General features: G+C 44.6%; 2 protein-coding genes and 1 long non-coding RNA gene across 8 annotated transcripts; 1 reads left to right on the top strand and 2 right to left on the bottom strand.

Moving 5' to 3' along the window:
- Positions 1–84,822: 84,822 nt before the first annotated feature.
- On the bottom strand, positions 84,823–103,358 carry LOC308584252. Its single transcript, XR_014006705.1, has 3 exons — positions 100,876–103,358; positions 100,079–100,138; positions 84,823–85,604 (listed from the first exon to the last, which is right to left on the bottom strand). It is a non-coding gene; the product is annotated as an uncharacterized lncRNA (long non-coding RNA).
- Positions 103,359–104,775: 1,417 nt separating this feature from the next.
- FANCL (FA complementation group L) lies at positions 104,776–148,849 on the top strand. 3 transcript variants are annotated; one of them, XM_081188756.1, is made up of 14 exons: positions 104,776–105,099; positions 106,320–106,378; positions 112,230–112,290; positions 113,109–113,165; positions 116,664–116,761; positions 119,557–119,653; positions 133,232–133,300; positions 143,086–143,236; positions 144,018–144,101; positions 145,714–145,759; positions 145,839–145,920; positions 147,001–147,137; positions 148,308–148,379; positions 148,707–148,849. In XM_081188756.1, the coding sequence occupies exons 1-14, from the start codon at positions 105,004–105,006 to the stop codon at positions 148,711–148,713; spliced, it is 1,116 nt and encodes a 371-aa protein (XP_081044882.1). In that variant the 5' UTR covers positions 104,776–105,003; the 3' UTR covers positions 148,714–148,849. The 3 variants fall into 3 exon arrangements, with proteins under 3 accessions (XP_081044882.1, XP_081044881.1, XP_081044883.1); XM_081188755.1 differs by having other exon boundaries at positions 104,905–105,099; positions 147,021–147,137; XM_081188757.1 differs by lacking the exon at positions 106,320–106,378 and having other exon boundaries at positions 104,927–105,099; positions 147,021–147,137.
- VRK2 (VRK serine/threonine kinase 2) lies at positions 148,633–218,186 on the bottom strand. 4 transcript variants are annotated; one of them, XM_081188657.1, is made up of 14 exons: positions 218,044–218,186; positions 214,191–214,331; positions 204,803–204,858; positions 202,906–202,975; positions 202,490–202,577; positions 199,990–200,098; positions 198,126–198,218; positions 188,292–188,424; positions 172,384–172,504; positions 161,566–161,624; positions 159,717–159,898; positions 151,255–151,422; positions 149,929–149,994; positions 148,633–149,106 (listed from the first exon to the last, which is right to left on the bottom strand). In XM_081188657.1, exons 2-14 carry the CDS (start codon positions 214,324–214,326, stop codon positions 148,813–148,815), a joined length of 1,575 nt encoding a protein of 524 aa, XP_081044783.1. In that variant the 5' UTR covers positions 214,327–214,331; positions 218,044–218,186; the 3' UTR covers positions 148,633–148,812. The 4 variants fall into 4 exon arrangements, with proteins under 4 accessions (XP_081044783.1, XP_081044784.1, XP_081044785.1 ...); XM_081188658.1 differs by having other exon boundaries at positions 148,633–149,061; XM_081188659.1 differs by lacking the exons at positions 214,191–214,331; positions 218,044–218,186 and adding an exon at positions 206,233–206,252.
- Positions 218,187–288,358: the final 70,172 nt, after the last annotated feature.

The following is a 288,358-nucleotide window of genomic DNA, read 5'->3' as shown; positions in this document are numbered from 1 at the left end:
GGGCTGGTCTATGCATCCAGGAAACAAACAAACAAGCAGCAAAGCCCACGTGATACAGCCCTCCAAGGATTGGACCACTTCAGGATGCAGGTGAATTCCTGCATTCACAACACAGAGTCGGAGGCCGCAGAGATTTTAGGGAAGGGCTGCGAGACCACCGAGCTCGTAGGGAGCAGGCAGGAGCCCCCAGAACAACAACAATAATAATAATAATAAGCCACTCTGGGCGGCTTCCATAAAAACCAAAAATACAGTAAAATATCACACGTTAAAAACTTCCCTGAACAGGGCTGCCTTAAGATGTCTTCTGAATGTCAGGTAGTTGTTTATCGCTTTGACATCTGCTGGAAGGGCGTTCCACAGGGCGTGCGCCACTACCGAGAAGGCCCTCTGCCTGGTTCCCTGTAGCTTTGCTTCTCGCAATGAGGGAACCACCAGAAGACCCTCAGAGCTGGACCTCAGCGTCCGGGCAGAATGATGGGGGTGGAGACGCTTCTTCAGGTATACAGGACTGAGGCCGTTTAGGGCTTTAAAGGTCAGCACCAACACTTTGAATTGTGCTCGGAAACGTACTGGGAGCCAATGTAGGTCTTTCAAGACCAGTGTTATATGGTCTCGGCGGCCGCCCAACATCTCGTGGCAATCGGACCTGTAAAGCAAGACCCTTTGTAGGCACCTTAACCTGAGGAACAGGGCCGGATTTAGGTTTGATGAGGCCCTAAGCTACTGAAGGTAATGGGGCCCTTTATATGTCCAGCTGTCCTTTGTCAACAACAAATTGTCGCTGGTTTTTTGTGTTGAATATATGCTATATATTTTGTGTTGAATATATGGTAATTTAGCGACCTAATAGGTATTAGGTCCTTAAATAATACCTAATAGGTATTAGGATGCGGTTGGGCCAAGGGACGCGGGTGGCACTGCGGGTACCACAATTTAAGGATGCTGACAAGCTAGAATGTGTGCAAAGGAGAGCAACCAAGATGATCCAGGGTCTGGAAGCCAAGCCTTATGAGGAACGGTTGAAAGAGCTGGATACGCTTAGCCTGGAAAAGAGGAGATGGAGAGGAGATATGATAGCCATCTTCAAATATCTCAAGGAAGAAGAAGAGTTTGGATTTGATATCCCGCCTTTCACTCCCCTTCAGGAGTCTCAAAGCGGCCAACAATCTCCTTTCCTTTCCTCCCCCACAACAAACACTCTGTGAGGTGAGTGAGGCTGAGAGACTTCACAGAAGCGTGACTGGCCCAAGGTCACCCAGCAGCTGCATGTGGAGGAGCGGAGATGCGAACCCGGTTCCCCAGATTACATGACTACCGCTCTTAACCACTACACCACACTGGGTCTCAGGGAACAGGAACAGGGAACAGGAACACCACACTGGCTCTCAGGAAGAGGGAACAATCTTGTTTTCTCCTGTTCTGGAGGGTAGGACTTGAACCAATGGCTTTAAGTTAGGAGGAAGGAGATTCTGACCAAACATCAAGAACATGGGTAGGCAAACTAAGACCCAGGGGCCGGATCCGGGCTAATTGCTTTCTAAATACAGCCCGCGGATAGTCCGGGAATCAGTGTGTTTTTACATGAGTAGAATGTCTCCTTTTATTTAAAATAATAATAATAATAATAATAATAATAATAATAATAATAATAATAATTTATTTATATCCCACCCTCCCCAGCCGAAGCCGGGATCAGAGCAGCCAACAATAAAAGCAACACAGTATCAATTGAAATGCATTCTAAAATCAATTCAAAATCAAATTAATAGCAACCATTGGGCTAGAGAGCCAGTGTGGTGTAGTGGTTAAGAGCGGTAGTCACGTAATCTGGGAAACCGGGTTCGTGTCTCCGCTCCTCCACATGCAGCTGCTGGGTGACCTTGGGCCAGTCACACTTCTGTGAAGTCTCTCAGCCCCACTCACCTCACAGAGTGTTTGTTGTGGGGGAGGAAGGGAAAGGAGAATGTTAGCCGCTTTGAGACTCCTGAAGGGGAGTGAAAGGCGGGATATCAAATCCAAACTCTTCTTCTTCTTCTAGAGTTCTGTGAGGATTACCAAAGGAGGAGGTCAGACTGTGCCTTGGACAAAGGCCTGGTGGAACAGCTCTGTCTTGCAGGCCCTGCAGAAAGGTGTCAAGTCCCACAGAGCCCTAGTCTCTTGTAACAGAGCGTTCCACCAGATCGGGGCCACGGCCGAAAAAGCCCTGGCTCTAGTTGAGGCCAGCCTAACCTTCCTGTGGCCCGGGATCTCCAAGATATTTTTATTTGAAGACCGTAAGGTCCTCCATGGGGCATACCAGGAGAGGCGGTCCCATAGGTACAAGGTTCCTAGGCCGTATAGGGCTTTAAAGGTTAAAACCAGCATCTTAAACCTAATCCTGTACTCCACTGGGAGCCAGTGCAGCTGGTATACATCTCTGGGTTATTTGTGGGGCATAGGAATTCATTCTTTTTTTTCCCCTTCAAAATATAGTCCCCCCCCCCACCATCACCACCACCACAAGCCTAAGGGACAGTGGATCGGCCCCCTGCTGAAAAAGTTTGCTGACTCCTGATCAAGGAAAACTGACAGCAAGAGCTGTTCAACAGTGGAACGGTCTCCCTGAAAGGGTGGAGACTTTACTTCCTTTGAGGTTTTTAAGCAGAGAATTGATTGCCATCTGTCATGGGTGCTTTAGCTGAGATTCCTGCATTGCAGCACGTTGGACTAGAACTCTATGGTTCTAAGAATTCATCTCTTTGTTTAGAGGAGTGTAGCGGTGAAGAGAAGGTTGCTTCCCAAACCCAACTCAAATAAAGACCAGTTTTGGTCCTCTGCTTAAGGAAAGTGTTGTTCTAATGGTTTCCTAAAAATAGTGTTACGGACAAATCTTAAAATGAGAGACGGACCTTGAATAAAAGAGTACAGATATTCTTTTTGCCATTTCTATTTCAGATTCACAAGCCCCCACCTTGCTAAAACAGAGCTCCCGATCAACTTTATACCTTGAAAAAAACAAGATTTTCCCGCCCCTTTTTTCTTTTGCTTTGAGCCTCTAAAGCTCGATATGAATTCGATCCAATTTAAAGCACTGTGACAATGTGGGCAGTCTCCGGCTATTACTCTCAATGGGCTTCCGTCCCTAAGGATGACACAGGCCTGGTCCCCATCGAAAAGTAATGGGGTAAAGCAATCACATGCCATTACTTTCAAGGAGACGAGGTCTATACTATCCATAATAACATGGTAATATGAAGTTGCACCAGCTCATCGGCATGCAGCGCGGAAATGCAAAAGGACGGCAAAGCTGAAAATGTGAACCCTGAGACAAACCAGGGGAGGAGAAGACCCAGACATCCCTCCCCTCCATTTTCAGAATCACCCGAATCCAGAGTTTCTCTTCTAAGTACAGCAAGACTGAATGTACAGAATGATGTATATGCTAGGAGATTTCTCTATTCACTTTTTTTGCAGGGGAAGAGATCCAGCAACTCTGAAGAGGATAAATGGATCCCACACAGATTGACAAAGCAGGTTGACAGATCTGTCCGTTCTTGCAGACCAGTGAAAGTCCCTCAATTCAGTTTAAAAGAGAAATAAAGGAATGGAAAGGAGAGACAAACCACCATGGGGTTTAGTTTAGCTTTCTTTTAAATACTACAATGAAAATGTGTGGTTTTTTGGGTGTTTATAGCATTTTCAAGAAACTGTTTTTTTAAGAGCAACGTGTCCCCTCTCCTTCCCTGCCAGCCCCTTGCCAAGGGGAAAAACCCCTAACCTGCCGCCGCTGCCAGCTTCTTCTTGCTGCTGCCTGGTCTGGTCTGGTGTGGTTCTCTCCCACGCTCAGCGCTGCGCTGGGTGGCCGCTGCACTGTCCCTCCCCCAGATAGTCCCTCGCTCTCTCTCCGCACCGCACGCCTGGCACCCCCCCCCTCCACAGTGGGCGGCGACCCAGCGGCTCAGATCGGATTAGCACAGCCAGCACTGCAGTGAGAGAGAGTGACTGAGCCAGGTAGGGGCAGAGAGCTGAGAGTGCGAGCACGAGCGCGCCCCCCCAGATGTTGCGCCCGGTGCGGCTGGCCCCCCCTGCACCCCCCACGCTACGCCACTGGGAAAAACAACAACTTACTTTTGAGAAGAGGGTACCCCTGGTGGCACAGAGGTCAGCAAGAAATAGGAGAGGCTTTTCTTGCCTCTTTGCCTGGAAATAAAATGTGATTATGTGCTGGGTATCACGGGACTCATGTTCTAAGCTGTTTCCCTGTTCAGAAGCCTCTAGAGATGCAGGAGTAATTCTTTCCTGATCACACTGAAAGGTGAAGCCACACAATTTGCAGTTTCTGAAACGCTGCGGAACTGAAACACAGTGATCCTTCAAAACCCGCACTTTTCCAACCAAGTAATGGGTACAAAAATGCATGAAAGTGCATACAAGCAGTGGCACTTTTTCTTTCTCCAAACCTTTATTAGGCATTACATATATAGACCATCGTAAAATGTCCATATACAGTGGTACCTCGGGTTACATATGCTTCAGGTTACATACGCTTAAGGTTAGAGACTCCACTAACCCAGAAATAGTGCTTCAGGTTAAGAACTTTGCTTCAGGATGAGAACAGAAATCGTGCTCCGGCGGCCGGGCGGCAGCGGGAGGCCCCATTAGCTAAAGTGGTGCTTCAGGTTAAGAACAGTTTCAGGTTAAGAACGGGCCACCCGAACGAATAAAGTACTTAACCTGAGGTACCACTGTACAATTTAAAAATATATATATATACAAAGAAGCAACCATATAAGATATATAGCAACAAAAAGTTTCATTGGAGTGTTTTCCCGCTAAACGGTGCCATTCACAACTTTAAGAGATACTATTAGCAGAAACTCAGCCACTATTGCAGTTAAAAAAAGGTAAAGGACCCCTGACAGTTAAGTCCAGTCGCAAACGACTCTGGGGTTATGGCGCTCATCTCGCTTTACTGGCCGAGGGAGCCGGCATTTGTCCACAGACAGTTTTTCTGGATCATGTGGCCAGCACGACTAAGCCGCTTCCGGTGAAACCAGAGCTGCACACCGAAACACTGTTTACCTTCCCGCCAGAGTGGTACCTATTTATCTACTTAAACTTTGGCGTGCTTTTGAACTGCTAGGTTGGCAGGAGCAGGGACTGAACAACAACAGTGCCACTGTGTCTTTCTCTTTTCTGTTGCAGGGCAGCGCTTTTGGTGAAAATGGGTAAAATGACAGCCCTGCCATCGCCAGGGAAAGGGGACCTGAAAGGGAGGTCTGAAATCCCACATTTAGCTCTCCTGTCTGAGCGCATGTTGGGAGCTATAGAAAACCTTCATCGCGCTGATGATGGCAGTCATCGCACCAGCATTTTGCATGAAGATCTCTTGATGTCTGCAGGCACTTCTTTTTATTAAAGATTTCTTGGTTTACAAAAGTATGTGCAATGTCTCTTTTTTTCAAGTTACATTTTCTACAGATCAGCTTCATTTGTTGAGACATTAGTGTTACATTAGGAAGAAAAGGGGGAAAGAGGTGGGGGGAATGGTGAGTGGGGGTGGAGTCGGGTGGTGATGTTTCTATTTTATTTAATGTGTGTGGGGGGGGTTTGTGTCACCGTCGCTTGTGCGGGTTCTCTACTATTTGTTTATGTTCCTTTGGTGGTGAGAGAGGTTGGGGTTGGCCGAGGGTGTGGTTGTTTGTTTGTGACTGGCTGTGGTGAACTATGTTTTCATGTGTGAGGGGGGGGGGTGAGTGTTTTTGAATCAGGTTAGCTATATTGATTCGTATGCTGTTGGTGGATTCTTGCTGTTGTCTTGTGGGGCTGCGTATGTGATAAAAGGGAACCATACCGGGGTGAAGGCGTCTTCTTCCATTTGTCCCTGTGTCAGTTTCAGTTTATTGGTTAGTTTTTCTAATAAGGCTGTTTCCCATACTATTTGGTACCATTGGCCCATGCTTCCTCCTGACAGGTCTCTCCAGTGTCTGGCTATGATGTTTCTGGCTGCTGAGAGTAGGTGGGTTATGAGAAGAAGAAGAAGAAGAAGAAGAAGAAGAAGAAGAAGAAGAAGAAGAAGAAGAAGAAGAAGAAGAAGAAGAAGAAGAAGAGTTTGGATTTGATATCCCGCCTTTCACTCCCTTTAAGGAGTCTCAAAGCGGCTCACAATCTCCTTTCCCTTCCTCCCCCACAACAAACACTCTGTGAGGTAAGTGGGGCTGAGAGACTTCAGAGAAGTGTGACTGGCCCAAGGTCACCCAGCAGCTGCATGTGGATGAGCGGAGACGCGAACCCGGTTCCCCAGATTACGAGACTACCACTCGTAGTTCTTTGTGATGTGAGTGGGCATTATTATCTTGGAAGATGTTTAGTAGGGCCAGTTCTGGGGTGACTTAACTTCCCCAGAAAGGTGTCTTTCAAATTACTTAAGACAGTCAGAGCACACCTATGTTTTCCTTTAATAATAATAATAATAATAATAATAATAATAATAATAATAATATTTATTCCCCAGCCAGATCCGAGCTCAGGGTGACTAACACCAGTAAAATTACAGTAAAAACATAATAGGGGGAGGGGAAACAATTTCAAACAGCTCTGTCTTGCAGGTGCTGCAAAAAGATGTCAAGTCCCACAGAGCCCTGGTCTCTTGTGACAGAGTGTTCCACCAGGTTGGGGCCAGTACTGAAAAGGCCCTGATCCTGGTTGAGACCAATCTAACCACCTTGCGACTCGGGACCTCCAAAATGTTGTCATTTGTGGATCTTAAGTTCTTCCGCGGGGCATACCAGGAAAGGCGGTCCCGTAGGTATGTGGGTCCTTCGATTCTTGCCTTCCTTTCAGTGCAGGATCATGCACGGCCTGAGCATCAGATGATGCCTATGTGTGCATATGTACAGGGCCGTCTTGCCAATAGAGGCAAGTGGCGCGGGGCGCCAGGGCACCAAGTTCTGGAGGGAACCAGGGAAGAGGCAGAGGCTGGACGCAGCACCCTTGCTGCCCTCGCCCAACTCCGCCATGCCGCACAAAAGCAGCGCCACTCCCGGGGCCTCCGCCTGCCATGGCCACCGCGGCACGGGCGCCAAGGAAGAGGTGGAGGCTGGGTGTGGCGCCTCCTGTCATCAGCTCGCCACCTTCAACCGCTGCGCTGAAGCAGCCCTCCAGCCACTGCCTGCCTCCTCCAGCCCCGCAAAGCTGCCGGCAGCGCCGTAAAAAGGTTGGCAACTCTGGGAAACGGGGTGTGTGTGTGTGTGTGTGTGTGTGTGTGCCGGAGAGATCTTTGCATCACGGTGTAGAATATTCTTAAGACGGCCCTGCATATGTACCATGCATCTGTGCTTATCTTTCAGAGTAACCTGCAATTCTCTCTCTCTCTCTCTCTCTCTCTAAGTTCCTCGAGAGTTCAGCTAACCCCACTGAAATCAGGACTTCCGTGTAAAAATACGGTTACGATCTGGACGCCAGAAGAACCAAGAGGTAAAGTGGAGTTCTGAATTACCTAGATTGCCCACAATACCTTTTGAGACTGTGGCTAATGAACGCGAGGAAGAGCACGCGACTCGCGCCTGTTTAAAAAAATAAATAAATTCCCAAATGTTCTCCGGTATTTTAGGACACTGAAAGAGAGAGAAGTGGTGTGTGTGTGTGTGTGTGTGTGTGTTAGAAACCCAGTTTTTGTGTGTGTGTTTTTTTGGAGCCAGACCAAATTTCCCTTTTGCCACTGTAACTCCAAAGCACGGCTTCAATATTTAATGAAATGCTTATGTTGCTGCACCTGGATACATTGTGAGCGCCAGGTCCCCAGTGGGTCATTACTGCAGCCATCTGAAAGGGGGCAAACTGTTCATCTATGGCAGTAATGCCTGTCTTCAAGACTTGAAAGCTTACAAAACAGCAGGGAGCAAAGTTATGTTGGTTCTGATCCTGGGGAACCATTCAGCCAGGGGGCAGAAAAAGATCTTTGTTTCCTCTCGTCAGAGGTGATGTAGTTCACCTTAATTCTGGAAGTCGGAATTTAGGGGCTGGATCCAAGGTGGCTCCCTCTGTTCCCCATCGAAACCTCCTCATTTGTGAGGCCTCTCCATCAACAAGGAGGAAAAGACACCAATTCATGCTTTCCCTGCTAATGATCTGATGCGTCAATAGCTCAAAACAAGCAGATGTCCTAAGTTAATGTTAACTTCTATGGGACTTTAACTGGGGGGGGGGAACGTGGCTTTTCGGAGGCATTTGTCTTCCTTGCCTTACCAATCCCTCGCTAGAGATCTGCCGAATCCCTGGCGCAGGATTCCTGGAGCACACGAGGAACCCGCAACTCTACCTCCCTCTTCCCCACTCACACACAGACACACACACACACACACTTCCGCCCTGACTAATGGAATTTAATTACCGTAGTGGTATTAATCATCTGTACAGTAGAGCAAAGTGTATTTTATTACCCCTTTTAAGGGTTATTGGCACAGTTATTTCAAATGAACTGTCAAACTGCATTACGTGTCAGGCATGCCAGCTTTGAGAGCCTGCAGAACGGGTGGAAAAAAGAGAGGGGGGAATCAGGAGAAGAGAAGCAGACCTTTTTTAAAAAGGGGGGGAATTTACTATTTACATGCACGCAAGGATGGGGCGGGGGGAGGTCAATGTTCCCATGAACACGGGAGACTTAGCTTTGGGGGCCCCCATTTTGCTGAAGCAGATCAGAAGTGGTTGTTCCATATAGATGTATCTGTGCCTAGATTTAAAGTCAAAGGGCAAAGTGGTACCATTCCATTCTGGACTGAAGCCTACTTTAAAAACCAAAGGTTGGAGAATCGAGGCAGGAAAATGGCACTTCTCTGGCACTGCTACAGACACCACATAATATACGTTTCACATCTGTAAGAAACCCACCTTTAAGCATGGCTCCACCTATCCTTTGGAACTCCCTGCCTCTTGATTTCAGCCACGAAACTTCACTGTGCTCTCTTTGGTTTCTGCCTTAAGCAATTTTGTTCAGACGAGCCTACCCAGATATTTAGAGTGTTTTCAGTTATATGCTGGAAGCCGCCCAGAGTGGCTGGGCAACCCAGTCAGATGGGCAGGTACAAATAATAAAATGATGATAATGATGGTGATGATGATTTACTGCTGGTTTTAATTTTCTGGATGCTTTACTTGTTTTTGCTAACAATTTTATTATTTATTATTTCCGTAAACTGCTTTGAAGTGGTTGAGGTTGGGTTTTTTTTACAATCAAGTGGCATAAAAGGTTTGTGAAATAAATAAATAACATAAATTATCCCTCCACGAATGCCTCTCAATCCTTTTTTTAAAAATCCATGGTGATTGTCAGGCCTTGTGGAAGTCAGCTCCATGGCTGAACAATGTGGTATGCAAAGTAAGGTAAAAAGTAAAAGTAAAGGACCCCTGGATGGTTAAGTCCAATCAAAGGTGACTATGGGGTTACAGTGCTCATCTCACTTTCAGGATGAGGGAGCCGGTATTTGTCTGCAGACAGCTTTCCGGGTCATGTGGCCAGCAGGACTAAACCACTTCTGGTGCAACAGAACACCGTGACGGAAACCAGAGCGCACGGAAATGCCATTTACCTTCCTGCCGGAGTGGTACCTATTTATCTACTTGCACTGGTGTGCTTTCGAACTGCTAGGTTGGCAGGAGCTGGGACAGAGCAACTGGAGCTCGCCCCGTTGCAAGGATTCGAACCGCCGACCTTCTGATTGGCAACCTCCAGAGGCTCAGTGGTTTAGACTGAGTGGTTTAGTGGTTTAGTATTTCCTCTTGTCTGTCCTGAACTTCCCATCATTCAATGTCATCGGATGGCCCTGGATCCTAGCATTACGACAGAGGGGCAAAAATGTATTATTGGACGCTGTCTTTTACTGAGTCATTGGTCCATTTAACTCAGTGTTGTCTACACTGATGGGCAGAAGCTCTCTGGAGTTCTGGGAAGGATCCTGTCTCGACCCTACCTGGTGATTCCTGGGACTGAACCTGGGACCTTTGGCATGAAGAGGACTGCTTCCTGTTGCTGCATAGGAATGAAAAGAAACTTATTTTCAATAAATGTTGGAAATGTAAAGAAAAAGAAGGAACTTTTTACCATATGTGGTGGGAATGTAAAAAGGTGAAAAACTTTTGGGAAATGATATATAATGAGATGGAAAAAAATGTTGAAATATACATTTATTTAAAAAACCTGAAGCATTTTTATTAGGCATTGTAGGGGAGGATATAAATAGAAATGACTGTAAGCTGTTTTTGTACACAATGACGGCAGCAAGAATGTTATTGGCACAAAATTGGAAGCAAGAAGAACTACCGACGAAAGAAGATTGGAGAATGAAATTGATGGACTATGCAGAATTAGATAAACTAACGGGAAGAATTCGAAACCGGCGGGACCAGAGATTCACGGAAGATTGGCGTAAATTTACGGACTATATGAAAAGTAATTGTGATGACCAGATTACATTTGTAGGTTTGCAAGAAGTTTTGTGAGGGGGATAATTTGTATTATTGCACTATTAAACAAAAAGGATAATATTAGTTATGATAATTAAAGGCAATATGAATTTAAGAAATGCAGAAGAAATTATAAATATGGAAGATCTACAGAGGCGCTGATGGAAGTCCAAAAAGATTGTATAAGAGGTGAAATTTGGTGGAATGTTTGTTAAACAATATGTTTTAAAATATATAAAAATTATTATAAAAGTAGGAAGGAAAAGAAACTTTTTTCTGCCCTAAAGCTGCACAGAATCTCCCTCTCTCTTCCTCTCTCAAAAGTGAGCATTCCTTTTTTTCGGTTCCTTTCTGCAACCACAGCAAGGTGTACGTTGCACGTTGCATTCAGATTAAACTCTTTTCGGGCCACAGAGAGCATCAGGTTGTTTCTTGTATCTCAATGTGCACTCGAGGCATTTATCTCCCCGTAACACATGCTTTCCTGTGTCTGGTTATCAGAAAGCGACCTTTTCTTTAAAAGAACAAAGCAAAACAAACTTGCATCCGTCTCACCTCGCTGGGTCACCCTCAGCCACACATCCTGCTAGCTGGAGGTATGGGGTGGGTACATCTTTTGTGCGAGAGATGGTGGGGGAGGGGGAATCCACCTGGAATCTGTGCACCTATGGTGGGACCAGAATTAATAAGAATAAGAGTAATAAATAGGACAGGTCAAAACCAAAATGCTTTGCTGCTGGAGACAGGGGAGAAATTCGGCTCAGTTTGAACTGTTGACCCTCGGATGAAGGTCAGTATAGAAATTTAAGGATAATTAAATTAAATGATTTTAACACAAACCTACCCAATTTGTACAGTGGTACCTCAGGTTAAGTACTTAATTCGTTCTGGAGGTCCGCTCTTAACCTGAAACTGTTCTTAACCTGAAGCACCACTTTAGCTAATGGGGCCTCCTGCCGCTGCCGCGCCGCCGGAGCACGCTTTCTGTTCTCATCCTGAAGCAAAGTTCTTAACCCGAGGTACTATTTCTGGGTTAGCGGAATCTGTAATCAGAAGCGTATGTAACCTGAAGCGTATGTAACCCGAGGTACCATTCTACTTTCTGAACCAATATTTGAACCTAAATGCAATTGCCCTTTGAAATCCAGACTTCTCCAAATGCCGCTATGTGGGTGTCCAAACAAGTAATGTGTACATCGATGTGTATATTTGGCGGAAAATGCACATGCTAGTGAAAATAGCACAGAAAATGCATTATATTGGGGAAATTGCTTGCAGAAATGCAAAAAAAAAAAAGTACAGTTGTACCTTGGTTCTCACATGCCTTGGTACTCAAACGCCTTGGTTCCCAAATGCTGAAAACCCCGAAGTAAGTGTTCCGATTTTCAAACGTTTTTCAGAAGCCAAACATCTGATGAGGCTGTCAGCTATTGTTTCCAGGGCACCTGCCCCAATCAGAAACTGCGCCTTGGTTTTTGAACATTTGAGAAGTCAAATGGACTTCCGGAAGGGATTAAGTTTGTTTTTGCTATTTATTTTTTGTTTTTGAGGCTTTTTCAGTTAATTTGTTTTGGTGACTGTGTGGAACCCAGTTCAGCTACTGATTGATGGATTGTGTGCCTGTGGAAATGGATAAAAGCCCCCCCCCCATCCAAACCATGACTATCATCAGTGCAGGTAAGAAAAAAAATAATTTTAATTTTTATCATCTACAATATTGTCTTATTTATTTTATAGTACAGTACGTTGGTCATTGCTTTCATTTTATGGATCAATGGTCTCGGTAGATAGTAAAATTCATGTTGAATTGCTGTTTTAGGGGTTGTTTTAAAAAGTCTGGAACGGATTAATCCGTTTTGCATTACTTTCTATGGGAAAGCGTGCCTTGGTTTTGGAACGCTTTGGTTTTGGAACAGACTTCCGGAATGAATTCAGTTTGAGAGCCAAGGTACCTGTCAATGCTGTTGCGGTTGCTCGAGAGTAACCAGGCAGGACTCTGACCTGTCTTTTACAGGCTTTACTTTGGTGCAAACTATTTACAGTGAAGAGCGTCATAAGTTCATGTCTGGCTCAGTCGCTAGCAGAATCCGGGAGTGGTCTGTTTTTGTACCTCCCCCAACATAAAAGTTTCATCACCGCAAGCCTTTTCCGCCCCTCCTTGTGCCTCAAACTACTGCGCATGATGGGCAATGGCAAGGGTGTGCTTCCCTCCTCTCTGGTTTGCTCAGGCGCGTTGTTAAGGCTCTCTCTAGCATCCTCTGGTCCTTGCACCTGTTCTCCACTGGAGGTTGGGCTTTCCTCCTCGCCGGAAGAGGAACTGCTTCTCAAGATTTTCAGAGGCTCCCTGTAACACAACTCCCCCTCTATCTCTCGCCTCTGAGCCGATGGCAGGTCCCTAACAGTACCACTGTATGCAAAAATGTGTAATGGAAAATTCGCAATACAATGCAGGTGAATTTTCATTCATAAGCCCTAAACTGCCTCGGTCCAGTATACCTGAAGGAGCATCTCCATCCCCATCGTTCTGCCCAGACACTGAGGTCCAGCTCTGAGGGCCTTCTGGCGGTTCCCTCACTGTGAGAAGCCAAGTTACAGGGAACCAGGCAGAGGGCCTTCTCGGTAGTGGCACCCGCCCTGTGGAATGCCCTCCCATCAGATGTCAAAGAGAAAAATAACAACCAAACTTTTAGAAGACATCTGAAGGCAGCCCTGTTTAGGGAAGCTTTTAATGTTTAATAGATTACAGTGGTGCCTCGCAAGACGAAATTAATTCGTTCCGCAAGTCTCTTCGTCTTGCGAGTTTTTCGTCTTGCGATGCACGGTTTCCCATAGGAATGCATTGAAAATCAATTAATGCGTTCCTAGGGAAACCGCCTTCAGACCAGGTCCGGGGACAGTCTGTCCCCGGACCTCTTCTGAAGGCTGGGGGGGGGGACAAGGGCTTTTCTTCCCACCCCCAGCATTTTAAAAAACCCCGGGACAGCGGAGGAGTTCTCCGCTGTCCGGGCGATCTTAAAATGCTGGCGGGCGGCATTTTAAAATCGCCCCGGACAGCGGAGGACTTCTCTGCTGTCCGGGGCGATTTAAAAGCCCCTGGGAAGGCAGGCAGGGGGGACAAAGACTTTCGCCCCCTGCCCGCCTTCAGAAGGTGTTCCCGCCCCCCCCCCCCCCGCTTCGGAACAGCGTTCCGAAGTGGGGCGGCTGGGGCAGGTGTTCCCGCCCCCCCTCCCCGCTTCGGAACAGCGTTCCGAAGTGGGGCGGCTGGGGCAGGTGTTCCCGCCCCCCCTCCCCGCTTCGGAACAGCGTTCTGAAGTGGGGCGGCTGGGGCAGGTGTTCCCGCCCCCCCTCCCCGCTTCGGAACAGCGTTCCGAAGTGGGGCGGCTGGGGCAGGTGTTCCCGCCCCCCCCCCGCTTCGGAACAGCGTTTTAAAATGCTGGGGGTCAGGAGCGAAGCGTTCGCTGCCGACCCCCAGCATTTTAAAATCTCCCCGGGACAGGGGGAGATTTTAAAATGCTCCCGACCCCCAGCATTTTAAAATCTCCCCGGGACAGCAGAGACTTCTCTGCTGTCCCGGGGAGATTTTAAAATGCTGGGGGTCAGCAGCGAACACTTCGCTCCCGCCCGCCAGCATTTTAAGATCGCCCGGGGCAGGCGGGGGGGAAGGCAGGCGGGGGGAGCAAAGACTTTTGCCCCCCGCCGGCCTTCAGAAGAGGTCCTCTTCTGAAGGCCGGCTGTGGGCGAAAGTCTTTGCTCCCGACCGCCAGCATTTCCCTATGGGCTTTCGTCTTGCGAAGCAAGCCCATAGGGAAATTCGTCTTGCGAAGCGCCTCCAAAACAGAAAACCCTTTCGTCTTGCGGGTTTTCCGTCTTGCGAGGCATTCGTCTTGCAGGGTACCACTGTATTGTATTGTTGGAAGCCGTCCAGAGTGTCTGGGGAAACCCAGCCAGATGGGCAGGGTATAAATAAATTATTATCATCATCATCATCAACTTGTAGAGTCAGACCATCTAGACTGGACCATCCCAGTACTACCTGAAGATGCTGGGGATCAAACCTGGGAACTTCTGCATCCAAGGCAGCTATCTAACATGGAGCTACAGCCCTTCCCCAAGTCTATGGGAAGCTGTAGCTCTTTGCACAGCAAAAATATGGGATAAAATGTCACCCACTTTACACCTGGCACTGCAGAAGCCAACACTTCATTTTCTTTTCTTTGCTTTCATTTCTGTTATTATGAATGTAGCCTGCCGTGATTACACTATTTGTTGCCGTGGTTAGTTTAGTATAGGATTTTTATTTTTAATTTGAAGTTTATGGCATTTCTCTCCCCACCAGATCTCCCTACATCCCCTTGTATTTGGAGAATCCATGTTTGCTGGGAGAGGGGGGGCTGGGGAAGAGAGAGGGGAAGTTCAGTTTCATTCCACTATTGATCTGTCAGACAAGAACCTAATCAATCTTCTTTATAAGCTATTAAAGCAGAGCAAGAGAAATGAACTCACCTGATACATTCAACATTGATTGCTTCTTTCGAAGAACCGAATGTCAGTCTTATCTGCTACTACAGCTGCGATCCAATTTTTCAGAAACAAGTTTTTCCTCTTGTTAGTTTCCCAAGAAATAAAAGAGAAGGTTTTTATGCTCCCCCCAACCCCACCCCATCAAGATCTTTGTTTTAGCCCATCATGATCATCATCAAGATTCAATACGGCTCATTATCTTCTGGATTTTATTAGCTACAATGGTGGGATGGTTATGAGCTACTGAGATGTTCTCCCCCCCACAAAAAAACCCACAAAACCTTCCCTAGCCCCAAGACCACCTAGAACAATGGTGACCATTGTGACACCTTCTGGGTGCTAAGGTAAAGGTAAAGGGAGCCCTGACCATTAGGTCCAGTCGCGGACGACTCTGGGGTTGCAGCGCTCATCTCGCTTTATTGGCCGAGGGAGCCGGCGTACAGCTTCCAGGTCATCTGGCCAGCATGACTAAGCCGCTTCTGGCGAACCAGAGCAGTGCACAGAAACGCCATTTACCTTCCCGCTGGAGTGGTACCTATTTATCTACTTGCACTTTGACGTGCTTTCGAACTGCTAGGTGGGCAGGAGCAGGGACCGAGCAACAGGAGCTCATCCCATTGCAGGGATTCAAACCACCGACCTTCTGATCAGCAAGTCCTAGGCTCTGTGGTTTAATAAGAACATATAAGAAGAGATGGCTGGATCAGGCTAATGGCCCACCTAGTCCAGCATCGTGTTCTGACAGTGGCCAAGAAAATACCTGGGGGGAAACCTGCAAGCAGAATTCAAACACAAGTGCCTTCTCCCCTTCTGCAGTTTCCAGCAAATGGGATTCAGAAGCATTGGCTACCTCCAAGCAAGGAGGCAGCTCATAGTCATCACGGCATGATAGTTATATTCTTCATGAATTTGTCCAATCCTCATTTAAAGACCCGGAAACTACAACTAATCCAGAATGCGGCAGCTAGACTGGTGACTGGGAATTGCCGCCAAGACCGCATAGTACCAGTCTTGAAAGACCTACATTGGCTCCCAGTGTGTGTCTGAGCACAATTCGAAGTGTTGGTGCTGACCGTTAAAGCCCTAAACGGCCTTGACCCAGTATACCTGAAGGAGCATCTCCACCCCCATCGTTCTGCCCGGACACTGAGGTCCAGCGCTGAGGGCTTTCTGGCGGTTCCCTCACTGCGAGAAGCCAAGTTACAGGGAACCAGGCAGAGGGCCTTCTCGGTAGTGGCCCCCACCCTGTGGAACGCCCTCCCATCAGATGTCAAAGAGATAAGCAACTACCTGACGTTTCGAAGACATCTGAAGGCAGCCCTGTTTAGGGAAGTTTTTAATGCGTGACAATTCAATGTATTTTTAATCTTCGTTGGAAGCCGCCCAGAGTGGCTGGGGAGACCCAGCCAGATGGGTGGGGTACAAATAATAAATTATCATCATCATCATCATTATTGCCATCCAAGTGGGTGGCTATCACTGCCTCAAGGGGAGCAGGGGAGTTCCATAGTTAGACTAGGCACTGCATTAATAAGTATTTTCTTTTCCCTGTCTTCCAACGTTCATCTTCCAACGTTCTTCCAACGAAATCTTCCAGCGTTCATCTTCGTTGGATGTCCATGAATGAGAGAGGCAGGAAAAAACTTTTCTCCATCCACTTGCTCCATAACCCTCTTTTAAAGCCACACAAGGTTCTGGCCACCAGTAAATACTGAGAAAAGCCAGGGCGCTTCTGCCAGTCTGAGTCTGTGCTACAGATAAATCCTAAGTGCTTTTGGTTTGTGTGTGCATGCCAAATTATGGATCTCCTGCTGCTTTCAGAAGCAGCTGGGAAGAAAGAAGAGGTGTTTAGGGATATATATTTTTAAAAAAATAAATATTTTTTTTAATTGTGTGTCTTTGCTTCTCAGTTTGTATTGTGTGATTTTTTTGTGCTGTGACCTGCTGTTATTTTTTCTGGATTATAGTTGAGAAATGATTTAAGAGTGAGTTTCTGTTTAATTATTATCTGCTGATATTTAATTTCATTGTGTGCTATTATATTCTAACGGATTGTCGAATATTACTTAATTCGGTAGAAGTTGTTTACTTCAAAGTTATGCTTCAATTACGTCATTTTTGTACTGGATCCGATTACTATAGGGCACACGGTCTTATATACTGCAATATAGAAAGGCGGTATACAAATTATAAATGCAATGAAATGAAATCCTGGGGCAAGAGGAAGTGGGGAGACCTACTTATTTACTTAGATATACCGTATTTTTTGTTCTATATGACTCACTTTTTCCCTCCTAAAAAGTAAGGGAAAATATGTGTGCGTCTTATGGAGCGAATGCAGGCTGCGCAGCTATCCCAGAAGCAAGAACAGCAAGAGGGATTGCTGCTTTCGCTGTGCAGCGATCCCTCTTGCTGTTCTGGCTTCTGAGATTCAGAATATTTTTTTTCTTGTTTTCCTCCTCCAAAAACTAGGTGCGTCTTGTGGTCTGGTGCATCTTATAGAGCGAAAAATACGGTATTTTAACACACACACCCCATTGGTTGCAATGAGAGAGAGGAATATTTAGGCCAGCTCTAGGCTGTCATGGAGGGAGTCTCAATCCTGCAGTATCTCCAGAGAGTTTCACCTCCACCCTCCAATGCCCCAATTCAGGATTTAAAGCTGGCTATTTCTGGCCAGAATTCCACCAGCGGTAGATCCATGCGGGTGGAGGTTTCTGAAGACACAATGGAGGGGCACCTCTGCCCAGTCATAACCATCTCCAAATAGATCCAGGCATCAGGATTGCCCTGCTAGACAACCGAAAGGTCTGACTGGTTATAAGATAACTCCATGGAGAAAGCTATCAATGGCTATTAGGCATGAAGGCCACACTCTGCATCCACAATTGAAGGGGGGCAATGCTTCTGAATGCCTGTTGATGGAAACCACAGGAGGGGAGAGAAGAAGAGGAGGAGGAGTTGGAGTTTGGATTTGATATCCCACTTTATCACTACCCTAAGGAGTCTCACAATCTCCTTTTCCTTCCTCCGCCACAGCAAACACTCTGTGAGGTGAGTGAGGCTGAGAGACTTCGGAGAAGTGTGACTAGCCCAAGGTCACCCAGGAGCAGGGAATCAAACCCGGTTCACCAGATTACAAGTCTACCGCTCTTAACCACTACACCACTCTTCTGCATGAATCCTTCTTGCGGGTTTTCCAAATGCATCTGAGAGGAGGATGCTGGACAAGATGGGGCACTGGCCTGATCCAGCAATCTCTTCTTGTGGCCTTATGTTCCTATTAATTAATAGAATGCACTATATTAGTATATTTAAAAAAGGACCCCTGGATGGTTAAGTCCAGTCAAAGGCGACTATGGGGTTGTGGTGCTCATCTAGCTTTCAGGCCGAGGGAGCCGACATTTGTCCACAGACAACTATCTGGATCAGGTGGCCAGCATGACTCAACCACTTCTGGCGCAACGGAAACCAGAGCACATGGAAACGCCGTTTACCTTCCCGCCGCAGCGGTACCTATTTATCTACTTGCACTGGTGTGCTTTCGAACTGCTAGGTTGGCAGGAGCTGGGACAGAGCACTCCGTCATTTGAACTGCTGACCTTCTGATCAGCAAGCCCAAGAGGCTCAGCGGTTTAGACCACAGCGCCACCCGTGTCCTCACTATGTTAATATATGCCATACATGGCCATTGAGCTTTGTTGGCAACAGACAGACAAGTTGTGGAATTACTGTAAAAGAAAATAAAGGATATTATACACACACATATGGAGCATCTGGGGGGGAAAGGAGTCCTTGGGTGCAATTCCAGCTCAGCGCTCCTTTTCAGAAGCTTCACTAATGCAGGATAGGAAAGGATTATATTCAACCATATCATGGAGCCAAATAGTGAGATTGCAGTGGAGTTCCCGCTGAGCTTGTTTTATTTTCCTTAATACTAAATTGATTCCTGGAATATTAACTGTGCACACTTTCTCAGAAAACCCATCCATTTGCAATACGTGGATATAATTTCCCCCAGGAAGGTATGATGGTGCATTCAAGCTTATGTTTATTTATTGCACACACACACACACACACACACACACACACACACACACACACTGTGCAAAAAGGGGGGGCAGGGACTCTTCTAAGAGAATGTTTCAGTCAAATTAAATTAATTTCTAATTAATTTTCACTGCTATTTCCGAGAGGAAACCTTTCAGCAGCGTCATTTAGGCTTTGAAAATTACAATATTAACTAATAGTAATTAAATAATAATTTATTAATTTCAATCGTTTTAATTATCTCCTCTGATTAAATTACCTGTAAATCAGTTCCACACTGCTTTTGTTATTAATTAGTTAATTTAAGAGTGCAAAAAAGAAAAGAAAAGGAAAGGAAAGGAAGAAAACAAGCCTCTCGATGATTCGTTTATGTTTCGTCTAAACAGGTCAGTGGGAACTATTTCAGAACATCAGCTTGACTTCTCTGATTATTAGATAGATAGATGGACCTCGCAACCGGCTGAATTGATCTTTCGTTTTTAGACACTACTTAGTCCACAGGGTTTGAATAGGGGATTGAACCAGAAGAGCTGATGCGAATTCAATGGGGAAGGATAAAAAAAAGTTATCCGAAGTGTAAAATAAATAAATAAGACGGTACACCAGGATCATATGTGGTGTCAGGAGCGAGATAGCACTAAATCACCCCTAGCAGTTTGGAGTTCTTTTTATTAGCAAAAACGGGATATGCAAAGAAGGGTGAGGACTAACGATCACAGCAGCTCATCTCCCGTAGGTCTTGCCCTCATGAAGCAGTTGCTGAGACTGAAGGTCCACAGCTGCCCAAGTAATAATAATAATAATAATAATAATAATAATAATAATAATAATTTATTATTTATACCCAGAGTTTCCCCAGCCACTCTGGGCAGCTTCCAACCACGTGTTAAAAACAATACCGCATTAAATATTAAAAACTTCCCTAAAAAACTTCCCCTCCTCTCCAGAGTTTTCCCCATGCAATCTGAGACTACACCTGTGTGATGTTAGCCTCTCCTCTGCCCTCTTCACACCTCTCCTGATTCTAGGAGACCTGTGGATAGGGAGCTTGCTGCAGCAGGAGGGGGAGACGCCCTGGCTTCTTCACCAGCTGGACTCATCTCTGTCTTTTGGCCTCCCTCCTCTCCTCCTGCGGGACTTCTCTCTGCCACAGACTCCCCCCGCTCACTAAACCCTGATATCTCTTCAGCTTCCAACACCTCCTACCAGTCTTCTCCCTCACCATCATCCCACCTCCAATCCTTGGCCCTCTGCTTTCTTCCCTTGGGGGTTCCCCAGCTGGCTCCTCCAGCCATTCCTCTGTCTCCAACACATGGTTTAAGGCAGGTTTTAAAAAGGGATGCGAGTGGCGCTGCGGTCTAAACCACTGAGCCTCTTGGGCTTGTCAATCGTAAGGTTGGCGGTTCAAACCCCCACAACAGAGTGATCTCCCGTTGCTCTGTCCCAGCTCCTGCCAACCTAGCAGTTCGAAAGCATGCCAGTGCAAGTAGATAAGTAGGTACCTCTGAGGCGGGAAGGTAAACGGCATTTCCGTGTGCTCTGGTTTCCGTCACGGTGTCCCGTTGTGCCAGAAGCAGTTTAGTCCTGCTGGCCACATGACCCAGAAATCTGTCTGTGGACAAACAGTGGGATGAGCACTGGAACCTCATAGTTGTCTTTGACTGAACTTAATGGCCCAGGGGTCCTTTACCATTTTTTTTTACCTAATGAAGGCTACCAATTGAAGGTTTATAAGGAGCTGTCAATCTAACTCAGTACTGTCCATAGCTGTCAACCTTCCCCTTTTTTTGTGGGAAATTCCCTTATTTCAGCGCCGTTTCCCGCTGATGGCCGCTGCTATCCCAGATTGGTAGATATCCCGTAGACTGTCTCCGGGACAGGTGAGGCTGCTGATCCCTTATTTTCAAATCTGAAAGTTGATAGCTATGGTACTATCTGCACTAACTGGCAGCTTCTCCGCAGAGCAGGGGTGCCATCTCAGGATTGTGGGTGTCCACTGCCATAACGTGAATGTGCGACACCACACATACACAACTCTGTCTCTGAGTCTGAGACGGTCCCTGAAAAGGCTGTCTTGCTGACTGGCTGCGAAGGATGGAGTTGAACTGCTTCTCTCTGGGATGCAGTGCTGTTGCTGCCTGCCAACTTTTCTCATTGACTTTGTGGGTGCCTGGTCCCTACAATCTGATTATTGTAGGTGCCCAAGCACCCACGGCTCCCTGTAGTTGGCTCCTATGCCCCAGAGTTTCAGGCGAGGTTCTCATTTGTCCCAACTTGGAGCTGCCATAAACTGAACCTGTGACATCCCTCAAGCAAATCAGATATGGCAACCATCAGCAACCATGAGGTTGTGCAACTGAGTCGCAGATGAAGTATAGTGGTTGGAAGGTGAAATATGCCTTATGAGGAACGGCTAAGGGAGCTGGGCATGTTTAGCCTGGAGAAGAGGAGGTTAAGGGGTGATATGATAGCCATGTTCAAATATATAAAAGGATGTCACATAGAGGAGGGAGAAAGGTTGTTTTCTGCTGCTCCAGAGAAGCGGACACGGAGCAATGGATCCAAGCTACAAGAAAGAAGCTTCCACCTAAACATTAGGAAGAACTTCCTGACAGTAAGAGCTGTTCGACAGTGGAATTTGCTGCCTAGGAGTGTGGTGGAGTCTCCTACTTTGGAGGTCTTTAAGCAGAGGCTTGACAACCATATGTCAGGAGTGTTCTGATGGTGTTTCCTGCTTGGCAGGGGGTTGGACTCGATGGCCCTTGTGGTCTCTTCCAACTCTATGATTCTATGATTCTATGATTCTATATGGACCTAGGAGAGCAGGGTTCAAATCCCCACTCAAGCATGAAGCTCACTGGGTTTCCTTGCACCCCTCACCATCTTTCAGCCTAAGATGAATAAGCTGGGGAAGGGGGAATCAGGTGCGCCAGGTCCTCAGAAGAGAGGTGGAATAACATGTGAAATAAATAGAGGGGGGAAATGGGATATGATTTACAACGAATTGAAAAAACTGTTTAAATATAACTTCCCCAAAAAAAACTGGAAGCTTTTTTGCTAGGAGATGAAATAAGAAAGGCAAATCAGAGATTATTTATGTATGCCACGACTGCCGCCAGAATTTTAGTAGCCCAAAAATAGAAAACTCAGGAAATGGCAACATTAGTGGAGTGGCAGACAAAAATGTTGGAATATGTAGAATTAGCAAAACTGACCCACAGGATCCGTCACCAAGAGGAATCAAAGTTCAAAAATGAATGGAGTAAATTTGTTGAGTATATAGGTAATAACTGTAGAAGTTTAAAGACTGTAGTAGGATAAAAATAGATTTTGTGATGTGTATAGGATGTTATTAAGAATCTGCGAAAAAAGAGAAAACTCAATATGAAAGCCTGTTGAAGGGAGGGAGGGAAGTCCACACTTGATAGAGTGTAGAAAATAAGTGGATATATGATTTTTAGAGTATTTATTTTGTTTGTTTATGTTAAAGAAAACTCTTTAAAAAGCATTTTTTTAAAAAAAGAAGAGACGTGGAATATAATTGTGATTCACAATTTTTTTTACTATGCTTCCAGATTTTTTTGGGGGGGGGTTAATATAGCAAATGGGCCATTGTCAACCATTGTTAATAGCTCACTGGATTTTCCAAGTTTAAACCTAGAAAGAAAATACGTGACAATCTAGGGTTGCCATATTTCAAGAGGTAAAATTCCAGTCATTGAGCTTTCTCAGGGCAATCACCTGATACCCTGAAAACCCCCAAATCCAGGACATTTGCTTTAAAATGTAAAATTCACCTGCATGGGCATGTCGGGCCCCCGAAAGAGGACATGTCCAGGAATTCCTGGACTTATGGCAACCCTAACAATGGCTAGTATATTGATGTTGAAGGAAACTTGTGAAGAACCCAGCTTCCACAATAAACACTCGTCTGAAAGCACTCTTTCTTTAAAGAGTATCCAGGGAAATTCTTGCTAAAATGTTGGTAGACCTCAAGGTGTGGCATTTAAAAAAAAAAGAACCCAAGAAACAACCGGCGATTTCCTTTTTGAAAAACATCAAGTGGTTAAAACAAATGGATCTCCTTTTAAAAATGTGCAATGTGTGTTTGCCTTTAAGAACATTATCTATGTCTTTTGTTAAGTGATTTGTAATTGTTTTTAAATTGTTGATCTCTCTTTAATGGTATATTTGCAGCTGTGCGGCTGTTTAAATTCTCATCGCAGAAGCAATTTTTGGATTAACGTAAATTGTTCATCCATCTTGCGGAGCTCTTAAAAAACAGCGAAGAGCAGAGCGGGGGGAGAGGAGGGGGAGAGAAAGTAGAGCAAAAAAAGGGGGGAAGACTCTAATATGCAATTATTAAGAGATGCATTGTGATAACACCTTTAAATATTTATATAGCCACTGATTATATATTAAACAATTCTCACATGAACTCCCTGAAAACCCATTAATATTATTATTAGATTTCAGGCACACCTGCAGACTCTGTTCAAGGTGGGGTCCATTATCCTAGATCCTGTAAAAAAAAAACTAACAAAAAAACTACATAATTCAAATTCCATCCCATCTCCCGCCATGCCCCAGGTGGCAAAATTCATCGGGCCCAGTAGGCGCCACAGCTGCTTGAAAGCACCCATGCTCTGATTTCAAAGTTCTGTTGCACCGTACAGAAATAGCTCACGGAAGCACAATCTTGCTCCATGCTTTCCAAGGCTGGATATGTGTCAATTGGGGATGGAAGAGAAATCTTACCCAGTCTGCATTTAAAGGCAGATCTGCCTAATTTTGCACTCTCTCTCCAAAACACAACACAGGACGAAATGCAGCTGTCCTCGGCAACGGTGCTGACTCCATAGAATCGTAGAGTTTGAAGGGACCCCTACGGTCATCTAGTCCAACCCCCTGCTATGCAGGAATCTCACCTAAAACAAAACCCATGACAAGGGGCCATCCAGCCTCTGCTTACAAACCTCCAGGGAAGATGATAGAATACTTGGAACTTGCGAAAATGACTGAGAGAATAAGGGGACACTCAAACCAGAAAGTGTGTGAAGAATGGATAACATTTAAAGAATGTTGTTGTTGTTTAGTCATTTAGTTGTGTCTGACTCTTCGTGACCCCATGGACCAGAGCACGCCAGGCACTCCTGTCTTCCACAGCCTCCCGCACTTTGGTCAAACTCATGTTGGTAGCTTCAAGAACACTGTCCAACCATCTCGTCCTCTGTCTTCCCCTTCTCCTTGTGATCTCCAACTTTCCCAACATCAGGGACTTTTCCAGAGTCTTCTCTTCTCACGAGGTGGCCAAAGTATTGGAGCCTCAGCTTCAGGATCTGTCCTTCCAGTGAGCATTCAGGGCTGACTTCCCTCAGAATGGATAGGTTTGATCTTCTTACAGTCCATCGGACTCTCAAGAGTCTCCTCCAGCACCATAATTCAAAAGCATCAATACTTCGGCGATCAGCCTTCTTTATGGTCCATGGACAAAGACAACAGGCATTTAAAGAATATAAATAAAATTGTGAAAATGCAAATCTCCTGACAGGTCTAGATTGAATCTTGAATATTAAGGGAAACTATAAATGTAGAATTTTTTTATGGATATGTAACAGATATAACAGGAAATGAGTAAAGGTTAAGAATATGTAGAAAGCACAATGAGGAGAATTGGAAGTCAAAAGTGTGTGTGATGTTAGACGATGTGTTGTTAGTTCATGTTTACAGTGGCACCTTGGGTTACAGACACTTCAGGTTACAGACTCCACTAACCCAGAAATAGTACCTCTGGTTAAGAGCTTTGCTTCAGGATGAGAACAGAAATCGTGCAGTGGCAGTGCGGCAGCAGCGGGAGGCCCCATTAGCTAAAGTGGTACCTCAGGTTAAAAACAGTTTCTGATGAGATTTCCATTCCATCTTAAGGAGCAGACGTGTGGAACTGTTGCGTGTCATATGTCTGTTTACATTCCAGCACAGCTTGCTGGGAACTTCCGTTGTGTATAGCTTTTGCTTTTTCTGTTCTCTCTGAGAAGACGAAAGAGAGAGATGACATGTTCCTTTGTCCTGATTTATGATTAATAAATCTGTAGTTGTAGTATGCTTCCACAAGCCTCACGCCTATTCTGTGTGCGCAGTTCGCTCTCCTGATGGTGTGCCCTGGCTCTGAAGACTGGGTCACTGATTTACATCAGAGCAGAGACCGATGGTCTTCACAGCGGGAAGACTGGAAGGAGACGACCCAGCTGGGGCTAGCCAGCTGGCCTCCCAACCCTCTGCATGTTGACAGTTTCAGGTTAAGAACGGACCTCCAGAACGAATTAAGTTCTTAACCCGAGGTACCACTGTAGTTGTCATTGAGGTATTGGCTTTGTTTGTCTGTGTTGTTATATGTAAATTGTTTTACAATGAAGTTTAAAAAACAAACCCAACCTCCAGGGAAGGAGAGCCTACCACCTTCCGAGGTAGTGCGGTCCACTTTTAAGCAGCTCTTACTGCCAGAAAGTACTTCCTGATGTTTAGTCGGAATCTCCTAAACATTAGGAAGAACTTCCTGACAGTAAGAGGTGTTGGACACAGAGAGCTTGCAGAACTACAGTTCCCAGCACCCTTATAACATTACTACAGTGTTAGGGAACTATGTACGTGCAGCTACTCTCACAGAGTCAATTAAGGTTTGGCAGACAGCCAGAAGGCAATCTGAAGGTGTAGGTCTACCTGGTGATAACAGAGACATGGAGACCGTTCCCTGATTGGTCAAGCTCTCTCAAGGGAGTGATAATTAATGGCCTACTAACTGGAATGTGTTAGTTCAGTATTTCAGTGTTCAGAGTTCTGTGTCAGTGAGTGTAGGAGTTGTGAGTCATGTCAGAGAGAGCTAGCAAAAGATCCGTGTTCTGTTCCTGTAAATAGTCCACTGTATATAATAAACACCTAACTACAAGTTCCTGCTTCGTCTATCCTGTCTGCAGCCAAGTCGGCAATTGCTTCCATGGATTCTGCGTTTACTCTGCTAGGTCTGGCTAAGGTCCTGCAACTAGTCAGAAAGTTGTGAAACACCAAATAGGTTCTACCAATTCTACCAATTCCCAGGATTGTCCGTGATTATTAAAGTAGTATCAAAGTGCTGTGAAAGGTACACTGTGCATTTGAACTTACGTTCTTAAATATTACAATACATTGAGTCTGCTGGGCTGCAGATTTATACAAACTACCTTGGGAATACATCCCATTCAATGGACCTTACTTCAGAGTCAGTGCATAAGAATTCACTACCAAAAAGTCAAAAGAGATTCTGGTTTTTAAGAACGAATGCTTTCCACCGCAATCAATAGGACTTACTGCTAAGTAATATATGGGGAGCTGAGGTTGTTAGTAAGCCCTCTGGTTTTGCCAAAGAGGAACGTCATTTATTTGTGTTCCACTTGCTGGGTTAAAAAAATATGAAAAAAAAAATCTGGCCTAAGCCACGTCCTTTGTTTACACACAAATACGTTATTGATTTAGAGCAGCTCATTCATTTGCTTGAGAACGTCTAGATCTAAAATTGATCTCCAGTTTTAAGCCGCGTGTCCTGTGAACCTGAGAGTCTTGTGCAACTTAAAAAGGGTAATTAAAATAAAATTAAAAAGAGCAAAATGGGGAAATGCAAAATAATAACGTTGATCAAAGCACAGGGAGCGGGGCAGGGGAAGCACTGGGGGATGAGAATGCAAAAACCATACAGCTCAAGAAGATGCATGGAAGACTTGGGATGTGATGAATATCTGCAGTTCTTATTTTGGGGAGCAAAAAACGTGCATTTGCAAATTGTTGAACAGAATATAGTAACAGCTTTCTGAAATCAGTATATAATTGAGTTTCGGATGGGAATCTATCCCAGGCCTGAGATGCTGCCGAAGAACCGTACCTGCTATGTTGCGCAATGCTGTCTTTTTTGCTTTCTAGAATGAATGGAATCCCCATACAAAGCAAAAGCAGGCATTGAATACCACTGAGATGAGAGTGAAATCTAAGCCAACAAGACTCAAGCCTGCTCTGTGATCTTCAGAGGATTCATATAACCGTAGAGTTGGAAGCTACCTCAACCATCATCTAGTTCAACCCCCTGCAAAACAGGAATCTCAACTAAAGCACTCGAGACAGAAGCCCATCCAACTTCTGCTTAAAAACCTCCAAGGAAGGAGAGTCCACAATCTCCCGAGGAAGACCGTTCCACCATCAAACAGCTCTTAACATCAGAAAGTCCTTCCTGAAGTTTAGTCAGAATCTCATTTACTGTAACCCTCCAGAGCAGGAGAAAACAAGCTTGTTCCCTCTTCCATGTGACAGCCCTTAAGATATCTGAAGATGCCTATCATATCTCCTCTTTTCCAGGCTAAGCATCCCCATCTGCCTCAAACCGTTCCTCACAAGTCTTGGTTTCCAGATCTTTGATCATTTTGGTCACCCTCCCCTGCACACATTCCAGCTTGTCAACATCTTTCTTAAATTGTGGCGCCCGGAATTGGACACAATATTCCAGGTGTGGTTTGACCAAGGCAGAACAGAGTGGTACTATTAACTTCCTTTGAAGTACATTGGTACCTTGGGTTACAGACACTTCAGGTTACAGACTCCGCTAACCCAGAAATAGTACCTCGGGTTAAGAATTTTGCTTCAGGGTGAGAACTGAAATCGTGCGGCGGCGGCAGCAGGCCCCATTAGCTAAAGTGGTACCTCAGGTTAAGAACAGTTTCAGGTTAAGAACGGACCGCCAGAACGAATTAAGTTCTTAACCCGAGGTACCACTGTAATAGTAAGAACTGTGCTTTTTTGCAACAGAGTACAGAGTACCATCCCCAGTGCTGGATGTACATACAAGCTAAACAAGCTATAGCTTAGGACCCCACTCTCTTGGGGGGCCCCAAAAAAAAACTATAAAGGGGAAAAAACCTGGATGTACATTTCCAACTGTATTTCAATTCAACAATTACTTTGATAAAATATGTATTTTGTAATGTGCTATTGGCTTTAAAGGTAAAGGGACCCCTGACCATTAGGTCCAGTCGTGACCGACTCTGGGGTTGTGGTGCTCATCTCACTTTATTGCCCGAGGGAGCCGGCATACAGCTTCTGGGTCATGTGGCCAGCATGACTAAGCCACTTCTGGCGAACCAGAGCAGCGCACGGAAACGCCGTTTACCTTCCCGCCAGAGCGGTACCTATTTATCTACTTGCACTTTGACATGCTTTCGAACTGCTAGGTTGGTAGGAGCAGGGACCGAGCAACGGCAGCTCACCCCATCGCAGGGATTCGAACCGCCGACCTTCTGATCGGCAAGTCCTAGGCTCTGTGGTTTAACCCACAGTGCCACCCACGTCCCGCAAATGGCTTTTGATACCTATTAAAAGTAAAGGTAAAGTACCCCTGACAGTTAACTCCAGTCACAGACAACTTTGGGATTACGGCGCTCATCTCGCTTTACAGGCCGAGGGAGCTGGTGTTTGTCCGCAGAGAGTTTTTCCAGGTCATGTGGCCAACCAGACTAAGCCGCTTCTGGCGCAATGGAACACTGAAACCAGAGCAGCGCACAGAAACACCATTTACCTTCCCGCGGAGCAGTACCTATTTATCTACTTGCACTTTTTTTGGCATGCTTTCGAATTGCTAGGTTGGCAGGAGCTGGGACTGAGCAACGGGAGCTCACCCTGTCACAGGGATTTGAACCACCGACCTTCTGAATGGCAAGCCCAAGAGGCTCAGTGGTTTAGACCACAGCGCCACTCATGTCCCTTGACGCACCCATGTCCTAATACCTGTTAGGTATTATTTAAGGACCTAATACCTATTAAGTCCATAAATTAGCATATATTCAACACAAAAAACAGTGACAATTTGTTGTTGACAAAGGACAGCTGGACATATAAAGGGACCCATTACCTTCAGTAGCTTAGGGCCTCATCAAACCTAAATCCAGCCCTGACCACTCCCCATCTTTTATTTTTGCTGCCCATGTCAGCCCTTGTGTACTGGCACATAGCACTCTTATCAAAATTCTAGAATTCTAGAGCTGGAAGGGACAACAAGGGTCTTCTAGCCCAACCTGCAATGCAGTAATAAAGTACCAGCCCCTCATTTTTTACCCCAAAAAGCAATGGTAAACAGTATGGTGGAATGTTAGGAACTGGGACACACACAATGACAGACACACAATGAAGCTTCACAAAATTGCAGTGGCAAAGTTGACCATCTCCCTTCCTTGCACTTGCTTCCACAAAACCGGCGATTCCTTGATATTTCCCAAACAACTTTGCAACATCTCTTCCCCCCGCCGCCCCCCGTTTAAGTTAAAAAGAATGGAAAATAGTGCCCATGGGAGAAATAAAGAATGTGTGTGTGTTAGGCTAAACCTCTAATAAATCACATCGTTAAACCCTTTATGATTTTTCCCTCCTTTTAATTACATCACGGGAAGAATCTCTTTTCAAAAATAATAATAATTGCACTTTAAACATTTCTTTAGAAGCACCGAACAAGACATTAATAAGAAAGTGAAAAGATAAGCAGAAAAGCAGTCAGTGAAAAATTCTATATTTGTATTATAAAGGCATTGTTTTCACTTCTGGCACCTTATTTTTCAAGTACATAAAGAGAATGCAAGCGAGAGCAGGGTGAGACAAAGATCAATGCTGAATGTATTACCTGGCAGTGGTCAGACTCAGTTTAATAAGAAAAGAATTGATCCATTAAGCTAAACCTAATTCTTCGCCGAAAATGGTTGAAATCTATTCTTTATATTGCTAGCTTCATAAAGACCTATAATATTTGGAAGAAACAACCCGGTGCTGGGTTTAATCTGATTAAGCGTATTGCAAAATATACTTAACAAGAATCTATCAAGTTGTTAATGATCGCTATTAATAGCAAACAATTTTTGTATAGAATTCTTTTATTCTTATTATTATTGTTATCAGAGATGTCAGCAAAATACGATGATGTGGAATGCAGAGGGGGAAAGGAGGGAGGGAGGGAGAAAGAAAAGCCTTTGCAGTAATTTGTAACAGCTACAATTGCAGGCCTAAAACCTTCACCTACAAGACCTAAGTAATTTATTTCATCAATCCAGTTTCTAACACAAAGCGAAATTTGATTCATAAAGTATTTGAGTGCCGGCCATTAACACCTACCAGCAAAGTTCAGAGGGGAGGAACAACTGTTTATAGCCAGGGCAGCGCAAAGCAGCATAGGACAAGAATGATGGAAAATGTTTTCACCTTCCAGACCAAGGATGATTGAAAGTGTTTTCACCTTGCCAACAAAACTTTCAGAACCATTCTGAAGGGCAGTGTGGTCATTTTGATTTTGAGTGTTTCTCGGACGATGGAAATTTATGGCACCTACGCTTCTTCGCAGGACACGGGTGGCACTGTGGGTTAAACCACAGAGCCTAGGACTTGCCGATCAGAAGGTCGGCGGTTCGAATCCCCGCGACAGGGTGAGCTCTCGTTGCTCGGTCCCTGCTCCTGCCAACTTAGCAGTTCGAAAGCACATCAAAGTGCAAGTAGATAAATAGGTACCGCTCCGGCGGGATGGTAAATGGCGTTTCCATGCACTGCTCTGGTTCGCCAGAAGTGACTTAGTCATGCTGGCCACATGACCCGGAAGCTGTATGCCGGCTCTCTTGGCAAATAAAGCGAGATGAGTGCCACAACCCCAGAGTCGGCCACGACTGGACCCTTTACCTTTACCTTACAGTTCTTCGCAGGATTAGAAGCCAGGACCTTTTCGGTGTTGGCTCCACATGGGGGGAGGAAAGATGGACAACTGTTCCCCACAGCTGGAAGTTGTGGTATGCCCTCCAATTGGTTCCAGGTTTCCCCTGTGTGTGTGTGTGTGTGTGTGTGTGTGTGTGTGTGAGAGAGAGAGAGAGAGAGAGAGAGAGCTGTCATTTTAACTTCCCACAAAGCCCCTGATAGGAAGATCTTCTGCTTCCCTCCCCCCCCCGCCAATTCAGTTCTCCACATTTCAATATCAGCATGTGATGCATACTTTTCTTAAGACGTTGTGAAAATCCACAGTGTTTCACTGCTAATTTCTCCTAATATCCCTCTATTGCACTAGCCCAATTCTGTATTCTCACGTACCCCAATGATTAAAGGGTGACCCAAGAAAGGGTAAGCAGAGAGTGCTACTCATGTGTCAGCTCCTAGGAGCCGAGCCACTTTTGGGGAGCCCCCAATTGTTTTTAGAGCCAGTGTGGTGTAGTGGTTAAGAGTGGTGGACTCGTAATCTGGTGAACTGGGTTCGCTTCCCCGCTCCTCCACATGCAGCTGCTGGGTGACCTTGGGCCAGTCACACTTCTTTGAAGTCTCTCAGCCCCACTCACCTCACAGAGTGTTTGCTGTGGGGGAGGAAGGGAAAGGAGAAGGTTAGCCGCTTTGAGACTCCTTCGGGTAGTGATAAAGCGGGATATGAAATACAAACTCTTCTTCTCCTTCTTCTTCTTCCCCCCAAGGATGTCATTCACAACAGCGGTGCTTGGCAGACTCAACAATGGCGCTCACAACTAAATTTGGGGGTGCTGGGTGGATCTTTGCACCCCGGCGGCGCGTATGCTAAAGAGTTGCCTGCTCCCACTATTTAGCTGGGGAAGGAGAGGGTCTGTCAGCAGCGAGAGAGGCTGCAATGGAACTTGTTTCTCACGCTGCATTCACATTCATGCAGTGGTGCTAAACTTTGCAGCTCCCTTGAATGGCATTCGAAAGAGCATTGTCAGAGGCATGTTTTAATGATTCATAAATTCCTTGATTTCTAGGAACGGGCTCATCAAAAGCTACAGCAACGCTAGACCCTGATTGCAAAGCTAGGGGGTAGCGGATCTTCCTCTTGCAACCCCCCCCCCTTTGAATAACTGACTGTCTAAATTGTTCAAAATGAGATTTTCATTACTGTTCAGAATCAAAAGCTCCCAAGTTCTCCTCTGGTTCTAATCATGGTGTCACAGATGTATTACTGTTAGCCGCACCATTTTTCTCCTTTGTTTCTTTTACTTCCAAGCATTGGATGAAATCATTTCTACCGTTCTGTTTTGTCTGTATGCAACTGTTGACCTAGAAATCAATCTGGCCCATGGAGATGACGCAGCAGCTAAAAAAGCCAGTGCAATTCTGGGCTGCATCAATAGGAGTATAGCATCTAGATCAAGGGAAGTAATAGTGCTACTGTATTCTGCTCTGGTCAGACCTCACCTGGAGTACTGTGTCCAGTTCTGGACACCACAGTTCAAGAAGGACACTGACAAACTGGAACGTGTCCAGAGGAGGGCAACCAAAATGGTCAAAGGCCTGGAAACGATGCCTTATGAGGAACGGCTAAGGGAGCTGGGCATGTTTAGCCTGGAGAAGAGGAGGTTAAGGGGTGATATGATAGCCATGTTCAAATATATAAAAGGATGTCACATAGAGGAGGGAGAAAGGTTGTTTTCTGCTGCTCCAGAGAAGCGGACACGGAGCAATGGATCCAAACTACAAGAAAGAAGATTCCACCTAAACATTAGGAAGAACTTCCTGACAGTAAGAGCTGTTCGACAGTGGAATTTGCTGCCAAGGAGTGTGGTGGAGTCTCCTACTTTGGAGGTCTTTAAGCAGAGGCTTGACAACCATATGTCAGGAGTGCTCTGATGGTGTTTCCCTCTTGGCAGGGGGTTGGACTTGATGGCCATTGTGGTCTCTTCCAACTCTATGATTCTGTGAGGTTTCTCAACCAGCCCCAAGTCGAGTCCCCAGGAATCCTTCTCGGGTACCTGAGCAGTTTATCCAGCACCGAGCTAGGACAGAAGCTCTTTTCAGACGTTTACCAGGGGTAAAGTGAATGCTTGATGGGATTGCAGATACAGACTCCATCACTTGACCTACAGGTTGCAGTCAAGGCTAGTCCAACTCAGAGTAAACCCATTGAAATTAATAACCATGGCTAACTTTGGTCTGCCAGTGTGAGCCAGTGTGGTCTAGTGGTTAAGAGTGGTAGTCTCGTAATCAGGGGAACCGGGTTCGCATCCCTGCTCCTCCACATGCAGCTGCTGGGTGACCTTGGGCCAGTCACACTTCTCTGAAGTCTCTCAGCCCCACTCACCTCACAGAGTGTTTGTTGTGGGGGAGGAAGGGAAAGGAGAATGTTAGCTGCTTTGAGACTCCTTAAAGGGAGTGAAAGGCGGGATCTCAAATCCAAACTCTTCTTCTTCTGCCAGCTTACAACCCAACAGGAAAAGCTTTCTCAGCGTTTCGGTTCCAAAGCATTAGCAACTTCTCCTTTGGAATTGCTTTTTGAATCTTGCTGCAGTGATAAGCCAGGGAGAGAATAAATGCTAACAACTTTTCCTCCATTTCCCTTCAATTAGCTTGCAGTTGTTATTTTCCAGGTCTGCTTTCCCTGATGCTAAAGGTCCAACAGAACCCAGAGTGACTTTTATTTATTCATCTAAGGAAATATATACAGTGGTGCCTTGGTTCTCAAATGCCTTGGTACTCACTCACACAACTTGGAACCCAAACACTGCAAACCCAGAAGTAAGTGTTCCGCTTTGCGGACTTTTTCCGGAAGCTGAACGTGCTCCATTTTGAGTGCCATGCTTCCGTTTTGAGGTCTGTCTGTTTTTGCTATTTATTTTGTGTTTTTGTTTTTGCTGCTCTTTTTTGTTTTGTTTTTGTGACTGTGTGGAAGTGTGGAACCCGGTTCAGCTACTGGTTGATTGCAGCACATTGTCTATTGCTTTCATTTAATGGGTCAATGGTCTCGTTAGATAGCAAAATTCACGTTAAATTGCTGTTTTAGGGGTTGTTTTTGAAAGCCTGGAAAGGATCAATCCGTTTTGCATTACTTTCTATGGGAAAGCGCGTCTTGGTTTTGGAATGCTTTGGTTTTGGAACAGATTTCCAGAACAGATTAAGTTTGACAACCAAGGTACCACTGTATTATGCTTAATCCACATAGAATAATAGAATTGTAGAGTTGGAAGGGGCCCAGGGGTCATCTAGTCCAACCCTCAGCAATGCAGAAGTCTAAGCTAAAGCATCCATGACAGATGGCTATCCAACCTCTGCTTAGGAACCTCCAAGGAAGGAGAGTCCACCACCTTTCAAGGGAGTCCATTCCACTGTCAAGCAGCTCTTACTGTCAGAAAGTTCTTCCTGATATTTAGTCAGAATCTCCTTTGCGTGCCGAGTTCCCGCCCCCACCAGTGGAAATAAAGACACATGACACAATTATTAAGGTTAATGGGATAAATAAGGCCACAACTTTATTGGTTACAGGTGATGAGCGGTATTGTCTTAGGCATTGGTCCTAACCCACTATATCCGACTTCAGCCCATCCGCTTGAAGTCCAGGAAGGGTTAACCACCAGTAGGGGGAGTCCTGCTGATGCACATCAACTAGGAACTCCCCCGGGGTCACCAATTAGGGGTGTGTCTTAGGCCCTCACCTCCCCAGGGGGTGATGCGGCCAGGAATCCCCCCCCCCAATCAGGCCAGGGCTCCTTTCATGCCTCCTTTCATGCTCTTCTATGCTGACATTCTTATATCAGTTTTCAAGGCGTCAGTGGAAGCTATGTCCAGGATCGTCCCTCCTTAACTGTTAGGGTCTGGCTGGAATCTCAGAATCTCCCTTCCAACTCCAATAGATTTGGAAAGGATTCCTAGGGTCACCTGGTCCAGCCCCCTGCAATGCAGGAAACTCAACTAAAACAACCATGGCAGATGGCCATCTAACCTCTGCTTAAAAACATCCCAAGCAGGAGAGTCTGTACCCTCCAAAGGGAGTCTGTTCCACTGTCGAACAGCTCTTACTGTCAGAAAGTTATATCTGATGTTTAGTTAGAATCTCCTTTTTTGTAACTTGAAGCCATTGGTTCGAGTCCTACCCTGGCCTCTGAGCAAAAGGGCAATCTAAAATATTAATATATATTTTTTTAAAAAAATCGATAACAGCAAACGTTCACAGCAAGTTATCATCACATTCATATGAAGAAGAAGAAGAAGAAGAAGAAGAAGAAGAAGAAGAGAAGTGTTTGGATTTGATATCCCGCTTTATCACTACACTAAGGAGTCTCAAAGCAGCTAACATTCTCCTTTTCCTTCCTCCCCCACAACAAACACTCTGTGAGGTGAGTGAGGCTGAGAGACTTCAGAGAAGTGTGACTAGCCCAAGGTCACCCAGCAGCTGCATGTGGAGGAGCGGGGAAGCGAACCCCGTTCACCAGATTAAGAGTCTACCACTCTTAACCACTAAACCACACTGGCTCACGCATTTCAATGCAATCATGCACTGAAATACTGACAGTAGGGTGGGATTTTCCGAAGAGATGCTCAGCTGCCAAAAAATAAAAGAAAGGGTGGAGGATGATAGAGCGTTTGTTGGCAGGTCAAATCACAGGCACTTCCAGATGTGGCTGGGTATAGCCCCTTCCTGAAACCCAAGACAGCTGCTGCCAGTCAGTGTAGGTAATAATGACCTGGATGGACCACTGGTCAGATTCAGTATAAGGCAGCTTCCTATGATACTTTGATTTATTGCTAGATATGGCTTCATAGCTTCCCATGTTAAAGGGCAACGTCATTTTCTCAGGCGGGTCTTGGATAATTTTAGCAGAAAAATATTTAGAGCTCCGCTCTTCGGTTATGGCCTCTTATTTAGCAGCACCGCGAAGCCTTTTGTCTTGGCACTATTTTTCTCCTTTGTTTTCTGCATTAGCAAACAGCTATATCTTGTGTCTATAAAGAACAATTGCCCAATTGATCCGTCTGCCGCCGTGCTCCAGTTTCTTTAAGCGGACGCCACACTCGTTACGAGGGCTGTAAGGCAAAGCCCGTTATTTAGCTGTCGAGTAAAGTACGAAAGTAAGCAAATGGTGTCCCTTAAAATCTAAGCAGCTCTGTAGGCTGTTTGGAAGTGGCCCTCCAGTCCTCTCCCTGGCCCTTGGAAGGCTCCCCAGGCCACGCCCCTTCTCACTATCCCTGCTTTTAGGTCTGATATTTTTGCCAGGCTGGAAAGTGTCTTGGAACTCTGAGAATGCATCTTGCCTACCTTCCGACATTTCTCTGATGAAAATAATAATAATAATAATAATAATAATAATAATAATAATAATAATAATAATAATAATTTATTACTTATACCCCGCCCATCTGGCTGGGTTTCCCCAGCCACTCTGGGCGGCTTCCAACAAGAGATTAAAAATACATTAAAACCCCTAAACAGGGCTGCCTTCAAATAGAGATGTCCCATTCCATAATCATAACAATAATCTTATTATTTATATCCCTCCCATCTGTTTGGGTTGCCCCAGGGGCAACATTTATAGAAACATATATAAAAACATGTTAAAACATGAAACATTTTTTTAAAAAAACTTTCCCTACTTATCTCCTTGGCTCGGGGGTTACATAACTCCATAGCCTCTAACAATTCTTGGATGAATATAGGGGCGTCCTCAGGAAAAACAGGACATTCCAGGATTGAATCGGAAACCAGGATGGCTTCTGTAAATCCGGGACTGTCCTTGGAAAATAGGGAAACTGGGTCTGGGTGGAGGCCAGAGAGGGAAGGGCAAAGTTTTATGAAAACTAGCCTGCTGTCGATAAGTCACATTCCCATTAACTGCCTTTGGCCAGCTTGCTGAAGACTGTCTCCAAACCCCAAGGATCAGTGCTGGTGTCAGTGCATGGCAGTTTAGGAAAACTGCCAGGCAAGGGTGCCATCTTCTCAAGATGATTGAGGGGGGTGGGCGCGACGTCCTGACATTGTGCATGTCATGTTGCGAGGAGCTGCAGGGCAGAGCCAAACGCCCTCTGAACATTGAGAACAACAACACAGAGATAGGCTTAAAACTATTTAAGCCTGCAATCCTATACTCTCTTCCTTGGGTTTTAAGTTCAGGGTTATGCTGTTGATGTATTTTGGTTTCTACTGATAAAAGAGACCCGGTTGGGTTTCAAAAGAAGCCCTGAGAGTCAAGAAAGGTACAGTTAGATCATATTCCCAGGGAAGTCACAATCTGCCACACAGACATAAGGGAGGTTTCCTCATAAGGAATTGGCAGAAGTTTGGCAGTTCGGGAGGAGGCAGCAAGAGGAATTTGCAGGTGGGTTTTTTTTTTGAGGCTTGAGTTGTCTACCAGGCAGGAGAATTCCTTAATTTCACAGCAACAACAAGGAGATGAAGGATCAAAGTCAAGCACAGAGGTTTACAGCAACCTTTGAACAACATCTCCCATCAGCCTTGGTCAGAATGTTGGGAAGGATCATAGCTCTGCACTAGAGCATCTTCCTTGCAAACAGAACCAGAAATGTCCCATCTGAAATATTATAGAGCTGCTGTCAGTCAGAGTCGACAGTACCAAGCAAGAGGACCAATGGTCTGACTCAGTATAAGTCGTCTTCCTATGTTGCAATAATTTCCCTTGTCACTACCTTAAAAAGTAGAGACATCACCTTGCCAACAAACGTCCGTATAGTTAAAGCTATGGTTTTCCCAGTAGTGATGTATGGAAGTGAGAGCTGGACCATAAAGAAGGTTCGTCGCTGAAGAATTGATGCTTTTGAATTATGGTGCTGAAGGAGACTCTTGAGAGTCCCATGGACTGCAAGAAGATCATACCTATCCATTCTGAAAGAAATCAGCCCTGAGTGCTCACTGGAAGGACAGATCCTGAAGCTGAGGCTCCAATACTTTGGCCACCTCATGAGAAGAGAAAACTCCCTGGAAAAGACCCTGATGTTGGGAAAGTTGGAGGGCACAAGGAGAAGGGAACGACAGAGGACAAGATGGTTGGACAGTGTTCTCGAAGCTACCAGCATGAGTTTGACCAAACTGCAGGAGGCAGTGGAAGACAGGAGTGCCTGGCGTGCTCTGGTCCATGGGGTCACAAAGAGTCAGACACAACTAAACGACTAAACAAAAACAACCTTCCTCACCTTCACAGAGAAGTGTGTGAATTCTTGGGTGGGATAGGTGCCCAGTGGTGCTGTGTGTGTGTGTGTGTGTGTGTGTGTGTGTGTGTGTGTGTGTGCATTTATCTACCTATATGTGTGTGAGGGTAAGGCACACTAATAAAATAAGAATTATGCACCGTGCGGGTATTCTTTACCTGTCAAAAATCACTTAGTTCTTGACAATTTCCACGTAAAAATAAACAGTAGATTTACTCTTTATCCTAACAGACAGGATAGACATATTTATACACGCAGGTTTTCCTACACTGCTTTGTCTCGGAAATATTTATCATTATAAAAGGCAAAAGATGACATCCCATAATGCTCCCTCTTAGAGTAGTTAACACTGCAGGGAACAGATCTGTCTTTGTCTTCAAACTCCATTACCATAAAAATAGCAGTAAATGAAATCTAACAGGTACACTTGCAGACCAATAAACTGGTTCTGACCACAAACATACCTTCTCTTATGGCTGCCATTGGATGCCATTGTCTCATTGGCCAAACAAACACCCCTGCTTTAGTCACATAAGGTCTGTGAGAGCATCTGATTACCAATTTGAAATCCTCAAAACAAGAGCCTCAAAAATTCCCAGGTTTTAATCTTTCCCGGGGATGGTATAGGACTAGGGGGTAAGCAAATCTGTCAGATTTGGTTTCTCATTTTGCAATTAGTACTCATTTTGAAAAGGTCTTCATCGAAATTCATCGGCATCTTAGTACGCATTGATCCTAATACACACATTCTTGTGTGCAGCTTTGCCTAGTAATTACATATTTTTGGTAAGGCATTTCCCCTCTGACCTAATGCATTTTTTGATCTTATTTTCTTATTTTTGATCTAGCGTAGGCACGCGATCCCCTAGTACATGCGTTCTTTCGGTGTGCATTATTTCGTTGCAGAATGCATTGCAAAATTCAGAGAGGTGCAAATTTCACAGGATGGTTGCGTTTCAGGAAGCGCGAATTAGGTGGATTCACCTTTTGGTGTGAACTAAATCTAATTTCTCTCCCCTTCATGGAGGAGGCATCAGCCTTAGTCTCCTCTTGCACCTCCCCAAGCCACATTAAGTAACTTTTCCTTAAGTGCTTATTTAGGACATTTTCAACCCAGTCCATTCTATCAGCCTGACTGGGATCAGCATCTGCCATCCACTTCCTCTTCTGCCAGAACTATGCCCATCAGCAGACAAATTTACCTGGCTGCATCTGAGGACAGGTAGCACGGGCCACTCCCATCATTTTAGCTCCTTCTCTCAGAGAATTGTCTCCTTAGTAGCCATTCCAGCTGGTCAGCATAATGGAAAGAGGAACCTAATTCACAATTCCCAGACTAAGACCCTGATAAGAATACAGTTATCCTTTGAACTACCCAAATGTGCAACTCTCATTTTTTAAACAACAACAAACCTGTGTATTTTAGAGAAAAATCAGAAAAGGAGAATCTTAAGGATGGAATTAACATGCATTATGTTTGGTGGTCTCTGGCTCCTCTGCCCCTTCAAAATCCTCGGTCCACTTACTGCTTGAGCCTTCCTTGTAGAATTTTAAGCATAAATCCCTAGCCGGAATTAAGACTGCGGGAAGAAATATCAACAACCTCAGATTTGCAGATGACACAACCTTGATGGCAGAAAGCGAGGAGGAATTAAAGAACCTTTTAATGAGGGTGAAAGAGGAGAGTGCAAAATATGGTCTGAAGCTCAACATCAAAAAAAACGAAGATCATGGCCACTGGTCCCATCACCTCCTGGCAAATAGAAGGGGAAGAAATGGAGGCAGTGAGAAATTTTACTTTCTTGGGCTCCACGATCACTGCAGATGGTGACAGCAGCCACGAAATTAAAAGACGCCTGCTTCTTGGGAGAAAAGCAATGACAAGCCTAGACAGCATCTTAAAAAACAGAGACATCACCTTGCCAACAAAGGTCCATATAGTTAAAGCTATGGTTTTCCCAGTAGTGATGTATGGAAGTGAGAGCTGGACCATAAAGAAGGCTGGTTGCCGAAGAATTGATGCTTTTGAATTATGGTGCTGGAGGAGACTCTTGAGAGTCCCATGGACTGCAAGAAGATCATTCCTTTCCATACTGAAGGAAATCAGCCCTGAGTGCTCACTGGAAGGACAGATCCTGAAGCCGAGGCTCCAATACTTTGGCCACCTCATGAGAAGAGAAGACTCCCTGGAAAAGACCCTGATGTTGGGAAAGATGGAGAGCACAAGGAGAAGGGGACGACAGAGGACAAGATGATTGGACAGTGTTCTCGAAGCTACCAGCATGAGTTTGACCAAACTGCGGGAGGCAGTGGGAGACAGAAGTGCCTGGCGTGCTCTGGTCCATGGGTTCACAAAGAGTCGGACACGACTAAACGACTAAACAACAACAACAAGGAGTCTCAAAGCAGTTCACAATCTCCTTTCCCTTCCTCCCCCACAACAAACACTCTGTGAGGTGAGTGAGGCTGAGAGACGTCAAAGAAGTGTGACTAGCCCAAGGTCACCCAGCAGCTGCATGTGGAGGAGCGGGGAAGCAAACCCGGTTCACCAGATTACGAGTCCACCGCTCCTAATCACTACACCACACTGGCACCTTTCCTGCTTCTGTCTCATTTCCTAGTCATAGTAACCTCCAAAATTTGCCCCTCCTTTTTCCCTAGTAACCAGGATGCATCGTTCCTGTGGTGGGCTCATTGGAGATCAGTGATTTCCTGGAAGGTATACTGCTACACAATAAACACAAAAATAAATATGACAACTTTGCAGAGATGCTCAGGCATGTCTTCTGAGACCAGGCACTCATTAAGAACTCACTGCATTGTGATCTTATAGTGTAATAATATACATCTCCCGGTATGCCCCACGGAGGACCTTAAGGTCCATAAATAGCAACACCCTACAGGTCCCTGGCCCTAAGGAATTCAGATTAGCCTCAACCAGAGCCAGGGCCTTTTCAACACTGGCTCCCGCCTGGTGGAACGCTCTGCCTCACGAGACCAGGGCCCTGCAGGATCTGATCTCTTTCCACAGGGCCTGTAAGACAGAGTTGTTCCACCTGGCATTTGGCTTGGAGTCAATTTGATTCCCTCCCCCTCTTTCTTTTTCCTGTCTCCTCCTGTGATGAGGCTGCATTTTAATTGTTTTAATGTTTTAATGTTGTCTTTTAATCTTGTTTTTAAGTTGTATTCCTTCAACTTGTTTTTATTATTGGTTGTTAGCTGCCCTGAGCCTGGCCTTGGCTGGGGAGGTCGGGGTATAAATAAATTTTGTTGTTGTTGTTGTTGTTGTTGTTGTTGTTGTTGTTGTTGTTGTTGTTGTGTCCGTATATAAGTGAGTCTTGTGGTGTTCCATGGGGCTTACTCCCAGGTACATGGGTACAGGATTGCAGCCCAGGCTTTGGCTTACAGTTAGGATTGGCAGAAAACAAGGTTCTTGTGCCCTTAACAGCTGTATGGCAGGCAGAAATTCATCAGGTTAAGCCTTTTCTATTATGGAAATACAATTATGGGGAAAGCTTCACCTGCTCACATTCTGTCAGGCATAAAAGAATGTGTGTGTGTGACCAATTTATTTTGGGACCTTCTGCAAAAAAACAAAAAAAAGGCCACAAATTTGCATACGATGTGATCAGATGCATATCTGTGTCCTCTTTTGCGATCAGAGAGCCCAATCCACATACAGGGTGCTCAGTTGAGAAAATTGGCATCCTGCATTTAACAGAAATAAATGCACAGTCTTCTGTGGTTTAGCCCAGAGTTTCAGATTGCAAGCCCTTTGTGGCAGGGAACAGTGGTGGTGCATAAAATGGTGGGGAAATACTGAGTCCCAATCCAGATATGACAATCTGCATACACACACGTAGCCTTTCTGGTGTAATCAGGAATCATGAAAATAAATTGGATGAGCATCTGAATATGGAAGCCATCTATTACTTTCAACAGGATGCACAGTTGGTTGTGCAATGATGTGAGCATGCCCATCTCGATTTGGGTGGGGATATGCATTCAGATATATGTCCTTTTGGAATCAGCCCAATGTCGAGAGATGACTTCCTGCATTCTGATGCACGTCCAACTGAGATTCTGGTACCCACAGAAGCCCACTTCATAATGCATCAGTGTTTGTGATATATACGTTTACAATTGATTGGACCGGGTGGGGTGGGGTATGCATTTATTTATTTGCATTTCTTCATAGCATTTTTTTTGGGGGGGGGGGAATCTATAATGCCATTCCGTGAGAGTTGCTATAATAGACAGTAGCAGCTGCTATGGTCTATTGTGTAAATAAGTAATTATGGAATTTACAGACTATCATGTAAATATGTAATTATGGACTTTTTAAAAAATGTGCATTCTTCTCTCCATGTATTATTTACTCAGCTTGCAACAGTTCCTTGGGATGGAGCCCATCTAGTCTATTTGGGTAAACACATCATGGCAAACATGTTTAAGATATGCATTATTTAGCAACTTAAATTTCAGCCCATAGTGCTACTCTCAGTACATCCGAGGCATTTCTGAATGGGAGAATGCTCTGTCCAAGATATCGCAGGTCCTTTTGTAACAGGAGAAGCAGAATCCCATGTATACTGGCACCGAACTGGAAGAAGGAGCTATGAGCAAGCTTGGGGGAAATGCAAAACTTTGCAGGAGTACAGTAGATTTTTCTAAAGGGGTCAGGAGAGACAAAAATAAAAACTGCCCAGTGAGAGCCGTAGTCTCAGGATGCAAACTTACTTTTGGGAGGAGGCTGAATGCAGGGAAACCAACCAAAATGCTATCTTACAAAGCTATCATACTACCAATTTCACCGTATGCTTGTGAAACATGGACCACCTACAAACACCATCTCCAACTCCTCAAAAGATTCCATCAATGGTGTCTCTGGGAAATTTTACATATCACTTCGGAAGACGGGAGAACTAGTGTCGGTGTACTGGAAGAAGCAAAGATCACCAGCGCTGAAGCAATGATTCTTCAACATCAACTTCGCTGGACTGGTCATGTTGTGTGGATGCCTGATTATCGTCTTCCAAAGTAACGACTCTATTCCCAACTTAAAAATGGAAAGCGTGATACCGGTGAACAACAAAAGAGGTTTAAAGACGCTCTCCAGGCAAATCTAAAAAAATGTAGTATAAACACCGACAACTGGGAAACACTGGCCTGCGAGCGCTCCAACTGGAGAAAAGCCTTTACCAAAGGTGTCATGGACTTTGAAGACACTCAAACTCAGGACGAAAGGGAGAAATGTACTAAGAGGAAGGCACGCTTGGCAAACCCTCACCGTGATCAACTCCTGCCTAGAAACCTATGTCCCCACTGTGGAAGGATGTGTGGATCCAGAATTGGCCTCCACAGTTACCTATGGACACACTGTATTCATATTCCGTATTCATGGAAGACCATCTTACTCGGCTACGAGTGATCACCAAAGAAGAAGAAAGGTGTGGAGAGGAGCAAAGCTGGCCTAGGAGAGACTGGCACTGCGGAGGAACGAGGGGAAAGCATGGAAAAGCAGCAAGCAAATTGTGGAGCAGACAAATAATAATAATAATAATAATAATAATAATAATAATAATAATAATAATAATATAATTTATTATTTATACCCCACTCATCTGGCTGAGTTTCCCCAGCCACTCTGGGTGGCACCCAATCGAGTGTTAAAAACAATACAGCATTAAGTATTAAAAAATTCCCTAAACAGGGCTGCTTTTCAGATGTCTTTTAAAAATAAGATAGCTGCTTATTTCCTTGACATCTGACGGGAGGGTGTTCTACAAGGTGGGCGCCACTACTGAGAAGGCCCTCTGTCCGGTTCCCTGGAGAACTGACCTTTCTTGTCTACTTAACCTCAAGTTTTATTTCCCTTTCCATGCCCCAATTGGACATCCCACCTGACCAGCAGCACCTCTGCGCAGTCCAGGTCCTTCTCCTCTTCCCAGGGAAAAAGTGCTAGAATTCCTTTTCTGGATCTCACCATCTGCTCTACATATCCCCCCTCGCTTTGTTTATTCTGGAAGCCCTGCCGGCATTCACAAGGTCATGCCGGATACGCTAGTCACACTATATTGCCTATGCGTGAAATCCTCATTTTGTGCAAAGCTCACAAATATATATTCATGTCATAATATCTTAATGTCTGGGAAGGATTGAGCAAGCAGAGAGCGAGGGGATCCGTCGTACGCACTCAACATTACAGTGCCTAAACAAGCCAATGGGAAATGTTGTCAATTCAACGCTGGAAATCGAGAGGGGAGGTGGGGTGGGGTGGGCAGAGGTTTTAAGTTAGTTGGCATTGTTGGAAGTAGGGCATTCGGCCAAAAAAAGAAAGAGAGAGAGAAAGCAAAAGGAATGCACTGCTTTTCTGTGATTGCAATTAGTTGTGTGTGAAGCAGACATGTCAATCTGGGGGGACGGACGACTCTGTCCGCATTTTTGTAAGAATAATTGCAGGGCCATGTTCAAGGTGGGATTATGGACAAGAAGCCCCCAGGGCCCGTTGCTGCCCATGCAGTAAATCCTCATTCTGTGCAGATTTAATGAGAAAGAGACTTTCTTGTAATTCATTCCGAGGTTTCTCACTTGTTTCTCCTACATCGAGATGAGGATGTGTCGCTTGCAGAAAAGGCAGCGATAATTTGGCGGACAAACCAGAATTAAGACTTTTTTTTCAATATGTATTAATAGCTTTGAGCCAAAGTTTTGTGCTAACCCACAAAGCGTGCAAATTCCTTAGTATATCAGCCTCATTCTCCTTAATGCCACGGTTAAGCATTTGGGCTCGCAAAGCTCTCCGACAAAGGACATTCTGCTTTGTGTTCTACATCCAACAGACGGCAGTGTTTGGGATCATGTAGAGCAACTAATTATGACTAGGTAAAGGTAAAGGGACCCCTGACCATTAGGTCCAGTCGTGACTGACTCTGGGGTTGCAGCACTCATCTCGCTTTACTGGCCGAGGGAGCCGGCGTACAGCTTCCGGGTCATGTGGCCAGCATGACTAAGCCGCTTCTCGCGAACCAAAGCAGCACAAGGAAACGCCGTTTACCTTCCCGCTGGAGCGGTACCTATTTATCTACTTGCACTTTGACGTGCTTTGGAACTGCTAGGTTGGCAGGAGCAGGGACTGAACAATGGGAGCTCACCCCGTCGCGGGGATTCGAACCGCCGACCTTCTGATCGGCAAGTCCTAGGCTCTGTGGTTTAACCCACATCGCCACCCGCATCCCTAATTATGACTACCATCTTGCTATTACTGCTGCTGGGAAGGCCAGGGGTGTCGATGGTTTTGCTCCCAAAGATGGAAGACGAGGACAATTCACAAACAAGGGGATCAACTTCAACCTCAAAAGCAATAAAACAATTTAATAGAAGTATCATAGCCTGAGAGAGGAGGATATCTCCATTCATGATATAAACAAGAACAAAGGTATTTCACAATACTTGACGCGCCACAAGGGGATGTCAAGCATGGACTATATTTCCCATGGGTGACTGCGCTTCCCATGGATGACAGCACTCCTTATGGTCCCCCGACATCCAAGTGATGTTGGCCATCACAAGGAATAGATAAGAGCTATATGAAATACAGTGGTACCTCGGGTTAAGAACTTAATTCGTTCTGGAGGTCTGTTATTAACCTGAGGTACCACTTTAGCTAATGGGGCCTCCCGCTGCCGCTGCACTACAAAGCACGATTTCTGTCCTCATCCTTAAGCAAAGTTATTAACCCGAGGTACTACTTCTGGGTTAGCGGAGTCTGTAATCTGAAGCATCTGTAACCCGAGGTACCACTGTAAACATGAACTAACAACACATCATCTAACATCACACACACTTTTGACTTCCAATTCACCTCATTGTGCTTTCTACGCATTCTTAAACTTTACTGAAGCGTCTGTAACCCGAGGTACCACTGTAGTCTGGCTAATAAAAGCTCTGAACTCTACTCTCCATGTTTCTCCTGTGTTCTCCGTGTGGTGTTGCGATTATCAGCATCATTAAATTTATTACCTGCCCTTCACCAACAGGGTGAGTTGCAACAATTTAAAATTCAAGATTAAAAACAGTTAAAGCAGATCACAGCTAGATCCTGAGCCAAGATACTCCCTGGTATCTGTTCCCTCAATCTACTCCTTCCCTCTGGGTCACGGGGTTAGTCCTTCTGTCTACTTCCCTAGCTCCCTTACATTGTTCCACATATGTTGATATAACTGAACACATCACACGCATGAGTATATAAGACAGCAGCCAGGGCCTTAGTCTCTGTCATGGCTACTCTGCCCTCTGGTGAGTAGCACAACCAAGGGGAAGAACACTGAATCAGGAACAGAGGGCCTGAGCCCTTGAGATGTGCCAACCATGTCACATGCCACATGGGAAGAAGCAAAGATCACCAGTGTTGAAGCAATGATTCTTCAACATCAACTTCATTGGACTGGTCATGTTGTGTGGATGCCTGATTACCGTCTCCCAAAGCAAATAATCTATTCCGAACTTAAAAATGGAAAGCATAATGCTGGTGGTCAACAAAAGAGGTTTAAAGGCTCTCTCAACGCAAATGTAGTATAAACACCAACAACAGGGAAACACTGGCCTGCAAGGGCTCCAATTGGAGAATAGCCTTTACCAAAGGTGTCGTGGACTTTCAAGAAGCACAAACTCTGGACCAAAGGGAGAAATGAGCTAAGAGGAAGGTGTGTTTGGCAAACCCTCACCGTGATCAACTCCTGCCTGGAAACCAGTGTCCCCACTGTGGAAGGATGTGTGGATCCAGAATTGGCCTCCACAGTCACTTATGGACTCACTGTTAAGACCGTGTTCATGGACTCAGCTATGACTGATTGCCAAAGGAGGAGGAGGAGGAGGAGGAGTGAAAGCCTATAGGGTTGATCTGGACTCCGTCTGGAGTCCAGATTCATTTTGTTGGGAAGCAGCAGCCCTTGGTAATCACAGAATCATAGATTTGGAAGGGACACCCCCTGCAATGCAGGAATCTTGGCTAAAGCATCCATGAGAGATTGCCATCCAGCCTCTGCTTGAAAACCTCTGTTCCACTGTTGAACAGCTCTTACTATCACAAAGTTTTTCTGCATGTTTAGTCGGAATCTCCTATCTTGTAACTTGAAGCCGTTGGTTCAGATCCTACCCTCTAGAGCAGGAGAAACAAGTTTTCTCCCTCTTCCATGAAGATGGCTAATGTCCTCAGTATAAGGGACGCGGGTGGCGCTGTGGGTTAAACCACAGAGCCAAGGACTTGCTGATCAGAAGGTCGGCGGTTCGAATCCCCGCGATGGGGTGAGCTCCCATTGCTCAGTCCCTGCTCCTGCCAACCTAGCAGTTTGAAAGCATGTCAAAGTGCAAGTAGATAAATAGGTACCACTCTGGCGGGAAGGTAAATGGTGTTTCTGTGTGCTGCTCTGGTTCGCCAGAAGTGGCTTAGTCATGCTGGCCACATGACCCTCGGCCAATAAAGCGAGATGCGCGCTGCAACCCCAGAGTCGGCCATGACTGGACCTAATGGTCAGGGGTCCCTTTACCTTTACCTTTAACAGGGCATGAGGCTGCCCTGTTGAAGCATTTCCTTAATTTCATCCCCCCACACATCCCTTGTCCGCATCCTCAGAGATACCGTATTTTTTGCTCTATAAGACTCACTTTTTCCCTCCTAAAAAGTAAGGGGAAATGTGTGTGTGTGTGTCTTATGGAGCGAATGCGGGCTGCGCAGCTATCCCAGAAGCCAGAACAGCAGGAGGGATTGCTGCTTTCACTGCGCAGCGATCCCTCTTGCTGTTCTGGCTTCTGAGATTCAGAATTTTTTTTTTCTTGTTTTCCTCCTCCAAAAACTAGGTGCGTCTTGTGGTCTGGTGCGTCTTATAGAGCGAAAAATACGGTATATCAATTTGGTTACAATGAACTTGAAAGCCAATGCCTTTGTACTGATTGGATAAAATGCTAATACCTGGAATTTCAATAGTTGGTGTAATCCAGTGCCATTGACCTTCTTGTCAACAACCAATAATGAGTACATCATCAAATGTATGGAGGAAAAAAATAAAATAAAAGGAATCAGGGAGATCTTAGTTAGGCCATGCCAACAAAGAGATTTTATGAACCTGGCACAGAATGAGGAAAAGTATTATTAGCAGCATAAAAATGAAAAACGTCCTGTTGATTTTGTGCATGGGGTTTTCTGCAGAATGCATTACGACTCAACTTCCCGCTGAAAGCACAAGGTCATGCCGGATACGACTTGTCACAGTATATTGCCAATGCATGAAATTCTCATTTTGTTCAGCACTCCAAAATATATATTCATGTCATAATACCTTACAGTCCACTTACAGTCTGGGAGAGCCTGCCTATTACATATGCAGCATGGGTGAAGACAAATCCAGCAACGGTCCTGAGATCTATTTCTTCTCCCTCACTACACATGCTAACTCCCATTAGCTGGGAGTTTTACACCAAACCGCGAGCGCTTCCGCATTAGGCTCACGGCTGAAATGGGCAAAAAAGAGAAGGATAACTCTGGTTGAATATACATGGACATACCGAGCTGACTTGTACTGAGTCAGACAGACATTGGCTCATCTAGCCCAATCCTTCGTTTTTGGACTGGAGGTGACTGCTGATGGCCACATTAGGGCTGAGCTGACAGGATGGTGTGTTAGCACTTCTGCTGCAGCAAAAAGGGTCCCTCCTTTTGCTCATTGTTTGGGAACTGAGAAAGAGAGAGAGAGAGAGAGAGAGAGAGAGAGAGGGAGGGGTGTTCCTTCTTTCAATGAGACACACAGTGATCCCATTGGGTAGGATCACTCGAGCGATGAATCAAGGAGCCGGCTTCATTTGCCCAGTGGAGGAGCTAGCTGCTCTGGCACCTGGAGTGGCGTGCACCTGGGGGTGGGGCTAGCGTTCCAGGGGGCTGGACAAGCATCCCAGGGGTGCACCACCTACACCAAGTGTCCCAGAGGGTGTGTGTCCCAGGGGGGCGCTGCCCGTGCCGAGTGTCCTGGGGGGGGCACCGCCCGCCACAAGCATCCCGGGGGGCGGCATGGCAATGTCACCCCCCATGATACCCAGGGCGGTCCGCACCCACCACACCCACCTTGCTCTGCCTCTGCATTTGCCCCCAGTGACTTTGTCACATGGCCAGATCTGGTCAGCTATGTAATGCTGCCAGGTGAAAGCCGTGCTCCCTAGTTGGCTAGATTCACACAGCAAAGGTCAAAGAAGACATACCAAAAGGAAGAAATTGGCCCAAGCATCAGACATAGAGAATAGAGGGGTCCAGAGCAGGCTTGTTTAATGAAGAACCGTTTCATATAACTTCTAACTATTAATTGTGATTGCCAACATCACTTGGATGCCAAGGACCATGGGAAATGCCCATCATTCCTTGAATAGAACGGTCAACATTCTGCCCAACAAATACACACGTTTTGGCAACTTCCTACCTCTCTATTTCCTTTCCCCTCTTACACAACAATGTTTGGCAATTAAGTTCTCAGGGAACACCATGGTAGTAAAGATCTTACCAATCTGCTTCCTATGACTGCCCATTTAGATCGCTGGAAACTCACAGCGGTTAAGCAAGCTGCAATTTTGCCTTTCCAGTATACCTGAAGGAGCGTCTCCACCTCCATCGTTCTACCCAGACACTGAGGTCCAGCACCGAGGGCTTTCTGGCGGTTCCCTCACTGCGAGAAGCCAAGTTACAGGGAACCAGGCAGAGGGCCTTCTCGGTAGTGGCACCCGCCCTGTGGAACGCCCTCCCACCAGATGTCAAAGAGAACAACAACTACCAGACTTTTAGAAGACATCTGAAGGCAGCCCTGTTTAGAGAAGCTTTTAATGTTTGATGTATCACAGTATTTTAATATTCTTTTGGAAGCCGCCCAGAGTGGCTGGGGAAGCCCAGCCAGATGGGCGGGGTATAAATAATAAATTATTATTATTATTATATTTCCCAAAGTGTGAGGGACGTAGAGCTCGCAACAACACCAAATGTATTTGAAGGCCCCCCAAGAGACTCCCAAACATTCAGAAGTTTAGGTTAATGGAAATCCTACATACCTATGGCCCCCAGTGACATGAGCTTGCAAAAGGAAATACTTTATTTTTTAAAAAAAAAAATCCAAATCATTAGGAGGATGGGGTAACTCAGGTATGGAAAACGTGGCACTCCAAACTGGCCCTTTCTTCTAAGTTCTGCTCTGGAAATGACATTGCGATGGGACAAAGGGCAGGATGAAGTGGTAGCTTGTGCCCAGTGGGAGGAAGATGATGAACATTAGGTGGTACCACAGCTAATGACAGGCAGAACTAGCTAATTCAAGCTTTGTCCCTGCCTTCCTCCCTGCTGAGTTCTACAAGGGCAACGCTGAGACCAAGGAAGTGGAAGTTGTCACAGACGGTGCTACGTTCTGGGAGTATAAAGGTGTCAGGAGGTCTTACACATGAGTAGGAGTCCGGCAGAGACACATGCCCGACTGGCATGTTCTCTCCCTCTTGGTCGTTCGTTCAGGAGATTCAAAATCTTTCTCCAGCCCGAACATCACAGTGACTGATACCTCAGAGGCATCAGCACACATCAGGATGAGCAGAGTATAGGTAGTCAGCGTTCAGACTCAGTAGCGCAGCAATTTGGCTAAACTACACTTATTTCCATATACACACTCGGAGCATCGTAACTCAGTTCCTTCCTCTTCAGCATCAGACAGCAAAGAGAAGGAATAAAGGACAAACACCCTATATCACGGAAACACAGTGATACAAATATCCTGTCTCCGTAACTTTCCATAATGTGGAATGAAAACATACACCGTCATGTGATAAAAACAATCCCATGACTGCAACACGGGGAAAGAATCCTAACATCCTCCCCCGATTCATGTACCGTGTTGTACTCATCAGTGTAACTGCAACAAACATACAGATGTCATACACATACTATACCCCTGTAGCACCCGTTCCACCCTTGGAACTACCTGCAACTGGACTAGCCTTGGACCGTACTATCTTGCACATCTGGTTACCCTCCCTCCATGGGACTAGAGCTCTAGCTCTGTTCCTCTCTGATGAAACAGTGTCAACACTTACAGCCTTTGGGTGTGGTTTCCCGTCCTTTGAGTACAAACCTTGTACCCCTTTCAAGACTTCGGGTTCCAAGACCTGTCTCGAGCTACTAGGTAAAGGTAAAGGGACCCCTGACCATTAGGTCCAGTCATGACCGACTCTGGGGTTGCGGCGCTCATCTCACTTTATTGGCCGAGGGAGCGGGCGTACAGCTTCCGGGTCATGTGGCCAGCATGACTAAGCTGCTTCTGGCGAACCAGAGCAGCGCACGGAAACGCTGTTTACCTTCCCGCTGGAGTGGTACCTATTTATCTACTTGCACTTTGCCGTGTTTTTGAACTGCTAGGTTGGCAGGAGCAGGGACCAAGCAACGGGAGCTCAGCCCGTCGTGGGGATTCGAACCACTGACCTTCTGATCGGCAAGTCCTAGGCTCTGTGGTTTAACCCGCAGTGCCACCTGCATCAAGCTATTAGCCACAGCTAAATCTGCACCTACTGTGTCAGTGGAACTCACCTTGGTATCAGGCATCAGTACTCTGTACAAGCCTTTTTCATACCCCAGGAAGATACTCTGCTTCCTGCCGTGTGAGGTCTCCACCCACATGTCAGACCCATCTGTTGGTCTCTCAGACAGGTGAGGGACAGCTGAGGGCAGAGTTATGGATGGTGGGCCCAATTTATTATCCTGGACCTGCATCCACCGACTGCAGGCTCTGAAAACCAGATAATTTGCAGTGTAAAAAGATATCACTGCGAAAGATGCAAAAGTAGCTTTTCTGCTTTGCAAAGAGGCATGCTGCTTCTCTTCTGAAATGAGCCCTTAGAAATAACACTGGTGTGGGTTTTCAGTGCAGTTTAGCTTGAATGGGGTGAATCTTTCAGCAGAAGGGATTTACTCTGGTACCAATAACATCACATGACTGCATCACCTCACCCCTATCATAGTTTTGCAACTTTTTCTTTTTTAAATGTTTGCAGATTCCCACTGGCTTGGGAGTAAGCCTCGTTGAAATAAAGGGGACTAACTTCTGAGTAGGCGTGCATAATGTTGACACAGAATTGATATAATCTTGATTTGGAATTAATATGCTGTTTTAGAGTGCTGCTGCGGGACACTACGACTTGCCGACCAGAAGGTCGGCGGTTCAAATCCCCATGATGGGGTGAGCTCCCGTTGCTCGGTCCCTGCTCCTACCAACCTAGCAGTTCAAAAGCACCTCAAAGTGCAAGTAGATAAATAGGTACCGCTCCGGCGGGAAGGTAAACGGCATTTCTGTGCACTGCTCTGGTTCGCCAGAAGCGGCTTAGTCATGCTGGCCACATGACCCGGAAGCTGTATGCCGGCTCCCTCAGCCAATAAAGCGAGATGAGCACCGCAACCCCAGAGTCGGCCACGACTGGACCTAATAGTCAGGGGTCCCTTTACCTTTACGGTGCTGCTAAGATTCCAACCAGAAGTCAACAAATGCGGAAGATATGTCTCCAAATATATTTCATAATATGCTGGCAATACATGCCATACTTGGATGGATATCTAAAAGAGGGGTGTTGTACCTCAAGCTTGGGGTGGGAAAATATAGCCCTCTAGACATTTTTATCCCTCTGCAAGTTACACCCCCTCCCTGGCCCTGCTGTGGATTCTGAATGTTTTTTGCCCGGCTGGAATGTACCTTTGTAATTCTCCGATAATGCCTCTTGCTTGTGTGGATGAAGGACAGAGGCAAGGTGTGCCAGACTGTATGTTAGAAACTAGCCTATTGTCGAAAGGTACATTCATAGGCAAACTCGGCCCTCCAGATGTTTCGAGACTACAATTCCTTTCACCTCTGACCACTGGTCCTGTTAGCTAGGGATGATGGGAGTTGTAGTCCCAAAACATCTGGAGTTTGCCTATGCCTGTTCTAAGCCCTGACATCTCCAGGCAAGCTTTGGGAAGACTCCCTGCCTGAAACTCAGAAGAGCAACTACCAGCCGCTGTAGATAATTCTGAGCTACTGACCAAAGGTCTAGCTCTGCATATGAAAGTTCCCTGCATTCCTATAAAAGGGAGAATAACCTCCAGGTGTCTCCCAAATGAGAAGAGAAGAGGGTAGCCTATTCATGCCATCACGCCACCTCCTTCCCCTTCCTTTTTCCTTCCAGTTTTTTCATTTGTTCCTTTCTGCTATTTCCACTCAACCTACGCCACTCCCATATACTTCAGAGCCCTTTCATGCAGAGAAAGGGCGGGCTTTTGCGCTTTGGTTAGGACTCAACAGCTTAATAACCTCTCAATAGGCGAATGCTTCTATTCAGCGACGAGGCCCTCTACACATGCTCAGAGGCTGTCTGGAATTCATTATCATTGCAGACCCTCCAGTAATGAGTTGCCCCCTCCTACTCAAAGCAGGTCTCGGCGCTGACCGGTTCTTCTCTGGTCAACACGGGGTTGTTGTTTTTGCTGCTGCGGCACTAGCAGATTAAACTTCTGGAAAGCCAGCGCATTTCTTAAGCCTATTTTCTCCTTCTCCAAAAACTGGCGCCGATTTTTAACTTTCCGTTTACCTTTACATTTTTTCTTTCCTCCCAAAGAGTTCCCCACGACCTCTCCCTCTTCCCCGCCCAGGGGGTAGAGCCAAAGTGTGCCCGCTCCCACACCAATGCGCAAAACCTTTTTCTCCAGAGCGCCGTTCAGGACAGGCTGGGGGTCTAAGCCACTTAAAGAAGGGCGTCTGTAACCTCTCCGGGGGTCCTAACGTGAGAGCCCCGCCCGGAAGCGGCCTCGGTACCGTCTCGGCCCCCACCCCAGGTCTCGCCCCCCAGGTCGAAGGCGGCATCCAGCGCGCCATCCCACGCCTTTGCGCAGTGGAATGCGCCCCGGCCGCCGCTGCGCAAAGCGAGGGCGCAATCCTCTCCAAGCTGTAGGGCGACTACAGGCTGTTAGGGGGTCGCTGCTGGAGTTTGGCGTAGGGGAGGGGAGACGGGGGTCTTTGGAAGGGGGGCCAGGGAGGGGTTTCCTCCTCCTCCAGCCGCCAAAACCCACCCGCATTGCTGGTGTCGCACTTACCTGGCCCGTGGCGACGCTCCCGACCATCTCCCAGGAGAAAGAGAGAGAGTTGTATTTGGGTATGTTTTAAAAAGTCCATAATCCACGCAAGCCTTGGAGGGCGCCCGATAAATAGGAACGCTCCGCCATGATTTCTTTTGTTTAGCTAATTCCTTTCTTGCATTCTGGCTTGCCTGCTCAACACTCCCCCCCCCCACCTCGCGCGCGCCTTCTCTCCATTATTTATATATATATAATGCAATAATAATCCTCTTCCTTTATTTAAATATTTGACCGCTCACTTTGTCCCTGGCTGCTGCTGCTGCGGCTTCTTCTTCCCCAAATACATGAGGAAAGAATCACACTTGCTGGTCACTCTTGTCTTGTAAGAAGACCCTTTCCCCCTCCTCTCTTTGCTTTCCCTTTATCCCACACCACCAACAAAACTGATTTAAAAAAAAAATGAGTAGAAAGTTGAGACTTTGGTGGCTAACTTGTGGGCCTGTAGATGCTATGGACATTCGCCTCCCATCAGCCCAAGCCAGGCTTGCCCAATGATCTGGGATGAAGGCCGCTGTAGTCATAGACAGTGGCATAGCGTGGGGGTGCAGGGGGGGCCAGCCGCACCGGGCACAACATCTGGGGGGCGCGCTCTCACACTCTCAGCTCTCTGCCCCTACCTGGCTCACTCACTCTCTCTCGCTGCAGTGCTGGCTGTGCGAATCCGATCCGAGCCGCTGGGTCGCCGCCCACTGTGGAGGGGGGGTGCCAGGCGTGCGGCGCGGAGAGAGAGCGAGGGACTATCTGGGGGAGGGACAGTGCAGTGGCCGCCCAGCGCAGCGCTGAGCGCAGGAGAGAACCACACCAGACCAGGCAACAGCAAGAAGAAGCTGGCAGCGGCGGCAGGTTAGGGGTTAGGGGGCGCAAATTACTTGCCTTGCCCCGGGTGCTGACAACCCACGCTACGCCACTGGTCATAGATTGTAGAGTTGGGACCATGAGGATCATCTAGTCCAACCCTGTGCAATGCAAGAATCTTTTGCCCAATGTGGGGCTTCGACCCATGGCCCTGAGATGTAAGAGTCTCAGGCTCAACCAAATCCAGGAACTTTTGGATAGCCACAGGTTCCTGGATTCCGGCTGAGAGCAAGGAAGGAGGTAATGCAATAAGTGAATAAGATACGACTTCGTAATCCTCGTTTGCAGGGTTTTCTTTGAGCCCTAAGTCAAGGGAGTGATAGGGAAGAAGAGGGTGCATTGGTGCATGTACAAAGCGCATCTGAGAGCCAGTGTGCTGTGGTGGACTAGGACCTGGGAGACCTGGGTTCAAATCCTTGGGGCAGCCACTGCCTCTTAGCCTAACCTGCCTCACACGGTTGTTGTGGAGATTAAAGAAAGAGGGGGGAGGGAGCCATGTACAGCACCTTGAGTTCCTTGGAGGAAAAGGTGGGATAACGCTGTGGGTTAAACCACAGAGCCTAGGACTTGCCGATCAGAAGGTCGGTGGTTCGAATCCCCGCGACGGGGTGCGCTCCCGTTGCTCGGTCCCTGCTCCTGCCAACCTAGCAGTTCAAAAGCACATCAAAGTGCAAGTAGATAAATAGGTACTGCTCCGGCAGGAAGGTAAACGGCATTTCCGTGCAATGCTGTGATTCACCAGAAGCGGCTTAGTCATGCTGGCCACATGACCCGGAAGTTGTATGCCAGCTCCCTCGGCCAATAAAGCGAGATGAGCACCGCAACCCCAGAGTCGGCCATGAATGGACCTAATGGTCAGGGGTCCCTTTACCTTTACCTAAATGCAATAAATAAATAAATATGCCTCCCAATAGAGTTGCCAACATGTCAGGTAGCCCTTGTAGCTGTGCCTTTAGCAGCAGCTTGCTGTAGAGCCATTAGCAAGTGGCCTTGCTATTTTATGCCATGAAATAGCTTTCATAGAATCATAGAATCATAGAGTTGGAAGAGACCACAAGGGCCATCGAGTCCAACCCCCTGCCAAGCAGGAAACACCATCAGAGCACTCCTGACATATGGTTGTCAAGCCTCTGCTTAAAGACCTCCAAAGAAGGAGACTCCACCACACTCCTTGGCAGCAAATTCCACTGTCGAACAGCTTTGCACAAGAGCAGGCTATCCTGGTGTTTTGGCAGGGTTTGGTTGGCAGCCCTTTTAGGAGAGTGTTTTCCCTCCTCTCCTCAAGGCTCTGGAGCACGATGGGTAAAAAGTAAGACATGAAACATATTTGTCACTTCAAACCAGGAAAACGTCTGATTAAATTTTCACTCAATGCAGATGATAAAAGAACAGTCGTCTTGCTGGGAGGGAAAAGGTGGCAACCCTCTGAGAAACCATGAACTTACAAAAACAAACCATCACTGAGTTAAACTCCATCACTACACAATTCCTACAGCCAAAGTTATGACAATTCTAGTAGTAGGCATGGATTCCACCTGGATTTTCCCTCCTCCCTGCTGTGCAGCTATTAAAAGGTGCAGGAGCTCTGTCAGAATAAAAGCTGGCAACCCTTTGCAGAGAATATTTGCTTTAAAAACAACAACAATGATCTGTTTTATGTGATGAGGAATCGCCGTGGATCCGCAAACCCTGCCATTTCTAAGTTCTACCATCCTCATATAACTTTGTAGAAAATCACGTTGCAGAGAACTCAATAGGATTTACTTCTGAGTAAGCATATTTGGGATTGGCCAGGAGGCTTTCTTCAAAGCAGACTTTCCCAGCATTGGCTCCCACCTTTGGGAGCTGTAGTTCAAAACATCTGGTAGGCACCAAGGTTAAGGAAAACCTCTTGAAAGAAAGTCTCATTGAAAACGACAGGGCTTATTTCTTAGCAAACATATTTAGGATTGGGTTATAAATGTCCCCGTGCAAAGAGAGTGGCCCATTGTTTTTGCTCTTGCAGTGCTTCTGAAAGCTTTCAAAGCTGGATAAAATTCAGCAGGTGGTATGTTCCCTCCTTCAACATTGATGAAAGACATCTATCTGTGATATTCCTATGTGCCATGCAGCCAGTAGGACCCTGGAGCCCTGGTTAAAAAACGAAAACAGGCAACCCTGAGTAAAAACTCCCATGGCTTAATTTTTTGCACATCTTGTTTACTTCTGATGCTGCTATTTTGGGGGTCCCTCATTTTCCATTGACTTGCGTGACTCTCTATCATCTTCCATCAAGGCAAGTAACAATCAGGGAGGGTGGCAGCTCCACTCTGACCCAGGGGAAAGGATGTCACATTGAATTAATAAAAGCAAGGCTGGGATACCTCTGCCTGTGCCTTACCTGCACACATTCCCAAGGCAAGTAAAGCGGCACGTGAGCTAAGAAGAGCAATGCAGGAAGCCAGGCCTTCTGTGCATTTATGAATCACTCTGGCACAAGACTGGATTTATAAAAGATGGCCTTTCGCCTCTCACGGTTGTCTGGAATGTAGGGCCTTTCCGACTGGCTTCTAGCTTAACTGCACAAGAATCAGGAAATTCAGAGTGTGCAACACACACACACACATAAGTGCATGGAAATGCAACAATAAAGGACCATAAAGAAGGCTGATCGCTGAAGAAGAGTTTGGATTTGATATCCCGCTTTATCACTACCCAAAGGAGTCTCAAAGCGGCTGACATTCTCCTTTCCCTTCCTCCCCCACAACAAACACTCTGTGAGGTGAGTGAGGCTGAGAGACTTCAAAGAAGTGTGACTGGTCCAAGGTCACCCAGCAGCTGTATGTGGAGGAGCGGGGAATCGAACCCGGTTCACCAGATTACGAGTCCACCGCTCTTAACCACTACACCACACTGGAGAATTGATGCTTTTGAATTATGGTGCTGGAGGAGACTCTTGAGAGTCCCATGGACTGCAAGAAGATCAAACCTATCCATTCTTAGCAAAATCAGCCCTGAGTGCTCACTGGAAGGACAGATCGTGAAGCTGAGGCTCCAATACTTTGGCCACCTCATGAGAAGAGAAGACTCCCAACCCTGATGTTGGGAAAGATTGAGGGCACAAGGAGAAGGGGACGACAGAGGACGAGATGGTGGGACAGTGTTCTCGAAGCTACCAGCATGAGTTTGACCAAACTGCGGGAGGCAGTGGAAGACAGGAGTGCCTGGCATGCTCTGGTCCATGGGGTCACAAAGAGCTGGACACGACTAAACAACAACAAAGAAAATGACACTGGTTGAATATCTGCTTACCAGAAGATAAGGAGAGCCTTGTTTGGTCAGGCTGAAGTCCCAGTGAGCCCAGTATACTGTTTCTAAAACTGGGTCTCAGTCAGGTGGAAATCCACAAACATCCTGGAGGCAACCACATCTTCTGTTTATAGGTAGACTGCCTCTGAGGTTCTATCATGAACTAGTAGCCCTGGATAGACATGGAGGGGGGAGAGAGAGATTTCTCTTTCTAGTACTTTCACTACATCTTGAATGATATCTCCCTATGCACATGCACACACATGCACACAGTTGCATGTTCTCAACAACAACAAAAAACCCCAAATGCTTAGCTTAAGGGGAGGTACTGCAACTCCCTGAAGAATGATCATCCCCTTCTGTACCTAATGCAGTAACTGAAAATGCATTGTCTATGACAAAAGATATAGTCACACCATATATTTAAAGCACTGTGGTACCACTTGAAGCAGTCATGGCTTCCCCCAAGGAATTCTGGGAATTTCGGCTTGTTCAGGATGCTGAAAGTTGTAAGGAAGCCTCTGTTCCCCTCGCAGATTGCTGAAGCTCCCTGGGAAGAGGGATTGGTTGTTAAACCACTCTGTGAATTGTAGCTCTGTGAGAGGAATAGGGATCTCCTAACAACTCCTAACAACAGGGACATGGGTGGCGCTGTGGGTTAAACCACAGAGCCTAGGACTTGCTGATCAGAAGGTCAGCGGTTCGAATCCCCGCAACGGGGTGAGCTCCCATTGCTCAGTCCCTGCTCCTGCCAACGTAGCAGTTTGAAAGCATGTCAAAGTGCAAGTAGATAAATAGGTACCGCTCCGGCGGGAAGGTAAACGGCATTTCCGTGCACTGCTCTGGTTCACCAGAAGTGGCTTAGTCATGCTGGCCACATGACCCGGAAGCTGTATGCTGGCTCCCTTAGCCAATAAAGCGAGATGAGCGCCGAAACCCCAGAGTCGATCACGACTGGACCTAGTGGTTAGGGGTCCCTTTACCTTTACCTTTAACAACTCTCAGCGCCCTTAGCAAATTACAGCTCCCATAATTCCTTGGGGGATAGCCATGACCGTTTAAAGTGGTATCACAGTGCATTAAATGTATGGCATGAATGTTGCTACAGAACTTCTTCCAGGACAACTGAACCTGCACCATCTGTGGGTTTTTATTCCTATGTGGAGATGCCGACCAGTTTCGTACAATAAAATCGGAAGAAAAATATGCCCCAGCTCTACAAGTGAGTCAGCCAAGGTTAGATGTCCATGCACACAAGCTAGACTACCAGCACTTGGGCATTGGCATGGATAGAAATTCAAATAGGACCAATTTTGGGGAAGCTTATCCCCTGGAGTTGTGGATGGAAATTTAAATAGGGCCAGCTTTTGCAAGCTTATTTTACTTATCATCTGGAGATTAGCTATTGCCCGGTATAGGTGACCAGAGAAACAACTATGAGAGATAGCAGTGTTTTGTTATACATGGAATGCTAAGCAAGGGTGTACTTAGATCTACTTAGATATATTCTTCATTTTTCCGGTCTGCGTCTCTTCCTGGCATGAACTGGCTGGATGATCTATACATTCATGCAAGTTAGGAATAACAACAAAGCCCTAGAAACTCTCCTGTGAGTCCATTATTGTGGATTCCACAAAGGCATTGTCCTTTGTAAGGCAAAATAAAAGCAATTGTGGTGGGGGGCCAGGGAGTAAACCCCTCCCCGCCCGCAGTTGCGTTATCCTGAGTTACCAAACTGCTATTTTATAACAATAACTGCACATTAATTATGTCAATTTTGCCCCATGATGACAGATTACAGTGAGCAATTCATCATTGTAACATATTAATCGTGAGTATTAGTTTTTAAACGGAAGAATCGCATCTGTAACATACTTGTCATATTAGTGAAAATTACCACAATGATGAAAAATAACCACCAAGCTTGTACATGTATTAGCAAAACAAGGAGTCTGTGTGTGAGTCACAATTCTCCATCTCAGTAGCCACAGATTGCTATAGAGAATGAGAATGAGAAGTAATCGTATTATTATTATTATTATTATTATTATTATTATTATTATTATTATTATTATTATTGGCTTACCCGATGTGTTGTGAATCATTGTGGGTACAGTTTTGTGTGAAAGTGTCATTTTAAAAAATGGGGGGTTGTGGTAGGAGATTGTTAGCCGCTTTGAGACTCCTTAAGGGGAGTGAAAGGTGGTATATCAAGTCCAAATTCTTCTTCTTCTTCTTCTTCTTCTTCTTCTTCTTCTTCTTCTTCTTCTTCTTCTTCTTCTTCTTCTTCTTCTTTAAGCATCAGCTATGTAACAGTAGGACTGACTCTTAGCAATAGGTTCCCTGGGATCTGTCCATGGTTCTGAACTGCTCTGGTTTTCTAGCGCAAAGTTTGTTTTGTTTTGAACTGGACCTGCCAGCTGGGTCTATTTGTGTTTGCCGTCAGCTCAAGACTGCTTGCTGGACCTGGTAGCTCCCAACCTTTTTGTGGGCTCAGCATCACCCGGAGTCCACACACACACACACACACACACACACACACACACAAAATATTAGGAAAATCTCGCTTGGGGAACAACCCTGTTTGTGAGATTATCTTACTCTTACTTCCCCCAGAAAACTGGCTCAAGTGACTGATGTTGTGCTGTCCTGCATACTCCTGAAGAACAATGCAGATGTCCATCAAAAGAGATTAGGCTCTATCTCTGGCTGAGGCACTCAGCTGTGAACTAAGACTTCTTAGCCCTGTTGCTGGCCTGATGTGTGTGTTTGGGTTATTCTACTTTGAGAGCCTTCTTGCGAGAAAAGCAATGACAAACCTAGACAGCATCTTTTTTTAAAAAAAATATTTTATTAAGTTTTCAAACACAAAGTAAAGAGTGAACACATAAAATCCCTTCACCAAAAAGATAACAAACAGAAAAACAAATACAAATACAAATACACCAACAAACAATATAGAAAAGAAAAAAGAAAAAAAAACCCCAACTGTTCAAAACATTTTTTGTATAACTAACTGGACTCCCTCACATCTCCCTTACCCTGCGTTCTTTATAATAAAAAATACCAGCAAATTATTACCTTGTTTCATACCTTATTTTGTACTTTTCAAATGTTATATTTCTAAATTTAAAGTAGCTTTTGTCAATTATTTATACCTTAAATTAAACATAATATTGCTTTAAATTTCGACCTTTTCTTACTTATAACTTAATTTTCTGTATCTCAAAATCAAATTACTGGAGCCATATTTTTCTGAATCGTGCAACTTCTTAACATTCATACAACTTATATTGTTTTTGTAAGTAGTCCTTGAATTTTTTCCAGTCCTCTTCCATTGTTTCTTCTCCCAAATCTCGGATTCTGCCAGTCATTTCAGCCAGTTCCATATAGTCCATCAATTGCGTCTGCCACTCATCCAGTGTGGGCAAATCTTGTGTCTTCCAATATTTTGCAATAAGTATTCTTGCTGCTGTAGTCGCATACATAAAAAAAGTTCTGTCCTTTTTTAACACTTTCTGGCCGACAATGCCCAAGAGGAAGGCTTCTGGTTTCTTAACAAAGGTGTATTTAAATACCTTTTTTAACTCATTATAGATCATTTCCCAGAAAGCCTTCACTCTTGGACAGGTCCACCAGAGGTGAAAAAATGTCCCTTCAGCCTCCTTACATTTCCAGCATTTATAATTAGACAGGTGATATATTTTTGCAAGCTTGACTGGGGTCATGTACCACCTATATATCATTTTCATAATATTTTCCTTCAAGGCATTACATGCTGTGAATTTCATTCCGGTGGTCCATAACCTTTCCCAGTCCTCAAACATAATATTATACCCAATATCCTGAGCCCATTTTATCATGGCTGATTTGACTGTCTCATCCTGAGTGTTCCATTTAAGCAGCAAGTTATGCATTCTCGAAAGTACCTTAGTCTTTGGTTCTAGCAATTCTGTCTCTAGCTTCGATTTTTCCACCTGGAATCCTATCTTTTTATCCAATTTAAAAACCTCTTGAATTTGAGCGTAATGTAACCAATCTCGCACCTTATTCTTTAATTTTTCTAAGCTCTGCAACCTCCAATTGACTCCAATTTTTTCCATTATTTCCCAATATTTCGGCCAGCCGGCCTCCATATTGAGTCTTTAAACCTAGACAGCATCTTAAAAAGCAGAGACATCACCTTGCCAACAAAGGTCCGTATAGTTAAAGCTATGGTTTTCCCAGTAGTGGAAGTGAGAGCTAGACCATAAAGAAGGCTGATCGCCGAAGAATTGATGCTTTTGAATTATGGTGCTGGAGGAGACTCTTGAGAGTCCCATGGACTGCAAGAAGATCAAACCTCTCCATTCTTAGGGAAATCAGCCCTGAGTGCTCACTGGAAGGACAGATCCTGAAGCTGAGGCTCCAGTACTTTGGCCACCTCATGAGAAGAGAAGACTCCCTGGAAAAGACCCTGATGTTGGGAAAGATTGACAACAGAGGACGAGATGGTTGGACAGTGTTCTCGAAGCTACCAGCATGAGTTTGACCAAACTGCAGAAGGCAGTGGAAGACAGGAGTACCTGGCGTGCTCTGGTCCATGGTGTCACGAAGAGTCGGGCACGACTAAACGACTAAACAACAACAATAACCACAACAACACTTTGAGAGCAGACAGCTGATCTATCAGGAATAGGCTGCTGTCTTCTCTCCAGCTAGGCTTACTGAAGTATAAGGTTCAATTCCGGGGTGGTGTATGGCTATCTGTCAGGGACTCTTTAGCTGTGATTCCTGCATTGCAGGGGGTTGGACTAAATGGCCTTTGGGGTCCCTTCCAACTCTACAGGATTCTGTGGAAGCCACAGACCAAATAACTGGACTTCTCGATGCAACAATGAGTTTATCCATTTCAATTGAATATTGGAAATTTAGATTTATTTGCTTTCCGTGTCAATTCAATTTGCTCATATGCTAAAGAGTTACATATACATTTTTCCACAGCTCATTTTTAAAAAAGATTTACAAGTCCCCCCCCCTTAAATTAAGCTACTCAACATCAATTAAAATGAGGAATAAAAGAAACTTGTGAATGTAACAATGCCGCTGGTTTGTCTACATAAAAAGATATATTTTTAACATACTCTTTTTTTTAATTTAAGGAAGCGGCTGTCACGGAACATAACCGGGTTTTGGAACACCCTTCAGATTGTTCTTGTAGGTGTTCATCGGGAATCAAGAGAAAAAGAAAACTGTTCCGGAGAGATATAAGGCAGCTGACAATTTGCATAAAAGATTCTGCACTTTGGTTTTTTTTTTAATATATATGAATAAATATCCACCCATCCATCCATCCTTTGGCACCATAGCTTTCTTCTTTGGATAAATGGGCACCTCCGTTCTCCTGGATGTCAGCGTGGCATGTCTTGCGTCTTAAGTGCTAGCAGTTCAGTTCTTTGAAAAAGCCTGTGGCATCTGACACCTTGGCTTTATTAGCAAGCGGAGCATTGTCACCCTGCGTGTTTTCAGTCAATTGGAGTACACTGCAGTCGCCAGAAAAGCACCCAGCATCTTATCCCAAGGCAACGTGCTGTGGGAATGGCTCTCTTTGCTTTGCTGTACACCACTGTAACTTAACACTCGCACAAAAGCTGCTCCTGGATTTAAAGGCGTCAAGCCAGGTGTTGCATATTCTTGGCTTGTGCCAGGCAACCACAGGGGGCGGGTGCTGATCCCTTACAAACTCATGAGAGGATGCTCCATTTTGTTTCTTCGGTATTCTTCTTCTTCTTCTTTGAGAAAAGGGATGCTTCTTGTCCTTACGTTTGAATCATAGAATTGTAGAAGGGACCCCGAGGGTCATCTAGTCCAACCCCCTGCAATGCCAGGAATCTCAGCTAGAGCATCCATGAGAGATGGCCATCCAAACTCTGCTTAAAAACCTCCAAGGAGGGAGAGTCCACCACCTCCCTGTTGGGATACTGCCAGGGAGATAAAGTCCATCATGGCCCCCAAGCCGGCTGCCGGACGATCCATCGACCTCCCGTAGACACGCAGTATCAGCAATTAGCGACATGAGCTCCAGAACATTCTAGAGCCGATGCACACTCTTTATCAGCAGATAATGCACAGCCAAAAGTTGCACTCAGGAGAGCATTATTTACAAGTTTTATTCATCATTGATCAGAACAAAGAAAGCCATGACTGCCTGCATCAGTGTCTCCAGACAGATAGAACGAAAGCAAAGACACAGCAGAAACATCCTGTGAAAACAGGAAATACGCAGGCTGTGACACAAACATCCTGCTCCCTTTTAAGGTGGAACGGAAATATCCTAATACTCCCAAGGGAGACTGTTCCACTGTCGAACAGCTCTTGCTGTCAGTAAGTCCTTCCTGATATATTTTTTTCTTTTCTTTTTTAAAGATATTTATTAGAAGTTTAGGAATTACAAAAAAAAAGAAAAAGAGAGAAAACAACAAGAAATTTAACAAGGCAAACATTACATTACAGTACATAAAAAGAATAACATAAAAAACCAATACAACAATACAGTAAAAAAGAACAATAACATTAAAAAGCATACATCCAGTCTTCCATATCTTTACCTTTCATTTACTTGTTTCATGGACCTCCTCACACCTCCCTTTTTGTATTCTAATTCAATTAATTGTTTCCGCAAATTCTTTCCATCTTTCTCAATTTTTGTTCTATAATTTAGAATGCTTCCACATTCTAAAATAAAAGATGAAAAGACACTAGAGTGCAACAAGGTGGTGGTGAAGTTGATCAGATTCTTCATAAAAAGTGAACAACTGGCTAGCAATCTATAATAATAATACTAATACTAATAATACTAATACTACTACTACTACTACTACTACTACTACTAATAATAATAATAATAATAATAATAATTTATTTATACCCCACCCATCTGGCTGGGCTTCCCCAGCCATTCTGGGCGGCTTCCAACAAAATATTAAAATACAGTAATCCATCAAACATTAAAAGCTTCCTTAGCCAATGACCAATTCATGTTGCATTAGAGAATTCCATTCCAGTATGAAACGAGACACTGGCTACATGCTGAACCTGATGCTAAATTCTGGGGTGCCACATATTATGCAAATTTGGGACGTGCCAAAGTACAGACCTGTCTTCCCAGGGATCATAGAGCTGGGAAGACTCAGAAAGTAATCAGTTGGGACCACCTACCAGTAGCTTCCCATCGCTCAATTTGTGCATTCCTCCCCACAGAGACGCATAATAGGGGATCACATTTCCCATCTGAACTCCCAACACCTCCAATTTGAACAACTGATCCAAGCTGTATACTGCCCAAACGGGTGCATTTAAAATTCTTCATCCCGGAATCAAGGACGCATTGAGATTCTTGAAAAACCCTGTTATTTCCCACTCATCCCCCTTTACAAAATGAACCCCCTCACCCCACCCCCTAAAACTGCATTTGCTAGCAAAATACTTGGGAAGTAAAATTTCCACCCAAGCCTTTGTAGTTTACAGCATGCTCACTTGGTAATTGTCAGTTATAATTCCTTTCAATTACCAGGGAGAAGTAGGTCAGCCAATTCTCGGTGCTTACAAAAATTTGTGACGCTGAGCTGGAAGGCAAAACAGTAAAAGTTCGGCTAAAATATGATTGAGCAAACAAGATCCCCCGTGGGCTTCCCAAGTCAGAGTTTAGAAGTGATGCCCTAACAGGACCTCTTGAACACAAGCACGGCGTCATTAAGACCCTTGGTGCTTGGCAATTTGGGATTGATTCATATGTGAACTGGGCAGCTGCTTTGTGGCAACACCAGTGTCAGGAGTGAGTGCAGGAGCTAGGCCCTGTGACTGGTAGGGCCTCGCAGGACTGGGGCCTTCCTGAGTGTGGCCTGGAAGGGCAAGGCGCGGCCGCACAGGTGAGGCTTGACAGAAGACTCGTAGCACCTGGTGGCAAGGGCCAGGAGGGGTATATAAGACAAGCATTTCGCTCAGGCTCTATGCTGCACTATCCACCTGTGCTGGTCTGGGGAAGGGGTTACCGTGAGGCGTGGTCAGAGTCCGGTCCTGGGTTGAGGATCTGGAGACTGTCCACCAAAGGCAAAGCGGGGTCCAAAGCAAGAAGCCGGGTGTGGTCGGGAACTCTGGAAAAACAGATCTGGGTGCTGGCAGAAACAGGTTTCCAACAACGTTGCTCCCGCAACCTGGGACTGGGCTGACTGGCCTTTATCTCCTCTGGGGCCTAGGGCAGTCCCGGCCCACAGGTGACTCGCCTCTCCTGGCCTGAAGGCGAGCACTCCTCCTGATAGAACTTAGTTCCCTCCGCCTCTCCGCCCTGAGCCTCTGCACCTCAGGAGAGGCTGGAAGGTTACTGGACCCAGAGGCTGCCTCACCTTCCCCTGACAGGGCTAGGAGAGGCGCACCTGCAGGCAATGGGTCCTCAATCACCCCTGGAGCCAGAGTGGATTCATCTGGTGTCTGCTCCTGAGGATCCAGCACAGGTGCGGGCCCTTCAGATTCAAGGCCCAGTCCCAGCTCAGCTGGCCCTGGAGGCAGGGACTCCTGTGCAGGCTGGGATTCCTCCAGTTCAGCCTCTGAATCAGATTCCCAGGCCGTCACACCACCTACCTGTGCTTCGGCTTCCTGATTCTTGGACTCTTGGCTTCCTGACTCCTGGTTTCCTGATTCGTGGACTCTTGGCTTCCTGACCCCTAGATTGCTGACCCTGGACTGCTGATTCCTGCTTTCCGACCTCTGCCCCGGTCCCGACGCACCAAGCCAGGACTCCGACTGCCTGTAACCTGGACGGTGACAACCAGTGACATTTGAAGACCAGAATTAACATGGGAGACAGGTCAATATTAAGGACATCAGAAGAGCCTATTGGATCAGGCCAAAGGCCCATCTAGCCCACAGTTGTCTGGGGGAAACCAGGAAGGCAGATTCAATCACAAGAGCACTCTCCCCCAGCCAGTGGTACTGAGAAGCACTGATACCTCCAACTGGCAGTAGAGCAGAGCCATTCTGATTAGTAGCCATCAATACAGCTGTTCATGGAGGTGCGGGTCAATTCTGTGTCCCAGGCAGCTGTCTACCAGCTCCATCCGGTATGCAGGCTGAGATCCTATCTGCCCACAGGCTGTCTCGCCAGAGTGGTGCATGCTCTAGCTACAGTATCTCCAACTTGGACTACTGCAATGCGCTCTACGTGGGGCTACCTTTGAAGGTGACCCAGAAACTACAGCTGATCCAGAACGTGGCAGCTAGACTGGTGACTCAGAGCGGCCACCGAGACCATATAACACCAGTCCTGAAAGACCTACATTGGCTCCTAGTACGTTTCCGAGCACAATTCAAAGTGTTGGTGCTGACCTTTAAAGCTCTAAACGGCCTCGGCCCAGTATACCTGAAGGAGCGTCTCCACCCCCATCGTTCTGCCCAGACACTGAGGTCCAGCTCTGAGGGTCTTCTGGTGGTTCCCTCACTGTGAGAAGCCAAGTTACAGGGAAACAGGCAGAGGGCCTTCTTGGTAATGGCGCCCTCCCTGTGAAGCACCCTCCCATGAGATGTCAAGGAAATAAACAACTATGTGACTTTTAGAAGATATCTGAAGGCAGTCCTGTTTGGGGAAGTTTTTAATGTTTGATGTTTTAGCGTGTTTTTAATATGCTGTTGGAAGCCACCCAGAGTGGCTGGGGAAACCCACCCCTGATGGGTGGGGTATAAATAAATTATTATTATTATTATTATTATTATTATTATTATTATTATTATTATTATTATTCTCCATGAATTTGCCTAAGTCTTTTTAAATGGCACTCAAGTTGGTGGCCATCACTGCCTCTCGTGGAAATGAGTTCCATAGTTTAACTATGTGCTGTGCAAATACAGTGGTACCTCAGGTTAAGTATTTAATTCATTCCGGAGGTCCGTTCTTAACCTGAAACTGTTCTTAACCTGAAGCACCACTTTAGGTAATGGGGCCTCCTGCTGCCGCTGTGCCGCCGTAGCACGATTTTTGTTCTTATCCTGAAGCAAAGTTCTTAACCTGAAGCACTATTTCTGGGTTAGCGAAGTCTGTATTCTGAAGCGTATGTAACCTGAAGCGTATGTAACCTGAAGCGTATGTAACCCAAGGTACCACTGTAAGTACTTTCTTTTGTCTGTCCAGAATTGTCCAGCATTCAGCTTCATTTGGAAGTCCACAAGTTGCAGTGTTATGAGACAGGGTGATAAACTTTTATCTACCCACTTTCTTCATGCATTGCATAAAATACAGCTGGACTGAAATGCTTCCTTTTGCCTTCCTATTTCAGAGTCTATTTTCAAGCAATGAAAATTGAGGCATTTCAACTACAGTGGTACCTTGGGTTACATACGCTTCAGGTTACAGACTCTGCTAACCCAGAAATAGTACCTCGGGTTAAGAACTTTGCTTCAGGGTGAGAACAGAAATCGTGCTCCGGTGGCGCGGCGGCAGCGGGAGGCCCCATTAGCTAAAGCGGTGCTTCAGGTTAAGAACAGTTTCAGGTTAAGAACAGACCTCTGGAACAAATTATGTACTTAACCCGAGGTACGATATTGCAAAAAGGGAAACCAAGATGATCGAGAGGTTGGAGCAACTCTCCCAAGAAGAAAGGTTTCAGTATTTGGGGCTTTTCAGTTTCGAGAAAAAGTGAGTAGGGAAAAACATGACTGAAGTGTTTAAAATTGTGCACGGTGCAGAGAAGGAGGACACAGAGAAGTTTTTATCCTTCTCTTCACAGCCTAGGGCCCTCGTACTTACTGGACCGCCTCTCCCAGTATGCCCCGCGGAGGACCTTAAGGTCCATAAACAGCAACACCCTAGAGGTCCTGGGCCCTGAGGAAGTTAGATTAGCTTCAACCGGAGCCAGGGCCTTTTCAACACTGGCTCCAGCCGGGTGGAACACTCTGTCTCATGAGACCAGGGCCCTGCAGGATCTGATTTCTTTCCACAGGGCCTGTAAGACAGAGTTGTTCCGCCTGGCCTTCGGCTTGGAATCAATAATAATAATAATTTATTATTTGTACCCCACCCATCTGGCTGGGTTTCCCCAGCCACTCTGGGCGGCTTCCATAGAAACCAAAAATACAGTAAAATATCACAGATTAAAAACTTCCCTGAACAGGGCTGCCATGATCCCCTTCCCATCTTTCCTTTTCCTTTCACCTTCTCCTGATGGAATTCCTATTTGGGGACTTCCCTGGCAAGGAAGCTGAATGGTGCAAGATTCAGAATGGACAAATTGACGTTGTTTGTCATATGGAAAATAGTTAAACTATGGAATTCTCTTTTCCCCAGGTGTAAGGTAAAGGTAAAGGGACCCCTGACCATTAGGTCCAGTCGTGACTGACTCTGGGGTTGCGGCGCTCATCTCGCTTTATTGGCCGAGGGAGCCAGCGTACAGCTTCCGGGTCGTGCAGCCAGCATGACTAAGCCGCTTCTGGCGAACCAGAGCAGCACACGGAAACGCCGTTTACCTCTTTCCCGCCAGAGCAGTACCTATTTATCTACTTGCGCTGGCGTGCTTTCAGACTGCTAGGTTGGCAGGAGCAGCGACTGAGCAACAGGAGCTCACCCCGTCGTGGGGATTCGAACCGCCAACCTTCTGATCGGCAAGTCCTAGGCTCTGTGGTTTAACCCACAGCGTCACCCGTGTCCATTCTCCCAGGTGTACTGATGGCCAATTTGGGTGGCTTGAAAAGACGATGAGACAAATTCATGGAGGATAAAGGCTATCGGTGACTACTGATACCTACAGTCTGCCTCTACTGTGGAAGACCTCTTAATTGTAGTTGCTGGGGAGCACACGTGCTGATAACACAACTGTGCTCAGATCCTGCTTTCCATAGGCCACTGTGGATGAAAGACTGGTGGACTAGATGGGCCTTCAGACTAATCTAATAATGCCCTCCTTATGTATTTATGGAGGCAAATTTCAAGGGCGGGGGTCATAAAACTGGTGAAGTTTTTGGTGAAAAGAACACAAGGAAACAATCACAGCTCCGTGGTAAGAAACTGTTTTGTCTGCATAAGGTCCCGGGTTCAATTTCCACCATCTCCAGGTTGGGCTGGGAAAGACTCCCATCCGAAATCCTGACCAACTGCTGCAGGTCAGTGTGAACTACATTGAGCTAGATGAACCAATGATCACCAAAGAATCAATGCTTTTGAATTCTGGTGCTGGAGGAGACTCTTGAGAGTCCCGTGGACTGCAAGAAGATCAAACCTTTCCATTCTAAAGGAAATCAGCCCTGAGTGCTTACTAGAAGGACAGATCGTGAAGCTGAGGCTCCAATACTCTGGCCACCTCATGAGAAGAGAAGACTCCCTGGAAAAGACCCTGATGTTGGGAAAGATGGAGGGCACAAGGAGAAGGGGATGACAGAGGACGAGATGGTGGGACAGTGTTCTCGAAGCTACCAGCATGAGTTTGACCGAACTGCGGGAGGCAGTGGAAGACAGGAGTGCCTGGCGTGCTCTGGTCCATGGGGTCACGAAGAGTCGGACATGACCAAACGACTAAACAACAACAACTGGTTTCTCCCACTTGACCAGCTCTTTATGTTTTGCCATGAGGAGTTAGACTGCGTACCAGAGTTCACAGTGTTGTGGCTATTTCAACCCAGCCCCATAAAGCTTGCAGGGAAACAGTCAGGAGCACTGCGGCTTCTGGCCAAATTCCGCCAGAGGTGTCCATGTGGCAAAGAGCACTTGGGCAACATAAGGCAAAGAGCTGGTAAGTCTCATCCTGCCAGCAGAGTCAGGTGCTTAACTTGTACAGTCCCTCCTCTTGTATTGAAAAGTATTCTGGCTTTATCGCTGTAAACAACTTGGAACATAATGACACCGTTTGAAAGAGCTGATCAAGGCGAGAAAAAATGGCGAGCGCTGTAATAAAGGCATACTAAATGGTGCTATTAACATTTTATAGTTCATCTATGGAGGTGGCGGGTGAGGGGGAGAGACAACGGTTCCGAGTTGCAGCTACAGACAAAAAAGAGAAATTAATTCTTTTTTAAAAAAAACAGGACCACGGAAGCAAATGTTTGCCATATATTGGCGAAGCACTGCGCAATGTGAAGATTACCACTGATGCAGTGTTAACTGCATGAAAGGGCATTGCGCAAGAGAGAGGTTGGCTCTTTCTTGGGCTTCTGTCCATGCTGCAGCTGAAGGATGGCTCTGGAGCTAAAATCAAAGTAAAAGTAAAGGGACCCCTGACCATTAGGTCCAGTTGTGGCCGACTCTGGGTTGCGGCGCTCATCTCGCTTTATTGGCCAAGGGAGCTGGCGTACAGCTTCCGGGTCATGTGGCCAGCATGACTAAGCCACTTCTGGCGAACCAGAGCAGCGCATGGAAGCGCCGTTTACCTTCTTGCTGGAGCGGTGCCTATTTATCTACTTGCACTTTGACGTGCTTTCGAACTGCTAGGTGGGCAGGAGCTGGGACCGAGCAACGGGAGGTCACCCCGTCGCGGGGATTCGAACCGCCAAGCTTCTGATCGGCAAGTCCTAGGCTCTGTGGTTTAACCCACAGCGCCACCCGCGTCCCTTTTGGTACACATTACTTGGCTGGAAAACTACATTGCAAAATTTGGAGAAGTGTGAATTTTTCAGTATGGCTGTGTTTCAGTAGACCCCCCCCAAGGGTCATCTCGTCCAACCTCCTGCAGGCATCACAGCTTAATAATCCCTGACAGATGGCCGCTCAGCCTCTGCTTGAAAACCTCCAATGATGTCCACCACCTTCCAAGGTAGCCCATTCCACTGTCAAACAGCTCTGGACCATTGGCCATGCTGGTTGTGGCTGATGCGAGTTAAGAGTCCAACAGGTTTTCATCCTTACTTTATGCAAAAAGATTAAGGTAATTTCCCCCCACAAAAAAACACCTGAGTATGATTTTACCCACTGGAGGACTGGGCAGGTTATATTACAGAAGCTTATTATTTTGAATAGTTTGTGTTTAAAAGTTCTCTTTGATATGGCAGGCTGTCGTTTGACATCCCCTGACCCCCCCTTCCTCTCATACAAGGGAAGAGCAGATCTAGAATATTAAGAACAAGCCCTTTGAAGCTTGCAGTTTCCCTAGAGTTCAACGGTATCCGAAACCGTAGTTCTAGATAAGTGTTCTTGCTCCAGGCTTTCGCAGACTTATTACAAGCGTAGGCAGGACTCGCTATTACTGCGCTGGAGTACCCATTAAAACTTCAAAGCGCACGCTTAATCTGCATTTTGCCCGTTGTGTAGCACAGAGCACTTATTTGAAAAAGGAGGGGTGAGAGTTTCTCTCTCTTTCTCTCTCTCTTTATGAAACTTCGTCTGTTTTGTAGGCTGAATTCCAAGGAAGGGTCACGGATGACATTGAGGTTTTGCAACCATCAATAAAGAGCCCAGATTCTCATCTTTCTTGCTTACTCTGGGCTTTAGGGACGTATGAAACAGCAGCCCACATTAAGACTGTGGAGCATTGCCTTGGCGCTGCCGTAAGTGTATGAGCCCAGTCCGCTTATGAGTAGGAGAGCGGGTTCTTAAAGCAAATTGCTAATAAGAGTTTTGGATTTGGATTTGATATCCCGCTTTAGCACTACCCTAAGGAGTCTCAAAGCGGCTAACATTCTCCTTTCCCTTCCTCCTCCAAAACAAACACTCTGTGAGGTGAGTGGGGCTGAGAGACTTCAAAGAAGTGTGACTGGCCCAAGGTCACCCAGCAGCTGCATGTGGAGGAGCGGAGACGCGAACCCGGTTCCCCAGATTACGAGTCTATCGCTCTTAACCACTACACCACACTGGGTGTGCCGAAAGAAATGGATCCAAGGGTAGTCACGTTGGCTATGTTCTAGCACCACGGACAGAGGCAAGGTTACCCCTGATGAGAATCACAAGAGAGGAAAGAGTTATTGCCCCATGCTTTACTTGTGAGCTTCCCACAGGCATCTGGCCGGCCACTGAGAGAACAGGATGCTCGGCTAGAAGGTTCTTTGCCCTGATCCAGCAGCCAGGCACTTCTGGTGTTCTTATTTAGTATTCATAGGTGGTCTTCTTCTTTGGTGATCACTCATAACTGAGTAAGATTGTCTTCCATGAACACAATTTTAACAGTGAGTCCATAAGTGACTGTGGAGGCCAGTTCTGGATCCACACGTCCTTCCACAGTGGGGGCACAGGTTTCTGGGTGGGAGTTGATCACAGTGAGGGTTTGCCAAGCATGCCTTCCTCTTAGCATGTTTCTCCCTTTCGTTCTGAGTTTGAGCGTCTTCAAAGCCCTTGACACCTTTGGTAAAGGCTGTTCTCCAATTGGAGCACTTGCAGGCCAGTGTTTCCCAGTTGTCAGTGTTTATACTACATTGAGAACACTGCCCAACCATCTCATCCTCTGTCGTCCCCTTCTCCTTGTGCCCTCCATCTTTCCCCACATCAGGGTCTTTTCCAGGGAGTCTTCTCTTCTCATGAGGTGGCCAAAGTATTGGAGCCTCAGCTTCAGGATCTGTCCTTCCAGCGAGCACTCAGGGCTGATTTCCTTTAGAATGGATAGGTTTGATCTTCTTGCAGTCCACAGGACTCTCAAGAGTCTCTTCCAGCACCATAATTCAAAAGCATCAATTTTTCGGCGATCAGCCTTCTTTATGGTCCAGCTTTCACTTCCATACATCACTACTGGGAAAACCATAGGTTTTACTATACGGACCTTTGTTGGCAAGGTGATGTCTCTACTTTTTAAGATGCTGTCTAGGTTTGTCATTGCTTTTCTCCCAAGAAGCAGGCGTCTTTTAATTTCATGGCTGCTGTTACCATCTGCAGTGATCATGGAGCCCAAGAAAGTAAAATCTCTCACTGCCTCCATTTCTTCTATTTGCCAGGAGGTGATGGGACCAGTGGCCATGATCTTCGTTTTTTTTTTTTTTTTGATGTTGAGCTTCAGACCATATTTTGCGCTCTCCTCTTTCACCCTCAATAAAAGGTTCTTTAATTCCTCCTCACTTTCTGCCATCAAGGTTGTGTCATCTGCATATCTGAGGTTGTAGATATTTCTTCCGGCAATCTTAATTCCGGCTAGGGATTCATCCAGCCCAGCCTTTCGCATTTCAGTACAAGGTAATACTGGAGACAGTTTTATAACAAGTAACGTCGTTCATTCCAACGTTCCAATGAGTGGGGCTTCTTCTGCCTTAATCTCCTGGGGCACCCAGAAATTGATACTGAAATCCAAAACAAAGCTTAATGAAACAGTGTTTCCATTCTTCCATGCATCTGTCGTGATTTATCTTTTGAAGAACTCGAAGGCACCACCCCAAGCAAAACCCCAACAGCACGATGACTACAATAGAAATGTGTGCTTACTCAATCTGTTATTGCATCTTGTTTTATCATGGATCTAACAAATGTTATCATCCCAGTTACGTGAAACATAAGAAGAACATGCACACATACAATGTAAAAAGTCAAAATGAGGAAAGAGGAACCTGTGGTCTTCCGGATGGAAAATTTGAATCCTGTACCCTGATTTGTAATGTTTTCATTGGCTTAATAGAGGTATTACATTCATGTGGATTTTGATATATTATAATGAATCTGCATTGCTTATGAAAGCAATGTTTTATTTTCTCTCAGACAGAAATGTTTTTCATGAGTTTTTAGCATGCATTTAACTCAAGGGGCAACAGATAATCCTCGATCCAACGAGATGAAAAGCCCCGGTTTGTTTTGCACTCTCTCAAAAACTCCTATCTCCTCATCGCCTGCCCCCGAACTCCTCTGCCGCTGCGGCCTAAAACAAAATTGTGATTTACAACTGTATTCCACGTTATCAGAAAATAACACTGTTGCATCCCAGGGAGCTAGACCCAGTTGTCATATACGGTTACCATTGTTTCTTTGGAAATAAATGACTTCTGGTTATCATTGGCCACTCTGACATGATAATGTAAAATCATATTCAGGGCTGTGGTGTTGAAGGCGATAACGTGTGCTGCTAAAGTTACAAAACCAGCAAAAAATAACAATAAGACTCTCTGGGATTCCTTGCACATTAACACATTCAGATTCTGGCCACAGCAAACTATTGGTGGCATTTTTAGGGACATTTCAGGCATTGCACTGTTGCCAGCCCATCTTTCTCATGGGATGTGCGCTGGTCAAGGAGGTCCAGCCAAATTCAGTCTTCTGGCAAGCAGGGATGGGGGAAGAATTTGGTTTGGTTCAGCATTTCAATGCGGAAGGACCTGATTCACACTTGCCAAATTAATTCACATACTGAAAGGCAGCTATCATTTGAAATCCACGTGTCTCTGAATTTTGTGGCACGCTTGTGCAACCAAATAATGGGTGCAAAAAAAGCACATATTAGTGGAAAACATGAGTAAGAATGCATAGATTAGTGGAAACAAAATTCAAAGTGTGTTAGATCTGCAGAAATGGTTTGCAAAAAGGTGGATATTAGGCAAGATTGCATCCAAATTTTGTATTGGGAGAAATGCACAACAGGATGACAAATGTTCTTGAAGACTTTAATGATGACATCCTTACATTCTTATTACATGGAGATACATTAGTTTATTAGTATGCATTTGTCCCCTTGGTTTGCAGTTATGCTTTGAAATATTGTTTTGACATATTTGCGGTATGTGTGTGTGTGTAGTTTTAAACTGTACAGTGGTGCCCCGCAAGACGAATGCCTCGCAAGATGGAAAACTCGCTAGACGAAAGGGTTTTCCGTTTTGGAGGTGCTTTGCAAAACGAATTTCCTATGGGCTTGCTTCGCAAGACGACAATGTTTTGCGAGTTCCTGCGGGGTTTTTTCCCTCCCCCCCTTTTCCTAAGCCGCTAAGCCGCTTATCAGCTGATCCGATCAGCAGATAAGCCGCTAAAAGCCTCTAAAAGCCGCTAATAGCGCTAATAGTGCTAATCCGCTAATCCGTCAATGGGCTTCCTTTGCAAGACAAAAAAACCGCTAGACGAAGAGAATCACAGAACAGATTCTTTTCATCTTACGAGGCACCACTGTATTTTGTTGTATGCTCTGCATGTGAATCATAAACCACTTTGGGAAATAAATATTGCAGATTCAAGAAGAGGGTGGACTGGATGACCTCAAAGACTCCTTCCGACTATTGTGAGTCAAAGAAAGAAATTCTAACAGATATTTAATGGCCCCACTGACTCTACACCCAACATCCAAATAACAGAAACTGCTTCTGGAGCTTCATATAAATAAATGCAGCAGGACTAAAATGAGCAAATGGAATAGTTCCACCCCCACCCCCCGAAATGTCTCCTATGCAAACCAATTTTGTTCTGCGCTTTACATATTTGCCTGCTGCTAATTAAATTGAGCTCTAATTCCAATTAAAATGCTGGTTTTCTTAAACAGACCACAGTAAAATGACAGTGCCATGCAATTTGGTGAGTTCTTACGTGACTGTTGTAACAATGGTTTGCCTGGCTTTCTTCCTCCCTGCCTAGTGGGTTACGTTCCAAAGCCAATGAAATTGATGGGATTTTACCACCCACTTGGGGTATTGCAAAACTATTGCATTCTCTATTCTTTTAATTCTCCCCTTCTACAACTGGGCAAAGTGTTTCCGTGGTACGGATGTTTTTAATGGATAGTTTTGTTGATTTTATTCTTGCATTCCATCTCGCTACATGTCTATGAAAGTGCAGCTTATAAAACTCCAAAATATAATAAAGGCCCTCCTTTCTTAACTCAACGATGTGAGGCTGGTTGTGATGGCTGCATATTTGGCGTGTGTTGGCTCTCGCTGGTGGCTGGAGGAGAAATCCGTAGTCGGATTGAGATAGAAAGCTCATAATAACCCAGATTCCTCCAGGCCTGGAGAGTCAGGTGACACAAGAGGGCCAATTGGCAATTGACATTGTGTCACCTGGTGGTGACAGTCATTCTTTCAGGCTGTATTGCAGAGGGAGAGAAGCATTATGCCATTTCTTCTTCTGAGAGGCTAGCTGGTCTCTACAGACACCTCGCTACAGCTGTTCCATCAATTTACCTGAACTGTTCCCATTCCAGCTAGTTTTGATAATGGAGGTGGCTACCCTGTGGACCATATACAGTGGTACCTCAGGTTACAGACGCTTCAGGTTACAGACTCTGCTAACCCAGAAATAGTACCTCAGGTTAAGAACTTTGCTTCAGGATGAGAACAGAAATTGGGCAGCAGCAGCGGGAGGCCCCATTAGCTAAAGTGGTACCTCAGGTTAAGAACAGTTTCAGGTTAAGAATGGACCTCCAGAACGAATTAAGTTCTTAACCCGAGGTACCACTGTAGAGCCTACTAAGAGGTTTGGAGTGGCCTGAGAGTACAGGTGTGATTTAACTGTAGCTTGAGTATGTCCATCATCCTGGGAAGGTTCTTCAGCACATAGGTGTAGCCTTCCCCTTCATCAGTGGGTGTTCCTCTGACAGCCCAACCAGCTGATTGGCATCTCTTTCTCCCTCCCTCCCTCCCTCCCTCCCTCCCTCCCTCCCTCCCTTCCTTCTTCCATCCACTTTTGCTCCCCATGGTCTACCTTTTAAATCCCAGACAACCCATGTAGGTCTGAAGCATCGTTCCAATCCTTTCTCCTTCTCTGCCTCTTGACTGCTGCCCATCAGCACACAATGTCGTAATTTCCTGTGACCCTGGGCTACATGGGCAGGCCTGGCTCATAGGGCCATACATAGAGTTGTATCACTAGTACTACTCAAAAGTTTCCTTCCCCTATGGGGAAGTGACATAGCTCAGTGGTGGTGCATCTCTCTTGTACTGCAGAAAGTCCCCTCTCCAGGTATGGCTAGGAGAGACTTCTGTCTGAAACCCTGAAGAATTGCTAGCCCGTGTCGACAATACTGTGATCTGACTAGGTAGAAGGCAGCTTCCTATGTTCCCATTTAGTTTTTCGCTGCACAGTTAAGTTCTGAAGAGCTCCTGAACTCCTTGGAAGTGGTCCCCTTCTGTGGAATGCTCTCCTGTCTGGTGCTGACTTTAGGTTCTTTCTCGTACATTTTAACTCTGCCAGTCCTTTAAATGTTATTTTTTTAAAAAAAAACAACAACATTTTAATATCTTTTCAATAGCACTGATATTTTAATAGCATTGATTTCAGCCTCCTGGATTGACAGCTGTCATTTGGAGCTGCCGTTTGGATTTGGAGAGGTGTTCAGTTGACAGTGAACTGCTTGCTTTGTTTGCAGCGCTGCTTTTGGTTTTGCATTGCTGACGAGTGAGTTTTGTCAGCTTAATCTTGTGCATTCGAATAGTTAGCTGAAGTATACTCAGAATCGAGAGTGGATTTCATGCTCTTTATTCAGCCTCATAGTGGTGAGGAGGAATGGAAGTTTCCCCGAAATGTCTGCTTTATATACATTATTTACACAATGGGTCCCACGTGATTGGCTAATTCCGGGATTCTCCTGCAGGCCAATCAGGTTGTGGATTCACTTCCACCTGGAGCTGGATTGGGTGGCTCCTGTGGACCAATCAGACTGCTGCATTCTGAATCCTATTGTTCTAGGACCAATCAGACTGCTGCATTTTGGATCCTATTCAACTCAGTACACAACATTAGCCGATACATAATAAATGCAATAAACCAATAGATGTGGAATATGGTTTTGTTCCAATGACCAGTGATTATCTCCGATTTACATTTGTCCTCCGGAATGAATTCATTTAAAGTCCGTGATTAAAACCCCTATGTTCCTTCGTAATGCAAATATGTCACCCCCCCAAAAAAAAAAAAATTGCAAAGAAAACATCGTAAGGCTGGTGCCTAGAAATGATCTCTGGTTGGATTCTTAAGTTTGTGTGCTAATTGTATCGGGTATGATTTATGCAAAATCCTGGAATCGGAAGGCCAAAGCTCTCGCTTCTATAAATGCAACAACAGGGCTTGCCTGAAGAAAGGCAATTTTAGAAAAGGAGAAGAAGAGAGTTTATGAATGAGAGGGGCCTTTCCTAGCAGGTCTAGCTGCTTAAGAGACATCAGATGTTTCTGGTGAGGAAAACTTCCCTGGAAGGTTAAATGGGCCATACGCCATCTCTTTTATTTCAAAGATGAGATGGCTTTTGAAAGAAAAAAGGAAAGCCTACTTGGCTCCTTAATGCGAGGTCTCGCCACGTGAAGCAATCTCTCCAAACACCTTGCTGTTGCCACGTGGCTGCTCCTCCTTCCCCTCCCCTGGTCTTCCGTGCATGTCTGAAAGTCTGATAAATTAGTTGACTTCCAGGGTAAAATGTTGATGCCCTCCAAGCGCCCGGCATTTATGCAGAAGAGGGCTAATCCATCGGTCTCTGTCCCACAGGCACCCCCCAAGTTAATTTCTCTGCTAAAAGGCAAAGATGTGTGGCTGTTTTCCCTCGATCAATATGTTGATGAAATGCCTTTGAAATGCCTGCAGATCAAGGACCCCCTTTTCTGGCTCCGAGACTTTTTGAACCACCTCCATTCGCTGTTCTAGCCACCCTGGGATCTGAGTGGAAGGAGTTCTCAAAGGTGTCTTAGAAACCCTTCCCGCTGCTCCTTGTGTTCTTCCAGCCAGACTTTCAGAAGGTTTGAGATGAGAAGAAGAAAAGATCAAGAACCAAAAGTGTCTTTTTCTCCGCGGTTTTTAAAAATCTTCCTGGGCACCCCTTGCTTAAAACTAAAAATAAGGGTTTGCAACAGCAGTTTACAGGAAGGAAGAAAGGAAAAAACAGCTTCTCCCTGTAATGGAACCCACGGGGGAGAAATAAGCAAAGTTTTAGTCCTTCAGTTACTCCAATAATATTTTATGATGTTTGAATGTTGTGTGTTTCACCCATGCCATTCTTTAAAGGGTTATCTCTAAAGGACTGTCTCTCCCACATCCACTGCTATCCTCCCTGGGACTAGATATAGGCTAAGGGGTATATCTTTGCTTTTGCCACTACCTAACAAAGTTTGGGCTTCCATAACTTGCTACAGGGCACTCTCAGTGGTGGCACCTCAACAGCAGAACACATTTTCATTCAGAGGTTAGAATGGCACCAACATTGGTTAGTTTTGGGTGCCATCCAAAAATATTCCCCTTTCTCCAGCTGTTTTGATTAAATAGCTCAGGCACTGGACTTTGATAGCTGAAAGGTGGAGAATGCTGGATCTTATACAGGGATGATTAATTGATTTTATGTCAATGAACTCTTTGAATGTTTTTACCCACCCTCCGCTCCTTTTATGATGAAGGGTGGGATATGTATTGTAGAAATGAATAAAATTAAATAGATAAAGCCTTTTCAGCGGCGATAGACTGGCATCCCCAGAGAGGCTTGCCTGACGCCCAAGCTAGGGCCCTTTCGGTGCTGGATGAATATCTTCTTTTTGTGCTCAGAGGAATGGTTGAGACTCTCTCTCTCTCTCTCTCTCTCTCTATATATATATATATATATATATATATAACTGCCTTCCAGTAACATGGAAACCAGAACTTTCGACACACATGCTTCTCTCCATCCTTTACCCAGATAGCAACACTCAAGGACTGTGCTAAGCAAGAATGATGAGACATAAACTGAGGAGAAAGTGCAACCTAAGAAAAGTTTCAGGGGCCAGGTCTGGAGGCCACATGTGAACCCTAAATCTGAGGTTCCCCCCTCCTCAATCTATCAGGTACTTCAGATTTTGTCCTAAAATCTTTCTGGATTATATGCTGGTTTTCATGGTTTAAGCTTCTGTGTTTTAGCCTGTTTTTAATTATTACTTACTTGCTACTTGGGGGGTACTGCTGGTATTTTTGCTTCTGTGATTTACAGTGGTACCTCGGCTTACATACGCTTCAGGTTACATATGCTTCAGGTTACAGACTCCGCTAACCCAGAAATAGTGCTTCAGGTTAAGAACTTTGCTTCAGGCTAAGAAAAGAAATCGTGCTCCAGCGGCGCGGCAGCAGCAAGAGGCCCCATTAGCTAAAGTGGTGCTTCAGGTTAAGAACAGTTTCAGGTTAAGAACGGACCTCCGGAACGAATTAAGTACTTAACCCGAGGTACCACTGTATTAAACTTTTGCTTTTATCTTCTTCAATGTGAATTGCATTTTTTTGTTTTTATTTCTGTAAACTGTCCAGAAAGCTAGTGTGGTTTAGTAAAAAGGTAAAGGACCCCTGGATGGTTAAGTCCAGTCAAAGGCAACTATGGGGTTGCAGCGCTTATCTCGCTTTCAGGGTGAGGGAGCCGGCGTTTGTCCACAGACAGTTTTCTGGGTTATGTGGCCAGCAGGACTATACCGCTTCTGGTGCAACAGAACACTGTGACAGAAACCAGAGCGCACAGAAACACTGTTTACCTTCCCGCTGCAGCGGTACCTATTTATCTACTTGCACTGGCATGCTTTCGAACTGCTAGGTTGGCAGGAGCAGGGACAGAGCAATGGGAGCTTACCCTGTCGCAGGGATTTGAACCGCTGACCTTCTTGGGAAAGCCCAAGAGGCTCATTGGTTTAGACCACAGCGCCACCCGTGTCCCACTTGTAGTTTAGTGTAGCGTAGTGGTTAGAGTAATGGACTAGGACCTGGGAAGCCAGGGTTCAAATCTCCACTTAGCTATTAAACTCACAGGATGATGTTTGGCCAGTCACTGTATCTCAGCCTAAGCTACCTTACAGGGTCATTATGAGGGGGAAAATGGGAGGTGAAGAACCATGTGTTCCACTTTCAGCTCCACAGAGGAAAGAATTCCAGCATGCTCTTTGAAGTTTAGGGAGGGTAAAAAAAAGATTAAACATTTGTTCTTTCAAATGATCTAAAACAAAATATATTGGGGAGCTTTTCTATCTTGAAATCCTACTTTCTGACCTTACCCTTCCTGACCATGGTACAAAGTCCTTACACTCTTTGGGAAACTTCCAGACCACCCCAAGCCAAACTGATTTTGCCATCTTACTCACAGAAGCTGGACTTTGTCAACATGTTGTGACCTGACCTTTTCTCTTCAGCAGCTAGAATGTCAGGGTTTTTGCTTTGTTTGTTTGCTTGGGGACTTTGCAGCAGATCAGCCGAGGAAAAGACTTAAACCACTCGTGTCATGTTTTTAAGCCTATAATATCTCTGGGTAAGGAGCACAAATGTGCTGCTGCATTCATGTTCTGCTTGAGGGCTTCCCGCAGGCATCTGATTGGCCACTGTGAGAAGAGGATGCTCTCCAGGAAGTTTGCAAGCTGGGCTTAAACTTTGGAACCAAGAGGAGGGTTCCCCCCCCCCCAAGTCTAACTACAGGGTAGGGAGGGTGATGCATTTCTTCCCTGCACCCTTCCCACCCTCCTACTGGGATGTGTCCAAGGGAATGGGGGCAATTCACAGACCCCCAGCTGGCTCCAGCCCACCGGCCGGCAGCAGGGAGAACTCTGGTCCTTGGAACAGCATCAGAACAGCGGCACACAGCTTCTGAAGCCTCTGGAAGCTTGAGCACGTCTCAGTCAGCAGAGTGATTAACATGCAACAGTAGTGGCAGACAGAGACATGTGTAAAATGTATTTGTTGTTGTTTAGTCCTTTAGCCGTGTCCGACTCTTTGCGACCCCATGGACCAGAGCACGCCAGGCACTCCTGTCTTCCACTGCCTCCCACAGTTTGGTCAAACTCATGCTGGTAGCTTTGAGAACACTGTCCAACCATCTTGTCCTCTGTCGTCCCCTTTTCCTTGTGCCCTCCATCTTTCCCCACATCAGGGTCTTTTCCAGGGAGTCTTCTCTTCTCACGAGGTGGCCAAAGTATTGGAGCCTTAGCTTCACGATCTGTCCTTCCAGTGAGCACTCAGGGCTGATTTCCTTCAGAATGGAGAGGTTTGATCTTCTTGCAGTCCACGGGACTCTCAAGAGTCTCTTCCAGCACCAGAATTCAAAAGCATCAATTCTTCGGTGATCAGCTTTCTTTATGGTCCAGCTTTCACTTCCATACATCACTACTGGGAAAACGTATTTACAAGCAGTTTACAGTGGTGCCCCGCAAGACGAATGCCTCGCAAGACGAAAAACTCGCTAGACGAAAGGGTTTTTCGGTTTTGCGTTGCTTCGCTAGACGAATTTCCCTATGGGCTTGTGCTTTTTTTAAAGCCGCTTGAAGAGGCGCAGTTGCGACGGACCATGCTTCGCAAGACGAAAAACATCGCAAGACGAAAAGACTCGCGGAACGAATTCTTTTCGTCTTGCGAGGCACCACTGTATTCAGCATAGATCAAGACAGAGAAAACATGTCTGCTCTCCTTCATGTCTAAGAGCAGGAAGCACTAAGCAAAAGCAATACACAAACGGAAGTTCCCAGCGAGCTGTGCTGGAATGTAAACAGACATGTGACTTACTACGATCCACATATCTGTTCCTCTTAGGGTGGAACAGAACATCAATATCCTAACACCTCCATCTTCCAACCCTCCACATTTACACTGGGTAAAAGTCTGTTAGACCAGCAAAGAGGGTCCCCCCCCCAAAAAAACCCCCACCTAATTAAGGCGTTGGACCAAATTTTTGGCAGCACAGTCACAGCATATGGGGAGGGTAGTGCTGACCCTCCCTCCCTCTGCCATGTAGCCTTCCTTTCTCCCCACCAAGTTTGCATACGACAAATAGGCTATCCAAGTGTCCTATTGGGTCCAATCTGAGGTGGTTCCTTGCTGCAGTGCTGCAGGGAGGCGTGGTGAGAGAGGACGATGCAGACCATATGGGGAGGCATCTCAGTCCACATCCAGCCCACAGGTTGGCAGTTCTCCACCCCTGGCTTACAGGCAGTCCCTCTTCTGTTTCATGCAGGCCACTGGTTTGATAGCGTCACATGCCGTCTCTGAAGACCACAGCCCCACTTCGGCATTATGGCTAGCATAATAATAATAATAATAATAATAATAATAATAATAATAATAATAATAATAATATTTATTTATACCCCACCCTCCCCAGTGAAGACCGAGCTCAGGGGGGCTAACAACCAATAATAAAAACAAGTTGATTGAAATACAACTTACAAAACAAGATTAAAATACATTAAAACATTAAAATGCAGCCTCATCACAGGAGGAGAAAGGAAAAAAGAAAGAGGGGGAGTGAATCAAATTGATTCCAAGCCAAAGGCCAGGCGGAACAACTCTGTCTTACTGGCCCTTCTGAAAGAAATCAGATCCTGCAGGGCCCTGGTCTCATGAGGCAGAGTGTTCCACCAGACCAGAGCCAGTGTTGAAATGACCCTGGCTCTGGTTGAAGCTAATCTAACTTCCTTAGGGCCCGGGACCTCTAGGGTGTTGCTGTTTATGGACCTTAAGGTCCTCCGTGGGGCATACCAGGAGAGGCGGTCCCGTAGGTATGAGGGTCCTAGGCCGTGAAGGGCCTTAAAGGTCAAAACCAGCACCTTAAATCTGACCCTGTACTCCACCGGGAGCCAGTGCAGCTGGAAAAGCACTGGGTGGATATGCTGCCATGGCAGAGATCCTGTGAGGAGCCTTGCTGCAGCATTCTGCACCCGCTGGTGTTTCTGGGACAGCTTCAAGGGCAGCCTCGCGTAGAGCGAATTACAGTAGTCAAGCCTGGAGGTGATCATTGCATGGATCACTGTGGCCAGGTCGGGGCAGGAAAGGTAAGGGACCAACTGTAAGACCATAGTAAGACCATCGGAGATGTAAAATACACAAAGCATGCTGGTCCACAACTTCTTGTTTCTGTGATGCAGAAACTCTGAAAGAAAAGTTGGTTTCCGTGGGAAAGCAGGAAAAGTCCATTGCAGCTTCATTTCCCGCTTATTATTGGATGCTGATGGCACATCCAAATCTGGGATGAACCATCTAATTTCCGGCGGTACGAAGAAGCCCCACTGCCAAGCTCATTTAATCTTTAGAAAAAGCAGGGTTTTATCAGCTTCACTAACAACTTCTTTTTGGGGGCACAATATACTCACATGCCTCGATTGTGCCAAACACCCGTCTCCTCTAGTTATGTACTAGACATCGCTTAACGGGAACAGCTAGCATCCAGCAGTGATGTTGGATAATCAATCGTGTCTTCAAGGATAAAAATAAGCCGGACCAAATCTGTGGTTTCTTCTTGCTTCCAGTGTGTTTGGGAAACACTGTTAATGAAAAATGAGGCGGATGTCCCCATTGCACATTTTTGGATTACTGTTTGGTGCCATCAATCTGAAGCCTAATGAAACAAAGACCACCTACAGGGGAAGGATATTGTGTCCATCTGACAAACAGCATCCGGCTCACTAGCTGGTTGCAAAGATGCAAGCTGGCATCGGCTGAGAAATTTCCTGCTTCTGATCAGGAGTAGCAAGCAAAGTGCCAAACTTTCCCCCATCTCCTTCCTGCGGGGAATTCAAAAGGGAAACTCACTGTTAGCACAAGAGTGGGAAGCCTATGGCCTCCCACATGTCGTTGGACTACAACTCCCATAAGCCCCAGCCAGCTTGTCTGGTAGTCAGTGATGATGGGAGATGTAATCCAGAAACATTTGGAGGACCACAGATTCCCCATCTCTCTGCTCTCTGTGTGAAATAAGGTCCAGAGAATGGGGCAGCTCTTTCTATGCTTGAGTAATGCTCAATGTGGAAGATCCAGTAGAACTGGGACTGTCTCCTCTTCGAAACCCTGGAGAGCCACTGCCAGTGTAGAAAAAAACTTAGCTAGATAGACCAAGGATCTGAAGCAATTATTATTATTATTATTATTATTATTATTATTATTATTATTATTATTATTATTACCCTGCCCTTCTGGCTGGGTTTCCACAGCCACTCTGGGAGGCTCCCAACAGAATATTAAACAGAATAAAACATCAAACCTTAATAATAATAATAATAATAATAATAATAATAATAATAATAATAATAATAATAATAATTTATTATTTATACCCCACCCATCTGGCTGGGTTTCCCCAGCCACTCTGGGCGGCATCCAACAAAACACTAAAATACCATAACCTATTAAACATTAAAAGCTTCCCTAAACAGGGCTGCCTTCAGATGTCTTCTAAAAGTTTGGTAGTTATTTTTCTCTTTGACATCTGGTGGGAGGGAGTTCCACAGGGCGGGTGCCACTACCGAGAAGGCCCTCTGCCTGGTTCCCTGTAACTTGGCTTCTCGTAGCGAGGGAACCGCTAGAAGGCCCTCAGAGCTGGACCTCAATGTCTGGGCAGAATGATGGAGGTAGAGACGCTCCTTCAGGTATACTGGACCAAGGCCATTTAGGGCTTTAAAGGTCAGCACCAACACTTTTAATTGTGCTTGGAAACGTACTGGGAGCCAATGTAGGTCTTTCAAGACCGGTGTTATATGGTCTCGGCGGCCACTCCCAGTCACCAGTCTAGCTGCCGCATTCTGAATTAATTGTAGTTTCCGGGTCACCTTCAAAGGTAGCCCCACTTAGAGTGCATTGCAGTAGTCCAAGCGAGAGATAACCAGAGCATGCACCACTCTGGCGAGACAGTCTGTGGGCAGGGCAGGTCTCAGCCTGCGTACCAGATGGAGCTGGTAAACAGCTGCCCTGGACACAGAATTGACCTGTGCCTCCATGGATAGCTGTGAGTCCAGAATGACTCCCAGGCTGCATACCTGGTCCTTCAGGGGCCTTAAAAACTTCCCTAAACAGGGCTGCCTTCAGATGTCTTCTAAAAGTCAGAATAGTTGTTTATTTCCTTGACATCTGATGGGAGGGCAACCTCCTATGTTCCTATATATGTTTTCACTGCCAGGTTAAGTTCTGAAGACCTCACTACTTTCTCAGTAGTGGCTCTGTCCCTATGTTCCTCTTTTGGTTTATTACGGCCGTTCCTGCTGGACTCAATGGGCCCTTAATGTGATTGAGCAGGGCTTTTCTTAAAACGATTGCTTTACAGATTAAGAAACAGGTTGCTGCTGCTGTTTTTTTAAAAAAGGTATGGATATTTCACAGTGAAAGCTTCAGAAAGAGGTGGAAGTGAGCCGCAGTTGGCTTATCATCAAATCAGTTATTGCGTATGTTACTACTGTGGAAATTCTAATTTTGGTGTTTTACAGAAATTTTACAGCATTGTATTTTGGAAACACAATGCTTGTTGTTATTGTTAAAATTTTAATTAAAAAAATATTTTTTAAAGAATCATAGCAAAAAATAGAAATCCTAAAATACAGAACAGATGTCCAATACTGCATCAAATTAATATTCTAAGAAAGCTCAGTGAAACAGAAATGTTTTCAGCGGTGATAACTGCAATATTGCTGGTGCACCAGGGACAAGTCAAGACACTTGCCATTTTCAGCAGGGAGTTCATTTACTTCTGCACCTTAGTAGCACTGCTAGAATTTCCAGAATATTACAGCTTGTAAGGGTACTTCCAGGTTACCTGTTTATTGAGCATTAACCCTGATACATTTTCAGGGAGATTTAATGAGCATTTGGTCTAATCTGCAGAGACGTCAGACGAAATTGCAGGAAAGCAAGTATTATCCCGTACTTCCTGTCCCTCTCCATATCACAAAAACTCTGATCTTTGGGACAAGATCAACCTCACAGGCTGTTGTAATTGTGCAACCTGAATTTCTTGGTATATGACTACATCCCATCCCAAAACAGTCTGGTTGTGTTTAGAATAGATTTATGAAAGATTTAGAAAACTTAGCGATTAGAATATTTGTGTGAGATTGCATGGGAAAAATACGGAATAACAGATACAATGTTGCTTAAAATGTATATAGGAAGTGCAGTGTATTCGATGGAAGTCAATCAATGAAATTTTATTATTGAGATATTTGTAGAATAAATTTGGAAGAAAATATTCCAACTTTTCTTCTTCTTCTTCTTTCTTCTTCTTTTCTTCCTTCTTTTCCCTTTTGTTCTTTATATATATATACCGTATTTTTCACCCTATAGGACGCACCATCCCATAAGGCGCACCTAGTTTTTTGGGGGGGAAATAAAGGGGAAAAAATTATTTCCCCCCCCCCCAGGCGTGGGGCTGGGGTGGGGGAGGCCCGAGCTTCCCCCGACCCCAGCCCCCAAACAGGTAGCTCTCTGCAAGCCGTGGGAGCCCAGCGCTGGCTCCCGCTGCTTGCGGAGAGGTCCACGAAGCCTGGACGCGCTGATCTCAGCGCTCACAGGCTTCGGCATGCAGGCAAGTCTCCGCAAGCAGCGGGAGCGCTCCCGCTGCTTGCAGAGAGGTCCGCGAAGCCTGAACAGGCTGATCTCAGTGCGCGCAGGCTTCGGCATGGAGCACTCCCACTGCTTGTGGAGAGGTCCGTGAAGCCTGGAGAGTGAGGGGGGTCGGTGCGCACCGACCCCTCTCACTCTCCAGGCTTCAGCAAAAGCCTGCATTCGCCCCATAGGACGCACACACATTTCCCCTTCATTTTTGGAGGGGAAAAAGTGCGTCCCATAGGGCGAAAAATACGGTATGTGTGCACTAATCTGAAATATATATGTATGTATGAATTTGCAATATTTTGCTTATATTTTGTGATAATTCTGTTAAATAAATTAAAAAACAAACAAACCAAAACAGTCTGGAAGCGCCTTGATTTAACAGGGAGAAGAAGACAATGCGAAATTACGGTTCGTATTATTTGGGTCCCTTGCCATCGCTAGACACGATGGCAAACACTTGCTGCTGGCGCTGTGAAAACAACCACTGCTGTTTTAAGTTTTTGCCTGACACACTATGTTATAGCTGTTTAGAAATCCACTCCTCATCCACACATTACTAGGTTGTGCATCAACGTTATGGTTTTCATAGTCAGTCCCCCCCCCCCAGGTTCCTGACAGCCTCATCCCCAGCACATCCTACTGAATTGGTCCACCTGTATGAACAATACTTAGGATTTATGCTTAGCAGGTGCAGAATTGTTTTGGGCTTCCTCGGTGTTCATGCCTGCTGCAGAGGGGATGCTGCAGTTGCTACTGCTTATTGTAGACCCTGTATCATTCGCCAATACACAAGAAACTTTCCGGCTGACTTTGACTGCCATACTGTTTGTTAAAAAAAAAATGTAATTAAATTTTTAAAATGAGATCTTTATGGTGTGGCTCTCCACAACAGAACTGGCACCTCTCTCTGTGCATAGACACACTCCCACCAAAGTGCCAATTCCATCTATGAGAAGCGCATGATTGGTAAATGAAACATGCTTTAGATTTGTAATTGTACGTATTTGTTTCTTGAATTTATACCCACGAGAAGCGCATGATTGGTAAATGAAACATGCTTTAGATTTGTAATTGTACGTATTTGTTTCTTGAATTTATACCCACGAGAAGCACATGATTGGTAAATGAAACATGCTTTAGATTTGTAATTGTATGTATTTGTTTCTTGAATTTATACCCACGAGAAGTGCATGATTGGTAAATGAAACATGCTTTAGATTTGTAATTGTACGTATTTGTTTCTTGAATTTATACCCACGAGAAGCACATGATTGGTAAATGAAACATGCTTTAGATTTGTAATGGTATGTATTTGTTTCTTGAATTTATACCCACGAGAAGTGCATGATTGGTAAATGAAACACGCTTTAGATTTGTAATTGTACATAAAATGAAAGGGTTTAAGGTCAGTGAGAAGGAGGGGGATTGGTTTGAGAAAATATTGAATTATTTGGGCAGGTTTGAACAATTTGGGGCAATTAAAATGTTAAAAGTTAAATAAACCTTGTGGAGGGAGGAGTGTTAAGGTATATAGAATTGTACATATGGTTGATTTGAATATATTATTGATTATGTATACCCAGTGTATCAGCCGCCTGGGGGTTTTCACTGTTTGTTTTCACTGTTTGTGTTTTGATTGTTGGTAAAAAAGAAGAAGAAAGATTTGTAATTGTAATTATTTGTTTCTTGAATTTATACCCTGTCCTTTATCATCAAATGATCCTGGGGTTGGTCACCATGAACACATAACAAATAAAACAAGATTAGAAGTCTTGATATACAACCCAATAAGACGACTCCAACACTCCACTGTTCATCAAAATGCCTGGCAGAAGAGGAAGCTACATTGAAAACTATTCAATGTAGTATGCTTGTTTATGAATGGGATTTATACCTTGCCATTCATCCTAAGGTCACAGGGCTACATCAGTGAAGATGACAACACAGGGCCATATTCACCTAACTGGTCCCATGTAAGACGGTCATCTGCCAGGGATTCATAAGCTGTGGTTCCTGCCTTGCAGGGGGTTGGAATAAATGACCTTTGGGGTCCCTTCCAACTCTACAGTTCCATTATTCTAAGAGCTTCTGCGAGCAAAATGGGGCCAATTGTATTTGCTGGATTGATTTCCATTCCAGACATGGGATGAATAAGCAAACATTTCCTGCAGGACTTGATCTCTTTCTGCAGGGCCTGTAAGAGAGAGCTATGCATTAGCCTGATCCTCTATTCCCTTTCCTCTTCTATGAAGAAACCCTTTCTGGGAACCCACATTTAAATGTTTCCCTGGTCTCCTTGCTGGCCCTAGTAGGGCCAACTTGGCCAGTTAACCTTGGTGATCATTCAATGTCTACTGACTCGGGTTTTTTTTCTTTTCCAAAAATGACCCTGAATTTTTGAATTTTACTGATATTGATGCATTTTATGTTGTATTCTATGCTGTTTTAAAGTCACATTTTAATCAATGTTTTATATTTGCTGTAAGCCGCCCTGAGCTTGGTTTTTAAACCGGGAAGGGCGGGGTATAAATAAAAAAATATTTATTTATTTATTTACACCCCTGTTTCTGTTGGAATCCTCCAACATCCTCAGCTATTCCTTTTAGATTATGGTCTTTTCTTTTCTTTTTGGTAGTATTATGTTTATTGAATATTGCCTGTGTTGGTCACCTTGAATGCTTGTTCAAGTGGACTGGGCATAAATACCCAGAATGGGGCATTATTAAAGCAGGAACAGGAAACAAGCATCTTTGAGCATTTGATGACAAGTTGTGGAAAACTAGGGACGCGGGTGGTGCTGTTGGTTAAACCACACAGCCTAGGACTTGCCGATCAGAAGGTCGGCGGTTCGAATTCCTGTGACAGGGTGAGCTCCCATTACCCTGTCCCTGCTCCTGCCAACCTAGCAGTTCGAAAGCACATCAAAGTGCAAGTAGATAAATAGGTACTGCTCCAGCGGGAAGGTAAACGGTGTTTCCGTGCGCTGCTCTGGTTTGCCAGAAGCAGATTAGTCATGCTGGCCACATGACCCAGAAGCTGTACACCGGCTCCCTCGATCAATAAAGCGAGATGAGCGCCGCAACCCCAGAGTCGGTCACGACTGGACCTAATGGTCAGGGGCTTCCTTTACCTTTACCTTAGTGGAAATATACTGGGGAGCTGAAATGGGCCCAGAACTTAGTAACTAAGTCCACCAACCTTTTGCATCAACTCTATCCCCATGGCATGCAAAGTATGCAGGAACTTGACGGTTTCTGAGTGAAACTTTGAATGGGGAGCCTTGTTCATTATGACAGACTTTTGTAAGTCAATGGGGGGAAAAGTTCGCTGGATTCTTGTTCATGTTCTATGTGTCCTTTTTCGGATAACTCTTGCGCCAGAAAAAAATGCCTCTGCTGCTTACATAGTGCACAATCTATATGACTCCTCAGCAATGTTACTAATCACTTTATGCATATTTATGGGTGGGGTGCAATTTGTATATGTGTGTGTGCCTGTATTTTTACTGCCTTACAATATAGGAGCACTTATCTAACACCCCAGATGCTTATGTTGATTATGCTTAGAAGACGAGGGATAAATAAGGAGGTAGGGTTGCCAATTACTGCAAGATGAAATCTATTATCGCTGGAACAACATCCCCACTTTCCACAATCATACCTTTATATTTTAGCCATCTCTTGTTTCCTTGTGGGGAAAGTAAAGAAGCTCAGCATGTGTGTACTGAAAAGCTAATGTCAATAGACCATTTAGAGCATGGTGTTGCCAAGCATGTAGGATGAGTTAGGGAGAGGTACCAGAGGAAGCAGGTATTAGGTGGAGAAACAAACCAGCCCCTACAAGGAGAGCAAAGAAAGTAAATGATGCCCATTCCCATTTATCATAACTATCTTCCGTTTTAGATGCCGTGCTCCCTGGGAAATGAGTGTTGTCCTTCCAAGTACACGAGATTAATTGGCAGTAATTGAACACAGTTTGGAGGCTAATTATGTAAAAATTGATATTAAAGAATACTACCAAATTGATGGAGTTTAGCAGTTCATATTTAGTTTTACAAATTACATGAGTTGAGAGGCAGCAGTAAGAAACAATAAAAATCCACTGAGAGCTGCTAAAGCAAATTAAGGTTTACTAGTCCTTTGAAAGACAAATGATCCAAGTACTTGTAATGTAGGGAGGGCAGTAAAAATTGTTCCTGACATTTACTATAGATTTAAAATATCAAATGGTCGCAGATGCCATATGTTGAACACATTTCATTTTTTTCCCCTCCCCTTTGAGGGTAAATGCTGCTTTATTCCAAAGGACAGCAAGGAAGGCAGAAATCTGAGACAAGAACTTCTGGATCCAGGTTTCTGGTTCTGCAGCAGAAATATCTTAAGATCAATGGTTTTCAAAACATGCGTTGCGGAAAGCTGGGGTTCCTCCAAAATTTATCAGGGGTTCTCCAACAAGAATGTCAATAAGAATAGAGTAGCATCTCTGAGGGAGGGACCTTGGCTCGATGGCAGAACAGAAGCTGTCCATTTAGCTCTCCCAGCTTCAATCTCCAACATCTCCCATTTTTAAGAATGGGAGGTGACAAGAAAGAACACCAGATAAACACGGGCAGTCAGAGTCATTGTTAGCTGGCATAGATATTAAGTTCTGTCTGTTTGACTTTTTTAAAAAAATTGCTGCTTGCTTGCTTACTAGGTTTTTTAAAAATAATAATAATTGTTGGTCTGTTTTAGTGTGCTGTATGTTAAACTTGTGCCTCTTTTTCTATACACTTGCAAACCACCTGGGAATCAACGTTGATGGAGTGGAACATAATTACTGGCAGGTGCTCTCCCAGGTCGCAAATGCTGGCATTTCCCACCATTCCTCTAATTCCTTGAAAAAGACCATTCCAACTCTCATCAACCCTGGCCAGCATAAACTAGACAGCCATAACTTTCCCATCCATGAATTAAACTAAGGTATCATGCTATTATCTACCATATAGGAGAGAGAAATTGAGAGAGGTGCTATCACCTGCCATATGGAAAATGGCTATTACTTATTTTTATAATAGCCTGACTCGGTGACTAAAGAATAGAAGTCAGCTGGGCTCATTCAGGGCATCCTATGTACCTATGCTCAGGCAGTTATATCTCCCCTTACCTGTCCACATGTAAGGAATTGCAAGCTGCGGGAAGGTATAACGTGGGTATAGCACAGTCACAGACTAAGATGAAGATTAAACCCATGAGCATAGCCCACATTGACCCCAAGGGCCATACTTAACAGAAGCTCAATGGAGAAGTGGTTGTCCCATTACAGCTCGGTTGAGCACATAAGGAGAGCTGGGTGGAAATAGCTTCTGGAAGAGATCTCAAGTTACTGGTCAGTGAAGTTATTATGCAGGCAGGGGCATCAGCCAGTCCTGGGTCAGGAACCAAGTGGAAAACATTGGTGGACAAAGACAGGCACTTCAGCACCCTGGACAGAGCCAGGGACAGATACAGATAGGTAGCCGTGTTGGTCTGCCATAGTCAAAATAAAAAAAAATTCCTTCCAGTAGCACCTTAAAGACCAACTAAGTTAGTTCTTGGTATGAGCTTTCCTGTGCATGCACACTTCTTCAGATACACTGAAACAGAAGTTGCCAGACCCTTCTATATAGTGAGAAGGTGGGGAGGGGTATTACTCAGAAGGGTGGTGGGAATGGGAGATTGGCAGATAGCTGAGATGAGCCTGTTGACGACTCTTTTAACGACTGTAATAGGTCTTACAGGAAAAGGCAAGGGGTGAGAAGGTGAGAAATGGCTTAGTCATGTATAATGAGATAAGAATCCAATGTCTTTGTTCAGACCAGGTCTCTCCATGGTTTTAAGTTTGAGTTGCAATTCAGCAGCTTCTCTTTCCAGTCTATTTCTGAAATTCCTTTGTAGTAAAACAGCTACTTTGAGATCTTGTATAGAATGTCCTGGGAGATTGAAGTGTTCTCCTACTGGTTTCTCTGTATTGTGATTCTTGATGTCAGATTTATGTCCGTTTATTCTTTGGCATAAGGTTTATTCTTTGGCGTAAGGTAAGCCAGGGAGTAGGTTACTTGTTCGTAAGAATGTAAGAAGACTACTCTTGTGCCTGAATCCTACTTGCATGCTTTCCCCAGGCATCTGGTTGGTCAGTATGAGAACAGGGTGCTGGACTAGATGGGCCATTGGCCTGATCCTGCAGGCTTTTTCTATTTTTCTATTTTCTATTTTTCACAATACTCCAGCACTTCAGGAGGTCAGACTCGATAATCCACCTCTACAATTCTAAGTCCCTAATCAAAATGCAACACCGTTCCATCACATCAAAGCATTTCATTGTGTGACAAAAACACATAATACAGCCATCAAAATAATTCATCTACATGTACACTACATAATACTGTACATTCGTGCTACACAAAATTAATCTAGTTCAGTTGGTAGAACATGAGATTCTTAATCTCAGGGTCAGGCGTTTGAGCTCCATATTCCTGCATTGCATGGGGTTGGGCTCGATGACCACAGCGGTCCACTCCAACTCTACAAATTCTATGATTCTATGATACACCTCCATATACACCTCCCCCAAAAATCTCCTTGCACCCACCACATCACTCCATTCACCCAAAGAAAAGATAGACAAGGACTGGAAGGTGTTTAAAGGATATTTGTAAAATCATATTGAAAAATCAGAACTCCTATTAGAATAAATAAGTCCCGTTATAAATACTGAAATACTAAATAAGATGGATAACAACGTGTAACAGAAAAAGAAGCAGAAAGTTGGTTTAAAAGTGTGTGAAAGAAAGTAATAGAAGTGGAAATAAATTGCAATTGAGTAGATTGGAAGTCTAACACAAGGATGGGGTGAGGGGTGAGGGATGGGGGTGGGAAAAGGAAATATGTGTGGGATTGAGGGTGAGTATGTATGAATATTTTTAAGGACTGTATGAAATGTATGTTTGTATATTCGCAATATGTCTGTATTAATGTTGAATTATTTTAATAAATTAAAATTTATTAAAAAAACAAAAATGAACCAATAATTTGGTGCAGTAAACTTGTGCCACTGGCCCTCCTAATTTGCTTGGCCCCTTTTCTGATCTATCAGAGTCATGACTGAGGTAGGCAGCACAACAGAGTTGTGTTATGAGGGTTTTTTTGTACTTGTATTGATTTGTCTTCTGTGGATGCCCTGTAACTTAAGACAATATTCTGGGCCCAGTATTTACTGGGTGCAATGAGGGCTATTGAGTCTAACCAGCACACCATACAAACTGTTTGTATATGTCTCTACAGGGGAAGATCAGTGACAGCAGACAAGCAAATCTGGAAGAAATTATCCAGGTTAAACAGTATGTGAGCAAAGGGGATGTCACTGAATGCAAGTTGCATTCCTTCCTTGCTGTAGGTCTAGGAGTGCTTCCTACATCCAACAATGTCCTCATATGGTGAGATTCCCTACCCACACCACCACCAGAAGCCAATGACATGTAAGGTGGGCATTGAAACTCACTATCTCACAGAGGGTGGTAGCCAAATAAATTAATTGCACTAGCAGAATAACTTTGGCTTGCAAAACGGAAGTTTCCCTCCTCTCCTCCCCTTGTGCAAACCTGCCCCAGGTGGTTGTGAGAACTCCCCAAACAAATGTAGGGAGTGTGGATGGGAAGATGGAGGAAGAAAGTCCCATCGCATAAGCAGAAGTTGTTCCGCTCTTCAAGGAGTTACTTAGTGATACTTTGGATGCAATCCAATGTTTTGTCATGTTTTTAAGTGCTCCTAAGGGGAAGAAAAGGGACGCCGGTGGCGCTGTGGGTTAAACCACAGAGCCTAGGACTTGCCGATCCAAAAGCTGGCGGTTCAAATCCCTGTGACGGGGTGAGCTCCCGTTGCTCGGTCCCTGCTCCTGCCAACCTAGCAGTTCAAAAGCACATCAAAGTGCAAGTAGATAAATAGGTACCGCTCCGGTGGGAAGGTAAATGGCATTTCCGTGCGCTGCTCTGGTTCGCCAGAAGCGGCTTATTCATGCTGGCCACATGACCCGGCTTAGTCATGCTCGGCCAATAAAGCGAGATGAGCGACGCAACCCCAGAGTCAGCCACGACTGGACCTAATGGTCAGGGGTTCCTTTACCTAGGGGGAAGGAGAGGAACAATATTTCTATAGTTCAATAAAGGTCTGTATCACTGAGTGGCTAAGCCATGCCTACACAAGACTGCAGATTCAGGCCTTTGCAAACTCCAGGTCATGCAAAACATATCTGAAACTGTGGCAAGCTGCTGCCAGTCAGTGTGGACAACATGGAGCTGGATAGACAAATGGTGTGACTTTGTATAAGGCAGCTTCTCATGTTCCTTTCAGGGAGTGTATTCACTATTACAGGCATGCCCAGCTTTGGTACTAGTGAAGGAATCCAGTCTGAAAACTAATGGTATAGAAGAAAGACAATTACTTTATTTAATAAAAGCCTCAGCGACATGCTTTTTAAATTAAAAAAGAAACAAATATTAGAAGTTTTAATAATAGAATACAATGCACAGTTGAATAAAAGATCTGTTACGGGTAGACAATTTTTGCCTACTAAAGTAGCTGGAAATTTTACTGCTAGCAAAAACTGGATGATGGCTTTTATTGGCATGAGATGTAGGACACAGAAAAACTCACGAAGTTATAGGTCCCAGCACTCTAGGAAAAGTACATGTGCCATGTAAAAACTCCATGGATGCCGAGAGAGAAAGCAAAAGCCAAGTCTGACCAGATGGTAAAATTGGATGTTACTGAATGACGTCATAGAACAGACTGATCTGTATAATGAAAACAAGCAAGCCAGAAGTTTTTTTAGAGTCCAGGAAGACATGAATGGAAGTGGTGCATGAAAGAAAAGCACTCTCCTTTGAGAATGCTTTGAGGAGATCATGTCTAGACTCCAAATGTTAAGAGGCTTTTCCATTTTGAATTCAGACCGAAGACTATAGCAAGCCAAGCTCTGGGGTAGATATGCTGAATTCTGTGCTTCCTTCCAACAACCACTTTCGTGAGGCAATTTAGGAGTGTATCTGAAAGGGGCACCTGGAGACTGTTGGTTGAGTCTATCGGTGTCTACCCATGCAAGGAGTCCAGCCCAACAGGGATGGATCCCTGAAGAACCTATAATGCCTGAGAGAGATGTTCTCTAGCCAGAAAGGCAGGCAACATACAAGTCTAGGGCTTGAACCTAGAACCTCATGGCTGAAAGTCAGACTTTGACTTGGACTCTGTGTGCCCAGACTCCTCTTCACAGAAGGGGATACAGGTGAGGCATGGAACATTACGCCTTGTGATTGGTAGGCTGTTCGAAGCATCAGGAATGGCTAGGCCAGGCATGTCCAACAGGTCGGTCGTAATGGGTAGATCACTGCCTGTTTTTTTTTATACTGGATTGCTTGGAAGTTGGGCATGCCTGGGATAGGCCATTAGTTCTTGCCTGGTCGAGAGAAGTGTCTTAGTCCTGGCACCAGATATCACAGTCCTTTGATCTGAAGGACTCAGTCTAGCTGACCAGGGCCTTTGCCTGCTCCCGGCAGGTAAATCTCACTAGTCCAAAGCACACAGCCAAAGAAAAAGCAGTGGAAAGTCAGGCAAGAGTTTGATACCAAGGAAAACAAAGCAGGCCCTTACAGAAGAGCAACAGCAACTGCTGCCAAGCCTGCCATTAGCCTTTTCCTGCTTCTTTAAACAGGACTGCTGGGAGGTCACTGGAGCCAAACCCGATCCTCCGCAGTTGTCAAGACAATACGTGCCAAAGTGCAAGGCAGGGGGTGAATCTCGATGGCCACAGGAGATGTCAACCAAGTTGCATGACTGTGTGCTAAGACTTTTGTATAGTAACTGCTTTTAGCTTGTGCTAAACTCCGCTCAACCCACATTCCCAGTTTGTTCCACTTTGGCTGTGTGAATGGATCAGCTTGCAAGTCAGCAATATATCTAATAACAATAGGCTTATAGTGCAATAGCAATGGTGCTTTTGTCGAATCAGCAACCCAGCACTTTCCATCCCAAGGTTCTTTCTATCAGGTTGCCCTTCTCAAAACATACCATCAGTATCTTCTTCTACTTCTTCTTTTTAATATTGTGGTTTAGTTAGAAGCCTCTTTATTTTTTAAGACTTATTTTACTGTAGCATTATCACAGCTTAATTTTCATGCAGTTTAATCACATTGGGTTATAAACTAAAATATCTCGGTACTTATGGTAGCATCTAGTGGAACCTACCCATTTGCTCCTTTTAGTATCCCTGACTCATCATCTTACTCTATATTCATTCATCAGTGTTTTAACAACCGTTCTAAAAAATGTGATGTGATAGATAATTTGTCTAAACATGCTTGGCTTTATATTCATTCTCTCTCTCTCTCTCTCTCTCTCTCTCTCTCTCTCTCTGTGTGTGTGTGTGTGTGTGCGCGCGCGCGCACAAAGCCATTGGGGCATCATGCTTACTAGGAAGTAAATCCCACTAAACTCAGTGGGGACCTACTTCAGAGTAGGAATCAACTGCAATTCTTTTCATTCTGTAGCAGTTTCCAGCTTTGTAGTTCTTCCATTTATCCTGAAAACAACCCTAGGAGGTCGATTGTGCTTAGAGCCTGAGCTGTCCAAGACCACCCCCAGCTGAGAAGGGCTTTCTGGCTGAGCGAGGCCTGGAAAAAGAAAAACTCCTACATCTAAAAAAGTGAACACACAATCCACCACACCGCAGGATCACGGACTTCATCACACAATCCATTTTTTCCCTAAATAGATCTTCAGAGAGAGAGAAAATGCATTCAAAACACCATCATTTGAAATGTTGCCACAGTCTCACCTCCTTCCATCAGACAAAGGGGAAAGGGATCATTTCTTCCAGTCCCACCCCCACCCCCACCCCACTTTCAGGCTGAGCACAGGGAACAGCTCAAATCTAGGAGTTCCTTCACTGCCTTCTCTCCCTACTGATTCCCAGAAATTGTCTTCCCCTCTTTCTTGGGAAGGGGAATAGCTCAATAGTACAGCATGAGCTTTGCAATGCAGAAGGTCCTAGGTTCAATATCTGGCATCTCCAGATAGCTTTCCAGGTCTGAAATCCTAGAGAGTCACTGTTGTTGTTTAGTCGTGTCCGACTCTTCATGACCCCATGGACCAGAGCACGTCAGGCACTCCTGTCTCCCACTGCCTCCCGCAGTTTGGTCAAACTCATATTAGTAGCTTTGAGAACACTGTCCAACCATCTTGTCCTCTGTCGTCCCCTTCTCCTTGTGCCCTCCATCTTTCCCAACATCAGGGTCTTTTCCAGGGAGTCTTCTCTTCTCATCAGGTGGCCAAAGTATTGGAGCCTCAGCTTCACGATCTGTCCTTCCAGTGAGCACTCAGGGCTGATTTCCTTAAGAATGGATAGGTTTGAATGGATAGGCTCCCACCCACCCCTTGATCACTGGGGATCTCCCCTGAGCCATTTGAAGCTAGATCCCTAGGTTATGATATTGGTTACACCTTGCTCAAACAGTTACCTGGGATGCACATGCCATAGGGAGAACTGGGGGAAGAACTAAACAAAACATTTGCAAGTGGATTCTATTTCTGCAGTGATGATTCTTTGAAAAGCCTACGTAAGTATACAGACAAAGGAATTCAAAAGCTACCTGGAGAGTTCTGGCAAATGAAAGAATAAAACTTGAAGATTGGAATGCTGAATTTTAAACCTGGATGAGAGAAAATCACTTTAGTCTGATAACCGGATTACGTAGAACAAAAAAAGGAGAGAAAATTAAGAACTGAAGAGCATAAAATTAAGGTGGAATGCAATTTGAACAGTAAGTACATGATGCAGGCTTTTATATTCATCTCCCCCTCCCAGTGTCCAACTAATTAAAATTACAGTCAAAATGAAAGAGACCAAACTTGTAAATATCTTTTTGCTAATGATGTTGTCTTTTTAATCATCTTCGCATTCAAAGACTTTTCTTTATTCATTTAGAGCTTTACAAATCAAAAATTGTTTTGCTCCATTTCTTAAAAAGTTTTCTCTTAAGCTATGAATTTGGAATTTTTCATGTGATTTTCTGGGTTTTTACAACTACCCTTGTGAAATCATGTGTTGTATCAATTCACGGGATCTTATTTTTGCTGCAGAATATATTTTGTACATGATAATGGGATTTAATTCAAGCAACCTTATTCATTTAGGAAGGTCAATCCATCTGCTTGTATTATTCATATTTAAGATGCACTTTACATAAAAATACAACAATCACAACCCAGTATTTTATCTGAACTACATTTATCATACATATACACACAATATACAAAATAAACAATGATTACGTAATGGAAATGTGTTGAAAAAACAATGCTGATATGCTACTGGAATACTGTAACATTATTAAGAATTATATCACACAAGTGAAGCAATGAATAGACAGAAACTCATTTGACTTACAATGCTCCTTATCCAAAGTCTTCTCTAGGTATAGATTGGAACAGGGAAACCTTCTTTTAGCCCAAGACTCATATCCCTGGGCTTCTACTGAAGAAAGGGTGGGACAGAAGTGCAATAAATACAATTATTTTTGTCACCCACACATTCCAGTTTCTGGTTTCTTAAACTGCAGTGTCCTGAACTGGACACAGTATGCAAGTATGAGGTCTGACCAAAGCAGAATAGAGTGTTACCTTTACTTTTCATGATCTGGACACTAAACAGTGGTACCTCGGTTGTCGAACTTACTCTGTTCTGGGAGTCCGTTCAAATCCCGGAACGGTTTGGAAACAAAGGCATGGCTTCTGATTGGCTACAGGAGCTTCCTGCACTCAATCGGAAGCCACGTCGGCCGTTCGGCTTCTCAAAAAACGTTCACAAACTAGAACACTCACTTCTGTGTTTGCAGCTTTCGGGAGCTGATTTGTTCCGACAAATAAGCCGTTCGACAGCCAAGGTACCACTGTACTTCTGTTGATGCAACCTAGAACTGCATTAGCCTTAATAGGTGAACTAATAGCAGTGTACTGGAAGAAGCAAAGGTCACCAGTGTCGAAGCAATGATTCGTCAACATCAACTTCGTTGGACTGGTCATGTTGTGCGGATGCCTGATTATCATCTTCCAAAACAACTACTCTCATCTGAACTTAAAAATGGAAAGCGCAATGCTGGTGGTCAACCAAAGAGGTTTAAAGACTGTCTCAAGGCAAATCTTTAAAAAAATGTAGTATAAACACCAACAATTGGGAAATATTTGCCTGCGAGCGCTCCAATTGGAGAACAGCCTTTACTAAAGGTTTCATGTGCTTTGAAGACACTCGAACTCAGGACGCAAGGGAGAAACGTGCTAAGAGGAAGGGATGCTTGGCAAATCCACACCGTGTTCAACTCCCACCCGGAAACCAATGTCCCCACTGTGGAAGGGCGTGTGGATCCAGAATTCACACTTATGGACTCATTGTCAGAACCTTGTTTATGGAAGACAATCTTACTCCGCTATGAGTGATTGCCAAAGAAGAATAGCAACCACATCACCCTGCTGATACATGTCTGGTTTCTGGCCTACTAATATGCCCAGATCCTGTTCACATGGGCTGCTATCAAGCCAAGTGTCACACATGATTTTATTTGACAATTCTTCCAGTACAAATGGACTTCCCTCTTCTCTCCCTGCAGCCTCCTCCACCTGCTCCAAAGGACTGGGGGGTAACCACCAAAAGAGATTTGGAAGGTGCAGGAGACCTGCAGGGAAAGGAGAAAGAAAATCCCACTGTGCAGGCAGAAGCCTTTGTGCTAATGAGACAACTTCGTTGGGATACAATGCTATATGCCAAACTTGGCATTTATCTGTGTTGAAATTAATTTCGTTTGGCCCAGTTCTACATCCCATCCTATCTTGAATCTATTTTTAAAACACAAGAATGGAGAGATTTACAGGCAGTAGTGGAAGCTTTTTTTATCTTTTTTTAAAAGATGCAGTTATGATGGTTTAGAAAGATCATACTGAGGATAAATTTTGAAGAAGGGTGGGAACAGGCAAACAGGAATTATGAGCCAAAGCTCTATTTTAGAGATTCAGACCACCCCCGCCAATCATTTCTGAAGGGAAAACCTTCAGCGGACAGTCTGGAAAACCTCCAAATATTTTCAAGGTTTGAAAGGGATTAACAGCATCCTTTTGGGCCTTCCAAATCAGTACAGCATATGGATTGGTCTGGTCTTCCAGTGTTGTCAATGTCTGTAATGGGAATATTTTTTGTAATTCAAGATGTAAATGAGGCATTAGAGAACCTATGTACTTTATGTGTAGAAGAAAACTGATTTATATGGTTGCTTTTGGACACCTGCCAGGAAGAAATAATTATAGGGAGCCAAGATTGTGTTTTGCATATGTGAGCAGATGAAAAACTCAAGGCCACTTGATGTTATTTTTAGAGAAAGAGGTCTGAACATTGGAACAGCTAGCAGCATGCAGACCTGTTCCTTTGCTAGCGCAGAAATTCTTACGGGAGACAGAATTCAACATCCCTGTGAATCCTAAAATATTTTTTTTAATGGAAAGAGCAAGTTTCTAGTCCCTATAGCTATGACAATTGGCTTAAAGATGTACAGGCAACACCTGATGGAACTTCAGAAAGTGGGGAGCAGTGAAGGTGGGTTAAGAGACCTTTGTGCCTGAGTTCAACACATTGATTAAAAAAATCCAACCCCAACTATATACCTGGTCATTTTCTGCCCTCTAATCTATTCCCTGAAGTGGGCTGTCTCACTCAGCCTAACTGGTCAGGAAATTGCCTTATATAGAATCCAGCCAATTAGTCAATCTAGTTAAGCAAAGAAACATAATTCCCCCAATCTAGATTACGGCAGAGTTGCCATATTTCAAACAGTAAAAATCCAGAAAGAAAAGTTGGTGAGCTTTTTTTTTGGCAAAGTTGGCAAAGTTTTTAAGGAAAATAGCCCAAAACGACATGGGTTGCCATACATCTGGATTTTCCCGGACATTTTTAGCGATTTTTGGCCGGACACTGCTTCCGACTGCAGTATTCTGTATATGTCTGGGAAATTCCAGATGTATGGCAACCCTAGATTACGGCTCTTCTACAGCCTTGGGGCCCCAACTGCAAAGGCCCTGCTATTTTAGGGTGATATGTTTATATAAGGTGAATAGGCAATAATGGAGACTGCAATCCTAACTCCACTTACCCAGGTGTAAGCCCCACTGGATTTAGAAGGGTTTATTTCTGAGTAGACGTTTATGGCATTTACCCATTAGCTCAAAAGACTCTCAGAGCAACTTGCAAAAATCAGTACTGAGGTCACCTCCCTCAAGCTCACAATCTGAAAAGACACCACCACACACAGAGAAAAAAAGAATGAGTGGGAAAACCAAGTTCTTTAACTTACATTTCTAAAAACGCAGGTTAAATAGGTTTTGCCCTAGAGCAGCCTCTCCCCAGAAGCATTCTTCCCCCTCCCCAGGCCATAACCAGGAGCAATCAGAAATTTCCAATCTTTAATAAATGTCAGTAAGGTAATTTTTCTCTAATTAAAACACATTAACTTCGCCGTCCCAGCTAAGTCCAATAATTTTATCAACCATTCCTCCACAGTAGGTGGGGTTGGATATTTCCATCTTTGTGCATATCACAATCTAACCTCTGCATGAGTTAAATGGGACCTACTCCCAGGTAAATTGTGTATATAAGTCGCCCTTAATTCAAGGAGGCCTGCAGTTTTTACTGCACTTATCTTGATGTTTTTAATAGGTGTGTAGATATTATATATAGTATTAACTTTCCCAATGTTTGTTTTGAAGTGATTGTTTTTTTCCTGTATGTTTTTAATTGTTCCCATTTTTCTCTGTAAAGCAGCCTTGAGTCCCTGTCAGGGAAAAAGGTGGGATATAATAATAATAGTAATAAAAATAATTTCTTATTATACGTGTGCAGGACTGCACCAAAATACAGCGCGAGCCAATATTTATTTGTATTTAACTGCAACCCCGCCAAAAAGCAGGCGGGAACTTATATCTCTTATTATGTGTAATCTTACAGTATACAAGTTGTACCAGTGACAATAAAGTATTTCAATTATCTACTTGTCACAACTGGAGATTGACTCAAAATAAGGCGTGGCTTACCTCCAGCCCCGCCCCTCCACTCTCCTCCGCTCGCGCGTTCTGCCCAATCACAGTTGGTGGCGGGAAGCACGGGGCGGATTGAAAACGAAACGGATTTCAACCGACCCTGATAGAACACAGAACGGCGCGCGCGATGGGCGTGACCATCTCTGACCACGCCCCCTACCTCCTCCCCCCCCCCACTCTTGGCCTTTCTTTCGAGCTGAGAGGGAACGGGTATGGAGCGCGCGACATTGTCAGTCGCTTCTCTCCGGGCCCCCGCGCATGCGCCGCGCCAAACCCTCCCTCAGCAAGGGAGGGGGAGGAGAGAGATTGCGCCTGCGCGTTGTGGTCGAACGGTTCGGCGGCGGTTAAAAGAAACGTCTGCGCGTGAGGAGAGGGAAAACCGAGCGGGCGGGAAACAGTAGTAGTAATAATAATAGTAGTAATAATAATAATAATAATAATGGCTGCCGGTGTTGGGTCGCTGCTGAGAGAGTGCCCGCTCCTCCTGCCCCAGAACCGGGAGAAGAGCGTCTATGAGGGCTTCGTCACCGCCCAGGTACTGAGACGCTGCACGCCCCCCCCCCCCAAACACACGGGAAAACGTTTAACGTGCAGCTTTACCTGAGAGTAAGGTCCCGTTGGAGCTGAGGAGACAAGTGGCAGGGGCAGTGTGAACGACCTGGGGGCGGGGGGAAAGAGAGAGGGGGGGCGTACTCTAGACCAACTGCCAAGGAAGCCTCACACAGAGCACATTACAGTAGGCCAAACGTGAGGTTGCCGTTGCTTGTGTCACAGTGATCAAGTTATCCCTGTCTAGGAAAGGGTGCAGCTGATGTAGCAGCTGAAACTGATGATAAGTGCTTTTTGCCACAGACCACTTGGCCAAAAATAGTTCCAAGAGCATCCCTGAGCTGCATACCTGTTGTTGTTTTTTTCAGTGGGAGTGTCAGCCCATTTAGGCTCTCCAATTCTCCAATCTGGAAACGACTTAACCACAGTGCTTCTGTCTTAGCAGGATTCAGCTTCAGTCTGTTGACCCTCATCCACTTCATCACTGCATCCAGGCCCTAATTCAGCTCATTGTTTCCAATTCCAATTCCCAATAGCAATGGGAATAGCAATGGGAAGTAATGCATGTTCCCAGATATAAAATACTGAACTCTGAGTGTTTGGAAAATAAAACATCTCTACAACAAGAGCATGATTTTGAGAGAAGATGGGTGATATAGTATAGATAATAAATAGATCAACAAATGTACCTTAATTGTGTGGAAAGGCACTGAGAACGTCACTATATTGTGTTGAAACCATTCTGCAATTAGAAGGGCTTCTGTACTGTACATGGAAATAATTCCAATCCAGCGGAGACTCCCTGAAGGAAGGGGATGCTTCAATTTTTAGTGATCCTTGTTCCTCTGCATCACTTTCCACACTTGTTCTGGAAGGTACGCAACCTTCTGTTGCAGCTTTTAATATTGTATGCTTATTCTGGTTCTTACTATGTTTCCCTCATGACTTGGTGTTGGTCAAGTTGCTCCTGCTGCTTTGTACTGATCTCTTATCCAGCAGTAGCCACATTTTTTTTTGTATTTGGCCATATTTTTTCTATTATTTCATTGCCTAAGGCTTTGAGCTGTAAACTAGTAAAAAAAAAAAAAAGTAAAAAAATAGGTCAAAGTCTACTTTTAAAAAATTCTTAGATATGCCTTAGCATTCCAGCTGTGCTAAGTTGATATATTTGTAGATATTCTACCTAATGAGATGCTACTTTTCCAGGGCAGAGACTTTCACATAAGGATATTGTTACCATCGGATCTTCAGTTGAAAAATGCCAGGTAAGGTGCAAGATTTTTTTAAATATATTTTTGCTATATTGCAAGATAACCTTTTCATTTTTAATAATATGTCTTGTGTGAGAAGTAGTGATGGCTCTTACAGTTTGAAGAGATTTCCAGAGTATCAGCAATTTTAGTTGTTAAATGATTGTTGCTAATTAACTTTGACACCAGTAAGATTTAGTGGAACCAGTCAAGGAAGAGCATGGAAAAATGTAGGAAAATGAGCAAGTATTTTCTGATTCTGCAGACCAGGGAACAACCACAGAAGAATGTAATGTTGAATTTGGTCTGAAAGTAATCATATTGGGGTTATACTTGGACAATCAGTGACTGTTGCAAAGCTGAAATGTCTTAAGTGAACTAGCCAAGGAAGTAGCATTGTGGATATTCAGTAAAGTACTGAGGCTTCAGTTGGCGTCATCCCCAACCATTGGGGGACAGAGATGCTGTGGTGCATACACCTCCAGTGACATATGCTCATAACATATTCAGATGGCAACTATACTGACTTGCATGTCATGCAGATCCCAAATTAGGTGGGTTTGTGGTGACACATGCAAATGAGTGGGATTTTGTATATAGAAATTGTTTCACACCAACTGATCATCATAATCTGGGAGCTGCAGCATGCTTAAATTTAAAGTGGCTGTCATACATTTTGAACTGGTATCCATTACATGTTACAGCTAGAGACAGGTGGGGGAGTGTGACGATTACAATTTTTCTCTTGAGGACACTCAGGTTTTGCATCATGCTTTGATTGAAAATCATATTCCGTGCATTTCAGGCAGAAACTTGCGCCCAGCACAGCTTGACTGATAATTCTGTGTGTGGTTTCCCTCCCCTTTACCTTGAGTATGAGATTTATCTCACTTTCTTGAATTATGTGGAGCTGTGTTTATCATGGTACAACTTGTTCAATTCTCTTCAGTAGAATAATTTGGATTACGTGGCTTAAGCCTGTAAAAAGGTTTACAAACGAGTAATTCTGTTTGGGGCAGGGATCGAACATGTGTGCAAGTATTGTTTCCATAGGTTTCACACCTGCAAATGTGCAGGGACATACACCCTTCACCTCCTGCACTATTGTACACTCCTGTATCAGAAAAGCCTTCTTACAAAAGTGTCAGTGAGTCTAAAGGTGATTCCTGTGTGTGTGTGTGTGTGTGTGTGTGTGTGTGTGGCTTTTACATGGCTGAATGTAGCCTACTGTGCAAAGGGTAAGAATCTGTTACTCTCCACACTTTAGTTTCTGGATCCACCCATTACTGATATGCTATCCCGGAAGGTTGTCCTTGAGAGAATGTGACCCTTGGGTTGAAAAAGGTTCCTCCCCTGCCCTCTGTCAACTGTGGATTATGCAAATATCATTTCAGTCTGTCTGAGTTCATCCAGGGCTGTAGAAAATTTCAGAAAGCTAATTTGGCTTGCAGAAAGCTGTTAAGGTCTGTGCTTCTTTTATGAAGTTATTGATAAAACACAAGAACCGCCCTCAGTTTCTTGTTTCAGCACCTAAAGCATGCATTGCATGCTCTGAAACGTGCATTGTTCTTTGAGATTCAAAGGCTGAATGGAATTTGTGCTTCAATTCAATGACTATAATGGGAATAAAAGCTGATAGGAATGGTTGGTTACCCAGGTTATGAGGAAGGTTATGAACCCTTTAAGTGAAGCTGAATGGTCAGTAAACACTGGCTCTGCTTCTCTTTTTTAATTATGCCTTCCTAGATGTTTACAATAAATGAAGTACTCACGCATGTTTATCTTAAAATGCCGGTTTGAGATACAGTACTGAATTCTGTGCAATCAGGCAACTCAAAGCTATTATATCAGTTAAAGCTGTTGTCCGTGAACCACTTTAACCATGCATACTTATATCTAAATCTGTTTACATCCATTGAGTGTTATAGGCCTAATCTAGTTTAAGCACATATATACCTGTTTAAAAGTTTTATGGTTCATAGTGAATGATATAACTGGATATCACCAGCACATTATAGAAGTTTGAAACCAAAATAAAGCTGCCATGAGAAGAACTATCAGTTGAGCACATCCAAGAGCTGAACCTTGGATAACATCAACAGAGTGAAAAGGATGAAGGGAGAGAACCATGAATCATGGTGTTTCCGCCAACAAGTGGACTATTATACCAGTTCCTGGTTTCTATGATTAATATTTCTATTTTATTTTATTAAGCTTGTTGCACTGTGATATTTTAATGTTCGATTTCTTTTGTGAACCACCTTGGTATTTATATTTGAGATGAAAAACAGTATAATAGTACTGTGCAAGGTGCACACAAACATCCAGAGCAGAGCTTTTCAAACTTTTAATGTTAGTGTCACACGTTTTAGACATGCATCATTTCGCGATACAGTAATTCAGTTTTACTAGCAAACCGGAGGTTAAACTAATCCCTTTCCAGCCCCGGGGGGAGGAGTGTTCACACAGTACATCTACACGCTGCAGCTGCCAAACTAACATGTCATGACACACAGTTTGGAAAGCTCTGCTCCAGAGAGTAGTGAACAGAAGCAAAGCTACTATCAGCTCTACTGTTAAACCAACTCATTCCTCCATCAGCTGTCATCTGTCCTCTCTATAAGGAAATGGTTATCTCTGACCCTCTTTTTATACGTACAAGATTAAATATTTGTGCTTCTTTAATTTTTATATTTCAATTTTTATATTTATATATGGAACTCTATTTTATACTATTTATTAAATTTATATACTGCCCTTTATCTGAGGATCACAGCACACTTGTTGAGGCCTTCAGAGGAAAGTTCCCTGACACCCTGAGGCAGAATTCAAATGTTTAGTGTGTGTGGGTTTTTAATAAATAAATAAATCCTGTCCCATATGCAAAACTCTCCTCATCCTATGCCACCACCAGTTTCATTTGCACAGGCTTCCCAGTCAGTTTCTTCTGGCTGACAGAGTTTTGGAAGCTTCGTTTGAACTTCTGCAAGAGTAACTCACTCAGAATTCCTCAAAATTCCCCTTTTCTACTGCTATTCCCTTAGTAGCTTGGTATAATTGACAGGCAAGAAAGTGACATCATCCAACATGAGTGACAGAACCAACCACTCTGATTACTCAGTGGGGAGAGCATGAGACGCTTAATCTCAGGGTTGTGAATTCAAGCCTCACCATTGGGCAAATGATTCCTGCATTCCTGGGGGTTGGAGGAGATGACCCCCATGGTCCCTTCCAACTCTACAGTTCTATGAAAACACATGCTCTTTGAACTATTTTTCATGGCAGTTGTTACAAGAACTTCGTAGCTGAGAACTTTCTTCCTCTCTAATCCCTTTTCCTTTTGGGTTGTATCTTTTGGATTGTACAGTGGCATAGCATAGGTTGCCAATGCCCAGGACCATGTGGAGGGGGGTAGGAGGGAGGGAAATAGATGGAGTATACATGCTCATTCAACTGCCTATCAGCTTCCACATCACCCAGGAGATCACAGCTGCAGAAATAAGAAAGTGTTTCGTTGTCTGGAGAGGTTACTTCATGGTTCGCATGGAGAAGCCATTTTCAACTGAGCCCAGTGATGGAAGTGCATAGCTGTATTGAGGCAGCACTGGATGTTGAAATTCTGCGCCCCCTAACAATTTTGTGCCCTGGGCAAATGCCCCGTGACCCCCCCACACACTATGCCACTGCGCCTGAGGTCAAGGGCTATCTTATTACAGCGGTACCTCGGGTTACCAACACCTCGGGTTACCAACACTTCACGTTACAAACTCCGCTAACCCAGAAGTAGTACCTCAGGTTAAGAACTTTGCCACAGGATGAGAACAGAAATTACACGGCGTGGTGGCGGGGGGGGGGCATTAGCTAAAGTGGTACTTAGATTAAGAGTGATTCTGGTTAAGAACGGACCTCTGGAATGAATTAAGTTCGTAACCCGAGGTACCACTGTACCTTCCCAAGGTATCACAGAGCTTTTTGCTTGCTTGCTTGCTTAAGAGCAGGGTTAAAGCTCTCAGATAAATAAATTACAAAAAAGGCAAATAGTTTCAGTGGAGACAAGCAGAAAGCATTTTTGCCCCAGTATTTTTTAAAAACTACTGATTGTGGTTGGCATAGTATATAATGTGACAAGCAGCCATTTTAAACTTGAATTATAGCCCTTACCAATGAAGCTATTTAATTAGAAGAACATGATAATTGATGCACGTTTTCCTGTCCTGAACAGATGTAGTCTTACTGAGGCATGTTATCAGTTCCTTATAGCTACTATAGAAACATCTATGCTTTGTAGTGGTGGGTGGGATCGGGGAGGAGGTGTGGCATCCAGTAGTGGAAAACACAATTGCACCTTTGAACATGCTTCATGAAGATTGATGTGACATCAGTGCTGATCACATAGGAGCTTTAAGTAAGTATGCTTTCATACTTACTTAATTAGATGTTTTAATTTATTTGTTTGTGTTATTTATTTCATTTCTATGCTGCCTTCATCTGAAAATCACAGGGCAGTTCACAATATAAAAGCACAAAAATGCATACTATAATATAAGACTATGTTTTTTGCTAAAATAAAATATAGTCCAAAATTGGGGATCGTCTTATACACAGATGGTGAATGCACAGGGGTTAAAAAAAAACACTATGAAAGCTTCTGCCATGGGAGGTATGCGCAGCTCCCTGTAAGCATTGCCGCCTCCTTTCCTCCTTCCCCAGCCGCACGCAGTGCTCTTTCTCATGCGTGCACACACGGGTGCAGGTCTTTGAGCTGCGCCACAAAAAGAGCAAGGTATGGGGTGGCAACTGGAGCCCTGTGGCTGTGCCAAAAACTCTCTGAGGGAAGTGCATCCTGGGCCTGCTCCACCCCTTTGCTTGGCATGTAGCATCGTTGCCCTGGAGAAAGCCAAGAAAAGCTCAACAGGGTGACACCCCCCCCCCAGCTGAGCAAGTTCTAAATTTCTAAATTTTGGGTTCAAAAAATATACAGTACATGGAAAAATACAGGTACTTCCCTCTAAAGATGAATATTGATTTTCATAAACTGAATGTTTTTTTCTTTTCTTTTTTATTGTTCAGGATTTAGAATGACTAACAGCACTTTCAGTTTTATGGAGACTGGTTTTCTTCATGTTTTGTTGTAATTATGCTAAGTTTTGCAACCTTGTGATCAGAGAGTCAGAATTGGAAATTACCTCAGGCTTTCTGAAATTATGTTACAATCAGAAATGTGTTTTCCAGTGTACTACTACAGTGGTACCTTGGGTTAAGAACGTAATTCATTCTGGAGGTCCGTTCTTAACCTGAAACTGTTCTTAACCTGAGGTACCACTTTAGCTAACAGGGCCTCCCGCTGCCGCTGCACTGCCGCCACACAATTTCTGTTCTCATCCTGAAGCAAAGTTCTTAACCCGAGGTACTATTTCTGGGTTAGTGGAGTCTGTAACCTGAAGCGTCTGTAACCCGAAATACCACTGTACTGAAGCTTAATAGAGGAAAGTGAAGCTTAATAATAAAAAAAGTGTTAGCTAATTGAAAGTTTAAAAATCTGTTACAGTTTGTTATATTTCATACTTCACTTACCATGCACCTTAATAAAGTGCATTGAAAATAGCATTTCCTATGGGATAATACAGCACTCTGTTCCAGAGAATATTAGGCATTTTTATAGAGCACATTTGGTAAACATATACATTTGAAATTCATGTATCATGGTAGATGACATAACATACAAGAAACTAAAATTTCTTAAAATAAAGGATATGTTATTGTGTGTGTTATATTTTCCTTTCAGTGTACATAAAACTACCAGAAAGCACTCATTTTAATGTTAGTCTTCTAATCTACTTCATATGGATGATTTTATATTTTGTAGGATACAGTGTAGCTGGTACTTGAAAAAGTTGTTGGATGGATACCAACAAATTCTAAAACAGGTATGTTTGTGAAACGTGTTGCTGAACTTACTGAATTCCAGTAGCTAGTGATGTTATAAATACTTGAGAAGGCCTGTAGCCTACAACCCATTTGCTTGTAAGTATATATTTAAAGCGACTCTGTTGTCTTCTGTAGAAATGCTTCAAAGTAAATTAATTTTCAGATCACATCAAAAGTGAGTCTGCTTATGACCCTGACCCTGAGTAGGGGAAGCTGAATCCTACAATGAAGTCTTATGGAGTGCTCTTCCTATTAGATAGGGAGAAGAATTTGCTCCAAGCTTGGTTGACTGATAATCTCTCTTTGAGAGCTCTGGCATTCTGACTTCTGAGGATGATGGGAGGACAATGTGGGAATAAAGTCATGGTCATGTAGTCATCTGCTTCACTACAGGTTTTCTACAATAGGAGGAAGGGCTGTAGCTCAGTGGTAGAGCTTCTGCTTTGCACACAGAAGGTCCTAGGCATCTTCTGGTAGGGCTGGAAGAAGACTTCTCTGAAATCTCAGAGAGCCACAGCCAGACAGTACTGAGCTAGGTGGACCAATGGTCTGACTTGGTACAAGGCATGTTTCTATGTTGAGTGAGAGACTTTCTGGAAACCCTTCAGAAGAGATTGGGGGGTTTGTGTGTAGAGATATTTTTCTCGAAATGTTGAAGCCACGGGGTCATTTTTTATTTCTCACTTGCTTCGAAATGGAGTCCTGTCTAGCTTTAATGGTAGCACTCATATGCTTTATGATAAAAAACAGGCCAATGCAAGAATATTAGCACAAAGCATTACATGAAATAATTAACAAAAAGGAATGTGTTTTTCAGCGGTTGCAGCACTCTTCGGATCTAGTCAGTTTCATGGTGGAGTTGAAGACTGTTTTGGTGAGGAACTATATTACAGAGGATTAGTGATCCTAATTTGTCTCCTTACTGTTTACTTTTACTTACTTGTATAATAAGCAAGATACCCTATTTGCTAATCTTCCATAACAATTGCAGTTTTTCATATGATCCTTCTGGAATTGTGTTGTATCTGCAATGTAATGGCCAATACTATTGCTTATGTAACCTCTTTTTACAAGTTACTAGTTAGAAACTAGGCTGTGGTTTTCCAAATGCAACTGTTTCAAGTTACTCCTTTTCAAGTGTAGCCTTTTATTAGCCTTGTATTATGTCATGTTACAAAAACCACGAAGTAAACACATGAGAGGGAGCAGTGGGGATGGGTGTGCTGATTTTATCCCCTTTGTTATTTTTGTTTTTCCACTTTTAAAAATTGATTTGTCATAAAGATATGTACAAACTGACACATAACCATGTAAACAATAGCAGAACCATACATGGAGCATATTCAGTATAAAAATCTAATTACAGCGATGCAGTTATATATACAGTAGCACAAATTTGAGGAAGAGTCTCTAGACCCCAACCACAATGATGAGTGACTCATGGGAGGAATGCTTGTATGACTCTCTCAATTTATATAATTTTTTTAAAAGTGAGAATCAGTCCGCATCAAAATGGACTGATTTGACTTTGCCCTGGACTATTTGTCTATGTCTAAAGCAACACTCAGTTAAAGCAATGTTCCATGCATTTGCAAACCTCTTCGTTGTTTTCATTACCTTCAAATTTGTGGAAGATGGCTGTTTGAAGAAGAGAGCCTTTTTGATTTGTGGAGACTCGTACATTTTGGAACCTTCTAAACACAGAATGGAAAAACAATGACAGAGGAGGCATAGCTAGTGTGCCCCATTGTGCCCCTCATGTTTATTTCTTGGATTGGTAACCCCTGCATAGAGCTTGTTTGAACAGGCTGAATATCTTTCAGACTAGAAGGGAGGAAAACGGTTACCTCATAACTTCATTGCTGGCCATAAAGGAGGAATATGAGGCAATGTGCATCCATTAATTTACCTGCCTATTTAAGTTCTTGGGTATGTTATGTGTAGCACAGTATTACTAGTGTAAGAATATCTCTTTATTGCCTATATATCCATCATAAAGGTGATTCCAGAGCTAAAAAATGAGAGGCATGCTTTATTTTGTTCTGATTTTACCATGGCCATGGTTTCTGATTTATACCTTGCCAAGCAGAAATGGAATAGGAACCAACCGTTGCAAGGTGAAATCCAGTTGCAACTTCAAAAGAACCACAGTTTCATTCCTGTGAAAATGTTAAATTTCAGAACCTGGGGATTTGGATATTTTGGAGAAACCCTGAGCTATTTTCAGCTGGATCTAAAGAGGCTCTCTATGACACTGGTTGTTTTTTTAAGTACAATTGAGAGTACATAACACTTTGTTTAAACTTGCTTTTCTTTAAATATTTTTCCTGTTTGCTGATAATGTTTAGTGCTGAGGACTTTTTTTAACTATATTTTTTAGCACAGTGAATGTGCAGCAGTTATACACTTGTTGCAGAAGATCCAGATTCTTCTTGAGTAGCATATCATATTTTTCCAGCACTCAGGCAACAATATTTTGTTGCAGGTTAAATGATACGCTTTTGTGCATTTCTTCTGCAAATGCTGTGCGAAATGATACTGCTACATGAGGGCACCTCTTGGATAGTGCTTCTGACTGTCTACTGATGAGCAGCATAATTCCCTTCATATCTGCACTATTTTATGACTTCTTATAATTTCTTTTAGAGGTTGATTGCTCTCTCATTGTGCCACTCAAGTGCGTACGTGCCCATGTAACCCTTTAAAAAAGAAAACTGCAGACACCAGCAAGGATTTCATGTTTTCTTTCCCTCTCCCGGCAAAAATTCTACCATTTCATGATTTTTCTTCTTCTCTTTTTTACCCTAAGAGTGTGTCCTCCCCTTCCTGAGCTCTGGAGCACACAGATCTTTTTTATTTTTCTGTTTCAAAAGACAAAAACCACAGCTAACCCATGCAGCAAGGCTATCATTTGCAATCCATTTGGTGTGGACAGTTTGTTGTTCTGCTGCCAGTAGATTGTGGCAAGGTGAAAGGCTGAGATTTATCACCTGATAAGCTCTTAGAACTTGTAGTTGGAAATAAAGTTGGAAACTGTCATGATGTTTCTATCATACTACTCTTCATTTTTTTAGGATGCCTCATATTAAACTTTTTGATAGCTCTGAGCTTCATTTTCTGAATCATACTGGAGTATATTTCCAGAAGGAACTTGGTCAGTGGTTGTGAATTTTTTAATAGGTAGTTCCACTAGACATAGGTTTTATGTATCCCTTTCTTTTCACGGTGTCCTTCTAGCCAGAGTGTTTGAGTGTTCCCATTTTTAAAAAATCTCTGAAGCATGCTTCAAATTTGTATTCATATATGCATTGACAATGCCTGATTAAAAATGTGGAGAGATTTCTACCAGAGGGTTCAAAAGCAGTTTAATGGACCCAACCTTTATTAGTATGAGGACCCCCTTTTAACCTCAAAAAAATAAAAAATGAAAATGCAAACCCCGTCATTCCAATTGTTGCAATTTTAGGCTTCATTAATTGAGAAAATACATAATGACAAAAAAACTATTATGAATTTAATATGGTATAAAACCAATGTAGATCTACGCAGAAGACAGCGCACACTGTGCTGTCAAATGAGCAATTATGATATGGTGCTATCTTGTACATGTCTACTCAGAAGCAAGTCACAGTGAGTTCAATTGGACTTACTCCAAAGTGTACAGAACTGAAGCCTCAATGCCCAGACTTTCCTTTAATTACTGTTAAGGCACACATCACTTCTCGTTAAAAGGAGAAAGGATATGCTATCTTGGTTCTTCCCTTTTCCTTTGGGTGCAAAGAGTACAAGAGTTATTGGGAGAAAAAGGCGAGGCTGATGGGGTAAAATAGTTTTATTCTGGAGAGGCAGAGTCTGTTCAAGCAGAGTCTGTTCCTCGGTGCTCCTGGAGCAAGCCCTGTGGGAGTTGTGGTGTCAGCTACTACTACGGGTCTCTCCTCCGTGAGGTGCTTGGAATCCACTCCTGGCATACCTGAGCAACCAGGCTAAGCCATGAGCTGAGCACCGGAGAAGCAGGAAGGGACGAGTTTTGTGGTGCTGACAAGGCCCTGCCAGCAAGGCTTGAGGTGTAGAGGAATCAAACTCTAGCAAGTAAGTGTCCATAGCCTTCACACACTTACCTCAGTGTAAGTTCCATCGAATACACCGAAACTTCTGAGTAAATGTGCATAAGATTGCATCCATAAGCCTTGCTGAAAACAAGGAAACTCATTTTAATTATGAGTGTCTTTTGAATAGACATATAGATTTGCATTGTTAGCCATGACTAACCTTAGCTGGATTGGGATTCATCTGAATGTATACAATCAGTATATATATATTTCTAAGTTGTTTAACACTTGACAAACGTATAAGATGCTATCTTTTTCAACAGGAAGTTGCTTTGAGAAACACACAAGAAGTTCATGCGCCTCCATCTCCATACTATTACTCTGGTGTCATCGGAGATATAGAAACTTTGGGATGGAATAAGTATGCCATGTTTAATAATTGTGATCTTGAATAAACTGTTTAGTAAATTTAACATGCTTGTTCCTGAAGAAATAGTATTTTCAGGTTTCACTAATGGGTTATTATGTTTAAATAGCTTTTGTTATTATAACTAGCCTTTAATTAAGTTCTTAACATAGATTTTTTAAAAGGTCTTAAGAAGAACCTACAGGTCAAATCTTGTTTCCAATTGAAAGTCTCTTCCACAGAGTTTATGTAGTATGTAATTGGGATTCCCCTCAGGGCAGTTAGGGTAACTGGTCTTTGACTCCATTCTTTTTTTTGCTGGTTTCCTTAAAAAGAAAAAAAAAGAAAAGAAGAAGAAAGGACAAATTGAGAAAGTCAGAGCTTTACTCTTACTTTCCCTCTTCCCTGATTATTATAGGGTAGACAGAGGAAGGGGGTCTTCCAGAATAACAGATGCAAAACGCTATCCTAGTTACACAGGAGTACTCATTTCATTCTTGGAGGAGGTACATCATGCTGTGCCCTGATAGAAGCTACAAGGCTTTATCTTCCTCCCTGTATCAATTGGCTGGGGAAGGGTGGCAACCTCCAAAGCAGCTGTGCGGAACCAAAAAGGTAGTGAGTGGGTAGCAAAATGCACATAGGAGAAAGCAAGGGGTAACCTCTGGAGCTCCAAATCCATCTGTACAAGTAACATTTCTTAATGCCCTCCCATGGACAGAAATCACTTGTCTCAAACCTGGCTGACATAGAGAAAAACAACTCATGGTACAGAGCCCCCTCAGAATCCCACTCTGCACACACCCCTCTTCATTTGCTATTGCAGAGATCTACACCTTGAATCCTTATCCGGAACCATGGGGTAATAGTTATGTATTGCATATAGAAGGACTCTGTGGGTTGTATTCAGCTAACTTACTTGGAGTCAGATTAATGGACCTATGTTAGTCAGTTTACGCAGAATACAATTTCCTTTATTGCAACCCTACGAATGGGGAAGGAGGAAGTGGTGGACACTGCTTCTGCTAGGGTTGCCACATGTCTGGAATTTCCCTGATATACCTGGAATACTGCAGTCGGAAGCAGTGTCCGGGCGTAAATTGGCAAAAGGTCCAGGAAAATCTGGGCATATGGCAACCCATGTCGGCAGTGCCGTTTTTGCCAATTTTCCTTAAAAATAGCTCAAAAGTGTCTTTATTTTGCTGTTTTGCCAAAAAAAGCTTAACAACATAAAACCATTGTGATAATTATGCAGTGGAAAGGGCCATAGCTTACTTGTAAGAGCATCTGCTTTGCATGCAGAAAATCTAAGGTTCAGTCCCTGGTATTTCCAGGTCAAGCTGGGAGACAGCCCTATTTCAAACCCAGAAAGCTATTGCCAGCCGTAGACAATACTGAGTTAGATGGACCAAGGTTATGACTTGATATAAATATGGCAGCTTCCTGTGTTCCTAACATTAACAGTAACTTGGAACACAGCTGAAAGCAAAGCTTCTTCTTGTACCCAGTTCTGTTTGCATTTCTGTTTCATCTGACTCTTTTACAGTAGAACTTCTGTATGCATAATCTGTAGTGCAGTGTTTCCCAACCACTGTTCCGCGGCACACTAGTGTGCCACGAGATGTTGCCTGGTGTGCCGCGAGATGTTGCCTGGAGGGAGGCGGGCGAGTTGGGCGGCGAGAGGCGGGGCGGCGGCGGCGTGGAGAGGCCGCCCAGCGCGGGGCTCTCGCCGTCTGCCTGCCTGGCTGCCTGCGAGCTCGGCGGGCAGCGCCTCCGTCCGCAGCGCCCGCCTCGCGGCTCTCATTCCCTGCCCCTGCCAAAGCTCACCCAGCCAAGCCGCGCTCTCCTTCCTGCCTCGCTTTGCTGCCTCCTCCCCCCCCCACCCCCAAAGCTTGGAGGTTCCCCGGCAAGGGGGAGGGGAAAAAATTGAAACTTACACTTTCGTGCGTCCCTCCCGGCGTGACGCTGCGCGCTGACGTCACGGGGCTGTAATGGTGGTGTGCCTCGAGATTTTTTTCATCAAACAAGTGTGCCTTTGCCCAAAAAAGGTTGGGAAACACTGCTGTAGTGTGACTCAAATCTTCTGCTACTTGTTATCCATTGAAATTTCACATAATCTAAAAGTGGTCTTCTTGCCACAATGCAAGATAATGCTTTAACAAAGATTACTAATCGTATATAAATTGCTGTGCTGAATTTCCTACTGTACCTGTATTTATAATTTGTTGACCGGAATAGGACAGTCCGAGCATGTAACATCGATCGTGGCCTGACTGCTAGGTGATGGATGAGCACTTATATTATGTTTTATTATGTGTTTTGTATTTTAAATATTGAATAACTTTATTGTAATATTTTGTAAGTCTGAGACATTTTGTAAAAAATGATTAACAAATATAACATATATTAAATAATAATAATTATAATGAAAAAGTTCATTGAAGAAGGAAATCCAAGCACAAAAGTCTTCTACTTTAAGAAACTGCAAAAATGGATCAAATAGTTGACAGGAAGTTTAATGTGTAGATAAGTGTAGGCTGACAAGAACATGCTGTGTGTGCCAAAGGTTCCAGTGATGGAAAACTGAAACGTAGTGCTCACTGACCACAGCGTGAGCCCTGACACACAATGTAAATAACTCAGAGATATATGACTGCATTAAGCAGCTGGCCGGTGTATTTCAGTGATAAATCTGCAACAGCAGAAATGGCTGTCATACAGATTATTTCTGATTAATATATTTGTAACAGACTAATAGGGGTAAGGCATAAATGAAATTACACCAGAACTTGTTTCCGTTCTTCTTCCAGGGTTGTTTTTGTAGATCCTGGTTTTAGTACCATCAGGTTAAAAGCAGAAGATTCCTGTGGCCGGGAACATCTAATAACATTGAAATTAAATCCAAAGGTGAATGAATGTTTTTATGGTTTTGGGAATGGGAAAGTACATTTCTATGACTTGTGCCTCAGATATATTTTTAGTAGTTGATCTGTTGAGTAATATTAAAATTGATATACCGTATTTTTCACTCCATAACACACACTTTTTTCTTCCTAGAAAGTAAGGGGAAATGTCTCTGCGTGTTATGGAGCGAATGCCTGCGGATGGCGGGGGGATCTGCTGCAGTCGTGAGCAGAGGATGCATATTTCCCCTTCCTTCCCTCCTATGTCACTTGCTTTGAAGCAGCCAAGCAGCTGTGTAAGCGGCTCCTGTCCAGTTGGCTCCTTTAAAGCAACCGTGCTCTCTGTCCCTCTCTTCTCCCCACTCAGCTCGCTAAATAGCAGCAAAGTTTTTCAGCGAGCCAAGCCGTGGAGGAGGGAGAGAAGCAGAGCCTGCTTGTTTTAAAGGAGCAAAGCAGGAGAGGAGAGGAGCCTTCTCCCCTTATACCCCTCTTCTGCATCATTAGCAGCATCCTCCACACACCCCACGTGTGTTCCTTCTCCCCTTAAACCCCTTGCCTGCGTTATTAGCAGCATCCTTCTCCACACACCTCACACGTGCTCCTTGTCCCTTGAGTGCTTTTCCTTCCTTCCCCACTTAAAACATGGTTACAAAGCACGGATCCACATGGATCCTCAGGATTTTTGCACTGGGTCACCCCAAATTCACCATCAGATCACATTGCATGTCCATGGCTACAGCCTGCACCAAAAAACACACACGCACCCACTGTTTCATGGGACCGCAATGGCGCAAAAACGTTACAAAGCATGGATCCACATGGATCCTCAGGATTTTTGCATTAGGCTACTCCAAACTCACCGTCAGATCACATGTCTGTGGCCACAGCATGAACCACAAAAATCATACATCCACTGTTTCATTTAGAATATTTTTTTTTCTTGTTTTCCTCTAAAAATTACGTGCGTGTTATGGTCAGGTGCGTGTTATAGAGCGAAAAATACGGTATGTTTTAGCTAATTTTAGAATGGTCAATTAAAGACAGGTAGCTTTGTGATGTACAGTGGTACCTCGGGTTAAGTACTTAATTCGTTCTGGAGGTCTGTACTTAACCTGAAACTGTTCTTAACCTGAAGCACCACTTTAGCTAATGGGGCCTCCTGCTGCCACCGTGCCACCAGAGCATGATTTCTGTTCTCATCCTGAAGCCAAGTTCTTAACCCGAGGTACTATTTCTGGGTTAGCAGAGTCTGTAACCTGAAGCGTATGTAACCCGAGGTACCACTGTAATTGCAACCTGTAGAAGTTTCTGATAGAAAGTAACTATCCAAAGTAAAAATTCTACATCAGTGATTTTGCCAGTAGAAACTATTTAATATCCTTTTGGCTTGGTGTGGGCTTTAAATGTATCCATTTCACTTCATCATTGGTCAGTTTTGAAGCTCTCTAATGATAATGGGCTTTGTATTAGCTGAATGTTTTCCTAGTTGAATTTTATCTACGTAGAAGTGGCCTTCCCTTGAACAAGAAACAACTCCCTGCATATGGATTGTTGTTGTTGTTTAGTCGTTTAGTTGTGACCCCATGGACCAGAGCACGCCAGGCACTCCTGTCTTCCACTGCCTCCCGCAGTTTGGTCAGACTCATGTTTGTAGCTTCGAGAACACTGTCCAACCATCTCGTCCTCTGTCGTCCCTTTCTCCTTGTGCCCTCCATCTTTCCCAACATCAGGGTCTTTTCCAGGGAGTCTTCTCTTCTCATGAGGTGGCCAAAGTATTGGAGTCTCAGCTTCAGGATCTGTCCTTCCAGTGAGCACTCAGGGCTGATTTCCTTAAGAATGGATACGTTTGATCTTCTTGCAGTCCATGGGACTCTCAAGAGTCTCCTCCAGCACCATAATTCAAAAGCATCAATTCTTCGGCGATCAGCCTGCTTATGGATTACTTGGCCACAATTGTGGCTCCTTGGCATGTGTGTGGAGTACAGGTTACAGATTCCCCCACCCCCCTGTAAGATGGTTTGGAAAGAGAGAGGTCTAAATGACTCCTACGAAGCGCTCTTCTGTAGCTGGCTCTGGCATGTGGTTATTTGTTTGCTTTTCATTTAAAACATTTCTGTGCTATTCTTTAGTTAACAAAACTCCCGCAGTGGTTTGCAACAGTCATAACAATATCAGATAAAAGAATATAAATTAACAATGGCAGAATATTTTTTTAAAACACACACACACAGGTAAAAAAACAGCAGCTGCCAGTAAACATAATCAGATTAAAACCTGCTTGCATGCTGAAAAGACTGGGTAAATGAATGTATTTGCTTGCTATTACTGAAGAGCTCAGCCTTACTGTTTGTTGTACTATGTATGCCGTAACAAATCTCCATGTTGTCCATAGAAGGCATATCAAGAAGATGCTTGAGACAACAATGGCAAGGTTGAACTTGTGGTCCTTTATCAGCATATACACTATTCATCTTGTTTTCTAATTTATTTTGTTAGAAAAGACAAGAGAGACAATGCCTGTTGTCTGCACTAGAAGGGACTCTTCACCAGCTATGCTTAGTAGCATGAGACTTCTTTAAAATGCAAATATCTGTTCTTTTCTGTGACTCAATCAAGTTATCCTCTAGGAGGGCACTAGGGCTCTTCTACCTCTACCAACTTTTAACTTTAATCTCAAAGTTTCTGGTTCAATTTAAATATCACCTGCATAATTGACTTCTTATTTCTGCAGCAACCTGTATGTCAGTATTTCCCTTTTGTAACAAATTTTATACTCTTAATGAGACGCTATTTGTGTTCCTCCTGTTACCGGAAAAATCCGAGGGCTCCCTTGGACAAAATAAAGACACCAACCAGGATAATTTGGAGCAAAACAGCAGCCTGTAGGCTTGGCCTTTATTGAACTGTTGCAACAGGGTGTTCCCCTCACTTGCAGGAGAGAGGAAAGACCCAGAAGGATGGTGTGCAAGACCTTATAAAAACTTTTGAAATTCCCATCCTCTAGGTCAAGCCCACCCCCAGAAACATCATGCATACATTACAGAAAGGAGGGGTTGAGGGAGGAGTTGTGGTGGTAACCTGAGTGTCCTGTCACCTGGCTGGTTCCTCCTTTCTCCCTCCCCATGAGTCACTTCCAGGAGACAAAGGGGAGTTGGCAGTTTCCTGCCCCCAGAGGGAAGATCTGATCATTTTCCTTTGTTTCAGTCCATGCTGAATCCACTCCCATATGCAAGTTCTTTGTGATCTTGATGGTCTTCTGTCTAGGACCATCAGGGTTGGCATAGCAACTGGGCAGGGCTCCTGTGGATGTGCTGGGATGGTGAAGGGATTATGGCTGACCAGAACCAGGCCACCCCCCTTTGATAATCCTTGTCATATGGAGTAAAATAAAAATGGAACAGTGCAAATCCGATTTTTCTATGAATTTATAACAGAAGTGTGGCATATGTAGTGTGTGAGTGTGAGTGTGTGAAGGTTATACAGACTGAATGATTGGGGTGGGGGGTTCCTGCTACACTCCCATATATGTGAACACTAATACGTAGGTTAGGTCACATTATTACACTCACCTCAAATTGGTAAAAGTAAACCCCTCCAGGTAGGGCATTCCACATGTGTGGTGCCAGTACTTAAAAGGCCATTTCTCCAGTCACCAGCTCCCTCATGTTTAGACAGTGGGAGGATTTGGAGAAGAGCCTCTGATTTTTACCTTAATAATTGAGCAGGCTGATGTGAGAGAATATGATCCTGTAAATAGATGTTGGTAGGTTCAGGGCAACGGTAGGATTGTCATCTGGGTCTGGTGGAGTTAGACCTGTTGCACCTTCAATTTAATCTGGTGACTCCAGTACTCTGAGCCCAGTCTCTTTTGATTCATTTTACAACTCTCACTTTAAATCTTTAAATCAAAATTCTGATTTCTTTAAGTTTAATGAGAGCTTACAGGGTGAAATTCCAAATCCTTCACTGCATCAGTTAAAATGTTCCTTGCACAAAATAGCGGTCCCATTAAGTCAGATTCTTGCAGAAGCCAAGAGTGTTGCAAATTCAAATTATTTTGCACTAATTCTTCATAGCTTTGTTTTATCTAAAGTGAGTATGTTGTTGGAAGAGGAAGTAACAATTTTAGTTTTACTGTGCAGTGACCAGATTATGCAAGTTGCCAGTTGTACCTAGTGGTCATCAATCAACTCTGTTTCACAAGATTATAGTGATGAAAGGATCAATTGTGTTTGTCCTTTTTAAAAATGTGTCTGGCATTTAAACTTGCCAAGGGAGAAAATTAATATATAAAACGTGTGCTTGGTGACACAGGGATTTGATTTCTGGTAATATATGTAATAAATACACTATGCAATGATGCTCATTCATGTTATTTTTTATTTAAAGAATGTCAAGCAGAAAATGTTTGGGCATAGTCCACCAAAACTAAATTTATTTAAATCCCATTTTTTCAAAGTATATATTAAATTCTGCCATTGCAATCAATAGGACGTATGGTACTGAAAAGTGCTCAGTTTTGGCTGGATCTTGCCTGATAGTATTCTAAAAGCTATGCAGGGGTTCTGCATTTTTGAAGAGCTGTTCTAATATTCCTACATACAATGCTTTTTCTTAATAGGTGTTAGAAGGTTCTTGGTGTAGATGTGATACTGCCAATCTAATCATGATGGGGAGAGTACTACAGGCTTATTTTCTCTCTCCTTCCTGTTCCTGTCTCTGTGAATTCTACTCTCTTCCATTCTTGAAGGAGGTTTATAAAATGCATGGTGGAAAGAATATGAATAGAATTTTCTCCCCTTTTCTATAGTACTAGAAGTCTGTTTATATATACAATGAAATGGATAGACAGAAAAATCAAGAAAGCACTTCTTCTCATAACACATAATTAATTTATAGAATTTGCTCCCGCAAGATGTAATGATGGACATTGGCTTAGATAGCTCTAAGTGGGGATTGAACATATTAATGAAGGATAAGATTATCAGTAGCTATTAGTCATGATGGCTAGGTGAAACCTCTCTGTTCAGAGGTAGTATATCGCTGAATATCAGCTACTGGGAGCAATAGTAGGAAACGCCTCCTGGCCCGTTTGTGTGCTTCCTGGAATCCTCTTGTTGAGCACCATTGGAAGTAGATTGTAGGGTTAGATGGACCATCGGTCTAATCCAGTAAGAGCTCCATTTATGTATTTATGTTCACCCCATTCTCTAGTTTATGTTAGCAAATGCTAACCAAAGGCCTAAATCTCTGTGGAATGATAATCCTGTATCTGGGTTGCACAGCACCAGATTTTATGAGAGTGGTGAAGTGATTGAATGTTCCTCCACATGATAACATTTCCTGCACATGGAAGAGAAGATGGAACCCTTCTCCCTAACATTTAATTGATTGTGTGGACTCCAAAGTGGTATAACTCAGAAAAATGGATTAGCTCCTCAGTGGAAACTAGACCATAAAAAGGAGGGCTGGGATCTGGAGAAAGAAGTAGCCTATAGGTAACTCCCTGTCACCTTACCAAAGTTAGAAAATTGCTATTGACGCAACTGTATTGGGTTTATTATTCTGGGTAGCAATTCAGCAAAGAAGTATTGACATGTTTGAATTGTTGGGACTGGGGGCTCTGCTTAAACTCTGTTTTTAGGAGGCTACATGATTTGGCTACACGATTTGCTACCAAGAATGGAAGTCAGGGTGGAGGGCTTGTGGGCCCTTTTCCCCCTCTAATTCAAGCGCTGGTTGTAGGCACTGCATTATTTTAATAGACACTATATGAATGCCTTGAAAAAGGACTATTGACTAGTAATATTTGTTGAAAATGTCCATGATTTTTTAATATCTACTACAAAATAATATGTTACTATATGTAACAATCCAGGTTTTATTGAAGACTACAGTGAACTCTTCCCCCGCCCCCAATTCAGATCCACGTTATTGTGACTTGGTTTCGTTTTCTGAGTCCATCATTATGGCAATAAGCTAAAAACATAAAGTAGAACTCATATTCTTAAAAGCATAGGGCAAGCCCACACCTTTCTTGATAAGTGAGAGTGGTGTAGTCAATCCTGTAAAAGGAAAGCAGAATGTTAACTGACATTGGGTTCTTTAAACTCAGAAGAATGATTGTGTTAGTTTCTTGGGCAATTCATTGTATTTTGTCTTTAAAAGGCTGAGAATAAATGCAGATGTGCTTGAACATGGGGTTGTGTGTGTTAGTAGGTATAAAACACATTTTAAACGATTTAGGTCTTCCATAAATGTATCAAAATTGCAGGCATATGATGTTTAGAAAATCTGGAGTACTTAAGCATACAGTAAGGAGTACTTGTCTCTTGCACAACTGCAATCCTAACCACAGGGTGTAAATCTCACTGATCATCTCAGTAAACATGCCAAGAATCACATACTTACTGTTATTCCTTTTTCCCTTCCATTGTGTGATGTTTTGAGAAAAGTATACCTAACTGGTACAGAGTCTAGACTAATTTTCACACTGACTCTTTTCTATTCTATCCTAATATATTTTCTCTCTAATGCAGTAAAGGCTGAAAAGCTAATAGTCTGCACATCTCAACCCAAACTGTCCTCTATGGTCAATCATTTGTCAGGAAGTGGGATGACTTAACCCAACACCTACTGTCCTACAGATAAGGTGTGTGGCAGAAGAAAATCGTGCATGCCTTCCCTTCTCCAGCTGTATTTCCCTAACCACTCCCTCTTCATTTTGTGACTTGTTCAAAAGTCATTAGTGTAACTGACTGAAAAGAGCATGATAAACTGACAAAGCATAAGAGCTTTTGCAAGCCATAAAAGTTTCCTTTAAAAATGGAAAGTACAGCAGGGGACATGAACCATGGTAGGTGTAATAAAATATAAGTGTAAATTTGAATACCAAGTAGCCAGAGAAATAAAAATAAATGTAAGTGTAGCATAGGTGAGGAGCAGGTGTGAGAATCAGTGAGAGATTACCAGAAGCGGATATAAAGTTATAGAGAAGCTAAACTTCATTACCATAAAAGCCAATTGGATGTGGTCTACTACTGAATTAAGTTTAGCAGGGACCATAGTATTAGAAAACAAAGTAGAAGGATAATACATTCAGAGTAGTAGGTGGCAAGTATCCAGGATTAATGTTGGGTGGATTCATTTGGGAAGGTTTAAGTTGTATTTATATTTAACCTCACTTCCTCTTAACACCTCAAATGTTCGTGTTCTGCCTTTTAATCAAGAGTTTTATGAAGGTGGATTAGGGGAAAGGTAGTGGTCTTTTCATCAGCGCTTCTCTTTCAGTTTCAGCCAAACTTGGTTTTCTACATTGCGTTCAGTTGCATGTACAAGTCCATCTTATATCAGTAGGACTTGCATTATATAAATATGTATGTATGTACAGTTTGTGTGAGCACTGAAATAAGTGGAAATTGGAGCATTAACTTCAGTTATGCTGGATCAGTCACCTCTTGTTTTCTTCCCATATGTTCCAGAAAACTTTAGTTATGCATATAGCAGTGTTGTTAGGTTTATGTGAGGGTTTGATTAGCTGCTTGTGCGTGAAAACGTGCTCCCTCAGAGTTTGTGCGCCCCCACAAACCTCCGTGTGTGACGGAGCTCCTCAGACATGTCTGCTCTAGTCACTAGTAGAGTCCGACAGTGGCTGTCTGCGGAAGCGTTTCCAACAAAGAAGTTCCTTAACGGAAACGCGTCTCCTGGACTCACGGCGTGACAGTTTCCTGCGAGGTATGGGTCTCCCTATGGGAGACTCCGATACCTCCCCACTGTTTTCGCTGGAAGCCTCCCTGAGCCCTCCCTCCTGCTCGCATTCCCTCAGAGACCCACTCCTCCCCCTGCTGGTCCCTGCTTCAGCAGTTGAGTCTCTTTCATCCTGCCTGAGTCCCTCCACCACCTGATGCTCTGATGGCAGTTCCCTGACATCCACCTCCCCTCCAGGGCCCCCCTCACCCCCTCCCAATTCCTCCCCCCTGGGAGGTGAAGGGCTAAAACCCCGAAACGAATCTTCCTCATCTTCTGACGTCTCGAACAATTCTCTCCATCGATCGTCGTCCTGGCCAGCTGAATCCTCCTCCTCTTCAGAATCTGGGAACCCCTCCAACTCCTCTTCCTCGTCGGTGGTGGCAAAGTATTCCCTTCGGAACCTCGCTACAGGCTGAGGTTTACGTGGGAACCTCTGATGAAAAGTCTCTATTAAAACCTCGTCATTGACATCCTCTGCCCTAACCCAGGTGTTTTCCGACTCCGGTTCCCCTTCCCACATTACCAAATACTCTACTTGATCTCCCTTCCACCTGGAATCGAGGATCTCCGCTACATGGTAGCTGTGTTCCTTCTCCTCCATTGCTGGTCCCCTAGTGACCCTCCCCTCACTGTCTCCTCTATACGGTGACAGCAACGACCTGTGAAAAACTGGGTGCAGCTTCATGTGGTTCGGTAACCGGAGCCTGAAAGCCACTGGATTGACCTGCTGTATGACTTCAAACGGACCCAGCCTTTTGGGTCTTAATTTCTTACAACCTCCTTTGAATGGCAACCCTTGGGTTGACAGCCACACCTGGTCCCCCACCCTGATGCTTTCACCTTCCCTTCTGTTTTTGTCTGCTTGCCTCTTATATTCCTCCTTAGCCCTGTTTAAGTTGAGTTGGAGCTGGCGATGGATCGCTTCCATTTCTTCCACGAACTGTTCTGCAGCTGGAACGCTCCAGTTCTCCCCCTCCCCCCCTGGGAAGGCTCTGGGATGGCACCCGTGATTAGCCAAAAAGGGGCTCATCCCCGTGGACACGTTCTCTGCATTGTTGTAGGCAAATTCTGCCAACGCCAGCTTCTCCACCCAATCATTCTCTCTGTCATTAACATAACACCTCAAATATTGTTGGAGAACCCCATTTGCTCTTTCCGCCTGCCCGTTGGTTTCAGGATGACGGGCCGTCGAGAAATTAACCTCTACATGCAGTAAGCTCATGAGCTTCCTCCAGAACCTGGAAGTAAATTGTTTCCCTCGGTCTGAAACCACCCTCAAGGGGGCGCCATGCAACCTAAACACATTCTCTACAAACAATTTGGCGGTTTCTTCTGCTGTAACCGCATGTGAGCAGGCTATGAAGTGGGCCATTTTAGTTAACAGGTCTACTACAACCATGATGGCTGTTTTCCCTCTAGACCTTGGCAGATCAGTCATGAAATCTATTGCCACTGCTTCCCACGGTCTCTCAGGTGTGGGCAGTGGTTCTAATAAACCAGCCGGCGCCTGCCTCTCCCCCTTGGCTCTTTGGCATTGTTCACACCCTCTCACATACTCCCGCACATCTTCCCTGACCTTGGGCCACCAAAATTCCCTGGTAACCAGCCACATGGTTTTGTGTTGCCCAAAGTGCCCTGCTGTGGGGCTATCGTGCAGCTGCTTGAGTACTTTCTCCCTCAATTCCCCTTCAGGTATATATAACGCTCCCTTATAATACAATGCCCCATTTCTCTCCTCAAAACCACCGGGTTTGTCTTCCTCCCCTCTGAGATCCCTGAGTTTCCCCTGGGCGTATGCATCCTGCACCGTACCCTCTACCAATTCCCTTTGCCCCACCAAAGTCGCCCCACACACCCAGCGGTCCTCTGGAATGATATGGGTTTCTTCGGGTGCTCCCTCCCCCTCCAAATATTCAGGCTTGCGTGAGAGAGCGTCCGCCCTAACATTCTCTGGGCCTGGCACATAACAAATCTCAAAGTTAAATTTGGAGAACTCTTGGGCCCATCTCAACTGCCTTTGGTTGAGCACTCGCGCCGTTCTCCAGTACTCTAGATTTTTATGGTCCGTGCACACTTGCACTTTATGTTGTGCACCAACTAGCAGATGCCTCCATCTCCGGAACGCCTCATGAATAGCAAGCAGTTCTCGGTCGTACACCGTGTAGTTCCTCTCGGATTTGTTCAGCTTCCGCGAGAAGAAGGCACACGGACGCCACTCCGACTCCTCCTTCCCCGGCTGCAGAAGAAGCACCGCCCCTATGGCTCTGTCAGATGCGTCTGTTTCAACCCTTAGCTTCTTTCGTAAATCCACATGCAGAAGTTGTTCTTCAGAGGCGAAGGCCCTTTTCAGTTCCTCAAACGCTCGCCCCGCCTCCGCCGTCCATACAAACTTCTTCTTACTGCTGAGACAGTCAGTGATGGGCGCCGTCAGATGGGCGAAGTTGCGGATGAACTTACGATAAAAGTTTCCAAACCCTAGGAACCTCTGCACATCCTTCTTGGTTTTGGGTGTTTTCCATTCCAGCACTGCCTGTACCTTGCCGGGATCCATGGCCAATCCCTTGTCTGACAGGCGGTACCCCAGGAATTCCACCTCCTTGGTATGGAACCGACACTTCTCCAGTTTGACCCACAGCCTGTTGGCTTGCAGTCTGCTCAACACTTCTCTGACGTCTCTCACATGTTGCTCCTCACTCTCAGAATACACCAACACATCATCTAGAAAGGCAACGCAATTCTTGTAGAGCAAAGGGCCCAGCACGTGGTTCATAAAAGATTGAAAACACGCGGAGCCTGCTTGTAATCCAAATGGCATAACGAGGTATTCAAACGCCCCCAAAGGGGTAAACATGGTGGTTTTCCATTCATCCCCTTTCCTTATGCGTATCAGGTTGTACGCCCCCCTTAGATCCAGCTTTGTGAAAATCTTTCCCTTCCTCACCATGGTCAAAATATCATCAATTCTGGGCATAGGGAACGCCACCGGTTCAGTCACTGCATTCAGCCGCCTAAAATCACATACAAGTCTCGGCTTGTCCGCATTTTTTTTGTCCACAAAGAACACTGGGCTCCCCCCTGCTGCTTTGGACTCTCTGATGAAGCCTCTCTTCAGGTTCTTGTCAATGAACCCTCGCAACTCCTGCATTTCCCTGTCTGACATGGCATACAACTTGCCCACGGGAAGCTGTGCTCCAGGGAGTAAATTGATCTGACAATCAAAGGGTCTATGAGGTGGTAGTTGGTCAGCTTCCTTCTCGCTGAACACGTCGCTGAGATCTGCATACTGTGGTGGTACCTTCACCTTTCCCATTACTTCAGTCCCTGCTAGGGTGGCTTGGGCCCCTACTGAACCCTTCTCCCCTTTGCAGTGTTCTAGGCAATGTGCTGAACCAAAGGACACCACTCTTTGATGCCAGCCAACCAGCGGATCATGTAGAGCTAGCCAGCTCATTCCCAAAATAATGGGAGCGCCTCCCAGGGTGGCCACATTAAACGCTATCAGTTCTGTGTGCCTTGCCACCCTCATTATCATTGGGACAGTCTGCAAGCGGACTCCTCCTCCCAACAACTCCCTGCCATCAATCGTGGTCACCTGCAGGGGGTTGCTTAAAGGGATGGTCTGTATCTGGTGTTCAGCAACAAACTCCTTGCTCATAAAATTGCAGGAGCTGCCTGAGTCCAATAGCGCCTTTATTTTTAGGGGGTGCCCATTCTGCAGCTCTAGCGACACTTCAATCACTAGAGCAGGTCGAGGAGCTTCTGGCACGGGCACTTTCACTGCTCTTTGGCCTGGCTGCAGTGCCCCAATTGTGGCAACCAGGCGTTGGCTTTTACCTGCTCCGCTCCCCCTTCTTCTCCCCCCTCAACAGCTCCCACCATCCCTTGCCATTCCTTCCTCTGGGGGCAGACTCTGGCAAAGTGGCCTGGCTGTTGGCAGAGATAGCATTTCCGGGGGCCCTTTCCCTCCTTCTTAGCTCCCTCGCTGGTTTTTGAAAATGCGCGCGCGCGCGCTGTTCCGATTTCCATCGGCTCTGCCGGCGGGAAAGCTGGCTCAGGAATGTCTGGAATGCGGAACTCCTTCCAACGTTCCCCTCTCCCTTCCCGCCTCTCCAAGGCTCTTGCCTCCTGCCGCGCTCCTATGGTCAGCGCAGATTTGGTCAGCTGATCCATAGACTCCGCCCTGGGGCTCCGTGCCAGCTCGTCTTTCACCCCCGAAGAAAGACCTTCTTCAAATAGCATTTGAACGGGTGCCGCCGATAAATCCCAACTCAGTCTGTGAATCAGCATGGTAAACTCAGTCCAATATTCACGGACAGATCGACTCCCCTGCTTACAAGCCATTAGCTGTCTGCGCACCACCCCTTCCTCAATATCGCTGGAAAACATGATATCCATTGCACGAAAGAACTTCATTGTGTCCTTTAGTATGTCATTGTGCGTTGCCATTAGGGGTCGAACCCAGTCTCTAGCCCCTTTCTCAAGATGCCCAATTACAAAAGCAACTCGCGATTCCTCATCAGGGAACTCATCGAACTGCACATTAAGGGCATATTGCATCTCTGTCCTAAAAGCATGGTAGTCCTTGGGGTCCCCCCCAAATTTCTGCACCAATCCTGGTACCTTTCTGGGGAATTGAGTGGCTCTCCCCTTCTTGTCTGCATCCTGAGCCCTTCTCTCCTCCAGCCTCGCCGTCTGCAGGGCCAGTTGAACCTCCAACGCTCGGTATCTATCTTCCAAGCTTGGACCAGCTCCAGCCCCTGCTCCTCCGGTTCCGGTTGGTTCGCTCATGATGCCTTCTCTTGCACAGGCAGCGTACAAAGACTGTCGGACTGCTGTGAGGGTTTGATTAGCTGCTTGTGCGTGAAAACGTGCTCCCTCAGAGTTTGTGCGCCCCCACAAACCTCCGTGTGTGACGGAGCTCCTCAGACATGTCTGCTCTAGTCACTAGTAGAGTCCGACAGTGGCTGTCTGCGGAAGCGTTTCCAACAAAGAAGTTCCTTAACGGAAACGCGTCTCCTGGACTCACGGCGTGACAGTTTCCTGCGAGGTATGGGTCTCCCTATGGGAGACTCCGATACCTCCCCACTGTTTTCGCTGGAAGCCTCCCTGAGCCCTCCCTCCTGCTCGCATTCCCTCAGAGACCCACTCCTCCCCCTGCTGGTCCCTGCTTCAGCAGTTGAGTCTCTTTCATCCTGCCTGAGTCCCTCCACCACCTGATGCTCTGATGGCAGTTCCCTGACAGTTTATTAAGTTTAAAACTCATCTTGGGGCTCAACTTGTGACAGGTGGCCAGGAGATTTTTGTGACAAGAAAATGCCCTACTTTGTCTTTGCATATATAGAAAGAGATTGTGTAACATATTATATATAGGATGCACATAAGGCAGAAAGGTTTTTTCCTGTTAATATTATGTGCTTCCCAAAGAGGTCTGCTTTCAAACCCCAGAATACCTGGTTTATTCAAATTTTATTTACTCTCAGGGGTGGCCCATGTCTGCGATGCCCCTGCTGAAGCCTTGTTCATTGGGGTTATGCAGCTTCGGTTTCCAGATTCTGGTGAAATCTTGCAATAATCCTGTGAGATTTCACTGGAAGCCACTGCAGCTGCTTCTCCAGCAGGCGGAGCACACCTGTGTGGAGCCTCTTGGATTCTGCTGCCTGAGGTGGCTGCCTCACTCTGTCTCATGGATGGGCTAGTCCTGTTTACCTTTGTCTTCAACTTTGGATTTATTTAAACTAACCTCAGCTAAGTGTATGCTTACATTGCCAAAAAAATAATAAAAAAAATCACTCATAAGGTGTAAAAATGTTGAACTTCCACACTTCTGTCTCAGTATCCCACAGAACCACCAGATTGCCTTGTGGACTTACCAGTTCAGTTCTCTGTCTCCTGGATTCCAGAGGTAGGCAGCCTTCCTTCTTTTCTCCGGTTGTTAACGAACTTACCTGCTTAGCCTTCTGCAAGGACCTTGTCTAACATAAACTTGAGCTCTCTTCCTTTTGTTCCGTTTATGTGGAAAAAATAACATAATGAACATTTTATATTCTATGTAATCAACTTAGAGGTTATGTGTGATTAAGCAGTATATAAATCCTGTTACATAAATAAATAAACTTAGTTGTGTATTTAGTATTAATAGGACAAAATCCAGAGAGTCAGTGGTCAATTTTTCTGCACTTCATAACAACAACAACAACTATTATTATTATTATTATTATTATTATTATTATTATTATTATACCCCAACCATCTGACTGGGTTGCACCAGCCACTCTGGGCAGCTTCCAATGAAGCATAAAGGAAAACACCAAAACATCATAGATTAAAAACTTCCCAATACAGAGCTGTGCACCTGGCCCTTTAGTGGCACAGTTACCTCATTCTGGACCCGGGAGTCCCCACATACTGTTTCTGTCCAGAATGGGGTATCTTCTGTCTACTTGGGACTCAACCTCTATCCGTTAACCACCATCCATCCAGTGGGAAGTCAGAGCTGTTTCAAATGCAACATTTGATATGTAATGAAGCTCAGCTGCCCAAAGAAAAGTCTTCAAATTCCATTGGCTGGTCCAAGATCCTTGCATGTCAGGCTGTAGACGATGAATATTATTATTGCTATTATTTTAACTTAAATAGCTTCCTATCAATAAATATTCCCTGGGTGACTTCCAACTAAACAATATATAATATGCAAAGCAAACAATGAAAGACAATGAGAAAAATTATGTGCAACAGACAGCCATTCTTTAACTGAATATACTGTTTAAACTATTCACATCACAACTCTGATAGGTCACCCTTGAGCCCCAAACTGTGTGGTTCCAGGCAGGCAACCAGGTTCTTTAGAAATTAGAACTCTTCAAAAATGAGGAAAGGTCAAAAAATCACCAGGAAATAAAACATGAAGGGTCATATTCCTGTAAGATCCCTGAGTAACCCAGGAAAAACAAACATGGAGCATGGAGAATAGTCAAAGGCTCAAGGGGGGGGGGAGAGAGAGAGAGAGAGAGAGAGGGTAGGGTGACTAGCTGGGGTTGAAGCAACCGGTCCTGGAAATGAAGTTTTAAAACATTGCATTTCCAGGCAGATTGAAGAGCATATCTTGAGAACAAGCACTTAAGTCAGTTACCAAAGGGGAAGGGTTATATGAAACAAAGGGAAAATGGGCAGTATCCAGCAGAAGGAAAGCATTACAAGACATGCTGAATGAGTGTAGATATGATGATACAAGTTTCCCACCATAGGATGCAGAGGGTAATCTTAGGATGGAGCAGTGAGGGGTCCTTTGTCTAGATTGGGGATAAGGAGCCTGGAAAATGGGGATAAGAAGCTCCAGCCAACATACATACATATATTCAGACATAATTTTATATGCATCCCACCTTTCCACAGTTCAACCCATTCACAAGGCAGCTTACAGCATGAAAAAACATGTTTCAAAAGTAGTCACAAATAAGATATGATATGGGAAAGCTAAACAAGAGAAAGACATAGCTCAGTAGATGAGTGTGTGATTTGAATGCAAAAAGTCCCAGGTTCAGTCTCTGGAATCTCCAGGTGGGACTGGGAAGACTCCTGTCTGAAATCCTAGAGAGCTGTTGCCAGCCAGTGTAGGCAATATGAGCTAAATAGTAGATTCAGTATAAGGCAGTTTGATGTTTCTAATAGTGAAATGACCATCATAATGCATTAGAATACAGTATACAGAAATCACCTTGGGCTTAGGACTGCATAGCTTTTGTGAATTCAGACTGAAAGATAAATCAAATAATTGTCATTTCCATACTTTTCCATTTCTGTCGTGGTGGCTTGCCAGCCTCCCTGAGAAATCCACTCTTTTTCTTTCTTAGGTGCAAGTGCAACACACTGACTGATACTAAAATGTTATCCCATGAGCAGCAATCTAATGTGAATTCCCAAATATTTTGATGTCTAAAGGTGCTGAAAATCTTTGAATTTGAATTCAATATAATTCTTTATACGGGGAGCTGGTATTTATGATGGCTGTAAATACTACACTCTAACCCAGTAAAAAATATCGTTACTAGGAATCATTTCATTCCTGTTAAATATAGAAACTTGAGTACCATATATGATTTGTATAGAATTAATAGTTTGTCCTGTTCATGGGATGCCCCCCTCTGGTAAGAATGCAAAATACTTAATTTTCTAAAGGTTTCTCACATTGAAAACATTATTTTGCTTATTTTTTTTAATGTAGTGCTGTCAGAGAACATGGTGCTTTACAGAGCAGCATAAACTCTGTCATGCATGGCTGTGTGGTTTGTGAAAGTTCAGGGTGCACCAATTTGGAGAAGTATTACAAAAGGCCTGAAAAAAGCATCCATATTCAGTATCCTCCTGCAAATTCCCCAGATGGCATTATAGGCACCATAGGTTATCTTATCAAGGGTGTGCAACTCTTTCATAATTTGAGGCATCTGTATTGTTCAGTGTTTTAGACAATGAGCCCTTCTCACATCCATGATACTCCATTGCATCCCTCCCTCTCTTTCCATATTTTTCTTCTTCCCAAAAGTCAGTATTCTGTGGCTACTGAACATGCTCTGTCCTCACTAAGACAGGGTTTTGTTTTTGTTTTGTTTTTTTCATTTTTGTACTTTTACAAATCTTGGTGCTTTCCCGACCTGATATTTCTGTCTCACGTGTGAGCTGTGCAGTCAGACAACCAGTTTACATATTGTTTTTCATTACTCACAAAGAGAGAGAAGTCTTTTGAAACCATCAGCCAGGACATTAAGACTCAAGAGATAAGTCCCGTTATGCTTACAATTCTATTTTGGAATATCAGATTTGTAAAGTGTTGCATTGATTGCCTCAGTGCCTTTGACATATGCTGTGTCTGGAAGATTTGGGCACCGCAATGTAGGACAGAGTCTCCAACAAAAATGTGCTCTCCCAAGCCCACATTCCCAGCATGTTTGCACTCCGTCTCAGTGATGTCTGCACTGGCTTTGTCATGTCCACAGAATGGAAGATGGCAAGATCCCCAAGGACATGCTCTACGGGGAGCTGGCTTTAGGTCTGTTGGCAGATCAACTCTGTTTTACAAAGATGTCTGCAAATATGACATGAAGGCTAGCAACGTCAGCCCGGTTGTGTGGGAATACCTTGCAGACAACCACAAGGCCTGGAGAAAGACAGTCGGGCTGTGCATCCAGAGGAGGAATGCCGTCTGGGAGGAGTGCAGAGAGAGGAAATGTCTGCCCCAGCTGCAACAAAATATGCCTCTCCCGTATCGGTCTCTACAGCCACAGCAGACACGGCAAGCTTCCAACAGTTTGACTTCACCCTCAAAGAAACACTCTTCCATTGTCTCCCAAGACAGACAAATGCCAACCAAACAACTGTACTGAAAACATTAAACTGCCAGATTTTTATGGTAATGCAATCTGCGTCTGCATAAGAAAACTGCAAATGATTTTTTTCCTTGTCCAATATTATTCACAAGTACAAATAGTTGAAGTTGCCCCTTGATTCTAAATATCCAGGTTGATGGTTACTTAACTGTTTTCTCTCTCTTTGTGCGCAATGGAAAACAATATGTAGACTGGTTGCCTCTTGTTCTAGATATTTTGGGTATTCAGCATGCATGTGCTAGTTCTTGATAGGTATTTACTTCTTACATCTGTAGGTCACCTTAATGAAAACATTGACAAGACCCTTAACTCAAACAGTGCAAGTGTCACTGTTAGAATACCAGCACACTCTTGTTAAAGGGAATGTAAATAGATTTCAGGTACCATAATTGATTTCCCCCACTAACAGCTGTTTCCTATTTCATCTTCTAGTACTTTTGGACTTTAAGCTTGATGGTTGTCCCCCCACCTCTTTTTTTATATAATAATAGACATGGCTTTATGGCATCTGTATTAAAAATGGGTAATTTTCCTTATGGTCCCTGTCTTCCTGCTGGGTTGATAATGTTTTGATGTATTTTTCTTGTGCTCTGATGAGAGGTCTGCTGCTGCTGCTCTGACATATTCATTTGGATGAATAATTATAACGTGCACAATGTCAAGCTGAAGATGGTAGGGTTTTGTGCGTCATGACAAGCCTAGTAGCCAGTGCAGGTGTCTCACAGCATGATCAGTAGCAGCCAGTGTATTCTGGCTCAGAGGAGACATTTTAGAATAGTCAGAAATCAGCACCAAGGGCAAGGCGGCTGCCATTGTTTCATGTGCCAAATAAACCAAGAGCTTCCCAATGACAAGTGCGAGTACATCTACTTACTTCAGATACATACTTTATTTTTTTTCTAATTAGCCTGATAAATTTGCTCTCTACTCAGTTTTTGCCAAAATATGCAGTTAAATGCATATATTATTCAAGGGACCTTATATTAAAGCCCTCCCTTTTCCTCTGAATTTTTAGTTAAAGTACATATCCAGTAAAATATGCGATGTAGGATCTTCAAAATAAGCCTGGTGTATTTCTAGCTTCTATTGCTAAGCCTGCAATGGAATTGTGGAATATTGAATCAATAAAACACACAAAGGCTTGGATGGTTGACAAGGGGAGTTTTTTTAAAGATTTCAGATCTGATGCTTTTTTTCTTCTTTCACTGGTGGATATATCGGAAGAATCAGGAGGGGTACTGAAGAGGGGGTTCAGCTTGAGTAAATGACAAATGGAAACCATTTTCCAGGCAAATCTGAAAGAATCATAAATTACTAGGAGAAGAGACCTAGCGGGTCATCCAATCCATACCCCTGCTGTGTCAGAACCTGTTCACTGCAGTGCATTTTTCTCATGTTTTTGTCTTAATCCTCCAATCAATGTAGTGGATATTGCCTAGCCTAGCAAGTCTTTCCCTCCATTATTTAGTTGAAAGGAATTTAAATTTCTTCTTAAGTTTTAATCATGAACACTTTCTCTTAAGTTCTGTAATTGGGAATCCAGAAGACGTATTGCAAATCACTGAAGCATCTAAAATCTGTGTATTTGTGTTGCAAGATGCAGTTTGAAACTTGCAGATGAATGTTGCCAGGATGAACAACTGCATCCCTTAAGCCATAACAGTTGGGTTTTTTTTTTGGGGGGGGGGACCTTGAGGAAGCAAGAGGGAGAGAGCAAAAACTTTAGACACTCTGCTACATCATTTCCTCTAAATAGTGAATTCAATTATTAGTCAAGTAAGTGATCAGTTTGGAAGCAAACTGTGTGCTTCGGGTACTTGCTATGAATGCAGAAGTAAATAAGATTGTAAATGAAAAGAAAATGAATTTTTAAAAGACCCCAAAAGCTACCTGACAAAAAGAGGTGTGGGAGACACTCTAAAGATACCAGGTCGGAGGGAGACTTGAGTTGATTGATTGTAGTTGAGGTAAGGAATGCGAGAAAGTCTATTGAAAAACACCTCTCCCTGCCCCTCAAAAGGAGGACAGTATCCTGAAGTGGGTTAAGGGTTGGGGAGGATGCAGGCCATGAGATTTAAAAACAAAATAAATGCCCCTTTTCACTGTCCTTCAATGTTTTCTTTTTCTCTTTCTCCATCTTTTTCTACTCACACTTCCAGTGGTGTGGGGCTGGCAATCTTCTAGCGCTATATAGCACAGCAGGAGTACAAGAAAAGTGTGAGGAGGTGGTCACACTTTTGAACTTCTCTGCAGACAGCTGCACAAAACATCTAGTTGCTTCAGGTAGAAAACCTGGGGTTGGAACAGGGCTAAAAGTGCTTTACATGTGAGAAACATGTGGATAGCGCTAATTTCTAAATATGGGTATTTGTTGAATCTCTCTCTGTGTGTGGAAAGAGCCAGATACTTAGTATCTTTCAAGAGTTTTATTTTACCACCATGATCTGAGCCCAGCATTGGCCATCTGCCTATCACTTTGCCTTCCTCCACCTTGTAAGACAGCAGCACTCTTCTCTGTTAGTTGTCTTGGGACAGAAGAGATTAAGGTATGAATATACTCTGGCTTCTAGCGCCGGTGAGGTCACCAGGGGCCAGTGGGAGATTGCACTTCCTGGCCCCATCAACTGTGTAGTGAAGGAGCAGCTTCTCCAGTGCTTGCTTATAAAATATTAGGTGCCTTATAATTGTAATCATTATTATACTGCTTTATACTTTTAAGGGGGAAAAAATTCAAACCAGTTTACAACACATGAAAACATCAAATGAAACAATCCCAAATCACTGGAAAAAGTCAAACATAAAGTACACATTCAAAGCAACATAATTAACAGGAAACTAATTGTCTTAAAGATTTCAAATAAGTGTTAAATAAGAAAAATTGAAAGTGAAATGGTGCAGTTCGCTTTTCTTGCTCAGTTCCTGTTTGCACTGGCTCAGCTACTCCTAAACCGAACATGATCCTTAAGCATGCCAATATTTCAATAGATGCCAGGATTGGAGAGCCAAATCCAACACCCAACACCCCACCCCTCTGTTCTGAACAGAGCAGAGGTGCAAAGAGCTTGTTTCCTGCTTGGCAGGGGGTTGGACTCGATGGCCCTTGTGGTCTCTTCCAACTCTATGATTCTATGAAAGAGCTTCTGTCTTTTGAGTGATGGTGGCTGATACAGATGCCCTTTCCCCGGGCACCAATGACACACCCTCAAATTTCCAAATTTGCCTTCTGGTTCCTAAAAGGCTCCATCTTACAGTACCCCGGAGATGGTGATGAAGGACAGGCAGATGTATATTTCGAAGTTAAAATGCTTGCTTCCCTGTGCTAATAGAGGGCTGGGGAAAAATAAAAATGGGATGTGCTTTTCTTTCAAACTCTCCAGGAACGTCTGTAAGTCCCAAACAGCGCTACAGTCTGGAGCCCTCGAAAGAGCGCTCTTGTTGGGGGGGCTGGAGATAATTAACAACGTTTTGTTGTGGGTCCTTGCTTGTTCATATTCTTTTTTAAAAAAATGCAACTAAATTCCCCCCCCCCCAATTTATTTTATATAAGTCAGCTTTATTTGCAGGTATAATAATAGATCAGTTGGTGGAATCCAAAGATGACATTCTGTATGCAGAATACACCATCTGCTCCTGGAAAGGCTTTTAAGTTGCACTAGATCATTTTGTGAGAAAAGAGAAAGTAAATTCTGTTGGATGTTTGGGAATTGGTAGCATTATTTTCCTTTGGCTTGTACTATTGGGACTTACTCTGTGCTGCTTGTCATTTTTAATACTGTATTTGGTGATTGGTCATTAGCATTGCATTTGAAAGGGTCTGGGAGAATGTGATGGTAACAACCAATACCAAGATGAAGGTCTACCAGGCTTGCATGTTGAGCTTTATGGAAGTGAGAGATGGGCAGTGAGAGATGTTGAGCATCACATTGCAAGACAGAGTCTCAAACAAAGATGAGCTCTCTCAAGCCCGCATCCCCAGCATATTCACACTTCTTTCTCAGCGACGTTTACACAGGCTGGATCAGGTCCACAGAATGGAAGCTGGCAGGATCCCCAATGACATGATTTCTGTGGAGCTGGCTTCAGGCACCAGGCCTGTTGTCTGACTAACTCTGCATTACAAAGATGTCTGCAAATGGGACATGAAGGCTAGCAACATTAATGTGGGAATCCCTTGCAGATGACCCCAGCACCTGGAGACAATCAGTCAGGTCATGCATCCACAGTAGTGACCAGATGAGGAATGACCACTGGCTTGTGCATCTGCGCAACCGCATACTTTCATCTGCCCCAGCTGCGACAAAACATCTCTCTCCGCTACTGGTCTCTACAGCCACAGCAGGAGCTGTAACTCTCCAGCAGTTTGACTTAACCCTCGAAGGCACACACTTCCATTGTCTCTTGAGACAAATCAATGCCATCCGGTGGCTCATACCAGAGTTTCACTGTAACTTGTCCATCTAAAATCACGAAGCGGCAGAGTCACTCTTTATTCCTTTACCAAGTATCTTGTCACAGATAAAAATGGAATCCATGCAAATTGCTTAAAGGGGAAATGTTCAGAAATAAACTGGTTGAAGTATAAAATGGATGATAAATTCCTCCATGATTTGCATGACAAAGTAATGCAGCTGATTTTCAGATAGAGATTTAGATATGCATATGGAAAGTCAGTTGGCAACATCAATGAAGCATGCAAATAAGATCAGATGAGCAGATCACTTTAAGAAAAGATTTGGCCACCTTTTAAGGAACATCATCGAAAAATTGCAATTAGTATTAAAATTAATTGGATTTCAAAATGTATCTGTGGATTCTAATCCCTTGATGTTTCTTTATTTCTACTGGAAACCCTTTGAATTCCCTAAAGATAAAGATAAAAATGATTATTAGAGGATTTATCTGTATGTGATGTAGGGAAATGTGAAAAATCAAAATGGAAAGCATCTGTTGCAAGTACCAGAAAATTATGCTATTAATTTAAGTGTCATCAGAGCACAAAAGATCACATTCCAAGACAGTGTGAAAATTATTAAAATACTGGAAATAATAGTACTTAAGATGAAGATATTATGCTCTAAGATCTGGTTAAGTGACTGACACTATTATATCACTTCAGGTATTATAAAAGTAACAAAATGCTTTTAAAGATAATAAGCGTTACATTTTGAGATTGGCAGTATTCACACTTTTCTGCTTAAGTGCTTTCTCACTTTAATATAATTTAATAACAGTAGGGGGAAAATCCAACATTTTCTTTCTCAAGCTCTGCCCTTCCTTTTTTCAATATTTTTCAAGTAACAACAAAAAACGGCATCTAAGCAATTTTTGCAACACCCAAAACTTCATTTTTGCCTTTTGACACTTTGGCTAAAAGACCCATATTTGTTCTTTACTCTTAGAAGATATAATTTCAGTTCATGGTGCTTTAGAATTGAATACTACATAACTCTGTTAAAAATAATAATACCACACACCTAAAATACCTTGCTGCTGTACTGTAATGAAATTTATATATACATGTATAAACTCTGGCATTATACAATTTGGTGATATACGGGCTCTGCCAGATGTCCCTGCTAATTTTGCCAAAGGACCCTGGGGTCTCCCAGAGTCTAATTTAAAAGTGTGTTAAATGTAACAGGAGAGCAACCACACAAGTTTCTCTCTCTTTCTCTCTTCCTGCTGAAATGTGAGTCAGCAGTTGGTTCTTAGCACACATTTTAGTTAGGTCCCCCCCCCATCCCCCATTATTGGCAGAAGATTATACTGGATACAGTTGTAACGGGATTCCTTTAATTGCAGCATATTTCTAGGCTTCCTGGTATTCTAAATCACTTGATGTTAATTGTGTTGTGCTGTATGTGTTAGAGGCCTTGCAATGCAAACCTGATGTTCTCAGAGGTAAATATCAGATATTCTTGGTGCTTGTTTTTTTATTGACCACTGAATCCATTTGTTATGAGTTAAAAATGAATTTTAAAAATAGCTTTGAGAAATAAGCCATGTTTCCCCTGCTTCCAGCATGGAATACTTTGCATTGGATTCTCTCCCCCCCCCCCTTTTTTTTTTAATAGTTTGAAAGGTGACTCATAGCATAGCTCAAAAATGCAGGATTTGTGTGGCCTGTTCAAAACTCTAAAGTGTTTTGGGGGGAAATTCCAGTCTTCCCCCCCCCTGCCACATATTTTACTGTTGGATGTATGCTAGACTTTAAAATGTTGGAACAGGCTGTTATTAAAAAGCTATTCTGTATTGCTGTTGGTAAAGTGCCATCTATAAAATTTGTTACAATTTCCTTCTCTCTCAGAGCTCCTTATTAAGCATTCACAGTCAGTTCTTGGCAGCATTAGAATCATTGAAGGAGTTTTGGAATGCTCTAGATGAAATTGATGAGAAGACCTGGGTACTTGAGCCAGAAAAACCCACACGGAGTGCCACAATGCGAAGGATTGCCGTTGGTAAGAATAAAAAGGACAACTTCATGTTGACTTCAGGTTAATGGAGATCACAGAAACGGAAATGCAAGACGTTTAAAATTATTAGTTTTCATGTGAAAATGTGGCTTTAAAACAGAACACATTGATTAATATCAGCTATTAAATCTGACATCGTTTCACGAACAGCGCAGTATCAAATCACAATGTGTCAGAATTTAGATTGCAAGTTCCTCAACTAACTTTCAAGTCCCATAGAATTCAGTAGGATTAAAGCATAACCATCCCTTGGTGTTTAGATGGTGCATGCAAATGTCACAGCAAGTGCTGTCACAGAAGACTCGTTGCATGCCTCTTTCAAGATTCTACCTGCCTTCCATAGCTTTTGTGGACATGTGAATTAAAAAGTATTTAACTTTTAAAAAAAATTGCACCTGCTATTTGAATAATTTGGTGGTATTTTAGTTGATTAAAAGTAGTTTTAATCGATACCTCTGACCAATGAAGCAACTAGCTAATGTAAGCCTAATGAATAAAAAAAATGTTCTAAATAAGAAGTGGGAAAGCAAAGCATGTGAAATGGATAAAACAATTTGAAGCTAGTAACTTTCGTAGTAGCAAATGTTAAAACTGAAGAAAAGGTCTGATGTATTGTTTTTAGAAATGACCAGCACCATGTTTGGGGCTCAAAGCCTAAATTAAGATTGCTCTTGCAGATTCCTTTTGTGTGTGTGTGTGAAGTTTAGTTGAGTAAGGATGAAACTATATGTAGTTACAGCTCTGTTCATCTGCATGTCTGTTCCAGGAAACAACATTTCAATTAATATAGAAGTAGATCCCAGGCACCCCACCATGCTTCCTGAGTGTTACTTTCTTGGAGCAGACCACGGTAGGATGACTCCTATTTAAAAATCCATTTTGTCAATCATAATAGCTTTTCTGTTGCAGTGTATATCACTTTATGCTTACCGCAGGTTAACTTTATACTAAATTGAGTCTACTTGTTTCAGGCAGACCAAACCAGAAGCACACCATTGACCTTAATTTTTTGAAAATTGTGTGTGCGTGCGTTGCTCGGAAAAACGTTGAAGATTCAATACATTACAAAACAATTTTGCACTGTTTAATATATTGCCAGCCTGTTCTAATAAGATGAATTTAGCTGCAGTGCTACAGAAAGCTATACTGCGCCCCATGTCTTTCTTGGTTGGCTGCATGTCAGTTCTCAATCCATTGAAAAAAGCTGCAGTAAAAGCCTGGGAACTAAGGTTTGGCCAAAGGCAGATGGGTTTCTGGTGACTAATATGCCCTAAGATTTATTCAAAGCTGAGTTGTTTCCATTTCTGTCAATATATTTGTATAATGTCATTATGGAATTGGCAGTTTCATTTTCAGTCCCTTTCCTATGATCCACCAAATGGAATTTGCCTTTTCACAGCAGTTGCATACCTTGAGATGATTTTTTTCGTTGAGGCTGCAGTCATTGCCTATTAAGCCCCTGTCAGCATATCTGTGAAATTAGGAGTTTTTACCTCAGTGTGCATCGACTTGCACTTATTTAGTTTGAACTGCACTTGCCATTTTACTAGCCTGTTCAGCCAAATTGGAGAGCTACTTAAATAGTGAAAAATTTACTATCATCCACAGACTTTGCCATCTCGTGACTCTTTCCCTCAAACTCTGCATTATTATAAGCAAGTTAAAAAGACAGAGGACCCTATATAGATCCATGGGCAATATCTGTTTAAAATAATTTATATCCAGATCTTAATCCCCAAAAAGATCAGAGTAGTATACAGTGAATACTAGTGATGTGCTGGAAATGTTTGTTTTAAGAGCGGGCCAGGGATTTGTTTTTGTTCTTTTACCATTCTCTATTAAGTAATAAAAAAAAGGTATTCAAAGTGGAGGACAAATTTCAGTGAAATTTTCATGGGTTTCCGTGAGTGTTCTTTCATTCTGCAAATAATATCTCCCGTGGTCTGCACTCTGCAGGCTTCCTGAAAATCTCATGGCATCTATGATTGGGCTTTCTTGTAAGTGTTGTTCAGAGATGTAATAACTAAACATTTAATGTCTGTACACCTTGTGCCTTGCATTGCAAAATCAACAGTGCAAAATACAGGGTGCCCAGTTACATGATGTGTTATATGCAGCATGCCTAACCTTGCAGTGCAAGGACTTACATATCCAGCTGCCTTGTGAGCCAATATGCAGAAAAGTAGTGTATGCATAGAAAAATAAATACATGCCTGATAACTGAGAATTCATTCTCTGCTGAATCAGGTAGCCTTGGTGTGTTATTGTTTTTATTATGACTGTGTTTTGCATTTTGCATATTTATGATGTAAAACTGTGATAAATAAATAATAAAAAACAGCACAAAATTTTGGGATGTAGCTGCCCTCCTTCTCCTCCAGTCCCCATTGTCCCCTTTGAAGGAAGTCTGTTCGTAGAATGCTCTTGGGAGTAGTGACAACACATATGATTTTTATTTTCAGTGGTAAATCCCTTGAAAGTCAAGCTGAACAGCAACATACACCTGTGGTAAGTGTGTTTGGTTGTAGACATTTAGTTCATAGCTTTGTTGGGAGTGCTGATACTTTATTTTCCTTCTTCTTTTCAGGGATCCAGAACTCAGTTTACTACAAAATTTGAAAGAGGTTTTAGAAATTGATTTTCCATCTCGAGAAGCTCTAGAAAAATCTGTAAGTTGCTCTGTGGTTATTATGTTCATGTTTTGAATACCATGGCAAAAGGGAATTCTGTAGCATAACAAAATAATAGGAGCATTAATACATGTGATCAAGACATCCAAAATAAGCTTCACTTCATAAGTTTTAAAGATTTGTTAAAATGTTTACCTTGTCTCAGTAAGAAAAAAATGAAATATGAAAGAGTACAAAAGAAGATAATAAATTATTATTTATTTATTATGTTAAAAATTTGTATACTGCACTATACCTTTAGAACTCAGTTCAGTTCACAATAAAAAGAAACCAAATACAAATTACAATAAAGGGTCGTTGCATGATTGTCAAAAAGTCATTAAGTTTTATTCTTAATAAGGACATGATTAAAGCTCTAAACACATTGCACACCTAGTGATAATGTAATGATACTTCACTCTTAATTGGAAAATTTCCACACCAACGATTTTCCGCAAGATGGTCACTAGTTCAAAGCCAATTGAAACCGAATACCTGGGGTAAACCAAGGACCAAGCTCTTCAATCTGTTGGTATCTCATAATATGCATTCTGGAGAAATATTCTTAATATTTGTGGGTTGGCACCATTAAGGCAACACTTTAATCTCAGTGTCTTCTCAGGGTAATCATTGCTTCGGTCATTCTTTGAATGATTGTCATCTGATTAATGAAGCATGAGTAAAAGGGAAGAGGGAAGCACACTTCTCTTGTATCCTGATGTCTTAAAATAGGCAGACTACAGCTCCCATCATGCCTGATCACAGGCCATGCTGGCTCATAGTTGGAGGATGCAACACACTGGCCACCCCTGTTCTAACAAATGACCATTTCACATTTCCCTCTGTGCGCGAGTAAAGGGGCAATACCTGCTACCTACGGATAAATGTATTAAAAATAAAGGGTAAAAAAGCATTTTCTAATTATTTGGGGGATGCCTTCAGCTGATAACAATTTTAAAGTTTAGCCCTTAATAAATTATCATACTCTTGTACATTTTCTTATAAAAAATAAGCCAACCACAAATGTAATTGTTTAAAATGGGTGAAACAAGTTGACAAGCTTTATTCTATGTGCTCAAGCTGCGTTCCATGTTTTTTAGGACTTCTCTATGGATTGCGGGATCTGCTACGCTTACCGTCTTGATGGGACTATTCCAGACCAAGTCTGTGACGACCCCCGCTGTGGCCAGCCTTTCCATCAAGCTTGTTTATATGAGGTAGAGCAATTTACGGTAGCGTTCTAGGATTATGGAACGGAAAATTGATGGGTGGGTGCAATCATATGGGTGCTCTTTTGTACTGTTATTGGACAGGAGGCATTTTCCTGCAGCCTCTAGTGCCCACACACACACACACACAAATTCTGAAGAATGCCTGTAGATAGCACATTGAAGCTGTTTGTACTCCTGATACAAACCAATCTTACATGTTGTGTTTGATCACACATTATATGCCAGTCAGCATATAAGCATGTTTCACCACAGATGTGTGAAATTTCAAAATTTTGGGTTAAGACTCACAGCACAGGAATGTTGTGCTGCAAAGGAAAATGCAAAAGATCACACAGTTCCAGTTGGGGTTAAATTGAAATTGTAAAGTTTTGTGCCAAAACTGAATAGCCTGGATCATATACTTGGTCTTGAGTAGTGTGTGCCAAAATGGAGGTTGAGGATCCTTAAAAGATCCCTGTTGATTAGTTTACTGGTAGGGTGGGGCTGTGGGTTAAACCACAGAGCCTAGGACTTGCCGACGAGAAGGTTGGCGGTTCGAATCCCCGCGAAAGGGTGAGCTCCCGTTGCTCGGTCCCTGCTCCTGCCAACCTAGCAGTTCGAAAGCACGTCAAGGTACAGCTCCGGTGGGAAGGTAAACGGTGTTTCCATGCACTGCTCTGGTTCGCCAGAAGCGGCAGCCATGCTGGCCACATGACACAGAAGCCGGCTCCGTCGGCCAATAAAGTGAGATGAGCGCTGCAACCCCAGAGTCGGCCACGACTGGACCTAATGGTCAGGGATCCCTTTACCTTTACCTTTAGGGACAATACTTAGGGGAGAAGCAGCCGCTTTTGTTCTTACCAGGACCAAGTGTGGCCAAATATGCTCAGCTTGGCAGCTAGCAAATAGATTGGGGGTAGGATTAGATATTTCTGGAGCTCTTCTACTCAGACGATGGGGGCAGGTTTGTTTCCTAAAAATGAGGACAACCAGTTACACCAAGCTTTGCTTTCTCTATCCTGCTAGTCAAAAACTCATGCTTTGAGCAGCCACCTGGAGAGTGAGACTGGGCAACATGATTTAAGGTCTTGAATAGTAAGAGAGCTTGCTGTATTTGAGGCCTATTCTTTTTTGAGTCTTCCTGGGACTTACCTAATAACATGCATTTCTCTGTAGTGGCTGCGTGGACTTCCTTCCAGTCGGCAAAGTTTTAATGTCATATTTGGTGAATGTCCATATTGTAACAAGGTAAGGAAAGCAACGTAGTTCCCGGATAATTGGAACTGTTTCTGTATGAGCTTAAGTTAGGGTTTCAAAATACAATTGAAATTAGCTTGTCTTCTTTTAGGAGTCTTTGCTGCAAAGTTACTGTCGTGCGTATACTTAAATCTCTCAGATACCAGTGTCTCTAGATACTTAGTGGGGGGGAACAATTCCAGTGTCTGAGTTAAAAATTAGGGGAGGGGGAATTATTCTTTGTAATAAATACCTTGGAAAGTACTGTAAGCAAAATTCAAGTACTTTATTGATTTTTAATTTTGTAACAACTCACCTTGCTTTGAAAAACCATTCCAGCCAATAACACTGAAAATGTCTATGAAGAAAGTCTGAAGTGGAATTCCAGAAGCCTGTAACTATGTAAATGTACAGTCTTAAGAATGCTAACACATTAGACATGATATCAAAGAAAATACACAGAAAGCAGTATTAAGAAGAAGAGGACAATGATAGTCATCGTGTATTGGTACAATTCTTTACGAAGTCCAGACACTTCATGAAGTCCAGACTCCAAAGTGCTGCATATAGAAGAGCTAGTCGAAGTCTGAAAGCATTCTGGTTGAAAGGCTTCAGAATATGTAACTCCATTTCCTATGGATTTTTCCTCAATTTGCCAGAAGGTGTTGCAGATAGGTTGTGGTTCTCTACCTTTCTGAGAAGGAAGCAGAAAACTTCTATCCATGTCTTCAACAGAGATCTGCATAAGAACAAATATTTAAGCTCTGGTACTTTCATTCATTCATTCATAAATAAATAAATAAATAAGAAAGACTTTTTTGTATAATAATAAAAAACTCATGGTACAAAGATAATTGACTAAGTGTAATAATTCACCAGATACATTTATTATCTATAACAGCTTTTCTATGTCCATTATCTCAGTCATTCTTTTCACAGAGAGCCATGGGATGCAGGAGTTGAAGCCTGACCCAGCAGATTCCTAGCCCATTGCAAAAAGCCATACCATTGTCCTACAAAGTAATCCTCCTTGTTTGGATCTCTTGAAGACTGAATTTGTTTAGCCAGCTTCTGTAATAAAGCTGTATGCTGAGCACCAAGACACCTTACAGGAATAGATTGACAGTCCAGTTTTGGGCTATGACTTCTCTTTCAGCCCAACAACAGAAACGATAGCCAAAATACAGAACTTCCAGATAAGGGAATGCCATCATAAATTTTTACAAGGCAAGTGGGGGGTGTTATACCTATTCAGTCAATCTTAATACATTCAGCACTCCCACTATATCAGCACATAAGTCCCTATGGTTTTACGTTTCCTCCAGCTTTCTCAGTGTTACATGCCAACTTCTAGTTGAAACGAGTCAGGGTTATGAAACTTGCAGGACAATTAACAGCACTCCTGGATAATTCAGTGATTGAGCTGGGAAAGAAGGGCTCCGGTGGTCCTTGAGGTATCTTGGACCCAAGTTGCTCAGGGCTTCACATATTAATAGAAGCGTGAACCTGGCTCAGTAGCCTATGAGCATCACAGATGCTTCAAGCTGCCTGCTGAACTCACCTTGACTAACTTCCTCCTGTAAACATCGGTTGTGGCTCCAGCTGGCTTTCCTCCAGTCTTAGCGGGCTAGGAAGAACAAACAGAACTAGCCAGTAGTAAAAGCCTTTAGAGTAAGGGGGTGGAGAGAATGCAACCAGCAGCTGGCTTTCAAGTAACACATTTCTTGCCTCGGGGAGAACGTAGTTCATAGGAAGATCTATTAAGGTGACACAGGTGTATATGCAAGTTCGGGGCGAACGCCTTTGAAGTAACAGAATTGTAGAGTTGCAAGGGTCCCTGAGGGTCATCTTAATTCTGTTCCGCTTTTAGTGGAGAACAAAAGGGCTCAGGGGCGGGGGCTGGTAACTGCTTTTCAGCCTTCCTCTCTCTCCCCTGTGCATAGCAGTGTATGTGTGGGCCAGGGCACATAGTAAATGCTTTTAGAGTTTACCCAGGTATGTGTAGAATACTTGCATTGGTATGGGTTTTAATGGGCAACAGCAAGTCAGCCCCAGTTAGCAGGGGAGAAAACAATCATTAACCTTTCTAAATTTCTGGAGACCTAGCAGTTAGAACATGAGAAGCTATACTATACTAACTGGTCATATTGGTTTAAATGAGTGTGAAAAGGGGAACGTGTTAAGTTCTCAAGGGCCTGTACCATTTCAAAGTGGTGGAACATCACAGCATCCATCAAAATCCTGCCCCCCACCCATCCACGCTGAGACCATATAACACCGGTCTTGAAAGACCTACATTGGCTCCCAGTACATTTCCAAGCACAATTCAAAGTGTTGGTGCTGACCTTTAAAGCCCGAAACGGCCTTAGTCCAGTATACCTAAAGGAGCGTCTCCACCCCCATCGTTCTGCCCAGACGCTGAGGTCCAGCACCGAGGGCCTTCTGGTGGTTCCCTCGCTGCGAGAAGCCAAATTACAGGGAACCAGGCAGAGGGCCTTCTCGGTAGTGGCACCCGCCCTGTGGAACGCCCTCCCACCAGATGTCAAAGAGAAAAATAACTACCAAACTTTTAGAAGACATCTGAAGGCAGCCCTGTTTAGGGAAGCTTTTAATGTTTAATAGGTTACTGTATTTTAGTGTTTTGTTGGAAGCCGCCCAGAGTGGCTGGGGAAACCCAGCCAGATGGGCAGGGTATAAATAATAAATTATTATTATTATGGGCAACGTACATTGCAGGAAAAGTAACCTTTGTTCGGGCGTTTCTCACCTGCGCTTAATATTTTCCAAGGTGTGCAGGGAGTGGGGGAATGTACAGCTAGAAAAGCAGGCGTTTTCCGCAAGCCAGGTACAATTTAATGCAGCAATTTTATTCATTTTAAGAACTCACCGCTTCGTTCTGAAGCCGCTTGCTCAGCCCAGCCAGCATCTGCTCGTCTTGTCCTTGGCTGCTTTTCATTCCCACAGCGGCTCTTCTACGATAGGAGAGGTCCTTGCTTTCGAACTCCTTTCCCTTCTCGTCTTTAACTTGCCTTGGCACTGGCTTTGGCAAATCAACCTGTTAAATGTACAAGTTGAGTGACTCGTGCAGCTGCTACTCCTGCTTTACAGAATCTGTTCCACTGACTGCGGCTTCTGTGTGAAATGAATGGTTTCTGCGCAACTTCTAGCAAAAGCATCACTAATCCGCCAACACAAGGAACGGCCAACATTTACCGCGAGTTGGAACTGCACAGGGCAGTCGTTTTGTTGAGCTCTTGAGCAGAGTGCTTGCACTTGTGCTATCCTAAGGGGCAACGTTATTTATTGCGAAAATTTGCTCCAAGGATTCTTAAAGAACTCTTAGATGAATGTTATTAACCTTTACTGGATGCAAAACCAATAAGTCTCTGTCAATTAAGCTTGCATTAACTATATCTAAGTAAGTTGTTTTTATTGTGGTGGTTCTAATTAATGTCAGTGCCTGGAATGAGAAAATAATCACTACTTATTCCATTAGTGAGGTGATCTGACCCGCCCTAAATGGGGCGACAAATTTCTCATCTTCCCCATAATACTGATATACTTGCTCTCGGGGCACCCTGAAAGGTCATGCAGCCCCCCTGCCCACCCGAGAAGCTGCATTTACATTAAAAATGTTGTTTCACTGATAAGAATATCGTTTGTCAAATTTCTAGGTTGCCCTCCCTGGGATTATTTTCTTTTTAACATGCAGCAATGACATGTAATAGGGTGAAGTGAACAATACGTTGAGTGAGCTGCACTCTTCAAGCAACTATTGAAGTGTGGATTCCCCATGTCCATTCCCTTACACAGGAGGAGAGGGCAAAAGACAAATTGGGATCTACTGGTCGATTGCTGGGTGATCTGTAATAAATAGGCAAAGGCTTCCAAATCTCAATAGCAACGAAAAGGCTTACCTCCCCCCCCAAATTAATTAGGATAGAATCTCCTTTAGTTGATATACATTTATTCTTATATATTCAGGTTAAGGCAACGTACATCTTACTGCAGAGCTAGGGAATCTGCATATAGAATAGAATAGAATAGAATAGAATAGAATAGATTCTTTATTGTCATTACACAAGTGCAACATTGTACAAAGTGCAACGAAATTGGATGCCATCCCTTAAAACATCAAAAGCAAAACAACAACAACAACCAAACAAACCACATTCCAGCCACACCCACACCACACCCATCAAACTCCCAGGTCACACTATCGAGTTACAGCATTCAAAAAGGCCACAGCTCTTGGATAGAAACTGTTTTTCAGTCTATTTGTCTTTGACTTGATGTTTCTATATCTCCTGCCAGAAGGCAGTAGTGCAAACAGACCGTGTCCCGGGTGAGATGAATCCTGCAGGATGTTATTTGCTTTCCTAAGACAACGGGAACCGTACAGTTCTTCCAAAGATGGGAGAGGATGACCAATAATCCTTTGGGCTGTGGTTATGACCTTCTGGAGCACCTTCCTCTCCCTAGCTGTACAACCGGAGAACCAAGCACAAATACAGTATGTAAGAATGCTCTCTATGGAGCCTCGGTAGAAGCACACCAGCAGTCTCTCACTCAGATTGTTCTTCTTTAAAAGTCTGAGGAAATAAATTATCTGCTGGGCCTTCTTCACCAGAGCGGTGGTATGTGCGCTCCAAGTCATGCCCTGATCGATAGCTACTCCCAAAAACCTGAATATGATGTTGGCCCTGCATATGATGTTGAACTCCTAACTGCCATCAACCTCACCAACCATGGTCAATAATCTGGGCTGCTGGGAGTTGTACTCCAACAACATGAGGGGCACAGCTTCCCTGTACCTGGCTTGACCCATCCTATGATGGTGGCTAATTCAACGGTTCTCAACCTGTGGGTCCCCAGATGTTGTTGGACTACAACTCCCATCATCCCTGAGCTCTGGCCTTGCTAGCTAGGGGTGATGGGAGTTGTAGTCCAACAACATCTGGGGACCCACAGGTTGAGAAAGACTGCTGTAATTTGTTTTAAATTCTTGTATTATACCTTGGAGCTTAGGGTGAAGGGTAGATAATAAAGGGGGGGGGGAGTTGTATCTGCACCTGTTGAGTCTATAGCCACAGTGACGGATAACCATTGACAGGCCTTCCCTAAGTTAATTTGTCCAATCCCCTTTTTATGGAGTCGTAGAGTTGGAAGGGACCCTGAGGGTCATCTACTCCAACCCCTGCAAGTCCAACTAAAGCATCCATGAAAGATGGCCATCCAGCCAAAAAACCTCCAAGGAAGGAGAGTACACAAGTCCCGAGGGAGTCTGTTCCACTGTCAAACAGCTCTTACTGTCAGAAAGTTCTTCCTGATGTTTAGTCAGAATCTCCTTTCTTGTAACTTGAAGCCATTGGTTTGAGTCTTACCCTCCGAAGCAAAAGAAAACAAGCTTGTTGTGTCTTCCATGTGGCAGCCCTTGAGATATTTGAAGATGGCTATCATATCTCCTCTCAGTGTGCTCTTTTCCCAGCTCCTTAAACTGTTCCTCATAAAGCGTGGTTACCAGACCCTTGATCATCTTGGTTGCTCTCTTCCACACACATTCCAGCTTTAAAAACACCTGTGCCTGCATCCATCAGTACAACTTCTGGCATCACGACGAATAGCCTGCTTCACAACAGACATTTCAATATCTAAACAGCCAAAGTGACTAGGTGCCTTTTCCCACTACAATCACATCCTTCAGTCTTTGCCTGCTCCACACTGGGAATAGAGTAGCCCTTGCACCACTTCTTCCAAATGCACAGGCATCAATGGCAACAAGAAGGTATTGTAAAGGTAAAGGACCCCTGGACAGTTAAGTCCAGTCAAAGGCGACTATGGGGTTGTGGTGCTCATCTCACTTTCAGGCCAAGGGATCTGGCGTTTGTCCAGAGTTTTTTGGGTCATGTGGCCAGCATGACTAAACTACTGGCACACAGAGGACCGTGACGAGTGCCAGAGAGCATGGAAACGCCGTTTACCTTCCCGCCGCAGCGGTACCTATTTATCTACTTGCACTGGTGTGCTTTTGAATTGCTAGGGTTGGCAGGAGCTGGGACAGCAATGGGAGCTCACCCCATTGCACAGATTCGAACTGCCGACCTGATCGGCAAGCCCAAGAGGCCCAGTGGTTTAGACCTCAGCGTCACCCACTTCCCCATATGTATTATATCTCTACAGTGGTACCTCGGGTTACAAACACTTCGGGTTACAGACTCTGCTAACCCGGAAGTAGTACCTTAGGTTAAGAACTTTGCCCCAGGATGAGAAAAAGAATTTGTGCTGCAGCCGGAGGCCCCATTAGCTAAAGTGGTACCTCGGTTACGAACAGTTTCAGGTTAAGAACGGACCTCCAGAATGAATTAAGTTCATAACCAGAGGTACCACTGTACTTGAGATCAGGTATGTGGTCTCCCATTCATCCAGAGATATGTTGGGATTTCTGGCTTTGTAGGTTGGAGTTTTGAACAATTAACGGGTAAATGCTTCTAGTACAGGCTAATTTGGAGCCATTTTTAATCTGATCATGTGGCAATATATACAAGATTATTCATTCTCCTTCTCCCCCAGAATCCAAACTGATTATCGTCTTCATTGTATTCTGTATGGCTCCTCCATTTTCACCTACACAATCGTTAACTGAATTGGGGGTGAAGTGCAATGCTTTTCAAACTCAAAAGCAGTTGAAGCTTTTCACAGAAAATGGACTTTCCTGCCTTTATTCCCTATTTGCCGACGGTTCACAACACGCTATATTTTAGAATACCCTCGAGTCAGAAACAGCTCTCAAATCTGAGATGATGCAAGGTATGCATTTCATGCTAATGAAAGAGGATATTTGAAATCTCCATGAAAAACTCAGAGGATGATGGGGACGAGGTTCAAGTCATCTGCAAACAGCACAGTTCTCTCCCTGACCTTGTTATTGGCCATTAAAAATACTTCTGCCTGTGTCTGAGGAACAGAAGCTGTGATAATTGACACTCCTCGCTCGTGGACTTTAAATGGGGTTATGCACTTGCAAATAGCAAATACTATTGCAGATCTCTCTTTTCTTGCAATCAAAGTTCAGCAACATCTTGTTTGACATCAATATCCAAGGTAAGTTTTAAGCTAAATACAAAACGTAATAGATTTCTGCGCTTTTGGAGGAAATGGAAGAGGGGGGGAGGAAAAAGGAACTGCTTTGTCCAGCGGCCTGGTAGAGTTTCAGGGGATACTCTCCAAAACCCACCCTGTACGAAAACTTAAATCTTACCAGAACCCTGGAACTGGGATAATTGGGATGAATAGTCCTTTTTCCAAACATTCTTCTATGACCCCCTACTTGTTTTCCTGCGCAGGAGCTGGACACAGAGCGGGTGTGAGGGGTCCTGGCCGGTTGTCACTGGATAGCTCAGTTGGTGGGAGCCTGGTGCTGATAACATCAAGGTTGCAGGTTCGATCCCCGGATGGGATAGCTGCATATTCCTGCACTGCCAGAGGTTGGACTAGATGATCCTCAAGGTCCCTTCCAACTCTACAATTCTATGTTTCACCTGATTGGGCAGAAAGCCTGCCCAGGAGAAATGAGAAACTGATGGCCTTCTGGCACCCTGCCCTTCTTGTCTAAACAAAATGGCTGTGTTACACTCGCAGTCCCTAGCCCCAAAACGTCTGGTCAAAGTGTCCTGTTAGCATGTGCTATAACAGGGGTGGACCTTTGTATGAGTCCAAAATTGGATGCTTCCCAGCCCTTGTTCTGCCTTCCAAAGCCAGATAAGGGAGGTACCGGTATCTGACAGAGGTCTAAAGCCCTCCCATCTCCTTCCCAAAGCTGGACAAGTGCTAACTAGGCTTTGGGAAGGAGGCAGGAAGACTCTAGATCCCTGTCAGAGCTTTCATGGCTCCTTCCTGAGGCCCAGTGATTATTAGAATTTGGGACAGAGACAAGAAGGCTCCCCCTTGGCCTCTGCACCCTGTGTAGGGGAACCAGTCACAATGCCCCAAATCCGGAAGTTTATGATAAACAATGAATACACATCAGCAAGCCAAACATGCTTGTGCTGGACCAACAAACTGACTTTTCCTAAGGAAATGGAACATACAAGATCCATATCACAGAACTAGTTCATTGAGGCAAGATGATGGGTTAAGCTTGTTTCTCTCGGGTTGTTGTTGTTGTTTAGTTGTGTCCGACTCTTCGTGACGCCATGGACCAGAGCACGCCAGGCACTTCTGTCTTCTACTGCCTCCCACAGTTTGGTCAAACTCGTGCTGGTAACTTTTGAGAACACTGTCCAACCATTTCATCCTCTGTCGTCCCCTTCTCCTTGTGCCCTCCATCTTTCCCAACATCAGGGTCTTTTCCAGGGCATCTTCTCTTCTCAGGAGGTGGCCAAAGTATTGGAGCCTCATCTTCAGGATCTGTCCTTCCAGTGAGCACTCAGGGCTGATTTCCTTCAGAATGGATAGGTTTGACCTTTTTTCTGCAGTCCAGCACCATAATTCAAAAGCATCAATTCTTTGGCGATCAGCCTTCTTTATAGTCCAGCTCTCACTTCCATACATCACTACTGGGAAAACCATAGCTTTTCTCTCAGGTAGCATCTCCCAGTGTTGCCCGTCAAGTTGCTTTCGAAGTGAACAGAAGTTTAAGAACCTAAGAAGAGTCCGCTGGGTTGTGCCAGTGGTTTCCACCTAGTCTAGCCTCCTGGCTGCTCAAGTGCTTATGGGAACTCCAAGCAAGATCTGAACATCTTCCAGCAGCTGGAATTCAAAAGCGTGCCACCTCCAACAGTGGAATTGTTAAGGTGACATTTGGGAAAGAAGGGTCAAGAGTTTGAAGAAGAAGAAACACTTCTGGATCGCAACCACTGGCTAGGACCCACAAATACCATCAGCATCAAAGTTCTAAGTCCAGATTCGTTGTGCATCAATAAATCAAACAGCAACCACACAGCAAAGCAGTTTTGAAATGAAGGGAAATATCCAAAGTTTGCAAAATGGCTTGGTAAGGGGGAATGTCGGGGGGGGGGGGAGTCAAAATCCCAGGGCAGGGACATTTGTGCAAATTCCTAGGACTACTGAGAGCACTTTGAATTACAGCTGTTGCTGCTGTTTTTATAAAGTTCTAAATGGTTGTCTAAAGCAGAAGAGGTAACCCAAGTCACTTTCCCCTTTAATCTAGCAGCAAAAATATATACAGCCCAACTTAACGCAGGTAGTTCTGACTGTAATAGGCAGTAGTTACTAGTTCTTAAATCTGCCCATTTAAGAATGAGCGAGGGGAAATCAAATTGGCCGAGCATCAGAAGTTTAGAGAGCAGATGCCTTTTGTGAAAAAGGAAAAAAAAAGAAACTTACATATTTCAATTAACTTTAGAAAACTACAAATTGCAGAAACAGAGAGCCACCGCTCAAATTAGCATAGATTAAATGGTGACCACAACAGCAAGCAAACTACTGTCAAAGAAATGGCTTTTTGCTTTGTTGTAAAAGTGATAAAAAAAAATACCAAAGTCTATAAAACTCCGGGGGGAAAAAAGAGTCTTGGTAATTACCAAGATCAAAATCCAGTAGCTTTTTATTAAAGATGAACTTTTGTTCTGCTTTTCTACACAATGTAAATAGTGCTGACAATTGGGTTTGCAAAGGCATTCGCTACAATAAAATGTAATTGTATCATGAGAGAAAGGTGACAATCGGGAGATCATGAAAAAATTACATATTCTCACTGGTAGTTAATTAGCCATGCAAAAGCCCCTCAAACAGAGATTCTCTTCTATTAGGAATGATTACTATGCAGACCTACAGATGTCAATACTGGAGTCATTCAAATACTTCTTTCGCTACTAATTGAAGGTTGTAAAGCTCTGGTGCCAAGGTTTGGCTTCCAAAGAGCTAATTTATGACTAGGCGGCTATTTTATGTCTTCAGTTGCAGCAGCTACAGAACTCGGCAAATCAGAACCATCTGTGCGCCGGGATTTGAATCGCCATTCATCTCGCAGCCCATCACTCGCATTAGTTTGCATCCCACATTTTTTTGGCTCATGTACCATTCTGACAGTCCAAAGTTCATGAGGAATATTAAAAATGAACCGACGCCTTGACCCTGCCATACTGTGTCAGCAAAGGCTGCGGGCTCATATGGCTACTAATATCCCCAGCCGGCGCTCCTAATCAGGCCCTGTGAATACTGCTAATTACACCGGTCTAAGTTTATTAAAAACAAAGGGGTTTGCATTTATTTGTTGGTTAACTGTATATTGACAGGACTGGGAGGCAGAAAGGGAAGAGCGTGTGCAACTCAAAAAGCGAGTATGCGCCAAAATTCGAGGGAAGCAGCTTCTTGAAGGCCAGAGCATAAAGAAAGAACAAAGTTATTTTAGGGGAACAATGGTTGCATCAATAAAGGCAACTCGGCTTTTGATCCGTTCTGAAGGGACAGCTGTCATACAAAGCTGTCCCTTGTGAACAACTCTGGCACTATCCCGCTGCACAGGAAGCAAAGAAATTTGCACAAGTCTTACTGTTTGGAGCCATGGTTCCCAACGTGAGACATACCCCCCAAAGGGCGGCAATTTTATTTTTAAGGGGAGCAATTTGATAATGAGTTGTTAATAGTGAATGGACTTTTAGGCTCCCTCCACGTGAATAGGAGTTCACTTTTTGAATAATAAGAATTATATGTCACTGGGGGGGGCGGGGGTGTGTGGATCAGGATTATAGAGATGCTCAGGTGGGGCATGGCCAAAAAAAGGTTGGGGAACACTGGTTTGGAGGGAAGATAAGAGCTGTGGGTCAAAAAGGAGTTAGGGCAGTTTCCCTCTTGTAGGATGGCATCCAACCTCTGAACATAACCCTCAAATCTTTCCTTGGCTGTCGACAAGCAAATCATCCTGTTAGCACAAGGACATCTGTAAGGGCACTTCCTCTCCTTGCCCCAGCCCCCCCCCAAAAAAACCTGTTCTGAGGTTCCCCCCAAAACTCTAGGGCATATTGGGGGGAACAGGGGTGTGTGGGGAGAGGAAGCCCCATTGCATGGGATTATGTCTTTAGGTGCAACCCTAAACATGTACTTTAACATTTTACATCATCAGCTCCTTCCTTGAATAGAGAAGGGGAGGCTCATATGGTGAATCTCTGGCTCCACCCATTAAGTTACTGTTGCTTTTTTAAAAAAATAGTGATATTTCCTTTGTTGGTAATTCAACTTCCAAAAAGTATCATTTTTAAAAATACGTACCGCTTCCACGAGCGTCACTTTCCCCCACATGTTAAATTTAGTTGTAAATGAAACTATTCCTTAAGAGGACATGTGTTATATTTATCCAGCCTTGACCAAATCCAGTGGCTATGTACTTACTTTCTTGTGTTTAGCAGCAGATTCATTCGGAGGTCTTTCGGCAGCGGCAAAATTCAGTGCCCCATTGCAACAGACTCCTTTGTGTTCCAGACCATCCAGGAGGATTTTCTTTAGTGCTTCATAATCAGGCTTTTCCTTGTACGCTAAATCAGATGCATTTTTCAAAAACCTGGCTATTTCACCTATAGAAACACAACATTCAATTTGCTAGAGGTCAGACATTTTTTTAAGGACGCAAGAGCTTTGCTGCATTGGACTGAAAGCCTCTCTGGACTACGTTAGACTTTCCAAAATGGAAAGTCAGCCAGATGCAACTGAGAAACCCCCATCATTTCCTTGGCTGAAATACGCAGACATATATTAGCAAGTATTTCTTCTTAAATGACTTGGAGGTCACCAGCTCTGTGATGGCCATGTCCAACTGCATTTGCATGACCAGCTAAAAAGGTGGCGGGCAATTGTGAAACCTCGTGAAAACTAGTGTTAACACGTGAACTTGGCAACGCAAACCGAAACACGGGAAGCTGGTTAGGCTGTAATGCTATAAGCTTCTTGGGACTAAGCACAATGACCTTAATGGACTTACTTCGGAGTAGAAAAGTACTACTGCTGCTGCTTTTAAGCAGTTGTTAACAGCTTCAAAAACCAAATCCCTAGCCGGGTAATGGAGCTGAGTACAAGACTGTAGTGTTAATCTTTCTGTTGAGTGCAGAAGAGTCAGTGCGAGGTATGTGCGATATGCAAAGGACCTAGGAGCGCAATCTAGGTTTCATAAGCTCAAGTAACACACGCATGCATCATAAATTCATTTTCAGACTTGTGCCAGTAACGTAGCTCAAACGAAAATCAGAGAAGGAAGCAGGCAGCATTCGGGGTAGACACACAGCACTTGCGAGCATAAGATCCTAACAAAATAGGAGCAGGCCAGTGGAGCATCTAGTCACGCATTCTGTTCTCCCAGGGGCCAAACAGATGTCTGTTGGAACCTGCAAGCAGAATCTGAACTCAACAGTCGTATCCCTGGGGTGTCCTTTGTTGCAAAAGCATTCCTCTTCTCCCAGGCATGTGATACACAACAGTCATTCCTGACCCTTTTAAGGTGGAATGGAACTAATATCCTCCCCCTTTCCATGTAACCTATAGTACCTGTGGTTCAACCCAATTGCAACCTCTGTACATAGACCTTAAGTTGTTCTCTGTTAACAACCTTTTAAAATGAAAGGGGGATATTGTTTTTGTTTATTATGCATTTTTGAGTTTTTCATATTGTAGACCACCCTGTAATCTTTCGATGAATTTAATTAATAATAATATATCCTGAATCTTCCAACATTCAACTTGATTGGATGTCCATATACAGTGCCTTTTTATCTAGAATATTAGCCTAGCCTCGTGAAGTCCTGGCCACAGCCAAGGTAGTTAGGTGTAAAGAAAACAAATTGCTCACAATTTGCAATGTGCTGCCATGCAAAACTTCGCTCAGATGCCTACAATATCCTTGTATTCTCTGTTGACTACACCTTTCCTTTCCTTCCCTGTTCCAACTCAGAGATGCTTCCGATGTGAGCCAAAGAAATTGCTGCTGCTGCTAAATTTGAGTAGTTTTGAATGGAAGCAGGTTCCTTTGGAACAGGGGCGCACCATCAGATGTTTCTGGACTACACCTCCCATCAGCCCCAGCCAGAGATCAGGAATGATGGGAGTTGTAGTCCAGAAACATCTGGAGGGCTACAGCTTGTGCACCCTTGATCTGGAAGGTGGCAATCCTTCTGGCACTCCAATTCCAAACCATAACGGGCTTTGAAGGTTGATTTCTGAATGAGAATGTTGGTCAATCGGCTCAACTTACTGCAGTCTGTTCCTGCGGGAGCCCATCTTGTCACTGAATCAGGGAGTTCGTCCAGGAGCCTGAAAAAGCGAGGAGGCACAGAATGTTAGATCAGAAGGTGGCAAAATCCAAAGGTTGTCAGGGACGAGATGGGGAGGCAAAGCAGATCAGCCTCCTCTTGAAAGCTGGAGACTCCTGGAAATTTGGAAGACCTGTGTTAACCCCCTTTGCATCGTGTGACTATAAGCACCACTATAGCCTGAGCAGAATTACGGCCAAGGAAATGTCTTCGCTTTCCAGAACTCTTGCCAAATGTTTTGCAGGGTAATGGAATAAAGGAATCCCTTCACAAACACACACCACCCTGAGATAAATTTGCTTTCTTTACTCCCAAGTCCACAGATTAATGGTCGTCTAAAGTTCAGCACGGTTCACCAGGCTGGTGCTGTTGCTCAAAAGTAGATTCTGAACGCAAAATGGCAACAGATGGATAAGGTAATAATAATAATAATAATAATAATAATAATAATAATAATAATAATAATACTTCTAAAGAGAGTTGTGCATGCCTTTTTTGCAGTTAGCACCAAGAGTCAAGGAGGGTTTCAGCAAAAGTTGGTGCCCACATTTTGAACAGAACCTGACAGTGTTTTTAACATCTGAAGGACATACACAAGCACAAAAACACATCCAGGAGGGAGGAATTGACTGGAACTCACAGGTGTGTGTTTAAAGCATGCTTTCAGAGCTACCACTGCCCTTGAAACGATATAGGAAAAGTCCTCCCACCTTCCCTAATTGCTGAGGAATGTTTTAAACGCTGGATTTTTTTTTTATAATGTGTTTACTGCATCTTGTTTTTTATTTGTAACATTTCATTGCACTTGCTGCAATTTGATCTTTATTTGCAAAGCTTTACAATGCCCATAAACCACTTAAGAGATTTTAAGCGGCATATAAATTGTCTAAATGAGTACATTAAATAATTACTTTTCCCATCCTATGTTCATATGATGATTTTAGCTTCTTAAAAAAAAAACTATATAGCCATTTCTTTGGAACTTTAATAAAAAAAAGATTAAAAATAAAAATTTAAAGAAAGAGATGGTGGACCAATAGCAGGTTCCATTTCTTGCTAGGAAGTCTAAGCGGGCCTTCACTTTTTGGTAAGACATTCCGTAGGGACTCAAAAACTCCTGCAAAAGTTTACAGAAATGTCAATTCACCAGGGGTGCCAATGCTCCATCATGTATATTTTGTTGACACTATGTGTGTGTGTGTGTGTGTGTGTGCGCGCACACACACACACACACACTGTTCCCAATATTGAAATTTCAGAATCCCTAAATCATCTTTCATTCCTTACTGGTCTTATTAGTCAGCCAGAGAGCAAAAAGGGGAATAGGGATATTTTAGCACTTGATATTGGTTCGTGCAAGGGACGTGGGTGGCACTGTGGGTTAAACCACAGAGCCTAGGACTTGCCGATCAGAAGGTTGCGGTTTGAATCCCCGCGACGCGGTGAGCTCCCATTGCTCGGTCTCTGCTCCTGCCAACCTAGCAGTTCGAAAGCACGTCAAAAGTGCAAGTAGATAAATAGGTACCGCTCCGGCGGGAAGGTAAATGGCATTTCCATGTGCTGCTCTGGTTCACCAGAAGCGGCTTAGTCATGCTGGCCACATGACCCGGAAGCTGTAGGCTGGCTCCCTCAGCCAATAAAACAAGATGAGCGCCGCAACCCCAGAGTCAGCCACGACTGGACCTAATGGTCAGAGGTCCCTTTACCTTTACCTTTACGGATTCATGCAGCAGACAACCCTGTCCTGACTTTCTACTCCCAGTGTATAGTCTGGATTCTGCACGGAGAGAAGAGGGAGCCACAGAAACGAGAGGCAAGAGCCTAGCCCTAGATTATCCCATCTGCTTGCCAAGAAGGCTATGACAGATTTCACACATTATAGTGAGAGCAGATTTGAGTAAGCATGAAAACCAGATCAGGTTTGTTTGTTTGTTGATGGCTATGCCAGTTGAGGCAGACGGAATCTGTAGTCCAAAATATCTGCAGGGCACGAGGTTGGGGAAGGCTGTCCTAAAGTGTGATAAACACAAGAGTCTTATGCCTTTCCATATGTGGTGTGGACGATAGGAACATTGGTTGACCAAAATGCTTTGCAGTTGGCATCAGTCTGCCTTGGGAGACGTTGGAACAGTGTGCCTTTGGGGGTAAAGTCAAGGTGTTGGATGGAGGCATGGGAAAGACTGTGGAACACAGACATAAAATCTGCAGCATGTTATGATTTAAGAGAAAACTATAGGGGAATGTTATACAGATGGTATCAAGCACCAAGTAGATTGGCAAACATATAAATCAAAATTGAATTATGTGCTGGAAATGCAAAGGGAAAGAAGGTACCTCTTTCCATATGTAGTGGTCTTGTAATAAGGTTAAAAGATTACTGGGAAATGATATATAATGAATTGAAAAAGAAGTTAGCATTTGTAAAGAAGAAGAAAAAGAAGCTGGAGCTGAAGCTTTTATCTTGGGGATTATGGGATCAGAGTTACCTAAACAAAATAATAATAATAATGATGATGATGATGATGCCCCGCTCATCTGGCTGGTTTTTCCCCAGCCACTCTGGGCGGCTTCCAGCAGAAATTTATGTCATTGGTGGTGAGCATCACATTCTCCCATGCCCTTTTGGAGAGGCAAGCCATTGCCGCAGCTTCTTTGCCAATATGCTTGTCCAGCACTACCTCAATGAAGACATTGCTGGTGATGGTGGAACCCAGGCAGGCAAAATCGCCTCCCACCTTAAGTGTGTGGTCACTAATGCTGATGCGTGGAGTGCAGGTGATGTTCTGACCCAGGACGTTGGGTCTTTGTAAGGCTGAGACCAAACACCATGCAGCCTTGGACAAAATGGTTGATGAGGCTCTGCAGAGCTTTTTCTTATCGCTGTACTGAACTGAAACCGAACATAAAAAAGATCTTTGCTGGATCAGAGCAAAGGACCTTCGACCATTCTGTTCTCACAGCAGCCAACGAGACACCTATGGAAAGTCTGGAAGCAGGACCTGAGTACAAAATAAGTCTCCCAATTTCAAGCAAGAAGCATTCGGTGGAGGTAGAACACAACCACTGCAGCCAGAAGCCTTTGACAGCTTCATCCTCCAAGTTAGTGGACATTACTGTATTTTGTGGCAGTCAATTCCAATTTAACTATGTGCTGTGTGGAACAGAACTTCCTTTGTCCTGAATTTAGCGTAATCGGATGGCCCTGGATTCTAGAAACATGAGGAGTGATGTGGGGTAAGCAAGCCTGCATGGAGATTTCCCCAGATCTTTCTTTCCCAGTTTTTCGCCTGTTTCGTAAATTCATTCGTAACAACGAACGGAGGCCAATATCAAATACCGCATTAGACAAGCCTGGCAGTTTGCTTACTAAATGCAAGTAAAAGAAACATGGTAAATTAGATCACCCTCTAGGGCATCAGAAGATGTTCCGATGTAAACTTAAAAATCTCAGAGGCAAATTATGTTATTCAAATGGTCCTAATTTGCATAGGATGTTTCCCCCCCCCCCCAGACTGTAAGAGTGGGAGAAATAAACCTCTATCTGTTTGCTCCACACCATACTAAACGGGTTTGGAAGCACTGCTTTAGGTTGGAAAAAATGATAACCAAGTCAAGGATGCTTCACAAAAAGCAAAGAGCACATGCTCTGCTTGAAAGTTTAGCCCCTTGTCATAAAATACAAAGCTGTGCACATCGGCATCTAAAGAGCCACGACGATATTCAACTCAAGCAGCAACGTAGGAAGTGTGTTTCACTAGTGAGGTCAGCCAATGCACACGACACTCCCTCACACTGATGCTCCCCAGTGGGGGATTGCAGCTTAGTCCTGTTGACTGATGAGCAGCGTTTCGCCAAACCAGGGGTTAAGAATGTGGTGCCCTCCAGTTCCTATCAGCCTTGGCCATTGGGCAAGCTGGCTGGGGCTGATGGGAGCTAGGAGATGGGTAACACCTAGAGGCAGGGCCGTCTTACCCATAGGCGCTAGGGGTACAGGGCACCCGGGCACCGGACTCTCAGGGGCGCCAGGCCAAGAGTCTGGGGCCTGAGAGTTGAGTCCGGTGACGAGCCCGTTGGTTGGAGTGCCAGGGCAGGCTCTTCTGCTGCGGGAGGCTCTGCACCGCGAGTTTGGGGGCAAGTGAGCTAGTGAGGTGCTGAGGCTGCCAGCCGGCTCCGCCCTCCTGAACCCCTGGGATTGGCATAGGGCCATGGAGAGGCCCGCCCATGGGGAGGCCCACACAGTACATTTCTGAGAACAATTCAAAGTGTTGGTGTTGACCTTTAAAGCCCTAAACGGCCTCGGCCCAGTATACCTGAAGGAGTGTCTCCACCCCCATCGTTCTGCCCAGACACTGAGGTCCAGCGCCAAGTGCCTTCTGGCGGTTCCCTCATTGCAAGAAGCAAACCTACAGGGAACCAGGCAAGAGGGCCTTCTCGGTAGTGGCACCCGCCCTGTGGAACCAGCTTACACCACGAGGCACCCGGCTTTGCTCAGACGCCGACGCTTCAGGTTGGTTTGTTGCGCTGGGCTCCCCTGCTGCTTGCGTTGGTTGTCCCCCCCCCCCAGGCGCCCAACAACTCTGGGGAACCTTTCCTAAAAACTTTGGGGCATATTCTTAAGACAGCCCTGCCTGGAGGGCACAGTATTTGCCATCCCTGCCTTTGACAGAGGATCTTCCCAGCCCAGTTACCTGAAATTCTATAACGACATCATTGCTCATGGGGATAGCTCAGTTGGTTAGAGCGTGATGCTGATAACGCCAAGGTTGCAGGTTTGATCAGCTGCATATTTCTGCACTGAAGGGGGTTGGAATAGCTGATCCTGAGGGTCCCTTCCAACTCTATGATTCACTATTGATAAAATCTTGTGCTCCGCCACAGAGCTGCAACCCTTCCTTCAGCCACCCCATTCTTAAAAATTAAAAGAAGTGCAACACGCACACACAATAGTGTATATGGATTTAGTTCAGAATCTTGGGGAGGGGGGAAAGGAAGTATCATCCCCCAAGGGGTTAATCCTTGGCTGGAGAATTAATAAAGAAGCTTGATGGATTACATTGATCGGATGCTGAATGGCACTAGGGGTGGTCTGTGAGGGACTCTAATGATCAGAAGTTCTAAAGGAGGGGGGCGGGAAATAATATATATATTAAACAATACTGTACAAAGTCAACATTTACAGATGCAATCTGTATTATCTGCAGCCTGCAGGCTCACCCCGCTCTCCCCCACCCCTCTCTCTGCAGAGAGCCAGTGCCAAACTGAATGCACAGATTGATTTCTGCAGATCAGCTATCCCCATTGTGTACCTCTGTTGTGACTTGCCCTACTTAAAAGTTTGCTGCCTCCGCCACTCGCAGCACCTCCATCGCGGCATTGCCGGTGTGCTGAGCGAATGGCTATGTGGGGCCACAAGCAATTAGCTTCCTCAAGTCCCACCAGTAAGAGCAAAAGAGCGACAGCAGGCAGTGCATTTAACCAGGGCTAATTACAGTACGCACGCTGGGTGGAGGAGGAAAAGGGCGAGGGGGGAAAGGGAAATGCTAAATGTTTGTGTGTTTTTTCCCCTCCCTACATTCACAAAATGCTTTCCTGAAAGCACCCGAAAGAGATGAGGGGGGAAAACACCCAATAAAATATTCTTCCAATATCCAAAGGACTGTCACATGGAAGAAGGAACAAGCTTGTTTTCTCCTGCTCTGGAGGGTAGGACTTGAATCCAACTCTATAATTCTTACAGGGGGCAGAAGGAAGCAACAGCATTTACAACAGGGGTCAGCAAACACAAGTCACTGTGACGGAAGAGGCGACTTAAGTGGAACTGGCTGGCATTCCCCTGTCATTGAGCTTAGCAATGTAAGAGGCAGCCTTACCCAAATATTGCCTCCATCTAGGCACAGAGAGATATGCTTTATTTTATTATTTGGAAATCATGAACTGTGGCTGTTGTTGTTTTTAGTCGTTTAGTCGTGTCCGACTCTTCGTGACCCCATGGACCAGAGCACGCCAGGCACTCCTGTCTTCCACTGCCTCCCGCAGTTTGGTCAAACTCATGCTGGTAGCTTTGAGAACACTGTCCAGCCATCTCGTCCTCTGTCGTCCCCTTCTCCTTGTGCCCTCCATCTTTCCTAGCATCAGGGTCTTTTCCAGGGTGTCTTCTCTTCTCAAGAGGTGGCCAAAGTATTGGAGCCTCAGCTTCACGAACTGTGGCTAGCCAACTGCAATTCTGACACTGCTTAAATGCACACACTTTAGAGCAGGGGACAGCAAACTTTTTCAGCAGGGGGCCAGTCCACTGTCCCTCAGACCTTGTGGGGGGCTGGACTATATTTTGAAAAAAATAACAATGAACAAATTCCAATGCCCCACAAACAACCCAAAGATGCATTTTAAATAAAAGCAGACATTCTACTCATGTAAAAACACCAGGCAGGCCCCACAAATAACCCAGAGATCCATTTTTTTAAAACGGGCACATTCTACTCATGTAAAAACATGCTGATTCCTGGACCCTCCTTGGGCTGGATTTAGAAGGCGATTGGGCTAGATCCGGCCCCTGGGCCTTAGTTTGTCTGTCCATGATTTAGAACATTAAATGACTGCAGGAAAGTTACATTTGTGTGGGTAGGCTGTGGCTCTCTGGATATTGTTGGGACTCCAACTCCCATGCGCCTCAGTCAGCACAAGGGATGCTGGGAGCTGTAGTTCAGCAACACTCATGCTGGTAGCTTTGAGAACACTGTCCAACCATCTCGTCCTCTGTCATCCCCTTCTCCTTGTGCCCTCCATCTTTCCCAACATCAGGGTCTTTTCCAGGGAGGCTTCTCTTCCCATGAGGTGGCCAAAGTATTGGAGCCTCAGCTTCAGGATCTGTCCTTGCAGTGAGCACTCAGGGCTGATTTCCTTAAGAATGGGGAGGTTTGATCTTCCTTAATTTCATGCAATTTAACTGCTAGTCCATGGCCCTGATCAAGCTGCAGAAATATTCATGGCCTTTATATCCGCACTTGATCCCTGGGATCATCTGCAGGAGTGTCATTGGCCGTTCCCCAGGTTGGCGTGGTTCCTTTGACAATAAGAAACTAACCCCCCTCCCCAGTTATTGACCCAGAATTATGGGATGCTCTGCCAACAATGATTCAATAGCCACTTTCCATATCTGCTTTTAAACCCTTGCTGGAAACTTTTCTATTCTGTCAGGTTTCTGTGGGCAATTAGGAACACACCTTTCTGCAACAGTTAGCTGATTTCTAACTTTTTATATGTTTTTACTGTGTGGTTTTATGCATAATTTGTTGCAAACTGCTTGGAGATTTTTCTACGAACAGCAGTACGCATTTTTATAACTACCTAGCTATGCCTTTTGAGCCAATGGAACAAGTGAGCTACCTTTCTTCTGCTTTCCAGAGGGGCTGTTTAGCCATGGCGACTTTTAACTTGATTTGCTCGATGGTGGAGGGGAGATAATACTTTGTTCCGAAGTTTAGTTTATGGACAGATTTTAAACACTGCTTTAAGGCAACAAGGTCCCCTTGATTCTTAACCCTTAAAATGTCCTGGGCTGGTATATATGCAGGCTGAAATCATAGCCATATAGGAAATATGAGAGACACAGAGAGAAAGAGGCAAATTTCACAGAGACTTCTCTTTGCTTTGCCCAGTTCCGCCTCCTTAAAGATCATACGCAGGGCTGTATGTAATTGCACGCTTAAAAATAAACCCGACTTTTGGCAGCAAAGTAGCCAAAATCCCACACCAAAGAAAAAAAGGCAGAACTGAGCAGGCTGGATCAAATTTCATCAGTTCAAGCCGGCATGCCACTGTGATACACTGCACACACAGCATGTTGGGACTAGGCAAACCTGGGTTCGAATCCTCATTCAGCTATGAACAGCTGTCTTAGATTACACTGGGACATAAATAGCCTGTTCATCTTTGCAGGGCTGTTGTGAAAGCAACATGCAAGCCAGCCAGCCAGGGCTGGAGAAAACAGTGGGGTTTATACAGTCATAGGTAAAGGTAAAGGGACCTCTGACTATTAGGTCCAGTCATGACTGACTCTGGGATTGCGGCGCTCATCTCGCTTTATTGGCCGAGGGAGCCGGCGTACAGCTTCCGGGTCATGTGGCCAGCATGACTAAGCCGCTTCTGGCAAACCAGAGCAGCGCACGGAAACGCCGTTTACCTTCCCGCCAGAGCGGTACCTATTTATCTACTTGCACTTTGAGGTGCTTTCGAACTGCTAGGTTGGCAGGAGCAGGGACCGAGCAATGGGAGCTCACCCCGTCGCGGGGATTCGAACCACCGACCTTCTGATCGGCAAGTCCTAGGCTCTGTGGTTTAACCCACAGCGCCACCCGCGTCCTTGTCATACCTTGGGTTAACCCAGTCATACCTTGGGTTAAAGACGCTTCGGGTTAAATCTTTTCAGGTTGCATCCTGTGGCAACCCAGAAGTACTGGAAAGGGTTATTTCCAGGTTTCGCCATTCGCGCATGCGCAGACGCTCAAAATGACGTCACATGCATGTGCAGAAGGGGCGAATCGCGACCCGCAGATGCTCAGATGCTCAGACGTGGGTTGCATTCTGCTCAGGTTGCGAATGGGGCTCCGGAATGGATCCCGTTCACAACCAGAGGTGGTACCTCGGGTTATTACATACGCTTCAGGTTGCATACACTTCAGGTTACAGACTCCACTAACCCAGAAACAGTAACTCGGGTTAAGAACTTTGCTTCAGGATGAGAACAGAAATCGTGAGCAGGTGGAACGGCGGCAGCAGGAGGCCCCATTAGCTAAAGTGGTACCTCAGTTTAAGAACAGTTTCAGGTTAAGAACGGACCTCCAGAACGAATTAAGTACTTAATCCGAGGTACCACTGTATAGGCAATTTGTACACCTCGATCAAATTCTGTCTGAAATAAAGACTCTCAGGAAGAATGATGTCAATTCAGCAAATGCCAAATGTGAAGGCAGATGCAGAAATCAACCATATGCAGAGCCCAGCCTAGCACTGCATACTTCAATGGTGCTATTTCCCCAGCTCTAACCTTGCACCAGATTTTTACATTTTAAAAAACAAGCGTTTAAAAAGCATTTTTTAAAAAAAAGCTGGAAGAGACTGACAAATTTGTCATTTTCAGTTCCTTGTTTTTTCCCCAATTTTAAATTCAAGTTTCTGACATTTCTGCGTTGTTATTATTATTATTATTATTATTATTATTATTATTATTATTATTATTATTATTATTATTATTATTAAAAATAGTCCTAACCAAAATTTGGCAGCATTTCTCCCAATATGCATTTAAAAAAATCAAGACTTTCTACTGCTATTTTAACTTCATAATAGTTAAAATAGCAACCTGGTAAGAATTATGAAATAACATAAATAAGTAAAATGAGCAGGATAAACAGTACAACATACACACACACACACACACCAGGGTAAAGAGTTAATACTTCATAAAACAAAGTACATTCTCAAGAGACTACAGTGATTTAGATGTTACAAGAGAAACCAACCTGATAAAGAAAAATACAAAGCAAATGTTATGAATATCAAAAAAAAGGGTCATTTTTCATTGGAACTTGCCATCCCCATGACTGGCCTGTCATATAAGTTAGAAACGGCTACCAAACAGAGGCAAAATCCATAGCTTTATCTGCACCTCAAGATACTCTTAATTTATTAGTCAATTTTTTAGTAATGAGAATAAACATTAAATATTTGGTTTAATAATAATAATAATAATAATAATAATAATAATAATAATAATAATAATAATAATAATAATACCCCAAGAAATCCTTCCAGCCCTGTGATATGGTCAAGCGAGCAGCTACTAATAGCAACGATTATAAGTGGTTTACATAATTTAATCCATATTTGACTCATCAAAGTTGGATTTTAAAAAAGCAATTTGGGGTTTAAAGGCACCAGTGTGTCTATTATTTCAGAAATTTCCTTCATGACGCCTTCCCAAAATTTGCACACAAGTTTGCAAGACCACCACATGTACTCATTGGTTCCCCTTTCGTTCTGAATGCAATTTTGCCTAACATACACATTTTTGCAAGGGCATTGCTGGAAATTAAGAACGTTAGCAACTAGTCCAGGAGCCTGTTCTCACAGTGGCCAACCAGATTTTTATTCTTATTACATATTTATACCCCACCTTTTTCCCTGATGGGACTCAAGACGTCTCACAAATATAAACAAGGATCAGTAAAGACATATAAAAGAGGACCAATTATTTAGCAATGGGAGAATGCTCACCCCACTCTCCAGAAATGCACACCCAATGCGACCAGCACTGTTGTCTTGTTTCCTGACCATTTGAGAGCTATTTTGCAGAATTGTAGAGTTGGAAAGGGACCGCAAGAGGCATCCAGTCCAACCCCCTGCAATGCCGGAATCTTTTTGCCCAATGTGGGTTTTGAACCAACGACCCTAAGACTTGTGGAATTGTTGAAGGAAATACCCATCTCTTTAAGTTAGGAACACTGGAGCAGGTACCTCAATGTTGTCTGCACTGAATGGCAACAGCTCTCCTCCAGGGTTTCAGACAGGGGACGTCCCCTTACCTGGAGATGCCACCATTCGAACCCAGAACCTTCTGCACACAAAGCAAACGCCCCTGCGATCCTTCCCTCCCCATTTTACAGATGCAACCATTTCACCATCATAACCTGCCCTGAGCTTTGGAGGGAGGTGAGAACACCCCAAAATATGTATTAAATAAATCATGCTTCTGTTTTTACTTTGCTTTTGCATCCCGGACAGAATCGGGGTTCCTCAAATTCCGATCCCACGGCAGATTCCCACACATCCACTGGAGCATGCAGAAGCCAAGAATTTCAAGGTCTCCTCGTCTGGATGGAGCTAAAAGGAGAGAGAAAGGGAGGGAGAGAAGGAATGTAAAAGAGCACTTTTAAAAGGTGGGGATGGAAAGAGACGGGGGTGATGTTCAGTTGGTCCCCCTTTTTTGTGAGGGAGGGAAAAGGAGAAATGGAAACGGCAGTAACTTGAATCTGAAGTTCGATGCAGCAGAGCAACAGACCAGAATTGCGTTCTGTTTGTTCAGCTGCCCCACGAACTCCGAACGGCCCCAAATTTTGGCTGCGGCCCACAGACAGGCAAGGATTTGTTGCTGCTGAGAGAGGAGAGAGAGAGAGGGTCAGTTTCCTCACCTCCTCAGACTCCATCCTTCCCTTTAGCTTGGCCTGTCACATGAACTTGATCCCCGTGGCCTCTGACATGCTCCAGACAGCCCATAACCCAGCACCGACACTTTCTCCAAGAGCCAGGCAGTAAAACAAAGAAATAAATGTCTGCTGCTAAATTGCTAACACATGTTTCGGGAAGTCCATGGGGTCCACACTGGTCATGTGGAGACCCTTCGAGAGCAGACTAAACAGAGATGGCCTTCCCTGCTCCAGCGAGCAAGAGGCGTCTGCGGGTGGAAGGCAAGGCAACAGTGCGCTCTAGTGGGCAGACGAACTCCGGCAAGATGCGCAGGAAAGTTCCCTCGCATCGGCTGAAAACATAAAGGCCACTTGGCTCTCCAAGCAAAACTGCTTGTCAAAATTCAAACTTGGCTTTCGTTTCCAAAGCCTCGGACGCAAACCGTTTGAAGGGGCACAGTCAACTGCGGCTGGCCTAAGCGGCAAGTTGAATTAAACATATGCATGCAACACACACACACCCTCTCTCTTTTCTCCTAGCAACATTAAACCCGAAACACGTATTTACAGGCAGATAGCTGAAAATCGCACGACAGAATGGTTATTCCCAAGGGCAGAGGTCATGTGCATGGAAGAAAAGAGTCAGGCACACATTATAATCCCGACATCCATGGCCGTTTAAAGCTTCATACTCAAACAAAGATTGCGGGAGCAAAAGGAGAATTCTGCATATTTGAAGCTTGCTCTTAGATTTAGGGCACACTCAGGCATACTGTTTGTTGAACATTCACCCAGGGAGAATAGATGACTGGATATTTTACAAAAATTCATCCCGATTTCTTCAAGGGGTGGTAAAGTGATGTTGCACCCAAGCAAGTTTTGCTTCCCGGTGCATTTGCCCATCACTTCTTGCAAAAGGTCCGATCTTTGGGGAGGGGAGAAGGAGGCTTGTTGTGCAAGCCTTCTCAATGAACTACGATTGTGAAAGCTGAATTTGCCAGGATGCTACTTAATCCCAGCTAAAAACAGCAACAGTCTGGAAGCACCCATATAATAGAAAGAGGGAGGGGAAAGCTAGGGGAGAGAAAACTAGCCACGAATGCTTTGACAAAATCCATTATTAAGAATTGTGCATTTGCACTGAATTTCAGTGCAAGTTTCAGTTTCGGTTATTTCGACGGTGCAATGCTTTCTCGACCTATTTGCATCCTGCTCTAAGAACAGGAGAGCTCGTGTTTAGCGAGGGATGCAGGAGAGTACCAGAGACTGATGACGACCCTCGGAGGATGCGGCTGTTAACCCAACAGGTTCTGTATTATGAACTTTCATTACAGGAATTCCAACAGAGACCCCCTCAGCACTCTTTTTAATTATAAGAGGTGACTTCTTGGAAGGCCAGTTCTATGAGACCACCGTCCCTGTTATCCCCCTCTTCTCTCTCCCGCACCTCTCTCAGATATGATGAAAGCACATAAATTCTTAACATGTTCTCTCTATATTAACTGCTGCTAGACTATCGGATTATGAAAGGCCCTTCCATCTAGCTGGATGCCATTTTATCCCCCTGGGGGTCGTTTGCATCCTACGCCAGCCTCAGCTGCGTCCGAAAGCCAAAGGCTCGGCGCGTCTTGTATAAAAGCCGGCCGGCCTAGTCTTTTAACACTTGCCATACTGTTGTCGTTTCTCGAGCTGTAGTCGCCGTAATTAAAACACAGTAGGGCAAAATATTTCCATTCGAGTTCAGGCAGCACTCCTCCCTACACACACAGACACAAACACACACAAACACACACACACACACACACACACACACACACACACACCACACACACACACACACACACACACACACAGAGCTTTTCCTGCCCCACAAACCAATTATGTTGCTTCCTTCATCACTCTCACGCCGCTTTCTCCAAAAATGCTGCTCTGGTACCTATTTTGTCTTTTCCCAGAGGAACGACAGCTAAATCCTCTGGATGAAAGTTGTCAGAATTATAATGATCCAGTTCTTCCCCCACCTATGCACGTGTGTGTGTGTTTCAGTTTTTTTATTAAAGTTTAAAATCTTTACATATGAATTCCAACTTTCAAATGTCTTTCAACTTTTAACTTCCTGCCTTTCCCTCCATGCTGTTCTTAACCCCATCCCACTTACAAATGGCATTCTAATAAACATTTCACCCAAGACATATTTTTATTTCAAATATTATCGTTTTCCTTCCGCTCCTCATATTTCTGCTTGTGATTTCATCTGATTTTTTTTCCAGATATCCCAAAAAGCGCTTCCATTCCTTCATAAATAGTCTGTCCTGTTGGTTTCTTAATTTTCTGTTAGTTTCACCCAGCCCCGCATAGTCCGTTAACTTAAAAGTCCATTTTTCTATGCCATTATTATTATTAAAATTTGTATACAACCCTTCGTGGATCTCAGAGTGGCTCACAACATACAAATATTCCTCCTCTACCCCCCCAACTGAAGATGCAATTTGACACGAAGCCAGGAGGAAACATTAAGCCATTTAAAATCCTGTAGCTAAATTATTGCAACTCTTCTTCAGGAGAAAAAGACCCCAGAGACACAATTTCCCTCCACTTCTGCACACGATGTACCTATATCCAAGCTGCTTTGAAATCTTAAAAAAAAAAAATTAAGATTCCCCACGATGCATTTTGCTTTGCGGTTTTTAAATGTATTTAAAACTTGCACGTTTGAGACATTTGGGAAGCTGGCATGTTTGTTGTGCTCCCTGTTCCCTGGCAGAGAGGAAGAGGGTCACCATTCTTTTATTCACTCTAGTCCTTGTGTGCATTAGCGAGCACACACACACAAAATAAATAAGTATGCAAACTGCCAAAGATGAGAGGGCGAGAGGAAATTATTAAGGATGCCTTGAGACAACTAAGCTGAATGAGTACCAAATAGGAAGTTGTAACGCAAGGCATTTATCAACCTCCTTGTGTTATTTGTCAGCCTGCTTCCTTGAATAAAACTCACCTGGTCCTCATTTAAAAGTAAATAACAAAAAGTTACAATTTCTACGCAAATCATTTCATAATGCATTGATCTGTACCCCCACATCAAAATCCACTCCGTTTTTTACACAAAGGTGCACATATTTCTTTTTCGCAGCATTTCTCCTCAAATCAGATTGCGAGGGCAGAATATTTATACTGTTTTAAATGAAATATTGGCAAATTATTATGCTGTTACTGGGTGGGGAAGGTTGGTTAAAAATCCAGAGACAGTGTTACTGAGGGCTTCCTGTCAATTTCAAAAAGGATAAATTTCACTGAGGATCGTGTTGCTTCATTTTTAAGATGTCATAAACAAAGTGACAATTCTGATAATTTCATGTCTGGAAAATCCAACACTTCCTCTCTATAATCCGTCACTTTTACAGGCCTATATTTTTCCCAAGGAGAAACCCAACCCTCATTTAGAATCAGATTAAGTTCAATTTCTCTGTGGACAAACCAGAACTACGAAGGGGGAAAAAGTAGGCATTTGAAAATTGTTTTGCTCGTTAATGGCATAATTCTTCAGTGACCGTTCTAAGCCAAGCAAAATAAATTTGTGTGGGGTGGAAGCAGTCCAGGAACGGGAGATGGCACCCACTAAGTAAATGTCCATAAATTGGCACATTTTATAGCTGATGCATACGCAAAATCTGATCAAGCTTAAGAGGAGAATAGCAAGCTTTAGGGAAGCGTCACTACTGGGCAGAGTTTTCTTTTGTTTGACAGCCGTGGCCAAATCATGTCTGTGATGTATAATTTCTAGAAGAATGAAACAAGAGCTCTGCTGAGCAGTATTTGGGGGGGGGGCAATTGGCTGTGGGAACTGAAGACACCAAGGTTTAGTAGTCTAATGGTTTCCTAGGAAGGAGCAGAGCTTTAGGGAGTGACAACGCAAGCCCTTTGATGACCTCCCTGCAAACGCAGAATCTGGTCATGCAAAAGGGGGACGTGGCCTTGCAGTTGCGACATTCCTTCCCCCAGGAAATGTGAACGGTCCCAGCAGCCTCAGTTTTCAAGGGGAAACTTTTAGAAGTTTTCCTTTCAATCTGCATTTTATTAATTGCTGCACTCCGGTTAACTTTGACCACTCGTTTTAAGAGAGGTGTAACGTGGGTTTTAATTTGATGGTACTATGCATCACATCCTGTTTTGTTTTGTTTTAAACCTCTTGGTAAATAAAATAAAGCATCGGCATCTTGAAAATCTCAGCTTTAAGGCTTTCAGTACCAAAAGCTATGAAATAATAATTATTAATAATAATAATAATAATTTATTACTTGTAAACTGTCCATCTGGTTAGGTTTCCCAAGCCACTCTGGGCGGCTTCCAACAAAGATTAAAAAGACATTAAAATGTCACACATTAAAAACTTCCCTGAACAGGGCTGCCTTCAGATGTCTTCTAAATGTCAAATAGTTGTTTGTTTCTTTGACATCTGATGGAAGGGCTTTCCACAGATCGGGTGCCACTACTGAAAAGGCCCTCTGCCTGGTTCCCTGTAGCTTTGCTTCTCGCAATGACGGAACCGCCAGAAGGCCCTCGGCGCTGGACCTCAGCATCCGGGCAGAACGATGGGGGTGGAAACACTCCTTCAGGTATACTGGAAATAAAAGGTTTCAATGTGTGCTGATATCCTGGTGATATCTCAGAAAACAGATCTGGGATTTTTTTGGAGGTGGGCAGGAGGAGATGATATGGTGGTGGTTCTTCAGTGTCACGAAAACTCTTTGTGTGTAATTCCTTATCCTGAGTAATTATTCTTCTGCAAGCCTCAAAGGGCAAACATGCTTCATTTGCATAATTAATAGAAATAGCACTCATTTTATTTTGATTTAACCCACAACCGCCAAAGCATGGAGTACCCCCATTGTTCTAGTTTCATGGGGAAGGTGGTTTTAAAACAACAACTGACAAACCTAGACAGCATCTTAAAAAGCAGAGACATCACCTTGCCAACAAAGGTCCGTATAGTTAAAGCTATGGTTTTCCCAGTAGTGATGTATGGAAGTGAGAGCTGGACCATAAAGAAGGCTGATCGCCAAAGAATTGATGCTTTTGAATTATGGTGCTGGAGGAGATTCTTCAGAGTCCCATGGACTGCAAGAAGATCAAACCTATCCATTATGAAGGAAATCAGCCCGAAGTGCTCACTGGAAGAACAGATCGTGAAGCTGAGGCTCCAATACTTTGGCCACCTCATGAGAAGAGAAGACTCCCTGGAAAAGACCCTGATGTTGGGAAAGATGGAGGGCACAAGGAGAAGGGGACGACAGAGGACGAGATGGTTGGACAGTGTTCTCGAAGCTACCAGCATGAGTCTGACCAAACTGCGGGAGGCAGTGGAAGACAGGAGTGCCTGGCGTGCTCTGGTCCATGGGACAGGAGTTGGGAAAGACATGCAGGGTTCTTTTTGGTTAAATATCAGCTAAAATACAACAAATATGCACTCCAAGGTTTTCAAACTGCAGGAGAGGTTCCTGGAGTTCCTCAAAAACTGATCAAATGCCCTTTATTTAACAAATGATCAGTAATCTTAATCCAAAACCCAGCCACATGGTTTCTGATGGGGACTGGTCTTTCAGAATGCATGCTTATGTTTTCTACTTTTAGTCTCTTTCTATGATTTTCCATTTTATACATTTCAATAATTTTATAATCATTTTTTTACATTTCAAAACTTGACTTCCTTCCCCCTCTTTCTGCGGCTCCTTAAATTTATTCTTCATATTTTCAACATATCTAAATTCACTTAATTCACTCATTTATTTATCTACTTTAAATACATACTCTTATAAAACTGCAGGCTATTACAATAATACTGCCCGTGTTCTTATCTGTTTACAGTTCATCTGTAAATATTCAATAGACCATTTCCACCCTTATATTAAAAGTTTGTTATCTTGGTTTCCTATTTTTTTGCCATTTCTGCATATTCCACAGGTTTTTGTATCTATTCTTCTTTTCCTGGGACTTCCTCCTTTCCATTTTTGGGCAGGTGACATTCTTGCCGCTGTAGCAGCATACAATTTCTATACGGTTTTGGCAGTTCTGTGCCTATAATTCCCGAAAGGACTTTTAGTTGCAACAGGTTTCACCTACACTGTCAACAAGCAAGATTACATTTTGCCAAGCCAGAATCAGGCCTAATAGTTCCAGTCTAAGATTGTGGCACATCTAGCAACGTTTTTTATGCATGCTGTGTTGACTTTGCAAGGAGAGCAAGGAAAGGAGGGTAAATAGGGATGGTGGTTCTCTCAATGGCCAAAATAATTCTATCCTCCTCCTTTATCTGGCCAAAACTAGGGATATATCATCCAAAATGGGTCTCAAGTCCATATTGTGACATCGGTTTCCTAGTTTTTGACCTGTCAATATATTGCAAATTATGATGTTTGCGTGCGTCCTATGGCAAAAAAAATCACTATGCGGGGAAAACTGTGAAGCCAGCCAATGCCTCAACATAGCTCCATCCATACTTCAGACACTGTGATATATCAGTGCATCACAATGTTTAGCTGGTGGCATATCACAAAGTTGGTAACCAGATATTGCCAAGTCCAAACTTCTCAAAGTGGCTAACCATTTTAAAAACACAAGAGATGGAAAATCCACAGCAAAAAAACTACGTAAAGATATGCTAGTTTAAACAACAGAGCATATGTCTCCGCCAGGATGAAAACACTTTGTGAACGCAGAAATTAAAAAGGCCCAGGGAAATAAAATACTAAAAAGCTGTTTTGTCTGGTATGGAAAGCACTTCAAACCTTCCCAGAGAGAGTTTTGGAGTTAGGGTCACCTTCCAGAACTGCTCACCTTCCTTACTGCTGAAGTGAAGGGGAACTGGAGGATCTAGGTGGCGGTTCTGGCAGAACGGGCCACGGTGCCAGGTCAACGTGGGAACTTTCTAAGAGATCCAACCCCAGTGTGATTCTGTCATTTAAACATCATGGGTGCAGTGTGGGATGTAGCCAGCATTAAGGACGTGAGAGACTGCAGCACCACGCTAGATTTCAAATGCCATTAAATAATAATAAACAACAACAACAACAACAATAATGATGATGATGATGATGATGATGTCCCAAGCTAGTAAACCATTGTGTCTCATTCATTTCACAGAACCACAGAATGGTAGAAGTTGAAGTTGAAGGTAGAAGTTGATGTTCTTCAACACCAACTTCGTTGGACTGGTCATGTTGTATGGATGCCTGGTTATCATCTTCCAAAGCAACTACTCTATTCCAAACTTGAAAATGGAAAGCGTAATGCTGGTGGTCAACAAAAGAGGTTCAAAGACTGTCTCAAGGCAAATCTAAAAAAAATGTAGTATAAACACCAGCAATTGGGAAACACTTGCCAGCAAGCGCACCAATTGGAGAACAGCCTCTACCAAAGGTGTCATGGGCTTTGAAGGCACTCGAACTCAGGACGCCAGGGAGAAACGTGCTAAGAGGAAGGCATGCTTGGCAAACCCTCACCGTGATCAACTCCCAGCTGGAAACCTATGTTCCCACTGTGGAAGGATGTGTGGATCTAAAATTGGCCTCCACAGTCACTTACGGACTCATTGTTAAAACTGTGTTTATGGAAAACAATCTTACTTGGCTACATGTGATCCCCAAAAAGGAAGAAGAGAATGGTAGAGTTGGAAGGGACCCCAAGAGACATCTAGTCCACTCCCCCACCCCCTGCAATGCAGGAACCTAAACTAAAGCATCCATGACAAATGGCAAATTCGCTGCACTGGGTTTAAAACAAACCAAACAAAAACCAGCCATCTTGGTGCTTTCCTTGCTGCTCTTCTACATTGCTTTGCTTTTTATGTGGTCTTGCAAGCCGCTTTGTGGCATCGAAATAAAATCCTCGTTAATAACTCTCAGGTCACTTAACTAGGATTATTACGCCGCCGCAAAGTTTGTGGCCAAAAGAGGATCTGAACCCTGTACCGAGTTAATCTTATTCATAAAGGTATTTCTAGACTGCTTTTCATTTTTAAACACCAAAGCGGTTTACGGCGACAGTACGTGAAACCACACAATCAAGGCCATATAAAAAAGCTAAAAACAGACGGCAGTTAACTGTTGTGGAAAGATGTGCTCCTAATTGCCTGCGTAGGGCAGACGGAATTGAAAAGTTTTCAGCGTGCATTTTACAAGCTGAAATGGAATGCGCCTGCTGAATCTTTTATCGGCAAGAAACTGGCCCAATGACCACTTAAAAGCTCTATTTCTCATTGTTATCAAACGAGTCTCACAAGCTCGGCGAATCGTCATGCCACTTTAAACCACTGTTAAGGAAGCCTGGGCATTACAGTTTGTTAAGGGTGCTGAGAGTTGTTAGGAGATGCCTACACGGAACTACAACTCCCAGACTGGTTTCCCAGTCCATCCCTTTTCCTGGGGGACTCTGGGAACTGTAGCTCTGAGAGGGGAATAGGAGTCTCTTAACCAGGCACAGGCAAACTCAGCCCTCCAGGTGTTTTGGGACTACAACTCCCATCATCCCTGACCACTGGTCCTGTTAGCTAGGGATGATGGGAGTTGTAGTCCCCAAAACACCTGGAGGGCCGAGTTTGCCTACGCTTGCTCTTAACCGTGCTCAGAGCCCTTAACAAACTGCAGTTCCCAGGATGCTTTGGGCAAAGCCACAACTGTTTAAAGTGGTATCACAGTGCTTTAAATTTATGCTGCGAATGTGGCTTCAGGTCCAACAACACATCTCTCATCACACACCGCAGCCTCTCTGCATATTTAAAGCCTCGTGCCTGAGAATGCCCCGGTATCACTGCAAAACGCTTGTGCAGAAGTGCTTCAGCATTGCTTTGTCGAATTAATAAAAAGCATATTGAGATGAAGATTTCCACCTCTCTTAGGAAAGGAACAAACCTCTTAGCATCAGCTGTGTAATTTACGTGTTAAAAGCAATTGGACAGGAAGACAGCACCTGAACTCTTCCTCCCCCCCCGACCCCCCCCCCCCCAGCCAGCCAAGCCAGCCACCCCCTTACAAATAAACACACTGGAACAAATTTAATTCAGACAGTTCATATTCCTCTTATGTTCATCAATGATGGCAAATTAAAACCAGTCTCATGCACTCTGCGTGCAGGGCCCAGAGTATTTAAAAGAAGCTCGATATGTTAAGCGCAGTATATCTCCAGAGAAATTAGGTATTGACTGCATGCCTCAGTGAGTAGAAAATCTGCAAAAATCCATATGCCACATTGATCCAAATATTACTTTTTAACACTACTAACAATGTAACAAATTTTTAAGAGGTATGCTTGACGCAGGTATAATTCTCTTTAATTATCAAGGAACAAGCAAGGAAGGCAACACTATTTGCACAATGCGGCTTTCGGGAAAGAAAACGAATGCTCCATAAGATCTGGGCAGATTCTGGGATTAATTTTTTTTTGGGGGGGGGGAGACCCAAGCCAATCGTACGGTTGCTTAGACCATTGGTTTCAAGCACAAAGAATTGAATTTGGAGGAAATAAGAGGCCCCAATGCCAAATGTTTATCGCTCATATAGCATTTTTATGGCTTTACAGCTATTTTATCACTTCTGCCGCAAGGTGGGCTGTGATTCTGTTTAAGACCGAGACACAAACAACCCCAGTTCTGCAAGCAGAGAGGGAAGACTTTTTAGCAATGCAGAAAAGCAGTCTGAGGCAGAGCCAGTCCGTGGAGCCTCCTAGCTCACCTGTGTTGACTGACAGCAGTTTTCCAGGGCTTCAGACAGGGGACTTCCCTGGAGATCCCAAGGATTAAATCTGGGTCCTTTCATATGCAAATCACACGCACAGGTTTAGGAGCAAGCCAGTGATGCAATGCAGGCAAGGAGTGCAGAGGCAGGGAAGCCCATGTGCGTGTTCAGAGATACGGCACTGGACCCAAGAAGGGTTACGTCTTAGAACCCCCTTTTGGTGTTGCTGCTGCGGCAAGCGAGTCACTGTAGCAGGCGACCTTCACGCCTCACGTGATGGAGATGAAAGGGAAATGGAAACAGCCTTGTTATGACAGTCTATCATCATTGTGAATGGACTTGGGTGCATTTTGAGACAAACTGGGCCACTTGGACTAAGGCGTGCAGTTTTCCAAAACGCCAAAAGGGGGTCTAAAGTGGACCTTGTGATTGATGCATGCTCCTAGTTTCTAGGCCTCCTAGAATTGTACATTGGGAGGGGACCCTGAGGGTCATCCAGCCCAACCTTCTGCAAGGCAGGAATCTCAACTGAAGCATCCATGATTGGTGACCACCCAACCGCTGCTTAAAAACCTCCAAGGAAGGGAGAGTCCACCACCTGCCAAGGGAGACCATTCCACTGCCGAACAGTTCTTACCGTCAGAAAGTTTGGAAAGAATCTCCTTATTTGTAACTTGAACCCCAAAGTGGCTGGGGAAACCCAGCCAGGTGGGCGGGGTATAAATAATAAAATTACTATTATTATTAATCCATCTGTAGCGATCACACAGAGTCCCCGGACATTTCACTGTCTATTGATCCCTGTGCCACCACTTTATTTCTCACTGCCACCACCCAGGCCCTACCTGGTACAATACTGAGTCCAGTCCGGGTTAAATTGGAACATAAACTTCTGATTATTTATTGCAGTTTAACAAGCGTGTGGTTTCATAAACGGTATCGGTCAATTACAATCATGGGGTGCCTATCCAGACCTATAACTTCCGCTACCTGCTCTCGCTCTCTAAACCACCTCCTCAGATATTTACTTGTCTGCCTAGCCCCTAACTGTTCCTGACTCAGCTTATTTCGCTACACTAACTCAACCTACCCACAGACTCTATCCCAATTCACTCCCACTCCAACCAACCACCCAACTCCCAACGAACTCCTCCCTTCGCCCTCCCAGAGCTGGTTTTATAGTCCCTCTGTCTCCACCCCCCTGGGTTCTGATTGGGTAACCTGTTTAACTATTTCACCTCCAGCACTCTCATATGTTAATGTCACACCATCCATCGGATCAAGTCCTCATGAGCACAAAAATGTCTCCTATCTTCATCAACTCACTTCCCCTTGGCCAAAAATAGTTACCCCCACATATGCAAAAAAGAAAAAGCCCATAACCCATAGAGGTGGAGCACATTACACAAATGCACTCAGGCTGCGCAGCTACAACTCACCACATAATTCAGCTATTTGAGCGTCTGCGGAGTAACTATTCCCTATTCCCTTGAACCAGGGAAACAGTGAGCGCTCAAACGCCATCCGTTCAGGAGCCGTTTTTCACCCGATAATTCCTTTCATAGACTAATGCAGGTGCCTTTTACAGAACAGGCCATGCTTGCCTGTCGCCACATGTCTCACAGCATCAGTGGACTTAACAGATTTCCACCCTCCTCATCCCGTTGCACAGGCCAGAAAAAGCTTGCCCATTATGGCCCCTTTCCTCATGAAATGCTTCCAGCAGGTCAAACAGTGCAATTGTCTCAGCACCAGAGAGGCGCAAGAGTCCCATTTCATTTTTCCTAATGACCAGCGTTAAATGACTGCAGGTCTTAACAGTGCTGGCAAATTATCAAGGCCCTCTACATTACATGGTCAATGGTCCTTTTAATAGAAAAAGCAATAACGTATAGCTGTTTGTGCCAAGTAAAACTCGTTAGAAAGTATTAGTTTAAGATAACAGTTCAGCAGCTATTAACGACCACAAATGTTTGCCGACGCGCACGTTCCCTCTTCTGGTGGGGTGGGAGGAAAGAGAGAGAAAGAAAAGGCCTGTCACTTTTTCTTAAGTATGGACATTATTGTTTATACAGAGCCATCAATGTATATGAGGCTTGAAGGAGGAGCCTTGGAGAATGGGCAACAGCTCAGTGGTCAAGGGCATCTTTCGAATGCAGGATCGATGCCCAGTTATCACCAGCTACAAAGTTTGCAGATAAAAAAGCTGGGAAAGATCTACAGAGCTGCTGCAAGCTAAATTACACAGTATTGGCATATATCTGTAATCTCACTTCTGTGCCGCATTTCTCTAAAAGGAGATTACAAGAGGGAGAGAGGGAAGACAGGGGCAAGGCTAACAGCAGGATACAAGGCATGGGTAGGCAAACTAAGGCCCGGAGGCAGGATGTGGCCCAATCACCTTCTAAATCTGGCCCGTGGACGGTCAGGGATTCAGCGTGTTTTTACATGAGTAGAATGTGTCCTTTTGTTTAAAATGCATCTCTGGGTTATTTGTGGGGCCTGCCTGGTGTTTTTACATGAGTAGAATGTGTGCTTTTGTTTAAAATGCATCTCTGGGTTATTTGTGGGGCATAGTTCAATCCCCCCCCCCCCGAAATACTGTCCACCCGCCCCAAGGTCTGAGGGACAGTGAACCGGCCCCCTGCTGAAAAAGTTTGCTGGCCCCTGATACAAGGTATGCATATTGGCAAATGCACCAATACTGACTTAAGTCCTTAAAAGCCCCAAACAGCTTTGGCCCTGTATACCTGAAGGAGTGTCTCCACCCTCATCATCCAGCCCGAACACTGAGGTCCAGCTCTGAGGACCCTCACTGCGAGAAGTGAAGCTACAGGGAGCTAGGCAGAGGGCCTTCTCAGTAGTGGCACCTGCCCTGTGGAGCACCTTCCCATCAGATGTCAAGGAGACAAGTAACTAGACAACTTTCCGAAGACATCTGAAGTTGGGAACATTGGAAAGTTTTTAATGTTTGATGTTTTGTTCTTTTATATTCTGTTCAAAGCTGCACAGAGTGGCGGGGGCAACCAAGTCACATGGGTGGGGTACAAGACCTGTATTATTATTATTATTATTATTATTATTATTATTATTATTATTATTATTATTATTATTAAGGCAAGGGTAAGCCAACCCTCCAAATGTTGTTTATCTCCAACTTTCATCATCCCTGACCATGCTTGTGGAAGCTGATGGAAATTAGAGCCCAACAACATCTATGAGAGCAGGAGAGTGTCTCCTAAAGGTTCCCTGAAGATCAGAAGCCACAGGAGATCAGGGCCTTTAGTGTGGTTGCCCCTGTTCTGTGGAATAGCATTCCTGCCGCTATTCAACAGGTGCCTGCTATCCACACTTACCAGAAACAAGTGAAGACGTTTCTGTTCTGGCAACCTTTTCCAGCCACGTGAACAGGTCTCTGCCAGGGGTGTTAACTCAGCAGCACTGCTTTAAAATTTATCCCATGTTCCTTCCTATATGTTTGTTCCCAACTGTTTCTTAGCTGCTTTTGTTGAATTCTGTGCATTGCCTCAAGGCATTTGTGGAAGGCAATGTGATAACATCTGGAAAGCACATGTTTGCTACCCATGGACATTGGGTGGGGGAGATCAAATTAAAAAGCTTTATAGAAGAGGCAGATTTTTGGGGAGCAGGGTTGAAGCTGGTAGGAGAAAGAGAGGAGGAATCTTATTGGCACGTTGGGAAGGAATTTGAGACAGAACTCCTAAATAGCACCTACTCCCCCCCCCCCAAAAAAAGTCTCAAGTTAAACAGTAGTCAAAGTTTGGCAATAATCACTTTTATTTTTTCCACACTAGCATAACATTAGAATTGACTTTGTGTCTTGCTGACATAGCAACTAAGAAAGTCGTGTTGCATTGACCACCATCGATTGCAAGCAATGCAGCCATTGGGGGGACGGACAGGCTCGCCCAAGTGCCATATGTTTTCGATATTGACCTTTTCCTCTTTTTCTATGCCTCTTTGGGCCGGCTATTGAATTTGGACTGCAGTGTAATAAACAGCTGAGGTTTAATTAATGGTAAATGAATACAAGACACAGGTTATGACTTTAACTAATTAGGGAATTGTTGAATTAAGTCTGCCTTGGAATGCAAGGCAGTGCAATCAATATCCAATAAAAGGACTATGTATGTAATTTACCTGCAAATGTGTTTCCAATACCGTCAAAGTGAGTTTAAATAAGTAAGATATATGAAAGGCTACTGTGGGGGGGGGGGGAGCTTGAGGGAGCAGGGGCGGGCAAGAATTTTTTAAAAAGTTAACACTTCACATAGCTTGCAAAATAACGAGAAAAGATGATGAGCTTTGGGAAGTTTAATCAGAAACAAGGACAGCTGTCTTGCCAAGAGCACAGCAGAAGATAGTTAGAAAGGGCCAAAATGATCACTGACTTCGGCCAACTGGTGGCCTGTATGCAGGAGGATTCCTATGTGTTTTGATATGAGTAGAAAAATAAGGCAAGCTACAGATGAAGCCGCAAGGTTAAATCTCTGCTGAATTAATTTAGCTTGCACTCAGTTACAGACCAGTCCCATTTTTGTGTGTGGATTTTCCCTACAAATGTACGAATATTCCGCAGGTAAATTGTACACATTTTGTAGGCATTCTTCCTATACAGTGGTACTTCTGGTTACGTACTTAATTCGTTCTAGAGGTCGGTTCTTAACCTGAAACTGTTCTTAACCTGAAGCACCACTTTAGCTAATGGGGCCTCACGCTGCCACTGTGCCACTGGAGCACGATTTCTGTTCTCATCCTGAAGCAAAGTTCTTAACCCGAGGTACTATTTCTGGGTTAGCGGAGTCTGTAACCTGAAGCTTATGTAACCTGAAGCGTATATAACCCAAGGTACCACTGTATAGCAAAATGCATAATTATCATTATTATTTTGCATTCTTTTAGGGACCAAAGGGGCACTGCAAAATCTAGAGGTCACATAATGAGGGGGGGAATCTTTTTTCCCCCTTCAGCTGAAGGGCCACATTTCATTCTGGATAACCTTCTGGAGGGCCAGAGACAAAAGAATGTGGAGTCCTGAATTTAAACTTCACCTTATACAGTCGGCTGGTTTCTACACATAGTCATCCTGCCGCCTCTCTATTCCCGCATCCAGGCAAGAAAGAATCACCATCAGAGGTTAAGGACACACACTCCAGCTAGGCAAATTTATTCAGGAATGATGTCGATCAAGGATAGTGAGGGACGTGGCCTGCAGAGAGGTTCAATGGCCAAGACGGAGAGGCCTGGAGGGCCAGGGGGACGCCCGAGATTCTCCTTTCCCCGCGGTCTAAATTTGCAAGCAGGGATGTCAAAACAGATTCATCTGCTGCAAAAAGCGGACTGAACAAATTACTTGGCCTGTTCCCAAGTCAGGCTGGAAGCAGTGAGGGGGAAAAGAGTGAGAGAGTTCCACTCTACTACTGATCTGATTGTACAGCTTCACAGTGCACGACATCAAAGTTTACTTAAAGGCAGTAATTTCCTTTCTTTAAAAAAAATGAAGGGGGAAAAGGAAGTTCTCTTCGCCTTACAGCATTATTCAAAATTCACTGTTCTGTAGCATGCTTTCTCCCTTGCTGCACTACAGACTTAGGGGGACAGGAAGTCGCCACACAAAGCCCCATAAACATGCTGCTTCTCCAAGTACGCTTCACACCAGCCCAATTACTCATTTCTCCTCCCCGAAATGTTTTTGAAGGGGTGAAGGAAGACCGGGGGAGGCAGAGAGCAACCTACCTACTCCCTTGTGAGCATCTAAGCTGGTAAACTCTATGGTCCCATTATGGCCCTTCTTAGGATTTTCCCGATACTCTTTGTGGTTCCCATCGGGACAATATCTGTAGGCGAGTCCATAATCAGCAAGATAAACCTGGAAGACAAGAGGAGAGAAATGAATGATGCTTTTGTCCTCTGGAAAAAGTATAACCTTTCTAATTAAGCTGGAGGAAAACGGTGGCTTGAGGAGACTCTCAGATCTGCATTTTATTAAGCCAAATGGCATCTCAGGATAAAATATGTCCATCGAGGGGCTGTTAAGAGCTACCCTCGCCTTCCTGAGTTGCGTGCCTCTTCCATACCCAGTCTTATTTCAGAGCAGAAAGGAATTTTTGTCTGTTTTGCTCCTAAGCTATCTTCTCTCCAGGTGGGCCTCCAGACATCATAAAGTGCAATATGTCTTTTATCTGTCTCCATGCTGCTTATGGGACCCCGTCTCCTCCTTACTAAACACACTCACACACGCAGGCACGACAGATCGTGTCTTTCAACAGCCAGCCCTTCGACAAGTTCATAACAGCCGTGCTTACAGAAAAAGGACGGAAGAGGAAAGTTTCCCACAAACACCAAGCGTACGACATACTAATTTTTCCTTCTGGCAGGGGGGACAAAAAGGCTCCAGGAGAGAACATCTCTCTGTAGTTGGAACAGAAGCTTTTGAAAGTTTTCCAACAGCCACACAAAAAAGGAACTGCAAATAATCCTGAGAAAGAAGACCCCCTGGTTGTCAGTTTTGCCATGTCTGAATCTGGCAGCAATAAGGAAAAAATGGTAACCCATTAGGGGCGATGTCTCAAGCAAACCCAGCTATGCTCTCAGAATCTGATGGCCGCCTTGCTGAGCACTTGTTTAATGAACAGAGCATGGCAACTTGACTTGGTAAACTCTAGGTTAGATTACTGCAATGTGTTATACGTGGGGCTGCCTTTGAAGACGGTTCGGAAACTTCAGCCGGTTGCAGAAGTTGGCTGCTAGGTTGCTCAGTGGGGCAAGAAGGTATGAGCTTATTACACCAAACCTGGACCAAATGCACTGGCTGCCAATTAGCATCCAGGCCCAATTCAAACAGATGCTTTTGACCAATAAAGCCTTAAATGGCTCAGGACCACAATACCTCAAAGACCGCCTCTCCCCATATGAACCTACCCAGAGCCCGAGATCATCCTCCGAGGTCCTTCTTTGTGTGTCTCCTCCATGTGAGGTCCAGAGGGTGGTAACATGGGAAGGGGAATTTTTTTTTTTTAAGTAGCTCTCCATTTATGGAATGCTCTCAACAGGAAGGCTCACCTGGCACCTTCATTACGTAACTTGAGGTACCAGGCAAAAACATTCCTCTTCTTCCAGGCCTTTGGCTGATTAAAGAATAAATTTGAGGAGGTACTGTCTTCGTTTGTTATCAGGTAATGTATTTTTATGTTTTTATTCTGTAAAGTGGCGCATGATCTTCGGATGAAGGGTGGTATAGAATTTTTAATAATAATAATAGTAACAATAATATAATAATAATGGTAATAATCGTAATAACTAGGGATATGTTGGGGTGGGGATCCCTAAAGATTTTTTCCCAATATATTCCATAAATGTTTCCAAGAAGCTGTTAGGATATAGTTCCGTTCCACCTTTAGAACAGGCATGTGAAGTTGCTGTAAGTCAAATGTGTGTTTACTTCCAGCACAGTCTGCTGGGAACTTCCGTTGTATATAGCTTTTGCCAATGCTGTTTGCTTGGACACGAAGGGAAGCAGACGTGTTTTTCCTTTGTTCTAATGCTGAATAAAATGCTTGTAAATACGCCTTACATATGCCTCTGTCCGCCACTTCTGTTGTGAAGAGTTATTCACTCTGCTGATTAGAGCATGCTCACGTTTCTAAAGGCTTCTGAAGCTATGAGTCGCTGATTGATGCTGTTCCAAGGGAGACCGGAGTTCGCCCGGCTGCCGGCCGGTGGGCTGGAGTCAGCTGGGGGCCTGTGAATTGCCCCCGTTCCAGGGATGCATCCCAACAGAAGCAAACACAATGTACAGCGGTACCTCGGTTTTTGAACGTAATCCATTCCGGAAGATTGTTCGAGTTCCGAAACTTTTGAACACCAAGGCACAAAGGGCTGGTTGCAAATGCAATTGAGAAAATTGAAAAACACGCAGAGGAACCTGTTCCAACTTCCGAGGTGCGTTCGAGAACCGAGGTACCACTGTAGCAGAAATAAATTTGTTACGAATTCAGATCATGGAAAGTCGCAAAATTAAGATTATAGTTTGGAAGACAATTGGATTTTTTTATTTTAGTTTTTTATTTTTATTAGATTGTGATTTGATATGTTAACTGGATGTTTTATTGGAAAATTAATAAATGCTCTAAAAAAATAAATATATTTGTTACTGTACACCAGGGTGTCCAACTCCCAAGAGACTGCGATCTACTCACAGAATAAAAAAACTGGCAGTGGTTCCGGTCGAAGTTTTTGAGCTTTTTTTTACGGAGGAAAGTCTCATTTTTTTGGCAGGGGAGTGTTTAGGTCAAAGTTGTTGAGTTTTTTTAGGGAGGAAAAGTAAAGGGGAAAGGGGGAAAGTCACTCACCAAAAAGATCACTAAGGAAACAATCTGCCTCACAGCGAAAACTCCATCTTCTGTTCCAGTGATCATGCAAAAATGGAGGATGGGGCAAGGGGCTGGGGCTCTTATGCCACTGCAAAGGAGGCCGCGATTGACCAGAACTTCCCGGGCATCGACCAGTCAATCTCAATCAACCTGTTGGACAGCCCTGCTGTACACCACAGGGTTTGGGGAACTTCTGGTCCACAGATGCCATCTGACCTGCCAAAGCTCCTCCAGAGCATGGAGTAAGGTAAAGGGTAAAGGGACCCCTGACCATTAGGTCCAGTCATGGCTGACTCTGGGGTTGCAGCGCTCATCTCACTTTACTGGCCAAGGGAGCCGGCTTCCGGGTCATGTGGCCAGCATGACTAAGCCACTTCTGGCGAACCAGAGCAGTGCATGGAAATACCGTTTACCTTCCCGCCGGAGCGGTACCTATTTATCTACTTGTACTTTGACATGCTTTTGAACTGCTAGGTTGGCAGGAGCAGGGACCGAGCAATGGGAGCTCACCCCGTCGCGGGGATTCGAACCGCTGACCTTCTGATCGGCAAGCCCTAGGCTCTGTGGTTTAACCCACAGCGCCACCCGCGTCCCAGAGCATGGAGTACAGTGGCCACCTGAGCCTCCAGAGATAGCGTTGAATCCAGGAGCACCTGCAAGATGCAGACCTGCTCCTTTCAAGGGAGTGCAACTCCTCACCTGCCGGAGAGGCCACCCCCTGCGCTAGACTAAACATGAAAAGAAACGTAAAAAAAAAAACAAATTATGGAGTTACAGCACCACTGAAGAAACAGCCCAGTGTCTTCGGAGAATAAGCACCTGTTAAAAGCTTGGCAATAATAAGTGGACATTAAGCAGCAGCAGCCACTGCCCTTAAGGCTCATGCTCCCGACCAACACCTTCGAAGCATCACCAGCGTTAAGAAAATCACTGCATTAATTTGCAAGCTGTTAAGTTGGAGAAACTACTTTCCGCATCACTCTTTAACTAGTTTTGTGCTTTCCTGGCAGGCAAATCCCTGCCCTGGACATATATATATATATATATATATGCAGGTTTTGGTGTCTTCGGGTGTCTTCCCGTGTAAGAGTTGGGGTGTCTAGGCGACGTTTCGACGAGGTCTCACTCGTCATCTTCAGGCTGGTGCTTTCGGCTTCTTGTTACTAGAACAGAGCAGGATCTCAGTGTTTGAGTTCCTATAAATACTGTTGAGGGGGTGTGGTGTATAGCCTCCAACGTTCTGGGCAGAGAGGAAGTTCCCAGGTTAGTGTGCCTTTTCTTCTTTTGTTCATTAATTACTTGAGGGATATCTTGAGTGATTTCTTGAGTGATATTCTGAGTACCACTTAGGAGGGTCATTAAGTGGTACTCAGAATATCACTCAAGAAATCACTCAAGATATCCCTCAAGTAATTAATGAACAAAAGAAGAAAAGGCACACTAACCTGGGAACTTCCTCTCTGCCCAGAACGTTGGAGGCTATACACCACACCCCCTCAACAGTATTTATAGGAACTCAAACACTGAGATCCTGCTCTGTTCTAGTAACAAGAAGCCGAAAGCACCAGCCTGAAGATGACGAGTGAGACCTCGTCGAAACGTCGCCTAGACACCCCAACTCTTACACGGGAAGACACCCGAAGACACCAAAACCTGCATTCCTGTACCCGTGAAAATCTACGAAAGCAAATTATATATATATATATATATATATATATATATATATATATATATATTAACAGCGCCAGCCTGACCTTGCTCTTAATTTAATTATATTGCTCTTGATGGGCTTCTTTCTTTTCCGTCTCCCTTCTCCTTTTCTCTTTTTCTACACACAAAAAAGGCAGTCAGGCTATCTGGTAGCTGATTCTATTAAAATTACTGACTCCTGTTTGTGCCCCCGGCAGATTTACAGTCTTGGGACGGCTGGTCTGTGTCTTAAAGGGGAGGGGGACCCTGTTTCTTGCTGCTGCATTTTCTGCGCCTATTTGGAGCGTGTCACCAGGACTGTGGCTTTCTGTTCCTGCAGGGGCAACAGCTTTTAAAGATTATACTGATTATATTTCTCACCTGACGACCTGTACAAACTGCAATACAAAGATTAAAGACTGGAGGCGGCGTTTGGAAATCTGGGACAAGGCATAAAGTTTTGTCAGGTTGACCGACTCTTATTTCCTCCCGTATCCTCTAGCAGATTCATGCTGCTTGCTATACAACCTAGCCGAGCTGGAAAGACAATAATGCGTCAAGTCACTGTGACGGAAGAGGCGACTTAAGTGGAACTGGCTGGCATTCCCTTGTCATTGAGCTTAGCAATGTAAGAGGCAGCCTTGCCCAAATATTGCCTCCATCTAGGCACAGAGAGCTATGCTTTATTTTATTATTTGGAAATCACGAACTGTGGCTAGCCAACTGCAATTCTGACACTGATTAAATGCAGAGGGGGGAAAACACACACTTTAGAGCAGGGGACAGCAAACTTTTTCAGCAGGGGGCCGGTCCACTGTCCCTCAGACCTTGTGGGAGGCCGGACTATATATTTTTTTTGGGGGGGGAGAAATGAACGAATTTCTATGCCCCACAAATAACCCAGAGATGCATTTTAAATAAAAGCACACATTCTACTCATGTAAAAACACGCTGATTCCCGGATTGTCCACGAGCCGGACTGAGAAGGCGATTGGGCCGGATCCAGACCCTGGGCCCTAGTTTGCCTACCCATGCTTTAGAGCACTTTCCAAAGCAGTTTAAGCAACTTTTAACGGGACAGAAAGGATGCCATAAAATAAACTCTGAAAGAAGAAAGATTCCATCAACCTTAAGACAAAATGTCAATGAGACAGGGAGACACTGTAAGAGCAGTTTGGTTAAAGAAAGCAGCAGGTAAGATGATTTGAGGAACCACATTCCTTGAATATTTCCAAGGAAACGCTGGATGAGCAACTGCTGTGGATGTTTCAAGTATTTTATTTATTCATCCATTCAGATTTCAATTAAATCTTATTGTAATTATCTTGATGGCTCAAGGCATAAAGTACCCGCTTAACACCTGATCCTTAGCAGCTACACGGAACTGAAAAATACACAGCAGTCCAAGGAGAGCTTTGAAGGCTGTTGCCAGGGCAGAAGGCTCAGCACCCTCTCCGGATACACTGCAACAACCCTCAAAACGTTAAGAGGCTTATTGATAAAAAGAGAGGCTCTTTTGCCCTGAAGATTCACTCAATGGCCTAACGCTTCCCTGCAAGTGAATGAAATCAGCAGCAAGCTGACCTTCCGGAGGTCAGCAGATTCCGATCATCTTACAATTCCCAACACATCATTTAGGAGGTCAAAGGAAAAAGAGAGGGCTGCTTTTATTTGCTTGCCTTTCTCACTCCCATACAAGCAAACAAATAATTACTTGCTTTACACCCCCCATTGTTGTTGCTGTGCGCGCGCTCTGCATTGCCTATAACCCTGGGAACATTTCAGACAAAAATAATTATAAAACACTTCTATATGGCATGACATATACATGAGAATGAAAAGCAGATATTCTGGAATGGAAATTTCCAGCAGAAATAAATAAAATTCCAACACAAACTTTCTTGGTTATTTCATAAATTTTAACATACCGCTTGACTTTAAAACAAAAAAGAAAGAAAAAGCCCTCAAGGCGATTGTAAGAAAGCTGTTCTTAAACCTGGTTTGGAATTAACTACAGTCACACCTCATGTTACGTTTGCTTCATGTTACGTTCTTTCAGGTTACGTCCCGCGGCAACCCGGAAGTACCAGAAAGGGTTACTTCCGGGTTTTGCCGCTTGCGCATGTGCAGAAGCGCTAAATTGTGCTTCGTGCATGTGCGCAAGCGCCAAATCGCGCTGCGCACCTGCGCAGATATGGCGCTTTGGGTTGCGCTCTTTTCATGTTGCGAACGGGCCTCTGGAACGGATCCCGTTCGCAACCAGAGGTACCACTGTATGTCTTAGTGCAGGGATTCCCGCAGCCCTCAACAGCTGCTTTGAGTGATGTTTTGCCTGGCAGGAATGTGTCATTGAACATTGTGCTTCTGACTGGAAAGCTCAGTTGGTTAGCGAACAGAGCTGATAGCCCCAAGGTTGCATGTTCGATCCCTGTATGGGGCAACCACATATTCCTGCTTGGCAGGGAGTTGGACTAGATGATCCTCAGGGTCCCTTGCAATTCTACGATTCTATTATTCTCGCCTGCCAGGATGGAGACCTCTGGCTACTGTGGGGCCTACTGCCTTCCCCCTGCACTTTTGCATCTGGCTTTACTTATCCCTAGCATGTTGTCCTACGAAAGAATCTGGCCCTTAGGATTTTCCCTTCCTCACCCTGGGGTCCATTGCAATGTCCGGAGGTCTGTTCGAAAACCAAAGCGTTCTAATACCAAGGCACGCTTTCCCATAGAAAGTAATGCAAAATGGATTAATCCGTCCCAGACTTTTAAAAACAACGCCTAAAACAGCAATTTAACATGAATGTTACTATCTAACAAGACCACTGATCCATAAAATGAAAGCAATAAACAATGTACTGCAGTCAGACAGTCAATCATTCGGTAGCTGAACTGAGTGTCCACACAGCCACAAAAACAAAACAAAAAGAGCCGCAAAAACAAGAATGCAAAATAAACACTCAAAACAGACCTCAGCGTAACACTCAAAGCATAAGTGTGGCACTCAAATCAGAAGCGTAACACTCAAAACGGAGCATGTTTGGCTTCCAAAAAAGGTTTGCAAACCAGAACACTTACTTCTGGGTTTGCAGTGTTTGGGTTCCAAGTTGCTTGAATACCAAGGCGTTTGTGAACCAAGGCACCACTGTATATTGTTTTAGTCAACAGAGCTGCCACGTAAAAACCGGCGAGATATATTGCTTTGTTAGCTCAGCAACAAATCTGGATCAGCAGTGTATTAGCAGGCCAACTTAATTAGGGCTGCAAGAACCCAACGGCAGCAAAGCGGCAATCAACCGCGCTGCAAGATGCAACACCTGATCTCTCCAAAGCATTCGTCCCTGGGGCGCAAGGAGTTCTCATCCACTTCAGTGGCATTTGCAGACAGGGAGTCTCATCCAGCTGGCCTGTGCATGGACACAAAGACCAAGGTGTGCATAGGGAGCTGAACGAGGGATTTCAAGCTGCAGGGACCACTTTGAAGGCAAGTCCTCACAGTGTGTGCAAAGCTGCACCCGAGCCGCCCAAAACTGCTTTAGCGTGCATGCGCTACACTTCAAAAACCCGTCTGCATACTGCGCTTTCAACTCTAAAAATGTTTTCTTATGATTATATATAAACTGTCTTAAAGGTAAAGGGACCCCTGACCATTAGGTCCGGTCGTGGACGACTCTGGGGTTGTGGCGCTCATCTCGCTTTATTGGCCGAGGGAGCCGGCGTACAGCTTCCAGGTCATGTGGCCAGCATGACTAAGCCGCTTTTGGTGAACCAGAGCAGCGCATGGAAATGCCGTTTACCTTCTCACCAGAGCGGTACCTATTTATCTACATGCACTTTGATGTGTTTTCGAACTGCTAGGTTGGCAGGAGCAGGGACCGAGCAACGGGAGCTCACCCCGTCGCAGGGATTTGAACCGCCAACCTTCTGATTGGCAAGTTCTAGGCTCTGTGGTTTAACCCACAGCGCCACCCATATAAACTGTCTTAAGTTAAAACAAAAAGAAGGTACTGCCTACTCGTACAGCAGTCACGATTTTATTTCTTTGTTTCATAAAATTTACACACTGCTTGATTACAAAAGAACCTCAAAGTGGTTTTACAGGGGGGAGAAGATAACATAACAAAACCATCACTAAGAAAAACGAGCAACAATAATTTAAGACACCTGAAGAGTTAAAAGGGACAATAGACTAACAACAGGTTAAAACTCGCATCAACTTTCCAAGCATCTGAGTAGGTTTGCTGTCTAAATGAAAGTGTTTTCTGCAGGTGCTGGGGGGGGGGGAGAGTACTGCGAAGGAGCCTGACAGATATCCATAGGCGGGGAGTTCCAAAGTTCAGGTGCTGCCACATTAAAAGATCATGTTCTTAACGAACACAGAATGGAATCGAAGCAGAGATTGTGCTAGGGTTATGTTTTTTAGGGGTAGTTTTTTGTTTCAATTAAAGAAATGCAGCTCTGATTTTGACCCAATATATGTGAAAATATATTTTTAAAATTGGAAACTGAAGGTGTTCAGGTAGGCGAAGGAGGAGGATAGATGCCGAAATGAGTCCCATCCCTTTCTGCTTCCGTTTCCAATGCCAGCTACAAAATGACGTGTTGTTTCGAATGGTGGCACCTACAACTGTGCCAATTTCGCCAATCAAAGCAGTTGAGTGGGCACGTATGGGGTAAGGCCAAGGAAAAGGCAGCGTTTGCACCCACCCCAGTGCTGGGATGGCCCAAAATGCTACATTTTCCCTGAAAAGAGCAGGCAGGGAGTCTCAGCCCTGGGTTGCTTAAGTGGCAGGACTGGGCATCCCTCAGCCTTCCCTTTTAAAGATCACTCCCTATAGCACAGACAGAGAGTTTTATGGCCTGATTAGATTGGATGATAATGCTGCAGGTGCTGATGGAAGGGCCGTTGGCAAAGGCGGCTACTTCAGTGGTAATGCTTCTGTCTTGCATGCAGAAGGCCCCTAGGTTCAATGCTGGCATCTACAAGTAGGACTGGGGGAGAAACTCTGGAGAGCGGCTTTCGGCCAGTGCAGACTATACTGATCTAGCTGGAACATTGACTGAATCACAATAAGGTCATACTCAAGTCGTTTCCTGTCATTTAGCAGGCTGGACCTGGCCAGTGGAACAAATGCCGGTGACTCTACAGAGCTATGCGATTCCCCACACCCAAACAAATGGACAACAGTCATACCTCGGGTTTCAAAATCTGAGGGTTGCGCGTTTTCGGGTTACTCCCGGGTTTCGGCGCTCATGCAGAAGCACAAAATGACGTCACGCGCATGCGCAGAAGCGTCGAATCGTGTCACGAGCATGCACAGATGCGGCACTTCAGGCTGCGAACACTGCAGGTTGTGAACGTTTCTCGCACATGGATCACGTTTGCAACCAGAGGTATGACCGTATAGCACACACCACCAAAACAAACCATGAACTACAGCAATGAACTATAGCACACACCCCAACAAAACAAATTCCACAATGAGGCAGGTGGGGGGAAATGTGATGCTTACCTCATGTGGATTTCTGTAGCCCAAAAGCAAATTTCCTGCTTTAATGTCCCCATGGACGTATTCATGTTCATGTATGTATTCCAAAGCATCCAGCTAGTGGAGGAGAGGGGGAAAGACAAATTACAAAGGAAACTAGGAGTCATACTGATATTAGGCCAGTGGGTCAGCCAGTTTTAGTCGGAAAGAAATACAGTGGTGCCCCGCAAGACGAACGCCTCGCGAGACGAAAAACTCGCAAAACGAAAGGTTTTTTCGTTTTCGAGTTGCCTCGCAAGACGAATTTCCCTATGGGCTTGCTTCGCAAAACGAAGCTTGCCCTGCAAGCTCTGGGGACAGCGCTTCTTCCCCGCTGTCCCCAGACCTCTTTTGAAGCAAGGGGCGGCGGGGAGAAGCGATCTTCTCCCTGCAGCCCCAGGTCCGGGGACAGCGGGAAGTGCTTCCTGCTGTCCCCGGATCTCTTTTGAAGCAAGGGGTTGCGGGGAGATCACTTATCCCCGCCGCCCCTTGCTTCAAAAGAGGTCCAGGGACAGCGGGAAGCACAGCGCTTCTTCCCCGCTGTCCCCGGACCTCTCTTGAAGCAAGGGGCGGCAGGGAGAAGCGATCCTCTCCCCGCCGCCCCTTGCTTCAAAAGAAGTCCGGGGACAGCGGGGAAGAAGCGATCTTCTCCCCACAGCCCCAGGTCCGGGGACAGCGGGAAGCGCTTCCCGCTGTCCCCGGACCTCTTTTGAAGCAAGGGGCGGCGGGGAGAAGCGATCTCCCTGCAGCCCCTTGCTTCAAAAGAGGTCCGGGGACAGCGGGGAAGAAGCGATCTTCTCCCCGCAGCCCCTTGCTTCAAAAGAGGTCCGGGGACAGCGGGGAAGAAGCGATCTTCTCCCCGCAGCCCCTTGCTTCAAAAGAGGGGACAGAGCGGCGCTTCCCCTCTGTCCCCGGACGGTCTCCATAGGAACGCATTGATTGATTTTCAATGCATTCCTATGGGAAACCGTGCTTCGCAAGACGAAAAACTTGCAAGAAGAAAAAACTTGCGGAACGAATTAATTTCGTCTTGCGAGGCACCACTGTAAGCTGAAGAGGAAAAGCAGGTCATTTTCTTAACTTGGGATGAAAGTGGGGGGTGAGGGAGGCATTGAAATTTTGATCTAAACCCATCTACGGTGGTACCTCAGGTTACAAACACCTCGGGTTACAAACACATCGGGCTACAGACTCTGCTAACCCGGAAGTAGTACCTCGGGTTAAGAACTTTACCTCAGGATGAGAACAGAAATTCCGCACCGGTGGCGCAGTGGCAGCAGGAGTCCCCATTAGCTAAAGTGGTACCTCAGGTTAAGATCGGTTCAGGTTAAGAACGGACCTCCAGAACGAATTAGGTTCGTAACCAGAGGTACCACTGTACAAGGTTCATGGCTGAGGACATCCTCCCCAGCTACCACAATACACAAGCTCCCCATTATCAATGAGTAAACAACAAATGATGAAAAAAAATGCATCTCAATAATTTGTATCAACTTCATTCAATTAAATCTGCCTATGGAAAAAGAAAGCAATGAGTTGTATTCAACGCTACTCCTGATTAAAGAAGGCCCATTAAAGTTGACAGGCATGGCCAACTTGGGTTAACATCAACGGGTCTATACTCTGAGTAGAACTTGGTTGGATACAACCCAGTATTTCTGAAGCAATATGCAATTCCTTTAACGATAACTTATGAAAACGGAACAGCAATCTGCATCTGGTTGATGTTGCAGAACCTCCCCATTAGAGAAGCTCCTTTCAGGTTAACAGTACACAAGCATCTCTTAGAGACTGTTTAGACAACACACAATTCCTTCAAGCTTCACACTGCTAAGGGCCCAATACCCACCATGCGGACTCCAATCTGTAGAACCGTTCCCTTGCTGAACTTTCGTCCTCCTCTTTCAAAGATGCTTTGCAGATCCTCTCCTAACCTTTCCATCACCATAAATCTGTAACTATATAAAACACACACAGAGAGACATAAGCATAGAATTGGCGTGGTTTGTTGCCTTGTAATATAAGCAACAAAACATTTTCTTCTTTTTGTTTCTTTATTTATGTACCACTTAATGTTAAAACAGGCTTCTACGAATTATAAAAGCCCCTTAACACAGACATTAAAATATAAGCACCCACAATAAAACAATCCTATTGAAACCACACAGCAATTCAAACCAGAGACTCAGGTCGAGAGATCAAGGGAAGGACTGTGTACACAGGTCTATGAACTAGGACTGTACTAAACTGCCTTTTAGCAGATTAGATCACTGGTCTAATGCTCTAGTTCAGTGGTGGCCAAACTTGGCCTTCCAGCTGTTATCGGACTACAACTCCCATCATCCCTAGCTAACAGGACCAGTGGCCAGGGATGATGGGAACTATAGTCCAAAAACAGCTGGAGGGCCAGCTTTGGCCACCACTGATCTAGTTGGTAGCTGGGCTGCCCAAGACCCTTCTAATTTGAGAGGCCAGGGGAACAGCAGCTGGGACCTGCAGGCTGCAAACCATGAGGTCTATGACTGACCTAAACAGCTTCCTCCTCCTTTCAGGAATAAATAATAATAATAATAATAATAATAATAATAATAATAATAATAATAATAATAATTTATACCCCGCCCATCTGGCTGGGCTTCCCCAGCCACTCTGGGCAGCTTCCAAAAGAATATTAAAATACATCAAACATTAAAAGCTTCCCTAAACAGGGCTGCCTTCAGATGTCTTCTAAAAGCCTGGTAGTTGTTGTTCTCTTTGTCATCTGGTGGGAGGGTGTTCCACAGGGAAGGCGCCACTACCGAGAAGGCCCTCTGCCTGGTTCCCTGTAACTTGGCTTCTCACAGTGAGGGAACCGCCAGAAGGCCCTCGGTGCTGGATCTCAGTGTCCGGGTAGAACGATGGGGGTGGAGACGCTCCTTCAGATATACCGGACCAAGGCCGTTTAGGGCTCTAAAGGTCAGCACCAACACTTTGAATTGTGCTCGGAAACGTACTGGGAGCCAATGTAGGTCTTTCAAAACCAGTGTTATGTGGTCTCTGCGGCCACTCCCAGTCACCAGTCTAGCTGCCGCATTCTGGATTAGTTGTAGTTTCCGGGTCACCTTCAAAGGTAGCCCCACGTAGAGCGCATTGCAGTAATCCAAGTGGGAGATAACCAGAGCATGCACCACTCTGGCGAGGCAGTCCGCAGGCAGATAGGGTCTCAGCCTGCGTACCAGATGGAGCTGGTAAACAGCTGCCCTGGACACAGATTTGACCTGTGCCTCCATGGACAGCTGGGAGTCCAAAATGACTCCCAGGCTGCGCACCTGGTCCTTCAGGGGCACAGTTACCCCATTCAGGACCAGGGAATCCTCCACACCTGCCCGCCTCCTGTCCCCCCAAAACAGTACTTCCGTCTTGTCAGGATTCAACCTCAATCTGTTAGCCACCATCCAACCTCCAACGCCTCCAGGCACTCACACAGGACCTTCACTGACTTCACTGGTTTTGATTTGAAAGAGAGGTAGAGCTGGGTATCATCCGTATACTGATGAACACCCAGCCCAAATCCCCTGATGATCTCTCCCAGCGGCTTCATGTAGATGTTGAAAAGCATGGGGGAGAGGACAGAACCCTGAGGCACCCCACAAGTGAGAGCCCAGGGGTCTGAACACGCATCCCCCACCACCACTTTCTGAACACGGCCCAGGAGGAAGGAGCGGAACCACTGTATAACAGTGTCCCCAGCTCCCAGCCCCTCAAGACGGTCCAGAAGGATGTTATGGTCGATTGTATCAAAGGCCGCTGAGAGATCCAGCAGAACTAGGAAACAGCTCTCACCTTTGTCCCTAGCCCGCCAGAGATCATCAACCAGTGCGACCAAGGCAGTTTCAGTCCCATGATGAGGCCTGAATCCTGACTGGAAGGGATCCAAATGGTCCGCTTCTTCCAGGCGTGCCTGGAGTTGTTCAGCAACCACTCGCTCAATCACCTTGCCCAAGAATGGAAGATTTGAGACTGGGTGATAGTTGGCCATTGTGGCCGCATCTAAAGATGGTTTTTTAAGAAGCGGTTTAATAACCGCCTCTTTCAGCAGGTCTGGGAAGGCTCCCTCACGGAGGGAAGCATTCACCACCCCACGAAGCCCATCGCTCAGTCCTTCCCGGCTAACTTTTATAAGCCAGGATGGGCAAGGATCAAGGAGACAAGTGGTTGGTTTCACTCGTCCAAGCAGCCTGTCCACATCCTCGGGGGTAACAGATTGAAATTGATCCCACATAACTTGGACAACTTAACTCCCCACCCTCAAAAATGCTGATTCTTATTCATTTACATTGTGTGTTTGTGTGCGCATGCATTTTCCTTACCTTTTGCCATTATGTTCAGTCTGGCCAGCTCCCCAGAAGAAAGGAATTCCTAAAAATGTCAATCGTTTCAGCTTCATCCACTTCTTGACTGGCAAAAATGTAAAGAACATATTTTTTTTAAAAAAAGAAGTTTCCTTTTATTATTAAAAAATATGCTTGCTTGTAAAAGGTTAGGGTTAGGATGTTTATTTATTATTATTTATTCTACTTATATGCTGCCCTTCATCAAAAGATCCCAAGTGTATAATGTTAAGAACACATGTTTTAAACTGTTAGTAGAAAATAACGGCATGGAAACAATAATACATGCAACTACATTTGCGGAAGACAACGACTGTGTGCCTCTGTATTTAGAAAAGCGTTATTGCACTGTAAGAAGTGCGTAAATACATCAACTCGTCTGCCACTCCACTTACTATGCTCTTGTTTTGCAGCTCGCTGGTAGAATTTCAGTTCAGAAAACAAGGGTCCATTTTCAAGGTATTCCTGCATTAAAAAACAAAGGAGCAAGTGCATTGGACGCATCCAGTTAAAGCATGTCGCTCACAACTAGGGCTGGGCGATATCTGTTTCTCAACATCATTGTATATCACCAGCTAAACATCACAATATCTCAAGAGTTGAACAAGGGCTGGAGGCACCCCAAAATTTTAAAAACCCTCAGGCCACAAAGCTTCATACGGTTACATATTTTAGACCAGGCATGTCCAGCTTCCAAGAGACTGCAAGCTACTCCTACTATAAATAAACTGCCAGTGATCCTCCCATTGAATTGACCAGAGTTGTTGAGTTTTTTTTGCGGAGGCTTCATCAAAGCTGTTTTGCTTTTTTTTATAATTAACCTCACAGGATTGTTGGAAAGAAAAAGGGAAGGCTGGTGGTTGTGGTGAAGAACTCTATATATCACTGTGATGTCCTTAGAGGAAGGATGCAATAAAGTTGTGAAAAATGAATAAAGAGGATAGATAATGGGTTGCATCCAGTGCAGGACTTTACTATCCTCTGCCCATGGACCCCCAAAGTCTATCCTAGGGGGACCTCCTCCCAGCCCACTGGAGCAGATTCTGAGAGTGCACGTTTAAGGAAGAGGAAGTTCTCCTGTGCAAGTTTACACAGGTCTCCTTCCCTCCAAACACTCTCAGGTGTTGAGATAAGCAGAGGAGGGACTTTTGGCAATTCCACTGTGCCCCATTCAGGGTGGTGGGGTGGTCCAGGAGAGGGCATTCTTCGTGGCGGCTCCTAGGTTGTGGAATTGCCCCCCTGTAAATCTAGAGTAAGAATTATTACTCCAATAAGGATGAATATTGGGACGCGGGTGGCACTGTGGGTTAAACCAAAGAGCCTAGGGCTTGCCGATCAGAAGGTCGGCGTTCGAATCCCCACGACGGGGTGAGCTCCCGTTGTTCGGTCCCTGCTCCTCCCAATCTAGCAGTTCAAAAACACATTGAAGTGCAAGTAGATAAATAGGTACCACTCCAGCGGGAAGGTAAACGGCGTTTCCGTGTGCTACTCTGGTTTGCCAGAAGTGGCTTAGTCATGCTGGCCACATGACCCGGAAGCTGTATGCCAGCTCCCTCGGCCAATAAAGCGAGATGAGTGCTGCAACCCCAGAGTCGGCCATGACTGGACCTAATGGTCAGGGGTCCCTTTACCTTTACCTTTACCAATGAATATTAATACTAGAAGATACATCTGGAAATTATGCTGTGCTGTTAGGGACAGGGCCTATAGACATTCTGAAATTGCATTGAAAATGAGGCAAAAATAATAGCAGAAGCCACATATGTAGGGAAAGCAACACTGAGGAACTGCAGGATAGATTTCAGCACTTGTTGAGATACATTGCACTCTCAAGGCCCCTCCAAACAGGGGTTTGCTTGCAGACGTATTCTGCAACATGTCATTAACGCAGTAACAGTGCATCACTGGTGGGTTTATAATGGGTTGTCTACACATCATTCTGCTTTGTTGGTTGTTCTGTGGTGTTTTCCCCATGTTATTGCATTATTGCCATCTGGAGGGGCACTCCAGCGACAAAACAAACAAACAAACAAACCCTGGGATTCTTGTGGTATGCAAAGTTACAGGATTTCAGCAGGAAGTTACAGGGCATGAGACAAAGCAGTCTGTCTACCCCCAAGATATCTGCAGGTGCAAACGTTACTGAAAGAACGATCAAGTATAACCGCCCCAATATCATCGTGAGTTCAAATCATCACAAATGCGTAACAAAAAGGACATACAGAGAGGACCTTGCAGTAACTTACAGCCCTTTGCCAAGGAAGTTGATTTTTAAAAAGGTATGAAAATTACCACTTTAATGACATGCTCTGCACTATCTTCTACAGGAACATCAAGGCGAGGGGAAGCTGCAGGACAGAATGTGGGTGGAAAGAGAGAGAGAGGTGGGTTACGGATGAATTGATCTGTCTAGTTATGAACAAAATTTAAACTAAGCATCAACAGAGACAATATGACAAGTCCCATACAGACCTTGTTGCGTAATAACAAACAACACCATTTATTTAAATGCTTCTCTAAACAGATTAATAAATAAACACCTCTGGGCAATATAAATAAGGTAAAGAACACAAATAGTATCATAAAATCAAAAGCATAATAACATTAACAACAGCAGCGACAACAATGAAAATATCTTCTCACCGCATAACAAGAACTTCATGTAGACCTTTACCCTTTAATAATAATAATATGAATGGAAAAATGTGTTGAAATATACATTTATAAAAAAAACCAGAAGCATTTCTACTTGGCATTGTAGAGGAGGATATTAACAGACAGGATAATAAACTGTTTTTATATGCAACAAGGCAGTAAGAGTGCTATCGGCACAGAAATGGAAACAAGAAGAATTACCGACGAAAGAAGAATGGCAGGCGAGATTAATGGACTATGCAGAATTAGGTAAGATGACAGGAAGGATTCGAAACCTGCGGGATCAGAGATTCTCAGAGGACTGAGTAAATATGCAAATTATTTGAAAAGCAATTGTAATAAACAGATTACGCTAGTAGGATTGCAAGAAGTTTTGTAAGGAGGACTATGCGAAATATTGCAGAGAAAAGTATGAAGAGACTTACTAGTGAAGGACTACAGTGGTACCTCAGGTTAAGTACTTAATTTGTTCCGGAGGTCCGTTCTTAACCTGAAACTGTTCTTAACCTGAAGCACCACTTTAGCTAATGGGGCCTCCTGCTGCTGCCGCGCCACCGGAGCACGATTTCTGTTCTCATCCTGAAGCAAAGTTCTTAACCCAAGGTAATATTTTTGGATTAGCGGAGTCTGTAACCTGATGCATATGTAACCTGAAGCGTATGTAACCCGAGGTACCACTGTATTAAATGTAATAGTGAAACTAATGAAATGCAGATTAAGTGATAAAGACTGAAAAATCTTCAGATGTGGTTGATGGAAGTCCAAAACATTGTATAAGGTAAGAAAATATGTTGTATGATTTTTGGAAATTTTATGTAAAAATCAATTTAATTTTTTTTAAAAAAGAAATATGCCTAATAATAATAATAATAATAATAATAATTTTTTCTTTATATCCCGCCATCCCCAGCCATAACTGGGCTCAGGGCGGCTAACATCAAAATATAAATACATTAAAACATAAAATTCAGCAATTGACTGAAATACAGCTTAAAATCGGATTAAAATCAAATAAGGAGGCAAGTGGCAAATTATGACTATAGGGGTTGGGAACCTTAGGTACTCACCAGGCTCAGCTATTTATATGAGCCAGTGAGAGGAGATAGAGAGGCCTCATATATAGGGTGTTGTAGTAGGAGACTGGGCCCCAACCAAAGGCCTGGCGGAACAGCTCCATCTTGCAGGCCGTGCGGAAAGATGTCAAGTCCCGCAGGGCCCTGGTCTCTTGCGGCAAGGCGTTCCACCAGGCTGGGGCCAGGACCGAAAAGGCCCTGGCTCTGGTTGAGGCCAGTCTAACCTCCTTGAGGCCCGGGACCTCCAAGACGTTATTGTTTGCAGACTGTAGGGTCCTCTGCGGGGCATATGGGATTTGGGGTCCAATAACACCCAGAAGGGCCACACCATGGACATCACACAAAGGGCAATGCTAAAAAGTAACTGGTCCTTGAGTGAAGTTGGAGACTAAGTCCAAATTCACATGAAACTGTTGCATACCATTAATATTTGCATTGCCATTATGCAAATATTATAATTAAAATTAACTTTAAAGACTTGATTTAAATTATCTTAAGAATAAGAGCCTTTAAAATATCTTTGTGAAAATGTAACTGGGACCGAACTGATCAAGAAAGAGATAGAACTATTGAGTTAAAGCCTTTAACTATAATTAATAAAGCCAAAATTACAACCTTACAACCAATCATTATTTGAAATATAAAGAAGAAACTTGTCCGTTAAAGGAAGAAAAACAGATTGTTGAGGAATAATGATTTCTTCAATAAAATTAAAATGAACTGAAGATAATTGAAGATAGTATCATTGATTTTGAATGATTAGCACCTTCCATACAAACCAAACTTAACTGGACTTTACCAATAAGTTTGTACGAGACCTTACGCCTGATAGTTTCATTTTATGAACTGAAAACTGAAAAAAAGGAAAAGGAAAAATCAGCTGGTTAAGAACACTGAATAAGATAAGATAGCAGGCCAGAGCAATAGAAACTCAAACCTTGTACCATTTTCTCCAGTAAAATAAGGGTAAAAGACAAATAATCTGCAACTGAAACTCTTCTCACTTTTTCTGACTTTTTCTTCACAGTTTCTTCCCCAACTTTTAAAGTTAAATTGACACTCTCTCTTTACAATTATATTTCTAGATGAAATCATTAAAGATTACATCACTTAATGTTAAAAGCATAAATCATATCATATCATAATTGTTTATATTATATTATATTATTGCAGGGATATCTGCTTCTTTTTGTTTCAATTGTTCAGAATATTTATATATCTATATAACCTTTTAAAGCAGAAGTTAAATGGCCATCTGTCATGGATGCTTTAGCTGATATTCATACATTGCAGGGGGTTGGACTAGATGACCCTTGGGGTCCCTTCCCCCTCTATGATTCTATAATATATATATTATATGCCTGAGTGGGCACATATGCAGGAAAGGCAATCTGACAGCTAAACTGGTCCAAAGCTGTCAAGGGCTTTCTCTTCTAATAGTATCGCAATGAGCTTTACCTGGTAACAAATCAACAACGAGCGGACACCCCCGGGCAGCATAGCTGTCAATTTTTCCCTTTTCTTGCAAGGAATCCTATTCAGAATAAGGGAGTTTCCCTTTTTAAAAGGGGGAAGTTGACAGCTATGCCAGGCAGAAATGCTACATGCTGACAGGATCTAAATGCAGTTTCCAGGTCAACTGCAAAGGAAGCCTCACACAACAAGAGTGTACTGCGGCGATCCAATCTTAAAAGCTGCCAATGCCTGAACTGCTGTGGTCCAGAAACGGTCAAAGCTGTCGTACCAGGAACAGATGCTAAGAGGCGCTTCCAGCCACTGAGATTACCAGTGCCTCCACGGATAAAATGAATGCTCAAATGAAAAGCATGATGTATGAATGCTGCAGGTTAGGAAGATGGCCAAAGATTCCCTAACGTGAGTCACAGGTGGTCCACCTTGACTGCCTTACCACCACTCCTTGATTCGCCTCCCCACAACTCCAGTTTCCTTCCACCTCTAGCTACACCAACAACTTGTATCCCGCTAGAATGCACACCGTGTGTTTTCCCAAGTGTTAGGCTTTGGAAGAAGCTTGAAACACCTCTTTTTTTTAAAAAAAAAGTGCAAGGCAGCACCAGCAACCAGTGGTCTCCAGATGTTCTGCACTACAGGTCCTATCAGTCCTAGGTGGAACGTGCTGACTGGGGTTAATGGGAGTTGCAGTGCAAAACTTCTCTGAAGAACAAGCTCGTGAGAGGTGGTATAATGGAAGTAGAAACTGATTCTACTATAAAAAGGTAAAGGGACCCCTGACCGTTAGGTCCAGTTGCGGATGACTCTGGGGTTGCGGCGCTCATCTTGCTTTACTGGCCGAGGGAGCCGGCGTACAGCTTCCGGGTCATGTGGCCAGCATGACTAAGCCGCTTCTGGCGAACCAGAGCAGCACACGGAAATGCCGTTTACCTTCCCACCAGAGTGGTACCTACAGTGGTGCCTCGCAAGACAAAATTAATTCGTTCCGCAAGTCTCTTCGTCTTGCGGTTTTTTCGTCTTGCGATGCACGGTTTCCCATAGGAATGCACTGAAAATCAATTAATGCGTTCCTAGGGAAACCGCCTTCGGACCAGGTCCGGGGACAGTCTGCCCCCAGACCTCTTCTGAAGGCTGGGGGGGGGACAAGGGTTTTCTTCCCACCCCCAGCATTTTAAAAAACCCTGGGACAGCGGAGGACTTCTCCGCTGTCCGGGGCGATCTTAAAATGCTGGCGGGCGGCATTTTAAAATCGCCCCGGACAGCGGAGGACTTCTCCGCTGTCCGGGGCGATTTAAAAGCCCCTGGGAAGGCAGGCAGGGGGGACAAAGACTTTCGCCCCCTGCCCGCCTTCAGAAGGTGTTCCCACCCCCCGCCCCACTTCGGAACAGCTTTCCGAAGTGGGGCGGCTGGGGCAGGTGTCCCCGCCCCCCCTCCCCACTTCGGAACAGCTTTCCGAAGTGGGGCGGCGGGGGCAGGTGTCCCCGCCCCCCTCCCCACTTCGGAACAGCTTTCCGAAGTGGGGCGGCGGGGGCAGGTGTCCCCGCCCCCCTCCCCACTTCGGAACAGCTTTCCGAAGTGGGGCGGTGGGGGTAGGTGTCCCCGCCCCCCCTCCCCACTTCGGAACAGCTTTCCGAAGTGGGGCGGCGGGGGCAGGTGTCCCCGCCCCCCCTCCCCACTTCGGAACAGCTTTCCGAAGTGGGGCGGCGGGGGCAGGTGTCCCCGCCCCCCTCCCCACTTCGGAACAGCTTTCCGAAGTGGAGCGGCGGGGGCAGGTGTCCCCGCCCCCCCTCCCCACTTCGGAACAGCTTTCCGAAGTGGGGCGGCGGGGGCAGGTGTCCCCGCCCCCCTCCCCACTTCGGAACAGCTTTCCGAAGTGGGGCGGCGGGGGCAGGTGTCCCCGCCCCCCCTCCCCACTTCGGAACAGCTTTCCGAAGTGGGGCGGCTGGGGCAGGTGTCCCCGCCCCCCTCCCCACTTCGGAACAGCTTTCCGAAGTGGGGCGGCTGGGGCAGGTGTCCCCGCCCCCCTTCGGAACAGCTTTCCGAAGTGGGGCGGCGGGGGCAGGTGTCCCCGCCCCCCCTCCCCACTTCGGAACAGCTTTCCGAAGTGGGGTGGGGGGGCAGGTGTCCCCACCCCCCCTCCCCACTTCGGAACAGCTTTCCGAAGTGGGGCGGCTGGGGCAGGTGTCCCCACCCCCCCTTCGGAACAGCATTTTAAAATCTCCCCGTGTCCCGGGAAGATTTTAAAATGCTGGGGGTCGGGCTGCCGACCCCCAGCATTTTAAAACCTTCCCGGGACACGGGGAGATTTTAAAATGCTGGGGGTCGGCAGCGCTTCGCTCCCGACCCCCAGCATTTTAAAACCTTCCCGGGACACGGGGAGATTTTAAAATGCTGGGGGTCGGCAGCGCTTCGCTCCCGACCCCCAGCATTTTAAAATCTCCCCGGGACAGGGGGAGATTTTAAAATGCTGGGGGTCGGCAGCTCCCGACCCCCAGCATTTTAAAATCTCCCCGGGACAGAGACTTCTCTGCTGTCCCTTGGAGATTTTAAAATGCTGGGGGTCGGCAGCGAACGCTTCGCTCCCGCCCGCCAGCATTTTAAGATCGCCCGGGGCAGGCGGGGGGAAGGCAGGCGGGGGGGGGGAGCAAAGACTTTTGCCCTCCGCTGGCCTTCAGAAGAGGTCCTCTTCTGAAGGCCGGCTGTGGGCGAAAGTCTTTGCTCCCGACCGCCAGCATTTCCCTATGGGCTTTCGTCTTGCGATGCAAGCCCATAGGGAAATTCGTCTTGCGAAGCGCCTCCAAAACAGAAAACCCTTTCGTCTTGCGGGTTTTCCGTCTTGCGAGGCATTCGTCTTGCGGGGTACCACTGTATTTATCTACAGTGGTACCTCGGGTTACATACGCTTCAGGTTACATACACTTCACTTTACAGACTCCGCTAACCCAGAAAAAGTACCTCGGGTTAAGAACTTTGCTTCAGGATGAGAACAGAAATCGCGTAGCGGCAGTGCGGCAGCAGTGGGAGGCCCCATTAGCTAAAGTGGTCTTCAAGTTAAGAACAGTTTCAGGTTAAGAACGGACCTCCGGAACGAATTAAGTACGTAACCAGAGGTACCACTGTACTTGCACTTTGACATGCCTTCGAACTGCTACGTTGGCAGGAGCAGGGACCGAGCAATGGGAGCTCACCCCGTCGCGGGGATTCGAACCGCTGACCTTCTGATAGGCAAGTCCTAGGCTCTGTGGTTTAACCCACAGCACCACCCGCATCCCTATTCTACTATAGAAATGTGATTAACCAGCTTGCAAGCAGATGGGTGCTACAGTGTAAGCTGTCTCCCTCCCTTCGACACGGCTTAAGAAGCTGGTCACCCCGTCCGACAACCTCTGGAGAACAACTTCAAGGCCAGTGGTCATGTGTGTACAAACACAGGTCCTTTGCACAGTACGTTAACCACTCGGTTTCTTTTTCCTTCACCTGAATGAAAACCCTTTAACAACTTTACATGAAATCGAACATATAACTGAACTTCCTGGAGATGCTAGGGATTGAACCTGCAACCTTCTGCATGCAAAGCTGATGTTCTACTAGTGAGCTACAGCCTTTCCACAAACGAAACCCATATGCATCAGCTATTCGACCCACCTAAACCTGAACTGCCTATTCCTGCTGGTTTCCCTCAGCTCTCCTATCTAGAGAGACTGAGCCCAGGATGTTCTACATGCAGAGCATGTTCCTTGCCACTGAGCTATGGCGCTCCCCCACAGCTTTTATTAGTTTTAATAAGCAAGCAGCAACATTGGAGCACATTTCTGGAGGAAATTGCCATTCTCCGCCTCCCCGCTCACTGACAGCCTGGCACCACAGCACCCAGAAGTCCGACAAAGTTAACTTGCTGGTTTGGTCTGCCAGCTGGAGCCTGCCAGCTTTCACTTACAGCGGTTCATTTTCGTGGCAATCATCTCTTGGAATATAATGGAGAAAAGTGTCTGCCATAGATCTTAGGGAGCCGGTTTTGCAGGCAAAGTTTGCACACTAGGGGAGAGCAAAAAAGCTATGCCTATTGGCAATTAAATAGAATTCCCCAACTCCTGTCCACAGCTGATCTCACTGCTGCTGCTGGAGGTTTTGGCAACAGATGCTCATTTTGCAAACACTGATGGCCTCAAGAAAGTGTATTTGTGTACGTGCACATACACAGGGAAAGAAGGGTAGGTTTTTTTAACCAGTGTTCCTCAGAAATTATTCTTCTGCTAGGTTTACATACTGGAGTGTTTCTCAAACTTAGGTCCCCAGCTGTTGTTGGACTACAACTCCCATCATCCCTAGCTAGCAGGTCCAGTGGTCAAGAATGATGGGAGTTGCAGTGCAACAACAGCTGGGGACCCAAAGTTTGAGAAACACTGCACTAACATCACAATAGCCATGCTAGGAAAGCATATTTCAGAACCAGAAAGTTAAAAAAATTGGCAATGTTTTCAAACTCAACTTAAATATGGTCCAGTAGACCTTTTAGAAAAACAACAACATTGTGAAAGTCTTAACATGCACGAAAGACATTAACTGAAGCTCAGTCTGCAGATAAGCGTTTTACTTAAGCTTGAGGCCTGCAGAACTCAGGGGAAATACTATGTTACTTTTGAGAGAAGATCTATACAGACAGAGCTATCTGATATCAAGGCTGTAGTTGTCTCGTAACGTCTTCTCTCATAGGTCTATGTTTCTGCACACCCATCTTCTTCACTGTCTCCTTCGTGCATGTAATCAAGTCAGATTCTGGCTGCAAAATCTTCAACCCCACAAAACAGTCAGCCTTTCAGCGTGACATGACTATTTAAGGCCTGGAAACGATGCCTTATGAGGAACGGCTAAGGGAGCTGGGCATGTTTAGCCTGGAGAAGAGGAGGTTAAGGGGTGATATGATAGCCATGTTCAAATATATAAAAGGATGTCACATAGAGGAGGGAGAAAGGTTGTTTTCTGCTGCTCCAGAGAAGCGGACACGGAGCAATGGATCCAAACTACAAGAAAGAAGATGCCACCTAAACATTAGGAAGAACTTCCTGACAGTAAGAGCTGTTCGACAGTGGAATTTGCTGCCAAGGAGTGTGGTGGAGTCTCCTACTTTGGAGGTCTTTAAGCAGAGGCTTGACAACCATATGTCAGGAGTGCTCTGATGGTGTTTCCTGCTTGGCAGGGGGTTGGACTCGATGGCCCTTGTGGTCTATTCCAACTCTATGATTCTATGATTTGGACGCATCCAGACAGATGCTAATGTCGAAGTGAAATTCAATCTATTGTTATTAGCATCTGTCAGTCTTGAGAGACAATGGAGTGTGCCTCCAGGGGTGAAGTCAAACCGCTGCATTAGTAGCACCAAAGTGACCTCCCCAGGCTAGGCAGTGTGTGAATGGAGGCCCTGGGCTGCCCAGATGACCCCTCCCGGCCTTGCTGATGTGATCCAAAGCAGAGAAATACGTTAGGCACCAGCTTGGCTGCAGGAGTTGCTGCAAGGAGGTGTACAATGTGCCATCAACCTTCTTAGGGATTTCATTCCAGGGTTTACTCCTTAGCCTTTTCTACTCCCGGTGTTATCCCGCAAGGGGGAAGCGATTGCATTTGGCCACCGTCTCTTAGGTTCCTTGTTCCTTATTCAGTTAACCAACAGCACGGATGCAAGCCAATGGGTTAGAAAGAGGAAGATGCAGAAAAATTTGCTGTTAGGTGGATTACGGACAATCCGCAAGGATATGTTTCCCTTAAATTGGCACTGTGGTACTGGCTGTCTTGTGGAATTGGCATCTAGACCCTGTTGAAACTGGCATGCCACCTTCTGAATGGGCACAGGGACAGGACAGCAGATGGTCAGGAGCTGAGATGTGTCTGAAGACACCATGCGTAGCCCAGTTAAGCTTCCAGTGCCAAGAGGGACATCCAGAAAAATTCACTTTTGCTCCTAAAGGTTAACGTCAGCTCTGAAAGTCAAATTGTGGTTTATGAAGCTGTAGGAGTCAGGAATATCATCAGTGTTGCTATTTAGGGTTGTAGTCATGAGAACCCAGAAATTGCATATTACCAGCATCTGTGCTAGGTTAAAAATTGTATGGGAATAATTTGGAGACGGGAATAGGGTAATCTAGGATAGCCATCCTCAGCCTGGTGTCCTCCATATTCTTTGAATTACAGCTTCCATCAGGCACTGTCAGTGCTCTGAGATAACGTAAGTTGTCATCCAAAATGTCTGGAGGGTACCAGGATGGGAAGGCTGATTTGGCAGCAAAATTCTCAAGTACCCTAAACTGTGCCTTATGGTTATAAAGTTGTGTTTGAAAGCAACACGAAGATTGAACTGGTTAAGAGATGAAACCAACACAGAGATTGAAGAACTAACAATTATAAGGATGGAACACAAGCACACAGAAATCACCAACAGCAAAGACGGCACATTGCAATGACTCAGGTGATGATCTATACTTTACCTAGGTAGATTAGGCCAAATCCTCCCTGGCCAATCATACGACCTAGTCTCCACTCTCTTTTTTCGGTGTCTTTCAGTATTACCCCTTCTTGAAGAGGGGTGGGGAGGTTGCCTTTTCCATGCCTTTTAGGAGGCATCACACCTGAATGGGAGAAAAGGAGGAATACAAAGGAACATATGAAGAGTTATTTCATCTATATATTATTTGCTGAATGCCCCACTCTACCCAGTGTTCAAAATTAGCCAGGCGCCAGGCACATTTTGCACCTGGCTTTCGGACCACCTGCGACCACGTAATGGCATGTGGCATCTCCACTGTCTGGGGAGATCATTGGATCTCGACTGTTTTCACACACTAGTACCCCTTCCTGTAGAATTCTATCAGTTATATTTTATCTGAACAATTGGAATGAATTTCTAGAACCGAATTGCTTTTCCCACCCTGTGGAATGGGCCAATATAAAGAAGAAGAAGAAGAAGAGGAGGAGGAGTTTGGATTTGATATCCCGCCTTTCACTCCCTTTAAGGAGTCTCAAAGCGGTTAACAATCTCCTTTCCCTTCCTCCCCCACAACAAACACTCTGTGAGGTGAGTGAGGCTGAGAGACTTCAGAGAAGTGTGACTAGCCCAAGGTCACCCAGCAGCTGTATGTGGAGGAGCAGAGACGCGAACCCAGTTCACCAGATTACGAGACTACCGCTCTTAACCACTACACCACACTGGTGTGGACTGTCTCTGGATCAAGTGACTTTTCTTATTTAAGTTCTCAAAGCTCTTAACCTAGCTCAAGGCTGTCATCTGAACTAGCCAGATGTTTCACTGAGAATCAATCACAGTCAGTCCATCATTTGAAAAATAAGCCTTTAGAGCAGTCTTGCCCCAAAATGGCAACTAGCAATTCCATTTTGGCAACCGCAACCTTGACTTAAGGAGCCAAAAAATAACACTTATTCAGTGGAGCATTCATGAATTGTTAATTTGCTGATTTAATGTTCATGAACATTTATCAACTCTATTAATAGAACTGTTATTGTAGTCTATTGTTATCTATTGCTGTTTACTGCTCATGCAGTAAACACCTGTTCTGTTTTGTAAGTGGCTCATATGTGTATGATCATAATTTATTGTTTAGCCCAGACTGCATTTTTATTTTTTAAATTTGTTAGTTGCTTTACCTTGAAAAGTGACTTAAAACAAACCAAACAGACAGACAAAACCCTGACAAAATACATTAAAACCAAGAGGAGAAATAAACACATCTTTTCTTTAAAAAATCCCACCCACTTATGCATATGTAATCAGATGTCATGCTGAATGCTTCAAAACTTACTCCCAACTAAGGACATAAGCACATCATGCATTTAGAGCACATTCAATGCACATTTAAAGCACATGACTTCAACTAAGGAATCCTGGGAACAGTGGTTTGCTAAGAGTACTGGGAACTGTAGTTCCTTTTTAAAAATATATATATACATTTTATTGATTTTTTAACATATCAGTTCCAACAGTAATAAAACATATCTTCACATCACATCTTATGCAATATTTTGACTTCCGTTGACACCTCTGATGATTTCCCGTTCTTTATCATACTTCTGCGTTTCTTAATTTTCTATTACTTTTAATTATCCTTAGCTAATAATTCGGGAATCGTAGTTCCATGAGGGAACTACAGTTCCCATGGTTCTTTGCGGGAAGTGATGTGCTTTAAATGTGTGGCATGAATCTGCCCTAAGTGAGTACAGGATTGCAGCTGCAGTCACTTTAAAAAAAACAAGCATCTCCCCACTCAACTCCCAGGAGTCTTTGCAATACACGAGCCACACCTAGCTACATGCTACAGTACTAGCAAACTCAATTCTCCAAGTGAACACTGCCACTCCTGCACAAAAGGGATGCATCACAGAACCTATGTAGGGAGGAGACTAAATTTTGAAGGGAATTCCACCCCTAAAAAGGAGTGAGAAGAAAACTCAAAAAGGAACCACCCAAGCAGCTGAAAGAGCATGCCCAGTGGATGCAGAATATCTGTGTTTTCCCAAGGGAGAGGAAGAAACATGGGGAGGAATGGAATGGAGTATCCTGGAAGGGGCTGGCTGGCTGAAACCACCACTCCACTGCTGCAATATTTCACTCCAGCTTCCACTTCCCAAAAGTCCCAGCAATTTTTTTGCATTATTAAAAAAATAATCTAAATTTGCAAAGAGCCTGAGGACAGGAGGGTAGAGAAGCAGAACACGGAGTCCACTATTTCTTAGCTGGAACAGCCAATTTGCCGGGGGTTCCTCTGTCACTGGAGATTTTTCCCCCCTTTAAAAATAATATTTATTTCATTTTTCATATTCATGTTTTACAATCACATATCCAAGAAACAGCATAAAAACAAGATTCCAAAGAATGCCACCTCCCCTTTGTGGGTCTTACTGCTGATTATTTCCTCCTGCATCTTTTATAATAATCCAAATCTTTTACGCCTCTATTATAGCCAAAATTCAACTTTAAACTACATGTGTTAGTCCAATCCAACTAACGATTTTAACTGCTTAGAATGGTTTTAAAGATAAATTAGCAATTTCCCCCCATTCCTTCTTAAAATTTCTGATTCTTCTGGTCATTTTTGCCATTTCGGCATAATCCATCAACTTAAATCTGCCATTCTTCTCTGGTAGGGACTTCTTTCCATCTCTGGGCCAATAACATCCAAGCAGCTGTGGTCACATACATAAATAGTCTTTTTTTTCTTCTCCACTGGGATTTCGGCAGCTCACTGGAGATTTTTTTTAAACCAGGAGGTTGGCTGGCCCTCCCTTGGGAATTCTTTTAGCTTTGCTGTGGGGGGTGGTTAGACTAGCTGACTCCTAGGGGTCCCTTCTGACGCTACCATTCAGGGCCGGATTTAGGTTTGATGAGGCCCTAAGCTACTGAAGGTAATGGGGCCATTTATATGTCCAGCTGTCCTTTGTCAGCAACTAATTGTCGCTGTTTTGTTTTTGTGTGTTGAATATATGCTATACGGTAATTTATGGACCTAATAGGCATCTAAAGCCATTTGCACATAACAAAATATGTATTTTATCAAAGTCATTGTTGAACTGAAGCACAATTAAGTATATTAACAGTGAAATAACTATTAAGCTCTAACTTAAAATGATTGGGGGCCCATTACTTACATCACAGGAACCTACACAAAACACAGTTGCTGTATGTAGGTTTTATTTTGTTTTTTATCTTATATTTTGGAAATGTACATCCAGTTTTTTTACCTTTAATTTTTTTGGGGCAGTTGGGCTCCTGTATGTAGGTTTTATTCTATTTGTTCTTATCGAGGCTGCAATGAGATTAAGAACGATAACCTTGGTCATTTGACTGCCCTTTTTACCCACTTCTTATTTGTATATATTGCTTGTTTTATGTTGCCATGGCGAATGTGAATAAAGTTTATCTATCTATTCTATTTGCTTCTTATCTTATATATGGAAATGTACATCCAGGATTTTTTCCCCCTTTAATTTTTTAAGAGAGTGGGGGCCCTAAGCTATAGCTTGTTTAATAATAATAATAATAATAATAATAATAATAATAATAATAATAATAATAATATTTATACCCCGCCCTCCCCAGCCAAGACCGGGCTCAGGGCGGCTAAATATCTTATGTTTAGCTTAAAATACTGTACGTAAATTCGGCAGTGCTTCCGACGCTACCATTCTATGGTTGGGGGGGGGTGTTGTTGCGGTCCTGCCTCCCCCCTGCCCTGGCTTAGCACAAACTTTCAAGTCACCCCAAACTTTCAGGGGGGGCCCACCCAACTTCCCCATCTTTTGGGAGAGGCCGCCAAGTCCTCAGCCTACCGCCGGGAGAAGACTCCGAGGCTCGGAAAAGTCAGTCTTTCTCCCCGCTGGAAACTTTGTATCTTCCTCCCGTCTCTTTCCTTCCTCTCCTTCCTGAGGCGCCGGGCGAATGGGAGGCCGAGCGTGACGGCGGCCGGTCAGAGGAGCCTCGTCACGTGGCCCGGCAAGAGGGACTCCAAGGAGGTGCCGGCCGGCCGGCTGGCTGCTGGGAGGGGCGGGGCGGGGAGGGGAGGGGGGAAGGGTAGGAGTGTCCAAGCGCGCGCCCGCCCGCCCGAGAACAGCCTATCGGAAGCGGAGGCGGCGGACCCGCCTCCTCAGCCAACAAACGCCCGGCCCCAGCGTGCGCGCGCGAGAGAAGCAGCAACGCGGGGCGATCGCGGAGTTGGAAAAGGGGGCACCAGGGTCATCCAGACCAACCCCCACCACCCAGGGCCGGATTTAGGTTTGATGAGGCCCTCTAAGCTACTGAAGGTTATGGGGTCCTTTATATGTCCAGCTGTCCTTTGTCAACAACAAATTGTCGCTGTTTTTTTGTGTTGAATGTATTCTATATGGTAATTTATGGACCTATTGGGTATCTAAGAGGGAGGCGGGTGGTGCTGTGGGTTAAACCATACAGCCTAGGGCTTGCCGATCAGAAGGTCGGTGGTTCGAATCCCTGCAACGGGGTGAGCTCCGGTTGCTCGGTCCCTGCTCCTGCCAACCTAGCAGTTCGAAAGCACAAAAGTGCAAGTAGATAAATAGATACCTCCGGCAGGAAGGTAAACGGCGTTGCCGTGCGCTGCTCTGGTTCGCCAGAAGCGGCTTAGTCATGCTGGCCACATGATCCGGAAGCTGTACGCCGGCTCCCTCGGCCAGTAAAGCGAGATGAGTGCTGCAACCTCAGAGTTGTCCGCGACTGGACCTAATGGTCAGGGGTCCCTTTACCTTTACAGTGGTACCTCGGGTTACATGCGCTTCAGGTTACATACGCTTCAGGTTACACACTCCGCTAACCCAGAAATAGTGCTTCAGGTTAAGAACTTTGCTTCAGGATAAGAACAAAAATCGTGCTCTGGCGGCGCGGCAGCAGCAGGAGGCCCCATTAGCTAAAGTGGTGCTTCAGGTTAAGAACAGTTTCAGGTTAAGAACAGACCTCCAGAATGAATTAAGTACTTAACCCGAGGTACCACTGTATTAGGTATCTAAAGCCATTTGCACATGCAGAAGGTAAAGGGACCCCTGACCGTTAGGTCCAGTCGCAGACAACTCTGGGGTTGCGGCGCTCATCTCACTTTACTTGCCGAGGGAGCCGGCATACAGCTTCCGGGTCCGGACTGCCCAGACACTGAGTTCCAGCGCCGAGGGCCTTCTGGCGGTTCCCTCACTGCGAGAAGTGAAGCTACAGGGAACCAGGCAGATGTTTTATTATTATTTAATAATGTTTTGTTATGTTTTCATATATGTTGGAAGCTGCCCAGAGTGGCTGGGGCAACCCAGTCAGATGTGTGGGGTATGAATAGTGAAATTATCATTCTGGAATGGGACGCCCCTATTTTCATCAGATAAATATTGGAAGATATAGCAAGACAGCAATGTGAACCTGGATCGTTCCAACCCTGGCTTGAGAGCAGTACATGTGAAAAGGATCTAGGAGTCTTGGTTGACCACAAACTTGACATGAGCCAACAGTGTGACGCGGCAGCTAAAAAAGCCAATGCAATTCTGGGCTGCATCAATAGGAGTATAGCATCTAGATCAAGGGAAGTAATAGTGCCACTGTATTCTGCTCTGGTCAGACCTCACCTGGAGTACTGTGTCCAGTTCTGGGCACCACAATTCAAGAAGGACACTGACAAACTGGAATGTGTCCAGAGGAGGGCAACCAAAATGGTCAAAGGCCTGGAAACGATGCCTTATGGGGAATGGCTAAGGGAGCTGGGCATGTTTAGCCTGGAGAAGAGGAGGTTAAGGGGTGATATGATAGCCATGTTCAAATATATAAAAGGATGTCACATAGAGGAGGGAGAAAGGTTGTTTTCTGCTGCTCCAGAGAAGCCGACACGGAGCAATGGATCCAAACTACAAGAAAGAAGATTCCACCTAAACATTAGGAAGAACTTCCTGACAGTAAGAGCTGTTCGACAGTGGAATTTGCTGCCAAGGAGTGGAGTCTCCTACTTTGGAGGTCTTTAAGCAGAGGCTTGACAACCATATGTCAGGAGTGCTCTGATGGTGTTTCCTGCTTGGCAGGGGGTTGGACTCGATGGCCCTTGTGATCTCTTCCAACTCTTTGATTCTATGATTCTATGATTCTATAACCCTAGTCCCAACACACGAACCCTTAAACAACTCTTTCTGTTGTTGCGTTTGCCCACTCTAGCTCCAAAGACCAATGCGTTGTTTATGGAAAAGATGGACTTATGCAGTAGTAGGTCCGACTGACGCATCTTTCTCTATTTCCTTTGCCCCAAACAGTCCTCCTATCCCAAACCAGTGTTTCTATTTTGACTTGGGGGCGTGTGTGCAGTAGTTTTTTTGTTTCTGCAAGGGTTTTATTGTTCATTGTCTCCTTTCCCAGAGTCCCTAAACATCAACTGTGCAGATGTGCACATCAGCCTTTGCCAGAGGGCTGTATCACATGCTTGCCATCCTAAGCACACTTACTTGGAAGTAAGTCGCACTGAACTTCCCAGGGTTTCAGGCATGACTTTGAAAGAAGAGGGGGGGGGGTTGAGATAACAAGGCCTATAGTTAAAAGAAAGGGGTGGAGTACAGGGATAGGATGGCGAATGCACATAGAAGAAGCTCCTCATCAAAACTGTTGGGTATTATATGCTGAGTTGAATAGGATCCAAAATGCAGCAGTCTGATTGATCCTAGAACAATAGGATCCAAATTGCAGCAGTCTGATTGGTCCTAGAACAATAGAATTCAGAATGCAGGAGTCTGATTGGTCCTAGAACAATGCAGCAGTATGATTGGTCCACAGGAGCCACCCAAACCAATCCAGCTCCAGGTGGAAGTGAATCTGCAACCTGATTGGCCTATAAGAGAATCCTGGAATTAGCCAATCACGTGTGGCCCATTGTGTAAATAATGTATATAAAGCAGATATTTTGGGGGAACTTCCATTCCTCACTACTGAGTAAAGAGCATGAAATCCACACTCAACTCTGAGTATATTTCATTGGCTCTGGGCATGATCCGGTCAAGGTTAAGCGCAAATTCCCATTGTTTTTAGTAGACGCTTCAGTCTACTGCGGAAATCAGTGGAGAACAGAAAGTGGTTAACTTTCATTGCATCATTACCCAAATGAGTCACTTGGAAAGAAGCTTTATCAGGCGATTCCTGCTCCTTTGCTTTCGCTTCTCTTTTTCTGAGGGCTGTTGGGAAGTCAATGAGTCTTTAAATCAGAGCCACTTCACACATTCTGGCATTCATTCTGGGTGATTTTAGTGTAAACCTAAAAAGGGACATGAATGTAATGCTTGCTTGCCAGAGACCTAGGTACGCATTCCAAGGATTGACTGTTGCTCTCTACCTACTGTAGACATCAGCTACCAGGCAGGGGCTCTCCAGGGTTTCAGACAGGATCTCTCCCTGCCAAACCTGCAAATGCCAGGGATTGAATCTGGATCCTGCTATATGTCAAGCAGATGCTTTTTTCAAGGGCCTTTCCCACCCCTTTCCCAGATGAGGAGGAGGATATGAGCAGCTTCCAACGTAATAAAAACACAGCAAGCATCAAACATTAAACACTTCCCAATACAGGGCTGCCTTCAGATGTCTTCGGAAAGTTGTTTATCTCCTTGACATCTGAAGGGAGGGTGTTCCACAGGGCGGGTGCCACTACCAAGAAGGCCCTCTGCCTGGTTCCCTGTAACTTCACTTCTCACAGTGAGGGAATCACCAGAAGGCCCTCGGAGATGGACATCAGTGTCTGGGTAGAACGATGGGGGTGGAGACGCTCCTTCAGGTATACAGGGCGAAGGCTGTTTAGGGCTTTGAGTTGTGCTGGGAGCCAATGTCAATCCTTTAGAACCAGGGTTATATGGTTCCAGCAGCCGCTCCTGGTCACCAGTCTAGCAGCCGCATTCTGGATCAGTTGTAGTTTCTGAGACGGACCTTATCCTCCATGAACTCATCTAATACAGTGGTACCTCGGGTTACATATGCTTCAGGTTACAGACTCTGCTAACCCAGAAATAGTACCTCAGGTTAAGAACGTTGCTTCAGGATGAGAACAGAAATCATGCTCCGGCGGTGCAACGGCAGCAGGAGGGCCCATTAGCTAAAGTGGTACCTCAGGTTAAGAACAGTTTCAGGTTAAGAACGGACCTCCAGAACGAATTAAATTCTTAACCAGAGGTACCACTGTAGTCTTCTAAAGCCTTCTAAGATAATTCATGACAGTGAATTAAGAACTTAAGGAGGGCCTACTGGACCAGGTTAGTGGTCCATGTAGTCCTGCATCCTGATCAGACATGGACCAACCAGATGCCTACGGGAAACCAGCATGCAAGACCTGAGTACAAGAGCTTATTCTCCTGCTGTTTGCAGCAATTGCTGTTCAGAAGCATTCTGTCCTTCAACTGTGGAGCCAGAGCAGAGCCACTGTAGCTAGTAGCCATCACTAGCCCTCTCCTCCACGAATTTGTTTAATCCTCTTTCAAAGCCATCCAAGTTGGTGGCCATGACTGCCTCTAGTGGGAGAGAGTTCCATAGCTTAACCATGAACCTGTTCCTGCCTTATGTTGTTGTTTAGTCGTTCAGTTGTTTCCGTCTCTTTGTGACCCATGGACCAGAGCACGCCAGGCACTTCTGTCTTCCACTGCCTCCCGCAGTTTGGTCAGACTCATGCTGGTAGCTTCGAGAACACTATCCAACCATCTAGTCCTCTGTCATCCCCTTCTCCTTGTGCCCTCCATCTTTCCCAACATCAGGGTCTTTTCCAGGGAGTCTTCTCTTCTCATGAGGTGGCCAAAGTATTGGAGCCTCAACTTCACGATCTGTCCTTCCAGTGAGCACTCAGGGCTGATTTCCTTAAGAATGGATAAGTTTGTTCTTCTTGCAGTCCATGGGACTCCCAAGAGTCTCCTCCAGCACCATAATTCAAAGGGACCCTGAGGATCATCTTGTCGAACCCCTGGCAAGGTAAGAAAATGCAGCTGTCCCTTCGATTTTACTCAGACCTCCTTCTAGCTTAAATAGGAGATACGCAGCTGAACGCCTAGCCTATCATTTTATAAAAAGGAGCAGATCCAAGCACAAACCAATCATTTGTCGAAATGAGAAAAAAACGGCAATCCTGTCGTTTTCCACCCCACACCCTGCGGTCTGTGCTCTTCCTGTTTGCAACACCACTATTTTTATACTGCAAAGCTCTTGCCTCTCTGAAGAGACTGGTCCTTTCCCTTTTTTCCCTTTTTTCCCTTTTGCTGTTGAAGAATAGCTCTGACCTCCAGCGCCGCTTATGCCTTTATGACAATCTGTAGTCATCAGTGAAGTATGCTGGCTTTTGGGTCATCACTAATGTCAGCTGCAGACCTCAAAGGTCTGCGCAGAATGGATGGCAGCACTGCTACTGCTTGCATTGAGTTACGGCTTCTCCCTACAGAGAGGATAAGGCTGCGAGGTGGGGGAGGAATCTCAGTGTTATTCATAAATCCAGATATTTCAATTGCCTAAAAGGTTTCTGCTTGGGCTTTTTTCTCCCTGGTCTCCCTTAGTGTTTTAGAATCTAGTGTTTTAAACAGTGCAGTATATGAGATTCTCTTAGTGTCCCTATTTTCCAGGGACATCCCTGATTTAGAGAAGCCATACTGGTTTCTGATTTGATGCCGGAATGCCCCACTTTTCCTTAAAAAAGGTAAAGGGACCCCTGACCATTAGGTCTAGTTGCGGACGACTCTGGGGTTAGGGTTAGGGTATGACCATGTCCAAGGCATGTTTCTATGTTTTCCCCACTCGCACGGGCAAGGATGTTTCTTCTGAAGCAACACAATGAATGAACAACCGTTTCCACCACCCCCTTCAGAATGATCATGGTATTCATATGCAAATTTATGCACAAGCCAATCAATTAATCAACTGAGACATCTTTAAAAAGCCCAGGTCACAGGTGCTGTTTACGGTCACACTCACTTCCTTCTGCAAATGTGTGAACACACATGAAAAAAGTGCTTAGGAGTTTGAACTCGCAGCGCGTCACAGAACGTTAACAATTGTCCACTTGGGGAGGGGGTGGCGCAGAAATAGGGGGGGGGAATAAACCCTTAATCAGTCACCGCCTTGGTAAATTACACTCCTGTGCCATCCGTACGGAGCCCACATTCTCCTAGACATAGTACATTAACTGACTCATTAGCTATTTCCAACCATATGGACTTAGGTTTGGGTGGGTCACTTTGATAATATCCAGAGGTGAGCTTCCTTAATTATTGCAATTACGTGATCTCAATCAAGAGGCCAGACAGAGGAAATCTTGCCGGGGACTTCAAAATGGGTGTCAACGCGCCCCAGACATTGACGGAAATGAGTGGTGTGGCCTTTGGGCGATCAAGGCCCCCTGGTACCTGGGGAAGTAATTGCCTAAAAAGTTTCTGAGAACCCGGGGATGGAGGAAAAAAAAGTACCATCTGTAGCACGGATAGATCTCTGTTTGGACACAAAGAACTTTCTCTCGGCTGCAGCTTCTGGGGGAATTGCTCCATGCTTTGCTCGGTTGTATTGCTGATGTGCTTGGTACAAGGTTGTTATGTCTCTCCCTTCCTCTCCCCCCCCCCCCCATGTAATTTTAGCGATGATATTTTAAGCACTCTCGGACTAAAAGGAGGGATGCGGAGAGGAGGTGCTGAAATGTCAGTGTTAAATACCACAGGGGTGTCACACCAGGCAACAGTGTGAGAAGTCGCAAGTCGACTAGCAACCGCTGTTGCGGATCTAAGGTGTGAAACGGCAAGATTTCAAGATAATTGAGCCATCCGTTTTATCCCTAGCTACAGTTTGCTTTGACCAAAAAAAATAACAAAAACCCACCAAGAGAATAAAATGAAATAAAATAAAAAAGGATCTAAGCAGCAACGTGTCTCACTTCGACAAAGAAAAATGTAAATGCTGAATCAGGGCAATATTGTTCACAGTATTCAAGGCACTGTATAAATTTAAATGATAACCCCAGTCCATACATTCATTTTTTTGCCATTGATGGAAGCATTGGATAGATCGAAGCAACTGTAGTGGTCACCAGACCCCCGAAGGCCACTACAGGCACCTGGGCTTCGGGATCTCCTTACTAGCCTCAGTCTGTGCATCAGGTAAGGACAGAATTCCCATTGCTCATTGACCTTCACAGCCATTCAGAACCTGCTGAAGCTGAACAGGGATTTTATATAAACCGTATTTTTCGCCCTATAGGACGCACTTTTTCCCCTCCAAAAATGAAGGGGAAATGTGTGTACGTCCTATGGGGCGAATGCAGGCTTTCGCTGAAGCCTGGAGAGCGAGAGGCGTCGGTGCGCACCAACCCCTCTCACTCTCCAGGCTTCAGGAAGCTATCCGCAAGCCTTGCACGCCTGGCGGGAGTTCCCCTGGGTGCGCAACGCTTGCGGGCGGCAGCCTGCAGCGCAGAGCACGGGGCGCCCTCCGGAGGACACTCCGTGCTTCACGCAGGTGTCCGCAAGCCTTGCGCGCCCGGCGGGAGTTGCCTATTCTGGGGGCGGATAGCAGCCTATTCTGGGGGCTGGGGTCGGGGGAAGGTCGGGCTTCCCCAGCCCCATGGCTTGGCGGGGGGGGGGAATAATTTTTTTTTATTCATTCCCCCCCCCCCAAATGAGGTGCGTCCTATGGGCCAGTGCGTCCTATAGGGCGAAAAATACGGTATATATATCTCAGCAGTAAAACCACCAGTGGTATGCAGGGCTTCGATGAGAGGGGCCGACTCCTGCCCCCACCACCCCAGTTTTCTTCACACAGCATTTTAGACTTACTCCAGGGCAATGTGTGCAGGAGAGCGAGTGTCCGTGAATCTTGAATATATTCTGGAACCCCATAGAAAGCCCTTCCCTCAAAGAATTTTGGGCACCGCAATCTGTTAAGGGTTGCTGGGAATCGTAACTCTGTGAGGGGTAAAATGACAGTGGCCAGAAATCTTTGAGGGAAAGGGTGCTCTTCAAATGCGCCTTAACGGTGTAGTGTATACACAGTTGTAAGTGGGCCACTTGATATTGAAATTAGCCCACAGCAGGGCTGGCTAACCTGTGGCACTTTGGATACTGATGAATTTCGCCTTCCATCAGCCCTAACCAGCATGATGGAAGTTGTAGTGCAGTAACCTCTGAGAGGCACCTGTTTCTTCACCTGGCCACCAATTTATGGTGCACGTCTACCATACCCTCCAATATTTCTCCAATGAAAATAGGGACATCCCATTCCGTAATTATAATTTTACTAATTATACCCTACACATCTTACTGGGTTGCCCCATAATAATAATAATAATAATTTATTATTTATACCCCGCCCATCTGGCTGGGCCTCCCCAGCCACTCTGGGCGGCTTCCATAGAAACCAAAAATACAGTAAAATATCACACGTTAAAAACTTCCCTGAACAGGGCTGCCTTAAGATGTCTTCTGAATGTCAGGTAGTTGTTTATTGCTTTGACATCTGCTGGAAGGGCGTTCCACAGGGCGTTCCACTACCGAGAAGGCCCTCTGCCTGGTTCCCTGTAGCTTTGCTTCTCGCAATGAGGGAACCGCCAGAAGGCCCTCGGCGCTGGACCTCAGCGTCCGGGCAGAATGATGGGGGTGGAGACGCTCCTTCAGGTATACTGGACTCTGGGTGGCTTCCAACATACAGTGGTACCTCTGGTTACGTACTTAATTCATTCCAGAGGTCCGTTCTTAACCTGAAACTGTTCTTAACCTGAAGCACCACTTTAGCTAATGGGGCCTCCAGCTGCTGCCGCGCCGCTGAAGCACGATTTCAGTTCTCATCCTGAAGCAAAGTTCTTAACCCGAGGTACTATTTCTGGGTTAGCTGCCAGTCCATTGTGAGCGAACAACCACTGCTATTTCTGAGATTGTCCAGTGTGGGCAAGTTTTAGCTGGGAAAGTGCAATTTCATGTTTGTTTCATAAAATCGATACATCACTTGATTGTAAAATAAATAAATAAATACAAAAACCTCAAAGCAGTTTGAAAAATGATGAAATAATAAAATCAAGAAAAAAATGTATTTATTGCCTGTTTTCATTATACAATTTAATTCAATTTTTATGCAGTAAATTTTGTTAATGCTGGAAGCTGGTTAAGCAATGCCACCTTGCCAATTTGCTACTGCTCTCCTCCCTTCTTACAGCTCTCCATTCCACTTTTTGTAAATATTAGCAAGCTGATATGACCCATCCCACCTCTTCTGGGGTAATAAACTAACTGATATAAATCAACTTCAAATGTTCAGATATGTTCTTTTTTTGATAAGAGTTTAAAAACCAAACAGGAAAAATATTTATCTGTAAGGGGAAGGGGTGTTGGTGGTAGAAATGACTGCTGAAGATGTCTGAAATAAATTATTTTGAAAACTTCCCCATCACCAGCCAGTAGCTTATTATTTTACCGACCTCAAAGAAAATTGCTTCAGAATTATGTATTCCCGGTCTCTTATTCCACAAAAGGTTTTAAAGATCTATAAAACTGCTAATGATGATGGCTGACACTGTTCAAAATCAGAAGCTTCCACACATGTCTAGCGGACCGACTCCCAAAATACAAGCATATGGGGGTGGGTGGGGGGAAATCATCTATATAATTAAATTAATGATAGATTATGATAGTCCTCTCTACTCATTAAAAATTTTGTTGGGTTATTTATACAGCCCTATTAAAAAGGAACATTACACAACTTAATTTAGAATCTTATTACAGCCATAAGCGCAGAGCGACAGCAAAACCAAACAAGTTCAATCAGAACTTTGTACAACTCGAGACTCCTCCCCCTCCCAGAATCCTTTGCAATGTAGAGTGGTTCCATGTTGGAATAATTCGTGGTGGAATACCAATTGTTGGGCATCAGAAGCGGGAAGATGGCTGGTTGCTCTTACATATCCTCCGACATTTCTTCAATGAAAATAGGAATGTCCTATACAACAACAAGAAGGGACGTGGGTGGCACTTTGGGTTAAACCACAGAGCCTAGGACTTGCCGATCATAAGGTCAGCGGTTTGAAGCCACGTGATGGGGTGAGCTCCCATTGCTCTGTCCCTGCTCCTGCCAACCTAGCAGTTCGAAAGCATGCCAAAGTGCAAGTAGATAAATAGGTACTGCTCCGGCGGGAAGGTAAACGGCATTTCCGTGCGCTGCTCTGGTTTACCAGAAGCGGCTAAGTCATGTTGGCCCCGTGACCCGGAAGTTGTACGCCGGCTCCCTCAGCCAGTAAAGTGAGATGAGCACCGCAACCCCAGAGTCGGTCACAACTGGACTAATGGTCAGGGGTCCCTTTATACAACAACAACAACAACAACAACAACAACAACAACATTAACATTTCTTCTTCCCTGGCAATCACTCATAGCTGAGTAAGATTGTCTTCCATGAATATTGTCTTAACAGTGTGTCCGTAAGTGACTATAGAGGCCAGTTCTGGATCCTTCCACAGTGGGGACATAGGTTTTTGGGGCGAGAGTTGCTCACAGGATTTGCAAAACATGCCCTCCCTTATTTCTCCCTTTCATCCTGAGTTTGGGCTTCCTCAAAGCATTTATTTATATATTCCCCAAAATTTATATTGCCCCAGCCACTCTGGGTGGCTTCCAACGTAAATAAAGACCATAATATGAAACATAAAAAAATTCCCTATACAGGGCTGCCTTCAGATGTCTTCTAAAGGTTGAATAGTTATCTCCTTGGCTTGGGGGATCGGATAACTTCATACCCTCCAACATTTCTCTGATGAGAATAGGGGTGTCCTAAGGAAAAGTGGGCCATTATGGGAGCAAGTCAGAAACTAGGACGGCTTCTGTAAATCCAGGACTGTCCCTGAAATTACGGACACTTGGAGTGTCTGCTCTTAGGCTCTGCTTGTGGGTTTCCCACAGGCATCGGGTTGGCCCTGGTCTAGACAGGCCATTGGACTATTCCAACAGGGATCTACTTATGTCCTTATGTCTTGTTGCTGTTTGGCTCATCACTTTCCTCCCTGTTGACCTCTAAAACCAAATGCAATATAGCATGACTGTGCACCCATGTGCTGGAATTTCACTGCATTTGAACATCTAAGGCAGGCGGGGTTTTTTTTTGGTATGCACACATCTCTAATTCATGCTATTGGGAGGTAGTTATTGCAATACCTCCCCCTGTTCCCCCTTCCTTTGGTTCCTCCGCTCATAATTACACCACTGTGTCTATAATAATACCTTAAATGCCAGCAATATGTTCTCCGTTCAGTAGTTAAATGTGTATGTAGTGCATAGTGCAGTAAAACAAACAGCTGTACCCTGAGCAGAATCATTCAACCTTCCGAACAAATCTTTACAGTAAGTCTCATTTTATTGCACAGGGAGAAAGCTCTTTACCAAGCAGAAGTATTATTTTTGATGGAGGGCTAGCACTTAGCTTTCAAAAAACCATTGGAACCTCTTCTCGGGACATTACTTGCAGGCTGTGATGGTGGGTACCCAGCTGCCTTCTCTCTCTTTAAAAAACACACACACACGGCATTAGTGTATTATCTTTTATATTATTTATACTTGGAAACAAGCAGAGCAGGCGAGTGTTGGAATTTGGGGGTCGGCCATCTCTGCAAACCACTCATCAAAAACCCCTCCCTGCATTCGAAAAGTCTTTAGTGATTACCAGCCAATTGCTAATCTCCTCTTCTTGGGCAAGGTTCATGAGTGGGTGGTCACAGACCAGATCCAGGTGCTCTATGAGGAAACTGATTGTCTATTGGGGTTTAGGCCTGGTTTTGGCACAGAAGCTGCTTGGGTCACCTAGTAGGATGACCAACGTCAGGAGAAAGGCATGGGAAATGTGTCCTAGTTAATTCTCCTCAACCTCTTGTTATAAGAATTTAAGGTCTCAAATATATAAGTAAAATATTCAGAAATTTAGAAGGCAAACACATAAGTGTCATGAATTTAAGGTCTCAAATATATAAATAAAATATTCAGAAATTTACAAGGCAAACACATAAGTGTCATGGTCCGGGCTACAGGCGATCAAAATCCTGGCTGAGGACATTGGGACCGGGGGCAAGATGGCGGGGTGGGAGCAGGAACGAGAGTCCAGAAGCCAGGGGTCTGAGGGTTAGGAAGCAGGGAGTCATGAAGTCAAGGGTCTAAGGGTCAAGAAGCAAGGAGTCACGAAGTCAAGAATCCAAGGGTCAAGAAGCAAGGAGTCACGAAGCCGAGGTCCGAGGATCAGGAAGCGAGAAGCCAAATGCAGCAAGGCAGGAAACGAGTTGCTGTGGCAAAGATCCAAAGGGAAAATGCTGACCTTATATTCCTTCCCAGCGCTTGCCACCAGGTGCAGTGAGTTACCAAGCGGCCTCACCTGTGCAGCCGCACCTTGCATCTCCAGAACAAACTTAGGAAGGCCCCAGTCCTGCGAAGCTCTACTGGTCACAGGGCCCGGCTCCTGCACACACTCCTGACACGTAAGTATATAAACCACGTGTCTGAAATAGTACAGGAGAACAATCCTGAAGCCATTTTGACTCTCCCAGTGACCTCAAATATTCCTCTGCAGTAAGGGAGGAAAATGGGGAAAGCCTTCCCTTTTTCTTTTTGCTCATAAATCCTGTCTTAAGCGTAGGTTAAGTTTGTTTTCTTCTCTAGAGGCTGGGAGCTGAACCAATGGGTTCAAGCTACAAGAAAGGAGATTCTGATTAAATATCAGGAAGAACTTTCTGATGGTAAGGGTTTTTTTGACAGTGGAACAGACTCCCTGAGAAGGTGGTGGATTCTCCTTCTTTGGAGGTTTTTAACCAGAGGTTGGATGGCCATTTGTCAGGGATTCTTTAGCTGTGATTCCTGCATTTCAGGGGGTTGGGTCTAGATGACCCTCGGGGACTCTTCCAGCTCTGCAGTTCTATGACTCGATGATGGTTGGTCTATATATGTTTGCAAATGTAAAGGCACCGGTACTCATATAAAAGTGCCACAGGTGACAGCACAAAATGGCGGCCATGGGCAGCCAAAAATAAAAAGAGCTGTTGGTCCCATCTACTGCATATGATACAATATGTTCTCAAGATGTGAGAACAAAATGCTGAACTATATGGGCTGCTCTCTCTCTCTCTCTTTTATAATTGTTATTAAATTTTTCTATTTTACATTTTAGAATAGTCATTTGAACAACCTTAAAATATCAGCGACTTCCCTTCTTCTCCTTCCATGGTTCAATTTGCATGCCGTAGATCCCTGCATATTTTACATAAACTAAACCATTCAGTGTTCCATTTTTACATCCGTCAATACTTATTTACACTGTTGAATTTATCTCAATGCTGCCAATGTTTTGAAATGTACACAATTTTCACTCATATATTCAGTAAACATTTTCCAGTCTTCTTTAAACATATATTCTTCTTGTTCTCTTATTCTGTAAGTTAAGTCTGGCAGCTGCATGTATTCCATCGGTTTAAGCTGCCATTCTTCTTTCATTGGGACCTCACTTGTTTTCCATTTTGGGGCTAACAAAAACACAGGACACAGTAGTGGCATACATAAATAGCCACTTTTTTGATACCTGGGAATTTCCATCTGAATTATCCCCAACCAAAAACCTCTGGGTTTTTTTGGGAGGGGGGAAGTACAGTGGTACCTCGGGTTACATACGCTTCAGGTTACATACGCTTCAGGTTAAGACTCCGCTAACCCAGAAATAGTGCTTCAGGTTAAGAACTTTGCTTCAGGATGAGAACAGAAATTGTGCTCCGGTGGCGCGGTAGCAGCAGGAGGCCCCATTAGCTGAAGTGGTGCTTCAGGTTAAGAACAGTTTCAGGTTAAGTACGGACCTCCGGAACGAATTAAGTACTTAACCCGAGGTACCACTGTACTTTTAAACGTCCCCCCCCCAATTCATTCTAAATTATTTCCCAATACTCTTTTACCCTTTTACAAGTCCACCACATATGATAGAAAGTACCCACAGCCTCATTGCATCTCCAGCACTTAACTGAGTCAGTCGTATAAGAATCAGTTTTATACATTTTATAGACGGACTCTTTTTATGCTCTAGCCAGGGACGGGGTCAAGGGTCATATTTCTCCACAGACAACCTCTTGGGGGCCACATGCCTGTTATGGGCAGAGCTATGAATGTTCAAGGACAGGCAAGCAAAACCACTCAGGGTGTGAAGCCAGTGAAGTGTGGGGTCTGATGGACAGCGGGTGTGGCCCGGGGAGAATTCTGAGGGCCAGACAGAGAAGTCTGGAGGGCCACATCTTGGGCCCTGTGCCTGAGGTCTACCACCACTACTCTAGCCAATGGCTTCTTGACTTCATTGGCAAGGCCAGCCAGGAACAAGCTGTAGGCACTGAATCCAGGTCTGGTTTTCTTACCAGCTGTCCAGCACTGTGGGAGGAGATGAGGACCACACTTTGCTCCCATGACCATCTCTGGTTCTCCTGCCCTGGCCAATAACTTCAGTCTTTTACAACCCCGGGTGCTTCGAGAGGCCTCGAGGGTTCTCGCGCCGTTAGCTTTACGACTAAGACAGGACCATTGAGTATGGAGGCAGACAATTATTATATTTACATTAAATGAAATTAAGGCAGGATGCCCATCTCTTTAACTTTATGTTCCTTTAATAGACAATCATCCTTCATCTTCCCCCTTCAAGCCGGAGAGCACTCGGATGGCGTAAAACCAGCTTCATTTTAATAAGGTGAAGGAAGAAGGCCGCCGGATCGAAAATGACTAAATTATGCTCAGTTTAGGGGGTTTCACTTCGGTCTTTTGCCTCAGGCTTCGGGGACATTAAGGCCACGTTATAAATCCCGGCCACTGCTTTCTTCTAAAGAGCAGAAATGAGAGTTTATTAGTATCACAGTGGTTGCCTCAATAATGACAAAACAGTTGCTCATTACTGCTCATTAGATTCATATTAGATTCATTTGCAGAAGCAATACATCTTCTATTCAGAGTCGATTGCAAAACAACGGATATGATTTGACACCTGCTGTAGGACCGAATTCATTAGACGGTAATAACACAAACAGGAATTCAAAGGATGGCCTTCTGTTTGCCCCCTCTCTCCGAGGGAGCCGGAATGTTGGAGAATTTGTACGGAATAAATATAGGCAGCAATCAATCCTTTTAAACACTACGCTATAAAACACTTGTTTCGTAGACACGGGAGCCAAGCAGGCGCCCTTCTGACAGGTGCAGGGTGTGTGAGTGTGTTGTGGACTTGTGCTTTGCAAGCACCCCATGGAGTCCTGTGGGTATCTGTGGGCACAGGGAGACATAGCACACTTCCAGCGACACCCTTCCTCAGGGTCCTGTCCAACTCTACAGTTCTGTGACTCTATGATTCATCAACTGGGGCCAGTTGACACTCTGACCACTCGTCCTTACAGGACCGCCTCTCCCAGTATGTCCCGCAGAGGATGCTAAGGTCTATGAGTAATAATACAGTGGTACCTCTGGTTGCGAACAGAATCCGTTCCGGAGGCTTGTTCGCAACATGAAAGGAAGGCAACCCGCAGCGGCGCGTCTGCGCACGCGCGGGTTTGTGATTTGCCGCTTCTGCGCGTGCGCATGACGTCATTTTGCGTGTCTGCACATGCACGAGTGGCGAAAGCCGGAAGTAACTATTTTTGGTACTTCTGGGTCGCCGCGGGATGCAACCTGAAAAAACGTATCATGAAGCAAATGTAGCATGAGGTATGACAGTAGCTTAAAGGTCCCGGGCCCTAAGGAAGCCAGACTATCCCCCACCAGGGCCAGGGCCTTTTCAGTGATGGCTCCGACCTGGTGGAATCCTCTGTCTCACGAGACTAGGGCCCCACAGGACTTGATCTGCTTCCGCAGGGCCTGTAAGATGGAGTTATTCTGCCTGGCCTTCAGTTTGAATTAGCCTGATCCTCTATTCCCTTTTCCCTTTCCTCTTCTATGAAGAAACCCTTCTAGGACTCCACATTTAAACTCTTCCCTGGTCTCCTTGCTGGCCCTAGTAGGAGCAACTTGGCCAGTTAGCCCTGGTGATCATTTGATGCCTACTGACTGGGTTCCCCCCCCCCAAAAAAAATGACCCCTGAATTTTTGAATTTTATTGACATTGATGCTGCATTTATGTTGTATTTTATGCTGTTTTTAAGTCGCTTAAAAAAAAAAAAGCCAGAGAGTGCCCGCGGAGTATCAAACTGTCGTTAAGCAATTAGTGATTCTGCAAATGTAGAGTCGAAGTAACCGCTAGGCTAAGCTGGCCCTTAAGTCTCATTTTAATCAATGTTTTATATCTGCTGTTATCTAGTCAGAAAAGAAATGGATGTCAAAATTACAGATGCTATGATGTAAAACTGGAATTATGAAAACCATGAGGTGGGATGGAGGGAAGTCGATAGCTCGTATGAGCAAATAATGAGTTTTAGAAGGATGTATTTAACATTATCAAATGGAAAGCTTAATAAATATATTATAAAAAAGAAATAAATTGGAAAACAAAAGGAAACAACTTCTGGCAATGCTTGATTTATAGCACCGAACACAACTACTTTATAATATGATCATAGGGCATCCAGAACGTATACTGTAGAACTATGCAGCGACAGATGAACATGAATTATTCCCCAAAATATAATCAACAGTTAGGACTGTCCTCGGTATCACCTGACGCTCTTGCAAATAGCTGAGCTGCTTCACTGATGACATTTCATTTTCTTAGCTAGATAAAAATGGCTAAAAATTGTGATGGGGCATAAGAATGCAAATATATTAATACTACGTGGTCAGGGCTGCTTCCTATTAATATGCCATTAATATAATAATCCTTGGACTGCATTTAAAGATCACAGAGATCAATATGTATTCAGAGGTCAGGAGGAAATCGATTCTGCAGTAAAAGTGAGTCATATTTAATATATTCCCCATCACAATAATTAAGTTATTATAATTATTATATATATAAATAGAACGAGAGAGAGAGTAGCTCAGATATATGAATAATGAACAGTGTCACTGATGAGTTCTCCATAACCAAGCAGCATATAGCAATGGTGTAAGGTAATTAAAAAGACCTCTTTATACCCCGCCCATCTGGCTGAGTTTCCCCAGCCACTCTGGGCGGCTCCCAGTCGAGTGTTAAAAACAATACAGCATTAAATATTAAAAACTTCCCTTGGTCCAGTATCCCTGAAAGAGCATTTCCATTCCCATCATTCTGCCCAGACACTGAGGTCCAACTCCAAGGGCCTTCTGGAGGTTCCCTCACTGCGAGAAGTGAGGTTAAAGGGAACCAGGCAAAGGGCCTTCTTGGTAGTGGCGCCCACCCTGTGGAATGCCCTCCCATCAGATGTTAAGGAGATAAAGAACCACACATTTTTTTGAAGACATCTGAAGGCAACCCTGTATAGGGAAGTTTTTTAATGTTTCATGTTTTCTTATGTTTTTATATTTTGCTGGAAGCTACTCAGAATGGGTGAGGGACACGGGTGGCGCTGTGGGTTAAACCACAGAACCTAGGGCTTGCCGATCAGAAGGTCAGCAGTTTGAATCCCCGCAACGGGGTGAGCTCCCGTTGCTCGGTCCCTGCTCCTGCGAACCTAGCAGTTCAAAAGCACGTCAAAGTGCAAGTAGATAAGTGGGTACCGCTCCATCGGGAAGGTAAACGGCGTTTCTGTGTGCTGCTCTGGTTCGCCAGAAGCGGCTTAGTCATGACCCGGAAGCTGTACGTCGGCTCCCTCGGCCAATAAAGTGAGATGAGCGCCGCAACCCCAGAGTCGTCTGTGACTGGACCTAATGGTCAGGGGTCCCTTTACCTTTACCCAGAATGGGGAGACCCAGCCATATGAGCAGGGAATAATAATAATAATAATAATAATAATAATAATAATAATAATAATAATAATAATATTGTATGGTCCCCAATATCTGCCCTGGAGAGCTGCTGCGCATCAGAGTAAGCAATGAAAATTTAATAAACAAAATAAAATATGTGTTGTGGAAGGGGGAATTATTGGGTTGTCTTTGTTTCTATTTTTATTATGTAGTTTTATTATGTGATTTTATGTTGTGAACTGCCTTGAAGTCAACAGGTATAAGGCGGTTGTAGTTTGTGTTTTTTTATATTGTGCTTTTATGTTGTATGTATACAAATTTAATAAATAAAAATAAAACAAAACAATAAATACTGGGCTATATGGTCAAATGAAGCCTGACCTAATATGAGGCAGCCTTCTATGCGAAAACACGATGGCCCGTCTGATTTTGACAGCTCTCTGGAGAACCACGTGATGTAAACAGAAACATTCCCCTCGTCTCTTTCTGCTGGATATTACATCTTGATGCTGAACAAAAGACAGGGCATGTTTATCTGCTTTCGTGGGCTTTGGTTCACTGATCTCTTCGGTGGTCTGAGGGGAATCAGCCCAAAGACAACAAATCACTCTTTCCGAGGCCTTTGAGGAAGCAAAGTTCATCGTCTGACTGGTCCAGGCCACGGGGCAGTGAGGATAGACCATGTTGCCCGTAATCCTTTGCTACTGAAGTTTACATTTTGTAGGTCTGCCAAATGCATCTACCAACATGCAATTTTGCGTTATTTGCTTCCTTGTTTTAGAAGTCTGTGCTGATAGCAGAAGCAAAGCGCCTACCAGCTCCAGCAATACCTGGAGAACTGAAGGTTATTGATTAGTTCAAAATTGGGAAAGGAGTACGACAAAGCTGTATACTGTCTCCCTGCTTATTTAACTTATATGCAGAATTCATCATGCGAAAGGCTGGGCTGGATGAATCCCTAGCCGGAATTAAGATTGCCAGAAGAAATATCAACAACCTCAGATATGCAGATGACACAACCTTGATGGTCTGAAGCTCAACATCAAAAAAACGAAGATCATGGCCACTGGTCCCATCACCTCTTGGCAAATAGAAGGGGAAGAAATGGAGGCAGTGAGAGATTTTACTTTCTTGGGCTCCATGATAACTGCAGATGGTGACAGCAGCCACGAAATTAAAAGACACCTGCTTCTTGGGAGAAAAGCAATGACAAACCTAGACAGCATCTTAAAAAGCAGAGACATCACCTTGCCAACAAAGGCCCATATAGTTAAAGCTATGGTTTTCCCAGTAGTGATGTATGGAAGTGAGAGCTGGACCATAAAGAAGGCTGATCGCCGAAGAATTCATGCTTTTGAATTATGGTGCTGGAGGAGACTCTTGAGAGTCCCATGGACTGCAAGAAGATCAAACCTATCCATTCAGAAGGAAATCAGCCCTGAGTGCTCACTGGAAGGACAGATCGTGAAGCTCATGTCCGACTCTTCGTGACCCCATGGACCAGAGCACGCCAGGCACTCCTGTCTTCCACTGCCTCCCGCAGTTCGGTCAGACTCATGTTGGTAGCTTCGAGAACACTGTCCAACCATCTCGTCCTCTGCCGTCCCCTTCTCCTTGTGCCCTCCATCTTTCCCAACATCAGGGTCTTTTCCAGGGAGTCTTCTCTTCTCATGAGGTGGCCAAAGTATTGGAGCCACAGCTTCAGGATCTGTCCTTCCAGTGAGCACTCAGGGCTGATTTCCTTCAGAATGGATAGGTTTGATCTTCTTACAGTCCATGGGACTCTCAAGAGTGTCCTAGGGCTGCTGTTAGTTGAGTGAAATAAAAACACCTCACTTGGTATGTAGAGCATATTGCATGTTTTCTGAATAACCTTTGATTGCACGAAAGGTCTGTTTAGTAGATACTGGGAAGGCCCAGCTTCTTTCTGTTCAATGCTAGTTTGCATCCATTTTTGTGTGGATGTATTTTTTTTCCAAAACGCAACTCATGACAATTTTACAGCGTTTGCATATTTTTGTATATACACCCTTCCCCTAATATAGAACATTTGGGGGGGGCATGCATATCCATCAATTTCTCCCTAAACAATGCATTTTGGCACACATTCCCTCTGTTAAATTTGCGTTTCAGTGCACGTTTATTAAAAGAGTGGGCTTCTGTTACAAATTTCAGAGATGTGTGTTGACCCAAGGATAGCTGTGTTCTGATTCTCATGTAAGCCTGGGACCAGCTATTTAGCTGAGGATGCCTCTGGGTACCAGTTGCTGGAGCGCACAAATGAGGGGTGTTAATGCTGTTGCGCTCATGTCCTGCTTCCAAGCTTCCGCCACAGGCACCCAGCTGACCCCGGTGAGAACAAGATGCTGGCCTACCTGGGTCTTTGATTTGAGCCTGCAGGACTCAATGACTTGGGGTCCCAAATCACCTTTTTTAAGAACTCACACAAACACACACACAGAATGACCAATCTCATAGGAGCAGAGAATCTCATTCATTGATATATCTTCGTTTCTTTCCTCCTGAATCAGACCCTGATGCCATTTTTTAAAAAATAATTTTAGTTGATTATACTAGTGTAGAGTTATAACAATACCAAATAAATACCCACATTTAGAGATTTATCTGAATATAGACTCTCTCCCCCCCCCAATCCCATCCTTGGGTCTTATTGTCAATGTTTTCAACTGCATATTATTTCATAATCCGTATTTTGAGCCTATCCATATTGTCCATAATACTTGTTGCGTTACAAGTGTTATTAAAATCCTGCTAATGTTTCCATCTGCTTACATATCATTTCCCAGAATGCTTTTATTACTTTACATGACCACCACATATTGTCAAAGGTGTCTTATACATTTTTGCTAACTTAAAATGAAAGAAAGCTAAAGAACCCCTGACAGTTAAGTCCAGTTGAACGACTCTGCGGTTGCGGCGTTCGTCTCGCTTTACTGGCCAAGGGAGGTGGCCTTTGTCCGCAGACAGTTTTTCCGGGTCATGTGGCCAGCATGACCAAGCCGCTTCTGGCAAACCAGAGCCGTGCACGGAAACACCGTTTACATTCCTGCCGGAGCGGTACCTATTAATCTACTTGCACTTTTTGGTGTGTTTTCGAACTGCTAGGTTGGCAGGAGCTGGGACTGAGCAATGGAAGCTCATCCCATCACGGGGATTTGAACCACTGACCTTCCGATCAGCAAGCCCTACGCTCTGTGGTTTAGACCACAGCACCACCCGCATCCCAACTTTGCTAACTTACTAGGAGTCAAATACCACCTGTACATCACCTGGATGCTATTCTTGTCATGTCTATGGCAATCTGTACCTGTCGCCTGACCTGTGAGTGAGGATTATTACATTACATTAAACAATTATATTTACATGTACATTAAACAATAATATTTAACAATTAAGTCTCTATCCACAGTGGAGGAAGCAAGGAAAGGGCTCTCAGGGCATCAGCAGAAAGCTATGTTGGCTGTTGCCTATAGCAAAAGCCCCTGGCGAGTTTCCCACATTTTAAGTCTTAAAGTCTAAGACATCTAGGCTCAGAAAATCAGACCTAAGCACTTTAGGCTGTTAATATCCAGCTGAAATAGCACTATGGACACCCAGAGCATTAGGGTAGACACCTTCCTTAAGAAGCCATTGATATACCCTAATCCTAATAGCCAGGTCAACAGCATGGGAAAGTTAGGGGCCTGCGGATGTCTTGCGAGACGTGGGAGAACTTTGAAAATCACAAGCTACTCCCTGGTTCTGAGTTCTTTCTTTCTTCTTCTTCTTCTTTTACTCCAGAGATTTGCAGCAATTTCATCGCATTCTTGCCGTTATTACTCGTAACAGGAGTTGTTGATATTGTTATGATGGTTTCCAGGCCTGAGTCTAAATAGTTGTGTGCTCAATAAATTCTCAGCGAGGGATCGGCAGACACACGCGCCGCGCGCACGCAGAGAGTCACGCAAGTTGGACAATAATCGTAACGTTAGAGACAAAAGGACGGGGGAGAACAAAGATCTCTCTCCCCTCCCCCCTTCCCTCCCACCCCTGTAAAGATTCTAAAATCACACACAAAACATTTGTTCTGCTCCAGCTCTTTGTGAACTAATTGGCTCTCCTGGAGGGACAGGTAATTGTACTTGACTACACAAGCTGTCCTCGAGCTTCCATGGAAAGCTCCAGTAAGCGCGCAGCCTTTTCTGCCATCAAGGATTTTACAGGTCAGGCATCCGATCGATACAGCTAAAAGCAGCAGGGACTGTAATGTCGACAGCAGGTTTCAGAAAACGCTGCAAGTGCCAGTTTGTCCCCCCGCTTCATGCAGAAGCTCGAGACAGCTTAATTAACCCTTGGAAAATACAATTTATCCACAGGCTCTTTTGGGTCCGGACTAGGCCTTATTGAGGAAACTGATAGCGAAGATAACAGCGCTGGCAGCTCGGAATTCCACACACTCCCAAGCAAATGCACCCCCCCTCGGCCCCCATTTAACGCCACCCCAGTTAGGATGCAAAGGAAATGTGGCTTTTAGGCGGAGACTGTCCACGTGGTCGCGAAATGTGTAGGACACCAGGAGAGAGCTTTTTTCGCTCTCCAGTGTGATTTCGTGTGGGGCGGGGGGCATTGATCACTCACTTCCTGGAGAGAGAGAATGAGAGAGGGTATGCAACTTAGGTCTAAATGCTTCTTTCTCCTTTTGCTACTTGTCTCTTCCTACTAGTAGTGATGTATGGAAGTGAGAGCTGGACCATAAAGAAGGCTGATCGCCGAAGAATTGATGCTTTTGAATTCTGGTGCTGGAGGAGACTCTTGAGAGTCCCATGGACTGCAAGAAGATCAAACCTATCCATTCAGAAGGAAATCAGCCCTGAGTGCTCACTGGAAGGACAGATCCTGTAGCTGAGGCTCCAATACTTTGGCCACCTCATGAGAAGAGAAGACTCCCTGGAAAAGACCCTGATGTTGGGAAAGATGGAGGGCACAAGGAGAAGGGGACGGCAGAGGACGAGATGGTTGGACAGTGTTCTTGAAGCTACCAACATGAGTTTGATGAAACTGCGGGAGGCAGTGGAAGACAGGAGTGCCTGGCGTGCTCTGGTCCATGGGGTCACAAAGAGTAGGACACGACTAAACGACTAAACAACAACAACTAACACCTGGCCACGAAAAGTGCCAACTGGGCGATTTTGCACTTCCCCGAATTTTAGAAAGCAAAAGAACTCACTAGCGGGGAATGGAGGAGCAAGTGGTTATGGGAGGCGATATTCAAATTGCAAATACAGCCTAGGACCCTCGTCGCTACGGGACCGCCTCTCCTGGTATGTCCCACGGAGGACCTTACAGTCTTCAAACAAAAACATATTGGAGATCCCGGGCCACAGGGAGGTTAGGCTGGCCTCAACCAGAGTCAGGGCTTTTTCGGCTGTGACTCCGATCTGGTGGAACGCTCTGTCACAAGAGACTAGGGCCCTGCGGGACTTGACATCTTTCCGCAGGGCCTGCAAGACAGAGCTGTTCCACCAGGCCTTTGGCCAAGGCACAGTCTGATCCCCTCCTTCTGTAATCCTCATAGAACTCTAGCCCAATGGTTGCCATTAATTTGACTCTGAATTAATTTTAGAATGAATTGATTTTAGAATGCTGTGTTACTTTTACTGTTGTTAGCCGCTCTGAGCCCGGCTTTGGCTGGGGAAGGCGGGATATATATAAATTATTATTATTATTATTATTATTATTATTATTATTATTATTATTATTATGCCTCCAAAGTCTGGCCATGGGGTCAAAGAGTTTCTCCTTTTGCCTTTAGCTTTCCCTTTGCATGGCTCACTTCAGTCTAAGATGCATCACGCTCTGTTTTAAAAAGTCTTTAAAGTTCGCGACACTTAGCAATTTCACTCCAATGGAGGGGGCCTGCCCTGCTTCTGCCCAGGAATGATGACAAGTGCACTTCATTGCACATAAGAACAGACCCTCCAATATCCCTATTTTCCAGGGACTGTCCTGGATTTACAGAAGCCATTCCGGTTTCTGATTTCATCCCAAAATGTCACCCTTTTCCTTAGGACGTCCCTATTTTCATTGGAGGGGTATGGAGTTATGTGACCCCGAAGCCAAGGAGATAAGTAAATATACAGACTGAAGACATCTGAAGGCAGCCCTGTATAGGGAAGTTTTAAAATGTTTAATGTTTTAGTATGTTTTTATATATGTGGGAAGTCACTCAAAGTGTTGGCGTTGACCTTTAAAGCCCCAAAAGGTCTCGACCCAGTATAAGTGAAGGAGCATCTCCACACCCATCACTCAGCCCTGACACTGAGGTCCTCCTCTGAGGGTCTTCTGCTGGTTCCCTCACTGTGAGAAGTGAGGTTATAGGGAACCAGGCAGAGGGCCTTCTCAGTAGTGGCGCCCACCCTGTGGAACACCCTCCCATCCGATGTCAATGAGATAAAGTCTACACAACTTTTAGAAGGCATCTGAAGGCAGCTCTGTTTCGGGAAACTTTTAACATTTGATGTTTTATCATGTTTTTAATATTCTGTTGGGAGCCACCCAGAGTGGCAGGGGAAACCCAGCCACATGAGCGGGGTATAAATATATTATTATTATTATTATGGTGGAACCTTGTGTTGCGAATGTGATTCGTGCGGGAGGTACGTTTGCAACCCGCAGCGTTCACAACCCACAGCGCCGCGTCTGTGCACATGTGTGATGAGATTTGGCACTTCTGCGTATGCACAAAGCACAATTTAGTGCTTCTGTGCATGCGAGAGCGCCGAAACCCGGAAATAACCCATTCCGGTACTTCCGGGTTCAGTGCGTCCATAACCCGAAAACGCGCAACCCACAGTGATCGCAACCTGAGGTATGACATGGCACGTCTGATCGGCAAGTCCTAGGCTCTGTGGTTTAACCCACAGCGCCACCCGCGTCCCTACATAAGTAGTATAATGAGAATTATTGGAAGTTTTAATCTTTTAATTTGTGGGCATTTCCGTGCACTCTGGCACTTGTCACGGTGTCCCGTTGCACCAGAGGCAGTTTGGTCATGCTGGCCACATGTCCCGGAAAGCTGTCTGTGGACAAATGCCGGCTCCCTCGGCCTGAAAGCGAGATGAGCGCCGCAACTCCAGAGTCACCTTTGACTGGACTTAACTGTCCTTTGAAGGCAGCCCTGTTTACGGAAGCTTTTAATGTTTAATAGATCATTGTATTTTAGTGTTCTGTTGGCAGCTGCCCAGAGTGGCTGGGGAAACCCAGCCAGATGGGCAGGGTATAAATAAATTATTATTATTATTATTATTATTATTATTATTATTATTATTATTATTCAGAATGGCTGGGGCAACCCAGTCAGATGGGCAAGGTATAAATATAACAATAACAACAACAATAATAATAATGGACTAGGACGTCTCTATTTTCATCAGAGAAATGTTGGAAGGTATGTAAGAAGCTAAGCTTTATTCCGGGAGACAGACAGCACAAATTCAGTGGCAAGAGAAGAGCAAGGATTAGTCTGGACACCAAGACCAAACTGACTTAGAAGAGGAGCTTCAAGATTCCCCAAAGCTCTGTTCATGGATACAGCCAAGGAGGTCAAGATTCCAGGATCAGAAGCCATGAGTTGAGACTGCACAGGTGTAGGTGGTTGTTCCAACCATCTGCCCTGGCTATTCGCTGTGCTTTGAAGCAGAGGCAGGGACAGCCCAGCTACTCGTGTGCATACCTGTCTCACCAAGAAGTGGCCCGCAGCTAGGCGCTTCTTCCAGGGCTGCTCTTTCCCTACTCTCCCACATAAACATTCCCTGCACAGTTGGAATGCTTGTGAATGTTCCGTGCCACCACACTCCCTCCACCAGGCCAACAGACTGTAGAATAATATGGAATTCAAAACAAAAACCCTGATACTCAAACAGTGGATTTGAAGCAAAGAGCCTTACTGGATGCTGGTGATAGCAGCATACCCAGAAGTAAAAAAACTCCCAAATTCTTATTACCAGTAAGTGAGACCTTGGCTTGGTCCTAGGAACATTGGACAGTTTCGACCAAAATGCGAGTGTATAGAGCCAATGTTCACAAATATGTATTATGTCTGGAATGAAAATAAATCCAGCGAACACAGTCTATTACATTTGTATGCCACTCTCCATCTGTAGGTTTCAGGGATCTCAGTTCACGGCATCAAAATGCAATATAAAAAAACACAAATGCATAAATAATACCATTTGCTGTTGTTGTTTCTTTCGGTAGGCAAATGATATGCAAAGTGATTACATCCGCCTATTTGCATTGGGTTTTCCTTGGCACTGAAATGGAAAAGGTGGAATAACAATGTCATTTACACGATCAGTTGCATAGGGTCATGTTTAGGGAAGTTTTAAATGACTAATATTTTAATGTATTTTTAATCTTTTGTTGGAAGCCGCCCAGAGTGGCTGGGGAAACCCAGCCAGATGGGCAGGGTATAAATAAATTATTATTATTATTATTATTATTATTATTATTATTATTATTATAGTACATAATTTTGTCGCATTGAAATGAGCAACGTAGTTTTTGGCGGAAGACAAACTGCAGCATAATGGAAGCAGCACTGCGTGCAAGGAACACAGAGGACGGAATGGAAAGTGATGCTTGCCTGTATCCCTACTTGATTTCCTCCTGAAAAAAAATATGCCCCACGATTTGGGTCTAGGTATGCGAAAGGCTGGGCTGGATGAATCCCTAGCCGGAATTAAGATTGCCAGAAGAAATATCAACAACCTCAGATATGCAGATGACACAACCTTGATGGCAGAAAGTGAGGAGGAATTAAAGAACTTCTTAATGAGGGTGAAAGAGGAGAGTGCAAAATATGGTCTGAAGCTCAACATCAAAAAAACGAAGATCATGGCCACTGGTCCCATCATCTCCTGGCAAATAGAAGGGGAAGAAATGGAGGCAGTGAGATATTTTACTTTCTTGGGCTCCATGATAACTGCAGATGGTGACAACAGCCACGAAATTAAAAGACACCTGCTTCTTGGGAGAAAAGCAATGACAAACCTAGACAGCATCTTAAAAAGCAGAGACATCACCTTGCCAACAAAGGCCCGTATAGTTAAAGCTATGGTTTTCCCAGTAGTGATGTATGGAAGTGAGAGCTGGACCATAAAGAAGGCTGATCGCCAAAGAATTGATGCTTTTGAATTATGGTGCTGGAGGAGACTCTTGAGAGTCCCATGGACTGCAAGAAGATCAAACCTATCCATTCTTAAGGAAATCAGCCCTGAGTACTCACTGGAAGGACAAATCCTGAAGCTGAGACTCCAATACTTTGACCACCTCATGAGAAGAGAAGACTCCCTGGAAAAGACCCTGATGTTGGGAAAGATGGAGGGCACAAGGAGAAGGGGACAACAGAGGACGAGATGGTTAGACAGTGTTCTTGAAGCTACCAGCATGAGTTTGACTAAACTACGGGAGGCGGTGGAAGACAGGAGTGCCTGGCGTGCTCTGGTCCAGGGGGTCACGAAGAGTCGGACACGACTAAACGACTAAACAACAACAGCAAAAAGAGGAGAGACTGCACTGCACAGTGACATCTCTGTGTCCTCCATGAAAACTCAATCTTTACACAGGTTTGTTTTTGTTTTATTTGCAATAAGCCGGCATAAAAATACTCAAAAATGCAGCCTCTTTCAGTTCTGTCAGAAGTGCTGTGTTCCACTTTATGAACTCTGCAGTAATAACTCTGCACGAGGTGCTTGTAGCAGCCGGTTATTGACTGTGAAGGCATTCTTTACCGATTGACTGCGAAAGAGAGCCTTGGTTTTTGCACTCATCCCCGCACCTGGATAATAACCCATTTTTGAACCTTTGATTTGATTGATATATCTTAGCAGCAGGACACTGAAGTATTTATGCCATCAAAAGGAGGAGCGGGGGTGGGAGACGGAATATTTTATGCCCCCCATCTGCAACAAGACGGCAAGCAGGATTTAAAATCAAATAAGAGTTCAAATAGTTTCATTCGTTATTAAACATTGGGAACTTTAAAAAGCTTAAATTAGTGGAGGCTTTTTCTTTTAATGCGCCTTCAGGAAAACACCATAAAATTCAAGGGACGGTCAATGGAAGTAGCCATATTTAATGCTTTGCGATGACGGTCTGCAAAACTGTACTGTTGACAGGGCTGGGAAATAAAACTCAGATGATTTCATGAAGCAATGAGTGGTACTTGATGATGGATTATGAGGGCCGATTCTCGCACCGCGGCAACCAGTGGCTGGTGCAATCCAATGCCATGATGCTGACCAAGTTTGCAGTGATCTGGTTCAGAATTAAAATTTAGCAGGATCAAACCGCTTGGAGGCAGGAAGCTCCGTCACACTGAGTCAGAACAGTTGGCCCAATATTTTCCAACACCAGAGGTAGAGAACCTTTTCGGCTCCACAGACTGGAGCTCCATCAGATCCTAGCCTTATCAGAAAGGGCACCCCATCTGCAGGATTTAACTTCCTTCCACAGGGCCTGTAAGACAGAGCTATTCCGCCTGGCTTTCAATTTGAACTTAGCCTGATCTTTTATTCCCCTTCCTTCCCTCCCCTTCCCCTTTTTATGAAGATTACCCGCTCTGGAATCCCACAGCTAATTCTCCCTTGGTCTCCTCGCTGGCCCAAATAGGACTAATTTAGCCAGCTAGCCCTGGTGATCATCTAATGTTTATTGGATGGATTTCCCCCCTAAATTGATTTTTGAATTCTGAATTTATTGTTATTCATGTTTTATACTGTATTTTATGTTGTTTTTTTGTTGCAGCAATTAAATTTTAAATTTGTTGTTAGCTGCCCTGAGCCCGGTTTTCTGAACCGGGAAGGGGGGGGGTGTATAAATAAAAAAATATTATTATTATTATCTGTCAGTCACCTGACACCACAATGACATCAGATGATTGGGCTTCAGAGCACCACAAAGGGCTCATAAATAGTGCTGTGTAGTGATTCCCCTTGCCAATGCTCAAATTGAAGAACATTTTAAGGCTGCCAGCTGTGCATTGGCATCGCTGCCTTCCCCACATATGATATCAGGTGTGGGGTGGCTGGATGCGGTTTGGGGAAAACAGCCTTGCAGGCCCCATTTGAACCCCTGGAGGGACTGGGGCAGGCACTGTTGGGTACTGTCTGAAGTCACATGAAGCCACCAGCTTGCTGAAGTTAAGCAGGTCTCGATCTGGTCAGTGCCTAGATATATAGAGAGAGCTTGCAGGAAGACCATTGCACTGTGACTCCAGAGTAAGACTGGATTGGTGTATGCACTGGAGATGTGGTTCTGAAGGGAGAGAGAAGTAAAAAAAAAAATACAAGCCACCAGGAAGATCAGTGATGCCATGTGCATGGGTAAGAGGGCAATTAACCCATCAACCGTAGGCTTTGCAAAAAGTGAGATCACGTTGATGGAGAGTAGAATGGTTCTGTCCTAACACAGGGGTCAGCAATCTTTCTCAGAAAGAGGCCAGTCCACTGTCCCTCAGACCTTGTGGGGGCCGGACTATATTTTGAAGAAAAAAATGAACGAATTCCTATGCCCCACAAATAACCCAGAGATGCATTTTAAATAAAAGCACACATTCTCCTCATGTAAAAACACCAGGCAGGCCCCACAAATAACCCAGAGATGCATTTTAAATGAAAGGACACATTCTACTCTCCCAAAAAACATGCTTATTCCCGGACCATCCATGGGCCGGATTTAGAAGGCAATAGGGCCGGATCCGGCCCCTGGATCTTAGTTTGCCTACCCATGAACTAGAAGCCTTGGGTGGGCGGGGGGAGGAAGTGAGATTGTGGTGCAACCTCAAATTTTAGACGGGATACTAGGGATGGAGGGCCTTATATGCAAGGGTTGATGATATGATAGATCAATAAATAACCAGGTATAGAAAGCACAGTCATGGCAACAAGAAATATATCAGATAAAGTCTAAATGTGCACTACCTTGACTTTCATGATGGAAGAAAGATGGGGGTCAAAATGCAAGAAAACAATTAGACTCCGCTAGGAGGTATCAGTGCCAGGCAGCGCTTCCATTTGTTTTTCAAAAGCAGAAATTGGGAGACATATACTCCAGTGCCCATCAGCCCCAGCCAGCTGACACTCAGGAATGATGGGAGTTGTGGTTCAGAAACATCTATAGGCCCATAGACTCTTCAACCCTGTTCTAAAGGAACACCTGCAATAGCACAGGAGGATATATAAGTGACGCCCCATATCTCTGAGGCAGAATGCAGCAGAGAACTCGTCCAAAAGGACACCACGGCTCCATAATGTTGCTTATCTTTGAAATTTTGACCTGGCAGCCCTCACCACAGATCCAAAGCATCTAGTTATCCAAATTCACTGTGTGTCACCCACGTAGCCTTAGGGTCAGCGTAACCCCTGTGTAAATAGCACTTACCTTTATTGGAGCATTTGATTACCTGAACATTTTGGATGTCCTCCAAGCCCATTTGGACAAATGAAGTCATGCAGTATCCATTGTTTGTTTCACATTGTCCTGGGGTGTCTCAGAAGTGTCTTTCCTGATGACTTTCCTTCTTATCTCTGCAAGGGCAGAGGCAGTATCCTTAACTAACTGATCACAGAGACAAATCCTCAAATAGTGTTCATTTTTTCCAAATAAAAGTTGCCCTGATCATGTGTTTGGAGCATGAACCTGGCATTGGGATCATAGGGCAGCTGTGGGAAACTTTTGGTCCTCCCAATGCAACTGAACTAGAAGAGTCTGGATTTGATATCCCGCTTTATCACTACCCGAAGGCATCTCAAAGTGGCTAACAATCTCCTTTCCCTTCCTCCCCCACAAAAAACACTCTGTGAGGTGAGTGGGGCTGAGAGACTTCAGAGAAGCCTTGGGTGGGCGGGGGAAACTTGGTGGAACACTCTGTCACAAGAGACCAGGGCCCTGCGGGACTTGACATCTTTCCGCAGGGCCTGCAAGACAGAGCTGTTCCCCCTGGCCTTTGGTTTGGACTCAGTCTGACCCTTATGTTTCCCTCCCCTTATGGTCTTGATTTATCGGCTGCTTTTAAAATGAGGCTGCAATTTAAATTGCATTCTAACCTGTATTTTAAATTGGTTCCCCTCCCCTTATGTTTTTACTGTAATTTTACTGGTGTTAGCCACCCTGAGCCTGGTTCTGGCCGGGCAGGGTATAAATAAAATTTATTATTATAATATTATTATTAACAACAATCTAATTGTGGAGCTTTCTCGTACTTTGGTGCTATCGTATCTGTTTGTTGATCCTTGCTTGCTTGTTTCAAAAGATGCCTCTTCCTCCGGGCTTCAGGGGAAAAGGGAGACAAACATCCAACTCAATGTGAGATGTTCCCACAGGTGGTACATGATCCCAGTCAAGCTAGCAAAAATATACCATTTGCCTGATAATAAATGTTGGAAATGTAAAGAAACTGAAGGTACCTTTTACCACCTTTGGTGGACGTGCCCGAAGATTAAGGCTTTCTGGGAAACGATATATAATGAAATGAAAAAGGTACTTAAATGTACTTTCCCTAAGAAACCAGAGGCCTTTCTCTTGGGCATTGTCGGCCAATTGGTGCCAAAGAAAGATAGAACATTTTTAATGTATGCTACAACAGCAGCAAGAATACTCATTGCAAAGTATTGGAAGACACAAGATCTACCCACTCTGGAAGAATGGCAGATGAAGGTGATAGACTACATGGGATTGGCTGAAATGACTGGCAGAATCCGTGATCGGGGGAAAGAGACGGCGGATGAAGATTGGAACAAATTTAAAATTTATCTTAAGAAACATTGTAAAATGAATGAAAGCTAAAATGTTGAGGTTTTCAGGGGGGGGGAAAGGGGTTTACAGCTGTAAAAGATTAAGTAAAAGAAAAGAATAAGGGATAAATCTGATAAAATTAAGTGTTAGGATTTGCTGAAATAAATTTTGGGAATTGGGATGTAGAAAGGGGAGGTTTGGGGGAGTCGACGAAGTAAGGTTTATGAAAAAAAAGTATATGAAATTATACATGTTTGTTTGTTTCTTTATTTGTTTGTGTTGTCTATAATTTTTTTTTTGTAAAACCAATAAAAATTTTTATTAAAAAACCCAATGTGAGATGTTCCCTTGAACCATTCCAAGACAGCATTAGCCATTTCCCTTTCTGCGTATTAACCTGGGAAGCCTTCAATCAGCTCAGAGAATTCTCTATTTCCAGGGTAATAATGTATTGGTTTCAAAAGAAAGAAAAGGAAAGAAAGAAAGAGAAGAGAAGAAAATCAGTTTAAGAAACTTACTCCAACTTCTAATGCAATGATCTGCCCATCTTGACAAGTTTTGAACTTCAGGGTACTCTGGTTCATTACTCAATTAAAACCCAGCGCAGCTAAGCTGTAACTTGCCTCTCTATTAGTTCAACCTTAAGCCCCATCAGAAGTGGATTATCCAATGTCTTGGGAACAATTAAGGCGTCCTTTCCCTACAAAACAGGGTTTTTCTTGTGTGTTTTTTAAAGCGAGAGAGAAAGAGAGAGACATTAAATGGACAAAAACGTATTTCATAGTTGAGTTTGCAGTGCACCAATTGAAAACTCAATGAAAACCATTGGGGATAAGCATTTATCCTAATAAGCAACAAGTTCCTAATAACTCGCCCAAACATCTTGGGAATATAGTATCAGATATGTATTCCTGAAATGCTCTCAGCGATAGGTTTAGTGCTGGGGGGGAGAGGAGAGGGGGAGAAGTTATAGGAACAGCCAGCTAAAGAAGTACATTGAACAGCAACGCTAATGCAGATTTAATATGCATATGAATATTGATCTTTTTTCAGCAAAGGGGGAGAGGCAGTGAGAGAGGAGAGAAGACTTCATGAATAACAGCCACACTTTGCTGTTAGATGCCGGAGGAGCCTGGGAATTAGACTTCAGCCGAAGAGCAATTGATAGATTTCGACAGGTCAGACAATGTCATTCCAAAAGCATCTAATCAATATGGACAAATGTGTCAGAAAGGTGATTTGAAAAAAAAATATGACTTTATAATAAAGGAAAGGGGGTGGGTGGGTGGGGGGAACGCTGGATAACTTCAGGCTCCCTTGCCTATCTCACATTTTTCTGCCTCAACCATTTCACATTTTCACAGCTGACAAGGGAAAAACCCCCAAAAGTTGCTGTGAGTTCTAAAACTTCTGGAAAGGCTAAGTAAAGGTAAAGGGACCCCTGACCATTAGGTCCAGTCACGACCAGCTCTGGGGTTGCAGTGCTCATCTCGCTTTATTGGCGGAGGGAGCCGGCGTACAGCTTCCGAGTCATGTGGCCAGCATGACTAAGCCGCTTCTGGTGAACCAGAGCAGCGCACGGAAACGCTGTTTACCTTCCCACCGAAGCGGTACCTATTTATATACTTGCACTTTGATGTGCTTTTGAACTGCTAGGTTGGCAGGAGCAGGGACCGAGCAACGGGAGCTCACCCCGCCGCGGGGATTTGAACCGCCAACCTTCTGATCGGCAAGTCCTAGGCTCTGTGGTTTAACCCACAGCGCCACTCGTGTCCCATTCTGGAAAGGCTAGGGAAGCTTTTAATGTTTGGTGCATTACTGTATTTTAATATTTTGTTGAAAGCTGCCCAGAGTGGCTGGGGAAGCCCAGCCAGATGGGCGGGGTATAAATAATAAATTATTATTATTTTATTATTATAAATGAACATGTACCACGTACATCGGAGCAGCGAGTCCTGTTTGCCTCATGGTCCCGTGGTGTGTGGTCTGAGGACCCAGGAAGCCACATCCTCATTGAAGTGAAGGAGTTTTCGGTCTGGTCAGTGATGGGATGGGCGACTTTCTGGGACCTCCATCATTCCACAGGCAGGCTAAGGCTGCTGCCCAGGACTGACCTGCTGGGGGCCTGAAGGGTCCTGTCCTGCTTTTGTCCACCTGGCTTGGGGAGGGACCTGACAGGCTCCACAAAGGAGTGCTGCTGCTGCTACTGGGCAGAGAGGGCTCCATTTTTATTTTTAATAAAATAATAATAATTTTTATTTATATCCCGCCCTCTCCAGCCGAAGCCGGGCTCAGAGCGGCTAACAACAATGAAAAGTAACACAGCATTCTAAAATCAATTCATTCTAAAATCAGTTCAAAATCAAGTTCATGGCCACCATTGGGCTAGAATTCTATGAGGATTACAGAAGGAGGGGGTCAGACTGTGCCTTGGCCAAAGGCCTGGTGGAACACCTCTGTCTTGCAGGCCCTGCGGAAAGATGTAACTTAGCCACTGTCTTGGGGAGCTCCTGGTCTCTCCCCTGTAATAAGAAGCGTATAACCTCCGTCTCTGGTTTCCATGTTGAATACATAGATGGTCTAGAAATTGTTGGTGGAGATCATCATACAATTTACAGTTAAAGGGCCATGCGAGCTAGAGTTTCCACCAGGTGGGCATCGCATGGGCAGATCCTATCTCCTTCTGCCAAACCCGCAAACCTACCCCAAAGAAGGTTAGAAGGATTAGAATTGAACCTAGCCAGTGAAAAAGCCCTTCTTTCTTGCAGGTTTGTCAGGGAACTGCCATCGGAGCTAGAGGCAGAAGGAAGGCTCCAAAGAGATGCAGGAGAGGGTCCCAGTAGGGAGAGGGGCAGCCCATTTGCTGGGGAAGGAAATCAGTGTAACACCAGTGGAGAAGGGGGGCAGATGGGGGAATCGGAGAGGAGGCTCCAAGACTCCTCGCCGGAGACCAGCGGAGAGAGTACGGGTCCTCCGCTGCCCACACCCTCCCTGCGCAGAAGGCTTCCGCACAGGGAGACTAGGCGGAGACTAGGCGTCAAAGAATTTTTATGCTGGAAAAGGTTTAAGAAACGCCCACTGACGGATTCTGCCAGCGACTGAGACAGTCACGATGCTGGAGGCTGCTCAGTCAGAAAGGGTTAACCAGGTAACCTAGCCAGGAGTGGCGGCAACTTACGCACGAGCAACCCCTAAACCCATTACAAGGTTAAACAAAAATTGTAAATAATTAAGGTTAAATTCCTGCACCCAAGAGAGTCAAAAATAAAGAGGGGATCCAATCAGAAACATGGACGGCTTCTGTAAATCCAGGACTATCCTCCCAAAACGCTTGGAGGGTCTGAGGTTCATCTGGTTCAACAACGCACCAATGCCGAAGTCACAGCTAAATGTCTGGGTTCCACTTCACATATTGTTTCGGGAAAGGTAGATTCATGTATATAAGTGCAAGCTGAACTTAATTCCACCCCCTCTTCCCTAATGATGCCCTAATTGTGTTGGAACCGAACACAAGAGCCAGGCTTGAATCTGTTTGCTGATTAGCCTGGCAGGTGTGCTGCTGTTGATCAAGCAACTTGTTGTACTCTGTGCAGATAACAAAAGGGGAGGAAGTGCAAAACTTTTGCGACTCCCTCATGGGGGAAATAGAAGGGCCCAATATTGCCATTAATTTGGGTTCATCTTTTTTTCCTTCTCCTTCCTCCAGAAGAGCGAATGAACGCATTGTTCCTTTGCACCATCTGGAAACAATGGGAAGCATAATAAATAATGACGAACAATGGGGTCTGTTTCAAAAGATTCAGATTGTAAATATAGGTATTAGATCAGTGGATGGCAAATGCGGCATAGAGGAGCAAAATTGTTTGGAACAAGAAGGCGAGCTGGGGAATATTTTTCCTAAACAAAACAATTACACGGCGCGCTGATTAGGGGTGGGTGGGAGGGGAAGCGATGCGAGTTTTTGTTGCGAGGCCACCGCTCAAACAATGGGCCAAGTGTTTTAAAAAACGCTCATGGAAATTGGGATGCCATTTGTATGGTTCACGTCAGGTTATTCTCCCAAAGAGACAAATACAAGATAAATGCCTAATAACAATGACTTTTAATAGATGGAGGCCATGATAAAAGAAAACAAACAATGGCTTTAAATTATAGGGAGGTAGATTTAGGTGGGAGATTAGGAGAGGGGGAAGAAGACAACTCTGCTTCCAGTTGAGAGACCTCCCTTTTAATATCAGTTTTAGCAAGGGAACTTGATGTCTAAGGAGGTGGTAAAACTGGTTCACCATCCAGGGACAATTTTAAGAAGCCGTTAGATCAGGGATAGCCAAAGTTGTGCCTTTGAGATGTTGTTGGGACCAGTGGCGTAGCGTGGGTTCTCAGCACCCAGGGCAAGGCAAGTAATTTGCGCCCCCTAACCCGTGGATTTTAGCACTCGAGTCTCTTCCGCGCCCCCCCCAGATGTTGCGCCAGGTTCAGCAGGCCCCCCTGCACCCCCCACGCTACGCCACTGCTCCCACCACAAGTCTTCAGGACAGCCATCCGAAGGCTGGCGTGGGGAGAAGGTCTCTCTGCCCCACCGCCAGGCTTCGGAGCAGCCTTCCGAAGGCTGGTGCGGGGAGAAGGTCTCTCCGCCCCACCGCCAGGCTTCGGAGCATCCTTCCGAAGGCTGGCACGGGGAGAAGGTCTCTCCGCCCCACCGCCAGGCTTCGGAGCAGCCTTCCGAAGGCTGGCGCGGGGAGAAGGTCTCTCCGCCCCACCGCCAGGCTTCGGAGGAGGTCCGATGACAGTGGGGTTCCTGCTTCCTCGAGGAGGGCCGGCCAAACGCGCCCCCCCCAAATGTTGCGCCTGGTGCGGCCGGCACCCCTGGCACTCCTCACGCTATGCCACTGGTTAGGGCTTCAAATCCCACCATCCCCGAGCAGCATGGCCAATGGTAATTTGGAAAGCACCATGCTGGCTCCCTGTAAGTAGGGTCAAACTTTGTCACCACTTCGTCATCATGGAGGAAACAAAACAATGTCCCTGTCCTGGGTGCCTAACTGGAAAGTCAGGGAAGAAAAATTGGAATCGCTTCCTGTTTCCCCTCCCCGAAGGTCTTGATATCTGTGCTCATGGAAAGTTCTTCATGGACTAATATTTATTCAAACACGACAGCAGTAGCCGCAACCTACAACTCGCGTCCTTCCTGTTACGGCAAAAAGGGGGAGAAAGTCACCTCCAGTTCTGTCCTTTCCCACAAAGAGTTAAAAGTTCTAAAAATTCTCCAGCGTCTAACAGAAGGACATCCCCAGCCCTGAAGTTCTTCGCTGGAAAAAACAAATGAAAGCACATCCTTCGTGACATCACATACACAACACATTAACCTTGGCATCTCCCGGGATGCTCTTTAGAAAAGAAAGGGGTTTTTTAAAACCCAAATGTGCTTACTTATCTGATATTGGGGTCAAAGAGTGCCCAATTAAGTTATAGTTTTAGGGGGAAACAGGAGATGCGTTTAACAATGAGTGGTTTACATTTTTCTTTTTTAAAAAAGAAGACAAGAAATTGCATTAAGAATGATTGTTCATAGTGCAAGGATATAATTATACCAGAATGGTATCTAGTATCTGTAATGAGCCCATAGGGGCTTCATGGACCTCTTTCATTCCTACCTTTTACATGCACTTTTCCCTTTCAACTAAAAACAACAACAAAGAACTAAAATACACCAACACACACCCTCCCTAAAAGAACCACAAATGTCTTGTGGAAACTTGAAGTTGCAGATGAGTGCAACAGAAACTCGTATTCAGAGGCCATATTGCCTGAAGAGTTTGGAAGAGTTTGGATTTGATATCCCGCTTTATCACTACCCGAAGGAGTCTCAAAGCGGCTAATATTCTCCTTTCCCTTCCTCCCCCACAACAAACACTCTGTGAGGTGAGTGGGGCTGAGAGACTTCAGAGAAGTGTGACTGGCCCAGGGTCACCCAGCAGCTGCATGTGGAGGAGCGGAGACGCGAACCCGTTTCTGTTGGGATACTGCCAGGGAGATAAAGTCCATCATGGCCCCCAAGCCGGCTGCCGGACGATCCATCGATCCCTGTAGTCACGCAGCATGAGCTTTTAGCGAAAGACATGACTGTTCTGTGTCAGTGTCTTCGACAGAGAGAGAAACGAAAGCAATAGCAAACTTAAACATCCTGTGAACAGGAAATACGCAGGCTGTGACACAAACATCCTGCTCCCTTTTAAGGTGGAACGGAAATATCCTAACAGTTTCACCAGATTACGAGTCCACTGCTCTTAACCACTATACCACACTGGCCTGCAACCATGGAGGTAGAGAATAGCTAGCAGCCATGACAGAAGGCAGGGAGGCCATCAGTAGGTGGTGCCAGAGCTACCAAGAGGCAAAGCCAACTCATTCTACTCCCCCCCCCCAATTCTCCTCCATGGGTTTGGAAGCAGTACTGCCTCTGACCTTGGAGGCGGAGCGTAGCCATTGTGGTTGCTAGCAGCCAATAGCAGCCATGAATTTGCCGAGCCCTGTACTAAAGCCGTCTTGGTTGGTGGCCATCACTGCCTCCTGAGGGTGCCAAGTTCCTGTCAGTATGCCTCTGAGATGATGCCAACGACTGGGCTCAATAACTGGTACTGCCCCGACTGGGCTAGGCGACTGGAGCACTTCCAGAGAACTTCCATTTCTGGAAAGCAGGTCTAAGTGCACTGGACCCACAACTGTCCATTGTGAGCACCAAACTCAGCAGAGTGAAATCTACTCAGAGTCGAGAGTGGATTTCATCTTTATTCAGCTCACAGTGGTGAGGAGGAATGAAAGTTCCCCCAAAGTATCTGCTTTATATACATTATTTACACAATGGGTCACACGTGATTGGCTAATTCCGGAATTCTCCTGTAGGCCAATCAGGTTGTGGATTCACTTCTACCTGGAGCTGGATTGGGTGGCTCCTGCAGACCAATCATACTGCTGAATTGTTCTAGGACCAATCAGACTGCTGCATTCTGAATCCTATTGTTCTAGGACCAATCAGACTGCTGCATTCTGAATCCTATTGTTTTAGGACCAATCAGACTGCTGCATTTTGGATCCTATTCAACTCAGTACATAACACAGAGTATGAACAACATAGAAGAAAGCTGTGAAGCATAACTTTTCTTTTATTTCTAATAGCTACTTCAAACTAAAAACTAAAGAGCTACTGGCTTGCATGAGTGTTACAGCTCTCACTCAGCAATCTAATCTGTACATAGATAACACACAGACTTCCCCACAGAGTCAGGCAGGAACGGAAGAAGCGAAGAACAGTTTCCGCCCCCTCCTTTCTGAAATATCATATCAGGAGATTCTGTCAATGGGAGGGGGTGAAAATATCAACAGTTCCACACTTTAACTATTCCGCTTCGTTGGATGCTGACGAGTTCCAATGTTACGAGAGAGGCAGTGGCACCCTGATGTCCTGATGTAATGCACACGAACATCGCGCCTCCCTTCCTAAGCCGGGCAGAAGCTTCCCAGGCTTTGGGCACCAGGCTCTAAAACTTCAATGCTCTCATTTACCAGGACACTAGCGTAGTCCCCCAAGTCCACTGATTGCATGCCACTGGCTCCATCCCTTTCATAGGGTATTGCACTGTTCTGGCAGCTTTGCTTGGTAGTCACAATAACCCCACCGTTAAACGGTAGTCGTAGCAATGTGAGAAGAAGAAGAAGAAGAGTTTGGATTTGATATCCCACTTTATCACTACCCTAAGGAGTCTCAAAGTGGCTAACATTCTACTTTCCCCTCCTCCCCCACAACAAATACTCTGTGAGGTGAGTGGGGCTGAGAGACTTCAGAGAAGTGTGACTGGCCTAAGGTCACCCAGCAGCTGCATGTGGAGGAGCGGGGAAGCGAACCCGGTTCACCAGATTACGAGTCTACCACTCTTAACCACTGCACCACAGCAGCAGCAGGTGAGCGACCATCTCCACCTTTTGCCCACAACCCCTTCCTCCACCTCCGCCCCCGTAATTCACCGCATAATGGTTGCAATCCCCTTTTTTCTGAAAAGAAAGGCATAAAATTTGCAGCCATTATGCGGTGAATTACGGTACAGTCAAACCTTGGTTCCCGAACACCTCCATTTTGGAACGTTTCAGCTCTCGAATGCCGAAAACCCAGAAGTAGCTGCTCCGGTTTTCAAATGATTTTCAGGAGCCGAACGTGCTACGTGGCTTCGGTTTTGCGTTTCCCTGTTGTTTTGAGGCTTCCGCTTTCAGTTTTCGGTTGCTGAACGTTTTTGAAGTAGGACGGCCTTCAGGAATGGATTACATTCGACAACAGAGGTTTGACATGTAGTTTGAAGAAAGAAGAAGAAGAAGAGTTTGGATTTGATATCCCGCTTCATCACTACCCTAAGGAGTCTCAAAGCGGCTAACATTCCCCTTTCCCTTCCTCCCACACAACAAACACTCTGTGAGGTGAGTGGGGCTGAGATACTTCAGAGAAGTGTGACTGGCCCAAGGTCACCCAGCAGCTGCATGTGGAGGAGCGGGGAAGCAAACCCAGTTCACCAGATTACGAATCTACCGCTCTTAACCACTACATCACACTGGCTCTCTGGCAAGAAACATGCTTGCCCCCCCCTCCCTTGCATACAATAAGATGTGTGGCTGAAATTCATTTCCATTCATGGTACCGAAATGGCTTGAGCTGCCTGGATCCTGACTAGCGAAACAGGAATCCATGGGAGCCACAGAAGTCCACGGCCATTCCTGCATGTGCAAATTCCCTTTATGCCGAGGGAGATTGCGCAGCGAGATGTAAAAGAAAACTCAGCTCTCTGATGAAATGTAGGACAGGCTAGGAAGGATGTTCCGCCTGCATTCTTATTGCCCATAGGCCTGCCTTTGAAATAAACTGCGAACATGGTTACCATGTAATTAGCTGAGCAATAAGTTAGGTGTTTAAAAATATTTTTTTTTCAGGTGCTTTTTTGTATGCACGCTGGCTTCTCAGCCTCAATCAAAGCTGCAACCGAGTTTATCATAAATTATCATGAAAAGGTTTTCTACTGAGTAGATGGTTAATTACTGCCTCATTTGAATAATTTTGCATATTAATGAGAAATCATTTTCAGATTTTTAACTTCAGCCGAGAAACCCGTAGAGATAATGGGCCCCCTTTTTTTTCAGATGTGTGTGTTCCTGTTTCTATAAAAAAGAAGGAAAATTAAAATAAAATAAAGCATATGCACGCACGCACAAAAAAACTCAAAACCTTTTCCTTCCTTTTACCAACTTGTTTTTCAATTGATTAATAGATTAGTGTTTTGTGTCATTAATAAACTATATTCAAATGAAATGCTAGTTCATTATACCGTTTTCTGCTGGAGGAAAAAGAGAACGATGGGAGGAGGGGAGGGAGAAGAGAAATGGGTAGAAAACAGATTAAAGGCTCCATCTACTGGGATGATCTCCAGGGTATGACCCACTGAAATGGATGGGGACTGTTCAGGAGCACACTTGCGTCTGAAGAGGCAAGAACGGAATTCTATTGTGAGCCCCACTGAGTTCCGCAAGCCAGGCAAATGTGCCTGTGATGGCAGCTCCCATGCATCTCAGTGGGATTTGTGGGGCAGAAGGTTTCAGTGGAATTCAGATCCGGCACAAGCACTGTTTTGTGCCTGTGGCAGACAGCTTTTGCATAAAAGCGACCCCTAAGTTATGGGTTAGGGGTGCGGGTGCGGCTGCGGTCTAAACCACTGAGCCTCTTGGCCTTGCCGATCAGAAGGTTGGCTGTTCAAATCCTAGGACGGAGTGAGCTCCCATTGCTCAGTTCCAGCTCCTGCCAACCTAGCAGTTCAAAAGCACGCCAGTGCAAGTAGATAAATAGGTACCACTCCGGTGGGAAGGTAAACAGCGTTTCCGTACACTGCTCTGGTTTTGGTGTTCCATTGTGCCAGAAGCGGCTTAGTCGTGCTGGCCACATGACCCAGAAAAACTGTCTGCGGACAAACGCCGGCTCCCTCGGCCTGTAAAGTGAAATGAGCACCGCAACCCCAAAGTTGTTCGCAACTGGACTTAACTGTCAGGGGTCCTTTACCTTTGCATTTAAGTTATGGGTGGCGATTGAAGCAATGAAGGAGAGGTGGATGCTCACAACTTGGAAGGGGTTCTGGGCATAGCTGTCAATAGTTCCTTTTTGTTTAAAGGGAAATTCCCTTATTCTGAATAGGATTCCTCGCAAGAAAAGGGAAAAGTTGACAGCTATGGAGTGGATCTATAGAATCGTTATATCATATAATCTTCTGTTGTCCATTACATTCGGCTACACGGTCCAAGTTTCTGGCCCCATATTTATCGAGAATTGCTGACGGTCCTCAGGAAGCCCAAATAATATACTTATTAAACGACGAAGATACAAGTAGATCCCTTGCAGTCGCTAGATACCTGATTAATGTTTTATTTCAAAAGAGGAGAAATGGATCACTGTATGTCTCTGACAGCTTAGCGAAACTTAAGAACCATCAATAAGTGCCAGAACTAAGACGTATACCCCCCCCCAAAAAAAAATCTGATGGATCTGAACTGCGGTTTACATAGAGGGAGCTTATTGTGTATAGTGTTTACTTAACTGAAGTAAAATTGGTTCTATATGGGTGTTTTAACTTGGAACTGTTTAAACTGTATTGTTTATGGATAAATTCTGATGTATTGTTTTCGATATGGGCCAATGGCCGCAATAAATCTATCTATCTATCTATCTATCTATCTATCTATCTATCTATCTATCTATCTGACAGCTATGGTTCTGAGATGCAGGTTTACTTTGTGTGTGTAGTTCCAACAACATTTGGAGGGCCAAAGGATCCTCATCCCTGATGCATGGATAACAGTGAAACTTTGGGGACATTACAGCCACACTTATAGAGGAATCTCAGTGTCTCCTTAATTCCCTCCCTCAGGATGATGCAAGGGCCCATATCTAAGCAGAAAAGGGTTGGGTGAGGATCTCTCTGGTGGGCAAAGTGTGTGATGCATGGAACATGATGGCTTCTTCTTTTTTAGGCACACTACATGCACGTGAGTGCATAGTTTGGAACTAACTGTTCTGAAACTTCTGTTCATACAAAAAGACAATATGGATGACACCATATTGGCCATTCCTGCCCATTACTGTGGTCTTAAATAAAGTGTTGCTTGCACTGAATCAGCTAGGGTTGGGATGTTTATGGTTTTCTAAAATGTGAGGTCTAGTTAGTTTGTAGTCCGACAAAGGTCCTCTAAATCACCCTGTATGTTTAGATAGAGCTATTGGGTTCCTGCCAAAAGTGGTAGAAGCACTCCGGTAATTGTTTGCAGGTTATACCCCTGATGTCATCCAAGCATGGAGGTGGTCTCCTTGGCTTTTCAGATCCTACTGAGGAGACACACATTAATAAACATAATGCATCTGCCTTTGTTTCACACAAACTTCAGGAGAAGGTCGGACATTCTGCACCGTGCTAGTGCCTAAGATCCAGATCTCACGTTGAAAAAGTATACTTTCCAAATTTATCTCTGCTGTTGCCAAGGCAGCGACTTGCTTGTGTTTGACCATGCAATAACCCTTTGAAGCCTGTCGCAGAAGTCTTAGAGCAGCATTCTTCATATGTCATTGGACTACAAGGCCCATCATCCCCAATAGTCATGGATGATGGGGGCTGTATTCCAGCAACATTTGGAGACCCAAGATGGAAGAACACAAGCTTATGGAGGCATTCCTTTTGAGAAGGAAGGAACACTAAGTGGGCACAAGATATTGGTCATAACATCATGTTTGCTGACTGGGAACAGTTGTGGACCACCGGTATGAAATTTACGGCATGTAATGCCTTAAAGGAAAATATTATGAAAATGATCTATAGGTGGTACATGACTCCAGTCAAGCTTGCAAAAATTTACCACTTGTCTGATAATAAATGTTGGAAATGTAAAGGAACTGAAGGTACTTTTTTTCACCTTTGGTGGACATGCCCAAAGATTAAGGCTTTCTGGGAAATGATATATAATGAAATGAAAAAGGTATTTAAATATACCTTCCCTAAGAAACCAGAGGCCTTCCTCTTGGGCATTGTCGGCCAATCGGTGCCAAAGAAAGACAGAACATTCTTTATGTATGCTACAACAGCAGCAAGAATACTCATCGCAAAGTATTGGAAGACACAAGATCTACCCACCTTGGAAGAATGGCAGATGAAGGTGATAGACTATATGGGATTGGCAGAAATGACTGGCAGAATCCAAGACCAGGGGAAAGGGATGGCGGAAGAAGACTGGAATAAATTTATGAGCTATCTTAAGAAACATTGTAAAATTAATGAGTGTTAAAGTGATATGGCTTTAGAAATTAAGTGGTTTACAGCTGTAAAGATTAAGTTAAAAGAAAACTAAGGTTAACAATTAGACAAAATTAAGGGTGAGGATTTGCTGAATTAAATATTTGAAATTGGAATGCAGAAAGGGGAGGTATGAGGAGGTCGGTGAAGTAAGTTTTAAGAAAATAAGGTTTTGAAATTATACCTGTTTTTTCTTGTTTGTGTTTGTTTGTATTGTTGTGTTTGATTATATAATTTGTGAAATTTTAATAAATATCTTTTTTTAAAAAAGAGAAGGAAGGAACACTGCCACCAGAGATGTAGCGAAGTCAGGTGGTACCTGGAGCGAATTTTTTTTTGTTGCCCACCCACATTGCTCAGAGTTGTTGCCACATGGCACCTTTGTGTTCACATTGGCCTTTCCTAGCACCCTAGGATCCTCTCATGAACCCCTCCACCTGCTGAAATTAGATCTGAAAGAAACACTTCATTGTAACCAAGGAATAGACTGCAGTATGGCCTCGGTTCTGTTATGTGTGTGGTGTCCAGGGGAATTTCTGATTTGATGTTTGCTATCCTGGACATCCTCCGGCCAACCTAGCAGTTCGAAAGCACGTCAAAGTGCAAGTAGATAAATAGGTACCACTCTGGCGGGAAGGTAAACGGCATTTCCATTCGCTGCACTGGTTTCGGTGCTGGCCACATGACCCAGAAAAACTGTCTGCTGACAAATGCCAGCTCCCTTGGCCTATAAAGTGAGATGAGCTCTGCAACCCCAGTCGTTTGTGACTGGACTTAACTGTCAGGGGTCCTTTACCTTTACCTTTACCCTGGACATCTCCGGGAGGAAGGGCAGGAAATGAATTTTATCATCCTCTTTGTTCGTGTTACAGAGCTCTCTCTGTAAGGTTACAGACCTTCTTGAGTGCTCTGTGCAAAGCGAGAATGGCTGTTTTGTTGGGGGTAAGGAATACTTTTTGGCCTTGAAGGTTCTGGGCCTGCCATTAAGTAGCTGATTCTTCCTTTGCCATTTATTTTAGCAGTATACAGTAGCAGCAAAAAGTCTGCATTTTCACAGCAGCAGCAGAAGAAGAAGAGGAAAAAGAAGGTGGGGGAAGAGGGGAGTTAAGTGTTGGCCAGGCACTCTTACCTGGCGTTCCTTTCTTCAGAAGAAGGGCCTGAAGTCAACACATTCTCTTAAAATAAAAAAAAAAATATGAAGGAATAGCAGCCGCCAAATGTTAAGAGCTTTGTTGGCACTCCCCTTTTCTCCCTTTCTTTAACCGGGTGAGAGGTTTGCCCTTTTTGCCACGTAAATGAGATTTATATCTAATTTTCTGATGGGATCCTTTCATGCGTGGCCCAAACCTCTGTTTCAAACCTAGCCAAATCAAAGATTTCTTTTCCTGGAAGCTGACAGAACATCGAAGAGCACAAAAGAGCACAATTCGCCGAGAACGAGACTCGTGCCAAATAATTTGCAAGGCGTAATGACTGGCAAATTCCTGGAATTCACACAAAGGGATTTGGAGAAAGTTCTGTAGCTGGTGTTTATTTTATTTTATTATTATTAAACTTAGACCCACCTCTTTGACGCTTGGAGCTCAGTCTACGTACCTGGTAGGCACTTACGGATCACCAAAAAAAAGAGAGGATGTGGATTTGCATAAATTCATGTATGCTATTATATATGCATAGATGCACTTAAAGGTAAAGGTACCCCTACCCATACGGGCCAGTTGTGTCCGACTCTAGGGTTGCATGCTCATCTCGCTCTAGAGGCCGTGAGCCGGCGCCGTCCGAAGACACTTCCGGGTCACGTGGCCAGCGTCACGAAGCAGCTCTGGTGAGCCAGAGCAGCACACGGAAACGCCGTTTGCCTTCCCGCTATAAAGCGGTCCCTATTTATCTACTTACACTTACGAGTGCTTTCGAACTGCTAGGTGGGCAGGAGCTGGGACCGAACGACGGGAGCTCACCCCGCCGCGGGGATTCGAACCGCCGACCATACGATCGGCAAGTCCTAGGCGCTGAGGTTTTACCCACAGCGCCACCCGCGTCCATAGATGCACTTACAGAAATCATAATTTTATACGTCTCACCAAGGGGGAAACGGTGACCAGCTGACCTGCATACCTGCTGTCTAGATGCTAACTTCTGATGCAGAAGGCTCCTCTTGATCTTCCTTCTTTAGATTGGACTTGGCCCAGAGAGTCCTTCATTTAAAGCAGAGGTAACAGAAATGGTGTGCTCCAGATCTTCTGGACTACAACTCCCATCAGCACCAGCCATCAAGGCCAGTGGTTAGGGAGAAAGGGAATTGTAGGTCAACGACATCCAGAGAGCATGGCGTTGACTACTCTTGAAATGGGGGACTTCTTCAATAGAGAACTGTCCTCTGTCCATTAGGGCATGTGGCCACCCAAATTACTTGTGATTCCTTTGATGTTTGCTTTACATGGATCTTAAGGGACCAGCTTTGCTTGGCTTTAGGGATGCTTGTGGAATTGGATCTTCATGAATTCTGATACAAGTGGACCTCTTGGACTAATATGTGGGCTTAGTCTTAGAAGAGCCTTGCTGGATCAAGCCAATGTGCCACCGAGTCCAGCATCCTATTCTCCCAGTGGCTGGTCCATGGAAAGCCTAAAAAGCAGGACCTGAACTCAACAGCATTCTCCCTACTTGTGATTCTCAGCTACAATGGCAGGAAACCATTGCCATCGTGGTCAATAGCCATTCAAAGCCTTATTTGTACAGTTCATCAATTTGTCCAATTCTATTTGAAAGTCATCCAAGTTGGTAGCTATCCATAGATCTTGTGGGAGCAGATTCCTGTTGACTTGACCCTCACAGAGACGCTATTGGTTCGGTCAAACTAATTAGTTACAAATTAAAAACATTTCTTTTTAAAATAATTTTTAAATTGGGTTTTTGATAATTTTATACATATTAAACATAACCATTTCAGACATTAAAATACTGAAGAAGTGTGCATGCACACGAAAGCTCATACCAAGAACTAACTTAGTTGGTCTTTAAGGTGCTACTGGAAGGAATTTTTTTATTTTGACTATGGCAGACCAACACGGCTACCTATCTGTAATTAAAATACAAGTTTCTTTTGCACCTTCAAGCCTCCCCCCCTCCCTCCATGGGTTCCATGTTTAAGTTTAAATTTGCTGCATCTTTTACCATTACCCATCTATTATATAACCACAATTGCCATAATAATTGCACATTACAAATGTCATTACATCCCTGCCAAAGATTTTAACTGCTTACAGTGGTCTCTCTCTCCCCCCCCCCCATTTTATTTGACATTTTAATGCTTCACAAAGAAAGCATACATTCAGAAAAAGTAAAATACATACTCCCATATTCTTAGTTTCCCCCCTTATACATACTTTCTATAACACCTTCCTATCACCTCCTTGTGGATCCTAAATGCTTTAACACGTCACACTTTTCTTTATCAGTCCAAATAAATCTGCATTATTTTATTATCCTATAGTTTCCTATAGTTTCTACAGTGGTCTTTTAAATAAATTACAAATTGACTCCAGTCTTTAGAAAATACTTGATCTTCCTGGTTTCGAATCTTCCCCATCAGTTTCGCCATCTCCGCATATTCCATCAGTTTCATCTGCCATTCTTCTTTTGTTGTTATTTCTCCTTCCTTCCATGTCTGGGCTAGTAGCATTCTACATTAAAAACATTTCAACCAACTAAAAAGTTGTTTTGATCGAGCTGTCAGCAGATTGAAAACACTTTAGAATGCATTTTAATGCCTGTGCTTATAACTACAGATGACAAGCATGATCTTTAAAGAGGGATTTCATCCTGTTTGAGAAAGATCAGAAAATGATCTCGGCTGAAATAATGTCTGTAGTATATAAAAAGACTGCCCTCCCCAACTTCAGAACGATTGTTTATTTCATAGGCAAATAAATGCAGATTTAATCACTTGCTGAATCAACTAAATTTGATAGATCAGTCAACTTTGACTTCTCTAATTGGGTGACACCTAGGAATGGGGAGAAATCAGCTTTGGTTCATATTTTAATCTACAAAATTTCACATTTCCTGAAACAATATGCAAACTGAAACACAGCTGTCCCATGAAACTGGCACAACTTTGAAAAGTTCTCAAAAAAAAAAATGTGTACAGAAAGGAATATATTAGGAGAAATTGTGCATGAAAAATGCATCTATTATTTCTGCTTTTTTTACACTGTTTTACTCTTTGTTTTTTAAAAAATCAAGCATCTCTAATCAGTTTGTAGCCTAAAAAACCAACAATATATCACTAAAATATTTTTTTAAATTATATTTTATTAGGTTTCAACATTTTTAATATATGCAGTCATTAAACAATTTTGTCTTTTCTCTTATTTTTGTTGACTTCCGACCTCCTTTTCCATGGAGTTGTTTCCCCCCCCTTTTTTTCCTCCCGTATCTAATGTATCAATAAAATGTTGAAAGAGAAACAGAACCTTAAAAACAGTAAAACAGTAAACCTGCGGCCCCTGAAAGGCTGCTTTTGAGCGAAAGTGGCCCTCTGGATGGAAAAAAAGGTTCCCTGCTATTGGTACAAAGCCAGTAGGTTGACTAAAGAAAATGATAAGGTAAAGGTAAAGGTACCCCTGCCCGTATGGGCCAGTCTTGACAGACTCTAGGGTTGTGCGCTCATCTCACTCTATAGGCCGGGAGCCAGCGCTGTCCGCAGACACTTCCGGGTCACGTGGCCAGCGTCACGAAGCTGCTCTGGCGAGCCAGAGCAGCACACAGAAACGCCATTTACCTTCCCGCTATAAAGCGGTACCTATTTATCTACTTGCACTTAGGGGTGCTTTCGAACTGCTAGGTGGGCAGGAGCTGGGACCGAACGACGGGAGCTCACCCCGCCGCGGGGATTCGAACCGCCGACCATGCGATCGGCAAGTCCTAGGCGCTGAGGTTTTACCCACAGCGCCACCCGCATCCCTAAAGAAAATGATACATTGGAATAAAAGAAATATAGGGAGGGGGTATCCTTCGGCCCCCTCTAAGTGACACCTCCCCAGCAAAGTATTCAAGGACCTCAAAGGAGCCTGGGAAAAAATACATTGATCTTCACGGCCACTTTGAATTTCCCCGTCTGTTTTCCACACAACATCTCTCCTGTCTCTCCCCCAACCCCTTGCCTTTGTATGTGCTGTAAATTAAAAGTCAATATCATAGGCTTTAATATGTCAGGCAGTTGGATATATATTTATATTCAAATGAGATAACTAGTAAACTTAGGGAAAGATGCTCCAGAAATCAAAATAGCCAATATTAAACACTGCAAGTACAGCTGCAGTTTTTAAATATTTTATAATCCAATCAAATTGTTTGAGTAGTAATGCATTTAAATGTTGTTACGGAATCCCCTCTAGACTTTTTAAAATGGTTACTTCGTTCCTGGCTTTGCTATTTATGAAATTCATACAGGATGACATTTTTAATAATAGAGCATTTAACTTACAGAGGAGCTCCCCTACCCCCACTTCTTCTCCCCCTGCAGTCTCAGATATAATCTATAATTTTCCGGCTTCTCTCAGAGAGAGGGCGGGGCAGGCGCGTATTATACTTTTATTAATGAGTGCACGCATCTGTTGTTGCTATAATTTTGTAATGACCTTAAGTTAAAAGAGTTGCATGTTTCATATATATGTATATATATGAAAAGCAGGAGTTTGGGTGGATGAATGAATCGCAAAGATAACACGCTGTCAGATGAACGTGAGGTGGGGGGCATTGCAAATATTGCAGATCAATTACTCAGTAGCTGGTGACAACATTGGGGGGATTGCTCCCCGCACCCCGGTGTTTTAGACATCATGCAGGTCTTCCACTTCTGCACAAGCCTTCTTATGGGAAAATGCTTGCCTGAGCATGTTAAAAGGGGTTAGAAGGGTGGAGACATGCAGGCAACATTTAATGTTTGATTCTTCCCTCTCCCTCTGTGTGGCTGGGGTACCCAGTCAGATGGGCAGGGTATAAGAAATTTATTACAGTCATACCTTGGGTTACAGATGCTTCGGGTTGTACGATTTCAGGTTGTATACCGCGCCGAACCCGGAAATATTGGAATGGGTTATTTCCAGGTTTCGGCGCTTTGCACATGCGCAGAAGCACTAAATCATGCTTTGTGCATGCGCAGAAGCGCCGAATTGCGACCTGCATGTGCGCAGACACACGTGTCGCAGGTTGAGAACGCTGCTGGTTGCGAACGTGCCTCCCGCATGGATCACGTTCGCAACCCGAGCATCCACTTTGTTGTTGTTGTTATTAAACAGTCCTGTATGCAATATTTATTATTATTGCATTTATTTATCATTGCAAATATTTGTCATTATTATTGCAAATGTTGTTGTTAAACTACTCACACACCCCTTCATCAGATGAAAAGCACAACATACATAATCAAAAGCAAAAGCAAACCAATAACCCCCTCCTACAAAAACCTTTAAATCAGGTATTAATCAGCCAAAGACCTGGTTGAAGAGGAACTCTTCTCAGTTCTTAGCGCATTGAGGCCTGAAGGGGACGACAGAGAGCCAAGCTTCGCTGGCAAAATGGCGGATTTCTGACCTGTAACGCATCAGATTTCAGGTGGGGTTGTGCTTATCCTATTTTTATTTATTTATTTTTTGGCTTCCTGGTAAAGAACCCCTCAAGACCTACACCGTATGTTACTACTACTACTACTACTACTAATAATAATAATAATAATAATAATAATTTATTATTTATACCCCGCCCATCTGGCTGGGTTTCCCCAGCCACTCTGGGCGGCTTCCAAAAGAATATTAAAATACTATGATACATCAAACATTAAAAGCTTCCCTAAACAGGGCTGCCTTCAGATGTCTTCTAAAGGTCTGGTAGTTGTTGTTCTCTTTGACATCTGCTGGAAGGGCGTTCCACAGGGCGGGTGCCACTACCGAGAAGGCCCTCTGCCTGGTTCCCTGTAACTTGGCTTCTCGCAGTGAGGGAACCGCCAGAAGGCCCTCGGTGCTGGACCTCAGTGTGTTTAGAACACATTCAGCACATTTAGAATCATAGAATCATAGAATCATAGAGTTGGAAGAGACCACAAGGGCCATCGAGTCCAACCCCCTGCCAAGCCACATGGCTTCCCCCAGAGAATCTTGGGAAGTGTCATTTGTTCAGGGTGCTGGGAATAGGAGCTCTCTGAGGATGAAGCTATGGTATGCAGGTTTCTTTGGGGGGAGTAATGCCACTTGAACGTGGCTTTGAATGTGTGGCGTGGTTCCGCCCTAACCCATGTGAGAAAAATATGTATTACTTAATCATTTTTTGCTTATTTCATAAAATTCACACACTGCTTGATTGCAAAAATAACCACAGCCCCTCAAAGTAGTTTACAAAAAAGGAGCACCTTCTTCTCCTTAGCACGCTACCTTTCTGTAGTCTAAACCACTGAGCCTCTTGGGCTTGCTGATCAGAAGGTTGGCTGTTCGAATCCCTGCAATGGAGTGAGCTCCCATTGCTCTGTCCCAGCTCCCGCCAAGCTAGCAGTCTGAAAGCACACCAGTGCAAATAGATAAATAGGTACCACTGCGGCAGGAAGGTAAACAGTGCTTCAGTGCACTCTGGTTTCCGTCACGGTGTCCCGTTGTGACGGAAGCAGTTTAGTCATGCTGGCCACATGACCCGGAAAGCTATCTGTGGACAAACGCCGGCTTGCTCGGCCTGAAAGCAAGATGAGCACCACAACCCCATAGTCGCCTTTGACTTGACTTAACCATCCAGGGGTCCTTTAACCTTTTTACCTTTATACATGGAGCTTTTCACATAGCGGAGTACTCTGAAATGAATCAGATAATACCAGAATTTTCTATGATCAAATTTCGGAAGGATCGTTAGCCCATAGGAGCCAACTCCTAGGGGCCAATGGGCGTTGCCATTCAAATGGTGTGTGCCCACCATGTCATGTGATCGTTTATGTGGGGCGGAGCATACCTGCCTCCCCCCCCCCCAATTTTTATTTATTTAAATTGGTACCTCTACTCCAGCACCTAAACCTACTTCTTATGTATTTCCAGAATGGATTTGAAACCAGAACTGGAAAGTGAATCTTGACTCCCCATCAGAAATATTCCCATCCTGCCTGGAAACCATAGATTTGTCTCATATGTACCTCAGGACAGCTTTGCCAGGCCAAATAGAGAATGCCCAACTGCAAATCACTGCAAAGGCCAAAAACCCATTGAAACAGATGCAAGTGAAACCCAAAGCACTAACTTCTCCTCAGATTTATTCTGAACTATGATTAATTTGGGTAAGTGAGAGCTGATTCTGGTTAAGGGAGAATAAGTCACACTTAATAATAATTAGAGAGGGAAAGATATTAGTTGTGATACATTGGCTTAATGTGCTAAAGAGACAGGTCAGTAAAAAATTGAACTGATAATTTTACAAATTGGCAAAACATTTTCTTCGAGAAACGTTGCTAATTGAGCCTTTAAAAAAGTTTTGCACAGCGCGGGGAGGCCAGCAAACCCCTTCCAGAGTTTCTAGTATTTAACTGCTAAATCTCCAGCTGGAACAGTGCATTATTGTGGCAAGATGGAAGGCACAAGAAGTTTAGAACAGGTGGCGGGAGGCCTGTACCTCTCCAGATTTTGTTGGACTACAGTTCCCATCATCCCTGACCATTTGCCATGCCGGCTGGTGCTGATGGGAATCGGAGTCCAACAACATCCATAATTCAAAAATATGTCACAATGCTCAGAACATTTCAGCCTCAGAACATGTCAGTGGATAATGCCCAGGGGCGGAGCTACTTGCCTCGGCACCCAGAGCTGTGGGGGGCGGAGCTAGTTGGCCTGTGGGGGTGGGGCTAGCCACCCACACGGTGAGCGTGGGGGGCACTGTTAGTTGCCCATGTAGCAAGCGTCAGGGGGGCGCCTCTAGCTGCCTGCGGCAGCATAGTTCCTAGAGGCTCGTCGCCTGAGCACCAAGCATGGGGTGGAGTTGGGGGTGGTGTGGCGATGTCACCCATCCTCACGCCTGACACCCAGTGCCTTCCTTGATCTCAAGGACTAAAACTCCAGTCATCTCTATCCCATCCTTGGAACTTGCCCTTCCCAGGCGCCTCCTCTCACTGCCTCAGCCCTTCAGGTACTTTTGCACAGCTGGAATCAGAGAATCAGAGAATTGTCCAACCCTCTTCACTAAAGCATCAATGACAGACATCCAACCTCTCGCTGGAGTCTGTTCCACTGTCAGCCATTACTGTCGGAAAGTTCTTCCTGAGGTCTGAATATCCTTTTCTAGTAAGCCATTGGTTTGGGTCCTAGTCTCTGGAGCAGGTAGAAAAAAGTTTCCACATGAGAGGCCTTTCGGTGTTTGAAGATAGGTATCATATCTCCTCTCCAAGAGCTGGACCATAAAGAAGGCTAATTGTTGAAGAATGGATGCTTTTGAATTATGGTGCTGGAGGAGACTCTTGAGCAGCCTTTCTCAACCTGTGGGTCTCCAGATGTTGTTGAACTACAGCTCCCATCACCCCTAGCTAGCAAGGCCAGAGCTCAGGGATGATGGGAGTTGTAGTCCAACAACATCTGGGGACCCACAGATTGAGAACCGCTGCTCTTGAGAGTCCCATGGACTGCAAGAAGATCAAACCTCTCCATTCTTAAGGAAATCAGCCCTGAGTGCCCACGGGTAGGACAGATCCTGAAGCTGAGGCTCCAATACTTTGGCCACCTCATGAGAAGAGAGGACTCCCTGGAAAAGACCCTGATGTTGGGAAAGATGGCGGGCACAAGGAGAAGGGGACGACAGAGGACGAGATGGTTGGACAGTGTTCTCGAAGCTACGAATATGAGTTTGACCAAACTGCAGGTGGCAGTGGAAGACAGGAGTGCCTGGCATGCTCTGGTCCATGGGGTCACGAAGAGTCGGACACGACTAAACGACTAAACAACAACAATCATATCTCCTCTCCAAGTTAAACATACCCAACTCTCTCAATTGGTCCTCATAAGGCTTGGTTTCCAGATCCCTGATCATCTTGGTTACCTTCTTCTTCTATCTTGCCATTATCCTTCTTAAATTGTGGCACCCAGAACTGGAAACAGTATTCCAGGTGTGGTCTTTTCCTTGATCTGGGCACTAGATTTCTGTGGATATAGCCTGGAATAGCATTAGCTTTTGTTGCTGCTGCATCATACTGTTGCCTCATGTTTACCTTGTGGTCTACTAAGGCCCCTAGATCCTTTTCACCTGTACTACTGGCAAGCCTGGTGTCCCCCGTCTTATATTTGTGTAACTGGTTTGTCCTACCTAAGTGCAGACCCTTACATTTGTTGCTATTAAAATTCATTGCTATTAAAAGCCAGTGTGGTGTAGTGGTTAGGAGCAGTAGACTCATAATCTGGTGAACCGAGTTCGCTTCCCCGCTCTTCCACATGCAGCTGCTGGGTGACCTTGGGCCAGTCACACTTCTCTGAAGTCTCTCAGCCCCACTCGCCTCACAGAGTGTTTGTTGTGGGGGAGGAAGGGAAAGGAGAATGTTAGCCGCTTTGAGACTCCTTAGGGTAGTGATAAAGCGGGATATCAAATCCAAACTCTTCTTCATTTTGTTAGTTTTGGCTCAGTTCTCCAATCTGACAAGGCCATGTTGAATCCCAATTCTATCTTCTGCGGCATTAGCTACCCCTCCCAGTTTGGTGTCATCTGCAAAGTTGATGAGCACCCCCTCAATTCCTGCATCCAATTCATTTATAAAGACACCCACAGGACTGAAGCCTGCGGCACCCTCACTTGTCACTTTTTTCTAGGATGATGAGGGAACCATTAGTGGGCTTTTTTTGGGTTCGATCAGTCAGCTTCATCCAGCCCACATTTTTCCCAGCTTCTCCACAGAATATAAAGGAGGACTTTGTCAAAAGCCTTGCTGAAATCAAGATACACTACGTCCATAGCATTCCCCTGATCCACCAGCCTTGTAACTCAGGGGTCAGCAAGGCTTACCAGGCATGGGTCAGATCACTCCCGTGGAGATCCTCTGTGGGCTGGGCCAGCGCTGTGCGACACCAGAAATTGCGTCTGCACATGCCTAGATGCCGGAAATCATGCCTGCGCAGTAGCTATCTCCGGCACCATGGACATGCGCAGAAGTGACTTCAGGCACCGTGGACATGTGCAGATGTGATTTCTGGTGTCTGGGCATGCACAGAAGCAATTTCCAGAGCCACGGAAGAGTCCCTGCGCCACACTGCGCTGGTTTAGCGAAGCACGCGGGGACTTGCCGAGCAGGTCGCTCGGTTTGGGGGCGGCTTGTGGGCCGGTTAAATGGCCTCCATGGTCTGCTTCTGGCCCATGGGCCTTAGGTTGCTGACCTCTGTTGTGATGCCAGTCTACCAAGTGATGTGCTATCACGGCAGGGGGCAGGTCTATACGTTGACCAATCATAGCAGCTGAGAAAATACCCTTGCGCCAGTAGGCTGGAAAAAGTCAGGTGATACTCCTTGACTCTCTCCAGGAAAAGCTTCTAGGTTAGACTTGCTCACTAATTTGATCAACTAGAAAACCTATTTCTGCTAAGCGACAGAGAGCCTAAGGCTCAGCTCAGTGGCACTGGATCAAAGTCTTTACAACTAGTGGAAATTTGGGTTTGTTCTCCGAAGGAACAGATAAAAGGGCTCATGGAGGTGGGGGTTTACGTGGTTCAGTAGAGACACAATTCCAGCCCAGCTAGATGTCAAGTAGGTTTTAAACCAGGCATAGGCAAACTCCGGCCCTCCAGATGTTTGGACTACAATTCCCATCATCCCTGACCACTGGTCCTGTTAGCTAGGGATGATGGGAACCAAACATCTGGAGGGCCGGAGTTTGGCTATGCCTGTTTTAAACTATTCATCTCTTTGAAATGCTACTTTTTAAAAAAATTGTTTAGGGAGTAATGAAAAGAAAAAAGACTATGTTTGGAGGAACGATCAACTATGTGAGCCTGAAGTGGTACAGCCCATAAAGTGGTACAGCCCTCAGTGAGAGCTAGGCTAAAAAAAATTGCAGACACAGTAGTGTTATTTCTAAATAAGAAAGGGAAAAATCAATTTAGACACTCTCATAAGCAACTGCACAACAGCAAAACAGCATGTGTTCATGGTTGGGGGGAAAGGCACATTTGATAAGAAAAGAGATTCCTTTTTAGTTCAACCATCCGGTGGGTCCCCAGGGGGGAAGGAAAAAGAAACAATACAGAGAAAATTATTTTAACTGTTGAGTGGTAAGAGAAGGTGTTTTGTTGCTGTTTGCCTGGAGATCTTTTGACGCTGTTTCAGCCAACAGATGTTCATCGAACCATCCATGCAGTTGCTTAGGCTGATATAAATAGATGGGTAATGACAATATTTCACTCTGGGAAGAGTAAGACGAGAGCAAGGCATCCCATGCAATGCAGGGGAAATTCATTTCACTCGAGTAAAATGGGAACATAGGAACTTTTCGAGAGCCCAGCTGCATCAGGCCAAAGGTCCATCGGGTCCAGCCTCCTATGGGAAGCTGTGAGGAGACAGGAGCACTTATGGTTCCCAGCAACTGCTATTCAGAAGGCTATCAAAACCTCTGACATCCAAGGCTATCAAAACCTCTGACATCCAAGCTATAACCTAGCCGCCATGGCTAGTAGCCATTGACAGGCTTATCCTCTATTTATTTGTCAAATCCTCTTCTAAAGCCAACTTGATGGCTATTGGCCAGGGCTTTTCTTCCAGCCAGAACTCACTGGAACTCAGTTTTGGCACCTCTCAGGTAGGCGCCATTGCCACTGTAAGAACATGTGGTGCCACTGCTGGATTTACATATAAGCTAAACAAGCTATAGCTTAGAGCCCTACTCTCTTGGGGGGCCCAAAAAATTAAAGGAAAAAAATTGTACATTTCCAAAATATCAGATAAAGAAAAGTAAAATAAAGCCTACATACAGCAACAGTGTTTTGTGTTGTGTAGGCTTCTATGATGTAAGAAAGTAATGGGCCTACTCCACAAAATATCACTGGTTTGCTCATTTCTATATATAGGGTGCATGGACTAGTTGCATGGCAACACGTGCAAATGGCCTTAGATACCTAATAGGTCCATAAATTACCGTACAGCATATAGTCAACACAAAAAACAGTGACAATTTGTTGTTGACAAAGGACAGCTGGACATAAAAGGACCCCATTACCTTCAGTAGCTTAGGGCCTCATCAAACCTAAATCCGGCCCTGGGTGGCGCTGTGATCTAAACCACAGAGCCTCTTGAGCAGGAAACTTTCGCCCAGCGTGGTACTCGAACCCACAACCCTGAGATTAAAAGCCTCATGCTCCAGCAACTGAGCTATCCCAGCAAGATATGCCCACTTGACTGCTTCTATCTTAGGGCTGCCATACGTCTGGGAATCAGTCTGCCAAAATGGCATCTGGCGGATTTTTGCTGAATCGGCAAACTCTGGGGAAACCCGGATGTATGGCAGGTAGGGCGATTTAGTTATTTATTTTTAAAGCTTAAAAAATCCCATAAAGGTCTCAAAATCTTTTTTGGGGGGAGGAGGGGGAGGGAGATGTCCCCCCAAAAAGTTCGACAAAACAGAGAGAACAGCTCAACAGCTTTTATCACAGGTTTCATTACAGTCAAGCAATATATCAATCTTGTGAAACAAATGAATAAGTCAAAACAAAATAGCCTCTCCATCACGGCCCCTTTCAAATTTGGGTTAGAACGAAAGTGTGTTTGTGTGTGTGTGTGTGTGTGTGTGTGTGTGTGTGTGAGAGAGAGAGAGAGAGAGAGAGAGAGAGAGAGAGAGAGAGAGAAGGGATGTGCAGTTTCTTTTGACAGCCAAGACCACATAGTTCCTGATCTGATTTGGGACACATTTGTAATGGCCCAAGCGGAATCAGGAATGTGAGAACCTTTCCCGAATCACTCAATTTTCCTGCTCATTTGGGGTTTACACAGAGCCAGTGCATGCCCCTAGTATGTTCCTTAGGCTATCAAGAAATGGTAATGATAATTGTTTGAAAAATAGGTTGGATTTTCTATGTTATCGTCGATCGTGCTCTGCAGCAAGAAACATCATGGCAAGAAGCATATTTAGCAATTAATAAGGTCACGCAACAAACAATTCCTTTGGCTTCCGAGACTTATTTATTATCTTATTTGAAAGGAGCAGTAGTGAGGGACAAAGAAAAAATGATTTTTTTTTCCACGTGGTTGTAGCGATGTGATTCCTCTATATGCCGAATATTGGAAAAAGAAGGAAATACTTTGATTAAGGGAGTTGTATATCAAAGTATGGGAACCAGTAGCTCTGAGAAAAATCACAATCTTTTTGGGTGAAACAAGATAGATATGAAGTGATTAAATTTAAACCACAATGGAAAGCTTTTAAGAGGTTCTAGAACGCTATACAGAGAATAATAAGAGGCAATCTATTTCCTTTATTGTAATTTAAAAGATGTTAAATTAGTTGATCGGAAGGGTTTAAATTGGGAAAGGCCTAGAATTAGTTTGTTGATGTCTTTTGTATTATGTAAAGCTGTCCTAATGGTGTCCTATAATTCAATCCTAACTGCGTCTTCTCGGAATCAAGTCCCATTGAGGTCAGTGGCACTTACTCCCCAGTAAGTGGGTACAGAATTGCAGCCTTTCAGAGGAATCACATTCCCCTCAGCTCAGACAAATGTCCGATTACATCTCGCTGATGTGTTCGCAGGGGTCAGCAAACTTTTTCAGCAGGGGGCCGGTTCCTCAGACCTTGTGGGGGCCGGACTATATTTTGAAAATAAAAATAAAAATGAACGAATTCCTATGCCCCACAAATAACCCAGAGATGCATTTTAAATAAAAGCACACATTCTACTCAGGTAAAAACACCAGGCAGGCCCCACAAATAACCCAGAGATGCATTTTAAACAAAAGGACACATTCTACTCATGTAAAAACATGCTGATTCCCGGACTGTCCGCAGGCCGGATTGAGAAGGCGATTGGGCCGGATCTGGCCCCCGGGCCTTAGTTTGCCTACCCATGGCCTTGCGCTTACCTGGGAGTAAGCCTCACTGACGTTAAGGGGACTGACTTCTGAGAAGGCAGGATGCAGGCGTGGAAAAGTGTTTTTGACAGACTGCAAGATTTGTGATGATAATCTCGATGGTTCATGCCTTAAACAATTCCCCTGGTGAAATTTCTGTTTCTCGTGGTAAAATAATGTAGCAATTATGTGAATAATAATAATAATGATAATAATAATAATAATAATAATAATAATAATAATAATAATAATAATTGCCCATATTGTTTAAAAAATTGAAATTGTTATTTCCTGGAGTTAAGAATAGGTCTAGGATAAATTGTGTTCGCTGAGCCTGTATCTTATACAGTCTGTATATGATGTTTGTTTGTTAATGTGTGGTGTGCTATGCCTAATAAAGGATTTTGAATTGAATTGTTTAAAAAAACAACAGTTGAGGGATGTTCTGTATTGAAATATTGTATTGTATATTGTATTGTATTGTATATTTCCAAGGAACAGGTGTTGGAGGATGTGGGATAGATAGATAGCAGTGCCATTCTTGTGAACGACATCTGGATAAAACAATGCCGATTGACCTTTGGTCTGATCCTGGAGAGCTCTGCCTGCGTTCTGAACAGAACAGTACACCAAAGCTGAACAGAGAAGAATCTCCCGACAAGAAAAGGATCAAACCGGCGTTTGCCATGAGATGCAGAGAGAGCAACCAGAACTTTATACAACAGCATAGACTAGTGGCAACAGGAAGGAATGAAGAAGAAGAAAAACTAGCTTGCAGGCTCTCTGTCCAATAGTGCAACTTACATTTAAGCTACAATTAAAGCACACTTACCTGTAGTTTCGGACGGAATCTTTGGGGAATAAGGTGGCGTCGGTGTAAATGATAACTATTTTAATTACCTTTGATCGTACTTATCGATGAAGAGGTGAGGATTTTCTAAAAAAATAATAATCTAAAAACCACACTCCCTTTTTCCTCCTCTTCCGACTGCTACAATGAGGAATGTGATAATGATCCCACAGACACCAAATATCGAGACTGAAAGGTGTGACTTATTAAATAGGAAGCCATTTACTTTTTTAAAAAGCAGGTAGCCTGCCCAGCCCCCAAATCCTTGCTAAATGAAAGAGATGGAAATTCATCCGAAGGACGAATCCCACTGAAATCCCTTAAAAGGCATTTTTGCAAATGACCCAGGGAAAGCAATGCCCCCCCCATTAACACACCTGTTTTTGAACTCCCAAAGAGAGAAACTGCACTTTGAAACAAGAAGGCCACACATACTGTAACAGTGTTCATTTACGCTCATCTCAAAGGAGCTAGTGTATTTGTGTGTCCCTATCTGGGTTTTTGGGACGAGGGTGACGCTGTGGGTTAAACCACGGAGCCTAGGACTTGCCGATCAGAAGGTCGGTGGTTCGAATCCCCATGACGGGGTGAGCTCCCGTTGCTCGGTCCCTGCTCCTGCCAACCTAGCAGTTCGAAAGCACGTCAAAGTGCAAGTAGATAAATAGGTGCCGCTCTGGCGGGAAGGTAAACAGCGTTTCCGTGCACTGCTCTGGTTCTCCAGAAGCGGCTTAGTCATGCTGGCCACATGACCCGGAAGCTGTACGCCGGCTCCCTCGGCCAGTCAAGTGAGATGAGCTCCGCAACCCCAGAGTCGGTCACGACTGGACCTAATGGTCAGGGGTCCCTTTACCTTTACCTTTATCTGGGTTTTTGCACACGGATTTGGTTCTGTAGTGAAAATAACTGGGCTTGCCTCCTAGGGCCAAGGGTGGGGAACATTTTTCATCCTCAGGGCCGGATTCCCTTCTGCGGGCCACTGTACAACAAGATCCCTAGCAGTGTAGTGATCAGTTGGAGGGTCCTTCGCCCCTTGCTATTTGTCGGAAGAAGCCTCAGGTTCAAAATTTCCCCAACCCTCCAGAGCAGATTTTTTTTTTGGGGGGGGGGCGGGCTCCCAGAGAAAGTCCTATTGCACGAGAGGAAGTCCTTGAGCTAGTTTTGGTGCATGCAGTCATCAGAAATAAGCCCCACCTAACACAGACTTCTGAGGAAGTGAGCTTAACATTGGGCTGCTAAACCATTGCTACTAAAATTGGAAGACTGGCACTTCAAATCCACAAGACGGGGTGAGCTCCTGTTGCTCTGTCCCAGCTCCTGCCAACCCAGCAGTTTGAAAGCACACCAGTGCAAGCAGATAAGGCCACTTCTGCCTTGAGGAGGTGGTGTTGCTGGCTCTTACGACTCCCCCCCCCCCGATACGTGTGCAGGGGGTGGGTGGTCAGCCCTGCACGACTGGGGGATTCCCGGCTGTGTCACTGGCCAGGCTGACCAATCTGTTTGGTCTGGGGGTGTGGCCTGCCCCATAAAGGCAGGATGCAGCCGGGAGATCTCTCTCTTTCCCGCTTCCAGCTGCTCCGGTTTTCCCAACCTCACACCCTTTAAGGTTTTCATCTCACCTTGCTATGGACCTCAGTTGGTCGCCGTTGAGAGGCCTGGTAGGAATTTTTCCACTTGGACTTGGCAAATTGTCACCAGCCCCTTGGTTTTCGCCTACCTTGTAGCTAATCATCACAACTTTCTGAGTATTGGCGGTTAGGCTTTGGAATACTTCTGTCAATGGAAAGAGGGGAGGTAGCGCCATCACCTGCCCCCCATATTGAAGGGTCGTCCATTAATGGATCCCGGGGGGCGTGGCCCTGTCTGAAGCCTATGGAGGTGAGGGCCTAAGGCACACACCCTATCAGTGACCCCCAGGGGAGCTCCTAATTTGATGTGCATCAGCAGGACTCCCCCTACTGGTGGTTAACCCTCCCCAGATTCCCAACAGACGGGCTGGAGTCAGATATAGTCAGTTGGATCCAATGCCTAAGCCAATACTGCTCATCATCTGTAACCAAAGTTGTGGCCTTTTTTAGCTCATTAACCTTAAATATTTGAGTGATGTGTCTTTATTCTATCAAGGGGGGGGGGGGGTTGGGACCTTGCCACACAAATGGGTACTGCTGTGGTGGGAAGGTAAATGGCGTTTCCATGCGCTCTGGTTTCTGTCACTGTCCTCTGTGCGCCAGAAGCGGTTTAGTCATGCTGGCCACATGACCCGGAAAGCTGTCTGTGGACAAACGCCGGCTTCCTCGGTCTGCAAAGTAAGATGAACACAGCACCCCATAGTCTCCTTTGACTGGACTTAACCATCCAGGGGTCCTTTACCTTTACCTCTTTTTTTACTACTAGTAAAAGGTAAAGGTAAAGGTACCCCTGCCCGTTCGGGCCAGTCTTGCCAGACTCTAGGGTTGTGCGCTCATCTCACTTAAGAGGCTGGGAGCCAGCGCTGTCTGCAGACACTTCCGGGTCACGTGGCCAGCGTGACAAGCTGCATCTGGCGAGCCAGCACAGCACACGGAACGCTGTTTACCGCTGGTAAGCGGTCCCTATTTATCTACTTGCACCTGGGGGTGCTTTCGAACTGCTAGGTTGGCAGGCGCTGGGACCGAACGACGGGAGTGCACCCCGCTGCGGGGATTCAAACCGCCGACCATGCGATCAGCAAGTCCTAGGCGCTGAGGTTTTACCCACAGCGCCACCCGCGTCCCCCTTTTTACTACTAGTACTCTACTGCTACACTGCTAGTGCTGCCTTGTGTAAGTCGGAACAGACGATGACTTTCTGCAGGGAGTAAAGGACTTGGTTCTTTGAACCTATGATAACATCAGGTGTTAAGGATTTTGTTGTGTTGGGGAAGGGGCTGAGCAGAGATTTGAAGGCCAAAATGCATGTGTGATTACAAAATATACCTCCAAGACATTTTCTGTTTCTTCTTTGATGCTGACTCAGGACCAAGATAGCAGTCGGCTGAAGAGGTAATAATACCAGGTTGATAAGCTTATCTCTTGATAAGCTTGGTTCTTCAGACAGGTACTGCTCTTGTGTGATAAGGAATCTTTATCTCTGATAGGTGATCTGTGATAGGGCCACAGAAACACTCCTCCCAAACAGCGTCATGGAAACCTTGGCCATGACTGACCGCTATATTGAAACTATATATTTATAAGCAACAATTTTGCTTATGGTTCCTTTGCTGGCAATCTGCCTGTGCGTACAGCCTTAATGTTCGAAGCAAACTTAGCAAGTGAGCATTTCTTAGCCTGCCTTGGGACTAGAGATGTCACTGATGTTTGCAGCATATGAATATTCCTTACGTCTTAGGTCCTGATGTATTATGAATCGAGCATCCTTTCAGCACATAAGCTTTCTTCCCGGGATTGGAACGCAACATGTAAGAAGAGCCTTGTAGCAGGATCAGGCCAAAGCCACATTCCAGTCCACCATCTTGTTCTTTCTAGGGCTGAACAGCTACCCATGGAAAGCCCAAAAGCACTTTATTTATTTCACTTAACAAAATGTATATACCGCTCCATTGTACAAAGAAACCAAACCAAACTACCGCATGTATGGCATTGAAAGAAAATATAATGAAAATGATATATAGATGGTATTTGACTCCAACTAAATTAGCAAAAATGTATAGAATGAGAAATGAGAGTTGTTGCAGATACAATGTTAAAGATCAGGACTTTTATCATATGTGGTTAAAGTATTTTGGGATACTGTTTTATACATAATTTTTATTGGAATTTTATTTACAACATAACATAAACCTCCCAGCCCCCAATACACAATCCATCCTCATTAAACGTGAACATAACATACAGTGAGCATAACATAAACCAAAACAAACAACGGAATGAAAGACTTCCTTTATCCTGTATCTGGCCTCCTTATTTACTGCTTATAAGCTGTTTCCTTTATGAATAATTATTAAGATTTTTCTAATTATAACTTAAATATCCACAAAGTTTCCTGCAGACATTAATCAAAACAAGTCCAGGTATGTATTTTAGGGCACTGTTTTGTGACGTATTCTCTGCATTTTCCCCAAGCTTTTTGAAATTCTTGTAAACCACAGAGCCTAGGACTTGCCAATCAGAAGGTTGGCAGTTCGAATCCCCGCGACAGGGTGAGCTCCCGTTGCTCGGTCCCTGCTCCTGCCAACCTAGCAGTTTGAAAGCACATCAGTAGATAAAGTAGATAAATGGGTACCACTCCGGTGGGAAGGTAAACAGCATTTCCGTGTGCTGCTCTGGTTCTCCAGAAGCGGCTTAGTCATGCCGGCCACATGACCTGGAAGTTGTACGCTGGCTCCCTCAGCCAGTAAAGCGAGATGAGTGCCGCAACCCCAGAGTCGGCCATGAATGGACCTAATGTTCAGGGGTCCCTTTACCTTTACTGTATATATACCATCTAGTGTGATGGTATATATAGTGATTTTTTAAAAAAAGTTTAGATACACGTTCCCAAAGAAACCAAAAGCATTCCTGTTGTGAATAGTAGGACGAGAAATATCTAGACTAGATCAAAATTCGTTTATGTATGCCACAACAGCAGCTAGAATTTTGCTTGTTACTAACTATAGAAGAATCGCAGAGATAGAGAAAGGTGACTGTGACAATATTCTGCATTCATGTCGCTGGGCATTTACCTTCTGGTTCCTCGTCTTTTGGCCTCTGTTGAAATTTGAACTGTGTTGAGATATTTGCAGTGCTTTTAGTCCATTGTTGTTGTTGTTTCCTTGTAGGAAAATAGGAAGCTGCCTGAGTCAGAGCAATGGTCCGTCTAACACAGTATTGTCTGCACCAGAGGTAGTCAACAGGTTGCCCTCCAGATGCTGCTGAACTACAAATCCCAGCATCCCTGGCTGCGCTGACTGTGGCTGATGGGAACTGGAGCCTCTCAACAATGGGAGAGCACCATGCTCTGATTGGGAGTAGCTCTCCAGGGTTTCAAACGGCCCTACCTGGAGGTGCTGACGATTGAATCAGAAACTTTTGGGATGTGCAATAGAAGCTTTAACACTGAGTGTACGGATGGTATTTAACTCCTAGTAAATTAGGAAAAAAATGTACAAAACATGCTCAAATGTATGCTGGAAATGTAAGGAAAAAGAAGGCACCTTCTATCATATGTGGTGGAATTGTAAGGTAGTACAGTGGACGCTTGAAAGTAGTACAGAGGGACGCAGGTGGCGCTGTGGGTTAAACCACACAGCCTAGGACTTGCGGATCAGTAGGTCGGCGGTTCGAATCCCCACGACGGGGTGAGCTCCCGTTGCTCGGCCCCTGCTCCTGCCAACCTAGCAGTTCAAAAGCACGTCAAGTGCAAGTAGATAAATAGGTACCACTCCGGCGGGAAGGTAAACGGCGTTTCCGTGTGCTGCTCTGGTTCGCCAGAAGCAGCCTAGTCATGCTGCCCACATGACCTGGAAGCTGTACGCCGGCTCCCTCGGCCAATAAAGCGAGATGAGCGCCGCAACCCCAGAGTCGGTCACAACTGGACCTAATGGTCAGGGGTCCCTTTACCTTTTACAGTGGACGCTTGGGTTGCGAATGTGATCCATGCGGGAGGCACGTTTGCAACCAGCAGTGTTCACAATCCGCAGCGCCACATCTGTGCATGCGCAGGTTGCAATTTAGCACTTCTGTGCATGCACAAAGCACAATTTAGCACTTCTGTGCATGTGCGGCTGCCAAAACCTGGAAGTAACCCGTTCCGGTACTTCCAGGTTTCGGTGCGTCTGTAACCCGAGGTATGACAGTAAAAGGATTTTGGGAAATTATATATAATGAGTTGATAAAAATGTTTAAAACATGAAGCCTTCCTTTTAGGAATTCTAGGTGCCGAAATCTCAAGGGAGCAGAAAATACTATTTATGTATGTGACCACAGCTGCACGGATGTTATTGGCCCAGAAATGGAAAGAAGATAAAGTTCCTGCCAGAGAAGAATGGCAGGTGAAGTTGATGGATTATGTCGAAATGGCTAAAATGACCGGAAGAATCAGAAATCAGGAAGACCAAGATTTTAATAAGGAATGGGGAAAATTTATAACTTATCTTAAAGACCATTGCAAACAGTTAAAATTGTGAGTAGAGTTGGAATATCACTTGAAGTTTAAGGGTGAATTCTGGATAGAATGTAAAAGATTTGGATCATCGTAAAAGATGTGGGAGGAAATGATTGAAATAGGACCCACAAAGGGGAGGATGGAAATCCAGGAGATTCCTTGGAATCTTGTTATTATGATTTATGTTTGATATATCTCTGTAAAACTTTAATTTGAAAAACCAAATAAACAATTTTTTATATATAAAAAGAAACTTTGCCACGGAGCATCTCCCTTGCCCCCCAGCCAAGCCTGACTGAAGGTGTAAGATCAGTAACCAAGATGGGAAGTGCTCCTGGGTTCAAAGTGGCTTCCACAGTAAAAAAAGGAAAAGAAAAAAACAAGTCTCTTCATTATATTCCTTATCTAGATCTATTCACATCAGATCACGTGACTAGGGGTGGACTGATTGGTCAGTTTCAATTTCTCTCTGTTTTGCATTTCTGCAGCCTTAAGGTCAATTCATCCCATTTCTGCAACCACTGGCATTAAAATAAAATGTCTGCACAAAAATTTATCCTAATATATGATATGTGGTTTGCAGTTTCCCTTAAGATAGGTAAGCAGTTTATTACTATGAGAATTATCATTTTTGCAGTACTGTGCTTGGATTTCCCTGATATACACATTTTTGAAAGCAATTCCCCCAATACAGTGCATTTTAATGTCATTTTCATTAATTTGAGCCTTTTTGTGTACTGTCCCCTAATTTATGTTATATTGTTTAGCATTTTTAGGATGGAGAACTGCATTGCAAAATTCGGGGAAGTCTGTGAATTTGAAGGATGGCTGTGTTTCGGTTCATCTGTTGATTTGGGAAGTGGGAACTGGGCCTGAATCAAATGTATTTTTACCCCACCCCTATGTAGGCCTCTTCAGGGATGCGGGTGCTGCTGTGGGTTAAACCACAGAGCCTAGGACTTGCCGATCAGAAGGTTGGCAGTTCGAATCCCCATGACAAGGTGAGCTCCCGTTGCTCAGTCCCAGCTCCTGCCAACCTAGCAGCTCAAAAGCACGTCAAAATGCAAGTAGATAAATAGGTACTGCTCTGGCGGGAAGGTAAACAGCGTTTCCGTGTGCTGCTCTGGTTTGCCAGAAGCGGCTTAGTCATGCTGGCCACATGGCCCGGAAGCTGTACGCCGGCTCCCTCAGCCAGTAAAGCGAGATGAGCACCACAACCCCAGAGTCGGTCACGACTGGACCTAATGGTCAGGGGTCCCTTTACCTTTATGTAGGCCTCTTCAGTTATTCTATGAACCTATGGACTCGGGCTTATAGAGGGAGATTATATATTTATTATGAAGTTTTAAAATATATAATCCACCTTTTCGTCCTGACCACAGGGCAATCTTTGTCAAATAAAGCTATTACAGATGGTCAAAACGATAAAAAGAAGAGGTAAGTATTACTAGTGGGAACACCTTGAAATATGGCATCAACTTGCTAATTGTATGCATATTTAACTGACCACCTTCCATTAATTGTAAGGTCTGAAAGAACCCCTGTACACAGGAGTCTCACGGTGTGACTGGAAACTCAGAATAGAGAAGAGCCCCACGCAGTCGTGCATAGGATAAAGACAGGAGGAGAAATTCAATTCACTTTGCATTTGAAAGCAAAACTTACTCAATTTACACAAGGCATCCTTTGAAATTCTCCAAATTTTGCAATGCAGTTCTGCAGCCAAGTAAATAACAAAAATGCAAATGGTAATAATAATAATAATAATAATAATAATAATAATAATAATAATAATAATAATAATAATTTATACCCCGCCCTCCCCGGCCAGGGCCGGGCTCAGGGTGGCTAAGACCAGTAAAGTTACACCAGTAAGATTACAGGAAAAACATAATAGGAAAAGAAAAAACCAATTGAAAATACAGGTTAATCATATGAGTAGTTTAAGCCAATGTTAAATGACTAAGTACTAACGGCAGCAATTTATTACCCATCTGACTAGGTTGCCCCAGCCATTCATACAGGAATGCGTTGTTTGAGGGGCAACTGAATTTCAAAACATGTCTACATGCAATATTGCATGCAAACATGTATACAGCGGACCCTCAGCTTACATTACCCTCAGGTAACGTTAACTTTGGGTTGCGAAAGCGGCAAACCCAGAAGTATTTTTCTGGGTTTCGCCGCTTGCGCATGCGCAGAAGCGCTCTACGCGCCACAGAAGCTCTAAACAGTGCCGTGCGCATGCAGAGAAGTGGTCCTCCAGTTGCAAATTCCGTGGGATGCGGCCGGACCTCTGGAACAGTTCATGTTCACAATCGGAGGTACTACTGTATTGGGGGAACTTTGCTTTCAAACACTGATGAAGTCCCACGAGGGCTTGTGAAAACGGAACCGCAAACTTGATGTGAAAATGTGGAGAAACAGAGAAACCGGAATCGAGAGATTCACCCATTCCTAGCGGAGAGCCCCCTCTACATCGACAGTTTCCAGTCATACTACTACTACTACTACTACTACTACTACTACTACTACTACTAATATATTATTTATACCCTGCCCATCTGGCTGGGCTTCCCCAGCCACTCTGGGTGGCTTCCAACAAAATATTAATATACTATAATACATCAAACATTGAAAGCTTCCCTAAACAGGGCTGCCTTCAGATGTCTTCTAAAAGTCTGGTAGTAGTTGTTCTCTTTGACACCTGATGGGGGGGCATTCCACAGGGCGGGTGCCACTACCGAGAAGGCCCTCTGCCTGGTTCCCTGTAACTTAGCTTCTCACAGAGATGGAACCGCCAGAAGGCCCTTGGTGCTGGACCTCAGTGTCTGGGTAGAACGATGGGAGTGGAGACGCTCCTTCAGATATAGCAGACCGAGGCTGTTTAGGGCTTTCAAGGTCAGCACCAATTGTGCTCAGAAATGTCCTGGGAGCCAATGTAGGTCTTTCAAGACCGGTGTTATGTGATCTGGGTGGCTGCTCCCAGTCACCAGTCTAGCTGCCGCATTCTGGATTAGTTGTAGTTTCTGGGTCACCTTCAAAGGTAGCCCCACATAGAGCGCAATGCGTGAATGCAATATATGTTGGGGTGTGTGATCCTCTTCCCCTCCTTCTGTCCCCACACATTCTTATAATGTCTGCAATGATCTACACTCACTCAAAGTGTAAGAGAAAGCTTGGAATGCAAACTCTAGTCTAGCACACAACTTTCCTTCGCAACTAATTTGAAGATGTGTTGCGCGTTGCCTTTTTTCCGGGTGCAGTTGACCAGGATCGAAACGAAGGGGTCTTGCAGAAATCGGTGCCAGAGTGGGTAGCAGTGGCAATTAAAGGAAGGCGGTGAGGGGGTGGAAGGGGGAGAGGGAAGGACAGCAAGGGAAGCAACCAACTTGGCTGCTTGCCCAGGGGAGCTGCTGGTCCTTTCGTGTGAGTAGGTAAAGGGCAAGTTTGTATGGCTGTTTTTAAGCAATTTTAATTGGTTCAGCTTTGAGAACTTTGACTTCAGACACGGCGCTTGGGAAGTTTGGGTTTCTTTAATTTGCTGCTGCAATTTTAGCGTGACTTAATTTGCATCAGACTGCTCAACTACACTTAATTTGCTGCCATAACTTTGATTATGAAATGCTGTGTTGTGTTTCCCCTCACCCAACCCGCTTTCTTCTTGAGCTGCTTAGCTCTCCAAAACGCTCCTCCCAGGCCCCCACAAAGGTCAGTACTAACTGATGCAGAAGAAGATGGCTTCAAACAAACAAATAAACAAACAATCAAACTTGTTAACTCCAGAGCAGAGCTTGGAACAAAACTTGCAGAGTGGAAACCTCCATTTGCTGATTGAAGAAGAAGAAGAAGAAGAAGAAGAAGAAGAAGAAGAAGAAGAGAAGAGTTTGGATTTGATATCCCACTTTATCACTCCCCTTAAGGAGTCTCAAAGCAGCTAACATTCTCCTTTCCCTTCCTTCCCCACAACAAACACTCTGTGAGGTGAGTGGGGCTGAGAGACTTCAAAGAAGTGTGACTGGCCCAAGGTCACCCATCAGCTGCATGTGGAGGAGCAGAGACGCGAACCCGGTTCCCCAGATTACGAGACTACCGCTCTTAACCACTACACCACACTGGCCCTTCCTTGCAGGAAGAAAGGCAGAAGGTGT

The sequence above is a fragment of the Podarcis bocagei genome (assembly GCF_964188305.1).
Source record: "Podarcis bocagei genome assembly, chromosome: 3".
Lineage (NCBI taxonomy): Eukaryota > Metazoa > Chordata > Lepidosauria > Squamata > Lacertidae > Podarcis > Podarcis bocagei.
The sequence above is the reverse complement of the archived record's forward strand: the minus strand, read 5'-3'. Positions and strand labels throughout refer to the sequence as shown.

What these genes read in the sequence shown, in the direction of transcription:
- FANCL (XM_081188755.1), top strand. Translation starts at nt 105,004, where the DNA reads ATGGCTGCCGGTGTTGGGTCGCTGCTGAGAGAGTGCCCGCTCCTCCTG. An exon ending in AGGGCTTCGTCACCGCCCAG is followed by an intron (nt 105,100 to 106,319) that starts GTACTGAGACGC and finishes CTACTTTTCCAG; the next exon opens with GGCAGAGACTTTCACATAAG. An exon ending in CTTTCTTGGAGCAGACCACG is followed by an intron (nt 144,102 to 145,713) that starts GTAGGATGACTC and finishes TTTTATTTTCAG; the next exon opens with TGGTAAATCCCTTGAAAGTC.
- VRK2 (XM_081188657.1), bottom strand. Translation starts at nt 214,326, where the DNA reads ATGCCTCCTAAAAGGCATGGAAAAGGCAACCTCCCCACCCCTCTTCAA. An exon ending in AGATGCTCACAAGGGAGTAG is followed by an intron (nt 172,505 to 188,291) that starts GTAGGTTGCTCT and finishes CTCTCCTTTTAG; the next exon opens with CTCCATCCAGACGAGGAGAC. An exon ending in CTGCTGCTAAACACAAGAAA is followed by an intron (nt 151,423 to 159,716) that starts GTAAGTACATAG and finishes TACATTTAACAG; the next exon opens with GTTGATTTGCCAAAGCCAGT.